Genomic DNA, 288358 nt, shown 5'->3' on the forward strand with positions numbered 1-288358 from the left:
CCCGGAACGCCATTACCACAATGATACGATGTTCAGCCATCAGTGTTCGTGGTGTAGTGGATAGAGTGCTCGACTGATATGCGAGAGGTCCCCGGTTCGAAACCTATCGGTAGCTTAAACTTTTTGTCACAGATTTTTCTTTGAATGTAATTTCTTCTTAACTGTACATCTTTTGTTAGAATTTTTGGCATTTATAATTTTATGTTATGATGAGAATTGAACCTTCATTTGATTTTTTTCACTATCAGCAAGTTTGGTTGGTTAGGTTAGGTTATGACAGTAACTGCCGGACGCCTAATCCACGTCCGGTTACCGGACGCGTATCCTCTGCGTTTATTTTATTTTGAAAACCGAGTTTATTAATACACTTTGCCTATTAGACACAGTAAAAAAAAAAACTTAAATTTACGATATAAATACTGTAACATGTAACATAGATTAATAACGTTGTCCATATAAATGATTTTGAATGATTCTTTTAACACTTTTATGACTATTTCATTTTCACAGAACGACTAGCTAGACTCAGACTGAGCTAGGACTGACTGAACTCGAACTGAAACCATAGATAAAACATACTCCCTTCCTTAGGGAGTATGTAGTAGTATAAGTAGTGTCATAGATAAAACCATAGATAAAACATACTCCCTTAGTAGATTTCTCATCCTTATGGAACAGCTGAAGACAATTTTATTGTTAGTTCATGTACGGTTTATGTAGAGGTCGTGTTTTGTTTACAATTTGTTTCCCGTTATCACAGCCATTTAAAACCTCGTTTAGCCAAATAATACTATCTAATCATAAACAATAACTTGTCCCCTAATTATATAACCAAACAATAAAGCACAAATCAAGAAATTAAACCTAAAATAATGGAAACAAAGTTTCATCGACACTAGCGCCTTTGTGTCACGTACATGAACTAGACACGAAAAACGTGCTTCAAAATTTACAATGGGATGAGAAGTCTACTTGTGTTGGTTAGTCTATGATAAAACCATAGACTTATGTTTTATCATGATAAAACATACTCCTCAAGTAGATAAGTCATATATATGGGGTCGTTGAGGCGAGCTCGATTCCCCAGCCAAGTTGATGGTGAGGTAGTTCGTGTTAGACCCGCCGCAGCGCCACTGGTGCCATTTTGGCGCGGCATCATTACTGTACTGTAATGAGTTTTACCATAGACTAACCAACACAAGTAGACTTCTCATCCCATTGTAAATTTTGAAGCACGTTTTTCGTGTCTAGTTCATGTACGTGACACAAAGGCAATAGTGTCGATGAAACTTTGTTTCCATTATTTTAGGGTTAATTTCTTGATTTGTGCTTTACTGTTTAGTTATATAACTAGGGGACAAGTTATTGTTTATGATTGGATCGTATTATTTGTTCAAACGAGGTTTTAAAAGGCTGTAATAACGGGAAACAAATTGTAAACAAAACACGACCTCTACATAAACCGTACATGAACTAACAATAAAATTGTCTTCAGCTGTTCCGTAAGGATGAGAAATCTACTAAGGGAGTATGTTTTATCTATGGTTTTACCTAACCCGCCATGTTAAACTTCCCTATCCCAAGCGTGATGTATACAACTTCCTTACTTCTCGAGTGATGTAAAGTATCAAAAACTCACTCGGTGATGTAATGAAACCCATTTAAATAACATTGAGTGATTAACTTAAAAAATATACCTCTATGGAGCCAACGACGTTCAACGCTAGAAATCAGCTGTGCTCTTGAATTTTATTGTTATGTTTTGAAGAATTTTCCTAACCTAGCTTTTGTTTGTAAATGAACGTTACTGTTAGAAGATGAGTGAAATGGATAATGATTAATAATGTTCGTAACCTCCTATATATGTCGGGTCAGGTAAAATCTTGTACGTTACACCATAGACTAACCAACACAAGTAGACTTCTCATCCCATTGTAAATTTTGAAGCACGTTTTTCGTGTCTAGTTCATGTACGTGACACAAAGGCGCTAGTGTCGATGAATCTTTGTTTCCATTATTTTAGGGTTAATTTCTTGATTTGTGCTTTACTGAACTAGGGGACAAGTTATTGTTTATGATTAGATCGTATTATTTGGTTAAACGAGGTTTTAAATGGCTGTAATAACGGGAAACAAATTGTAAACAAAACACGACCTCTACATAAACCGTACATGAACTAACAATAAAATTGTCTTCAGCTGTTCCATAAGGATGAGAAATCTACTAAGGGAGTATGTTTTATCATAGATAAAACATACGGTTTTATCTATGGTTACACGTTACGCAAGAGCGTGTTTACATCACTTAGGTAAATTATGCAACTCGCTTCCGCTCGTTGCACAACCTTCACCTGCGTGATGTAAAAACGCTCTTACTACACTTGTAAGGTAAATAACTATTACCGGACACCAATCAGCTGATTATACTGTATTTGGGTGGCATTGAGTAGTTACAAAAAAAACATATTATGACTAGTGATTTTTAGTCCTTTAGTTGGTGGTAATATATCATGATTTGTACAGATTTAGTAGTATGGCGTAAACTACGGAATAAGCTACAGTATTACCGTAGTACTCATGGTAAGACCTGGACGTGGGACCGATTTTTTTTCATTTTGAGGTCCCTAGAGGCCAAAAACACCATCCGTTCAAATTCATATATATATATATATATATATATATATGTCCGTTAGCGCGATAAATCGAGCAAAAATGATACGATTTTGATGAAATTTGGTACAAACGTGTAAACCTACGTGTATTCGAACGAGTTCGCGATCCAGCATAATCGGACCATGGGAACAGGGGTTTATGGGGGGTTTTATGGGGTAAAAATGTATTTTTCCCATTTTTTACCCTAAAAACAAAAAAATTTGCAATTTATTTCGAAACCGTTTTGTAGAGCTTAAAAAAAGAAATAATTTAGTATATTGAAGCGCTGTTGTATGCCTAACGGTCACGGAGAAAATTCAAAAATAGTTTAATTTAAAATTCCCATGTTATTCTTATGGAGAAAATAAAAATTGTTGTAGTTTATTTGTTTATGGATATATATTGATAAAATTTGGCAAATTTATTTATTTCATCCCATACTATTCACGTATGGTCAAAAAACACTTTTTACCTTCCCCGTAGCAGCAAACCTAACTCCTAAGCACTTGTTAAATTTAATGTTATTTAAATAGGAAATAAATATGTCTTATTTATGGAAATATTTGAGTAAAAATGTAATCAGACAAGTTGAAATTCGCTTAGTCTGCAGGTTTGCTGCGGCGGGGGTATTTTTACTTTTGACAACTTTAATGTAAAAACAATTGATTTCTTTTAAAGACCCAAAATTGTTGACTTTAATAGGGGATTAGAGGTAGAAAACAAGTTTAAAAAAAAAATGTTTTTGACAAAAGTATGTATTTTTTAACGTAGAATCCGATTCTGTGATCAAAATCGGTAGTTCACATTTAAAAAAGTCAACTTCCGGTCTGAAAAAGCCACTTCCGGTGTGATTTTGGATTTGAAATTATCACCATTTGGTAGACCGTGCCCAAATTATCTAGTTCTGTATTATTTTTTGTTTGTAAGAAAAGGTTTCCCACGTTTTTAAAGGGGTGTACGGGTGGTTTTGGACACCCGGTAGAGTTTTTATATTATCAGCAAGTCTGGTTGGTTATGTTATGACAGTTTAATTTTAAAAATTAAAAATTAATTTTATAATTTTAAAACAATATTTTATAATTAAAAAGTTAATTTTATAGCAAAAAATTAAAAAAAAAAATAATTTTAATTTTTTCAACTTAGCAGTTCTAGCGGCGAACGCTGACACTACAAGATATGTTAGCCTTAGTCCCTCCACACTACTAATCCACAGTAACAGATAACCTACAATTATGTGTGAATTTGGTATGTAACCAAGAAATTTGGAATGACTGCCAATGGGGCATTACTGAGCATTTGTGAATGTTTTTTTGATAACTGTGTTTTGTTAGTTTTCTTTAAGGTTGTCAATTAGCAAAAACGTGATTTCAGAAGACGATCATAGTATTGTGATCGAGAGAGGAATACATGGCCTTCTACAATCATAAAACTACATTTTTATATGCATCTTTACTGCATTTTCTACTGATCCAAACACAGTCTGGGCCCAATCAAATTTGAATAAGCAAGACTGTGATGTATTTTTGTTAGAATGAAGGAAGGAAACAAAAAGAACAAATTAAATTTGTGCTATGAAAAGGCAAAGCATTTAATTACACATTTACCCTTGTACAATATCGTAAAAATATAATAAGTCATTGGAATGTTTGATGCAGGAAAGTGACTTCTGAGTTAAGTACATCACTGAGAACATTGTCAATCCTCAATTATCTTCCAGTCTATAGCAGAGGCTTTTTGAACAGAAATGAGTACTGTTGCGTTGCAACACCAAATGTTCATTCTCATAGATTGAACCACTTTCAAACTTAAAGAATAGAACGTGTTGCTCCAATTCTACATTAATATGATACTTACTGTGTGGTAACAAAACCACATTATACCCATCATCAGTGAATGGAACATTAAATGTTTGCCCATACTCTACTTCCTTGTGGAAAGTGAGCTCAGCAAGAGGGTTAGACCAATTATTAGAAGCTGCAAACTTGTATACTGTGACTCTCCCCTTGACAGGATATGTCCAGCCTTGAGGATACATTATGTCTCGTTTTTGTCCCATACAAACCAATGGCAACAACTCTACAGCACACTGTTTGGTGAGAATGTCAAAGTTAGTTACACGAGCAGACGATTGTCCTGAAGGGTTGGTCAGTTTGAGTTCCTGTAGACAAGAGGCAGACTTAGATAGTTTGCATAGTCTTATATCATTGAACAATCTTTTCCTTGGTTCCAACTCATTGTTGAATATGATTGTTTCTTCTATCTTTTCCGTATTTCCAATAGATTGTGCCACAAGTATCAGTTCGTTGTTGTTGAGTATTTTTGTAGGAGCCACTTCTTTACAGAACTGTTCAGCATTTAAAGTGCAAATCCTCAAATGTTCTGAGATTCCAGAAAGCTGTTGTCTCAACACTTGCCCATCTTCACTGTTAACTGTAACATTTATTTGTTGTTAGCGATAATACAAAACAATGGCATGTTTTAGAGATATTTGTGGGGATACTAGGCTTATCTAAATCGAAAAGAGTCAATCTTGACAAAATAAAAACAACAAATTTACACTGCATAAGAATATTTCACAATCATTTGGTCAGTGGCATATTTAATTTTGGAGAACAATTTTAAGCCTACAAAACTGTTTTTTTTTTTACCACACTATGATGTTTTTATCTGTTTTACATACTACGTTAATTGGTGGCTGAAAGTTACGTTTTGCTGGCCATGCCAGCTGTCATCGTCATTTGGGGACCGAGCAGGTTTTTACATCCCTAGGGCCGCAAAATAAGCTGCCCGTTTACTTTCTTAACATATTTTTTGTTGTTTTTAACATATAGTTTTATTTACAATCTGTTTTGCATTAAACAATAAGTAAATATGATGGCATTTTTAACAATAAAATAAAAAATTGGAAAGCATGAGTTAGCAGCTAAACAGCTTTAGCACCAGCAAAAAAAACAAACAAAGAAAATAAATTTCAGAGCTGCTGTTCAAATCGAGTCGGAAGGTCTAAAACATTTTCTCTTTTTAGTCTGTAGACATGTTGACTGTTCTCTAGGAGGTTGAGGGTCAAAGAATGTATATTTTAAATACACGATCTCAGTATCCATAGCATAGCAATAGAATTATTGTTTTATTGTCACCGCTGCCAAGCAACTATTTATTATTATTTTTGCTGACTCCTCAAAAATTATTTCTTCACATAACCTTAAAGTTGTAGTTGTGTTGACTATCAGTGTGCATTATTATTGTGGTAGAAATAGTGTAGTGAATAGTGGTAATAGGGTATAGTGTGGTGAAAAATAGCGTTCGTACCACTGACCGAAATGGTTTTGCAGCTCTCGATCGTTTTAAGTTCTCGACTTCGTCTCAAACTTAAAAACAATCTCGAGCCGACAAAACCTCATTTTCAGCCCTAGGTACGAAATATACTATTTAGTACATTATGCTAGGAGATGGGTACACCTGATATTTACTTTGGTTGTACAGTTTGAGTTGTTGAAAATTAAAACAGAGTTGACAAAACAATAACAAATCTTTGTATGTTTACGTCAGCAAAATCAAAAAAAAGATAGCAAACATTACTTTCATATAGTAAACTTTCTTTTGCTGTAGTAAACAATGAAATGATGAATTTTCTAATTATAAAAATAAGTTTGTAAAAAATTGCTACATTTGCGGATGAAGCTGCAATTTTGTCCGTTCATCAAGATCCAGTTCAAGCTTCTCAAAATTTACAGCAAAACCTGAATATAATAACTGATTGGTTTAAAACATGGACATTCACAATTAATTAAACTAAATCTGTTCACCTTTCTTTTACTCGAATCAAAATGCTTGCCCTCCTGTCAGAATAAACAATATGCAACTTCCTGAAGTAACTGAGGTTAAATACTTAGATACTTACTTACTTAGTACTTTTATCCATTGAAATTCAAAGCTAACATGGAAAACTCATAATTGGAGAAAACGTCAGCAATTAAATTTAAAAAGTGGTTATAATTAGTCAAATGATCTAGATTCGGAATTGGATTTGTGGAAGGATGGTTTCGGTAGGTGTTCCTTATATCTCGTGTTAAATTATCCGGAAGGCAACACCTCAAAAAATGAAAACAACAATGTTGAGCAACGTATTAAGTAATCGTGATATTTTAGGTATGTACTGCAATTGATTTGAGTTTGATTAATACAGGGCGTTTATAAAAGAATCATCAGGTTTTAATGGCGTGTACCTCACCCAATTCATGTCCCACATTAATATTTGAAACATGTGCTTAATAAGCATGTTTCCAAGTTTTATAATCAGCTGTTCAATAACAAGTCTTGGTTTTTTCTTGGACGTGTTTGCAAGGTTTTCAAAATGATTAAAATTCAAGAAAAACATTTTGTGTTTTTCATTATGACTCAAGTTTATCTTCAATAACTGCCCAGCGTGAGTTTCGGGGGCATTTTAGACAGACTCCTCCTACACAACAAAGCATTTTAAGGTGGTATCGACAGTTTAAGAACTCTGGAAGTGTATTAAAAAGTAAAATCAGTGGCCGCGCAAGAGTTCTCTTAAAAACTGAGGTGGATTGGCAAATGTAACGATAATGACTTTACCCTTCTCAAATGCCCCCCTAGATCCCCTGATCTTTTGGCATGTGATTTTTTTCCATGGGGCTATGTAAAAGACAAAGTTTATATACCGCCAATGCCTCAAACACTTCAAGAGCTCCGTGGACGAATTCGCAATGCCGTGTAGAATCAATCAACCTAGCGATGCTAGCCAGGGTATAGGACAATTTACAGCATAGATTGGAAACTTGCTCCATGGCTAATGGACGGCACATTGACAAGTTGTAGGGGTATCTATGAAAAATTTAAGAGTTCTCCTTAATGTTGATATGTTTTATAACCGTATTTGTTCAACATTAGCGTCAATAAAATGTTTTAAAACCTGATGATTCTTTTATAAACGCCCTGTATATACAAACTTCGATATTTAAAATGAGACCTAAGAAACTCTAAAAATTAAACAAACATTGTCATACAGTAATAATAAATCATATAATGAACAAAACGGCTCTTTTTTTAGTCATTCAAGTTAAAACAATTAAAATGGCCGCCATTTTTAAATTTTAAGATGAATCTAGATGGTTTTTTTTTCTACGGGGCTCTTCTACCTTAACCTACATACCAAGTTTAATAACGATCGGTTGAAAAAATCCAAAAATAAAAATGTTTACCCTATGTAAAAAATACAAAATGGTGGATATCTGGTTAACAAAGCGATTTTGGAAAAAAATGTATTCTTGATTTTCTCTTTATTTTAACCCATAGAACCATTTCCCGGAGTTTGGCTGTTTACTAACGGGGCACCCTGTATATATATCAGGATTTAAGTGTTTTATTGGTTTAAAAATGATTTATTTATAATTACGGTAACATGTATGGTAGTTATAATTATTATCACCAAAATGCATCTGTTTTGAAACAGCACATTCCGGTAGCCAATGATGACTAGCAGAAGCTAACAAGAGTAGGTTTGTTTATTATATGATTTATTGCTGTATGACAATGCATGTTTAATTTTTAGAGTTTTTAAGCTGTTATTTTAAATATTAAAGTTTGTATATCTTAACCAAACTCAAATTAATTAACTTACTCAAAATATCACGAGTACTCAATATATTTGCGCAACATATTAATTGCGCCTGTATTTATTAGAGTACTCGTTCACATCAAATCATATGTTCCCGTACCACATAATCGCGCAACACACATGCTAATGTTATCATCGATGATAAGTTATCATCGTGTGAGCTAGGCCTACATTAACGTAAGGTTTGACGAGCGCCAGCTTGTATTCATTGCCCGAGCAGTTGTAATGTAGTTTGTAGTGTAGCGACGTAGCGTCAGTGTCAGTCACTGAGTCACTTGCACATTGTCGGTGGGGAAGCGAGACAAAGAGAGAAGGAATGTGCAAGTAAGAGCGATGCAGAGTAGGCCGCGGGACGAGGGGGGAATGTGCGAGAGAGAGCGCAGATAGAAAAAAATCCTACTATTGCGCGCCTACCGGCAGCTCACATCAACTACTTACTCCCGAGACCTGGCTCACACTACTACCGGCCCATAAGCCTGGAATGTCTTCTGTAGGTATATAGTTATGCAATTTTACAAGAAAGACTTTAGTTGAAAAACCATTCTTAAAGATGTCTTCAAGCTGTACCTTTTCAGACAAGATTCCAAATGAGTCTAATGTACCTTCCCAATCCCATAGTAAAGCTGATCAGATTGAGGTCACAGTTCATGCAAAGAAGCGAAGGCGCAATTCGACTTTAACAGGAAGGCGTGAGAGAGGTGTCAATTTTACAAGAAAGACTTTAGTTGAAAAACCATTCTTAAAGATGTCTTCAAGCTGTACCTTTTCAGACAAGATTCCAAATGAGTCTAATGTACCTTCCCAATCCCATAGTAAAGCTGATCAGATTGAGGTCACAGTTCATGCAAAGAAGCGAAGGCGCAATTCGACTTTAACAGGAAGGCGTGAGAGAGGTGTCAATTTTACAAGAAAGACTTTAGTTGAAAAACCATTCTTAAAGCGGTCTTCAAGCTGTGCCTTTTTAGACAAGATTCCAAATGAGTCTAATGTAGTACCGATGTCACACAACGCTACTTCATCAAAGATAGGGCAAATTACCGTGAGTAATAATTCTTTGAAGACTAATTTTCCTACTTTTGATATGATTCCTATTGTTGGAGACGGAAACTGTTTATTTCGTGCTATATCTTACTGTTTGCATGGTAGTGAAAATAGACACTCTGAAATAAGATCAGTTATTGTTGATGATGTAATAAGAAAGTGGAATTTATATAGATATTTCATAGTTGGGGACACTTCTTATGGACATTATATTAAGAACGTTAGTGATTACGAAACTGTGATGTCCGCCAATGGACAAAAAGCAGGGCATGTTGAACTTAACAGTGCTGGTGAATTATTTCACGAGTGTAAATTTAAGGTGCACATTGAACATACTAAATCTAATCAATAATTGAATTTGGTTCTGGTAGTATAATTCACAACCTACTCTTCACAGGTAATTTAGATGATGGACACTATAGCGTCCTTAAACATAAAAGTGACAGTTCTTCATGCGTAACACCAATGCACAGTCTTGGGTGTACTGACAAAAATGTTATACCTTCCCAATCCCATTATAAAGGGGATCAGATTGAGGTCACAGTTCCTGCAAAGAAGCGTAGGCCTACGAGTAATTTTAAACAGACTTCTACCTTATCTTGAAAAACATCAAATAATTAACAAAGAACAATTTGAATTCAGGCAAAAACTTTCAACCATAGATGCTGTTTCTAAATTTATCGATTTCATCATTAAGAATATGGATAGTAAAACCTCCTCTGCAGCAATCTTTTGTGACTTAGCCTATATTAGGGCCAATTCTTTTTTTAATTTATGTCGCAGACTTGCCCAAAAATGCTGATTCCACTTTTTCAAATACAATTCAGTACGCTGATGACACTACTGTAGTAGTCCAAGAAGGGAGTCAAGGTGGTCTTGTTCTTAATATTGAGGATTGCATTTTTAACTTAAGCACCTGGTTTTAAGAAAATGGATTAAAATTAAATGAAAACAAAACTGAAATAATCAAATTAAAAACTCGTGAACCTTTACGAAATTCAAGTAAAACCGAAAATCTTTTTTATAAATTTTTAGGGATAACCATCGATTCGAAATTAGAATTTTCTATACATATTGATACTTTAAGTAAAAAATTAAATTCTTCTTGTTTTGCTCTTAAAGTACTATCAAATTCAGTTAATAAAATCATTTAAAAAACTGTTTACTTTGCAACTATTCAATCTAGATTAACTTATGGGTTGGTAATTTGGGGTAGTACTTCGTGTGAAAATGTTAATAGAATATTCCAAATTCAGATAAGGGCCATTATAATTTTGCATCATATTCCTGTTGATGAGCACTGTCAACAAATATTTCAAGAATCAAAATTATTAACTTTTGCTTGTCTTTATATTTATGACTTATGTAAATACTTCATGAAAATAGAATCCTTTTTGAAAATCACACAAATGCGTATAACACAAGAAGTAATTTCATAATATATCCCTCGCACTCAACAGCAAAATTGGAAAAATCTCCTGATTATATGACTCGTAGGGTAATTAATACTCGTAAATTCTTATTATTAGAAAAAGACACAGACTTTAACAATTGTTTTTTGAAGAAGGTCAGGCAATATTTGTATGACAATGCATTTTATACTTTGAATGACTTTTTTAACAGTAGTGCTAAGTTAGTTTACGCTTTGAGATGACATTGTACTTACTCATAATCAATGTATAACTATTCTCTATATACATATTTGTATATTTATGGAGAAATAAAACTCTTTCTTTCTTTCTTTCTTTACTTATTGTTTCATAATATTTACTTATTGTTCATATTTTTCATAGAACAGATTGTAAAGTACATATTAAACAATGTAATGATGAATTTTCGCAGGTGATAAAGATGTAACGAACAGGTCATTTTACAGTAGTGTAGCAAAAATTTCTTATGGTGAAAATGAGGATACAGTAACAATATCTTATGGCAAAATCAAGACCTTCTTCCCTTACACGGAATATTGTGATCTTCCCTCATTACACCAAACTAGAATGTCAGTGTTTTTTTTTTTACTTTTGAGTCATAATTCTAAAATAATCTATTGTGTAGATATACAAAAAAGTGGCAAGGAAAACCTATAAGGAGTGATACAAGTTAAAATAACACGTATTTGGCCAACCTTTGTGTTTGGCCCACTTTACAGCAGCTCTCCACAGCTCAATCTCAGCAACTGCGAGTCCATCCTGCTCCAACATTGTGATGAATCCTTCTGCACAGACATCCAAGAACTGTGGACTTGCCAGCACTTTGTCTGTCTCATATCGCAGGATCTGAAAGAAATGGTACAGAAAATGTCACTGTTTTGAATTTCACAGGGTTGTTCAATGAAGAAGTAGACTTGGTAAAATATCTTTGCTGGTATTCTTAAGGTGGGTGACACACTGGTGCCTTGTCCATACATTACGTCTTACTTCATATGATGCATCAAGTATTGAATGTGGCATATTTAAAACCTGCCTTTTGTTTGAGACATTACTCCTTATGCACTAGTAGTCAATTGAGTACAAAATGTCGTCAGGAGTTGAGGAATTATTGTTGTTATTTGCACTTATCAAAATACAGTGCAGATTGTGTGTAGGGTCTAAATAACAAAAAAATTAAAACTAGAAGGATAGGAGAGGTTTAAGTTTATCTGTACTGGAAAGCAATCAGGGAATCATCAAGTTTGTTTGTGACGACCCATCTTCTGAACTAACGGCCACTAAAGTTTCAAGAATATCTCAGAATGAAACAATATACTACGCTCAATAAAGCACTCAAAAATTTGTAGTCTGCCCAGCTGACTAACGACGTTGCTTGGGGGATGACATGTAGCACCAAACTGGCCTTGTGGAACACATGTCCGATACAGAGATGAGGTCTTCAACATCTGTCAAAGAGATTAAGCTCTGATTAGCTAACACTGGTTGGTTTCAGGTACAACGTGCTCGGGATAAAAAAGTGTAGTCTGCGACACCAGAGTGTAACCCGCAAAACACAACTACAGTATTTGTCTACTAATTACCTGAGTGATGTGAGAGTTGAGCTGAAGTTGATCTCGACAAGCTGGGTTATTCAACAGAGAGCAGACGTTTTCTGGGGTCAGAAGTGTCGTCAACCTCAGAGCCAACTTATTCTTCAGTCTGGGCATCATATACTTCTCGGCAACATAGAACATGTTGTCCGCCTCATTAAATTCCAAATCTCCAATGATATCATACCCGTACATATACCTGAAATAGTTTGGAATATTTAAAAAATGAATAATAAGTAAATTTTAATTTGTAATTTAGTTTTGGACATTACGACACCTTCTTTTCAAACTGCGATTTGAATGTGACATGCTATGGGCCAGAGGGATATTGCGCTCCCTTCCAACTTCTATGTGAGGGATTTTTTTTCTTACTTATGTCCCTAACAAACCTATGGAACATTATGGAATGGACTCTTGATAAATCATGACATTTAGTACCATTGTTGAGTGAAAATAAATAATCAATCAATAAATAAAATATTTAGGTTGTTCAAATATTCACACCATGATTAAAGTTGTGGTCTCTTACACAGGTCTATCAGACCACACAGGACAATACTGCACACTGGACCTTCCAAAAACAAAAGCAGCAACATTATATACATCACGACGGAACCTCAACCACAACAATCTGCTGATCTTAAAAAATAAGCTCTCCACTGTAACCTGGGAACCTGTTTTGAGAACAAATGATGTGGAAGAGGCCTACTTTAACTTCAACCAAACGCTCCAGCTTGCAATTATTGATAATGCATGTCCAAAAAAAGATTTTGGACTACACAAAAAAGGGGTAAACGACTGATGTATGATGAAGAAACTATGACACTTAAAAAGGAGTTTTTAATAGCACAAGACAAATTTCTCCTAACTGGTCATCCTGATCACAAGAAGATAGCTACAGATAAGAAGAAATCTTACGACCAAAAATTAAAAAAGGCAAGGCAAGAAACAATTGCTGCATACATTAAAAAAGCAGAAAACAAAGCCAAAGCCATATGGGACACAATCAATAGTGAGAGGAAAGGGAGGAAAGAGCTTGACAACAATTCTACAATAGAATTAAATGACAATGGAAAGAAACTTACTGGCCCTAAAGATATAGCAAACCACTTTATTTACTATTTTGTAAACGTAGCTGAGGAAACATTAAAACAAAACAGCAGATACAACACACCACCTATAGCTCAAAATCCTCCAGCTACCACATTTAACACTCTAAATAACGCCTGTATAATAACGGTACTTGACAATTGCTCAATTTTGGCCACTCATAGAAGATGGCTGTTATTTTTTTAATAACCCCTGTATAATACCGGTACTTGACCATAGCTCGATTTTGAGCAACAGACACACTAGTATAATTGAATCCCTTACTAAACAGCTGCTGGTTTGCATTAGCAAAATTTAAAACAAGTTGGTGGTAGTTTTGAGAGTTTTATGTTAATTTTACATTAAAAGTATTTCCGTTTAACTTAGTTTACCTTAATTATAGTGCAATTTGACAAAGAAATATAGTTCATCACATGGGCAAAAAGTATCTTTCCAACCCTTGCTCATAATCCGACCTTGTCTTCGCCTCAACCGTCAAACTTGAGCTCAGGTCAAAAAGCATCACTTTACGCTATACTATTTAATACAGTTAGTGCTTCAAAGCTTCAAACCCCATACTTGAACGTGGGAAGTGGTTTTTACACATTTCCCTGAACACTTTTTCAGGTAATTTAACTTAACAAAATATGTCCTGCAACATATAATTATAACATGTGCTATGTTAAATGTCATATTTGTCAATAAACTAAAAACTGCGGAACACAAAAAATCTGAATTGCCCTTATTTTCTTAGTTGCAATTTCAGCAACATTACAATTGTGCCCACCATTGTGGAATTAAGAATTTAGGGCTGGCCTATCCATTCATTAGCATTTAGTATTTTTAAATTGAGTAACATTTATTTTTTGCGGGGTTTTGGAATAGCAGGGAAGAGCACGACAGACTGTTAACACGCTGATCCGATGGCAATAGTCTGCATCCACCAAGCCGACATCGGTGAATACATCAGAAAGGAAGATACGCTAACATAAATAAATTTTGTGTGTACTGTGTTTTTGTTAATCCAAACTTTTGTGTGTCGGTTTGATTCATTAAGAACTGCTGTATTATAGAAACACACCAGGCGGAGGTGTAGTTGCGTAAATTTTCCAGAGTGGAAATGCTTACCATCGTCTCAGAAAAAACAAAGGTTGCCTATTAAAATACTATATATGATTTTGGTAAAAGCAAGTTCCCTCACGTTACCACTCCACTACACCACTGATCCCAAGAGAATTTGATGTTTTGATAAGAGAGTTACAAACATGCTGCTTGCTGCTTCATCAAACATTTGGAAATACAATTTATTAATAGGTGAACATTTAGGTGAAATGGTAGAACATTATGGCTATGGTATATGTGTAAGACTTTATAGTATACCATCAATTTAAAGAAGCAGATTTTATCAAACTGTATCCTCCCTTATTGCAAATGCAAAGCTTAAGTATAACTGCAATAAGCATTTTATACTTATACTAGCTGTGTACCCGTTCTACGCACGGGGATCTTATAATATTCAGTTGAAACCTTCTTATATAAAGAACAGCAGTTGGTTTGCATATTTTAAGATATGCTGGCCAAACTATTATACATAGCTTCATTTTATGTTGTTTTTTGTTGTTCCGGATCGGTATGACAATCAATAAAAGGTTAAATTACCTCTGTGTCTGCCGGTCGATCCTATAACGGTAGGCTTACTTTTATTTTTACTATCTGATCTCGTTTGCATGGCTCAATCACGTCCTGGTTGAAGTTCGTTCGCTACGCTCACTCACCTGTATGTTGGAGCTCGTTCGCTGCGCTCACTTTCCTTCAGGTTAGCTCGTTCGCTACGCTCACTTGCCTTCAGGTTAGCTCGTTCGCTACGCTCACTCGCCTCCAGGTTGCAAATTAGCTGTTGTCATAAATGTAAAAGAAATAATAGTGCTAGTGCTGCACCCTGTTGGTAATCCTTGTAACTTTAATGCTATTGAACATCACAGAACAGAACCAACTTGTTTAATTGAAACAGCTGTTAAGATTCAATAATTTCATTTCTCATAAGGTTAACATGGGCTTCCAGAAATTCCACGTCAAAAATCGACAAAAACTTGATTTTCAAGGGTTTACTGTTAAATATCTAACTGTCTCATATTCGATGAAATACGTCTAAAACCATCTCATATATGTATAGTATTTGGAAAATAAGTTTCAGGCGGGACAGTGCTATAGTTATTGAGGAGTAGTTGTAATAAAGTGCGTATTTTAGCGTTACCAAGAGAATGACAGATAGACAGACAGACAGACAGACAGACAGACAGACAGACAGACAGAAATTGAGATAAGGTTTGATTCGGTTTCTCTGACCTATGAAATGTAAAAATAACCAAAAAGTTCATTATTCTAAGCAATGTACAGACAAAACTCTAATTTTATTTATATAGATACCAACCCCGTACGAAGGACGGGTATTCTGCTAGTCCTACTATCCTGCTATCCTACTAATATTATAAACTAGTAGAGTACCCGTCCTTCGTACGGGGTTGGAATATAAGTTTAAAATGCTTATTGCAGTTATACTCAAGCTTTGCGTTTGCAATAAGGGAGGACACAGTTTGATAAAATTTGCTTTTTTAAATTTACAGTAGTATTACACATCTACCATAGCCATAATGTTCTACCACTTCACCAAAACAATCGAGAAAAATAAATTATCAACAATTCGCAAAATATTACAAATTATTCATACTGTGCATGAAGGGAAATGAAGATGAAATGAATGTAAGATGAAATGAAAAACATAAACATAACTGTAAACAATCCTACTTTGACAGTTCTCATTGTGAATCACAGTTTTTTGTTGCTGCTTAGTTCAAATTAGCTGTTTTCATAAATGCAAAAAATATATAGTGCTGCATCCAGTTGGTAAATCTTATAACTTTTTAATGCTTTTCCATATCATATAACCAACTTTTTTAGTTGAAACAGCTGACTAATGTTAATCGGGGATGTAAGCGATCATCATGCCAAATTTCAGCCCAATCCGTCTAGTGGTTTATGCGTGATTGAACTCCAAACACACAAACAAACAAACAAACAAACAAGTACACAAACTTTCACATCTATACTTATTTAATACGCAAGCAGGGTTTTTGTGACAATTACTCCTCCGAAACTACTGAACTGATTGACATGTTTTTGGTGTCATTGGAAAGAGCGTGACGTGAAGCTGTGCAGGAAACTTTCTTTTTATGGAAATTATTAGAGAGTTAGGCCCTGGGGCCCTTTAAAGTTTCGTATTTCTCCATAAGATTAACAGAGGAAACAAAAATTGTTATGAAACTCCAGCTGTTGATAGAAGAAGTGAGAAGTGAGAAGAAAAAAACATGTTAATTGTAAACAGTCAATAAGTTTGCTACAAACATTTACTAACTTGGTTGAATTGAGATATTTACCATTTTAATTTGGGTTGGCGTAAATATTACAATGGAAAAAATCGAGAGAGCCTTGATAAAATAATATAATCTGTTATGTACATCGTGAGTATTTCTATAATCTTTGAGTCGAATCTTTTTAATTAATCAGAAATTATGACTGTTATTCGTTTAAAAATAACACATGTAATACTTAGCAACTGCTCGAATTCGAGCAACAGGAACACTAGTTTATAATAATAGTAAGATGAGAAAGTTTGGATGTATGTATGTTTGTGAGAAGTAAACACGAAAAAGCACTGGTCGGATTGGGCTGAAATTTGGTATGATGATAGCTCACATTCCCGATTAACATATAGAGCATTCTTATCTCAAAAGTCCTATCGGGCTCCGCCCCAGTGGCTCTAGAGTTTCCCATGTTAACCTTATGAGTAATCATATTTAAAAGGAATAAAAGAATTTTGTCAGCTGTTTCAACTACACAAGTTGGTTCTATGATATTGAATAGCATTAAAAAGTTACAAGGTTTATCAACAGGGTGCATTTACTATTATTTTTTTACATTTATGACAACATTAGCAGAGTACCCGTCCTTCGTACGGGGTTGGAATATAAGTATAAAATGCTTATTGCAGTTATACTCAAGCTTTGCGTTTGCAATAAGGGAGGACACAGTTTGACAAAATTTGTTTTTTTAAATTTACAGTATTCTATAGTATTACATATCTACCATAGCCATAATGTTCTACCACTTCACCTAAACAATAGAGAAAAATAAATTATCAACAATTCGCAAAATATAACAAATTACTCATGAAATGAAAAATATAAACATAACCGTAAAGGGAGCGTTTTAAACTCCAACCTTAAAATATTAAATGAACAGAGCGTTTCATAATGTCCAAATTTCATAAGCTCCAAAACCATAACATTCAAATAATCACTGTTTCACAATGTCCAAATTTCACAAACACCAACGATGATTTCACAAAGTCCAACGTTAATATATTAAATAGACAGAGCGTTTCATAATCTCCAAATTTCATAAGCTACAAATCAAATCTATAACATTCAAATAATCACCGTTTCAAAATGTCCAAATTTCACAAACTCCAACGTTTAAATACCAAATAAACAGAGCGGTTCATAATCTCCAAATTTCATAAGCTCCAACGGTACAGTCTGGGCCAGAAGTCTCTACAGTGGTTGGCACGGTCAGATAGCACGTCCGCCGGCGCTAAACTACTGATTATACGTACATTTTAATGATTGAAGAACACTTAGCTCAAGCTGTGTGACTCAAATATGTGTTAACACATAATGTGCAAATTAAATTTACATTTTTATATTATTAACACCTTTATTATAATCACAGTTTTTTGTTGCTGCTTAGTTCAAATTAGTGGGGTTGTAGTTGCATCCCTATCAACATTATTGACTGGGACGGGTGGCGTCGTCCTGTAATCCAGCTACTAGGAGGTCACGAATTGTGGATATTTATAGGGATGCACTGTGGATGCGATGCTCCCTGGTGTGGATTAACGTCTGCACTAGTGAGTACTACGACTATCCGCAGTACTATCCTGATAATTAGACCAATTCGTAAATTACAAGGAAAAAATGTGGTTCGGATTCCACTATAAACTGTAGGTCCCTTAGTTGCCATTAGCTGTATGGGCTATTAATTAACAGCTGTGTCTAAGGAATGTCGGCCTTAGTCACTAACTAGACTACAAGATCGCGCCACTCATCCTACACTCATCCTTCACTCATATTTGGGTTAAAATACGCACATAGTGGCGTCCCCATCTTAAATAATTGAATTGAATTAATTGAATTGAATTGAACAAGCATGGTTGGGTCAACGTTGGGAATTGGTTGGCATGGTTGGCAGATGGTGGGTGGGTGTGTGACAGGGTTGGGAATGGCAGGTAAAACCCCTACTTGTTTTACTTTGACATAATCTTTATTACAAAGTGCATTGAAAGCACTCCATGAGGGAATTAACTGTTCTGAGGGTGAACTCTCTGGAGCTAAAATAGGAGTATTAGTAATTCGACAAAATTGCCACAACATATCCATACGTTCATACGACTTCTTTTTACATTCGTCCATTGCAAATAGTTGTTGGTCAACCTCATAGTCAGATGGAATATTTGGTTGATTGGCAGCCGGCAGGCCTTATATAAGGCTGAAGTTTCTGGCACTAAGAAGTCCGTGGATCGGCTTTTTCCCTTTTGCAACACTTGTTTCTGAAATTTTTGGCTTAAGTGGTACTTCAGAGGGTTTTTCTTGAAACAGAACGCATACAGTGTCGTGAGAGCTGTTCGTACCAGACAAGGTACATTCATCATGATCAAAATTGTCGAAAGCAACGATGGTGTACAGCTCAGGTTTGAAATGACTGGGCATGAGAACGTCCTCGCTACTTTGATGGATGACATACTGCGCAAGATCATGATGGTGTCGAATCACTTCATTATAACTTTCACTTAAACCTAAACGGTTGAAACTTGTTATTAAAGTTTTACTTTTGCACTTTTCATGGATTGCTTCTCCAGTCATGATATGCAGTGGCGTCTTCTTTCTTCCACGATGAACGTTATAATACGTGATTTGGGTTATCGTTTTTGCTTTTAGATTCCAGTTATATAAATGTTTGTTAGCTTTGTCTTGTTCTTTATGTTTGTCTGCTTCTTTACCTAAAAGTGTGGGGTCGACATCAAATAGCGTATTAAAAAAGTTCACTAAAACATCAGGTAACTCACTCTTATCAAATGCACATTTTAAATCCTGAGAGTCACAAAATCTATCATCAAGCCCAAAATTCATGTTCTCAAGAGCATTTCGTAGAGTAATAGCACATTCTTTAACTGGATTGGTCTTTTTAACAACGTCAGCTAGTTCATTATTTGTGATAGACGATAAAAAAATGAGTTCTGGTTTGTTCGCCTCCTTAGATTTATAAAAAGTGATATCCTCTCCAAAATAATCGTATAACATCAATTTGACCTCTCTGTTATTAATCTTTATATGTTCATTGCCCGATACTATTAGGTCTCTTATGTAACTTAAAGTATATCCGTTTCCGTGTGTGAGGCCAGCCTTTATTTTAGGAGCAAGTGTTTTGAAAAGCTTGATCTTTTCGGGTACCTGTCGCTCCCTATAATTTTTACATTCATGCTCACGTTTGTATTTCAATAAATAAAATGACATACAATTCGGATGATACATAAGGTTGGCGCCTAAAACCCTTGGAGCATCTTGTAGCTCGGAAGTGCAGATGAATACCAGATGAATACGTCGTCTTGGAAATATAAGGTTGCTTTCAAAAATTCATCAGCTCTGTCAAATTCACTAATTGTGTATTTTTCATAGTTTTTGCAATGTGATTTGTTGTTACATATTATGCACAACCGGTCTCGTTTACAGTCACTACCACCAGCACTTGTTGACCTTGAGCGTTTATAACGTTTATCTCCATTATATGTTTATCTCCATTATTAAGAGACATGTCATTTTCAGTTTCATTTTGTGCAGACTTTACCTCTATCCTGTTAAGTAAAGTCTTATTACAATACTGCTTGTAGCAGGTATTACTTACGTGGTAGTAAAATATGCAATCATCAATAGTATCTAAGCGGGTTTTCACTATAAAGACGAATACCTGCTGCCTCTCTAATTTTTCTCCTCCCATTTTCACACGTAACTAACTCCAATGATTCATTTTTCTTATTGCATATTATGAACACTTCTTTATAATTAATTGTTTCCGGTAATATTTCCGAACATCGCCTTGATAAATGAAACATGTCTACAGTAACTCATTTCGCAGGGCAATTACCAAAACAGATATCTTCACTAAGAACGCACTCACAGGAACACGCACGTGCGAAAGGACAGTCAATATTTACCTCGAAGGCAACAATTAACTTTGGATTGTATCACAGCTGACTGATATAAATATCAGGGTTGCCAACATATTTTATAATTTGTTGCATTCCTTCGTTGACTTAGACTGTAACCTGCGCTGATTTAGGCTATTATCTCATTACTCAAATACTAAACGCAAATATGTAAGTCTCGTAAGTCGGCATATGTAAGTCGGATGTACCTTCAGATATCATCCGATCAATCTCTTGTCCAACAGAAGTACGTAAAGCATACGGAACAGGTCTATATTTACAAAACTTAGGGATAGAGTTTTCTTTTAAGACTATCCTAGCCTCAACATCTTTGATCTCCCCCGGACCACCTCTAAATACAGAGACATATTTTTGTTTTAATGCCTTAACCTCATTAGGTTCTATAGAAACCTTTCCGGTTAGGTTAGGTGTAACCCCATCTTTAGCTGCCTCATTAGGCTTGGGTTCAGGACTACCAGTAGCGGTTGCGCTAGCAAAATTACATGAGAAAATTGATTTCCAATCTAAATCAATGTGCTTAATCCAGTTCCTTCCTAAGAGCATTGGTTGGTTTGTACGATTTATTTTAACCACAATCATAGGCAAACAATAAGAATGGTCCTTGTAGTCAAAATTGACTTGAGCTTGCCCAGTTACTATGACGTCGTTGCCAGAATAGGTTAACAACTTAATATCTACAGATTTCAATGGAACGTGAGAAAAATATTTCGCAAATATTTCCTGAGGACACACTGACAGTGCCGAACCAGTGTCAATTTCCATAACTACAGGCACATTCTCTATAGCTAGCCTTACCTTGTAATCAGAGTTACTTGAGCATGAGCCAATATTATATAGAGACAAATTCTCCACTTCCTCATTTATATCTAGGCTAGGCTTCCCTTTATCTTCCAGTTGATGCACCTTATACCTTCCTTTTAGCTGGCTTTTTGCGGCAGTTTCGCCTTTAGATTTGCACGCCTTGCTAAGATGGCATACTCTTTTACACAAATTACACCTATAATTACTTTAAGGACACATATGAGCCTTATGATCCCAACTTGTGCAACGATAACACTTTATCTTGCTATCATTATTTTTCTCTTCAAAAGATTTTAACTTGTACCCAGCAGGATTCCCACTTTTCACAGGACCACGTGCACACTTTTTCACACTAAATTTGGAAATATCTTCCACAGGATGATTCCCGAATAAGCCTGTTTGCCTTTCAGCCTGTTCTAGCATGAGCGCTTGAGCAAAAGTTTTGCTCAAATCTAATTCTTCGGAAAGCAACTTTTGCCTTATTCCATCATTACTAATGCCTGATATTAGTTTGTCCCTCAAAGCATCATTTAAGAATGTACCGAAATTACAAGTACTGGCTAAATGTTTGATAGCGACCATAAATTCCGCTATTGACTCTGCCGGCTTTTGACAACGACTATAAAACGTATATCGTTCCGCAACAACGAGCCTTTTAGGAGCAAAATGTTCTTCCAATGTTTTACTTAGGCTTTCGTATGTTTCATCGTCAATCTTCTTGGGGGATATTAAGTCCACCGCAAAAATCTTAGGCCCAATCACTGTGATCAAGATGGAGACATGATTCGTCGACTTGACATCATTGGCCTTGAAGTAATGCTTGAGTCGTAATAAATACGAACTGATGTCCTCTTCGTGGGGATTAAATTCCGAGACTCTACCGATACTCGACATTTCGCACTTTTGCGGTTTTAAAGAACGCACTTTACAAAACTTTCACTAGTTTTACTGCGACAAAACCAATATTTAACCCGGCGACTATGCCATTATTACAACTACACGTATCGTATTACGTCCACTAACCTGTTGCTCATTTACTAGACTGCTTGTCTCCGACGTCGGGCTGTGACGTCAGCTGTTGTCGTCATCGGGGGTCAGTGTAGCCAATTCATAAACTTAAATTCCTCTTGCTACTTTACTTAATATAATATACTACAGGTGGTATTTGATTTTATCAGCGGTTAAGAAGTTATAAGCAAAATAATAAATATAGTAATAATAAATACCACGTTTTTTAATATAGTGAGATAAATATTAAGTTAAAAACAAAAGTGTAAATACAAAAAAGATAGTTTGTAAAAATATCTTTAAAACAAAAAAGAATCATCCCGATCCGTTAAACGGTTTGCGAAATATACGCATTCAAAAATTGCCGAGCCGCCATCTTGATGACGTCATAGCTCGAAAACGTACCAGGTGCGAACTTGACACCCGAGTGGAAAACACTTCCTAAGACACCTATATTGAAATGCAAAAAGCAAAATTCTCTATACACGACATGCACACAGAACCCTAGTCAGGTCCAGGACTAGAAGAGGAAGCTACGGAGATGGCTGCTAGACAAAGCTTTCTACACCCTAAAGGAGTTCTTTGCATGGCAAGACCACACACAACACTGAAGAAGCTTTTCCATTTCACTTTGTATCTATTATACCAATGTTATTCATTTAAATTTGATGCTGTAACATTTCTTGATGAAATCGTAATAAAGGATACTGTCTATTGTCAATTCCAAGGCCATTCTTCTAAACACTTAAGACAATAAGAGTACACTAAAATAAATCAGAGTTGGGAGATACAAAAGAACATTTTACTTACTTGAGTACGTTTCTGAAGGTGTCAGGGTACATGTCTTTTAAGGCAACATCATTCTTCTCTTTCAGGCCACTATCCTCCAGTTCTAACCTGAACACTGGACTGTGAGCCATTAACATTAGCTTCACTGCTCCAATCCTCTCCTGCAATCAAACTATACTGTAACATGTGTTTAACACTTTTTCTGCCAGTCCATTCATCTGACAATTTGTAGCTTCATCTGAGGAATAGCATATAAATCCATTTTACTTATTAAATTATAGGGATGGACGAGATTGGATTTTTAGTTAGAGACGAGACGAGACGAGATTTTTTATTTCTCATAAAATTTCGAGACGAGATCGAGACGAGATTTCTCTTCTCATACACAACTGGAAATGCACGTTCGAAATTTTTACCTGATTTTGTAACATTGTTAGATGACTGTTTAAATACTAAAATAATGATAATAGGCAAGAATATTTACAATCTTTCATTAAATAACATCAGCATAACATTTTTTTATTAATCACGCCTAACTTATTAAAAATGCCTACGATTATGAAACATGGTGATATCAGTTAGGATAGAGTTCAACTTATCCTAAAATAAAATAAATCATAAAATAAAAGCAATATTAATTTTTATAAAATAGTTACTTGTTTTGACTTTTTTTATAGTAATAAAACGTTCCTCACACTGCTTACACTTAACAAAACTTCTCAAATGTTATTAAAGTAATATTATTAAAATAATGAAAGTAATATTTACATTAAAAGAATCAAAGTAATATTTACATTAAAAGAATTAATTAAATAAGAACGCCTTCGAAAAGGAAACGCAACTACAACACGCTCCTGTATTGCGGGTATTGCATTGACTTTCTACAGGCGTTTTTAATTTTTTTTTTTTTTTTTTTATTCTCGTCTCGATAAAAATCTCGGCCAAAAAGTAATCTCGTCTCGTGTAACGAGATTGAAAATTTCCCGAAATTTCAAGACTTGACCATCCCTATTAAATTACTTCAATTTACTTTTATTCAACAAGTCTAATCTAAGTTATTGAAAATGTTGTCCTTGTAGTTAAATATACTTGTATATTACAGCTTGAGGGGTTTTCAGAATTATTCCAGATTTTTAACTAGGCTATGAATAAATTATGTAGGTTTAGTTGAATCTTTGGTGTTGTTGCCTATTTTACCATTATTCTTGTCTCCATATTCAAATTTGACTATTCAGCTTCACTGGACCAAATACAATAGAACACAAAATTAATCACAATAAAATACATAGTTAAACATAAATAGAATGACATAAAGGCTAAACAATTGATTAGTGTGTCTAGGTGAAATCTATATATATATATAAGGCAAAGCCCTCACTGACTGACTGACTGACTGACTGACTGACTGACTGACTGACTGAATGACTGACTCACTCACTCATCACTAATTCTCCCACTTCCCATTTACCTAGGAGGCTGAAATTTGGTACACTGATTCTTTAGGCATTAAATAGGAAAACTAAGTTGTTTTTATTCTGATCGGACTCTCGGGCTCCGCCCCAGTGGCTCTGGAGTTTCCCATGTTAACCTTATGAGTACCCCAAAGGTGAGTGAGCGTAGCGAACGAACTTCAACCAGGTTGTGATTGAACCATGTGAACGAGCTCACTTATGAAGTAAAACGGGACAAAGCCCGCGGGTACAGCTAGTTTTTATATAAAGTACATTTTATGTACAGTAGAGTCTCGCTATTCCAAATCCTGATGTTTCTTTACACTATATACACAAAACATAAGAATATTTCACTGTCACTGACAGCATTTCCAACTAAAGAAGAGAGAGTTTTCTACATATAAAAAACACTCTCTTCCTGTTACTGAAAACACAAAACATAAGAATATTTTGCTGTCAGTGACAGTGAAATATTCTTATGTTTTCGGTATATAGTGTAAAGTTTTGTGTTTCCTGTGCCAGTTTGGACTCTTTCCCATTCAGGTAAGCCTGCTATACTCTCAAAAAATCCTATTCAGAATTTAAGTTTGGAAGGAGCTAGCAATGTTGCCGCAAACTATGCCAAATCTAGCGAGGTCACCAAAATTAGCGGTAATGATGCACTGTGGTGATTTTAGCAACGAAGTCGAGACCTTTGAAGATTCTATAGCTATAATTTGCCAAACGCCAGCAAGGCTGTTTATGTTGCCGCAAAAGATGGCAATGTAGCCTGAAATTACCTAGAATCAAGTGAAGCGATTGCAAATGTTAATAAAACAAGTAATATACGATGGAATTTGCAATGTTGTTGGTGGAAAATCTACAATACCACCTACAACAAATGTTGACAAAGGTAATATAGTAATGGACATAAACTTTGGCAAAATAGCTCTCTGTGAATAACGTTTATTATACAATAAAATGTTTCAGCAACATTGTTATTGTCTCCTGTGATTGTGGCAATGTTTGTATCACGTCCCGCGTACATTGTAACATCATCATCTCTTGTGATCACAGCCACATTGCGATGGAAGCTATGACAAGCGTCATCCGTGATTACGACCAATTATTAACAAAGTCTGCTCATTCAAAATTCCTGTAAATCTGATCAACGTTCGGTCCCAGTTGAGTTAGTTTGGAAAAGCGGGACTCAATTTCAGTTGAAGCATGGATTAAGCAACACAAGTAGACTTCCCTTCCCATTGTAAATTTTGAAGCTTATTTTTCATGTCTAGTTCATGTACGTCGACACTGATTGCAAGTGTGGACAACATTTTGTTTCTATTATTTTAGGGCTATATTCACGATTTGTGCTTTACTGTTTGGTTATAACTAGGAGACCAGTTATTGTTAATGATTAGATCGTTTTAATTAGTTAAACAATCTATTATATTATTAAAGTGATACAATCAAATTTTATGTAAACGGTTCCATTTATCAAGTAAAAATATAGGCATATGACACATCAAAATGAGGCTCAGAGTGTGTAGATTTGCCGAAAAGTATTGATGTGGACGAACTCCCTAAGGGCTCTGCCCCACAGGCTGATTTCCAAAGGGCTACGCCTTACATGTTTTGGAAGTTAAAGTTATTCGATTAATTTAGTGAACAGCAGCTGGCCAATGCAATTGACAATATAGTTTGTTTGTTTACATTTTTGTTTACTTATTTTATTTTTTAGTTTTGTGTTCTTAAAACAGGTTCGGTGAGTGGACCGTGAAGCTATTTCTAGCTGTTTGATACAAGTGGGTGATTAAGGCTAAACATCCCAGGTTTAGTTCCAAATTCTGCCACCACGTCGCAGCACCAAAATGGAGTCATTTTGTGTTGGTGTTTATTGGTTTAATTTTCATCCGATTTTCATTTTGAAAACTGATTTGTAAACGGGATAAGATAACAATTCACGCCATTGAAGATAAATTTGAATTAAGTTGCTGGTTAAAAAAAATTATAGTAAAATAATTGTGTTACAAAATGAAAAATGAAAATTGCAGGTAGTCATTTTAAAGACAATAATTTTTAATTAATTTTAATTTTTAAATTTTTAAAATCGCTTGGCTAGTTTAGTCGGTATCGTTGTTTAAACATTTACAGTAATTATAACAAACGCAAGAGAGACATGAAGCAGGAAGGACAGGGCCGCTGTGACTCATTCCAAGGTCACACTCACATTTGCTACCCCTCCCCCACAACAAGGCTGGGGTGTTGCTTGTACACCGGTGGATAACGGTTTCCTGCGCTTCCATACACGAAATACAGAATTGAATTAGGGGTTTTGCTACGCTTTAACCAAAGTAAATTGCAAACAAAATAATTATTTAAAAAATTTGATTGTGTAATCAAATTTTTAATTTTATGATAATCGTATTTAGGCCTAATCAAACTGTAAAATTGGTGTAAATACGTTGGCAAATATATAAATCTATATAAATAAAATTACAGTTTTGTCTGTACATTGCTTAGAATCATGCAGTTGTTGGTTATTTTTACGTTTCATAGCCTAAGAAAGCCGAAACGAGTCTTATCTCAATTTCTGTCTGTCTGTCTATTCTGCCATTCCGTATGTGACGCCAAAATGTCATTTTACGCGGCCTACTCCTAGAAAACTAGAGTTCCGATCAAGGTTCTAATAATTTTTTCGTATTTACTGGATTGGTGAGAGTGTCTTTGGCTATAAAAACATGACCTCGCTTCTTTGAAAACAAAGTAACGAACCATCAAAAACCCAATTTGGTTAGAATTTTGTCAAATTTTCTCCCAATGTTTACTACTGTATTACATTTTATGAAATAACGATCAGCTGTTTGGATTAGTTCTCACTTCTAGCTGTCACTGATATGTTTTAAAGTTGCTTACAAATAATACTATTAATGGAAAATAACTATGATTTTCGAAAACTTAAACAATGTAAAACCAAGGGAGATTAATAACTTCTGAACTGCACAACATCAAGTGAAGGTTTTTTTGAGAAAACCATATAGTGAGTTTTTAAAGCTTTACGTTGTTAACGATACATGTTACATAATTTGTGGCCTGTGTATTTATTTATTTTTATATTTTCCAACGGATTAACACCTATAATACACTTTAATTAGAAGGACAGTTTGAATTGGCCGTAAGTACTATAGTTCTTTTCGTAAATGTAAACGTTGGTTTTTGGTACTGCTACTTTTCCTTAGAACCGTTGGTAGTAGTAAGAAACATTTTTACGTACAAACACATCACTATTTACAACTATAGTTATCGTTAATGCTGCACCTTATTTCTTATTAAATTAAATTAATGTCTTACTGTATAATGTTTGCGTTTTCTGTCTGGACTCCATAATGTTAGTTTATGCTATGAAAATGAAAAACCATTAGTGAAAGATTTTTTTTAGTAAACCATCATGAATTTTTAAAGCTTGGCGTTGTTAACGTATAAATGTTTTGTGGACTGTGCATTTAATTACTTATTTATATATTTGCCAACGGATTTAGACAAATTTTAGAGTTTGATTAGGCCTAAAAACGATTATGATAAAATTTGATGACACTATCAACAAATTTAAAATAATTAATTTGTTGTAATTTGCTTTGGTCAAAGAGTAGCAAATCCCCTCATTCAATTATGTATTTTTGTTTGTATGTCTGTTGGTAACGAATTATTGTCCTTATTTCTCAGTGTTGCGTGGAAAAGACAAGAGTACCTTTGAACATTTCAACCCGAATAAAGTGCGCAATAGTGAGGTTGAGGGTTGAGGTAGTATTTTAACTACTTTTAACCTGTTTGAAAAGTAACTTTAAATTGTAGGCCTACCTTTAGGGCTATGCCTCATAGATCTATAAAGCAATTCCTTGTATCATTATGGACTAACACGATCGGGTGACATTTAATTGCAAAGCATTCGTTTTGGCTTTGAAACTGTCAGATATTGTATTTGCGAAGGTTTGAAACCTGTTCAAACCTGCTGCAGGCTGGTATTCCTATATAGTAATAGTTTTGCTAGCGTATCTGGAAAAATGCACGCTAAATAAGCAAACCAACTCCTGTTCTGAATATAAGGTTTCAACTTACTACAAGATTCTCGTAGGCCCTACGTAGAACGGGCAAACAGCTAGTAAGTTTGCTATTTAGCTAACACAGCTCGCTATTTTAGTCATCGGAATGAGCATTCTCAGTTAAAGAAATAACATTTATGATTACTGTAAAATTAATTGCCTGACACAAGTATTCAATTTTTATATATTACTGATTAAATAATCCGAAAATTAAAACTAACCCTTAAACCTGCAATTTATTAATAACTTCTTAAAAATAGTGATATGTGGATGTAACACAAACATCACCACTGTCTTTCGTGGTCGTGTGACAAAATTCTGATATTTTTCAGAGGTAAAGGAAACATTATAATCCTCTTCCGCGGTCACGAAAACGTCATCGTCGTCTCCCGTGTTCACGGAAACGTCATCGTCTTCTTCCGCGGTCACGAAAACCATCTTCATGCGCAATAGTGGCAAATTGTAAATTCCCGGTAAAATACGAAATTTACGCATAATTCCCGGTTTTCCCGGTCGGTGGACACCCTAAAGACAGGCAAACGGACAGACAAACAGACAGACAGAAATTGAGATAAGACTCGTTTTGGATTTCTTAGGCTATGAAACGTAAAAATAACCAAAAACTCCATGATTCTAAGCAATGTACAGATAAAACTGTAATTTTATTTAAATAGATGTCTCTTTCCGACTTACAGAAAATACTTGTTTTTAAATCATAAACTAGTATCTGTCGAAATCAGTAGTCCAGTCTAGTAAGTGTGTCCGGTCAGAGTATGAATGCGAGGTGTGTGTGAGATGACGAAGCTACAGTCGCGTTGTAGGGCCGGGCAGAGGGGCAGAGCGGCTGGCACTGGCGGCTGCGCTACGCGGGGGGGGGGGGGGACCGGAGCGCGAGAGAAATAATGATAATTTCTTTAAAAAACTATTCCGATTCGACCATTTGGCCGAATTAATATCTGAAAACGGCAAAATTCTTTTAAGATTTCTCTTTACAAAATGACTACCTGCGATTTAAAAAAATAGTTACAGCAATAAAAATTAGTTATAAAACTTTTTTGTAAATAATTTTTAAAAAACATTAGCAAAATAGCGTGAATGTCTTATTCATATCATTTACAAAACAGTTTACAAAACAAAAATCTGATAATAAATACGGAAATTATAAGTGGTACAAATTTGCCGCAGAGGTGCTGCTATCTATCGGGCCAGAAACACAACTTTTTCAGGGATGTTTAGCCTTAAAGATGATCGAAATACGATGAATATAAGATTAACAAACCATGTAGGCTATGTTGTTCGAACCAAGAGTTTGTCACCGATCTTTAACAGGTTGCCATTTCATTGAAAAGTATTAAAGTATTACAGACGTCGTGGAGGAGAGCGGTCAGTTCAGGTACAACCGTACCCACCTCGGCCACCTCAGGACGTAAGGTATGAAGGTTCCACTGCTTTTAACATCCTTTAAGACGAAAATTTCTCGAGCTTGGCCCTTTAAGTGAAATATAAAGTCGAAGTTGATTAAATTAATTTAATGGTGGCTTCTGTACACCCGTGAATTTGCGGGTAGAACCTCTTGTTTTTTAAATGACTGAAATAACAAGAAACAAATTTGTAACAAAACATGACCTCTACAGTGTGACGTACAGAACTAACAATAAAATTGGCTTCAGCTGTTTCATAAGGATGATAAATCTACAAAGGGAGTACCGGTATGTTTTATCTATGGTTATTTTATCTAGACCTCACGCCTTCTCAATTTTAATGTTCCTAGCTTAACACAAGTATTTTATAGGTACTTACAGGTTTGACCAAACTCTTTTCTCCAACAATGAAAAAACAATCAAACTTTGGTTTATCCGAGAATAGAAACTGGATGAATTCTGGTGGCTCAGGTGAATTTTGTTCAGCCATTCTGTAAATAAAGAAGAAATCAAACACAGTCCATGAAACAAAAAGATAAAAATACAATGAGGCTTGTCTCGTTTCTAGGACACTCCAAGTGGTCCCATGAAACTCCATTTCAAATGCAGCCAACCACTGATAATGATTGGCTTTTAGCAAATTTCCCATAGCCTATGGGGAATTTCCCATAGCCTATGGGGAATAAGCTATTACCGTAGGTCTCATAGTAAGACCTAGACCCGGGACCGTTTTGCTTTTTCGTTTTGAGGTCCCCAGAGGCCAAAAACACCCTCCGGTCAAATTCAATGAGCAGAGCGAAGCGAAGCTTTTTGGGATCAACTTTAATGCAAATTTTATTTATTTATTTAGATGACAATACTACATTACAGGCATAGAGCCCAATTACAATGCAGCATTACAGTTCATTTTAAACAGTCCATGCAGTCTTCTTGGTAGGTACACACATCACAATTTATATTATATTTAACTACTAAGACAAGATAACAAACAACCAATAAATAATAATAAATAACATTTCATAAAAAACAATAAATAGACATATTAATAAATAAAGTAAGTTTATAACACATAATCTCAATAACGGCTGAACATATTTTAGCCAAACTTACCAAGGTTGTTTTGTCAAATGTTTGGATGGTTTAGACGAGCAATTTCGATTTTGATAATGCCTATATGAAATTTAAGAGTAACTCAAAGTTTTTAAATTTTAACATTAGCCTTATGGGTTGCCATGATGGTTAAAAAATAACGACGCAAACGTAAATAAAACAATCATAGCATGTGTTTAAATCAAGCCACAACCTAAACACAGTACAAAGGAAAAAAATTGGATGATAACCACTGATCATATAATACAGTTAAAGTCCTAAGTTTACATTGGTGTGGCCAATTTGGAAACGACCAATGATCGAATAGGTACAGTCATAGATAAAACCTAATCAACGCCATATTGGTACAAGAAGCCTGCTTCACTGCAGACGGCAAGTGCCGCCTCTATATTTATTCTATGCTCAGTGATAATAGCCAAGTTAGATATTGACTTGAGAATACCAAGTTATTCACTCAGCATAGCAACGCTGGTGGCGCTGCCTACAAATTGAAGGCAAAGCTCCCTCAAAGTACTTAATGCTTTTTACAATGCGGTTGGCATTCTGGGTTATAGTAGTATGTTTTCTGTGTCCCAGGCAAACTAAACTACAAGCATATTTCAGATTGATCACGAGGCACGTGTTCATCTCTACAATGAAATACCTCAGCATTATACTTGGAATGAAAGCAACAAGTCTTGGAAAAAGCGACAGTCGGGTTCAACCAGAACTGTGGGTTCACCAGATGACATTAGCAAGCAAACACAGGAAAAATACTGATACAAAGATATGTATGTAATGTCCACATTTACTAATGAAACTTTTTATAGAAGTTGATTGTTCTGAGCGAAACTGATAAATTAAATTAATTGATGAAATGGTTATATTTTGTATTATATCTATTTAAGCAGTTTATTTATTAAAAACAATAAAACGTGATCGCTCAACTGGCTTTCACTGCTGTGAAAGCAATTCTACTATACAGGGTGTTTCAGTAAAGCGTAGCGGGCTATGCAGATACAGATTATACATGCAAAAAAAGTCAAAAATGAACCTACAAATTTTTTTCAATTTCGGCTTAGTTTAGCCGTAATCCACCATTTTGTATTTTTTGAAAATAATTTATAACGGATAACATGTAAAAGTAAACAAATTTTTTCTTTCGGCCCTCAAAAAGCCACGTTTAAACGTTACCAGTGACAAGAGAAGCTATTGAATGCTTTCAAGTGATTGACAGGGAAATTAGTGATCAATTTAGTTTCTTTATTATATCGATAGTCTTTCAACTTGGGTTTTAATGGAAACCAACACTAAACCTTAAAATAATGAGAAAGCTGGTCTATCAACCTTTGCTTCAGCTGTTGATTGTGGTTCATCATCACAAGCCCTTCCTTGGTTAGATTACGAAGATTTTTCAAAGGTTTACTAAATTAACAAATAGTAAATTACCTGATGAGATTTAAGATATGCCTAGACTACATGATAATTGTAACGAAAAAATCTCCATATAACATGAAACTTACATTGGAAAAATAGCAGTTTGCTCCTGCTAACAGCTCTTGTATAGGACTATTCCTAGGCTATGCTATGGTTGAAGACGAATACCAAGTTCAATTAAATTATTAGGAATATATCTGTTTAGTCCTTGCAAGAACAAGCCTACTATAGCCAACTTGTTACATAGCCAAGTAGGCCTACATGTTATTTTTACTTTACAAATTTCAACATGTTTAAAATAAAAGCCGATTTCAGGATAAGTTGCTGAATAGGCCTAGGCCTACTGTTTTCTGTACCAACTAGGTTGAAGCACAATTTGCCCTATGCCTAATGACAATAAAGGACCGACGATTTTTTGACATTGAAAAGTGTTATTCATAGAACTTATCACTATGGTTAAAAGTTATAGCAATATCGTTTTTAACATTAAAAGTAACTTAAAGAAAGGCAATAAACTCCAATTTGAGCAGGCTCTGTAACACAAAAAAGTATTTTTAAATAATCGTTTCACAGTTTTATTGGTCTTACCTAATTGTTGATATAAGACATCTATAAATGAATCTATATTAAAGAAATAAAATGAGCTTTTAAAATATAGTTTGGTTGTATGTCCTTTGAACTTAATGAAATTTACATATAAGATTCATTAAAAATAATGCAATAATTAAAAATAAGTTAAGTACTAAATATGATGGGACACCCAACTATTTGGTTCTGTTGCTGTAATGTTAGGTTTATAATAATGTACCAAAAAATTAAATACAATCTAGGAATAATTTGTTTTCCAAGTAATGTTAGATACAATACTGACATTTTTTGTTTAAATGTTTGTTCAATAAAATGTAGTTGCAATTAATTTTACATTTACCTAATGTGCGTGGAATAATAAGTAACGTCTTTGGAAAAGTAGCTAAAATTGTAGCTGTAGCTACATTTCATTGTAGCTGTAGTTGTGGCTAGCTACTTTTTCGGAACTGTAGCTGTAGCTGTAGCTAAGCTACTTTTTTGGAAATGTAGCATTAGTTGAAGCTAGCTACGTTTTAAAAGTAGCTTCCCCAACACTGCCTATGATTATTAATTCAACTTATGTAGGCTACTTAAAGTATGTAGCATTATGCCATGTTTGTTGTGCATGATTTCTATTAACTAACAACTTATAGGCCTAGGATACCAACAAATAATTAGTCTATTCATCGTCATTAAAGAGCTTGATAATGAAGTATTGCTCTTAAACCTAGTCCACACTTGGAGAATAAGTCGACACACAGTCGGCCAATCGTCTGCTGACAGTTTTGGATAACAGTGTCCAATTTATTTTGCATCCACACTAACCAACCAGTGCTTATCGGTAACTTTAGGCCTATGGGTATGAAGACTGAAGAGGGCGTGTTTTTGTCCAGCGTGACAATAAGACATTTTATTGACCGTTAAGTAAGATAACTACAAAATACAATAGGTCTTGTCAGTTTTAAAATAGGCCTACATAAGTTAAGCTACGTAAAATAAGAAATTTACGTGTACTTCTTACTTCTTATGAGCATGTGGCTGATGCAACAGATAATAATGAACCCAAAAGTTGCTCTAGGAAGGTGTGTAGGTACTAGACCTATTGCCAAAACCTACTAGGCCTATCAGGTCTTCAATTAGAAGATGGCGCATATTTTAGAAACTTAACAGGACTCCTACAGATTTTGAGGTTTAGGCCGAAGTACCTAAGCTACTGGGCCAAAGATACGGTAACTTAAGAATTAAATATGCGCGATACAGGGCTGAAATTTCAGCCCAGAACTCCACACTGACCACCAGCACCAGCGGGTGCAGAGCTAAAACCCGTAATGTGTCTGTGTTATATCAGATCTCCTGCCTCCTACCATAGAAAACATACTACTAATAGTAGTATGTTTTCTGTGCTAACTTAGGCCCTATCTTGTCTCACGTTACCCATGTATGGGAAACAGAAAAAACTGAATTTTCTCAACAGAAATAAAATCTGCCGATCGATCATCTGGAGACATGACATGACATTGCTAAGTCTTATCGCTAGATAGTTACAAAGAAGAGGCAACACTAGGACTACGGAGACAGTTGGCCAAAAATCCGGCAAATCGCCAAGTATGGCTTTAGTCAGTTCTCAATGGTGTTTCTAATCATATGATAAGAATTGTTTTTACCTTATAGTTGAGGTTGAGCTAATTCAATAGATTTAAAAAGTTGATTTTAAGTTATTCAAAACAGTACAACCTCAGTCAGTGGTCGACTCCCGTCCCGAATGGTCGAGGCCGAGGTCACTCACTTTTAAGCCTGGTTTACACGGGTCGAGTACAGCGGGCGAGTCAGTGTGCGAGTTGCCACTCGCTCTTTAACTCGCTTGGTGTAGACATGCAGGCGAGTCGAGCAACGGGCGAGTTGATAAAAAGAGGTCAGTTGAGAGCGAGTCGAGTGATTTAGTTGAAAACCGAGTTGCTCGGCCCAGTAGCTACCCCCACCACCACAATTTGCCCGCAAAACATCTGTTTACTGCTATCAAGTGAGTCCAGCGACCACAGAATAAATTCTTTTTTTATTTTGTGGTCGCTGACAATGAGTCGATCACAACGATCAGAATTTTTGGGGTTGTGGGTTAGTTCAGTAGTGTATGCCTAATCACCCTCAATCTATCTATATATTAATAGGCAAGCATGTTTCTTTAAAACCTTTTTTCTCAGCTCGTGTGCATCGCAGGGGAAATTTACGCATATTGTTAGAAAGATATTTGCCTGTAGATGTGCAGAATCCCTTTATAAATTAAAATAGGCTAAAAAATAAGCACAAAAAACGAATTTTAAAACTTCAAAAAATTAACATGGACCAACTGGGTTGCCATGATGGTGACGAAATAACAACAGAATGTAAACAGAAAATCAAAACAAATGGAAGAAATCCCAATCACATGTTTTATTTACAGTGTGGGGAGAAAATAGAGAAGTCTGTACATTAATTATTTTTGGTCGAGTTTCGACCACAGGACGACCACTAGTACTCATTACTCAATGGTTCAGTTGAACAGTTGGCCCTGTGTTGCATTGTCCTGCTGTTCGTAAATCTACTCACTCTTATAAAATTCAGTTTTCAAAATTGTTGAACAACTTAAGATCTACAGTTCTACTGGAACGATTTTATTAATCAATGGGTTGTTAGAAAGCTCACTCCCTAAAAATGTTTTCTATCAGAAATACATTGAAAACGGTGTTTTCAAATTTTTTTATTTGGAGGCAACTTTCGGTTGCCTATATATTTTATTTTAAGAAATGCAGTACCGGTACAGTAATTTGTAACAAATCTTATTCTTTTAGAATACCACCTTCCACTTTGGTCTATCGTATTTGCAAAAAAAAACTTTTAAGCAACCCCTGAATTTAATGCATGATTCAGTTTTAATTCTAATAATCTAATTCAGTGATTAAATTAATTTATAAATTCAGCATTAAACTCTTGAAGTCCCATTTTAAATTCAAACAACATTTAACACGAAAGCTACGGTATACGGAATACCCTACACCACAGAACACAGAGAAATTATAAAAATTACTTTTCTGTGCCTACACTGTCGCTGTTCGAAATAGGAATGCGTGTAGACAGTCCAGTCAAGTACCGGACGAGTTGAACAAATCAACAACTGGGCCTAGTAACTGGGCCGAATAACTCGTCTGACATACTCGACCCGTGTAAACCAGGCTAGTGTGCTTACTGCTCTTAAGGCTTAGGGATGTTCCTTCACTTACTTAAAACTAAAAGTCAGTCACAGTCAGTTTTCGTTTTCAGTTATAGTCGTTAGTCACTCGACTTCGACTCGACTTAAACTCACCTCAACCCTTCACTCAGTGCTTCAACCACTGCCTTCAACACACAGTCAACTGAGTCAACCTAGTCCTAGTCCGCCCAATACCTTACAACGTTCAAGCCAAAGTGTTCAAGTCAAGTCAGATCAAAAGTCACTTCACTTCACACACAGTCGGGATCCCTTCAAGTAGGTAACCTTTCAAACTGGTGAAGGGACCTACCTGCCCGATATTGAAATCGGTCAGGTTGGTTACTTTTCAATTTGGTGAGGTAATGAACGCCCTCTTGCTCTTGTGGTGGGGGCATCGACTGCTCTCATTGGCTGCAAGGTTTCTGGGGGAGGGAGTAGTTGTTATGGGGTGAACAGTGCTGCCAACCCAAAAGTCTGGAGCAATAAACATTCCCATACAAGGGTAATGTGCGTAATTCCGATATTTACGGCTACAAAGTAGGCAGTATAAATGCCGAAGGAAATTATATGTATAAAATATCTAGTTAGAACTTAAGTCCATCATCTTGCGAACCTGTTTCTCTCCATGCCCCTGGGTCACTGCTAGGCTACTTTCTCTTGTAACTAAATCTACAGTATTAACGGGTCAGATTTTATTAATTAACTAGCTGTTGCCGTTGGCATCGCCCGACATACTTTTTCGTCTTTTATTCTTTACTATAAGCCTGCTGAAGTTGTCACTGACTTCGCTACGGAACGGAACTACCGAAATGGAACAACTGAATGATGTTTTTACCAAAAATACCAAAGTATTCATATCTCCTTTCATTCATTATCATACTCCAAGCCAAATTTTCCAATGGTACAGTTAGTTTTCTCTAACTTTATTGAAAAGTATTTCAGATAGTCTAAAGTAGGATTAAAAGTAACACAAAAACATTAATTTATTTAGTGATATACTGTATATATAATGTTCCCCGTTACTGTCTCGGCATGCTCTTGATTTGATATTATTCTTGAATTTTGTTGTCCCTTCTGTACATTTAATAATTACTAGAGGGCCCATGCTACTCTACAACGTTGAAATGAAAATCATATTCGAGCAATAATCAAATTTATAAATTTTTATTGAGTATCTTGATCTTAACTGATTCAAACGATAAATAGCTCAAATTAAAACCTTTAATTAACTTACTATTTTGCGTCAAAAACATGAAAAAAACATAAACAATAGTGGACCTATTGATTTTTAATCATAGAAAACCCTTATAAAAAAATAATTTATATGTTGGTTGTTCACATTGCAATTATTGCTTGTAGTCCGTCCGATTTGGATAACTAATTAATAGCTTAAATGGAAAGCCGGCATTTCACTGAAGGTTCTTAGACCAAAATATGTAGGATTATATAATTATAACTGGTGAAATGCATCTTTAATTGAAGTAAGAATTCGAAAAAGTTAAATATATGTTATTTGGACGAGTAATACAGTAGAACAATGTATGCTGATGCTTAGAGTGAAATCTGTGCACACCTTCAATTTGAGACCTCAATCATGAAAATCGGTTAAATTTATTTTTAAATATAAGAAGATTGACTCTATTAACGTTTAACGAAAACTATCACCGTATTACAACAAATTGTGTAGCAGTTCCGGTTAATGATAACAACCTATACTGAATTGAAGCTTTAGAATAGAAGATTTCAAATGTTTACGGGAGCAAGCTCCTAAAATGTAATAATGTCGGTAGCTATACTTGCGATAGTACACTTGATAGGTTTTTAACAGCTTTTATTGATTTATGCATTATTATTATATAATAAATAATGCTATTTAATAAAATAAAAGATTGGTAATCATATGGTTAAACGTACGGACACTGACTAGTTTTTAGGTGGCGGAACAAGCAAATTTTCACAGTTTATTTGAATGTAAACCTATTTTACTCGAAATATGTTTGAGATAGAAAAACACTCTTGAAATACAAAAGTTGTGGATAATTTAATTCTACACTACCGATCTTCCATAAGATTTAAGATCCAAGCATTGTAGCTTATAAGTTACAGACCAAAATATAATATCTTGCATACTCGAATTTCTTCTTAAATAGATTTAATCCCCTAAACCACCCTTGAATTTAGAACTTTGCAAAACCCCCAACTTTGTACATCTACATATACATGGATTGTCGTCCCAATCCAAAATTTTATTATTCTAGGTCTTATATATGTTTTGAGATACATTATAGTGATCATTTGTCAGTGATATGCCAATCAATAAAGGTAGGTCAATGGAAAGCATTTATCTACGTGGTGATCGGATGCATAGCAGCTTCAAAACGGATACGTCACAAAATTCGTGTTTGCCTATTAAATATATTGGGTATCTATATTTAATATATAGATACCCAATATGCCTATAAACATTCAAACTTATCCGGGTCAGTTTGCTGCACACAAAATCCAACAAAGTCTTTTAATAATATAGATACTTATAAGGTTAAGGAAACTCCAGAACCACTTGGGTGGAACCCAAAAGTCAGATCAGGATAAAAACTACTTAGTTTTCCTATTTAATGCCTGAAGAATCAGTACACCAAATTTCAACGTTCTAGCTAGTCTGGAAGTTGGATTAGTAATGAATAATTGAGTGAGGGCAATTACTTTTGAGTGAGGGCTTTTACTTTTATATGTTAAGATTATTAGCTAAATATAACACATATGAAAGGTACAAAATAAAATCCATAAGTTAAATACAGTAGTAGAATATATAAAAACGGAGCTCCAGACAGAGCTCCCTTTAAAATTTGAAATAGGGGTTGCTGCAGACTTTTAATTTTATCCATCAGCGAGATTACGCCCCTGAATTTAGTGTTACTCCCTCAATATGACAACACTGTTGGATAAATCTAGCTCAGTGGGATAAATGCAGGGATGCATCAGGCACTTGTAGAGCGAAATTTCCCACAATTTCCATGTAACCGTTTGACTGGTTTTCAGGTTATGTGACAAAATCCAAAACACAATTGAACATAGGATGCACAATAAATCGGATGTGTTTACTTTTGGGCTATTGACTTAATTATTACATCAAACAATTAAATGTATTCTGAACTTGTGTAATACTTGCGAAATAGAGCGTACTATAGCTAGCCGCCATACCCGTGCTTCGCTAAAGGAGCGCTAAAGAGAATAATTTATTGTTATGTTCCATAGATCTGTTGTATGAAAAGTTAAATAACTCATAAAATAAATGCCTAACATTTGCTTTTAAAGCATCAATCGAATTATTTTCAAAAACGTGTTTTATATCAACTAGACAGCTAGATGTTATCCACGGGCTTCACCCCGTTCCGTTTGACTTCATAAGTATTAATAACACTATTGATTGGATAAGTTAAGTTAACTATGATAATCATTTAGCGTTGATGGTTGAACTTACTAAACAACATCACAGATGCAATTTACGGACTTGAGAGGCCATCAATTCTGGACCTGCCCTTCAGATTTTTGTAAAGAGTTTTATCGAAAAATTTGTTGTTAACAGCTATTTTTAATGTTCAAAAGTTACTTTGTTGTATTGCATTGCATATTTATCATGAAAACATCAAAAGAAATTTACAGATATTTTTAGTTGTACATATTCTTTAAAGGCATCAAGAGAGTTATCAAGATCCCTTAGTTCGCTGATGATATAAATCTGTTTGTGGAAAGTTGCTTCCCTCTATGATTATGAGTAATTTTGCCTTAGGCTTTTAATACTTTAATTTGAAATGGCAACCATACAAAGTAGGTATTTTAAGCCAAGTACCAGTATGCATGGAGATGAGTGGCACGATTTTGTATCCTTGTTAGTGACTAAGGCTGACATATTCCTTAGACACAGCTGTCAATTATAGCCCATACTTTGGGCTAATGGAAACTATATAGGGACCTACAGTTTATAGTAGAATCCGAACCACATTTTTCCTTGGTATAAAAAAATTGGTCTAATTATCAGGATGTACTGCGGATAGTCGTAGTAAGGGCGTTAATTCAAACCACGAAGTATCACATCCACAGTACATCCACAACTCGTGACCTCCTAGTAGTTGAATTACAGGATGACACCACCGTCTCAGTCTATTAATGATGTCTTAGCTAAGACTTGACCAAAGATAATGGTTGATTCCACCAAGAATAAGTTAAAAATTGTTGGCATTAACAAATTTCTCTGGATATTGACTATTTCCCAGATTCTTATTGACTCGCCATGTGCGTTTGGGCTTTGGGCCAGACATTCAGCACATCTGTGCCAAGACCTCTGGCATTCTCAAAAATGATCTGCTGTGCAAGACACTGTTTGAGCATCCATGATTTTTGTATCCATACCTGCTATATATCCAGTATAATTTTTATGTGTGGCAACAACTAGGGTCTTCGGTCTTACTGTGTATTCTGGTCGCTTTTACCAGCACAGCCTTTTTCAATGTCTTAGGCCCCCAATACGGGAAGAATGAGCGTACGCCTTATATAAATTGTCCTTAAAGTATTTCTCGTATGTCAAGAAGTTTACAACATAGATTTACATTGTAAGAAAGGGGATTAACCCCGTACCCACGGTGCTCATCTAAGCAGATACTCTGTTTACATTACACTTATAGTCCTCGCCACCCTAAGTTGAGGCAGCCCAAGGCCGCACGGCGTATATCTAGTGCGGCCTTTGGCTGCCTCAACTTAGGGTGGCGAGGACTATAGTCGACCAGTTGGTGTGAAGAGAGTTGAACAGTAGCATGAGTATCGATTTACAAATTCCTTTCCCAGCTGACGTGAGCTAGGCGATGACCGGTAGGGCTGACTTCCAAGAAACATCGTTAACCTATAAGTCAAACACCCAATCAGCCAATGAGAAGGCCTAATGAAGAAAATGGAGGGGTGAGGAGTCTCTCAGCTGGAGCTGGAGAACCTGAAGAAACAAATCGAGGAGTTCACCACGGGCCACTGGACCAAGAAGATCGAGAGTTTCGGAGTGTGTGTATCGGTGCGTGTGCTTCTGGGACAATAAACAGTACGTAAAAAGAATAAAATATATAACTAAAGTTTTGTAAAACAAACAAGTCATATAGTTTGTCAGTAACTCATTCTTTTAAATTTTTAATTGATTTTCTTTTCTTGTAAATTATAACATTGTAAATTTATTTATCTTATTATTGTTGATCTTTGCCTTTTCAAAGTTTTCTTTTGCTTTACTTTTGTTGTTTTTCTTAATTTAATTTTGTTCATTACACGCTGAGCAACACCCTTAAGCAGTCTTAAGTCTCATTAACCTAATACCTCTAGACAATGAAGTTCAAACATTTATTCAGAGGAAAATTCTTGAGTGATTTTATTGGGTTGGCTAAATAGAGTTTTTGATTCAACTTTTGAATTACTTATTTCATTTTTACAGTACACTCATTAGTCATTAAACACCAAAATTATTTTATTTTACTAGCTATATATTAACTTTGCTTCTTAAGATTGGCACTCGCATATATAATATAAATATAAATATCATTTTATCTTTATGTATAGTTATCTGAGACATGTACGAACAAGAACAATAAAAAATATATCTAAAAAAAGAATATTTTATCTATAAAACTGTCAAAATAGTTAGAAGATCAAAATAAAATATATAATCATTTTTACATGTTTTCTTTACAAATTACAGAGAAGTTTACTGGTAAGAATTTTAACAAAATTAACTGCTATAGATAAATATAAGGTTTATTGGTAAAGTATAAAAACAGTACATAACAATAAAAGGCAACATATAATAATAACTATAGCTGCCCTGTACAGCGGCCAACCTTCTCCATAACATTTTTGTCCAGAGCTGGGGCTACATCTTTCTTCCTGAAACAAACATTTTAATCTTGGTAAAGAAAGTCACAATTTTAAAATACTCAGGGGTGCCAAATTATGCGGGTTGGTGTAGTTGGTAGTTTCAAATAAAAAGGTCTTATTTTACAATAAATTACCATAGGTACCCTTAACTAAAAGTTTTTAACTGGTTTATTCCGCCTACAAACGTGTGACACAAACTCAATCTTTGAGGGGCTTTCATTGCTTGTTAAAGACACATGTTAACCTCTTGCCACATTACCAAGAGTTATTCTTCTTGCTAGAAGAATAACTCTTGTTAATGTGGCAAGAGGTAGATATCTTCCTGAGGAGGATCTAATTGGGAAGCTACAGGCTTTTATCGGACGCCTTAACTTGTAACTTCAAGAAAACAACTGTATGGGGTGCGCAATAATTTTATTTTTGGATGAAGTGCTTTATGGTCTTGGCCTGCCCCTGTTAACAGTTTTAACAGGACCAGCAACAGGTAAATTAAACCTTTTATATTTTGTCTAGGCCTATATTTCCCTGATCAAGTTAGTGCAAAGAAGTTTTTGTTGAATAATAGTTGTAAAGGCTTTAATTTCCTGAATTGAAATAAGTACCTGGGGACCGAGCCATGGCATAGTTTATTTTGATTGTAAAAGTAATATACAGGAATGGATGCTTTAGAATAATTTGAAATTTATAAAACAATCAAAATTCGAGCTAACACATTTTTAAACGACAAAATCAGTTTACAGTCTAACGCTCTGTATGATACTCTAATAAAAAAACAAGAACAGCTGATGAACAAGGAGCCGAGCTATACAAAGTCCACTGCCCAACCATCTTCCGCATCGCAGTCATGACCCTCATCTGCAACTGTGCGCACAAGGTTGGGGTTGGACATTGTAAGTTTTTGTCAGTAAGCCTACTCGTTTTGTTCATAAAACGTCTGACTGTAAATAGTATATGTCCGTGTTTCGCATTTAAACTCTTGATGACCCTTTCGAAGTTACAGTGTTAAATGTTCTTGTACAAGATCTCATGATGAGGACTTAGGTCCTTAAAACCCGTAATCTATAAGGACTAAACAGGATCAATCTGGCAGTACTGAGGTAATTTTATACCTTTTATAGTTGGTTCATTGATCTTGAGACAAAACAACTCAAATATGAAAATGAATATTATGTTATTGATATATTTTAACGTAAACAGTAGGGCAATTACAATGTTGGTCATAATTGTTTTTATACAGTAGGCCAACATTTGGTGGCTTTTGTTCATAAATTCGGACTACTTAACAACTGTTTGGATTAGGCGGTATAGTTCATCTTCCCGTTGCGAAGAACGGGCACAGAAGCTAGTAAATTATTAAGTGATTTAATAAATAACTCTATATATAATATTTACAATAAACTATACCTTCAAAAATCTGGCTGTTTAACGGATGATATGGCAGACATACACTTATCTCACTAGGTGCTCTTCCTTAAGTTCTTTTACGGAGTACAGCGGCCTATAATTAGTATTCCTTTCAGCGCCTTCTGAAGGAGGGTGCATCCATCTCCTGCAAATGAGTAGGCAGTTATGAGTTGTAGTTAATAGTAGAACGAGGATAGCTATTCTAGGTACGTTTGAGACGACAGCAGGAAAAGTCTATATTTTGTGCTCTTCTGGTATAGTACTCCTGCACCCCAGTGGCGGATCCAGAGGGGGGGGGGGGCAGTCGCAGTTTGGAAATATATGTCATATATTTTTGACTGCATGTAATACAGTAGTGCATACAAATTGCGTAAAATAATTTGTCACACTAACTTAGGACAAAGAAATGGTATAAAACTGCCATTTTTGAAGACTTAGTTTAAACAAATTTTTGGGGAGGGAGGGGGTACCCCCGAACCTCTCAGACACCCTGGTCCCCCCCTCCTTGTGACTGTTCTAGATCCACCACTGACTGCACGTCATCTTTTCTAGGGTCAGGATATCAAGCACTACGCCGTGAGTACCCTTAAGCTACATTTCCATTCCTACAAGTCGCAGGCACAAGTCGAGGCACATGTCGAGACCATGACGAGGCACATGTTGCACGTAGTTTGTCATGCCGTTTCCATTCCAGGCACAAGTCCCGCGACTACAACTGGCAGACAAGGCAGTGTTCTCTTTTATTGTGATGCGGTGAGGTTCGGTGGCTGATTTTGATTATATTGTGTTCTACAAATCACCATGGATGACATAACAGCCTCTGCTTTTTTATTTATGGCTGGTGCATACAATGAACTTAGAAGGAAACTACCTAGATAGTGGATAAGAAGTTTTTTTGGCTAAAAGAGCATTAGAAGGTGCATTTAATCAATTGATGAGAGATTTGCGCGTACAAAGTGGCTTTGAAAATTTCCTCCAACGGACTCAACGAAATTTGAGGTTATGATTACCTGTCATTTATGAGCATGCGGTAGTTTGGAGGACCTGCGCATGCGCGAGTTGCAGGCACATGTTGCAGGCATATGTCAGTTCCTCAAGCCGTGCACGCGATTGTTAATACGCTCCTGGCCGTGCATACAATAGGTTGACTGCAATTAAAGTTATATATTCGGAATCTGCATTAACTCCAGAATCTGACAGTATAAATATAATCTTATTTAAATCGTAATTCGAATTTTAACAACTAAAAATGTTAAACAAATATCATAACTTGACATGAAAAAGTTACTAAGCGAGGATTTTTTATATTTTTTTGTCAGAAGCAAACTTCAAGCGACAAAATTGTAGCTAATGAGATGATCTTCAGCATATAACCAAGCAATTTCAAATAGAATTTTTTAGTCGTGTGTAATGGAGTAATTAGTAACGCAAAGAGGTTCTTTATAAATCGCGCCGCGGGCCGTCCTTCCTGGTTCCGCTGATCTTTATGTTTACGGTACTCCCAGAAACGTTTTGAGTACAATCAATAGTTATACTAAATACATTTTTAATACAGGTAACACATAAGTACATATGTGTTAGAAATGTGAACTGTGTTACAACTAAACTGTGTTACCTACAAATAACCCCCTTTGTTTGGTTGTAACAAGGGGGTTATTTGTATGTTTTGTTGGGTAATTAATGAGAACTTTCAAATATTAAGGTCCAGAGCAATTAATTAATAAGGTCATGAATACTAAACCTAGATGTCTTTAAGATGGCGAAGTTATTTTGTTAGTAGTATCAACTAAGTTTAGACTAACCTACAAGGTTTATTATCACATATAAAAATGTTTTGATGGCCGTTGCCCTGGCGGTAGGTTAGTTGCGCATTTGCTACCTACAAAATCCGGGCCCTGTAGGGTGGGTTATAATGCGGTAGAATGGCGATAAACTTAGGTTAGTTGCCCATTGACGCCTTGAACAATAGATCTCTTAAAATTATAAAGAGCAATGAAGCGTAGTCCTACAAAAAAGCCAGTCTACCGGAATAGGCAAATCATTATGAATTTAATGTGTACCATGTAACCTTGTAAGTTATAGCCATCCACCTCCACCTGTCACGTAAAGCCACAAAGAAAAAATCACACTACTCCAGCTGCTGAGAGTATCAAATACGTATAGGCTATGCTATAAAATGCTAAAAACTCAATTGGTAAACTAAAACTGTCATACGAAAAACTTTATACTTTGTCAGCATCTTATAAAAAATAAAAATATAAAAAAAACTAGTGCACTTGTTGCTCGAAATCGATCAATAGTCTAGTACCGGAAGTTATATTAAAACTAATAGTCATAATTTTCTATGAGTTTAAAAATCCAACTAAAAGCGCAGTATGCAACTAATGGATAGACTAGGCCTATTTGATGTATCGATTCATTCGGTTAGCTAAGTTAGGTTAGGTTAACTTTACTAACCAAACTTGATATATTAAATGAGATAATCGATTTATTGATCGATATATTTATTCGAATTATAGTGTAGGACGTAAGGCATAAAGTGCAGTTTAATTTTAAAATAGATATATTTTAAATACCGGTATCGATTATTAATCAATATTTTCAATTTGATAGTTTCAATCGATATTAGCGAAGCCCAGGAAACTGTACCCCCAATTTATTTTATAGGCTACCAGAAACTAATTTGAATTTGCTTGAAACGTTAATATTCTAATGACCATTTCCATGTCAATAAGTTACACCTTTCAATTTTGTGATGACAAAAATGGTTCTTTAAACTGTAGTAGTTGTTGTAACTTAGGCCTAAATTGAAAATACACACCTAAAATACAAATTTGTATGACAATTGAAATTGACAAACAATAAATTCTCCAAAATCCAACCTCAAACCACCAAACTTACTAGACAGTAGACACTAGACACTAGACAGAGCTAGAGCAGCAGCAGATCTAAGAAGAGAAGAAGAAGAAGAAGAAACGCAGAACAGAAAAAACAGAGCACGAAACGAGACGAAGGAAGGCTGAAATTTGGGTGGAGTAGAGGTAATTCAAAGAAGTCGCGGGAATTTTCAGAAGTGTAGAGGGTAAGCGACCGCACCGCGAAACACGTGACCACGGCGAAGCCACGCCCTTCCCCCAGAAGGGAGGGGCCGGGACCTAGCTGACCGATTTGAGTTGTCGGTACCAGCTTGATAAGTGATTTAAGTGAAATGGTACCTAGATGAAAGGTTGCCTAAAAGAAGGCCTCCCACACAGTCCACGGTCACGGCCACCTTTAACTACAGGCCGCGGCCTCACCGCAATCGGAAGATTTTTAATTCATATTAGTCTGGTTGCAGGTCAAAAAACCTGGAAGTAAGGTCCACCCAATGTTTTTTAGTGGTTTCTGTTTCTTCAAGACCTACATAATTAAAATAGGCAGGGTGCCACTTTGTCACCCTTGAGCAAATTTAGATATTCAAGATGGCTTAAAAACTATATTTCTGCTGTATCTTTCCCTATGGAAGAGACAGGATAATCATTTTGTGCCTAGTTTGATGTTTTAATTGGAAAATTACCCAAAATAATCAATCAATATAAGTTTTTAACAATTTCCACATTAATTTGTTGCCAAGTTACCTTATCAACAATGTTTTCAAGTATTTACTTGACTAAAAACATTATAAATTATGGTTTCTGAGGATAAGTGCAACATTTAAACAAAACACAGTCATCAAATAAGTTAACTTCAAATAAGCAGTTCTCCTAATTGATGCTTGTGCTGTACTGTGGGCAGTGCATTATCATTAACCTTCTTCAGGAACTGTGAATGACTTTATCAACTGCTTTTTAAATTATAGTTTTCTTGAATTAAGAAAAAAACACTGTTCTTTAGGCTAGTCAAAATACGGTCCAACATCAAACTTAAGGTAAAAGAAATAAAATATATTTCTTCCCCATATATTCCAAAATATATGGGATTTTGTCAACAAAGGTGTCAAGAATATTATACTAAAAATCAAGAAAAATCCAAGTGGTGGAAAGCCGCCATTTTGGAAAAAACTTCCGCCATATTGGATTTATGTAAGCTTTTAGTAAAACATCAATAATTTGACAACTAATCGTCTTACAAATCTGCGGTTTGTCTTAATAGCTTCCTCATCAACTTTACTTTAAGATAATAATATCTTTATACCATTTACTTATTGATTTATTTAAAAGAGACAGCTTTAAATAGAAACAATACCAAATTTCGAAGATTTTTTTCAGTAAAACCTTTAAATGTTTGCAAATACAAACTCAGGTGATAAGAACATTCATATTTTGTGGCTCTTAAAAGAATCTGCATTAAATTTTGAACAATTATCAACCTCATATCAGTTTGTATATTGCTTTGAAGATATATTATGGGATATATTTGTTATTAGTCTTCAACTTGGAACGCTAGCCGTGCTGCACCACTACATCTAGTCCGATTAAAATACACTTTGAGGTGGGAAAAATTGCTTTGAGAACATTTAAGACATGTTTTGGAATCAAACATTCATACATATAGGGCAATGTATAAAAAAATCTGACAAAATCCGAGCATGGGAAAACTGAAAAAGTAGGGGTTTTGAAACATACCAAAATTCAATTTTTCATAATAGACAATTACACTAGTAGTCAGAAAAATATAGGATATGACCTCTAAAATAAAATTTCAATGAACCGTTTTATGGTTTTACTTTTATTGTTGGGTGTGCAGTGTGACATACTAAAAGTTGTTAAAAATTGGTCTACGAGAAAACCCCTAAAATCGTTATTAAAAATGTGGCTATTCACAACATTGGACAAACTTTAATGTTATTAATCACTTTAATTTTTATTAATCACATGAATAAAATTTGACAAATTCAAAATTAGTCATGGACCTTAATTTAAAATTAATTTATTTTTATTTTGAAAACTCGTTAGTTAATACATATATCCCCAATATGAATCAAATAAAATAAAACTGAAAAATGAAAAATGACTTTGAATAAAAATACACAATTTATCCTCCACTAATTAAAATTTGACAAATTTAAATTGAATCATGAAATTTTATTTAAAACTAGCTGTACCCGCGGGCTTTGCCCCGCTTAACTTCATAAGTATTCGCATGGCTCAATCACGTCTTGGTTGAAGTTCGTTCGCGACGCTCACTCACCTTCAGGTTGGAAATCGTTCGCTGCGCTCACTTTTTATCGGGTTAGCTCGTTCGCTACGCTCACTCACCTTTTGGTTGCAAATTAGCTGTTGTCATACATTTAAAAAGTCATCCCTTTTATTGTTTATAATACAGTACTTTTATAAAGGTTTTTATGTTTTAATATTTAACATTGGAGAATTTAAACGTTGTTAAGTGCACAGGTGTGCTGCGATTGGGGTTTAATACATTTGGACTTATTCAAAAGTAAAATAGTTTTCTGTGCTGCAATCTGTAGAAACACTGTGGCACTATTTCAAATCATGACGAATGCTAATACAGAATGTTGTAGTTATTCAAACGTACAAAACAGTTGGTGAAAGTAAACATCTGTTTTTAAAATATATTTATTTGTAAACATTCTAGATCAAAAAGTCTGACATTGGCCCACTTAAAACCCTCTGGGGCAGAGCCCTTTTGACGGATCTGCACCAAACTTCACTCGAACCACCCTTGAAAGATGCTTAATAATGCCTGAAAGTTTCATTACAATCTGTCGATTTCCCAAAATTGGCTCGAACGATTTTGATAAAAATGTAGTATGTTATAGTCCTCTAAATTCTGAAGAAAATTGTACAAATTCCATTTCCGTTTATTTAATCTCACCGCTTACGCATGATAAAGGTTGTTGACAAACTTATGGGAGAAAGTATGTGTCAGAATGCTGATACCGTTTATTTTAGCTATGGATTACTTATTTAGAATTGGGGATTATCCTCTTTAACTAAAAACAATTTTCAAAATAAAAATTAGTTAATTTTAAATAAAAGGCCAAGTCTCATTTTATATTTGTCAGATTTTATTTAGTGAATATTGAAATTAAAGCCATACATTTACTGAGTAGTTTGAGACCAGAAACAACTTGGTGACGTATTAACAAACAACCGAGATATAAATCTTTTAATAACAACTTATTTCTAAAAAAAGGTCAATATAATATTGTATTGTGCTTCGTAGCTGGTCTACAACTCATCCGTTTTTAATGGACTATAGCTCAAATTAAAGCCCTTATATCAATGAATATTTTAAGGCTAGAACGAACTGCAAGCGTTAATAATAACTGAAGATGTAGAAACATTATTTTTTTAACTGTTCAAGTACGAAACATTCATTAGAAATGTATGGGTAGAATTTCGTTTGAATATATCTCCAAAATTAAAAAGGAAATTGAATTAACGGATTTCATAATTAAAATCAGCATGAAAATATAGTTTAAAATTATGTGTCACAACACTATCATTATATTTAAAATATTTGATTTATATGCAATATGGCGATTCAAAATAGCGGCCAAAAACGCGTTACATGTCGAAATTAAGTACTAACCACCGAATAAATATCAGCATTGGTACCTATCAAGTCAATTTTGTTCAAAAATGTTCATAAAAATGCATGTGGTATATCATTTCCAAAACTTGTATGTAATTTAATGTAATTTAAATAACAAGGTACTAGATGACCCGTGCTGCTCCGCAGCATTGAAATTAATAATAAAAAAATAAAATACTAAACTTAATAAGGGCGGTACAACTTTAATTAAACTCTTATAGGGCTGCTGGATTAATTTCGCCTTATGACCAAATTAAAGTATAACACATTCCATATAACACAGAGAAAATCGTCCCGATGTATTTTTTTCCGTTTTGAAAATCAATTAATCCAGAACAATATCCACACACTTCCTAAAAGCACCTACAGAGAAAGCACGTACATTTGTTAACTCATATGTAACACAGCGTGAATGAGGCTTTATTAAGAATGTTTTATTAACAACAATATTTCTTGTAAAATAGACATCTCTGTCGGTAGAATTGCATGTACGCATATTCTCAGGAGTAGTTCCCTCCATCTGGTAATCGCAGAACGCAACCTTTATGGGGAATTGTCTTCGTTTGAAAGAAAATGGTACTGTAGAATCTGATGGAGAGAGATCAATGCGGGGTAATAGTGCACGTTGTCCAATATTTGTGCCAGTTATGATTTCTAAGTCTAAACTGTTTTCATACATTTTCTTGACAATAAGTCTTGTTCCGTTTAGAAGACCTGCTGTGTAGTTTAAATTTCTTAATAACATCACAATGGCACCTTCCTTTAAGACTAATTTGTGAGAAAGCAAACCAGTCATCTCAAGGCTGTTGAGGAATTCAATAGGGAATTGCAATAGTTCACTGTCATCATATGTAATTAGTTTATTCACACTTATATATGTTTTGCTTGAGCCTTGGATGAGGTCTAAAACTCTTTTATTGATTTCCTCACAATGCTCATTCTTTGGTGCTAAAATGGCACATTTTGATAAGTACGAAGAGTCCATAGGCGTTTGTAGGTTTTTTCCATAAATTTCTAAAACTATGTCTGAATCAGAGATAAGTGGTGGGGGTAAGTCCACAGATTTGTCATCAATTGTTGGGTATTCCCCATTGCCAATTTCGAGCAAAAAGTTAGCAAAATCTAACTCATTAGTTTTAGCCCTCATATTTTTTGTTAATTTAAAAATTTTGAATAGTGGCCATGGCCATAGGTATGAAAACTTAATTGAATTCTGAACAGTAGAGGCTCTAGATGAATGAGGCACAACCGGCAACACTTGCCGGAAATCTCCACCTAAGATAATAATTTTCCCACCAAATGGCACATCGTTATCCATTATATCTTTCAGTAGCCGGTTGACACACATTAGAGCATATTTGTTGGCCATAGGTGCTTCATCCCAAATTATTAATTTTGCAGAACGAATGATAGAAGCCTCTTTACTGTTGACTTTTAAGCCGGAGACAGAATGTTCATTCAAATTCAGTGGTAATTTAAATCGGCTATGAACTGTGCGGCCAAAGGGAAGTAACATAGCAGCAATCCCAGTCCATGCAACGGATATGATTGGCATTCCAATATTAATGCAGCTCTGGATTAAGCATTTATATACAAATGTTTTTCCGGTGCCACCAGGTCCATCTATGAAGTATGCCTTAATACTTGCAGACTCATCATTGTTTAGAAGCAAGTTTAGAATTTCATCTGTCACAACACGTTGTTCTTCATTTGATGAAGCGATCATTTTCGCTAGTTCATCATGTTGGATTCCATCTATAGTTTCCTCTATACATGTATTTTGAGGCAATTCATCAATAGATGGTAAATCAAATGACTTCAGAGAGAAACCATGTAATTTTAACGTTTCTGAAATATCTTTCAGAGCTAATTGGTGAGCTACTTCGGTCGGGTATGATCTAAGGAAATCTTCAGACATTGAGTCCTTAAAGAGATTCCACAAATTCAGAACATTTGATGGACACTGAAATATACAGATGTAGGCAAACAACTGTCGAAGCTGGTATGGCATTTGAAAAGAAGAGGCCTCTTGTAAGGCTCGCTGCCATTCCATATCATCCAATATTAATCCTCGTGCTGTTGCTGCTGCCTTAAATGTAGGATGTGTGAAATTTTCATACGTTTTCAAATCTTCAAAACTGGTAGCACCAATTACATGTAGTAATAATATACGTAAATGATATCGCTCGGAATCCGCAGGTGAAACATTATACATTCGGCCAATCGTTCTAGAATAGTGTTTACGTTTATGCCATTCATTTTTCTTTCATACATAGTGAACTGGTGTTTCGGGATATACATAAGGACTTCTACTTGAAGGATTGCTGTTCAACTTGAACCATGCTACTAATTGGGTAGTTTTTAACTGTGCTTGGATTAAACCTTCCTCCGGGGCATCGTTTCTGAAGTAAACATTGTGAGAATCAGGTAAATGGACTGGCAATCTAACCACAGTGTGAGATTGATCGTGCATGCAATATGCAAACATTCTCCAAACAGCTTCACTTGGTCCAACATATCGAGCATTCAGGAATAAATTAATTTCATTGTGATCAAGTACATCGTTTTCCCTTGCTACCTCTATATTGCAACAATCGTGACCTTTATATACATACTTATGGATGTACTTTATAGATCGTACACTGGAGCAGATCTCTACATTAATATGTGCACGGAAATATAGAAGAAGAAATGGATTGTATGGTACAATGAACTGATTTGTAACATTTACATCGTCTCCAGTTGCACGTTTAGTTATGGTTCTCCCATTATTTCTACGCTTGTAAATCGGATAGCCATTAACATTATCTTGCGTTTCCTCAATAAAGGATTTAGGGAAATCTTTTTTGCATTTTCCATCCTTCATACATACACAGGAAGGATTTAATATACCACACGGCCCATGCACCATGTGCTTACTAACTAGGTCATACAAATCTTGGTTTATGGGATCGGGAATTTCGGCCGAAACAACTTTGTCAATGTCCTCTGGACCCCTAAACTTACAATCATCATCTAACGTTAGAAGCAAATGAACATGGGGCAATCCACGCTTTTGGAACTCCACTGTATACAAAAATGCTTTTATTGCTCCAAATATCCCAACTGTACACAGTAGACGTATTAGTTCCTGAACCTTAGTATGAAATACCCTTACAACAATGTCTGGTCTGTTATTTGGCGTCTCCCAAGTATGAATACTCCCTGTTATTTCAGGCCATGCCGGATTGCAGGTAAATGTTATGAATAGGTCAGGTTTCCCAAACTTCCTGACTAATGCCATAGCGTCTTGATAATTCTGCATCATATTCCTAGGGCTACCAATAAAGGACGATGGCAAAACTACGATCCGACCTACTCTTAACTTATCCTGTTCAGCCCTTATAGGTACGTAAAGCATCGGACAAACCAACATAAGTGTCTACACGTAATTTTGTTTGTTCTCTTCGAATGTTAATGAATACATGGGGAGCAAATTTCGTTTACGTAGAAATCGCGTGGAATTATAGATACATTGATACCGATGCTTGATGGCACATCTGTACGTGCATACCTTCAATTCGAGACCTCAATCATGAAAATCGGTCGGGTAGAAGAGCCAAACGAACTCGGCAAAGAACCCCCAAATTTAACTCCCATAAGAAATACATGGGGAACAAATTTCGTTTACGTATAATCCGCGTGGGATTATAGATACATTGATGCCGATGCTTGATGGCAAATCTGTGCGTGCAAACCTTCAATTTGAGACCTCAATCATGAAAATCGGTCGGGTAGAAGAGCCAATCGAACTCGGCAAAGATAAACCAAATTTAACTCCCATAAGAATAACATGGGGAGCAAATTTCTTTTACTTATAAGCCGAGTAGGATTATAGATAAATATATCCCGATGCTTGATGGCAAATCTGTGCGTGCATACCTTCAATTTGAGACCTCAATCATGAAAATCGGTCGGGTAGAAGAGCCAATCGAACTCGGCAAAGATAAACCAAATTTAACTCCCATAAGAATAACATGGGGAGCAAATTTCTTTTACCTATAAGCGGAGTAGGATTATAGATAAATATATCCCGATGCTTGATGGCAAATCTGAGCGTGCATACCTTCAATTTGAGACCTCAATCATGAAAATCGGTCGGGTAGAAGAGCCAAACGAACTCGGAAAAGAAAAACCAAATTTTTTTAATATATAAGATTTTTCAATTTACCAATGACATCCTATTAACTTTTAAAGCAAAAATATTTATTTTATTACTAAGATAATCAATTATTGGTATTCTCTGACCCTTAAAACATAAAATTAGACACAAAAATTATTCTCCTGTCTCTTCTATAGGGAAAGATACAGCAAATATACAGTTTTTAAGCCATCTTGGCCGCCATTTTGAATATTTCAATTTGCTCAAGCAAGGGTGACAAAGTGGCACCCTGCAGATTTTAATTATGTTGGTCTTAAAGAAACAGAAAACACTAAAAAACATTGGGTGAACCTTACTTTCAGGTTTGGGTGAAAAATGCCTTTTGGCAACTAGACTACAATATTAGACTGGCTGATTGAAAATCCTTTTTTCAAATGTAATAGCACCTTACAAGTGTAGTAAGAGCGTTTTTACATCACGCAGGTGAATGTTGTGTTCATCACATAATTTACCTAAGTGATGTAAACACGCTATTGCGTACCGTAAAACGTACAAGATTTTACCTGACCCGACAATGTACAGGAGGTCACGAACAATATTTTTCCTACAGTCACCCGACAAAGTTGGCTTCCTTGTACTGTTTATAGTACAGAAAGCTGCTAATTGCTGCATATTTATACTTTGCCGTACCGTTTATACTTTGCCGTACGGTTTATACTTTGCCGCACATCAGGATTCCAACGAAACAACACAAAACAGCGTGGTTCCATTATGCACGTAATCCGTGTACGCTTGGAAATAGGTTGGCAACACTTAAAGATAATTATACTATGAGCAGCTGATTGACTATTATAACTACGATTTAACCTGTCATTTCGTGTTTATAGTTTCGGTATTTCTGAACTTTCTGGACTTTTCTTTTAAACGTTTTTAAAACCTTCCTACGATCTTAATAAACAAGAAAATACCTTTTAAGCATTTTTTTAGGCGCGGAAACCACTTCAAATTATAAAAACATACGGAACTATATTCTCAAAACGCGGAGCACATTTCTTGCCGAGGAAAAATAGCGGAGTGATATGGACCGCGGGTACTACTTTCTCTAGGGCACCATTTGTGTTGCCAGCTGAACCTAAAAACGTGTTGCATAGTGTTTGAAAGACTAATTATTTATATGCTTTATAGTGAGTGAGTAGGAAAAATATAATGTGTAACACGAGTGAAAAAGGCCTTTGCTGCACTCGAGATCATTCCACACTCGCCTGCGGCTCGTGCGTAAACATTGCTCTCGTGTGCAGCAAAGTGCCACTTTCACCACTAGTTACACAAATAACTATTTCATTATCCATTTCACTCATCTTCTAACAGTAACGTTCATTTACAAACAAAAGCTAGGTTAGGAAAATTCTTCAAAACATAACAATAAAATTCAAGCGCACAGCTGATTTCTAGCGTTGAACGTCGTTGGCTCCATAGAGGTATATTTTTTAAGTTAAGCACTCAATGTTATTTAAATGGGTCTCATGTTACATCACCGAGTGAGTTTTTTTCAACTTTACATCACTCGAGAAGTAACGAAGTTATATCATAGACTAACCAACACAAGTAGACTTCTCATCCCATTGTAAATTTTGAAGCACGTTTTTCATGTCTAGTTCATGTACGTGACACAAAGGTGCTAGTGTCGATGAAACTTTGTTTCCATTATTTTAGGGTTAATTTCTTGATTTGTGCTTTACTGTTTGGTTATATAACTATAGGACGAGTTATTGTTTATGATTAATCGTATTATTTGGTTAAACGAGGTTTTAATTGGCTGTAATAACGGGAAACAAATTGTAAACAAAACACGACCTCTACATAAACCGTACATGAACTAACAATAAAATTGTATTCAGCTGTTCCATAAGGATGAGAAATCTACTAAGGGAGTATCTTTTATCTATGGTTATATATGGTTGGTTATATACATCACGCTTGGGATAGGGAAGTTAACATGGCGGGTTAGGTAAAGAGTTTTTTGACACTGTATTTAGTTAAGTAAGTTTTCCTCTGAACAGCCTGTTTCCTGTTTTTGCATTTTGCATGAACTGCATATTGGTTTGCTTTGTATTATCATTATTTTGTGCATGGTCTTTTGTTTTTTTTTGTTTTGCACATGGTTGGTTTTGATCGATTTTTGCTTGGTTTGATTTTTAACTCTTGATATTTATTTTATTTTATGCTTGTACACTGACATAGGCTGTAACAATATTGTTGATTGGCCAAATAAAATCATTGTATTCATTGTACTCATTACTCATTGTATTCATTGTGCCATAATGTCCCATGAGATACCATGGCAGAAAGGTGACACCAGCTCATTAATTCGCGTATTATTAATTTAAATTTATAACCATAAATGTATTAAAATATTAAAAAAAAAAAACATATAGAATTGAAAACCAAAATAATATTTAAATTGAAAATCTATTTTTGTATATTTAAAGTGGAGTCAATATTTTCATAACCCAGTAATCAAGCTTTGTATATTTAAAGTGGAGTCAATATATTTTCATAACCCAGTAATCAAGCTTTCATATTTTAAAAAAATACCCAAATAGCGAATACTAGAAAAATGCCAGTACCTGGACATGGAAACTATAGATGTACCTACTGGCTTTATTTTCTTTTAGCAATACCCAAGTGATTTGTACCGGTAATGTAAAATACTAATTATAATATGGTTTTAAAATTCCTGTTATTCCTGATTCTAATAGATTTTGATCTCACAGCATCCCCCTTAAATTTCAATTACAGTTATTTCTCAGAAAAAATTAGTATGTTGTAGCCCTTTCAAAATGGTTCGACTATCATTTCTGTAAAAATTACGGTTTCAAAGTTATTATAAATTATTGCTATTTATTTTTTGTAGTATGTTATATGGTCCTTAACATTTTGAAGAACTTCCATGAATTTTGATGGTTTTTCTTTTTTTTAATTTTAATTTTAATGGGGATTTTCTCATAAAACCCCATAAAATAACGGAAAATCAGATTTTCTTAAAAATGGCCAAAACAATTTTCTTTAAGATTTAGTATTTTAACCCTTTAAATTCTGAACAAAATGGTACTGTACAAATCCCATTTCCATAAAAATTATAGTTCAAAATTTATTGTAACTTATGTTATTTTCTCATAAAAAAAACATAAAATAACCAAAAATATCTTATTTTAGGAGAAAAGCTGCTTTTGATCAAAATTAATATGTTATGGTCCTTATAATTCTAAACAAATAGTACAACACCCCATTGCTGTAACAATTACGGTTCAAAAGTTATTGTAACTTTTGTGATTTTTAACTATAAAATAACAATATTTACTCTCACCCCATGAAAAAGGTTGTTGACAAGGGAGAAAGTATGTGTCAGAATGCTGATGCTGTTTATTTATTATTATCTTGCAAATACTGTCATGGCAACCAATTAACACATAAGGCCCAAGGCCCATGATAAATTTCAAAAAAAGTTTATATTCGTGTAGGGAAAAGCCTCGTTTGTCTGATTTATACCATTTCAGATTTATACATTGCTATAGTTCGTTACTATGCCTGCCCTAAATTTGGCCCTGATCCCTTCAGCCGTTCAGGAGCAGTATTTGTAAAACAACAGCGGGAGTGTAGTAAGAGCTCATCACTTGCTTTGCTCACTCCGCTCAACAAATATTTTCTCCATAAGGATATGTGTGTGTGTGTGTGTCCATTAGCGATAACTCGAGCAAAAATAATCTTATTTTGATTAAATTTGGTACAAACTTGTAAACCTACATTTGTTTAAACGAATTCGCGAACCAGCATGGCTGGACTATGGGATTGGAAACGGGGGTCTATGGTCTATGGGGGTTTTATAGGGTAAAAATTGGGTTTTCCAATTATCACCCTTAAAACATATTTCTCATTTGTTTCTAAACAATTTTGTAGACACCTTAAAAAGAAATGATTTAGTATATGGAAACGTTGTTGTATGCCTAACAATCACAGAAAAAAGGGTTTAAAGCAAAAATCTAAAATTCATATTTTATTCTTATGGATAATAAATTAACTGTGGTACCTGTATGTTTACTTGTTTATGGATATATTTTTATCAAATTTGGCAATTTTGTTTATTTCATACTAAGCTATCAACATTCCAATAAAAAATCACACCTTTACCTTCCCTGTAGCAGCAAACCTAAGTACTCATTCAAATTATTTATATAGGAAAAATAAGTATAACAATTTTAAGGAAATATTTCAGTGGAAATCCAAACCGACAAATGGAAATTGGCTTAGTCTACAGTTTGCTGGGCAGAAAGGGGGGGGAGGGACTTATCCTTACGCTGATAAAAAATTTGTGATGGAATTTTACCCTCTAGCTGTAGTTACCAAGGAACAAATTTCTTATCAAGTCATTTGGTACAAAGACAGAATAAAATAACAAAGTTAATTAAATGCATTTGAACAATTTTATCAGAGGTCTCTTTGATATGGTTTGATATTGAATCGCCCCCCAAAAAAACTAATTTTCTCATTTGAGAAAATTCCCTCTTCGGTTTAACTAACAAAGATGCTAACTACAAGGTGCCAAAATCCATGTCTAACACCATGATAATGAGCCTTAAATGATGCCTGCTGTATAAATCTTTAGCCTTCCAAAATCTATATGGTTAAAATTTAGTTATGTTACTTGGTTAAATTTGTTCACAACTTTATAATAAATTGTTGTATTAACTCTACAAGTCTCATACTTTGTCTTAGGTTAGCTAAACTAAATTTTGCTTACTTTTGTTGTAAGGTTTGTTAATGCAATGGATAGAAAAGAAAGAGAAGAAACAACTATTATATTGACAACTTTAGTTTATTTACAAATATATTCAACAACACAAATAACTCATTCAGGAAACAGACTTTATGTAGCTATCTGAAGCAAAGAATATATTTTTTACTATGAGTAAATTACACACAAACATTACTAACTTACAAAACATTACAAAACAAATTCATACTAACATTTAAAACAAACATGATCTATTTCCTCAGTGAGCAATAAATTAATTCATATCAGTCTTACGCAAGGTTTTAGACCTCTAATCTTACTTCTTCTTCTCCTCTTCCTGCTGTGGTTGAGGTTTGGCTGCTTTGACGACTGGAGCGTTGGTTTGTGTGATCGGAATATTCCTGGCGTTCTTCTCCTGGAGTTTCTTAGGAGCGTGCAGCTGCAGAACTCCGTCAGAAGACAACGTAGTCTGCAGCGCACTGGTGTCGACATCGTCTGGCAGGCAGTAACGACGAGTGAACTGTCGAGAGACAAACCCGTGGTTGTCTCGACGCTCCTCGTGCTTTCCCTCAACAACCACGAAGTTGTCGACGACCTTCACTGACAATTCTTCAGGCTTGAACTGTTGGACGTCCAAACTCACCTGGAAAGTAAATATTATGTTAGGATACATTAATCTATGTAGATGGTGAGTCGGTGGCTCAGTTGGTATAGTACCATGTATTACAGGCCTAAATGACAGCAATGTCGTGGGTTCGGATCCTGGTACCTGCTACTACTTTTTATCAGTACAGTTCACGCTTCCATTTTCCAGATCACCCCTTGCTTCTCTGGATAGCTCTAGTGGCTCATGTCGACAGGCAAATGCAAGATAAAAAAAGTTCCCGAACCTCTTAAATAAAAAAAAACTCCTTTTTGTCCTCCTTGGTTCACTTAAAGAAATTCTGATTTGTATGACATTAAAATATGTTAAGCCGTTTCTATTTGAAAGAATTCATTAACCAGCTAAACTGAACTCAATTAGTAAAAACACACATTCAGATTCGGTGATTTAGAGTGAAGTGGGCGATACGATCCAGAGCGAGCTAAAGCAGAGGGACTGAGGTCACACCCATACAGCGACTAGCAAGAGTGAGAGCGACACGAACGGAAGCTCGATCAGTTCCAAGATCTCACGAAGAATAGTAAGTTTGCGCTCAATTTGCAGCACAGCGAAAACAATAAATTTGGTTTTAAACATTAATTTTGCGCACTTCAAACTGTTTGGAGTAGTGCATAAAGTGAATGAATGAAGGGAGGTGAATGGTGAATATCACTATTTGTTTCCAGTTCTTAAGAAGCGATTGCACGATTCGTGCAATGAGTGAAAATTTAAAAACGTACGTTTTCATGTCCCTGGCCTTTTACTTCGTAGATACTGGATTTGTAGTTTATTATTATGTGTTTTAATATTTTTTGGGATGGGGGCAACATGTTACACACATTTATTTGGTTTTAAATAGGTTCTAGGTATTTTTTTCGTATTTTTAAAGTCTCGAAATTCACGACCATGACGTGTCCCTAGGGTACATTCTCCAACTTTCACGCTGTTTTTAGACTAATTATTCATGCCAAAATATATAATGCCATATTTTTATGTCATCAATGGTTATTAAACTTACAAAAAAGGAGCATATTATAATTTTATTGTCATTACAAACTGACTACCATGACAAAATAAGTCTGTCCCTCGATTTGGCGTCACGACCATTTGGGAAAAATTTTCAACTTTGGAGCACGACAGTGGCAAGCCTGGCGTCGATGGAGTCAGTTGGTTTTAGAGACTAGTTCGGGGTGTACGTCAGGATTGTAGTGCCGGTCGTTTCGAGTTGAAAGGAGGAATTACAAGATTAATAAAGGAAAGATTGTGTTTTTTGTAATTTTGGTGTGTCCATGACCGTACGTAGTCATTCGATAAAGTAGACATGGTGTTAATTTTTGTTTATAAGATATTTCAATTGCTAGAATAACCTAGAAGTCCACTTTGTATCCTCGAACATGAGGTGCAGGCCTACCGCCAGAACAGAGCCAAATAACACGTAATTTCACGACCAAAGTTTCACGACCATCGCGGGTTTTTTCACGACCAATCCAGCCTTATGGATTATAGTGTGTTTGGTCGTGACAATAACTTTAATATAATTGTAAATAGAACAGTTTAGTTCAATTGAAACACATATTTTTATTATAACTAACAGGATAATTGAAGTATTGTTAGAAAGATTTAGATTATTCCAGACAATTCACGACCGTTCCGCTTGTCCCTGACCATCACGTTTATGATTTCTATCATAAAAATTTCAAAAATTAACATATCGTCATATTTCAATGTTTTATACACAAAAGAAGCACACCTCTATACAAACATAACGATTTTTTTGGGTCTCAGGTAAGTTTTTTCGGAGTTATACAAACTTAAAAAGATTTTATAGGCTTTTTTTAATTTTTTGAGTTTTTTATTTTTTTCTAGAAAGACCAAATATACAAAAAGCTCAGTGACCTTTTTATTATATAATGGTCATAAAAGTAAATTAGTTTTTAGCAAAATATAGTTATAAAAATAATATTAACTATTTTTAATATTCATTTAAACGTCCGTTATGGTCGTGACAGGATTTTGTGTTTTTCTACTAAAGATGCTATTTTAAAAAGAAACTACCAAAGATATTGCGTTACCATGGTCATTTTATGAAACTTCAAATGTTAATGAATTAAAAAAAATAATAAAAGTTTTGAAAAAAGGGGAAAAAATTTGCAAAGTGCTTTTCCTGAAAACGTACGTTTTTAAATTTTCACTCATCGTCTATCCTCATATGTTAGACTGCTAAACTTAACCAAAACAATAATCACAAAATTCAAGTTGGCCTATATAGATGTATATATGACAATTAATGACCTACAGTGACTAGAGCAGACTGACTCAAGACAAAGTAGTTGCCCGCTCCACTTTCAAACGCTCGAAAAAAACAAACGATATTGTTCCAAAGTTAATCGCTCCGCTACGCTCTTAACAGCTGTCTGTGTGTGCTACTACTTAGGAATGTATGGGTTTGATTTAGTCGCTCTAAATCACGCCGCTCCGCCATGCACCGCTCTGCTTCCAAAACCTTTAAAAAAAAATCATTGATTACTGTGATATTTATAGTTCAAAATGCATTACATTGTCTTAAATGTTATCTTACAAAATGATCTATTGATAACATAGGGTGCTTCAATATTTAAAATTTTTGTAGACCGCCAATTGTATGTAAGAGGATAGATTTATCTTTAAACTTTTACTTTACAAACCTTTATAACTTGAATTGCAATTGAATAGATTATCCTTTGGTAAAATTTACTTTTTAAAATTTGTAAAACTATTTTGTCTAGTTACCTTAAAGTTCTTCTTATCATTGACAATGGATGCGCCAGGCTCCAGTTGGTTTAACAGTTTCCAGGGCTGCATTTCCAACATGGACGGTGTAAGAGGCATCCCGAAGTACTGGTCGTACATCCTTGGGCGCTCAAGTTCGCGGATCAAGTCTCGCATTAGGTACGGAACCAGCGACATCTGCAACAGTTGACTTTAGATTAACATTCTCTCTTGTTGATGTTATAATCCTTATGGATCAGAGCCGATGATTGTAGATATTTTTCCATGTGCTTTTGTTGTCAACTACTTGTTTCTTGTTACAACTACATCAACATTCAACATATGTTTGTTTTAAGTTTGCTTGAATAATGGTTCAATATGACAAAAAATATAGTTCATCACACGTGCATAAGTGTCTTTTCAACCCTCGCCCGTGAAACTTGAGTTCAGATCGAAAAGAGTCACTTTACGCCCTAGTGATGGACTATACTATTAAGAATGCTTGTACAAGGGTTTCCTGAAAGTGACAGACGTTTAGGCCTGGCGTGGCAGTGGGCGGGACTACGACTGCCATCTAGGCCCTACACTCCCTACACTCAATACGCAATCGATCATGGTAAAAAACTAATTTTTATGCATTAAAAACGACAATTATAATTACCATATTGGATAAAATGTTATCTAACTACTTCTAAATCTACTTGCATGCTTTGTAGTGTTTGAAAATGAGTGAATTCCTTACATGGTAAGAGCGTGTGTGTGGTTTTTGAAACAAACCCTGAGAAGATCTGCTAAGGGGTTTCAACTTCTTGAAAATTGAGCTGGTAGAACGCATGACGGGCATAAGGGACATTGTGTTTTTGGTACCTAAAAAAGGTGACGATACTTGTTATTTTTTACTACATTGTAATTTGGTAATTTGATCTTATTTAAATTGGCAAAATAACGTTTTAACAGAAAAAAAAGTTGAGAGAGGTAGAAAGCAGCGAGAGGGTAAAGTATTTTTGGATAATTGTGTCAAGACAACATGATGAGAGAAGATCGAGGGATATTAAGACAATACGTGTTTAATAATTAATTTCCCTTATTCAGGGGCATAGCATTGGTGAGGGGGGGTAGAGGGGAAACTCCCCCCTCCAGAATCTGGGAGAGAGAAAAGCTGGGGATTGCCACGAGTTGGGACGGTTGGAAAGTCAGAGATATAAAAAAATATATTTTTAAATTAAATAAAATAGATTTGAGAAAATTCATCCATATATTTGACTTGGACAAATAAACTTGATGTTTCTTCAACTTGCATTTAACTTTGATTAAACAGGCTAAACACATCTTAATTTAAGAAATCAATAATCAATTAGCGGTGTAGTTTGTGAATTTCGTTGCGACAAATTTTAAATTTTGTTCCTTATTGGACGCATGTTGGCTACCCTGGTCCTGTCCTGTGTTGATGATTCGTCTGCGAGACCGCAAGTTTGAAAGTGCAGCTCTTTAGTTGTAGTATAAGTTGTATAACTATGCATAAGTTGTATGAATAAGTGTATTATCCACCAAGTCAAACGTTTTTATTTTATACGAGTCTGTATTCTACAAGTTTTATTCTTGTCTAGACTATACTAATATTATTCACAAAATACAACAGTGATATTAATATTTCATAATTACAAACTTGTTTGCCTAGTTGTAAGTTTTATGAAAATTAAAATGTTGATCTTAATATTAATTTCTAAAAGTATTTTAATTTCATTGTTTTATAATAATATATTTTTCCCATACCAATTTGTACTAGGCCTATTTTATATCCATAAATTGTACACTGCTACCTATGTCTGCTACCACAATGGTTTGTAAAGTTTGTTGGATTTGAAACAATATTTATTCAAGTTTTTTGAGTCATAAAACTTCATTACGAATTTGTAAAACTTTAAAATGTGTTTTGAATTGAGTACGGTAATTTTTTATACATGTAAAACACTAGTTATGTGTTGTTACAAGTTAATAAATACTGAATTGATTGTGACTGCAGTGTAGTATAATAATTTGTAGATTTTTTAAATAGTACCGTACAGAAATTGATTTCTTAAAATAAAAAAAGAGTTGGGAATTCTATGTTAAGCAGTTAGGAAAATTGAGGTCCCCCCCCCAAGGAATTTTCCCAAGCAATGCCAAACTGCATTGGTGTTAGGGTTTTAATTCTTTGGTGTTTGAGTACCTACATACTGTACTGAAAGTCCAAAAATCCAATTAACCCATTTGCATTGTCTTATTTATTTACCAAAAATACCAGTATCTCTGAAACATTAAAAAGAAAATATATAAATTTGATTATGATGTGTTATAGTATTTTACAACTGAAAAATAATAAATATATATATGCATATACTCTATATGCCTCAACCATAATCAAAACCTCTTTCAGGGTTCAATGTGCTACTACTATAATTAAACTGTACGAGTGAGCTAGGATGAAATACTACCTCTACAATGGTTTTTGATTAGATTAAATTATCCTACACAACAGGTGATCTGTTAAAATAAATATTAAGTATGCCTAAGAGTAAAAACATACAAAAAAAAAAAATTAGTATCATACGAAAGTAAGGTCGTAAAACACAAAAACATGTTGCATCCTTTGTAAATTTTATCAGTATATTTGAAATTTTTTGTTTTTTCTTGCAATATGTGGGATACATTAAAAAAATGTTTTATTAAGGATAACTTTTGCATCAGGAAGAACCTTCTGGAACTGAACACACTAACAATCATGCTCTAGTATTCTCAAAGAAAATTATTACGGTATTGTAAACATCGCCTATTTTCAAACTAATTTGTGCATTGTAAAATTGTAATTTCAACAAATTTACAGTATAATCTGTAAAAATACTGGATGTACCAAAACCAGGTTTAACTAAAGAAAATACCGGTATCCAAAGCATGTTGATTCCTGCAATAGAGCGCATCATGCTTTTACTATTTTTAATTTAGAAAAACCAGCTAAAAATAAATAATTTTAATATTGAATACTTAATAGTATTTGATACAAAACCCTGCCGACCTGCCATTGTACAAATGGGAAAACAATGAAAAAAAAAATCATTTTTTACATTTTTAAACATGTTTTGTATTGAACTATTGACTCAACGATTTAATTTAAACTGTTTAAATTTTTCAATCATAATCTACAAGATTATTACCTAATGCTATCAACTAAATCTGTAGACAATAACAAAACATACTAATAAAAATAAACACTTACTTTTAGAATTTCAGGAACACCAACGACAATCAGTAACTAACGTGAACACTGTCAACTCTTGTAAATTCTTGTATCTTGTGTCAACTCGAACTCACAACAATGACTGACTTGCTTCCACTACAGAACGCGTTTATATTGAGTAGTCAACGCATCTCGAACGTTCCAGTGTTCTGTGCGTTTCCACCCCTACCCAACATAATCATTCCCTCTCTCTCACTCTCTCTCCCTCTCTCTCTCTCCCACCTTCTGTCCAAACTGTCTTATCATATAATTATCTCTCTCTCTCTTTTCTCGTCTCATCCAGACAGTTCCATGTTCTACGCGTTTTTAGGCTGTTTCATCATCCAGTGCCAGCTGAATCATGAATCTTCTGGTTGATTTTCCATTGTTGATTGTTGAATGTTGATTTGTGTTTGCTACATTATAGTGTATGAAAATTATAGAGAGTTTGAATTAAATTTAAGGTACGAAATTGGTTTATTTCTAGATGCATCTTTGAAAGCGAAGAAATTCTGTTTACGCTGTTAAAACAGATTTTGATTGGAAGCAGAAAGAAAATATTTAAAATTACCACCAAAACAAATAAAAAATACAAATACAAATTAAAAAAAAATGTTTTTGCAAACAAAACAATACATATTAAAGACTTGTTTTACAAAAGTACAGTCATCAGAATTATAACACTGTTTTGTATTACATTTTTTTACAATTACAATAATACTATATTCACCATAATCCATTACCATTACCATAAGAGAAATGCTATATGTAGTAAAAAAAAACTAAACTGATTCCTCCCTCATTACACAGTGAATCAAATCTGCAAATTATACTTTCACGATTACTAAATCGAAATTGAGATGTTAGATCAGGGAAAGGCGGGAATTATGTGGATAGACATAGAGCGCACATTCTAGAATACCAGTGGCGGATCTAGAAGTCACAAGGGGGGGGGGGGTGAACTGATGGGGTTCGGGGGTACCCCCCAAAGAATTTGTGTAAACTCTAAGTCTCTCAAGTCTCAAATGGCAGTTTTATACCATTTATTTGTCCAAATGTAAAATAGTAAGTATTTACCGGACGAGTGTGGTTGTTCCCGTGCGAGACGAAGTCGAGTACCGGTACGGGATTACCATACGAGTCCGGTACACACATTTTGGACGAGTTACGTACGGTAGTTTACGCCATACTACTAAATCTGTACAAATCCTTATATATTTCCACCAACTAAAGGACTAAAAATCACTAAGACCAACTAAGTAGAGGTTATGTTTTTGTTTATAACCAACCACGCATTGCCACCTAAATACAGAATAATCAGCTGATTGGTGTCCGGTAAAACCAGGTAAAACTCATTGCAGAACAGTAGTACGCAATGAAACCCCATTTGAATAAGCTGGCGGCAAACAGCTGTTTTCTGGACTAAATCCTTGCGTGGGAAGTTCGTCAAAATAATTTAGTGTGGCGTAATAGTATATTACGTTACTAGTCCTGAAAATAAGTGTTTACCGGACGAGTGTGGTCGTTCCCGTGCGAGACGAAGTCGAGTACGGGATTACCATACGAGTCCGGTAAACACATTTTGGACGAGTTACGTACGATAGTTTACGCCATACTACTTAATGCCTACAAATCCTTATATATTTCCACCAACTAAAGGACTAAAAATCACTAGTCATAATCTCTAAGAGAGGTTATGTTTTTGTTTATAACCAATCATTGTCACAGCAAATACAGTTTAATCAGCTGATTGGTGTCCGGTAAAACTCATTGCAGAACAGCATTACGCAATGAAACCCCATTTGAATAAGCTGGTGGCAAACAGCTGTTTTCTGGACTAAATCCTTGCGTGGGAAGTTCGTCAAAATAATGTAGTGTGGCGTAAAATTATTATTAAGCAATGTGTATATGCACTACTGCATTACATGCAGTAATATATGTCCGAGGGGGGGGCGACTGCCCCCTTCACCCCCCCCCCTTTGGATCCGCCACCTACACCATTCTATTGTAGTGAGGCACCATTTATACTCATGGGATTTATTTTTAAATACAAAAACTCCCGCCGCAGCAAACTTCACAGTGGGTATCTGTAATTATTGTAAATGATCACCACTCATTCTACACTGATCTCCATTCATACTTGGCTTTAAAATACCTACCTTTCATGGTCACCATTTCAGTATAACGTATTTAAATTAGTATTATAGTATAGTAATTTTGTACTGACCTGGCTAATACAAATTGTGTTATTGTTAATTTGGTCAAATAAATTGATTTGATTTGAAGGATACAATCACTACAAGTTCCTCAAGCAGCAATTTGATCAACAAAAGAAATAACCCCTCTCCCTTATTCCGTTGCAAAATAATGAATGTCTCCCTCTATATACGCATCCGTAGTCATACGTTTTCCATCCTACTGGCAAAAACGGTGATTCTTCATTGAATGAAGAAAACACGTAGGGAATTAGGAATTAGTCGATGGTGATCCGGTTCTACCTGTTGTCTGGACTATCTTTTAAGGATTATATAAAATTCTGGATTGCACTTTGTTGTGATGAACGGTTAAATTTACTACACTATATCGATAAAACTATTCAAGCTATAAACTGGGCGGAATATTTAATAGCCTACGGTATATATAAATAGAAAGGCGTTTTAACAGCTTATACAACCGAGCGCCTGCGGACAGGATAACACTATAAGCAGCACTGTTGTGTACGTATTTTAGTGTCTACAAAATTGCAGGATCCGAGTAAAACATTGCCTTGGCATTATTATCTTCTGTTAACCCTGGTCAGCATTGCCTATTTGGATCTTTTATTTTATTACTATGGCTATATTCTTTAGCAAATGTTAATTAAGTAAACTGGTATATTGTATTTTAAGTCCTTTAAAATACTTCGCACTTAATTAAAAAACATAATTGACGTTTCCAGTAGGAAACACTGTTGAGTGTTGGTATATTCTGTTTAGAAATTGTGACACATAATGTTTAACAATTATGCCTAACGCAATGATATTTATGGGAAAAATGTTTTTAGTTGATAACGATAACCTGAAAACTGAAAGAGCCAGGATAAAGTTTAAATGATCATTTATAGGAATTGTAAAACCTTTGAAATTTTTCCATTTTACATATGACACACTACTTTGTTTATTCTTAAATAGCATATTTTTCGGCAAATTTCCCATAAAGGTGATACATTACCTAGACCTAGACCTGGGACTACTTTACTTTTTTGTTTTGATATTCCCAGAAGCCATAAACCAATATATTTACTGTATATAACATATTATTTCATATATGTGTCTGTTAGCACTAGCACTATGACTGGAGAAACTAGATTTTGATGTTCCCATACAAAATATAGGCCCAAGATTCCCAGCTTTTTTTCTGGTCATCAAAAGTCATGCTATGTGCACAATAAGTTGTTCCAGCTGCGATGCAACACCATATGGTTACCGTACTTGGAAGCCTGTCCCTCTGTTTAATAAAAAAAGTTATGATCAGTTCTTAGTTTTCCCGGTTGGATGGACACCTAGACAACCTACAGAACATACAAAAATTTTGTTTAAAACAAATGATATTTTAATTTCCTTTTGCATAAATGAACCATCTTAGCTAATGACATCTCTTAAGTTTAAAAAGAAGAGTAATACGTATACCAATTCTCATCTTACAGCACTAAACAGCTTCTACTTTAACATCAACAACATCTTCTTAAATTTGAGTAAAAACTGCATGCCCAGCTGCAATCTGTAATTTTTTAACAGCTAGATTAGGTTTCCATAGAAATGCAAATTAAACAGCAGGGTGTTATGAAATTTTTTAATTATGGAGGTTATCCACATGGTTCTACCCTTTAATTTAAGTGTGAGTTAATCCTATACCCTTAGGCCTATATGAGCAATGTTTGCTTGTATATGCTTGCTTGCACAAAGATCTTGAAATCGGCTTTGGCAATTTCCTTGAAATGTTGTAGATAATTTATTTTCTGCCTAAAAACGTGAATGACGACAGCCACTACGATACATCAGGAAAATTTGTATTTTGCTACACAACTCATTTTAAAATTCAAAAGATACACATTGGCCTTATAGGTTGCCAAGTAACTAGGGGTGTACAATGCATCAAAATTCTGATTCGATTCAAGGGTGGTCAAAAAACGATTTGATTCAAGAAGGAATCAGTATCCATATTCTAAAAACGCCTGCAGAAAGTCAATGCAATACTCGCAATACTGGAATGTGTTGTTACGTTTCCTTTGCATTTAATAAAAATAACGATTTAATTGAAACTAGAGGACCCATGCTGCTCCGCAGCGTTAAGCTAAGAACCATTCAAATTTATGATTTTCGATGATTAATACAGTATCTTGATACTGATTCAAACAATCAATAGCTCAATTTAAAGCCTATAATTACTCATTGATTTGAGTCTAAAACATACATGATCAATACTGGAGCTATTGATTTTTAGTCATAGAAAAACCTTATGAATAATAATGTTTGTGTCCCTGCGTTTGCTTGAAACTTGTCCGATTTGAATAACTAATACAGTAGCTTAAATGAATGCAGGTATTTGACTGAAGGTTCTTAGACCAAAATATATAGGATTGTATAATTATAACTGGTAAAATACATCTTAAATTGAAGTAAGAATTCAAAAATGAATCAAATTATGTTTTTCGGTCAAATAGTACAGTAGGTAAATATATGCCGATGCATTTACTTCGATGAAAGATGCTTGATGTAAAATCTTTGCGTGTATGCCTTCAATTTAAGACATCAATCATGAAAATTGGTCAGGTAGAAGAGCCAAACGCACTCGGAAAAGAGAAACCAAATTTAAGAAATACATAGGGTGAAAGTTTTGTTGACGTAAAGCCGAGTGGGGTTAAAAGATAAATATATGTCCATGCTTTATGGCAAATCTGTGTGTGCATACCTTCAATTTGAGACCTCAATCATGAAAATCAGTCGGGTAGATGAGCCAAACGAACTCGGCAAAGATAAACCAAATTTAAGTCCCATAAGATATACATGGGGAGCGAATTTCGTTTACGTATATGCTGAGTGGGATTATAGATACATTTATGCCGATGCTTGATGGAAAATCTGTACGTGCATACCTTCAATTCGAGACCTCAATCATGAAAATCGGTCGGGTAGAAGAGCCAAACGAACTCGGAAAAGAAAAACCAAATTTTTAAAATACATAAGATAAAACACCTTTGCAAAGACGTTATTTTAATTAAATCTTTGCATGTAGCTTTAATTGTTTTATAATTTTTTGTTTTGACATTGCAAGTTATAAGTTTTGTTAACAGTTATTGCACTCTTAATACACAAAAATAGCTATTATAAAGTATTAATGCCACTTATTGACGTTAATGATACAGGGTAGGTTTTCAATTGATATTTTTTCATTTAAAAAACATTAACATTTCTAACAGACTCCATACTTTCTAGTACTAGTAGTATCTGCAGCTGATTTCCCCATTGATTAGAGGGAAAATCAACAGCTGCCCTCAAAAGAATTTTCCTCATGAGAATACTCCATTATTCTCCACTTTACAATTCCCTTTAGTTTCGTTCTCGTCTCTTCGTATGTTGTCTGAATAATTCTTTGTATGAGGCAGGAAACATTATGAACACTGTAACCACGATTAAATAACTTATTTATTAATCTTTATTGCAATACAAATACGCTTTCATTTGACACAACATCAATAGTACCTATTTACCTAACCAACAACATACCATCTAACCAGCTAATAATAAAAAATAATAAAATAACTAATAAAGCTTTAAATACAAATATAATTTAATAGTAATTATATCAACAACATTAAGTAGTTGGTGGTAATCGTGTATAAAGTTGCCTAAAAATATGAAATGCACGAGCAGGTGGTTAAAATTTAAAATTGTATGTTAACATGAATTTACATAAAATGATAAATTGTGAATCTACGAGCGAGGGTGAGCTGCCTCCCAGGCATTCAACTCCTCTTCATTGGCGATCTTGAGTTGCACAAACTGTTTCCCAGCGTAGGACATGAAAGTGGTGGGGTCTGGCGAAACACTCCTCTTGAACACTGGAACAGAGGGAACTGAATTTACTTTGGGAAAGGAGAGAAAAAATCTCATTGAAAACATGCATAGAGTTAATTGCAGTTGGTAATGACCCAAAAAAGGTTGTTATTGATGCTTGCCTACCGATTCTGCTTGCTTGGGACCTTGGTATAACGAATCCGAAGGGACCGAACTGAATATTCGTTATATCAAGGATTTTGTTAAAACGAGGTTCGTTATATAGAGGTTAGGTTTGCAGAAATTTCGCTAAGTCGAGGTTCAGAACCAGCGTCGATCAATATAGGTCGGGATTTGACCTCATTAAATACAGTACAATTAAAGTAGCATAGGCTACAATACTTTACAGTACAGTGTTTACATTGTACAGTAGAACCTAAATTGTCCGGCATAATAAAGGGGAGGGATCTTGAATATTGCGCAATCATGACAATGGCATTGACCTTGGTACAGGTTAAAAGCTGTAAGTTTAAAATCACAGCTTGTTCTAACCCTCCTAAAACCTAGCCAAACACTGTATTGTGTAGTCATAAACCACGTAAAGAACAAAACAAAACAGTAGAAAGTTTTGTAAGCTACTGCTCGCGATTGGCCGGTAGGCTACTTACAGTACAGTACTGATTTATCACAATAGAGGAATGTCAATAATAATCATTAACTGTAGCATTGGTGTTGCTAGTTGAAACAAATCGTATTGAAAACAATAAATTATTAGATAAGTCATTCATTATAAAAGTGTATAATCATAGCCAACTTAAGGATAATAAAAACACTTGTAAAAGGAATGTTAAAATAACGATGTTGCTATTCTTTCTCTTTGGTTTTGTTTTTATATTCTTTCTTAGGTTTCTCTTTATCCAAAAATTGTACAATTCACCATAGTTATCCCATATCAATCACAGCTTACTAAACATTACGTCGTCATCAGTCCTCGGTGAATGAAATCAGTTCTCAGTTGCAACATAGCGCGCGCAGCGACAGCTGACAGAGATGTGTAAAACGGAGCAGACGAATGTTAGCGCAAGCGATGACGTGACCTTTCCATTTCATTTGATAAAAAACAGATTTTCCCAAAACAATAATTGGGTGGGGGATTTGTTATATCGAGGGAAAGACGTAGACAATTCGTTATGCAGAGGTTAAATTCGCAATGTAGAGGTTCTGACAATGATAAATTTGTTATATTGAGGTGTCTTATTTTAGCCGAGATCACGAAAAATTCGTTAAATCAAGGTCGTTGTTATGGTTTGTTGTTGTATGGTTATGTAGAGGTAAAATATACATTGTGTCTTATGGAGAGTTCTAGGGGATTAAAAAAAATTCGTTATATCAAGGAATTCGTTATATCGAGGTTCATTATATCAAGGTTAGACTGTACCACTTAAATATCAATACTATAAGTGATCTTTTGGGTATGCACAACCTAAACTGATTGTTGAAAACTCTGCTGAGAGCATCTTAACTCTTTTGGATGCACCCAGAAGATGTAGAACAAGTATGAGAGGCTTATCCAGTGTAATGGAGGAAAGATAGAATAGCCAACATCCTCAAAAGACAAAAATTCATAAAATGTTATGCCTTATAATTCCAACATAAAGTTGATTCAACATTTAGTGAATGGCTCACCTCCAGACACAATCTTCTCCATCTTGTAGATGGGGTAGTTTCCACACTCCCTCATTATCATCAGTCCAACAGATCTCGGGTCCTTGATAGGAGGCAATACCACTCTCATAGTCTCCCGCACCATGTCTATGTCCACCTCGTAGTAACCTTCAGTCAACAACAACTACAATTACCTACATAAATTCTTCAAAATATTAACAACTATCTGAATTTGAACGTATCCAAATCTTTCAATATCAGATCAGAACTGAGCCATAACTATTATAGTTCGGCCGCTTAGAAAGCGACCTCCTCAAGCATTTGTTTAGCATTAGCGCGCAGGTTGTTTTCTAAGCGGCCGAACTATAGACCCGAATCTGATAGGAACTGAAATTTCACTATCTCCACACTTCTACTACTTAAAGTCTGTACACAAATTTTTTAGGCGGTTTAAGGGGAAGGTTTCCTGGGTTCCTCCACCACTTTTAGCGAATTTCCCCATAAGGAAGTAGCTTTTACCGCAGGTGGCATAGTAAGACCTGGACCCAGGACCAATATACTTATTCATTTTGATGTCTCTAGAGGCCAAAAACACTATTTGTTCAAATTTTTATAAATGTGCAAGTCCGTGAACTAACTTAACTTGAGTAATTTTAGTCCGATTTTTATAAAATTTGGCTTCAAGGTGGAAGGTGCGATAAACTTGAATGAGTTTGCGAACCAGCATGTTCGGGCCATGGGAACGTGGGTTTATGGTGGGTTTTATGGGGTAAAAATTGGTTTTTCTCAATTTTGACTCTTAAAACATAAAATTTAATAATTTCTCTTCAATCCATTTTAAAGGGCATAAAAAACAAATAGTTTAGTAGATAGCTTGAGTGTTTTTGTACGGTTATTGGCTATTTCAAATTCCCAAGTTATTCTCATGGAGAATAAGTTAAGTATTGTAGTTTGCTTGTTTATGGATATATTTTGATCAAACTTCGCAAATTTATTTATTTTATACTAACCTATTAATATTTTGCTAAAAACACATTTTATTACCCTCTCTGTAGCAGCATACCTGGGTGCTTGTTAGCTTGTTACACCTAATGTTGTTTAAATAGATTTAATTGAAATCCAATCAGGTAAATGGAAATTCGCTTAGTCTGCAGGGTATTTCATATTTCTTAGGTGGGGGCATTTTAGCTTAATGTATATATCAGCCGATCAGCTGTGGGCGGTTATTTCAATGGTTGAGATGGAGGGGATGGAATCGCTTCCCTTCAGACCGCCTACATTTTGTTAACATAGTAATACAAGTAAATATGAACTAGCATGAGATTGTACTTTCTCCTGAAAATGGGTTGCTGCAGCACATTCTAAACATCAGCCACACCTTCACTAATTCAACGACACTGTCATCTCCCGAAAATCAGAATTCAGCACAAAAATTATCCATGAGTGAGATAATAGTAAACATGTTTTAGGATCACACAAAAACTGTCACCTTTTAACGCCAAAACATCTATAAAGCAAAATTGCAACGGTTTATAAACTTAGAACTTATCCAGATTGAGGATTTATAATTTGATAAGAACATGTTCAACTAACCATCCCACATCTTGCGGATGAGATCAATGAGATCTTGAGGGGGCAGAACCTGGGTGCGATTCAGAGTCATAACGAAACAACGGCGAGCTTCCACATCAATGATACCAGTTTTATTCTGTAACAGTAGACAACTTACTCTTTAGTAGGCCTATAATAAAAACAGTTGTTCAATCATTTGGTGACTTTTATTACCCAGTAACACTTTAGAATTCACACTGTTTGTGGCTAGAATGTGCTAGACCTAATTAAATATATCAAAGATAGCAATGTTAAGGGAAAGTTAAGATTTAAGTGAAATTTATTTTTGTACAGTTACAGTATGTTAGCTGTAACACCAGCTGTAGCCAGTTTCTTTTTAAAAATAACATAGTTAACGAGCCAGTCACTAGTCAGAGAGTTTGCTAGAGTCTAAAATTGTAATACCTACTTTATTTTTGTTACTGAGATAGTTGACAAGACATGAAAGATGCTAAAGCTGACACCAAGTTTCCCAAAATTGGACTTTGCTAAAAAATCCTCATATGACAACAGACATACCAACAAAAGCTCAATTTAACTACGTCCATCTAGATAAAAAAAATTAAAACAATTTTAACATGGAGATGGAATGTCTAGTTCTGTCAACATTCAAACGCTGTATACTCATTCAAAGACCTGGGCTCCCTTGAAGATTTTATATCAACACTTAATACCTTGTTGGTTTGTTTAGTTATTTCATTATTCTATTTTTGGCTAACTTTGCATCCTCTGCTTTAAGTATATGACACTATTCAACACATTTTACTCAATACTGTTTTTTTCCTTTTGTAACAATAACCAACTCAGTCCATTCCATCATCTGCGAACTGGATAAGGGGTAATACAATAGGTTGTCTTCCACCCTTATTTGGATTGGAATTAGTTGTGGCTTTGGAGAGTGAAATAAAGCTTAAAACAGTTTTTTGTGTGTTTTTTTAAGAATGTTAGGAAACAAGGTAATGTTTGTATATGTGTACACACCATATTGAAGTCATGGACAAATCGACTGCTGCGTCCACCTTCAAAGTTCGGGACTGTGATCTTCTCATAGCTGCTGGCTTCTCCATCAATGTCAAACTCCTCATTCAAGAAGCGACTCTTGGTAGCTTTAGGTCGTGGCATCTGCAACCATCACTTAGTTTAAGAGACAGCTCTTTAGAGAATTGTACAGCATAAATGATTTTAAACCTTAATTTCCTAAGGTTGAGTTGAAAATAAAATTCTGGCCTTTTTGGGTTGACTTAATTATTTTTAACCCTAGATATTTATTAAAGCGAATCTCAAGGACAAGTGGAGCACATAGGTAAGCAGCGATGTCGCCAGCTGCAAGCCCAATAATATGCAATTTAATTGCGGACTAAGTTAGGATAAGCAATGAAATAAATTAATCTGTTTTTGAATAATTACTCTAAAGAAAGGTATATTTATTAACAGTAGGCCTAAAATTTCGGAAAGTTAAACGTATGACTTATATATTACTATAGTCAGGGTGTCTAGTTTATTTCCATTATAAAATTCAAGACTAATTCCAGACTTTTCAAGACTAATTCCAGATTTTTCAAGACTAGTTTTTTCAACAATTAGTGCGTGTTGATACCAAAATGTATCGATTCTCGATTCTTGATACCGATACCAATTGTTATAGCTTAACAAAATTTTCTGAATAATTCTATACCAACCCCTGTCTTTGTCATAAAGTAGTATTATGATAATGTGGTGTTTTCAAGTAAAGAAATAATGCAGCAATAAAAAATTCTAACTAGCAAATTTTTTTTTTCATGAAATCTTCCACGTACCGTACGTTTAGACATCATCATTGACTGCAGCGGTTACATAAACGTGATCGTCGTCGTCCGCGATCACGGCAAAATCATGAACATTTCCCGCGGCCTTGTAGACATCAATGACATCATCGTCGTCTCCCGCTGTCTCAGAAACGTCATCGTCCGCAATCGCGGCAAAATCATGAACATTTCCCGCGGCCGTGTAACATCATCGTCGTCTCCCGCGGTCACGGAAACGTCATCGTCATCTCCCGCGGTCACGGAAACGTCATCGTCATCTCCCGCGGTCACGGAAACGTCATCGTCATCTCCTGCGGTCATGGAAACGTCATCGTCGTCGTCCGCGATCGCGACAAACTCATGAACATTTCCCGCGGTCACGGAATCGTCATCGTCGTCTCCCGCGGTCACGGAAACGTCATCCTTATCTCCCGCGGTCACGGAAACGTCATCGTCATCTCCCGCGATCGCGATAAAATCATGAACATTTCCCGCGGCCGAGCAGATATCATCGTCGTCTCCCGCAGTCACGGAAACATAATCGTCATCTCCCGCGGTCACGGAAACGTGATCGTCGTCGTCCGCGATCGCGGCAAAATCATGAACATTTCCCGCGGCCGTGTAGACATCATCGTCGTCTCCCGCGGTCACGGAAACGTCATCGTTATCTCCTGCGGTCACGGAAACGTCATCGTCGTCGTCCGCGATCGTGACAAAATCATGAACATTTCCCGCGGCCGTGTAGACATCATCGTCGTCTCCCGCGGTCACGGAAACGTCATCGTTATCTCCTGCGGTCACGGAAACGTCATCGTCGTCGTCCGCGATCGTGACAAAATCATGAACATTTCCCGCGGCCTCGTCCGCGATCGCGGCAAAATCATGAACATTTCCCGCGGCTGTTCAGACATCACCGTCATCTCCCGCGGTCACGGAAATGTTATCGTCATCGTCCGCGATCACGGCAAAATCATGAACATTTCCCGCGGCCGTGTAGACATCATTGTCATCTCCCGCGGTCACGGAAACGTCATGGTCACGGAAATGTTATCGTCATCGTCCGCGATCACGGCAAAATCATGAACATTTCCCGCGGCCGTGTAGACATCATCGTCATCTCCCGCGGTCACGGAAACGTCATCGTCATCTCCCGCGGTCACGGACACGTCATCGTCATCTCCCGCGGTCACGGAAACGTCATCGTCGTCGTCCGCGATCGTGACAAAATCATGAACATTTCCCGCGTCCGAGCAGATATCATCGTCGTCTCCCGCGGTCACGGAAACGTCATCGTCGTCTACCGCGGTCACGGATACGTCATCGTAGTCTCCCGCTGTCACAGTCGTCTTTCGTGGTTTCGGAAACGTCATCGTCGTCGTCCACTATCTCGGCAAAATCGTGAACATTTCCCGAGGCCGTGTAGACATCATCATTGGCTTTTGCGGTTACGTAAACGCAAGACGACGATCGCGGCAAAATCATGAAAATTCCCGACTTTGAAATCAAATTTAAGACTAAATCCCGACTTTCAAGACCATTTTGAAATTCAATACTAATTCCCGACTTTCCCGATTTTCCCGACTACTAGACACCCTGTTTATACATTCAAAATTTAAGTGTATATTAGAAATTAAAGATGTGGTAGCCCCTAACATTCTGCGAAATTTATTTGCCAATGTATTCTGTTGGGACAGGAATCTAAAAATAACTAAGCGATTGTGGAAGCCGTCTGCAAGGTTTGCGTAGTCGAATATTCTTGATCACTGAGGAAGACAGCTGGCAGGAGATGGTCACAGTGTTAGCAATAGGTGACATTGATTTCACTGCAATCCCAGGGGATACTGGGATGAATGGTATTGAATAAAAAGACATAGAAGTATCAAGAATTGACATTCCCCAAAAGTTTTATGCAATTAAGAATTGGAATTAACACATCCCTATTTTAAAGGTTAAATACAAAAATTCATGGCTTAATGCCCAGGTTCTTCAACTTCTAACAGAATTCACGCTTTTGAAGGTTTTCATGGTTAAGTGGGTACCCTAATTAGCTCCAGTAGACATGATTAAACTACCAACCTCCAGGTTCATCTTGGTGCTGTCTGAGAAGTAAGGGTCCTCATCAAACTTCTCCATGTCTACGTACGGGATGCGGCACCTGCCTCTCAGGCGATGCATCTGTCAATCAAACTATCTGTTAGACTCAGGCAATAACTTTAAGAGTACTACATACATTGCATCTTATTAAAAAAAAGCTAAAGCCTGTTTTGATGTATACTTCATGTCAGTTAGGCTATATTTGAATAACTAAATTTTTTCTCGCTTATTTTAGGTTGAATTCTACAATTTGTGCTGTGCACTTTGTTCAATTTCAATAATCGTAAGTTAATAAATACACAGGCCCTTAACCCTAAAATATTCTTCAACTGTACTATAAGGATTAAAAACTTTTATGGATGTATGTTTAATATATCACTCATGAAATTACTGCAACTATACAAAGTGGTACAAAAAATCCCCTCCAAACCTCATCGACTTTAGCACTAAATTTCTTGGTACTCTTCAACAAAGGAATTAAATGGTCCATTAGAGAAATTCTGACATGTCCTTATCTAAGGACTAAATAGGCATAAATAATCTAAGGAATATATATAGGACTAAATAACTTCAAAAGGTTCTTTTGGGATAATTCGCCCCAAAATAACTTTTATCTATATCTAGAACATGTAATCATAAAAACTACTAAGTTACTTTAAAAAACATAACTATTATTAGCTAAAATTAGCTTATCAAAAAACACAACAAAACTTTATAAATTTGTAAAAGGGCTTCTAGAATCTATGTTTTATTATCGCGCAAATGATATAAACATTTGGATATAAGATAAATTTTACAGCATTAAAAAAGTAATTACAGCATCTGAAAATATGGTACTATTTACCATTGGGTAAAACCCCTATCCTTGCAAATAAATATATTATTGAGTGAAAACCCAACATTAAAATATACTATTGATTGATTGAAACCCAACTTTGCATTATATGGTTGGTTGAAAACCCATTTTGCACCGTTGAGCAAAAATCCCCATTCAATTAATAATGAACGACAGCAATAACATGAACATATTTTATTGGAAATTCTACCAAATTTTTACAACACATTTAAAACAAAGTTTATCGTAACACCAATTGTTTGGAAGTAGAAGAAACGTTGGAAATCTGGATACAGGTTGATTTAGATCACTGCTCAGCTCCAGATCAATGAGGCGTAAACTTAAATGTCTCTACACAGCCCACATCAGTGTGACTATTGGAACAGTTAATCGTTATGCTATTAAGTTTCATAAGGATTTTTTAAAATTATAAAATGATGCAGTACTATAGAAAGTTTTACATTCACATTTCTTTTGATGAGAAAACAAGGACTAAATTGATTGTACTGTAGATGAAATTTACATAAATTTTATTTAGGCTATTACATGAAAATTGAGATCAAAAACTGTTGATGACTATCAAAGGAGTAGCATCAACATCTAAATGTATATGAATTATGTAAAAATTATCCAACACAAATTAGTGAAAAATTCAAATTATCAAACTAACTCTGTATTCGGTCATCAACGCTATTGGTCTATCAATTTGAATTTGGAGGTTGGAAAATTAAACTAGCATTGAACAGTAAAGAAGCTAAATATCTTTTATTTTTTTGTTTTGCTTTGTATTGTATTATTAATTTTATTCAACATTATAAATTTCTTTTTTGCATTCCTACGTAGCCTATTAAAAAAATTATAAGATCTGTCTTTCTTCATATTTTAAATTGGCCCGTATCCATTGATCAGCCTTGAAACACCAATTACTCAAATTAATTACGATTTACTTAAAAAAAACAAGCAACCCATGTTCATTTATAACGACCATGATAACAAACCTGGGAAAAAACGAACTGCTTGTAGATGTAGAGGCCACCGAGGATGCCGCAGCACAAGACGAGCAATGCCATCATGAACAGACACGCAGTGGTGACGGAGGACGCACGGCGTGCGCGAGCGCGCAACACCAACACACGAGGGTCTACAGTGGGTTCTGCCGGCCCAGTCTCCACATCTCGATGGGGCTACAACACAGAATCAGTCGGTTAAATAAACAGTAGCCTATCAGCATAAATGGATATTGCAATAACTTTTTAATGCAAGACTAAATTACTTACGTAATCCCATCACAGCTTAACAAAATTTTACTAAAATAGTTAATGTTTCGATGTTAAGGCATCATCGTCAGCTTCAGGTTCTTGTAGAGTTGATTAGATGTAGACATCGTCAAAGGGTAAACACAATTAGGCCTACGGCACAAGCAAAGTTACGAAAAGTACAAACATTTAAAAACAGGCCTGTTCTAACCAAAGTTGACCGATTGCACAGGTAGCAAGGAACAGACAAAATGGCGGAACATCAAAATAATGGTGCGTATTTGCTTAAGTATTTTCATTTGCAAAACCAATTTAAATTAATTCTTGATTTTATTCAAAAATTTTCTCAACTTAATAAAATTAAAAAGATACCCCTGCCACAGCAAGCCTGCAGACTAAGCGAATTCCTATTAACCTGGCTGGATTTCTACTAAAGTATTCCCTTCAAATCGTCAGATTTACTTCCTATTATATAACATTAACCCTCCAAGTGTCTCTAGTTTTGGTCTTAATGTTCGCCCATTTATTGCGCAATCGCAGGGTTTTATTAAAATGTAGCCTATCTTAGAAACTTAAAAACAATTTAAAGTATACTGTTTTATATATCATTTTGTTTGGAAAATTATGGGCTTCAATGTAACATATAAAGCATTACAAAAAAAATGTTCAACAATTTTTGTGGGGTTAACATTTCTCAAAAATTATAAAATAAATGAAAAAAAGTTATGTTTGCGCTCAATAAATTGTTATAATTTATAGGTCTACAAATATTTTAAAATAGCCACTTTGTTCAGAATTTTATGAGGATTCCAAAAATATAATAATATAAGGAAGTAGGTTTGCAAATAAATAAGTTAGGCCTTCTTATAATGCACCATGTATATTACTACTTTTGATTTTTAACACTAAAACAATGATAAATGTAATAAAACACATCAGTCATCGGTGCGAGGTTAACCAAGCTGTTTACAAATACGCACGTCAGCTGTCTGCTACAATATTTTTGGAACTAAAATGAAAAGCGTATAGAAACAGACATCAGGAGAAAGCTCTGAATCTGCTGAAAAAAACGATACCTAACTCGATCCAGTTCAATCCGATTCAGTCAGTCCCAGAGACGTCGCCGTAAACAGTGTTTGAGAGTCGCTAAAGCGACACATAACACTCGGAGGGTTAATGTTAATGAGTACTTGGGTTTTTTGCTACAGGGAAGGTTATGTCAAAAGATTTTTAACTCTATTATGGTGTGGTTATTACACACCTTTAAAAGGTGTGTTTTTTATTGAAATTTTGACACATGTATGGAATAAACAAAACTAGTGGTCGAAAACTCAACCAAAATATGTAATGTACAGAATTTTCTATTTTCACCGACACTGAAAATAAAATATGTGATTGAAATTTCTTCCATTTGTTTTGATTTTCTGTTTATATTTTGTTGTTATTTCGTCACCAGCATAGCAACGCATGAATTCCATGTTAGTTTTTTTTACATTTTAAATTCAGTTTTTGTGCTTATTCTTGAGCCTATTTTAATTTATAAAGGGATTCTGCACATCTAGAGGAAAATACCTTCCTAACAATATGCGTAGATTTTCCCTGCGATGAACACGAGCTGAGAAAAAAGTTTTAAAGAAACATGCTTGCCTATTAGTATATAGATTGCCAAATTTGGTTGAAATATATCCATCAACAAGCAAACTACAACAGTTAATCATCAACTACATTATCAACTAAGTACAACAGTCTCTATAAAAATAACAATTTTTGAATTATATCTGTAACCATTAGGAATACAACAACGCTTCGATTTATTAAATTATCTAGCCTATTTTTTTTAAGCTGTACAAAATGGATTGGAAAGATATTGTGAAATTTTTATGTTTTTTGGGTCAAAAATGGGAAAAAGTAGTTTTTACTTCATAAAACTCCCCATTAACCCCTGTTCCAATGTTCGATAAAGTTGGTTTGAAATACACCAACATGAGAATAACATGGGAATTTTAAATTTACAATTTTTTGAATTTTCTTCTTTACAAATAACCGTACAAAAAACTCTGATGTACCGTACTAAATTATTTGATTTTTAAGTTCTTTTTTTTAAACTAGAGAAAAATTGGGGAATTTTATGTTTTGAGGCTCAAAAGTAAAGCCTATTTATGTATATATATTTATATATAAAAATACGTCCGTAAACGAGATAACTTGAGTCATTTCTGTCAGATTTTAATGAAATTTGGTTTAAAGGTGTTAAGTGGGATAACCTTGAACGAGTTCGCAAACCAGCATGGTGGGACCATGGGAACGGGGTTTTACGGGGGGTTTTATGAGGTAAATAATGGTTTTTCTCATTTTTACCCTCAAAACACAAAATTTTCTAATTTCTCTCTTGAGCTTTTTAAAGATATTAAAAAAGCCAAATAAATTAGTATATCAAAGTGTTTTTGTACGGTTATTGGTTACGGAGAAAATATAAAAAAAAATTTAATTTAAAATTCCTATGTTATTCTTATGAAGAATTTTGTAAAATGTTGTTTGCTTGTTTATGGATATACAGGGAGCGGCAGAAATATCTGACGGTTTTCAAACGAGTACAGTCCGGCAGCCGAGTGGAGGGGGGTGGTGGGGAGAGGCTCATTCTCAAGGCCAAGTGACCCCATTTCAGTTGCCATGGAGCAGTGGACCAGTATACATCGCGCGTTTGCCGTTGAGGCGTTTTTTAAAAATGGCGATTCTGTTGTTGGTACGCAACGTAAGTTTCCTAGGCATTTTAATGTGGCTCTTGGGGAACCTATCCCATCCCGAAACACCATCAAATTGTGGGTGGATACGTTTAGATCACAGGATCAACTGCAAAACGTAGGCCTACAGGCCGTCCAAGGCCAGTGAGGACGCTGGAGAACGTGGAGCGAGTGCGACAAGCTGTGCTAACGAGCCCGCATCGTCCGGCGCGTAGACAAGCTGCTGCTCTTGGCATGTCTGATCGCTCTATTCGGCGAATTTTGCACTCAGACCTTCACTTTCACCCATCATATAAAATAGCAATCGTCGGGTCCACTGCTCCATGTCGACTGAAATGGGGTCACTTGGCCTTGAGAATGAGCCGCTCCCCACCACCCCCCTCCACTCGGCTGCCGGACTGTACTCGCTTGAAAACCGTCAGATATTTCTGCCGCTCCCTGTATTTGGATCAAACTTGGAAAATTTATTTATGTTTAACTAAGCTATTATATTTTACTAAAAAATACACTTTATTAGTTTCCTTGTAGCAGCAAACTCGTAAAACCTAATGTTATTTAAATAGATTTAATTGAAAATCAATTCAGACAAATGGAAATTCGCTTAGTTGGCAAGATTGCTGCGGCAGGGTATTTACAACATTTTAATCATGCAAATATGAGTTAAATTCCACAATGGTGACTTTAGCAATATTATTTATCACTATTTTATGGCAGTGTGCAAAACTTGCACTGAAGCATTCATAGACCAGCTCAAAATTTAACTTTAACAGACAACATAATTTTCTGTAAGTTACTTGTTACTTCTATGTGATTTCTGTACATAGAGACCATTTTTAAAATAATCGTTTCCTTTTTTAAATAAGATGTTAGGTAACATATTTAAGAAAGGGGAAATTTGATGAACTTGGAAAAAAGTTTTTTTTTGTGTTAAGTTATATGATTGATTAAATGTCTACTGGATATACTGTAGATATCTACTTTATAATAGAGATATAGTGAATGGTTATTTACCACTATTAACTGAAAAGCAACTCATGTCTTATCTAATCCTTAAACTGATAACAATTTATCAACAATTTTAGTATCAAGTGACTGCAATTCTTGATAACATTAAGTCAGAGTAGAAATTGTCAATAAAAATATGGGTACAGTATCTTTGAAAACAAAGTTACTTTTATAACAGTTTATCCATCAACACAGTATATAATGAAGAATACAAACTTCCATCACAGCTGCCACACATCTTAAATAAATTGTGCCGTACTTAGATGAAATGACTACTTGGATGGGTTTACATTCTTGGGCACTAAAACCTACAGTAGGCTACTAGCAATAATTACACGTTTACCTCTATTTCTATTTTAGTACAAAGGTAAAAAGTTTGTTATTTCAAGAATTGCAATAGGGCTCTAGCGATAAAGCTATGATAATTTTAACAGCATTTATTTCTATTCACTACCTTAATTTTCTAAAAACATTTTCTCAATTTAAATCTTTAAATGATCACAAAATACAGTAGTGTGAATTATTGACAAATAAAGCGGGTCAATGCACGAATCGTGCAATCAGTGTCATCCTCCCTTAACAAACTTAAAATTAATTTCTTTTTCAACTCTTGTTTAATTTGAATGAATGATGAAGAACACAATTTTGCTAGGATTACAATGTCTCTTTTAGGGGACCTTAGTGTTGACAATATTTTTGAATAAGATGAATCTAATCTCGATGAAGAGGACCATGTTAGGACTTCAGACCTTTTTGAATTCAACCCTGTTTCCCAGTGGCGGATCTAGAACAGTTTCAAGGGGGTCTGGCTTGTTCGGGGGCCCCAAAAATTGGTGTAAACAAGTCTCCAAATTGGCAGTTTTTAATAGCCTACCCTACAATTTCTTTATCCAAAGTTAGCGTGACAAATTATTTTACGCAATGTGTATGCACTACTGTATTACAGGCTTAGTAAAAAATATATGTAGGGCCTATTTGTATGCCCTAGGGGTGCGCGGTGGCCCCCTTCACCCCTCCTCTGGATCCGCCACTGCTGTTTCATTGGTTGGTGTAATCAGCTTGGCTGCACTTAAGCATCTCTTTAGTACCAAAATTCACAGTTTCTTCCATTTTTTGTTAAGTGGAAACAAGGGATAAAATGAATAAAAAGATTAGTCAATGTAAGGTATTGAATACGGTACTGTTGTTTCTATTTTTATCATACTAGTATAACAACCCATAAGGCACATAAATGTTTCAACTTTTACAGCGTTTTTATGTGCTTAGGCCTATATTTGAGCCCATATTTTTACTTTCCTGTATATTAAACTCTATAAAAGTTAGGCCTACTCCCTATAGTTCGACACGCCCTTAAGTCTACAAAGTGTCGAAGTAAGTTTATCGAGGTTCTACTTTAATAGATTTATTGAATAATCTAAGTTATATATCGATATTTTTTATTCGAATGGGTGTAGGACAGATAATTAAGTGCAGCCATCAGCTTGGAGCTGGGATTTCCATGAGTAGGCTAGCTAAAGGCAGGGTGGGGGGAGTATGTATAGAAAATACTTAGAGACTAGCTAACTTTTACAGTAGCTATAAGGGTCCACACAGGGGGAGTGAGCTGGTCTAATGGTTAGAGCGTGGGACTCCGGTTCCTGGGGTCCCGGGTTGAAATCCCGCCAAATCACCAATGGATTTTATCTAAGTGATAATGCCGTAGGCTAGGCCTAACCCTTAGGTCCAGCCTGAAGTATAATGTGAAAAACAATTCCAAGCTCGTGCCTAGCGTCCTGGGAAAAAAAAGGTCCACAAATTAGCTTGAAATCTGTAGGTATATCAAACCATGAAAATGGCAAATTTCAATTATTTAAGACTTATATTCCTATTCAGAACCAGTTACTGTAAAGAATAGTTTGCCTTTGACCTTTTCTCACGTTTACGTTTAGCCTATTTCAGATTTTTAATAAAGTGGCAAGCTCAAGTTTAAAGCCTAAATCTAATCCCCCCTCGTAAAATATATGAGTGCATTTTCCTACTAAATTCAAAACTAGGTACCCGAGGCAACCCATATAGGCCTTAAATAGCTAAGCATTTAATCTTGTAATTTAGACAATAGTCCAAGCATAATAAAGAGTTTTAACATACCAAACATTCTGCAACTACGAGCGGTTGATCAAGCTTATCACCTTTCTTTTCACTCAGAGGTTTTGTTATCACAGTCATAATGTTAACGCTCAACTATTAACGATACAGAATAAAAATTTACTTTACACTCTTGATTTTTCTCTTTACAGCAAAATTAGCTTATTTACGCATCTACTACTTGAAAATTGACTTTGACATTAACTTTGACGTTAGTCTGTGTCACAACAACTCCCAACTCCCAACTCCCAACCAAATCCAATCCAATACCAAACAGTCCCCTATCCCGGGGGTCCAGTTTACGCAAGACTCACGGGACGCTCCATGACGCACAATTATATTGGCCCCTACGAGAGTTAAAGGCGGCCGTGCCTCATGGCGTGACTTCGGTCACTTCTTTCGTGCGTGGGATCACGATTTTCGCAGACTCAACGATACTTTTTGAGTCTATCGGTGTTGATGGTGTGTAGTGGTTAACGTATCAGGCTGATGATCTGATGGTACCAAGATCGGATCCCACCGTGGGCGTGGGCACCAACTTTTTCTCAAAGATTTAGCTTAGAATGCGATTACTTCTTAACTGTACATCTTTTGTTAGAATTTCAGGCATTTATAATTTTATTTTATCAAAAGAACAATTTTTTTCGATAATAATTTTTTTCGATTAGTAAACCTCCATTAATCATTAGTTTTTTTTTCATTACCAGCAAGTTTGGTTGGTATGTTTAGGTGATGACAGTTTAATTTTATAGTAAACAAATATATAAAATTAATTTCATTGTTTTCTTAGTCTTATAATAAAAAAATTATTAAATTGATTTATAATTTTTCATTTTTTTGACTAATTTTGTTTGTATTAAAAAACCGCAGCTAGAATAAAAATTATGCATCTCACTCTTGAAACACGAACTTTTTGCCAAAGATTTAGCTTAGGATGCGATTACTTGTTAACAGTTTATCTTTTGTTAGAATTAGAGACATTTATAATTTAATTTTATAAAAGGAACTATTTTGTCGATTAGATTACTTCATTAGATTTTTCCAGGATACATATCCATATCTTCCATATCTGTTGGCACAAACAACCAAATGAGTAATATTGATTATTCGATTGTTTAGTTCGATATATCATTTGGTTAGTTAGGTTAGGTTAACCATACCTAACTAACCAAACGATATATCGAATAATCAATATATTGATCGATATTTTCATTCGGTTGTTTGTGCCAACAGATATGGGGAAGTGTACCCCTTTTTCACCATCACAAGTTTGGTTAGGTTATGACAGTTTGATTTTATAATTATAAAACTAAACAAATTTTATACTTTTTTTAACTATAAATTGAAAAAAAATATCATGATGGCTCCCGTGAGCCCGTCCGGAATGCGACCCCCCCCTATTCCATTCCCTGTTTCCACACCAAAACAAAATGAAAACCGCTGTACCACGGCCACCTTTTCTCCATGGTCACTTTAGCTGCTGACGTCTATAGATAAAAACATAAAACATAATATAGACTATGCCACCAAGAATAAAAGTAAGGCACTTTATATTGGCACTTTGGAAAAAGATTAGAATTTTTTTTCTTCTTGTGCCTAACGCCTGACTTGGCATTACAATCATGCGTATACTTGCGTAATGATTTTTTATTTATCTTGTTATTAATTTCTCCTGGGATGAGCTGATGATACGGTTAATAACGCTGTTATATAAAGTTATTAATATAAATTTGTTATAACAAAATTTTCTGTGGTTGCATGGACTCGTTATTTATTCACCATTTTAAAGGTAGTCGTGCAACCCAGGAGCACAGAATAGATTCTGTCACAGATAATATAACCCCTACTAGTAGTAGGGGTTATATTATCTGTGATTCTGTGCTCTCTGCGTGCAACTGCAACACCACGGGGGCAATAATGCTTTGGTGATCTTGGTATGGTGTACTCCATGTAGTTTTTCGTTGCCATGACAACAAGTCAATGTTTATAACGGTTTGACTTTATAAACAAACAAATTAACAAAAACATTTAACATACAAAACATAACACAACGTACGTAATCCCCTCTCAGTTCTCAGATACCGTACTATACAACACTTTAACGTAATATTAATTTTGTATGGTTGGTTGGAAAGGGGTTAGAAAGGGACCAATATACTGTAATTAGTCTGTGCAACTTTGAACTACTAAATATTTTTACCATACTTTTGTTTTAGGTGGATCAGCAAAAGTGATGGGTGCAGAATTTTGATTGATGTTCTGTTGAAAATGGCTGTGTACAATGTGTTTAGTTCATGTATTTGCTATAACTATAAAACGTATGTTTGCTCTAAAGCTACTGTTGTTCTTGTGATACTATCCGTAATGACAGTGATATTTCCTCTGATATTTACCTACAAAAGTCATGGTAAGTAAATAATACTTATAACTCTTAAGGTATTTCATAACATTTCAAAGGTGCATACCAACTTAATTGTTGTAGACAAATATTTGCAATTTTACTAATTACTTACCGAGTACCGGTACTGTAAAGATTTCTTCTATAGGTAACTAAAATGTTTAGTGATGGGATAACCGAGTGGTTTCCATGACCGAATAATCAATCAGTTATTTTTTGCGTCAATCGGTTATTTTTAGTTGAATGAATTACCGAATCAATTTTAGTCATTATTCACTGTCCCAAACCACATCTAATTATTATCTAGCCTATAGCATTTAGTCATTTAGCGTCAATCGGTGATTTTTAGTCGAACGAATCGCCGAATAAATTTCAGTTACATCGGATGATGTGGCAAACTAAATCAACTAAATAACTAAATCACCGAATCGCTCGGTACTGGTAAGACTAATTTAACGGAATCAGGATAAAATAACCGAATTAGTCTGTTCTGCTTCAATAACCGATTGATTCGGTTATTTTAACCACTAACTTCATTCCCACCACTAAATCTGACTGAACTAAGACTGTCATCTAAGTTCCTGCCAATTGACCGACTCCAGGACTCCCCACGACCCGTTTATAGTGGAGTGAATTCAAGAAAAACGTCAATGAAAATGGTAAGACACGGTTAGGAGATTAAGTCTTCTTGATGATGGTGGACAACAAACTTTTGTGAAACTGTAGTGCTTGCTCAGAATGCCACATTCTAATCAGGCCACTCAAGAAAGCGATATACCTCCGACTCCCTGACATGCATTCATAATTATGGTCCCTCAGTTACACGAAAGCTCCTTTACCGTGAGGGGAAAGTGAGGTATGACAACGTTATGGGTGCTGAAGTAGCCTACACCTCAGAGTCGAGCTTTGCTCAGATCACAGATGCTTGTGATCTTGATAATGTGATATTGTGAGGGGTCGTTGATGTACAAAGTTTTCTTAGTGATCACTCATTATTTAAGTCAAAGGAGGCAAAGCCCGCGGCTAACAGTAGTTTATACATAATTTGCCTCCAGGATTGATTTATTGACATAAAATGAGGCTACTAACCTGTCGTCAATCAGTCCTATATTGTGGTGGACAGGTTAGTAACCTCATTTTATGTTAACAGCTAGTGTATTCATAAAGCATGACCATATACATATAGCATGATCACTGCTTGAATAGCATTAATAATCCACAAATTGTTATGCATGCAATTGATTGTAAAATGGTGATTTTTTTGTGAATAAATACCGTAGATAAATACTACAATTTTGTAATTTTAATTGATATTAAACTAACTTTACATTTTACAAAATCAGAATTTATTAATTACAGGCTTCTGGCAGAGGACAGACACTTACCAGGAACAACCTAAGGTTAATTTCTTGTACGATTATGTGATATTTTTTGATGTCTTAAAGTCATCTGGCAAAAGATCGGATGATGGGATATTTTTGTGTTCCAACCTTGAGAGGTTAACCCTAATGACAAGGAACCACAACCATTGTCCATTTATCAAGGTAAGAAGAATAATAATTTGAAATATATCCTGGTAATAAGTTTCGAGTTTAATGCAAACTTTACCTTTCTTTCCCATTTCTAAGTAAAGTATTGAAGCTTTGTACAATATAGCTCACCAAACATCAGACAGAATGAGGTTCTAAAAACGAGTACCTACCTACAACAAGAAAACAAGATCTTATTTTATCTGTTTCAAGTAGAAAGTCATTTGATGTCCCAGAAAGACATTAATGCAAGTACATTGCTCTGAACCGCAAATGTATGTTACGGTAAAAATTTTCTCCGATAGTTGGCTAAAAAGGCGATAACATACATAGGTATACTTTTTAACAACTTGTTTACACTCCTCACCACTCTAAAATTAGCACGAGTACATAAATTGATGTTAACGGCATACACTTAACTAATAAAAACCTAGGCTAAATGCCTATTTCAATACATAAAACAATATTTGTGTAATAAAGTTCATAAATAATGAGGTATTTTTGTGAAAAGAACATCTTACCTTAGTACTCTTAAATTATATTATACATACAGTAGAACTCCAACTATCCGAACTCCAATTAACCGAATCTCCAATTATCCGAATCGCTTATTTCAACAATTTTAAAAACGTAAAGCTACAGTAATAAGTTTTGCAAAATATCAAAGAATTGTTATTAAACACATTTAGCCAATTTTGGACTTTGATGGAACACTATTGACTTCATAACATGTATAGAACACTTGTACTATGAGCATTGTAAACTGTAATAATGTTCTGATTTAAATTATTATTAATTAAAAGTTCACTTAGTACCGAAAATGAGTATTTTTCTTTAAAATTCCCGGAATTCCGGTAAAACTCCGATTATCTGAATTTTTGATTATCCGAATGGGGTCTGGTCCCTATTGATTCGGATAATCGGAGTTCTACTGTAATTAAAACACTGTACCCTGTACCTATGTAATTTTAACAGTTTATGTATTTTATTAGGCATATGAAGAAGACATTAATGCAGATGGATTTAACGATCTTCTGAAATTTGAAACCAAACTGTTTCTTCCACCAGGTTCACATGTTAATGGATTATCGATTATGTTGATGTTTGACTACAAACTTTCAGTAAGTTGCTTCAGTAATATAATATATACTTAGGTAATACAGAGTGATTTTAAAATAAATAAACAACTTTGTTGGTAAAATACAGCTATGATTTAGCTGTGACGAGAATGCAGCTTTAATTTTTAGAAAGTAGGTACATCCAAACCGAACTCTGTGGAAGATAGGCAATACTCTCATCTATAGTGAATATCCTCTTTCTTAGCCACTAGAGATTTAATGAAAGAGGCGGTACTAACTCTTTATCCATATCTTTATACTCACTCGAAATTTAGTAAAATCTAGGCTACTTGGATAACCGATGCAAAATTGGGTTGTTTTTATCAAATGAACAGTCAGTCCAGTAAAAATCACATAAAAATATTCATATTAAGACGGTGCCAATAATAGCTTATGTAAAGATATTTTAAGCTGTCTCCTCATAATCATGCAAACTTTGGATTGAGGAATTTGATGCTCAATACGACCACCAATTTGACTTCTTTGGATAAATTCACTTATTCCCGAAGATTGGAATGTTTTGATATGTACTTATTCCCTTGTTGTGGCTATGTAAATAAAATGAACTCACCATGGAGCATCAGCTACAGGCATCCAAAAGTTCTTTTCCTTGTTCAAACATAGAATGCTAAACCACAGATCAATGGCATTGTAGAATAGACTTCCTATTAAGAGGGACTTCATTATACCGGGTTCTAAATAAACATTGAACAAAAGTAGCTGATCGGATCTTTCCAAAAGCCTAGCCTGAGCACACAAAAATTTATCTAAAAGTTTAAGACTATTTTCTTCTTAAACACTAAACTTTTCCAGGTTTGAATAGTTGTTGACAACCAGATGTTCCAAACAAAACTTGAGGTATTTTACAATTTTTTGGTATCAAATACACTGATATAAGTTATGTGACAAATTGTGTATAGATTTATAACGCAGTTCACTTCTTTTGTAATCAACCTGTATTTTTCTTTATTTGGGAACAAAGTAGGCTACACTTTTTATGCAAAACTGTTTAACCCAGAAACCTCATAGCTAAATTATTTTGAAACTTAGGAGCATTTCTTCCTCGTGCATAATACTGTTAGTACATTGTGATAAATAAGTTATGAAAAACTTAAGCGCTGCAATTAGTGAAATTTATGCAAAATTCATATTGTTAAAGAGGTAGCAAATGCAATAATCATATATATGTAGGAGTATTTGATTAAAGTGTTACTAATCAACAGATATAAAATTTACAAAAACAAAATCATACCCAGGAAGCCAGAAAACCTAGAAATTGTGAAAGAACTTTAATGAACTGTAAAACAAAATAAAATGTGAAGTTTGATGATGGGGGAACAAAGAATTGTACATTAAGTGTGATGACCTGGAATGCTAGGCATTGTAAGTGTATTTTAATGACTAAGGAAACCAGGAACTATGTGAAAATTCTAATGGCTTGAATAAACTGTGAATTTCACGTGAATCTTGATAACCGATAAACTGGGAATTTCACGTGAAATTTTATGACACGAAAATCCAGGAATTGATGTCGGGCAAGACAGGAAGCTGTAGGTGATTTTTGATGACGGGAATTGTATGAGTCAACATGTTTACAGAGCTACTGCAGAGCACAGTTGGAGGGTGCGGCTTATGTCTACCACAGCTCTCCTGTGTCTGGTGCTGGCGTCTCTGTCATTGGAGACCTCAGTTTAGTTCAGCGGCAGCCCCTGAATCCTCGAGGTCTTGACTTACGATACAACAAAACTGTTGTCCCGATGGATATCAATGATAATGTTTTTCTCATGTCCGATATTTTGATGGCCTACGCTCAAAGAAATTGTGAGTAACATAGGAGAGCGAAATTAGCTAAATTTCTTTGCATTCCAGATTAATTTTTTTAGGACAATATCTGATGATACTAGCTGTACAAATTATTGTTTAATAGGTTAAGTTGGTGTTGTAGTTTAAGAAGTTAAGTCTTAAACTTTGTGTCATGAAAAAAGCTTCAACGATTCTTCATATCACCAAGGCTCATATGAAAATCATATCTCAAACTGTACTCTTTACTTTACAGTAGTTTAAAAAGTTACAAAAAACATTGTACACACACACATTGTGTAGTTTGTTCGGTTGTGCACAATTGTAAAAAATTGTGCTGCTGGGCTTTTTAATTTAGATATCAGTAGGCTGCTAGGATGTTGAGCATACACTGAGAAAGTCAGTATTAATGTAATAGTTTTTAAGCTGAGCAGGGCCGCTTTAATAAATGGGCTCAGGGGCGCAAGAGATTATAGGTTTGTTTGGGGGCACAAATTCCTCAGCAATGAAGAGACAGAGGGGGGGGGGGTATAAAGCGATCACATGGGCCTGAAGGTTTATCAAGACAAGACCCACCCTCCACCATCAAGGTCGGCCACTTTTTATGCTGGCTGTTTTCTAACTCAGGAAACCCTAAAAAGATTGGTACCCATTTTACACAACACCTCTTGAATCTGCCTAATTTGTGTAACAACTTCCTCTAACGAAATTTACATGTAAATATGTGATGCAAGAACCTACCATCTAACAAGCAAACTGTTTTCAGTGACTACAAGATTGACAAACGTTTACATTTCTTGGATCACCAAACGTGTGGATGCCGAGCCGTTCACGGTTGACGTGACAGTCATGTATCCAGAGACTACTGTTAGATACACTCCAACTACTTGGCAAGTTATGCGACTTGCTTGGACTCAGTTCTTCCCAGTTCTCATTGTATTTGTCTACTTGTTCAAATCCATAAAAGAATTCATCTTCAGCAACCAACTGGTCACAACTTACAGAGAAGAGCCGCGGGTGAAGGGTTATTGAGGAATGAGGAAGGTTTTAAATAATGCAAAATGTAAACATTTATCCAGTTTTGTGTGAAGTAATGTGGTTTACTTTTGTATTCAACTATTTTAGATACATTGTGACTTGTACTTGCACATATATTTCCTTTTGTAAAGTGTTTTGTTTTAAGTTTAAGGCAATAATTGTGGAGGTAAGAGAGCTGGTTCCATTTTCGATTGTATGGTTTGAGGTGAGGGTGAGCCAAAAAAGTTGAGTTTTTTGTTGATTCAATTACAGATTGCAATATAATTCTGCCTAAACGATTGATAATGGGACTAAATTAAAACAACAGTTAAAAATAGCAATTTAATATGAAACTTGTAACATATAATAGCAGTCTACAGTAGACTCGCTCTCATTAACACCCTGCTGTGTTGGACCCTGGTGAGAATTTAAAACAAGGGTCAACATCAAAGGTTAAGACAAATTAATGGATGTGTTATCAAAACATAGCTTACATTAAGCCTCCATCACCAAACATTGAAAACAGCAATAAATCTGTACAGTGAGCAGTTACTGTTCCAAAACCAGCAGTTTTCATTCAATTGCTAGATGATGAACAGTGTGTTTACATGACTATGGACAAAGCGACCCATGTGTGAATCAAAAGTGGTCGTTTTAACTAACCAGTCCCAAACAAACAGGTCCAGTAAGAGGGAGTCTACCAATAAAAAAACATACATTGTGTAAAAGAAAAACAACAAACAAAATACAGCATAAATGGTGTACATATAAAACAAATATTTACACAGAAAAGATACTTTAAATGGAACGTTTGGAAGATTGATTTACAATAAAATCACAAAAGTATTGCACACTAGAACTAACTTGTGAATTAATAGTTGGTTTTGTATTTTTTGATTTCCACCATGATGTGGTGGATGTTTGTCAACTGGGCTTTGGTGTTGGGTGTAAGTAGCTTGCTGAACCTGAAATCATTCCACACATATTACCTCGTGATGTACCAAATGATTAAACAAATCAACAGCCAAGATTATGTTCAACTTTCTAAATGCATTTGCAACACGATTCCAAACTGATAGAACCTGAGTGGGTAATCACCACAACTATAATAGAGTTTGGATGTTTGGAGAGGCAACACTATTTCTTAGCGATTTTAAAATATGTAATAAATCCAATCTAGATGTAAATGATAAAAAAATATAAAAAATAGTCCCAGTTCAAAAACATAAATGAAAACTGAAAGCTTTACTGTTCTGACATACCAAAGTATTTAAAGTACAGTTATAGGTGTTTTAGCAATCACTAATTTTGAAGGAGGTGTATTTAATGTTGTAGAATAAAGTGAGATACATTGTTTAAACTCACCTATGGTAATACTGAACCAGCTGAGTCAAGGCTAGCTGCAGCAATGTGGAGCCTGTAACAAGGCTGGGAAATGATGACAGAACCTCATGGTTGATCAACTCTAAAGAACGCTTCCATGTGTTGGAGAATGACTGGACCAGCTGCAGAGCCTTGCCTGTAATTATTATGATTGTCATACTTGACCTATAGTTCAACCGCTTAGAAAGCGACCTCCTCCAGCATTGGTTTAGCATTAGCGCGTAGGTCGTTTTCTAAGCGGCCGAACTATAGTCTGACCAATGAATAATAGGTTGTGTTTCTAAATTTCATAATTGAGAAGGATAACTTTTAATTTTGTCTTAAGGTTAGATCATTGAATTTTGGATACTGAAGCAGACATATCACATGACCAATTTATATGGACTAGCTAAAATAAAATTTGTACTTAAAAAATAGCATATTTGAATACTTTAATACTTTTCGATGAAATGGGGACCATTCAAAGTAGGTATAATAAGCGACTTACATAATGCTATACAGTTTGAAATTCTATTTCCTACTTTTGCTACTGGGATACCGTAGTTGACATAATAAAATGCTATAGTTTTAAAAAAGTTTTAATAAATTTGGCTTGGTTGAAAATTTAGCAAAATTCAACAGAAATCCATAATTTCCAATCAGCACACTCTTGGCTCAATACCACTGTGTCAATTTTTATTATAAAACAGGCTACAACTTTAACATGAGAATGGAATATCTAATTCTATTCATAGTCATATGTCGTGGGCTGTAATACCTTCTTGTTTCTTGAGTGCATCACCCTGTCCCTTCTCCACCAACGCTTCTCCCTCCTTAACAAACTGCATCACTCCTCCGAAGTACGGACTGAGGATCTCCTCCACATACTCTGCACTGCGGCCGCTCAACTGCTCTCGGAAACTGTCCATCTCCTTGGAGCTGTCCCGTGTCCTCTCCTACAACATTTAGTAGATAATAAAACAAGAAAATAAGAAAGAACTGCAGAAACCAGTGATTTATCATCATTCATCCTCGATCGAGATTCAATGTAAGATTTAATAGGCTTTGATGTTACGTGATTTATGCTGGTTCTGTGCTACATTACACATTTACACATTTTATTGGAGGGTAAAAAATCTGTTACAAAATTTGATTCACTCAAATTTGATTTTGATTTGATTTGAGCATTCTACAAATAACAACTTTTCCTGGACAAAACTGAAACCAATGTTTGATGTCATTGTGATTTGACCAAAAATTGACTTGCTATTTTTTTTAAAGCAGTTAATTATTTGTTATCAAAGTTAAAGAAATAGTTAATAGAAATTACAGAAGTCATAGTTAATTTCAGAGTAGTTATACATGATAAATTAACTAATTTTTGTATGGGTTTCTTTAGGCAATTTAAGTCTTAAACACATTTGCTGTGGCTGTGTTAGACCTCCTTCATTCATAGTAGGGCTGAAATACAGTACAACCTCTTTAATTCAAACTAATTGGGACCAGGGGTAGTTGGGACTATTGAATAGTTTGGATTATAGAACATATTGTTGTTTTAACATAACAATAGCTAAAACGTGGCTAAAATGAATCGTAATTGTCACGGGAAAAATGATAAAATGCTTTATAAAGTAAAATACAGTGTTTATTTAATACAGCAGTAAACATAGTGAATAAACAGTACTGTACATAAAATACAGTATACAATAAATAACTACTGTACTGTCTATAGAGAACAGCAATGAGACGTTCGGATTACAGAGGTTCGGATTAAAGAGGTTAGGTTCTACTGTATGACAAATTGCATCCCCATCTTAATTAGTAATATAAAAAAAGGTAAGGTTGGCCAATGGCCATGGTGTCAGCTTTTTACAAACACACACACATCCCTTTTTTATTACAAACACTCCCATCAGACAACCACACAACAAAATTAAATACATTACAAAACCTCCCAAAACTCTGCCAATCTATTCAAAGCATCACATGATCATACCATTAGTATAGAGAGGACCATGTCATAGTTGTTGATGAGGAAGATGAGCTGTTCCTTGCGCTGGGGGAAGATAGCAGCCATGCGCAACACATAGCACTCTACCTCATCTAGCAGCTGGGCTAGTAGTCTGGTCACCTGCTCATCAGGGAAACTCTCACTGATACCTACGATGGCGGCACTGAACTCTGCGTACCTTCGTGTGATCTGTAGGAAAATAATGTAGCATACCGCTGCTGTTGTCCAAAATTGTATCAACAAAATGCAATAATCTTACTAGTTCTTATGCAAGTGCAATGCTGTGAAAGCTTGCAACTTGCAACACATCAAAATATTCAAAATAAATAGCTACCAATAACAGGAATCGGGAATGTAACACAAGACGAATAAAGATATCCCTATCATCTCCACAATAGAGACATTTAATTGGATTTCAAAAATCCCGAGTTGAACTTGTGATTAATGAAAAGTTGTACTGAAATAATGTTTATTTTTTGTTTTTACTAAACAGGTGATTCATTAAAACAATTAATTTTCCATTGATGATACTAATTTTAGAGGGTGAAATTAAAATACCAAGTAACTATTTTTAACTATACTATTTCTTTAACCATCATTAAAATCCATGATTTAAAACTTAAATGTCTTTAAATTAAAGTCTGTGATTTCATATGGTAAAACAGAGGTCATATTGAGGCGGAACCATTTGAAAGCACTAATAGTCTTATTCCTTGTAATGTGCACACTTGGAGCTGCTCAGGCAGACGGTGGCATGGTCATACTTATGGCCCGACTATCTCTGTGCAATCTTTTTTAAATTTAAGAAAATACACAAACCTGATGGTATGAATTATTTAATTTGAATCTCCTGTTCATTTTTATACCAAATTTGAGGTGAATTTTTACTTGTTACTAACCTAACTAATACTATCAAACTGTTATCTAATTAGATAACTCCATAAAGATCAAAAAATTAACCTAAAATTTAGAATAAGAATGAAAAGAAGATTAAAATATATTAATTTAATAATTTATACCATCAGATTTGTATAATTTCTTATGTTAAAAAAGATTGAACAGAGGCAGTAGAGCCAGAAGTATGACTCACTGTCTAGGCCTTGATCTGCCTGAGCAGTTTTAAGCGTGCACAATAGACTTAAAGGATAAGACTATTAGTGCATTTGAACGGTTCCACATCAATCTGACCTCTGTTTTACTATAGTGAAATTAGTGATTTCTGTGGCTTTAATAATCGGTAGACTTCCTATGTAAGATAAAATGACAGTAAAAACCATAAAACTTACATAGTGTGGTTTGGTTTCTTTGGTGAACTTAGTTGGATCACAGTCTTTAACGCTCTGGATGTTCAGGCGGAACACATACTCAAACCTATAAAACAATTCAATAATTAATTATAGTTGCACGTTTTGCATTATTTTTACACTAATTATGTAATATTTTTCCTAAATGTGAGATTTTATAAAGATACATTTAAATTAAATTAATAGGTAAAGATTAATAGTGTTTTGCCAAAAAAGTGCCATGATGGTATGTATAAATTCTACCACAGTTAGGAACCAATTCTTATTGAACTTTGTACTCTCTTATCGTGTGTCCACCAAACACACTCTAAGATGAGGTACCCCAGCCAGACGCCAGTCAAACCTCTACAATATCAATGAAGGTCGGTGAAAGCATTTTTCTCTCTCAAAAACCTTAAAATCAGTATCAATCATATAGATTTCATTTTAACTATCTTCAACAAAGAACACAAGTATTTTTTTCCTGTTATAGCCCAATCACAATCTATTTCCAATCAATCTAACAACCACTTTTTCATTCTTCCATCCAAAATAATTTCCACACGTGTTTCCCTTATGATGGATACATCATTATTTCCAAATTTAATAGCTCACAAAATCCAATGCAACTCCTTGTATAGGTACCTAAAGATAAATAAAAGTGTTGAATATTGAAAATATAGACGCATAGTTATTACACAGCTTTGAGATTACAGTGTTTCACTAGTTTGACAATTTGACAAATTTAGAATAGACTACAGTATTCAAGCTGTTCTGCGGGAAAAGTATTTCATTACAGTATACTCAGAGTACTCAAACATTCTTGGTATACCACTGCCTTCCTTCATATTAAGTTAATTGCATTCAATACAGCCTTCAGTATTCATTGATGAGAGGTTATAGTACTTTAAGACTAATATTCCAGATCAACAAGGAGAGTATGGACCCTGTAATCATTCTATCTTTAACTATAGCCTGGTGCACTGTAGCATAGACAAAAATAATTAAGAATAGACTGTCAGCTGTTTTGCGGTTACCATAGGCTCTGGTGCACACCACTGAGAGCGCCGTGTAGTTACGTAGCGTGTACCCCGTAACTACATGGCGCTCCCAGCGGTGTGCGCTAGAATCTATGGTAACCGCAGCACAGCTGGCGTTCTATATTTAATTATTTTTGTCTACGGCTGTAGACATCTACCTTTGCCACAGTATTGCTTGCAGAGCCTCCCAATACTGGTCTAGAGCAGGCACAGCTCGCTTGTGGCACAACAGCTGATATCTCATCACCAGATGCATACACAGGAACAGTGCGATGCCGTCGTAGCAAGACGACACATACGTCTTTAAGTTTTTCTGCAAATCGATAAAATAATAGTTGACAAAAGTTCTAAGATGTGATAATCAATAATACAGGTCTAACCAATTTAGGATGAAAATAGGATCTCAGTGTGATTTATTTGATTAAGAATTAATTCTAAAACTGATAAATGGATTTGAGCGACCAAATAAAAATCACTATTGGAGCGTAACGTATCTAACCTGATAATTAGACCAATTCGTATATACCAAAGAAAAAAAAGTGGTTCGGATTCCACTATAAACTGTAGCACAGAAAACGTACTAACTATAACCCAGAATGCCAACCGCATGGTAAAAAGCATTAAGTGTTTTGAGAGAGCTTTGCCTGTCAATCCGTAGGCAGCGCCACCAGCGTTGCTATGCTATTGCATGGCAACGCTGGTGGCGCTGCCTACGGATTGACAGGCAAAGCTCTCTCAAAACGCTTAATGCTTTTTACCATGTGGTTGACATTCTGGGTTATAGTAGTACGTTTTCTGTGACTGTAGGTCCCTTAGTCGCCATTAGCTGTATGGGCTATTAATTAACAGCTGTGTCTAAGGAATATGTTGGCCTTAGTCACTAACAAGACTACAAGATCGCGCCACTCATCATACACTCATCTCCATTCATACTTGGCTTAAAATACCTACTTTGTATGGTCGCCATTTCAAAGAAAAGTATTAAAGTATCAACCCTGTCTTACTTATGTCATCTTTGTCCGGTGTCTCCTCACACTGCCCCTAAGTTAGGATAAATTATTTATTTCTATAGCTACATAAATTAAATTTTATTCAAAGGATAACTTGGAGTAAATTTTTAGTTCTATTACGATTGTAGTATCGTTATAGATTATAGTATCGTTAGTATCGTTACGAATATGTACATAGCTATTGTACGTTTTGTACATAATATAAATAAAGATCATTTGAATTTGAATTTGAATTTAGTAGACAATTAAAAGAGATGTCGCCTAACTATAAACAGGATCACTTGATAATACAACAGTTAATTTTAACATTTCATTCAATTAAACATGATCCACAGGCTAAAAAATGTTCAATCAGAGGTCTAAGGTAGGGATGGATGGGTCGCCGTGATCCCGGGTGATGTTCATGATGGCGCCATGACCACAAGACACGTTAACGATGGTGCCATGTTTTCAAGACACTTTGATAACAGCACCACAAATGTGGGGCATTAAGACGATTGAGCCGTGACTGCAAGTTGACAATCGCGTCATGATCCCGGGTGATGTTTATGATGGTGCAACCATCACGGATTATACTCATAATAACATTGTAATGGGGGCAAATTACAAAATTTTAATATTATTAAAGCTTGTACTGCCGTTAAGCTGCCAAAATATCAGATGTTAAAACCCTACTCAGGTTAAAGAAATGTAATTACATTCGGTTTAAGCCCAGTTTTTGGTTAGCTAGCATTGGTTTATAATTAGATTAGAACAGTGAAAATTGTTTTTGTTTTGTCGTTATTGCTATCTTCAAAGATATTTAATCAATATTTCCAAAACAAACCCTTTTTTGCTCGGGGAATAATATCCTGTCACAAAAATTGGGAAGGAAATAAATATCCTGTCCACGCCTGTCCCAAACTAAAAACACAGTCCCGTCCATCCCTAGTCAAAAGGAATATTTAACTAAAGCCCTGTAGTAAATACAGTTTTGAGAATTTTCCACACAAAACTGTTAATATCATCTTAGACTCACCACCATCAGGTTAAGAGTCTCACTCAGTATCCGGTTGAACAGTTCCATTGCCTGGTTGGCCTTCACCATGAAGAAGTCACAGATGAATAGATACTCTCTACATGCGTTGTCCACTAATGCGTACTGCTCACTGCGGAACAGGGCTTCGTACGGGTACTGTTGAACAATAACAGTTTAATTATCTAACTTAAATGTGTAAGTAAAAAGTAAGTATTCATACCTAGAGTGTAATTTAATTATTCATACCTATAAAACACAATTTGCCTCCAGCATTGAGGACATCAGCTATACATTTTTTATTTGCAAGTTCTTTTTGCTGTTTTCACCTTAGAAAACAGTTGTCATTGATAAATATTAAATCACAACATTATTTAAATTTATTTGTATTTATAACTGTGTAACATTGTAAACTCTAAAAATATACCCTTTTGTCGGGATTAACACGTTCACTACCGCAATAGTACTAAATTTTTCAGTCATATAGACCAGCAACGCACATATGGGACAGCTGGTCACATTAAAATAGACTGACGTCGCATATTTGCGTCGGTGTACAATGTTATTAAACTGAATCAACAGGTGTACTAAAACTGACGTCAAATCTGACCAAATGTAGGCTACTTTCAAAGAGACATACTCTGATCTCGCTCTTCTGCGCTGAGTGAGGTATGATGATGTCTGCCTCTAGCTGTGTGGTGAGCACTTCCCCTCGGCTGCCTATAGTGAACACAGTGTTCTTCTGCTTCAGAGATGACTTGTGGAACAATCCCTTGTGTCCTGTCTCCTCTATGCCCATCAGGTCGTCCTTCCCAGCTTGCTCCTCAAACTGCACAAATTGATATACAAGATGAGGTAATTTAACAGCCCCAATTTTAAATAGTGTACATTTTTCAATAGCACATAAAAACACAGCTTATTTTATGAACTTGATGGAGTAATTTTTCCAATCCTTGAAAACAACACCCTTCAAGTGATGTTGTGTTGTCTTACTTGACACTCTCTTAGCCACTTGAATATTCCATCCATTACTCGTTTTAGCATTTCATCAGGAATCGCTTAAATTTCCTGGACAATCCACAAACCTCTGGTGAGATTTTGAAAACCTTTAACTTAAAGTAGATCATAGGGAGGACCCCAATGAAAGAAAAGAGCCAGAGAGAAGAGAACAAAAACTTCCAACAAAGCTAGCTGGCCTCTTTGGACTTTGATAAACTGCACTGATTTTTTTCAAAATTTGCTGGTGTACAAAGAGTTTTGCGGATTCTTCGAAAAAAAAAGAAACTAGTATACTACTATTAAAAAAATACTAGTCAGAAAGGTTTATGTTACCATTTTTACATAATCCAAACTTATGATATTTTGTAATAGATTCGGAGCCCCTTTTAGCCTTGCATTTGCTGTAAACATGGGCCTCAAAGGCCAGTGTGTAGAACATCAAGCAAAGCAAACAGTGTGACGAGATTGAGTTGTAGTGATAAATTAATAAGGGTTAAGAGATTGAGTTGTAGTGATAAATTATAAGGGACGAGATTCGAGTTGTAGTGATAAATTATAAGTGGCGACACTGATACGCAAACCCAGTAAGACACTGTTGCCTCGCTTACACAGAACCTCACATAACCGACTGAGCAATAGACTCACCTAAACGATTTTGTAAAGAAAGAAAAAACTACGCAAAATTGAACATAAACAAATGAAACTGTAAATTTACGCAGTTGGTCTTGAAATGAACTAAGTTAAACACACCTGTAGCTTCATAAGCTTCGAGGAGTAAGACTTGAAGTAGGAGAAGTAGATCTTACTCATTGTATCCACATACTCTCCACAAATCTCCTGAGCAACGGCTCTTTCATTAGCGAGAGTGAACTCGAAGTAAAACCTGCAATGATAAAATGTATTAATGCGACAGAAATAATAGACAATGAAAAAGTTAGACTATAGTCTAAGTTTTACTTTACATAGGTAAAGTTATTATGTTAATTCTTAATATTTTAGGTTACTCAAGGACAAATATATTTCAAAAATATAAAAGTTGATAAACCATCACCTGCTTCTTGGTGGTTTGTAACTAACCAGACCTAGCTGTACTTGATGATTGGATTTTAATAAAATTGTATAGAAAAAAAGAAAACAGCTAACCTTAAACTAGGCAATACAACACTAAAAGTGTCTCACTTATGTTAAACTCATTTCTATTCATATTTGGGTTAAAGTACAACTGGGTTGCATCCTTATCTCCATAATATGATATACTTAAAGGCCAAATTTGAGGGGGTTTGATCCACCTTAATATAGGCATCCATAAATTTAAAAATGTGATTTTTTAGACACTATTAAAAGTTAGTGGTTTTAGAGTGATTGGAAAGTCTATTAATAGTTTAATCTTAATAATTTTGTTTAAAAACTTAATTTAATACAGGACAATTTCTTACTTATACTTGAGCATCGCATTCTGTGGCACTTGGTAGTTAGTCATTGGCTTTCGGAAACGAGAGATTTGCTCCAGCATGTAAGCTCGAATCTTTGTGACTGCTGCGACTTTCAGCTGTTCAATCACGTCCTTCACATCTTGGCAGGCTTTCACATCTGAAAATATTAAGAAAAATACAATTACAATGAGTAGACTCTCAGTAATCCGGCAGATATAGGACCGTGATACTGCCGGATTAGTGAAAATGCCAGATTAATGGAATGTTATCAATAAAAACACTTAAAATGCAATTAAAACACGTCTCAGAAGATCGCCCGATCGGAAACCGCTATTGGGCATGACTACGATGACGTTTCCATAATCATGGGAGAAGATGATAACGTCTACACGGCCGCGGGAGATAATCATGATTTTGCCACGATCGTGCATGATGACGATTACGTTTCCGTGACCGCAGGAGGCGATGATAACGTCTATACGTCCGCGGGAGATGCTCATGATTATGCCGTGATCGTGCATGACGACTATGACTTTTCCGTGACTGCGGGAGGTGTTCATGATTTTGCCGCAATTGCGCAAGACCACAATGACGTATTTGTGACCGTGGGAGTGGATGATGATGTCTATACAGTCGTGGGAGATAATCAGAATTTTGCGGCAATTGCGGAAGACCTCACCCGTCAAAAGACGCTGGAGGATTACTGGAGTGCCGGAGTGGTTCAGTGCTGGATTAGAGAGGGTCTACTGTAAACTTATATGAAGGCAAATATTTTTTTTTTAATTAGCCTTTATGTTTATTAATCATTGGCCTACCTTTGTAACTCTGCTCCTTGACAAAGCCTATCTTGTGGTTCAAGTCAGCCAAGTGGGTCGGAAATTCTTTTTCTGTCACATTGCACTCCAAGATCCCTCTGAAACAAAACTTTTCGGTTGTAAAAATGAATAAAACATGTAATTGGGGAAAAAAAACACAACTGACCCTGAAAAGAGGTTGGTTGTTAATGTTTATTTTGGATTTAAACTAAAAAATTATGACAATGTTGCTTAGAAGGTGGAAAACAGTTTCAAACAAATGGACTTAGTCAATTATAAAATATCAATGAGTAAATTTGATTGTTGTTAAAAAAGTACTAGGCTTAATTGATGAAACAATAAAATAAATATGAGCTAGTATCATTGAATATTGGATACAGAAGTAGACCTCCAATCTATATGGACCAGCTGTTACTAAATTTCTGCAAAAAAACATGTAGTTGTGTGAGCCAGTCACACAATGTGCTAATGTCTAAAAATTCTATTTTCTACCTTATATTTTTTTGCTTACATAGCTAATGGGTCCATAATAGATGATATAGCTTATAATAAGTCGTTCTATAAGTCTGACTTGATGAAAAACATTGTGAATTTGACAGAAATTAGTAATTTAGATCAGTGCAATCTGTCGGTTGCTCACATCAACTACGACAAATTTGATAAAAAACTTAGCGACAACTCTAGCATGGGGATGGAATGTTTAGTTGTATCAATAGTCAAAGCTAGTATATCACATGACATGATACCAGCTGAGTAGGTCAACTCACGTAATCAGTGTTGGAGGCACAGCAATGTCGTCTATAAACTGACTGAGCTGTGCTCTGACAGCCTGACGATTGTGTAGCTGCTGTGACATAGACACAGACTTGCGTTGTAGAGACACTATCTCACAGCTGATACTGCCAAGGTCAGACTGGAACCCCAGCAACATGCTCTCCATCCTCTGTACCAATCAGTCAGTTTGACTTGTTAGATTATATAAGATGCAGACAGACCATAGTGTGTATGCGATGAAAATGAGTGTGGAAAGAATGAGATGATAGTTAGCTTTGTTAGGGACGAGGATTGGCGGGTTCTTTGCCGAGGATCATTTAAGCAACATTTATTAAAAGCCCAATGATCAAGCACAACTGAGTCCAGTTTTGCACCATCAAAATGTTAACCTATCTTTTTGAAGGAACTATTTTCTCAATGTTACCAGCCGTCTAGAAGAATTTTGATCTTCTTTGTGGACAGCAGCATTTACATGCATACAACACAAGGTGCAAAGACAATTTTCAATACCGAATACATAACTTAACAATCTATGAAAAGGGCCCTAGTTACATGGGTATGAAGTTCTTTAATAATCTACCGACAAACATTAAAAGCCAAATCCGTTTAAAGAGTTTTAAGAATACTCTAAAAAGTTATCTTTTAAACCAAGTATTTTACTCTGTAAGTGACTTTTTACAAAATTAAGCAGCATCGTTATATGTAATTGTTGTTTTAGAGTCAGACAAAAATGTTCTGTAACTTAATTGTATTTTTAGGTTTATATTGAATTGACAATGTCACCAGTTTAATAGCTTTGCTATGTACAAATGTTTTTATGTGACAATAAAGTGAATTTGAATTTTGAATTCTACTGATTACTAGACAAAGGCAAGCAATATAACAACTTAGCAAAACAGCTCCTAAGACTAAGCTCAGACACACACACCAGCTGAGTAGTGAGTGGTTAGTGTTAGCATAACAAAAGCAGTCTGATCCTGAGGATAGTCAGTAGCTTTTTGATGGTTCAAAACAAGACCTAACAGTTTTTGATCATTTGGCTTTTATGGCCCTGAGCAAAGAAACAGCAGGTTTTTGGTCAGTGAAAAAGCAATACTTTAGGCCTAGTTGAATTAAATAAGTTTTTATTTCGGTCTATTTATTTGTATTTGATTAAGCCATTGATATTTATACATTTCTGTTGATAAGCTTGACTGTAAGTGCCTAATCTTGTTACTCTCTAACGCCAACCTTTGGTAGCATAGCTAGGCTACATCATTAATTTAAAATTAAAATTATGAATTTCAACTGGGCCCAGAACTAATCTGGTTTGGAATGTAACTTAAGAAACTTTCAGATTTGATGGAGAAATGGATGGAGAACAACCTCTTCATGAAAATGACCACTTGGCTGTTCTGGCAATTGATGGGATTTCTGATCCCAATAAAACAACACAGCATGCTTAGGCCTAGTAGTTAAAAGTAGGTCAAACGTACCGGTAGGCCTACCTAATAAGAAAAAATAAGTTTTAAACTTACCTCAAGTATAAAATCACATGCTGCTATTTGATTATGTAAGCTAACAATATTTTGACTTTCTTTAATATAATCTTGAATAGATTTATTTTCAACTTCTTTAAGCTCTTGTTCAATTTGGCGTGAGTACTGACGTAAATCCGTCCCTGATTTTAATACCTCTTGAACAACGTCACTCTCAAGATGTTCTTCTAGCTCAACATCAGCCATTTTCTGAAAATGCAATTTGTTATAACTTATAGATTTTAAACATTGTATAAACATACAAAAACATTTTAGGAGCACCTATAGGTGATCCAACTCCACTGTTTCTGGTTTAAGTCAAGTCTAGGTCGGAGGCCACCTTTATATGCGCGCGCTGCGACGGTTATTTTAGGTTGGGTTATCATAAATGGAAAGAACATACTTTAATTGACGTAACTTACTGTTCATATTTGACATGATATAATTTAGCGGCTTTTGAGGTCTGCCTCCCAGAAGGCAGCAATGTCGGCGAGGATTGAGTTGAATGCGTCGCTACCACACCAGATACAGGCAGTGACAGGTGATGCGCACACTCCGATCAACGACCTCACCTTAGCCTACTTGGAGGGGGATTTGGCGAGCGAAAGTATGACTAATCTGGTACTAGTAACTTAACTTATTGTTTGATTCATAATGAAACAAGGAAAGTCCTACAAACATATTTATGATAAACCAACCTAACATAACCGTCACAGCGTGCTGTATATGGGTGGCCTCCGGATAATACCAAAGTAAAGTACCCTCGAATTACATGTGTGGTTGATTCAGGACTACCATAACTGATAACTTACGCTACCTTGGTGTTAAAATATGAGCATTCCAAAACAATAATAGAGTAATTAAAAATTTCCATAGCATGATTTAACTTTTGTAAAATCATAAGAATCTGAATAAGTTATAGGTAGGCCTAGGCCTAGCTAGACTAACATAACCAAAATTAATAGTGTACTAAATTAGGCCTAAGTTAGGTTAAGTAGGAGTGCTAAGCGTACCTAAAAAGTATTTAGGCAATTACTCCGTATGTGTACATTGGGAAAAGATGTAATTTTGTTATGTCTTACTTACAGTTTTTTTCACACTGAATCCCAATCAAGAAATAAATAGTCCTGTAAACATTTAGCAGTAGCATTAGCAGAAGCAGAAATTGGTAGTTAGTTAGAGATAGAGACAAAACACAACAACAGAGAACAGAACAGAGAACAGACAGACCGTCATCAACGGACCTCAGACTGTCATCTTTGACAATCCTTCAAAAACATAACAGCTGACCTAGACCTAAGCAAAAACAAACATATGTTTTTCTCTGAAGCTGTCTGCTACTGCTGAATGCTGATTTCTGTTTTCGTTTTCCTTTCCTAGTGCCAAGTGCCACTGCCATGGCGACTAGGAAACGTCATTTATAAACGTCAAACGGACTTTTACCGAAACGAAATCTTGCCACTGTAAAAATATGACTCATTCTTGAACTATCTTCTTCTAGAGGTAAATATTTGCTTTGTGTCATCAGGTTCATAATATTTGTGATAAAGATTCATCATTAATGTGTTTTTATCTTTTTCCAAAAGGCTACATTGCTACATTAAGTTTTTAGATGTTAATTAATGTTGTATTTTGAGGTTAGTCAAATCAGATTTGTGGTCAATAGGCTACATAATTAGCTAAAGAACTTGGTACTTGTTTTTTCCCCATTATCATTTCGATTTTACCAGTCTTAACCCAGAGGGGATTTTTAGGTTTTATGTTGTTAATCTTGTTAATCTATTTCCTTTAGGCTAGGCCTATATTAAGAACTGAAAAATCCAATTTCTCATCAAACGAGTTATCGATTGCTTACACTGTGAAAAGTGATTTATTTGTTAATAACAATTTGTTAACTTATTCACCATGGGAAGATCAAAGAATGTAAAGTTTACCGACTATTGGTGGGTAGACTAGGACGGATGGCGTCGTCCTGTAATCCAGCTACTAGGAGGTCACGAATTGTGGATATTTATAGGCATGCACTGTGGATGCGGTACTCCCTGGTGTGGATTAACGTCTGCATGGGTAAGTACTACGACTATCCGCAGTACTATCCTGATAATTAGACCAATTCGTATATAACATGGAAAAAAGTGGTTCGGATTCCTCTGTAGGTCCCTTAGTCGCCATTAGCTGTATGGGCTATTAATTAACAGCTGTGTCTAAGGAATAAGTCACTAACAAGACCACAAGATCGCGCCACTCATCATACACTCATCTCCATTCATACTTGGCTTAAAATACCTACTTTGTATGGTCGCCATTTCAAAGAAAAGTAAAGTAAAAGTTAGAAAAGTATCAACATTTTTCTTAGAATTACAGGATTTGTGGTAATAACACGAAATGTTAACTTACAGACAAATTTTGATGGGTTTTATAAAAGTTATCAACTAATGTCCACACAAACCTACATATAGTATTAACTTCTGTGTAAACACGGCTTTAAATGTAACACCACGCCTGAACTCATAAAAAATCCATAAACCCCCTCAAATTCCACCCATACTAGTCCATTGTTTATGTTATTCATGATTCATTGGCCTTCTTCATTGACCCTCTATCAGAGGTAATAGAATGTGCCTAGATATTACGTAAAAAAAACACACAAAACAAGACAACATGTACAACATAAAATAATACTGTTCGTTTGCATGATAGGCAGGCAGCAGACGGCACAAAAAAATATCTGCCCCGCTCCACATTATCCTAAAAATAAACCGACTATGTAGTACGGCCTTTTCAACATCAAGTCTTTCACAACGGCTTTGAATTTCCGGTCATCCAGACATCGATGCTGGGAGAGAGTATGTTGAAAAACTGGATGGCTGACTGGGGCGGGGATGATTTAATAAATTACTTAATCAAGTAGCTCAATACTGGATGATAAATTTATGTCATAACATGTTTTGACACATTGTGTCATCATCAGCTGAGTACGGTACTTCTACTTGTGAAGTGTTGTATTCCACCAGATGGCTTCGTCATTGTTCAATAAATTAAGATAAAACATGAAAACGACACGACACCTAAACATTTAAAACACGCATAGAGACATTAATTGCAGGCCTGCTTGGACAAACATACAGTCGTGCCGCGGGTCGGGGACAGACTCTGTTGCTTTCGTGTTTTATGTTAATTTATTGAACAATGACGAAGCCATCTGGTGGAATACAACACTTCACAAGTAAAAGTACTCAGCTGATGATGACTCAATGTGTCAAAACATGTTCTGACTGAAATTTATCATCCAGTGTTGAGCTATTTGACGTAACGGTAAGTAATTTATTCTTACAATAATATAACTTATACAGCTCAGGGGCTTAACAGTGAATTTAAATTTAACGTTTTGCTCAGTCTTACCCTGGGGACATCACAAATTAGGTTGAGCTTTCCCACCAAGTTCTGTCACTGACTCTTTTGCAAACTCCTCATTAGTTGCAAACTAGACCTGAAAGAGAGAAGATGTTAACCCACGATCTATTGTGCTATCTACTGGCCTAGGAGACAATGTCTTGGACCGCCCAGCCATTGGAAAGTCTACTGCACAATAATACTGATAAAACTAAACACACTCAAGCATTCGGGTTTACTTTAGTTCTTAGTTTGTGCCTTAGGTTGTATGACGTGCCAGACAAAAGTGCTCAGCGTATTTGTTATTAACTTTTGAATTAGTTAGTGATGGTTTCGTTACTCATGATATTTGTTTGATAGGCCTATATCGTAATTTTAAAGTGTTAACTTAAGTTAGCGTAATTATTATTTGTACCATATACGTCCAAAACCACATAGACTACTGGCATGCCCATCTAGTACATCTACAAGTTATGATTGTGGACACTGTTTAGTTTAAATTATCTTCAATTGTTCTATTTAAAAAATGTGTTTTGTGTTCGAGCCTCAAGGATTTTCAATTTGGAAAAAATTCAATAAAAGAAATTCACAGTTATATTTGGAAAAAAAAACCATCAATCTCATATCAAGATTCACCACTCTTGTTACCATCTAAAGTTGACCTATTGTCACAAATCCTCATTAATTATTTCAAATTTCAATTTGCTATTCAATTATTATTATTTCAAATTTCCAGAATCGAGCCTGCTTGGAATCGAATCAGCTTCCCTCAAATTTGAAGGGAAACACTATAACCACTTGGCTACTTAGACTTTTAATTAGGCTCTAATAATTATCTAGCATTTTTGTTTCCCGTGGTCAAACTTTGGTATAAAATATCTTCAACCAACATGCAAACATTATTTATGTTTCAGATGGCAGAGCCCCGGTGTGAGGATGAAGGTATCTTAAGGGAGTGGGCCCCTCTAAGCAGGCTACTACGGGAAGTACCACTGACTGTACGCCGAGGACTGTATTTTGAAAATGTCAGCCTAACATGTGTTGATGCATTACCGGAGTATTTGGCAGTTGGAACAAATATAGGTGTCGTGTATTGGTACAACCGCGAGAACCATAATCTGCAAAGATTGAGACCTGAGGTAATATTTCTTCAGAGTTTTTTTTACACAAAAGATTTTGTAGGGAACATCCCAAACCCTGATCTAGCTACGGTTTTTCTTAGGTTACTCGATTAATCAATAAGAAAACCTTATTCAAAATTGATATTAAACAACCTCTGGAAACAGTCCATAAATATGTCACAACAGGATTAACAATTGTCTGAATTATGATGACAAGTCAACATTAATTGGGAACAGAAAAAAGTTAGGTAGGTAATCCTTTATGTAATGCAGTAGGCATCCCTGTAGTTAACCTACTAACATGGCCTAGTTGTTAAGTTATTATTATTCTATACAAGTTAAGAAAATTTCCCATATGGGGAATAACGTTGCTCTCCTGGTAAGACCTGGACCTGGGACCAATTTAATTCTTTGTATTGAGGTCCCAGGGCCAAAAACACCATCCGTTTAAATTCATAAATATATATTTACAGTAGGCCTATGTGCCTGTTAGCACGATAACTCGAGCAAAAATGATCCGATTTTGATGACATTTTGTAAAAACGTGTAAACATACATTTATACGTACAAGTTTGCGAACCAGCATATGGCAACAGGGTTTAAAATGCATAAAAACAAAATTTTGAAATTTGTTTTTAAACAATTTTGTAGAGTAAAAAAACAAATATTTTAGTATAGGCTATTGAAGAGGGTTGTCATGCGCTTGATCGTTAAGAAGAGAAAAAAATTGTAAATTTAAAATTCCTATGTTAATATGGCAAATAAGTAAACTGTTATAGCTTCCTTGTTTATGAACACATTTTGATCAAATTTGGAAAATTTCATACTATATAGGTACAGTTCGGTACAATTAACTTTTAACTACAAAACACTTTATTACCTTCCCTGAAGCAGCAAATCTAAGTAATCTTTAAACTAATGTTATTTAATTAGAGAGTATATGACATTTTTAAGTAGATATTTTAGTAAAAATGCAATTACACAAATGGAAATTCACTTTAGTATGCTGGTTTGCTGTGACAGGAGTATTTTATCATTGAGGTGTAACGTATCCTCTAAGTAGAATATAAATACATTGGGTTTAGAATGGAGGGATTCTTTTGTAGCTTTGTTAACAATTAAGATTAGTTCTTTTTTAGCCTGGACCATATATTGAAAGCCCTAAGATCAACGACATCAGGGTTCAATGGATTTAATCAATAGCTTATAAAATTAAATGTAAAAGCTGTACCTATTAAGTTTTTCTTTTTCAGAAAAACACATTCAAAATAACATGTGTGAAACTTGTGTCGTCCGTGGATTATATGGTGGCGGCGGGGGATGAGAGCGGAACCGTCACAGTGTTTAGGATTCCAAAACCTACACCTGAATGGATCAAATCCATTTACAAACAAACCACCGCCTCTACGAATGTAAGTACGATTAACTGTCTACCTACGAGGGAACTCAAATAATAAAATCATATTCCTCCGGTTGATTTTAAATTGACTGGGCTACAAATGATTAATAAGTAAAGTATTATTTTCATTCCTAGAGCCAAAAAGTATCTCAGCTAGATTAACGGACATGCTAAACATTTTACTAACTTTAAAATTTTTATGCTGATTTAAAAAAAAAAAAAAAAAAATAGTCCTGATTAAAAACAATATTTTCATAGGCTATCATTGTTTGAAATTTGTAGCGAATGTTTCACTTAGGGAATAAGCTAAATTACCTTAGGTGTCATGGTAAGACCTAGACCTGGGACCAATTCGCTTAGCCATTAATATCTTATCTTACTAATATTATAAATGAGAAAGTTTGGATGTATGGATGTATGTTTGTGACAAGTGAACGCGAAAAATACTGGTCGGATTGGGCTGAAATTTGGCATGATGATAGCTCAAATTCCCGATTAACATATAGGCATATTCTTATTTCAAAAATCCTTTTGGGCTCCGCCCCAGTGGCTCTGGAGTTTCCCATGTTAACCTTATGAGAAATGGAATTATTGAATCTTAACAGCTGTTTCAACTAAACAAGTTGGTTGTGTTCTATGATGTTCAATAGCATTAAAGCTACAAGGATTACCAACAGGGAGCAGCACTATTATTTCTTTTACATTTATGACAACAGCTAATTTGCAACCAAAAGGTGAGTGAGCGTAGCGAACGAGCTCCAACCTAAAGGTGAGTGAGCGTAGCGAACAAACTTCAACCAGGACGTGATTGAGCCATGCGAACGAGATAATCTTGAAAATTAAGAAGTTAAACGGGACAAAGCCCGCGGGTTACAGCTAGTCTTAATATATAAAAGAAATTTGTGTTAGTTACAGCGTTTATAACTAGAAAACTACTGAACCAATTGGCATGAAAATTTACAGGGATATTCCTTAGGTACTAGAATAACATAATAGCCTGTTTCCGTTTCAAAAACCCTTAAGGGAAGTGTCCTATGGCCATTTGCAGTTAACATGTTAATCTTATGGAAGAATGTTTTATTTTGTTTACCATGCCATTTTTGTCATATCTTGATTAAATTAAATTAAGGAAACAGCTGGTAATGATAACCTAATTTTTAAAAACAAATCTATGCATAACAAATGTATTTTATTCCATTTGTTTTTTACGAATATTTGTTGTCAAATGTAACTGAAGGCAAGTGAGCGCAGCAAACAAGCTTCAACTTAAAGGTGAGTGAACGTAGCGAACAAACTTCAACCAGGACGTGATTGAGCCATGCGAACGAGCTCATCTTGAAAATGAACGAGCATTTGACATAAAACCACATTAGGACAGGACGACGTCTGTCGGGCCAGCTAGTTTTATATAAACCTAAGTATTCATTACACTTATTTATTAAATAAGGAATAATCTGACAATTTTGAAGAAATATTTTACTAAACATCTTGTAACAGGCAATGGGAAATCCACTTAGTCTGCAAGTTTGCTTCAGCGGGGTTATTAATTTTTGTTGCCGCTTCACATTGTATGTTTAAGTAATAAATACACCTTTATGGACTTAACTAGACAAAATTAATTGTAAAAATATTTTGTCAAAAAGCTCCATTGTGGGCTCTGGTGGTGAAATATACTTTGTATTTGTTGTATTGTATTGTAGGTGGAGAGATACACAGTTGGAGGTTTACACTCTACTCCAGTGACAGCGCTAGAGTGGAGCACCAACGGACAGAAACTGTTTAGTGGTGATGCCACTGGCCTAGTAGTACTTACAGAGATTGACTTCTACATGGTAACTTATGCAAATGTGCTATTTAAAACATTCAAATTTTAGTGATGAATATATTTATTCTGTAAGTTAGTCTGAGACTTTTGTAGGGCAATGACATTGGTGTAGTGAGATTAAGTTCAGTCCAGACTGCAAGCTCAACTTAGATTAATACTTTTAACCTTAAAATGCTAAATATGTCAAAGAACTATCCTAGACGAGACTTAGGGGTAGGCGTTCTTGTAAATAATAACACTAGTTACATTTTAACTGCTCAGTGGGCTGCTTAGGTGTTTACCGTGCTAAGACCTTGTGTAGACTGATGTAAGGAGGGAGGATTTAGGCTGGGTTGGAAAAGGTGGTGTGATGTGGTGTGATATGACGCCATGGGAACAGCTATGAGCTCCTATATTTAAATCACCTGATTTTGCATATTGCCAACGCGAACAAAAGTTATGGTAACATTATGGTACAAGTATCAAAGTATGGTAAAATTATGTTACAGTTTGCTTTACTCTAGGTGATCCGTTACTCTAGGTGTTGACAAAATCTCTGAACTGATTGAAAAATTCTTGAACCAATTGTTTGGGTATTTGGTCTTAAACTCTTTGAATTAGACTATTCATCAATTAAATTATAACTGTTTTTACCCTGTTCACATGATAATCCAAACTATTTCAAAACAAGTTTTTGGGGGACATACACATAGAAAGAACAAGCAAAACGTAGGAAAATACTTGATTTGTGATGTAGCTTAAAGAATGTATTAATTTGTCAACAAAGGCCACATGAAGTAGTTCTGAGCTTGACTCCCAGGTTCCGCATGTTAGGTACAGTTTAAAGTTTTTTTTGTTGAGTTATACTTGCATAGATAGTAACTAGTAAGTAATTGTGAATATGGTTACGTTAATCCTGTATTCAATATATTGGATGATGGAGCTGAAGAGTTGATGTTATAGAACCTGAGCAAGGCGTGCGAGATCCTGAATGAGAAGTACAGAGTGGTGCAGCTGAGCTACAATCAGCAATGCCAGGTGTTGGTGGTAGCCACTGAGTACCGCTGTATATCAGCACATAGACCAGACAGTGGCTCTTGGAAGGTGGCTCAGGTCGGCCAGCAGGAGAGACGCAGGTAAACATACAGAGTGGTACAGCTGAGCTACAATCAGCAATGCCAGGTGTTGGTGGTAGCCACTGAGTACCGCTGTATATCAGCACATAGACCAGACAGTGGCTCTTGGAAGGTGTCGCAGGTCGGCCAGCAGGAGAGACGCAGGTAAACATACAGAGTGGTACAGCTGAGCTACAATCAGCAATGTCAGGTGTTGGTGGTAGCCACTGAGTACCGCTGTATATCAGCACATAGACCAGACAGTGGCTCTTGGAAGGTGGCTCAGGTCGGCCAGCAGGAGAGACGCAGGTAAACATACAGAGTGGTACAGCTGAGCTACAATCAGCAATGCCAGGTGTTGGTGGTAGCCACTGAGTACCGCTGTATATCAGCACATAGACCAGACAGTGGCTCTTGGAAGGTGTCGCAGGTCGGCCAGCAGGAGAGACGCAGGTAAACATACAGAGTGGTGCAGCTGAGCTACAATCAGCAATGCCAGGTGTTGGTGGTAGCCACTGAGTACCGCTGTATATCAGCACATAGACCAGACAGTGGCTCTTGGAAGGTGTCGCAGGTCGGCCAGCAGGAGAGACGCAGGTAAACATACAGAGTGGTACAGCTGAGCTACAATCAGCAATGCCAGGTGTTGGTGGTAGCCACTGAGTACCGCTGTATATCAGCACATAGACCAGACAGTGGCTCTTGGAAGGTGGCTCAGGTCGGCCAGCAGGAGAGACGCAGGTAAACATACAGAGTGGTACAGCTGAGCTACAATCAGCAATGCCAGGTGTTGGTGGTAGCCACTGAGTACCGCTGTATATCAGCACATAGACCAGACAGTGGCTCTTGGAAGGTGTCGCAGGTCGGCCAGCAGGAGAGACGCAGGTAAACATACAGAGTGGTGCAGCTGAGCTACAATCAGCAATGCCAGGTGTTGGTGGTAGCCACTGAGTACCGCTGTATATCAGCACATAGACCAGACAGTGGCTCCTGGAAGGTGTCGCAGGTCGGCCAGCAGGAGAGACGCAGGTAAACATACAGAGTGGTACAGCTGAGCTACAATCAGCAATGTCAGGTGTTGGTGGTAGCCACTGAGTACCGCTGTATATCAGCACATAGACCAGACAGTGGCTCTTGGAAGGTGTCGCAGGTCGGCCAGCAGGAGAGACGCAGGTAAACATACAGAGTGGTACAGCTGAGCTACAATCAGCAATGTCAGGTGTTGGTGGTAGCCACTGAGTACCGCTGTATATCAGCACATAGACCAGACAGTGGCTCTTGGAAGGTGTCGCAGGTCGGCCAGCAGGAGAGACGCAGGTAAACATACAGAGTGGTGCAGCTGAGCTACAATCAGCAATGTCAGGTGTTGGTGGTAGCCACTGAGTACCGCTGTATATCAGCACATAGACCAGACAGTGGCTCTTGGAAGGTGTCGCAGGTCGGCCAGCAGGAGAGACGCAGGTAAACATACAGAGTGGTACAGCTGAGCTACAATCAGCAATGCCAGGTGTTGGTGGTAGCCACTGAGTACCGCTGTATATCAGCACATAGACCAGACAGTGGCTCTTGGAAGGTGTCGCAGGTCGGCCAGCAGGAGAGACACAGGTAAACATACAGAGTGGTACAGCTGAGCTACAATCAGCAATGTCAGGTGTTGGTGGTAGCCACTGAGTACCGCTGTATATCAGCACATAGACCAGACAGTGGCTCTTGGAAGGTGTCGCAGGTCGGCCAGCAGGAGAGACGCAGGTAAACATACAGAGTGGTACAGCTGAGCTACAATCAGCAATGTCAGGTGTTGGTGGTAGCCACTGAGTACCGCTGTATATCAGCACATAGACCAGACAGTGGCTCTTGGAAGGTGTCGCAGGTCGGCCAGCAGGAGAGACGCAGGTAAACATACAGAGTGGTACAGCTGAGCTACAATCAGCAATGTCAGGTGTTGGTGGTAGCCACTGAGTACCGCTGTATATCAGCACATAGACCAGACAGTGGCTCTTGGAAGGTGTCGCAGGTCGGCCAGCAGGAGAGACGCAGGTAAACATACAGAGTGGTACAGCTGAGCTACAATCAGCAATGTCAGGTGTTGGTGGTAGCCACTGAGTACCGCTGTATATCAGCACATAGACCAGACAGTGGCTCTTGGAAGGTGTCGCAGGTCGGCCAGCAGGAGAGACGCAGGTAAACATACAGAGTGGTACAGCTGAGCTACAATCAGCAATGTCAGGTGTTGGTGGTAGCCACTGAGTACCGCTGTATATCAGCACATAGACCAGACAGTGGCTCTTGGAAGGTGTCGCAGGTTGGCCAGCAGGAGAGACGCAGGTAAACATACAGAGTGGTACAGCTGAGCTACAATCAGCAATGTCAGGTGTTGGTGGTAGCCACTGAGTACCGCTGTATATCAGCACATAGACCAGACAGTGGCTCTTGGAAGGTGTCGCAGGTCGGCCAGCAGGAGAGACGCAGGTAAACATACAGAGTGGTACAGCTGAGCTACAATCAGCAATGTCAGGTGTTGGTGGTAGCCACTGAGTACCGCTGTATATCAGCACATAGACCAGACAGTGGCTCTTGGAAGGTGTCGCAGGTCGGCCAGCAGGAGAGACACAGGTAAGATACAGAGTGGTGCAGCTGAGCTACTAATCGAATACATCTTTTGAGGTCAACATATTCTGCAGTCACGTTGAAATCAAGAACATCTTCCACAATAATGGAAAATCTAGAACATCTTCCTTTTTTCACTTCATTGTGAAATCAAGAACTTCTCCGCCATCAAGACAAATTGTTACTATTTTCAAGGTTATTGTAAAACTGTGGACATCACCCGCAATCATGCCAAAACTGTCAATTTTTGATCATGAATTTTTTGCAAACGCTTTCCACCATCACAGGAATATTCGCTCGTCTTGCCCCAAGCTTGGCCCTACTTGACCCCTTTCCTTGAGCCAGCTGTTGGCATGACCCAATTCAAAAATACCAGGGACCCGCAGACCCCTAATAAAAAGGTACACTTGCTGCTTGGGAAAACCGGGAAAAATGTGTGTTTTTTTCCAAGAGTTCTGTGGCCACCTTGCTTTCTGAAAGGGCGTGCCTTGTGGTCTGGATCTGAAGAATTTTAATTTCTGGCGCTTCTTTCTTATACATTTCTTCTTCTATAAAGTTCTTATTGCATAAATGATTTAATTAATAAAGCATATGGTGCAGATATATCCACTAACTGTCTATATCTGCAATTAGTGGCAGTTCTAGGAACTTGTCAAGGGAGGAGGGCTAACCGGGGTGTTCCAGGGGTGACCGGCCTTCCCCCCGTCAAATTTGCTATTTTTAAAGCTGTTTTATGACTTTAAAGCCATTTTAAGGTGTAGAACTGTATTTGCACTGATCTCGTTCAAGCCACATCAGATATTAAAAAAGAGTCCAGTGAAAGATTATTTTTGCTGGATGTGAGAATCACATCAATAAGAAGCACAGCAATTATTCAAATAACTTGGGACTTCCCTATCCGAATAGTCAAAAATCCAGGCAATTGAATTTTTGAAGAAAATATGTTAACTAAAATACTATTGATGATGTTCACAATCATTGTATCCATTGTCAATACTATGAAGGTATTTTCAACAATTGTATTCATTCAGGTATGTTTGTTGACAGCCTTTGTAGAGTTGGAGCAACGTTTTTCGTACAGCCTCAGAAACCCTTAGAGCGAACGATATACTCAGGAAGAGCTGGTCTACGCTTCTGGCAGTCAGATAGTAGCGGCACTGTGCACAAAACTTTGATCTTCAAGGTAAAAGACCACTATATCTTACCTTCGTAAATTTTTCTTTCTTTAAAACTATTTAAAAAAATTACTCTTCACAACATATACCTGGGGCATGTAAGTTAAAACTAATAAATGTTAACCCTTCCCAAGCATTGGCCATATATATGCCAACGATGCTATTCAGCTGTGAGTGTTGGCCGTTTATATACACAACTCAGCAACAAGCATACGACGCATATATATGTCAAAACTCAAAACATATAATCGTCATTTAGGTATTTTACAGTTGTTTTTTAGCCATCTTGAGTCATGAGTCTACTTGTTGTTCTGAAAAACTGAAATCTATTAGAGAAATAATGGCTAATAAAGACATTTCTATTTATTTATGATTTAGGCCTACTTCTCTTAACTTTGAAACTAGAACTCTTGTCAAACCCTGATATCAAATACAAACCTTTAAACAAAAAAGTTGGGAACTATATGTTCTTTTCACTTTTTAGAAAGTGAATTATAAAATTTTTGTGTTATGGAGAAAGAGTTATTTTTAACAAAATGTATAGAATCCTTCTTCTGGTTAGATACATGGGCCAGTCTAATATCCATGATCAACCTTAAAAAAAGTTGGAACTCAAGATAAATAAATAAATATCACAAAGTGTTCAAAATATATTTATAACCATATACTAAACAATATAGAAACAGAGCATCTATATCTGTAAATACCTAGACTACCAAGCTACCTATTATTAAAGGTCTGGTAGTGATAATAATGTTTTTCAGGACGCAATAAAGAAGCCGCACCAGCTGATTCGCCTGCTACACCCCCCTCCTGTGAGGGAAGGGGTTGGGGGCTGGGAGGGAGAGCTTGGTGTAGTGATGCCATGGAAGGGACTGTACCTGGTATCTCACAACTCTTCAGGTCTAGTGGTGTTGGACCCGCAGCGTATATCAGTAGTAGCCTGTGTCTATGGGTTGACGGACGTCCACTCTATGGCTGTGACTGCCTCGGAGATATTCATTATTGCCGGCTCACGCAACATCATGAGGCTCTCTTATCTGCCTGATGTATATGGAGGTAACTATATAAAATTTTAAGATTTATATTTTACTGAAAAAAGGTTACTGACAAAAACTGCTAAGTCATAAATTCCTGTGTAAACAAAAGCTTAAAAGATCGAAAGAAACATTACCTTTGTTGTTAGAAAAATAAATCTCATCTACACAGGAGATTTGAGATTTTATCATCAATTCATCAATCTTATTTGTTTACAGGAAGCCAAGAAGAACCTGTAACCTCGCTGTTTGACGAACTGAAAGTGTCTCCTGTTACCGAAACATTTTTGGATTTGACGTCTAGATTGAAACAAACGGCAAACGATTTAGTGAGCAAAAGACCAGTCACTACTGTAAGTGGGTGAGTCATGTTTTTACATTCTCTGGTCTCTGGTGTAAGCTAAAAAATATATTCTGTACTTTTATAAAAATACTAAATAAATATTAAATAGTAACTTTAGCAAAACCTGTATACTAAATTAAAGGTCAACATACCAGAAGTACTATTAGGTAATTCTGGTTTTGGTTAGACAATAATTTGTTTCCATACTTGAGTTTCACCTTAAGTAGAATGTTGTGCTAAAAACAGGGTGTCTAGTAGTCGGGAAAAACGGGAAAGTCGGGAATTAAAATTGAATTTTAAAATGTTCTTGAAAAGTTGGGATTTGTTCTTTATTTTGTTGTTACAGTCAGGAACTTTACTGACCACGTAAAATCTAATCAAATGTCCATTAATTGATGCCTGAAACATATTTCGTAACTTGGACATCGGTATTGGGAATCGATTGTCAAAAAAACCCGATGCGTCCAAGAAGATTGCGACATCGGAAATTACCGCTTTTCCAGGATGGGGGGGGGGGGGGGGGATGACGATAACGTTGCTGTGACCGCGGGTTTCGACATTTAGATGATAAGAATTTTGATAATTAGGTAGGCCCTAATAAAAAACTAATTATTAGGTAATAAGGATAGAAAAAGTCCACAAATACATGATAAGTTACTTAAAATTTTACTTAAAATTAAGGAGTTTCTCCCTATATTTCAAATTTTAATATGGGGTACAGTTTTTTAATTGGGCTAACCTAATATCGATTGAAACTTGAAACTATTGATTGAAAATATCTATTAGGTCCTTAATCAATATTTTTATTTTTAACTATATTAATTATAAAATGAAGTTGTTATAACCTAACCTAACTAACCAAACTTGCTGATAATGAAAACATTGAATGAAGGTTTACTAATCAAATCGATGGTTTCAATCGATATTAGAGTAGCCCAGTTAAGAAACTACCCTTAATCCTACTTTCACACTTCAAGTTGCTGGACTCAAGCCCGGAACCGTTTTACGTATTACTTCATGCTAGGCACAGGGAAAGCTATTACCACACATGTTATTATCACAAAGATAAAAATCCATTGGTGGTTGGTGGGATTAGAACCAGAGACCTGTTTGCAGGACACTCCTAGAAGAGGATGAGGAAGGTACAGATGCGCTAGACTCCTTGGACCTCCCACCAGTCCTACCCGTGGAGGGTGATGTCCTGGAGCTCACCTTACAGAAGGACCCAAGGACACTGAAACTGGACGAGATCGGGAAACAATCATTTGACGACGTTCTCTACTCCTCAACTCGCAAGGTACATTCACAACATGACTCTTGGGATTGGGTTATAGCTATTCCTAGCTACTTAAATTTTCAGGCACCCCTCCATTCACTATAGTGACGGTTTTTAAAGTTGGTTGTCAGTTTTACTAGTTTACTGGTTTTAACAGAAACCCAAAATCAAAATTTTTTAAACTCCCTGTCACTGTTAAAGGATTATAAGAGACTAGTGATATTTATTTTAGGAACAGTATATTATGGTCATGATTCAATATTTACAGCTTGTCATAACCTGTAAAACACATTTTAAAATTGTTGACGATGCTCAGATAATCCACAAAACAATTTCTATTACCTTTTCATAAAGAAACCCTTATGTTTTATTCAAAAATAAAAATAAAATTAAAATATGTAGTTCATTGAAGGGAGTATTTATTGGTTACTCTACAGCAAAGCTAAGAACCTCCACCAGACATTCCTTTGGGTATTTAAATTCCAATCTCTTAGTCTTTGGTTTCCTCTGCTTGTTCAACATCCCGCACTTGATTTCCATCATCGAGTTGGTCTTGACCAGTCCTTAGTAAACTCTCTCTCTCTCTCTCTCCTGTGGCCATTGGAAACCTAGGTGGTTTTTGGCCTCGCCAACCATGTGCCTCCAAGCTCTTTTATCCTCTGCCAGCTCCAAGTCTGCTCCCATTCCTCTCAAGTCCTTCGTCACCTCATCAACCCATCGCATTCTTGGTCTACCTAATGGTCTCCTTCCTTCTGGTATACCTATGAGTACCATCTTTACCATCTCTCTCCTTAGTAAAGGTTATTTCATTTAATCCCATGGTATAGTTTGCTGATAGCCTATCTGGTTTGATGCTAGACTATCTGGTTTGCTGCTAGCCTATCTGGTTTGATGCTAGCCTATCCGGTTTGCTGCTAGCCTATCTGGTTTGATGCTAGCCTATCTGGTTTGCTGCTAGCCTATCTGGTCTTTGCTAGCCTATCTAGTTTGCCGCTAGCATATCTCCTATTTGTTTCGACTCCTAGAGGGTGTTTCAATTACCCTAGAGAATTTCATGCCATCGTTTTTAGAGCTGGTTATAGGTTCAGGGTCGTATCCTACGCCTGGCTTCCTTGTTTGAAGCCTCCTTCTGTTTTTAATTTGTGTTTGTCCTTATTATTCTTTGCCCTGTGGTTAGTCCCCGTCTAGCACCTTCTTTACTTCCTACCAAGAGCCCCACCCCCAGGATGCTGGAGGTGCAGGAGTAGGGAAACTGTCGGAAGGTAGTGGTTCAAGTACTCGCGGAACCAACACTCCGACACCTCCAAGAGGTGGCGGAGGTGGTCCCCCGAATACTTTCCTCACTACCCAGCCTACAGCGATCCCTACACCCACACCTACCACCACCTTACGAATGCGACTCATGGTTAACTAATTGACAAAAAAAGGAGACTTACTAAGATAATTCTTGGTGCTGTTGATTGTTTGAGATTTTTCAATGAAGTAATTTAATGTTTCTATGGAAACATTTATAAAAAAAAACACAGTATATAGTAAAGTGTTAGTGATGTTAAGCATTATACTCTCTTTTTTTAGGATAAATACCCCCACCGCAGCAAACCTGCAGACAAAGCGAATTTCAATTTGCCTGATTGGATTTACATGAAAATGTCTCCTTAAAAATGTCACATTTATTCCCTATTTAAATAGCATTATTTTAACGAGTACTTAGGTTTGCTGAAACAGGGAGGGTAAAACATGTGTTCTTTTGTGAAATGTTAATAGTTTAGTATGAAATTAATGCATTTTGCAAATTTAAACAAAATAAGTTCATAAACAAGCAAACCACAACAGTTTACAATTTTCTCCTTAAGAATAACATGGGAATTATAATAACAATAATTAAATTTACACTTTTTGAACTTTCTCCCTAACCATTAGGCATACAACAATGCTTCAATATACTAAATTATTTGTTTTTTTTTTTAATCTCTACAAAATGGTTGGGAAATAAATTCGAAAATTGTATGGTTTTAGGGTCAAAAATGGGGAAAACCAATTTTTACTCCATAAAACCCCCCAAAAACCCCTGTTTCCATAGTCCGATCATGCTGGTTCGTGAACTCGTTTGAATAAACGTAAGTTTACACGTTTGTACCAAATTTCATCAAAATCGGATGATTTTTGCTTGAGTTATCGCGCCAACAAACACATATAAATATATATTTAAATTATTTGTCTGTTTAAGTAAACAACCTCTTTTCTTCATAAGAAATACATTGGTATTTGATGTCCTGTGGGGCAAAGTCCGAGGACTTTTATTACAAGAATTGGTGAAAGGGGGCGTCTACATAAAAAATACTTAATTTTGACACGTCGGTTGTAAAAATCTGTCCATTATTAAAATTAACGGAGGAGTAGTGTTTCGTAGAAATCACCTTCATGAATACAGTGTGTAAATTAAGTATCAAAACAAATCTGTATTTTTTAAACCGAAATAGATAGAAATATTCTGTTTGTGGCAATAATTGTTAACAAAGGTTCCGCAGTTTTTTACATCAAAAATATTTTTTAGCCCCCCTAACAGGGTGGTGGTAGGGGGTGACTTATTTTTTCAAAATAGTAACCACAATTGAATAACACCTCATTTTGAAGTATTTGTAAAAAAAAAACATAATGACGCAAATTTGAGATGAATATCTCACCCATAGCCAAAATGGCGGATATTCCATAGCGGGTGCTTTTTTACAAAAATAAAAATAAAATTTTGGAATCCCCGCCATTTAGGCTAGGGGTGAAATATCTACCTCGGGTTTGCGTCATTGTTTTTCTTTTAACAAACCCTTCAAAATTAGGGGTTACTCAATAGGGGTTGTTATTGAAAAAATAAGTCACCCCATCCTCTACCCTGTTAAGAGGTGAAAAAATATTGTTGATGTAAAAAATTGCGGAACCTATGTTAACAATCAATTCCAAAAACAGAACATTTCTATCTATTTCGGTTAAAAAAATACAGATTTCTTTCCATTACTTGTGAAATTGGTGCTTTTTCACATACAGGAAATCAAATTTTGGAATGCCTGCCATTTTGGCTAGGGGTGGGATATACACCTCGGGTTTGCTTCATTGTGCTTCTTTTGACAAATCCTTTAAAATGAGTGGTCACTCAATAGAGGTTGCCATTTGAAAAAAAAATTGTCACCCCTTACACACTACCCTGTTAGGGGGGTAAAAAATATTTTTGATGTAAAAAGTTGCGGAACCTTTGTTCACAATTATTGCCACAAACAGAATATTTCTATCTATTTCGGTTTTAAAAATAAAGATTTGTTTCAATACTTAATTTACACACTGTATGCCTGATCAGATATTTAGATATTTTACTAAGGCGGGTATATCCATCAAACCAGATTTTTTTCTTCATAACTTTTGTACAAAAAATTAGTTCAGCCCTGAGGAAAATCTTTTTACTATCAATGAATTATTTCAAGCAAAATACAAAACATAACCACTTTAGTTTATTAATTTTGGCAAAAAATTATGAAATTCCATCCCTTAATTTAATTTAGCCCTGGAAAGGTTAAGGAAAACTGTAGAAACATAAGACATTAATATTAACTAAAGTAATGTGATTAATTATTTACACAATTCATTCTTTACTACCTCAAGGAAGTTAATTAATATTTAAATATTTTATTGGTTTCAGGTCAAAACCAAAAACTCAAAACAAAGTAAAGCCGTAAAAGCTTCAAACAGTAACGGTAAGTAATATTTCAAATTCATTTTACATAGGTAATGGAATATTTATAGTATGCCAAAGCTGGGCAATGAATTTTTAAAATCAACTGATGTAGGCTTAATTTATGAAGAAAGACTGACATGGTCCCACTACAAAGTAAGACCTGTATTTGTATAAAACCACTAAACAGTATCTAACCATTACATTACTGATAAAATTTTTGTTGTTTAAAGGCTAGCAGTGCGGAGTGTGGGGTATGGATTCATGTATCCGCAATACTAAGACTGCTTTCAGAGTAAACTAATGATTTTCTTGGGCAAAGCTCGGTCCCCAGGTACTTTGTATAAAACCACTAAACAGTATCTAACCATTAAAGTACTGATAACGTTTACGTTGTTTACCTCAGTTGCAGCACCAGACACTTGTTCCGACACAGCCAGTGTTGCGAGTGTCAGATCGGGGGAATCAGAGGAGAGCGAGTCTAACAACAACAACAACAACAACGTCGGGGAACAGGTTAACTTCATGATTACCCCTACTCTTAGGCTTTAGTTTAGCTTCTTTCTTTCCTTGTGATCAATAACTACTTCTTTAGAAATGTAAATATCACTAAAAAAATAATGCATTTTTTCTGAGGATTAATTAGTTACTCTGTTATTCATTGTTACAAATGTTATGCACAGTAACAATTTTGAACAAAACACAAATATGTTTTTAATATTTTTCGATTTTAACTAAAAACTAGTAATATCTTAGTTTGTGCAGTGGATATTAGTAGTGAAATGTGTACGTGGTCATGAATGGCATTAAAATTTACAAAGGTCAGTAGTTTCATGCCAGTTGGTTAGAGTCTTGACTCAAGTTTTATCTTATATACAAACGGTGACAATTAAGTCGGATAGGACGACTTTATAACCTTAAAACGAAAAAAGAGATCACAACCAAATTTGGCATATCATAACTGGTAATTGTAAGCTACTTTCGTGTACATTGTGATCGGATGCCTCCTACGGGAGACGGCCCATAGGAAGTAAGTTGAAAATCTTTAATCTAAGCATAGGTTGATATATACATCAGATTTAAGGTCTTTTTTAATTAAAAACAATGCCACAAAACCGGACTTCAAATGGACAACCTTGTCAACAATTACAACCATTCAAAGATTTCTACTTTTTTAAACTTTTTACTTATAAATATGATGATACAACAAGCAGATAAGACAAAACTCTAATTTAGTTCCATATTAACACCAAGGCGTTATCGTTATTTTGCAGCCCCGTTTGTCGTTGGATCTGGTGTCAAGTTCAACTCTCTCAGCTGCCATCCCTCCCGACATTCTGCCTGATCTTAGGAGTCCAGATTCTATCATGAAGGACGTCCACGACAAAGAAATCCTTGTTGCCAAAGCATTTAATTTAGAAGAAGTCCTATTGGCTGCTGAAAAACACTTTGAAAAAGAAGGTTTGATGATTGACTTTAAGATTAATGTTGTTACACAGAGCGTAAGCTTGGGGTTGAAGGATTTCTCAAGAAAAACCAAAACTTTCAACTAATGTAATTTTAATGTTTAGTATGCATTGGTGTTTTTTGTGTCAAGCCCCAAGAGGACTCAAATTCAATTTTTTTATATTTTTCAATTACAAAAAACTTTTTTATTTGGCAAGAATTGGAAGAATACATTTAACACCAAATAAGTTTGCCATTATTAAAGTTGACCCATGTAAAGCAAATTGTGTAGCTAAAAGAACTTTAATTTAATAAAATTCATTAGCATTGATCAGTTGTGTAAACCTAGATACCAGCTACATGATTAAAATAACCTGTAAGAATTTTTGTTAGATTAGCAATCTTGCCCCAATGGGAAAGAATACACATTGGCACAAAAAATAAATTAATTTTACGATTGGGTAATGGTTGTGTATCTTGTAAAACTTTGGTGTTAGATTGCAATGCAGGTACACAGACCAAACTTTCAATTTTATGCAATCTTTAATCTAAAATTCAAAAGTACCTTTATCATTTCAGAGAACGAGACTGAGGGTATCAACAAAGACTGTCTGCCGGAGCTGTTGTCTGGAGTAAAACACATAGAGGAGACTCTGAACTACGGCCCTCCCTCTGGCAGCAGTAGTGCCATACCTTCCCTAGAGGCGGGCAATAACACAGTGCCACAGTATACGGTGCTCAGACAAGACAGCATAGACCACCCTCTAGCTGACGATGTGTGCGGCACTGTCACCAGCGGTACACTTATTTTGTAAAATGTTTAAATTCTTAAAGTATGAAATGACTTCACCATCGACTATTCATCTGTAGTGTTATGATAATACCCCTGCAGCAGCAAAATCTAGTGGTGACTGCAGGATGTGGTTGTCGATTTCAAACCAGTATTGACTGGCTATCCTAGTATTACTCAGTTTGGAAGCTGCTTGTGACTTAGTTTTTGGATATTCAATTCAATTCAAAACTACTTTATTCATCTCTTGTACATAGAAATACATTGAATGGTGTCAACAGCTGCATGTAATAGTTAAATTAAATACATTTCTTACATAACAAAAAAATTTCACACACCTAAGTTTTTTATAATAACACAAAGGAAAAGCCGAACAATATTAATACAATTGTTAACAAAAAATACATTATGTTAAATTTATTTTTATTTTTAACATTCAAAGACTATTCAACTCTTCAAAAGAATAAATAGCCTTGCTGATTAGAAATTTTTTAAATTTAATTTTAAATATTGTTTTGGAAGTCTGATTCAACTTTGATTGGGAAATTTTTTATAAAATTTTGATCCCGCATACAAGGATTCTTTCTTAAAAATTTTCAGACTATGATGGCCAATTGCAAGGTTTTCCCGATTTCTGACTATCCCCAACTCGTTCCAAATTATAAAGGCTGTCCTTTACCGATAAAATTGTTTCAAAAACGTACATTCCATAAATTGTCATTATATTTTCTGATTTAAAATGTTCTTTATTAACCAAAGTTTCAGAATCTAAATTGCAGATAATTTGAATAGCTTTCTTTTGCTTTTTTAGAATAGAATTCAAATTGTAATCACTAGTTTTGCACCATAAAGTGAAATCCCAAAATATATATTTGAGTGGATATATGAAAAATAAATAACTTTTAGAGTTTGTTTTCACATAAAGGTTTCAATCTAGATAATAGTTATTTGTGCAACTAGTGAGAAAAGTGAGCAATTGACTCACTCGAGAGAAATCCATACTCACGAGCCGTAGGCGAGTGAGGAATTGTTTCTCGAGTGAGGCAATTGTACTTTGAACTCGAGTTGCACATTATACTTTTCCTACAGTTACCATAAAACAAATAAATTGGTGAAGAAACATAACCTATTTTTACACAGAAGTGAACTTTTAATATAACATTTAATGTTGAAGTGACAAATACAACAGTACAACAGCTGACCAGCTGATTTACAGCCAGTGCTGCCAACGTATTTCGCGCGCATAAGACGTTGCCTGCATGTTACGCGCTCACTATTTCGTGCCTTCACGTTGCAAATCTGGAGTGAGACAAAGTAATTAGAGTGAGACAATGTTAACATTGTCTCACTGATGAGCGAATTGGCCACTTTGCTTTCTCAAATCAGTGAGAGAACATGTACATTGTTAGGTGACTGTAGGAAAAGAATATAATCCTGATTGGGTATTGATTATTGAACAAAAACCAATGTAACTAGAAAGAGTCCAGAGGCTAATAGATTGTTAGATACCCAATAGCATAACACATAGCACTGATGTCGTTCTGATGTTGGGACTTCTTCAGAGATTGGGCTGAAGAGAATGTCAAAGTTAAAACTGGAGAGATGTTCAGTGTTACCAACTGTAGCCATTATAAAAAACCCAAATTAAATGAGCTATTCTTACATGACACTTGAAAAACAGCAGATTGGCGACTCAACAAGGTCTTGAGATCGAGGCTTAAAAGATTGACTCAATCAAGTGTAGCAAGATTTAAAACTTCAGGTAAACTGAAGTACACAAACGGCTATGTTACAGACGACACATTGACATTGGATTGTAATGATGGCTGGTGTCAGGTGACCACTCCTGAGGTAGCTCAATATGTGAGTGTGTGTAGAGACTACGTAGTGATGAGTGGGCCGAGCAGGACACTACACTCCACTACTGTGCCACCCGCCTCCCCTGCCCGCTGGTCTAGGTAACTTGAACTTGCAAAGGTTTAATATATAGGCTATACTCACTATGTCATGTGTCTTATTGTTAGCTTGTTCTGATAAATCATAACCAACGTTTTACTTAAGGATTTAGTAGGTTTTACTGAATGGGCAAGAGTCCAATCTGGCTCAAGAAACCCAAAATTCTATACTTTAAACACTTCCTGGCTGCTTGTGGAACTTTCATTCCAACAAAAATTATTGTGTAATTAGACCCAAACTTCAACATCCAAAGTGAATGTCCACTTTTGACTTCAAGTTGTCTAGTTTAGTCCAAATAATGTTTGGTAAAAAGTTACACCATGTTGAGTGTCAGTTTTGGGGGTGAGGGTAGTGTTAAACTTAAACTTTCCTCGGTTGTAAATACGGTCAAAACATTTAAAAAAGAGTTTCAACAAAATAAAATCATGAAAAAATAAAAAATGGATCAAAATCTTTTAATTGTGTCCCATTGTTTAGGCTTGGTTACCGAGCCATGGACGTACTGCTTTCACCGGAAGGGCAGCTTGTGTGGAAGCTGGACTTTGATGTTGCAGCTGCTCTACTAGATTCTGATAATAATGGTAACAATCATATTTTCATTTCCTTGATCAACCATAGCATATTTTAAGCTGGGTTTTCTTAGGCGCGGAAGCGGAGCGCGGAGAGAGGAACGTGGATTGCGGAAAAGCGATAACATAGCGTTCCGCTCCGCTTCTAGGAAAATCCAGCTTTAAGCTGGGTAGGAGTATAGATTAGAGTATTATGTGAGTGATCTAGAATAGATTTTTACAAAGAACAACTGATCCTCAGCCAATACAATTGTTAATTGTTTATTGATCAGTGATAGTTAGGTCAACATAAAAACTTTTGAAAAGCTACAAACCATTCTCAGGAATGTACCGGTGATCAAATGATTGACATTTTACTAATTCGTTCTCAAGGAGCATCTATCGCATTATCTTGTAAACTGTTAGCGTGATACAAACTGCTTGACACTCTCACTTTTCTTGTGTAAGCTGGTTGTGTATACATTTCACCACCTTTGCTGTATTTCTAAACCAGGTGCTATTTTCTCCAAAACCTTCTGATGAGAAGTGATATATAATGAAAGTAGAAAAATCAATATAGCCTAGATTATAGTGTGATGAATTATTTTATAGATCATGTCAATAAGAGTGGCAAGCAGTATGGGCTTGCACCCTCCTCCCACCATCCCTTTTGTTATTTTGTACAGTCATCTCAACAATTATTTGGCGTTTATTCAATACTACAAGCGTCTAGTGGTAAGACTCGATGTTACCACATAACTGCATGTTACAGCTTTATTGTTTCATAGGTACAGCTGGTGGTAACTGGGAGATCGCAGCCAGGGGGGTGGAGAGTGTAGCACTAGGCAGTGATGTCGCCTGGTACGTGTCTAGTGGACGAGTCTACCTTCAGACAGAGCTTAGCAGTGTTACACCATACCGAGACGGAAGTCTAGTCCCCTGTCCATCGCTAGTCACCAGTATATGCTGCTCTAAAGAGGTAGGTACTGGATGATTTTTGTAAATCGTCCAAACTTTGGTCTTGTTACTAACCAAGACGTTGATAGAAGTTCTGGGTCTTCAGGTCCCTGATATCTCAAAAAGTCAAAAGTTTTCCTGAGAAATCAGTTCAGGCCAGAAATAAAATCACGATCGAAAGATTAAAATGTTACTTCGATTGTAAGGAAATAACGATGATGTCTATTGTCATCATGGCGGCGGATAACCATGGATAATGTTCCCCACAGATGGTCTGGGTGTTGACCGCTGATCACTGGGTGTTGTGGCGTGCGGGTGTGACTCCCGACTGTCCCGAAGGGTCTCATTGGCAGAGAGTGGACACACCCGGACACGTTCAAGTGGCAGATATAGCGCTGGGACCCTACAACCTCGGCTGGCTAGTGGACCGTAGCAACTCAGTCTACTACAGTGACAACTACATGGAGGACAAATGTGTCTGGTGGCAGGTGAGAGAACCACTCATTGGTTGTATTTATTGTTGAACATCATTTGCTTGGATTCAGTAGTCCTAGTCACATCTGAAATAGGAAGTAGGAAACATCAGTGAATTTTACAATTTTTGACACAGTTTTACTCAAGGAGATTTGGTTTACTAAAATGATTGTCCCTAATGAATTGTTTGTTTTGCAGGTCCTCATAAGGAATTACATGTTTGAGAACAGTTCTCTGTGTCAGATCAGTAGCAATAATAACTCTGTTTGGATCACAAACAGAATGTCTCCTTATGTCTACGTCAACTCAACAGCCATCAAAGGTAACTTTAACTCTTACAGTGGAGAATGCATGGCAAGGTTTAGAGTATTAATTAACTCTAGTTAGTTGTTCTGCTCATGCTTCGCAACAGGGTACGAGTACTTTTAAAAGAGGAAAAACGGTTATACTCATATTTGCGATATAAATTATGAAATTTTACAGGCAAATATCAATTGTACTTATTGCTTATTTTAATGAAAATCCTTTGTATTTGCATTAAACTGTGTGATGGAATCTAAACTAACTACCTTATCGTAATGTAAACATCTGTCATGAGTTTAAAAAGATTAACTCAGGGAAAAGTAAAGAAAAAAACTATGAATAAAAACAAATCTAACTGCTGATGCATCGTAAAATTTTTAAATATGATTAAATACAGCCCTTTGATTGAAGATCGTGCCCTCATCGAAAAACTGATATTCTTCGGGGAAGATTCATATCAAGACCTTTCATTCAAGTATGCGGTTGATAGGTGTGCGGCTTACAGTTTTCTCAAAAGTTCAAGTCCTTATTAGCTCCTATATATAAACAAGAAGAAGATATGTTTATTAACAAAATGAAAATGATTCCTTATCATCATTCAACAAATTTTGTTTTCATAGCCCAATGAGCCAATTGATAGTGATTCATACGCCCTCTTTACCTGCACAGTAGAATAATACCTCTAGTTTGAAATTCTTGGGACATGACATGAACCTTGTCTGAAAAATCATTTGCTTTTTTAAGGTTTGAAACTGGAACCAGCCAGTTCAAATATAATTTTGGATGGTTGAAATTTTTTGTTATCGTCAGTACTAGTGTATCCAACGTAGTGTGTAAAAAATGTGACAACCTAAAAACTCTTGAATCGCCCTGTAAAATTTGCTGAGGTATAATAAATTGTTAAATTTTCCAAAAATGTTTACAGTAAGTTGAGTAATCTAAAGTGTGACCTCAATTCCTGTTCAATTTCCAAGTCTATTATTTATTACCAAACTAGTTATTACAAATTTTGGATGGTTAAAATTTTGTGCTGGTCCCTCAACATTATTCGAGTTATCCAAGATCCACTGCTCTACTTTGTTTTAAATGGTAACCAAACAGTTTTTTATTTGCTATATTATGTTGATGTTCCATTACCTAGGCCACCGATGGACAGAAGTTTCTCTGAGGAACATGACAGCCCCACTGAGATGGAGGCAAATCACAGCTGAAGGAGTGTTTGAGGAGAAGGGATCTCTGTGGTTGCTGTCTACAGGCAATGAACTCTTCCATTTGAGGCCCAACTCTGAAAACCTTAATGTTAGTAAGCTTCGCCTACTATCAGATATTGGCAATTGGCATACATTATTTTTATACGTTGTTAGGCCTACGTTGGATTCAATACCGATTCCAGAATCTCAAACATGCACAAACACATTACCCTTGCAATCATGATGAGACCATGCATTTTTGATTGCATAATCTTTGCACAATCTGCAACTGCATATTCCCAAAACTATGTCCTGAAATATTGCAATAAAATAAAAAAAATCCATAAAACAAGGTTGGTAAATAAACTACACCACCCAAGTAAAGCTTGGATTACATTTTAAAGGTACTTTGTTTAGAAGGATGGATTAATAATAATGATGGGAAACACACTATATTAAAGGCTTAGAAGCATATTTTTGGTTTTCGTTTGTTTTACTTGTCAAGCTGTTGGTCCTAATTCCATTTCATTTTCAATCACTTGGCTCTGTCAGCTTGATTATTTGTCAAGCTGATGACCCTTTTGTCTCCTTATTAATCTGTTGACCTTCATTTTGTTTCCTTGTCAAGTTTTTCTTTATTTTGTCTCATTATTTCCACTCCTTATCAATTTGTGGGCCCTTATTCCATCTCCTTCTCAAGCTGACTCTCCAGTTTCGCCTTGATTGCAGGTGGTGAATGTTCCATGTAGCCCAGATGAAGTGATGGCAGTGACCGCAGCTCCTCACGCTCTCTGGCTGCTGACAGACGGAGGTCAGATCTACGTCAGGCAGGGGATGGGAGACCAGAATCCACAGGGAGACCAGTGGCGTGCTCTCAACATCGAACAGATTAGTAAGAAGGAAACCCTATTATTCTTTATGTTTCGTATTCCTATGAAGGCTTTTTCAATAAAATGGACTGTATATGAAAGGATAATGAATTTAATTAGGTTTACAAAAAAATATTGTTGACTTTTGGTTTTAATTTAGTTAAAATTAAGTTACTATTACCACACATGAAGTTCTGATTTGAAGGTCTAGTAGAGGATGTATGAGTATGGCCATACCTTTCTTCTGGTGAAAGATAGCTTCTTCAAAATAACAGTTTTCAGAGTTCAAAGTTTCACACATACACTAGAAATTAATAGGTTAGACATGCACAATAGAAAGAGTTAATTGAATAAAACAAAATAAGAGGAGAAAAGGATAAAATTGCTTCACAAAACGATAAGTATGAATAAGGTAAAAGCACTGTTTTAAAAAAGAGAATGTGTACATAATTTTTATTGTTGTAATGTTAAACACATGCAAGGCCCCACTAGAAAATCAGAACATGCTGCAGGATCCATGACGTCACATTAGTGGACTGGATAGATTCATTGCCATATCCCATTTGTTTTATGCATGGTAAACAAGCTGGCGGTTCGCCACTCTGTCATATTGATCAGCAGGCATGCCTTTAATGAATACTTAACAACATATACTTAAAACTAGTGATGTGTCAATACCAAAAATTATTGATTCTCAATACCGATACCCGATACTTCAAAATTATACCAGCATTGTTGAAACTTGTTCTTGATTTTCAATCGGATTGAGTGTTTGTTTTGATAGATAGGATTTATTATGTGTATCAAATCCGTTTTTGTACATTGCTAGAAATTAGGAATATTCATAATGGTTTGTGAAACTTTCAGGTGACAAACAAGTAACTCTGAGGCATGTCAGCATCGGATGTGATGTCATCTGGGCTTGTGATACCAAGGGGGACATCTACATGGCTGTGGGGTCTCCCTACCTGATAGCTACAGATACATTCTCCCCAGCCTGGGTGTTAGTAGAAGGCAGACCTCTCTCCAACACAGTGTTTGTCAAGGTAAGTTTTGTTGCTATCTGGGTTTGTGATACCAAGGGTGACATCTACATGGCTGTGGGGTCTCCCTACCTGATAGCTACAGATACATTCTCCCCAGCCTGGGTGTTAGTAGAGGGCAGACCTCTCTCCAACACAGTGTTTGTCAAGGTAAGTTCTGATGTCATGTGGGCTTGTGATACCAAGGGTGACATCTACATGGCTGTGGGGTCTCCCTACCTGATAGCTACAGATACATTCTCCCCAGCCTGGGTGTTAGTAGAAGGCAGACCTCTCTCCAACACAGTGTTTGTCAAGGTAAGTTCTGATGTCATGTGGGCTTGTGATACCAAGGGTGACATCTACATGGCTGTGGGGTCTCCCTACCTGATAGCTACAGATACATTCTCCCCAGCCTGGGTGTTAGTGAAGAGCAGACCTCTCTCCAACACAGTGTTTGTCAAGGTAAGTTCTGATGTCATGTGGGCTTGTGATACCAAGGGTGACATCTACATGGCTGTGGGGTCTCCCTACCTGATAGCTACAGATACATTCTCCCCAGCCTGGGTGTTAGTAGAAGGCAGACCTCTCTCCAACACAGTGTTTGTCAAGGTAAGTTCTGATGTCATGTGGGCTTGTGATACCAAGGGTGACATCTACATGGCTGTGGGGTCTCCCTACCTGATAGCTACAGATACATTCTCCCCAGCCTGGGTGTTAGTAGAAGGCAGACCTCTCTCCAACACAGTGTTTGTCAAGGTAAGTTCTGATGTCATGTGGGCTTGTGATACCAAGGGTGACATCTACATGGCTGTGGGGTCTCCCTACCTGATAGCTACAGATACATTCTCCCCAGCCTGGGTATTAGTAGAGGGCAGACCTCTCTCCAACACAGTGTTTGTCAAGGTAAGTTCTGTTGCTTTCTGGGTTTGTGATACCAAGGGTGACATCTACATGGCTGTAGGGTCTCCCTACCTGATAGCTACAGATACATTCTCCCCAGCCTGGGTGTTAGTAGAGGGCAGACCTCTCTCCAACACAGTGTTTGTCAAGGTAAGTTCTGATGTTATCTGGGCTTGTGATACCAAGGGTAACATCTACATGGCTGTAGGGTCTCCCTACCTGATAGCTACAGATACATTCTCCCCAGCCTGGGTATTAGTGGAGGGCAGACCTCTCTCCAACACAGTGTTTGTCAAGGTAAGTTCTGATGTCATCTGGGCTTGTGATACCAAGGGTGACATCTACATGGCTGTGGGGTCTCCCTACCTGATAGCTACAGATACATTCTCCCCAGCCTGGGTATTAGTGGAGGGCAGACCTCTCTCCAACACAGTGTTTGTCAAGGTAAGTTCTGATGTCATCTGGGCTTGTGATACCAAGGGTGACATCTACATGGCTGTGGGGTCTCCCTACCTGATAGCTACAGATACATTCTCCCCAGCCTGGGTATTAGTGGAGGGCAGACCTCTCTCCAACACAGTGTTTGTCAAGGTAAGTTCTGATGTCATCTGGGTTTGTGATACCAAGGGTGACATCTACATGGCTGTGGGGTCTCCCTACCTGATAGCTACAGATACATTCTCCCCAGCCTGGGTATTAGTAGAGGGCAGACCTCTCTCCAACACAGTGTTTGTCAAGGTAAGTTCTGATGTCATGTGGGCTTGTGACACCAAGGGTGACATCTACATGGCTGTGGGGTCTCCCTACCTGATAGCCACAGATACATTCTCCCCAGCCTGGGTATTAGTAGAGGGCAGACCTCTCTCCAACACAGTGTTTGTCAAGGTAAGTTCTGTTGCTATCTGGGTTTGTGACACCAAGGGTGACATCTACATGGCTGTGGGGTCTCCCTACCTGATAGCCACAGATACATTCTCCCCAGCCTGGGTGTTAGTAGAGGGCAGACCTCTCTCCAACACAGTGTTTGTCAAGGTAAGTTCTGTTGCTATCTGGGTTTGTGACACCAAGGGTGACATCTACATGGCTGTGGGGTCTCCCTACCTGATAGCCATAGATACATTCTCCCCAGCCTGGGTGTTAGTAGAGGGCAGACCTCTCACCAACACAGTGTTTGTCAAGGTAAGTTCTGTTGCTATCTGGGTTTGTGACACCAAGGGTGACATCTACATGGCTGTGGGGTCTCCCTACCTGATAGCTACAGATACATTCTCCCCAGCCTGGGTATTAGTGGCGGGCAGACCTCTCTCCAACACAGTGTTTGTCAAGGTTGTTCTGATGTCATCTGGGCTTGTGACACCAAGGGTGACATCTACAGCCTGGGTGTTAGTGGAGGACAGACCTCTCTGCAAAACAGTGTTTGTCAAGGTAAGTTCTGATGTCGTCTGGGTTTGTGACATCTACATGGTAAAATCATAAGATTCCATGAACATTAGTCTCAGTCAAACATTTTGCTCATGAAGACACTTAATACAATAGGCAGCCTTAAAGTTAAGGTTGGTTTCGATAAAATCAATGTTTTAATTGTTTATTTATTTCAGGTCTTTGTCGGTTCAGAAACACATATTGTCTGGGCAGTTGACAATAAAAGCAACATCTATGTTCGATCGGGAATATTCCATGACTTCCAACTGGGGACTGACTGGGTGTTGGTGTCCGGAGTTAAAGCTTCTCATCTTTCCATTAGGTATTGCTATTTGTGTAGAGTGCAGTACAATCCTCACTAATGTTAACTTCACTCTTGTATTACCCTGATTTCTGATGGATTATCAATTACACCAATTTCAAACAGGGAATATCTCATCATTATTCAAGGATAACTTCATCCTCTTTATCTCCACCAAGTTAAAGATTTTTGGATCCAATTATAATTCAATCCATATAAGTTACACACTATAAAAATTTATGCATTATTAAGATACAACAAATAATGTTGAGAAAAGTAAGAAACTTTTGATTGAAACCCCCTTGATTGTTGGGCTTGTAATAAATAAGCGGGTCTTAGTAACAAAGCTACACAAGCCTTCTTACTCCATTCTACACTCATATTTGGTTCCTATCTCGTGTTCCAGTGGTTCGTCAGTCTGGGCTCTATCTACCAGCGGAGGTGTGTTCTGTCGGGCTGGTATCTCTGAGAACAACTACATTGGCAATTACTGGTACCAGGTGCCGGGGGCCCTGGGTCTATTGACAGCCTCAGTCAGTGAAGGGTTGTGGGGTGTCCTAGACAAAGGTGGCAGTCTGGCCGTCTACCAGCCGCATATGGTCTCCCTGACTGAAGAGGCCAGGTCGGCAGCAAGCACAGACAAAGACGACGACTGGGAGGTGATATAGGGGCTGCCTCTCTACACTAGTGATTGTTTGATAGCAACGAAAGTGAAACGATTGCCTGATTCATAGAATAATTCTATGACCACAGACAAATACACTTGGTGCGATAGAGAGTTGACTCTCTACCCAAACTAGTGAGCTCAGTAAAATGTTGTCGTAACTGTTTAATATGGTAATTAATGGTTAGGACTATGAATCAATTTTTTTGAATTTGATTTCAGTTTATTGTTAACTTTTGTTAAATTTATGTTAGCTTGGCATATTTTTACTAAGTTTAAACATTTTTTCCCATAAAAAAATCAAATAGGGAGTAATTCAAAATTTGATACCGAATATGTAATGTTACCTTAGTTTAAAATACTGTAATACTTATCTGATAAATACTTACAGTCGGGACCACGTAAGTTTGCAGTTGAGGGAGGAGCCTATTTGCCATATGGTTTTGAATGAACCAATGAGAACCGTGCGGTGTTACCAAATCTAATAATACCAGCTGATTTGAAAATATTACTTAGTATGTTTTAATTAGTGCTGTCAACAGGCGATGTGGCAACGTCACACTAGCCTTGTCTTGTGATTGGCTGCCACCAACTGCAAACTTACGTGGTCCCGACTTTACTTATTGGGATGAGATGTTTCATAACATCATGAACTAAGTAACTGAATTAATGATGGTATATATAAAGTCTGTCCAGAAAGTAGATAACGTTTAGAAATTCCTTAAGAATAAACAAAGTATAAGGCAGTTTTAATGCATACTAGCAGCATGGGTCCCTTCGTGACTTCAAAGTCGTGATATTTTTAATAATTTACAATGTTCTACTGCTCTGAGTTAAGTTGAAAATTATCTGTTTTTTACGTGATGATCATTAACTTATAATACTGTCTTGTAATTTTTTCAAGCAAACCCTGAACATTGCTTTGTAACTTGTTTCTCCAATAAATTATGAGATCATTCATAAAAAAGTGAGCACCTCTAAAATATAAAGCATCACAAAAACTACATACTTCATTCATTAGTCCAAGTTCAAAAAGAGGGGAATTTACTGAAATGTCCATTTCTATTGATAAGGGTGAAAACGTATTGCGGGCCCTATTATTATCATTGAGAGCGTGATCTCTTCCAGGCATCTTAGAAAAAATACAAAGACTAATGAAACATACTATGAAATGAAAACACAAAATTTAACGCAATTTTCTTCTTTACATTTTAAACAAATAACAATAGTTTACTTGAATTCACTAAAACATCAATTAATCTTCTATATATATAAAATCCAATGTATGTTTGTTTGTTTGTCCTTTATGGACTCCGAAACCGCTCGACAGATTGTAATGAAACTTTCAAAATTCCTAAAATTAGGGCATTATTAAGCACTATTCAAGGATGGTTTGTGTGAAGTTTGGTGCAGATCCGTCAAAAGGGCTCCGCCCCAGTGGTTCTGCAGTTTCCCATGTTAACCTTATGAGTACTCATATTTAAATAGAATTATTAAAGAATCTTAACAGCTGGTTCAACAAAACAATTTGATTCTGTGATGTCCAATAGCATTAAAAAGTTAATAGGTTTACCAACAGGGTGCAGCACTATTATTTTTTCAAATTTATGACAACAACTAATTTGCAACCAAAAGGTGAGTGAGCGTAGCGAACGAATTTCAACCTGGAGGCGAGTTAGCGTAGCAAACGAGCTAACCTGAAGGCAAGTGAGCGCAGCGAACGAGCTCCAACCTAAATGTGAGTGAGCGTAGCGAACAAACTTCAACCAGAACGTTATTGAGCCATGCGAACGAGTTCATCTTGAAATGAACGAGCACTTGACATAAAACCACATTAGGACAGGACGACATCTGTCGGGCCAGCTAGTATACTATGAAAATACAAAATCTAATTATTTACCCATCGGGTGCAAAACATCACCCGCTTATCAAGCTTATCAGTGACAATCAGGAGTTAAACATTTGTGGAAATGTAGGTGAGGGTCCTGTAATTATTGTCAACTGTCGGGTTTCTTAATCAATCTCAATTTACAAAGTTAAATTATTTCTATAAATTCGTCCGGTCGTTTTTAAATCTAATCCATAGACACACTCCACCTGATTTACCATCCAGACACCGACAGGACTGCCCTAGCCCCTGAAGAGAACTGACAAAAACTTAATTTACTTTCTGGATAGTCCTCCTAGATGATGTCAGTAATCATTGACTTTTGGATACCTAAGTAGACCTCCCATCTACATGGATCAGCTGTAGCCAATTTTTTATTCATAAGTCATAACAATAAAGTTTAATAAGCCACTCACAGAATGTGCCACAATCTAAAATTCAATTTTCCCCCTTAGTCTATGTTACTGAGGTGGTTGATCTGACAGAAAAGATATTATACATAACAATAAGTCGTCCTATTATTTTGACTTGGTTAAAAAGTTGGTGTATTCTATAGAAATCCACTGCACACCATCAGTTGAACACAATTGAACTACTTTAATTTTCATTCCATGAGGATCAACAGCCAAAGCTGTAAATGTAATTTATCTTGGTAATTAAAAATTAATATTACGAGATTAGTGTATTGTACAAGAGTAAACTAAATACAGGTAGCATGCTGCATCCGATTAGATTTGTAAGGGAATGTAGTGCATAGGTTGATGTGATGCCAAACAGATTTTTTATGTGGGTCCCATATATCAGTGCCAAAAACATAATTACATCCGGGCTCCAACCCACCCAAATCCATTGTAATGAACTCCATTGGCTGGCTGGGTAGCTGAGTGGTTATAGTGCTTGCTTAACAATCGAAAGGTTGCCGGTTTGATCATGGAATACCCCGCCAAAGCAAACTTGCAGACTAAGCGAATTTTCATCTTCCTGATTTTATTTTTGCTTAAATCTATTGAAATAACATTAGGTTTAATGAGTAGGTATGCTGCTACACGGAGGACCATGTATGCTGCTACACGGAGGACCATGAAATGTGTTTTTTAGTAAAATATCCGTAGCTTAGTATAAAATTAATAAATTTCCTTAATTTGGTCAAAATATAAATATATGCATAAACAAGCAAACTACAACAGTTTACTCGTTCCTAATATACCTGCTTATAAAGGCATTTACCCAATTAAGTTATTTATTTGTTATATTTATCAACACTTGTGTTTTAATGTTTTTCATAAGGAAACGGTCCAAACCCTGGTATTGTTGTTATCTACTTACGGCAACCTTTTGTTAATTGATAGCCCACAGACAACTTAGCCACCTTCAGATTGGAATATAACTATAATTATAACCACTTGGTTACACAGATGACCTTAACTGTAATAACCCACACACACTTATTACGAGTTCACTTATTTCGCCAACAGACATGCACATCATTAGTTTGCCAGTGTATTATGATTGTAGGCTGAATTATATGATTATGTTATGCCATGATAGAACTGAGACATCTCTATCCCATATTATAGTAAATAGGATTAGTTTCTTTCATAACCACATTCTCTGTTAGTGTTAATCTCATAAATGGTTATTGCTTGTATTTTTCTACCCAATTTCAATGTTTCTAGACTAATACTAAGCAAAAAAAAACCAACTAAACCAATTAGTTTTTATATTTACCTCCTTATATCATATTTGTTAACTATTGTTTTTTGGGTTATCATATTACTTGTCAATTATTGTTGTATGTTTAGTTAAAACTAATTGTACAAATCATTTGTTTTTATTTTTGGATCAGCAAACTGGACTGTGATATTAGATGGATAATGGGTAAGAAGATGTACTGAAATTACTAAGTAATAAGTCCTATTCTTACTACCTAATTTTTGGCCTGGCGAGCTTTTTCTTGTGCATTTTCATCGTTGTAAGGAAGTATTGTGTGTCACATACTTCGCACATTAAATATGATATTACTTTTAGAATTATGTTTAGTGATATATATTTTGACGTGATGTAATTTTAGAACTTCATTTGAATCAGTTATATGTTGGTTTTATGTCAGTGTATTAGATTAAGTAACTTGGTGAATAATTTAGAGCCTTGCTTGTGATTAAAGCAATATTTTGACATTTTTTCAACTTTGGAAATTATTGTATTAATTTAAGTGTACAGACATTCCACACAATGCACTTTTGATCCATGTATTGAGTTAAAACAAAATTATATCTCTTAATAAAGTTGTTAATTTTGATTGGAAAGGTTATAGCTGCTTAAACAAATCATGGGCAAGATGAAGAATTGTACTAGATTAAGTTATACTGCGCCATTCCCTAGGCCATCATCTAATATTTATTAAAATATTTTGGTACAGATATATTTGTATTTTCATTCTTCGAGCTGAATGTTCTCAAAAGCTTTATTTTGACCTATAGATTTAGTTCTAGTAGTGCTACTTGTTATTGTTGATTTTTCAATTATTTTACAATAAAATCTTTATAAATTTGCATCTCTACTTCCACTGAAAGTCCTGAATTCAAAGCAATAAATAATACGGTAATATTGAAATTATTTTTATTGTAATAGAAAACAGGAGTCAACTGGAATGTGTTGAATTCATACAATGAAAATGACAAATTATGAACACAGTTCAAAATGGCAAAGGACTTATCTGAAACAAGTACACCAAGTAAATGCGAAACAATCAACGTTTCTTTACCAATATGGTAAATTATAAGATACAGTATGAATAAAAAGTTTTAAGGCACTGGATCACTAGTCTACCTTGCCTAAGAAAATAATCAACACAATGTTTGAAAAACACCAACTGTTCACAAATTTACAAATCGAATACAACAGTTAAATTAAAAATTAAACCAAACACAATTTAAAGTCAGATAAAATACAATCACACTATCATACCAGGTGTGAATGCACCTGTGACTAAGTTCAATGTTGAAATAAATAAATTAATATTAACATTAACAATGGTAAAAAACAGTAAAACAGTGTGAACTAACAATAAATCACTCAATGTAAGTACAAATTTTCAATAAAAACATTTTTTAATTTTTACGCAATTTGGCAAACATATTAACATACAAGTTCAATAAAAGGGTAAAAAATATTAATATATTATTTATAAATAGTAACTGAGAACATAGAAAGAAGAAAGATACATAAAATGCGTTCATACCGGAAACAAAATCCACATTGATACAATGTAGAAATTTATTCATTCCTCCTCTTTCGCGTAGGCTTGGGATTAATACTGACATACTCCCCTGCTTTAACAACATTACTAGCCTTGGCTGTGGCAGAATCCTTCCAACTCGCCTTTGGTGCGGTTTTAGCCTTGACTGCTCTCGAGCGTTTCTTCGGTTCTTCTGGCGTACCTTCCACCAATTCTTCGTCTTCTTCCTCGTCTTGTGATGCAGAATTGCCGTTGACTTCTACATTCTCTTTCCGTCCTCTCCTTGTCACTTTTGTGGGCTTTGCCGCTGCTTTCTTTGGAGTTTTCTTTTCCGCTGTACTGAAGACAAACTTGCCACTGACTGAAGCTCCCAGTTTTTTCAACTCGTCTTTGAACAGCTTTCGACAGTGATTGTAATCAGGGATCTGTTCCGGCTTCAGTTTGCTTACGTAGTCCAAGAAGTTGACAATGACTGAAATTTAATAACAATATTATTAATTCAGTGACGAATGTATATTCACAACCCAATATCTTCCTGTAACACCTTCTGGTTGTTTTAGATTGTCGGGTCTTTAGATTGTTTTTGGGGGTGGTTGAATGATTCTATGTCCATTTAACTTAATTATTCCCTTTTCACTATTTTTAGTATCACATAATTTATTATTGGTTTGTTTTTTGTTGTTAGTCAGTTCTATGATTTTAGGTTTAGTACTTTTGTACATTGTTTAAATAAATATATTTCCTTAGTATGAAAAAGGTTTTTACAGAGTAAACAGAATGATTGGGGGAAATTGTGATTGGGCATTTTTAAAAGTGTACGTTCTTTCAGAAAACTATTGCTTAGGTCATACAATTGATGAAAATTTGGAGATAAAAATGGATCTGAAAAGGTAAAATATTGTTGAAGCAAAGCGACCTTGCAATGTCAACCAATTACGTCCTTTCATAGGTTACACTACAATAATAAATGACAAATGTATACCTAACCAGGTAAAGAAACTATATTCCATTGAACTTTCACAGAAGGGCAAGACATTTGAATGGATAACTGAAAGCGAAAGAAGTTTTCAATATGTTAAAATTGATATTGTAAAACATTAATTGACTACAATCCCTCATTGTCTTTATGTAATGTAGTCGATGGATGCATCACTAACTGCCCTGGGAGCTGTAATTTTTTCACACCGGTTAAAAAAAGCCGGGTTTTCCTAGGCGCGGAATCGGCGAGCGGAGAGAGGAACACGGAGAGCGGACTCCACTTGTCTTAGGCAATTTAATGTTACTGTTTTCCTAGAAGCGGAGCGGAATGCCATGTTAATTTCAATCCCGCTCTCCGCGTTCCTCTCTCCGCTTCCTCGCCTAGGAAAACCCAGCTTTCAAATTGACAAAGAAGCCACTGCCACTTATTGGGGTGTAAAGAAGTTTTTTTCATACTGCTACGTAGGGATGGACGAGACTGGATTTTAAGTTTGAGACAAGATTCTATTTTCTCACGATAATTCGAGACGAGATCGAGACAAGGTTAAAGATCTCATTATTACTATCGGGAATTATTCCGTTGCGCAATGCTTAATAAGTTAAGTTACAATTAAGTACCATTAAAGCAGTAGATTCGCTGCAGACTGTGTTAACAAATACTTTAGGCTTACATCTAGTAGGGGACTCAACGTTATTGATCATAACCTCACCTAGAGGTGTCGAAGGTAGAGTTTTCTTCACTGACGAAGCTCCAGAACTCAATATGGACTTTTTTTTCTCTTCAACAACTTTAGGGTCTGTGATGTTTTCCCAAGGTAAAGCGGAGGTTGTCCAGTGAAGCAAATTGTATCCAAGCACCTCTAAGTCTCCTCTGCGGGTCCTCACTAGAATCACAGAAATCAATTTAAAGATGAAAGAAACTTAATTTGAACTGATGTACCTAGTATGTTTAATTTATATCAAAATATAAGGTTTTCAAGTGATAGGCAAATCTACAAGAGTACACAGAATTTGCAAATGAGAAAACTATAATATCAACAGTAATCTTTGGAACTTATTTAAATTAGCCTATAATGAAAATTCCAGGTGGAGAGCCATATAGTTATCCAACAGCACTAAGACAATCGGTGAAAAATTATCAATCTACCAGAAAAAAGTCAAGAAAGGGCATTGTCATAAATGGCATCACCATTAGCGTAGCCTGTATCTTAAATGGTAATTGTACCTTTACCTCGTTTGACTATTAACTGAGTATTCACCTCCAGTGTGAGCATCTCTACTAGTGTACTCTATGGTGCCGTCGTGGGCTCGCTTGGGGTCAGGTTTGAAGTCCGTAGAGAGACGAGACGCCAGACCAAAGTCTACCAGATACACCTGGTCCTGGGTGTCGAGTAGTAGGTTGGCTCCCTTCACATCACAGTGGGCGTAGCCCTTGTCATGCATGTACTCCAACACGTCTATCTGCACAAGCGATAGTGGTGTCAGCACTGAGCTAATAATCATTAATGGTTGTATAATAAGAATCAACTAGATATCCCGTTGTTAAAATGGTATAAGATTACCTGTTTCCGTCAGTAATCCTAAATTTGTTGTATTGAGCAACCGGTTTCAAGGTTATAACCTCATCATCAGGCTCTTGTTGTCATATCACTCTTGCGAGATCATCGAGTTTTACAAACACACAAAAACACTAACATTTAAATTAATAAAACACGAGACATATTGACAGACGAAGACAATCAACATAAATGCACACGATGCGGCATGGGCTTAAAATGTTAATGACACGGGCTCATCCCGTACCGCGTCGTGTGTGGAACTAGTTTCCGAATTTATGTTAATCGTCTTCGTCTGTCAATATGTCTCGTGTTTTGTTATGAGAGTATGGAATGTGCCATGTGAGTTATGTAGGTAACATGACTTTTGTCACCCACGGTAACTGAATCATCAGATTCTCCTTAGAAGCTACACAAGGCATCACTCACCCCTCATGTTTAGCATTCATATTAGGATTAAAATTTATTCCCCCCATTGAAAGGCAAAATCTAGGAGGCCCTTCTAAAGAAGCCCCCCTGTAACAACAAAGTATCAATTTAACTGTATTTTGAACCCATTTAGGTAGTCCACCTTAATGTAATCTTAAATCAGTCACTTTTCTGTGACTTCTGTTTTTCATTCTTAGTAAAATTACTGGCCAGTATATACTCTTGTTTTATTAGATAGTGACCACATAACTATTCCCCTTTATAATTGACAGAAACCTTCAAAACACTCACAACTTGTAATCCTATCTGTAAAACTGTTGAGCAAGGGAAGAGCTTCTTGTTTTCCAGGAATATAGACCATAAGTCTTGTCCATATCTGTCCATGACGATGTACCGGAAGCGTTCCTTGTTGTACTCAAACGTCCCAGAGTCCACATAGCACGGCATGCCTAGTCTCTTAAGACCTTTGGATTTCATCCAGCCTTCGACTGCAATCACAAATACCAATGGCAAATTTTAGTTCACCTAACTTAAGCCTTACACAGATTAAAGCATGTATTGGAAGTGAATTTTACAAAGTTATTGAATTAAAATCTTTACTACAGTAGAGTCTTTTTTTGACCAAAACATTGAGAAAAACGGAAAAGCAAAACGGTTGAATATAATAGAAAATTGGTTAAAAATAATCCTCACAAATAACATAAAAAATAAGAGACAAACACCAGTAGTGCAACTGTGAGATAACACGTCTAGCCCACCTAGCCACAGGTTTCTATATGAATCAAACTCAATCTAACTCAAACTCAAACTCTCAATTTTGATAACACGAAAAAGTAAAATAATTGAAGACACAAACACGGCAAAAAACACATTTTACATTTAACCTTCAGCTGATTCAGTCAGATGCGATCCCAGCGGATGTTGAGTCTAGACTGTAGGTGGTCAGTGGTCAGTGGTCAGTGCAGTCCCCAGTTGGTAAGTGTCTTTTGTCATTTAAATTTACAGAACAGTCTTCAGCAGCAGAAGAAGATACAACATTTTCACTGTTGGTTATCTATTTCTAGTCTGTTATTGTTAAATCACTATTACTCGTTTCCGTATTGCATATATCACCACTGTCAGTATTGTTGCCAATTATTATTGTTAACTAGTTATAGATTATTTATCGCCAAGCATGTTATATATTATATTTGTTATTGTTACCTATAGTTATAGTCTGTTATTCGCAGAGCATGTTACTTAATTATTATGATTACCTAGTTAATTCAACTTTCACTCTTCAATTGTTATCACAACTGCATGTCATTTTTATTGAACATGTTTTTCATCTTTTCATTTTAATCTTTGCATGTATCACTGATGTTATCTGTACGACATTTATCAGCATGTAATAAGCATCTTGTTGCATGTATTACAATGTAAAACACTTGTAAAAATGGTGTTTGCCGTAAAATAAATAAATAAAATAAATAAACATTATGTTCTTGCACAGCCTCAGGATAGCACCAATCTAGTGCCGAAGCTAGTTGCTTAATGCATTTTGAAGGATTACCAAAAAAGGTGATAACATAATTTTATAAATTGATTGGTTTGATCGACCTTTTCTATGAATATGTAGACTTCCGTTCCAATCCTTATCATAAATTTTATGAGGACCAGTAATTTTAATTTTTGAAAGATTGCTGCCAATAGCCTATAGCTAAGTAGTAGCCCTATTGGTACCTTAACACATTCGCTGCTGAAAACCTTTAAACAGCGGGGCGGAGCCCCGACGCGCTAACTGAATCAGCGATTGCTATTGGTATTGAAATATCTCAGTAAGACGAATCACAAAAGAGCAGTGGTGATTGTTCTGCGTTACTCCGAAAGTGGACGTAGTTCACTGAAACACCCAAAGGTAGCAGCACTGCCTGGATCAATAACCAGAGTCTTTGTAATACGGCTCGAACTGAGAAAATCCCCGAAAACGGGACAAAAGCATTGCCAGACGGGATTATCTCTCAACATATTAAAAACTAAATTCATGCCGCTCTCATTACGTAAGTCTACCGAATACAAACTTGAAAACCTAACAATTCATGTCTGTGGAAGTCATTTCAACAACTTGTGTTTTTGCAGCGAAATTGAAAGAGTTGACTCATATAAATACCTTGGTATTGTTTTTGATTCAAGGATGAAGTGGTCGGAACATGTTGAATATCTAAAAAATAAACTACGTAAATACATTTATGCATTCAGACAACTTAGTGATGTTCTCGAAGAGCGAGAAATTAAAATAGCTTACTACGCATACGTTCAATCATTGTTATCATTTGGAATTATTGCTTTTGGTGGTGCTTACAAAACTATCTTGCAGCCTCTTTTTGTAATGCAGAAAACAATTTTAAAAGTTGCTTTTAAAAAACACTTTAGATATTCAACTGACGACCTATTTGCAGAATTAGGGGTTTTGACAGTTAGGCAGCTGTTTTTGAAATTTATTTTAGTACACATGTACAACAATTTTGATAATATTTTTGAAAAAACTACTCATTCTCACAATACGCGCTTCGCTCAAAACGTTGGTATATTTGTTCCACAGACTGTAAAATCATTTTCACACACAAACTGCTTTCATTTAACCCAAATTATCTATCGTAAGTTGTGTGATAAATACCAGAATGTCGACATTTTAAATTCACCATCTCTCTCTTTGTTTAAGAGACATGTAGTAGCGTGGCTTGTGGGACTGAGTTCAGAGGACACCGAGGCTGTTATCGCGTCGGGCTGACCTGACCGTTGACCCTACACTACAACACACAATCACTGACTCACCACCTTCAATGACTTAAATACACAACCCGCCACTCCTCTCCGCCCAACCTATCACTTGATTTTTGAGAAGCACTTAAATTCTCCTTAGTTTCAAAAAATATCGTAGTCCAGTTCTAAGCAAGACAAAATTTATATCCAGACGTGATAACAATTTTTTCCAAAAATAATTTTCCCACTCACTAAACAAATTACCCGCAACTCATGTCTACGCACAGGCCCTGCCTATGTAGACAATTTCCATATAGGCTAAGTTGATAAGGTATTTTTTTTTCTTTGTGCCATTTAGTTTTAATATTATTTTGTAAGTTATTTTTAAGTCAAGGATTGTTTAATTTATTATGTTAAAATACCATGAACTGTATTTTTCAATTGGGAAATAAACATTATTTCATTTCATTTCATTTCATTTTCGATTTTACGGGAAATCTTTGTACCAACCTACACCGGAATAAAGCTCGCATTATAAGCTACAGGCTGGTAAAGATTATAACGTTCCCCCGACAATGGCTGAACCACACTGATCCGGCAAACAATGCAATGCGCGCTCCCCCACCGGTGGACCCCCCGCTCCTCAGCTGAGACGCGCGGGGTCCACCGGAGGACCCGCCGCATCGAATGTGTTAAGGGGGAGGGGTATAGCGACCCCTCTGGAGCTGCTCTTGGCCAGAAGGCTGACAAATAGTTTTAAAATGGTTTAAAGAAATCATTGGTGGTACAGTAAATGCTCGCTAATCCAGCATCCTATGGTTTAGCACTTTCAAATAATCCGGCGTCCGCCTGAAATTTGTTGTGTGTTGTAAGTGCCATTTAGCGCATTAGGTAGATCCACAAACATCAGGAGCAAGTAGAGACGTCAGGTGTAAAGAGATGGCAGTTTTAGATTGGATAAACGTAGACAACAATGAACCTGTAGTCCAAGCAATAAACTGATAGTAGAAAGTGTTATAAAGAATCAAGAAGATCGTTGACTAAAAGGCATCTTCTAATCCGATGAATAAATGTCGCTGATGCTTAGAAATTAACAGTTTGTACCTGAAATGAATTCTTTACTAATGGTAGGCTAGTGAGATAAAACTTACTGTCTTCTTTTTTGGCAGCTTTCATGTAGAAGTGCATTTCCACAAAAAGAGGTCCGTTTTCTTGAGGTTCCTTGAAAACCAAGTTTAGATTATTAATGATCCAGTACCTATTAAATTAGTAGGCCTAAATGCTGAAAATTCTAAAAATTAGTCTGCTAGACTAGATCTAGCAACAAGGCTATCTTAAGTAAGGTCAAGGTAATTTTAAAACTTGTATGAAAATTGAAAACAAATATAACAGGTAGGTAATTAAAATTTTACACTTACTATTTTCATGACGTATGTTTGGTTGACTTTGGATATTGAGGTTGATCCTTCTTCCACAGCAGCTATAAAGACACGGAGAAGCTCTGAGTGAAATAATCATAGCTTATCACATAAGGTCATATTTTATAGATTTTAGTTACATGCTGTAGGCCCTAAGTGATTTTTATTCTAGCTGCAGTTGACAAAAACTTTTGCCCCACACACCGCATTTAAAATACTTTAGATAAAGAGCAAGGGCATAAATTTTAGTAAGAAAATTTAACATTAGGCCTACCAACTAGTTATTTTAACTAGGCTATTATTTCTTAAAACCGTAGATTATGCTGAAAAACCACAGTAACTTAAATTAAATTATCAAAACTAAAAAAAAAACAATAAAAAGAAACTGTGGTTTACCTTCTCCTTAACCTTTTACTGTTAGTAGGCCTATAGGATAAAGATTCAAAAGTTTTATTCACCATTCAATACAAGTGATAAGGGTTTTGCAGATTAAGATATTAGATATATTAAACTGTATACCGGTACAGTAGTACGCTTACTTACAGCAACAGTATATTTCTCCAAAACCGCCCTTTCCTATTGAAGTACCCAGTTTCCAGGATTTGTTTTTCTCCCTGCTATTCTTAACAGAGAAACCTGTAGGTATTGGAGGAGGCATTTTGTAGCCGTTGGCCTTTCTGGGCTTCTTTGCTTTAGAGGCCATTATTTGTGACCTGTGAAAACAACACATTTAACATTTAAATACCCTACTTATATTTACATTTTTAAAATATTTACACTTTTATCAATAGGCTACATCATCAATAAAGCATATAGGCTTAACCTTGAACTGAAAAATTAATCTAGGCCTAACAAGATTCCAGCAGAAATAGGTGGGTAGCAAATATCAATTTTAATAGGTGACAATATACACAGCCATAAGGAGGGTTTTACAGTACCTATTCTTAGTACATTAACTGACAATCCAAAGTTGTTTTCCCTGAATTATTATTGAGTAGTAAATTGGGGCTAAGAGTTTTACTAGAAGACCTTGACTTAGATGATGACATGCTTACTTGCCCAGAGAAATGTTCAGCAAAAGATTTTTCATCAGACATTCAGGCCAAATTGGGTTCTCTACAAGAGGCTGAGCTTGTTGGTCTAGACTAAGGAAATGAGATTATAACGCTAGAGCAGCTGGTGCCTAGGACTTGAATGGGAAAGTAGGCCTATTAGAAGGGGTTGTATCGGTTCCGGTATCTCAGTGAGCATCTTAGTAACAGCGGAAAGATGAGCAAAGGAGGAGCAGCATTAAGAAAGGTAATGCGGCTTTTATTCAACTATACACGCCTACCCTATTTGGAATGTGTATCTCTCAGACTCCCACAATGAAACAAAACAAATCAATAAGTTTAGCCTAGAAAAATATTTCTGAATCAGCTAAGTTAACTTAGTGGCCGAGCCAAAGTGGTTTCTTCACTCATAAGTTATCACCTTAAATAAGTCTTGGTATTTTTTCTATTATAGGCCTAATCAATGTAACATAACACCCAGATCCTAGCCTATATAATAAATATTTGAACCTTTTCCATTTCCCAGGACCGAATTACCAAATAGACATGGTAGGCACATGCATAGGGACCCAACAGGCAACCACCAAATTAAATTAGGCCTACTGTAGGGACGAAAGAACATCATTACCGGTACACTACACAATTTACAACTTAGGTAAAGTGACCTAGGCTACAATTAACTTATACTAACTCAAGTACTGTCTTACAGTTCGGCCAAAACTTCTGTGCGCATGGACGAGTCGCTAAGTTACTAGCTGAACTAAAACATACGGGTACCGGCTATTGGCGGTGCTGGGGGTAGGGGTGAGTGAGTAGCGAGCCACAAATGTTTTCACAAAAGTACCCCCGCCAACCCCCTCGCCTAGACCCAAACAGATCTGACCTCGCGTGCACAGAAACTTTGGCCGAACTGTACCATAAGGCCAAATTAAAGATAAGATAGGCATAGGCTATCCTAGGCCTAAGGTCAGATATATAAATAAATATAGGCCTAGACCCTAAGTTTACTTCAAGGCAACGTAGGCCTAGGCTAGTAGTTTATTCTCTGTAATATAAGAGAATAAACTTACTATTAAAACGGACTTAAATCTAGATTTTGTAGGACCATCTTTAAATTACAGTTGATTTGGCGCGTCTTTTACTTTATTTACTCAGGAAATTACTGGGCTACAACACTAGGCGGCCTAAAATTTATTCAGTTAGGCCTAGGTAGGCTAAGGTTAGAATTTCAAATGGAATTAAGTTAGGCCTACTTAACTTACCTTTTTAATTAGTTTAAAACTAGGCTAGTTGCTTGGGTCTATATAAAATTTCAGATGATTTGGTACCACCAAACACTTTTTCCTACAATTGCCTGAAATAAATTAATATTTTCTTTTAACACAAATAACAATCTGTAAAGATAAAGCACTAAAAATTATATTATTTACTTCACTCACTTGAGTTTTGTTTTGAGTTTGAGTGCCGGGCCGGGCTGACTGACTACCGATTTCGATTTCCGAACCAGAAAAAATACCAAATTGAATTTATTTCTCTTTTTCAGTTCACCTTTGGTTGGTTCTTGTTCTTTTTCTACTCACCCGGGGGCCAACCATTACGAAAAATCATCCAATCCTTGTATTTCCCGCCAAGAGTAGGAAGACTGGAAGTTTTTTCTACTTTTCTTGTTTGCTTCTTGCATGGAAGCATTGAGTATATGGAAGCAAGCTTAAATCCAGTGCCAGTGTGATTGAAAAGTCTCAGAATGTTTTGTCAGAATGTTTATGTTTTACCATTATAGACAAAGCAATTATTATTAGCCTGGGATACAGGTTCCTTGAGGCTCCTGTTATGATCTTCAATCCCTCCTGAAGCTGCCTTCACTGGAATCCCGACGCTTCACGCTTCACCCACGACGTACCGTTCCTCCAGCGTCTGGTCACCTCTGAACTTGATTCAATGATTCAATGATTCAATGATTCAATGATTCAATGATTTATTCGGCCATTAAGCAAAGCAATAGGCTAAGTCAATACAATACAATACAAAGTAATTAAATAATAAATAGTCTCTTGATTCACAAATAATGAATGCATGTTAGATAAATATAATAATAAGGAAACAAATAAAACCATGCAAAACAAAACTGTAGCAAAACCATGCAAAAAAAAACAGGCAAGAAAATAGCCATGCAAGGCAGTCAGTGCATGAGCATTACCTATAACAAAACTGGTAGTCCTACTTTATAAAATTCAGACAGGTCATAAAAAGGGTTTTCTGTCAACCAGTCCTTCATTACTGCCTTGAACCTTGAAATAGGCAAGTCCCTTATGGCTACTGGTAGGTGGTTGAAAAATCTGTAACCTGAAACAGGGAAGCATTTAATTGTTCTGCTCAGCCTGTGTCTATGTGCAAAAACATTTAAAGAATTTCTTGTGGCATAGTTGTGTACTTGGTTGTTTCTCAAAAGGTGCACTTCATTTGCCTTAATTTCTAAAAGACATTGAAAGATATATACATTATATACAGTCATGATGTGGTTTTGTTGGAACAGAGGACGGCAGTGTTCCAGGTACTGGGCTCCACTCAGCACCCTGACAGCCTCCTTTTGCAACACTAGAATTTTACTTACACCAGAAGAATGGCCCCAGAGCCTGGTTCCGTAAATAATGATGGAGTGGAAAAAAGCAAAATAAGAGGCTCGAATGAATTCCCCAGACAAGTCAGTACTCAGTCTTCTGAGCAGGAATATGACCCTGCTCAGCCTACCGCACACCGACTCTATGTGGTCTCCCCAGGTGAGGTGTGGGTCCAGAGTGAAGCCCAATAACTTCACAGGTCCAGTCTTTTCACATGCCATGTCCAGACTGAAGGTCATTGATTGGGTTTTGGACTCATTCAAAACAAGTTTGTTATCATTGAACCATGAGGTGGCCATGACAAGAAGGCTTTCAACCTTAGATCTAGAAATACTGAGGATGGGATCCTTGGCAAACAGGGTTGTGTCATCAGCATAAAATATGGCTCTACCAGACACATGGTAGTACAAGTCATTAATAGACACAAGGAACAGAAATGGGCCCAAAATGGAGCCTTGAGGAACACCATGATTCACAGACAAAAGAGAGGAGTTTCTACCTCTCCAAGATACTACCTGTTGTCTATTGCTAAGATAGGATCTGAGCACCTTGAGTGCATCGCCGCGTACGCCATATCTTTCCAGCTTCAGGATTAGGATATTGTGTGAAACACAATCAAATGCTCGTGAAAGGTCACAAAGCAAAACTGAGACATTTAATCTATTTTCGAGTGAGTTGAGCACAGTCTGGAGAAGGGAGTCCACTGCCGAGACAGTAGACCTGCCCCTCCTAAAACCAAACTGAGCTGGCACAAGCAGGCGATGGTCCTCAAAGTGCTCGTACAACTGTTCTAGCATAACAGCTTCAAACACTTTGGCAAATATGGGGATAATAGCAATAGGCCTATAACTACTGACATTGTCATGGGCTCCTTTCTTAAACACTGGGACTACCCTGGATATTTTCATTGCATCAGGAAAAATTCCCTCTTTCAGACAAGCATTGATCACATTTGCAAGGTGATTTGCAACATAGTGGACAAAACCTTTTAGTAGATCAGTTGACATATCAAAGTAATCTTTACTTTTAGATTGCTTGAAACTGTGAACAATTTTAATTATGTTAAGGGCAGTAACAGGCTTCCAAGAAAAGTCGAAGGGAACCAAAGGAACCTTTTCCAGGTTACATCCAGTACTGTCTACATTGGGGTTAGCCCCTTGTGAAATATTATTTACAGTGCTACAGCTGTTTACAAGTTCCTCCACAGAGTTAAGGAAATATTCATTAAAATCCTCTGCTTTAGCAAATTCACAACTAACAGGAGCTGACTTAGTCCTAGTTCCCTTAATAAAATCCCAAGCTGCTTTACAGGGATTAGGTGCCTGTGAGATAGATGAGGCAAGGTAAGCTTGTTTTGCCTCTTTTACTTTTATTTTATAATCAGTCCTCAAACTCCTTAAATAAGGTATGAGAGCAGGGCTACTTTTTGAAATATCGCTAACTAGGATTACTTGATCTCTCAACTTAGACAACTCTGGATTGTACCAGTTACCAGACTTCTTAATTTTATTGTTTTGAGTAGGCCTACTATCAGTTATCTTTGTTTTGAGGGGGACACAAGAGTCAAAAGCATACTTAATGTTGTCAAAAAAATATGTAAATGACATACAAGCTGGAAGATAGGCCAGAGATTCATTCCATAAATTCTGATATGATTTCAACACATCGTGAAATGCCTTAACATTTGATGGGCTGAGTAACCTAAAGCTAACCTTAAAACTAAGTTTACCAGCTAACAGTTCCTCCCCCTTCAAGTCAAATTTAGGTCCAGTAGACAAACTTAGGATGACATGTTGATGGTCAGCAATCTGGTCTCTGCTAACCCAAGCACGATAGTTCCAGCAGTCAAAGTTGGTTAAGAATGTGTCCAGAGATGCTTTACCTCTTGTTGGCTCAATAATACTACTATAGATATTGAAACTACGTAGTAGGTTTAAAAAATCACGAGCCTCACTTGTAGGCTTTAGTAAATCTATGTTATGGTCAGTTCCAATAACCACAGAGAGACCAAGAGTGGTGAGATAATAAAGACATTGGTTCAGAAGTCTTAAGAAAGTGACAATACTACCACTTGGTGACCTGTACATGGTAACAACAACAAGAGATAGTTCATGTATTGCTACAGCTGCAAATTCACCTTGTACTTCAATAGAAAAGTTACTCAGGTCCAAAGGTATACAGGTTAGTTCATTGCGCACAAACAATGCCACACCACCCCAGGGGCGTGAACGACAAAAGTGGGATACAAGGTTGAGATTTGAAATTTTACTATAATAGTCTATTTCATCGTTTACCATCCAATGCTCTTGAATACATAGAATGTCAATTTTTCGTTCCATGCACAGAATTTCCAAAAGAGGAATTTTGTTTCTCAAGCTTTGGGTATTTACAGTACAAAAGTTTAAGATATTTTCACAAGCAGCACTGGGCTGACAGATCACATCCTTTTCCCTAAAAAAGTACGAGAGGGCACGTAGTCTCGGTTTTGTCTAGGCCTAACCTCAAACTCCTTAACTAAGGTACCTACTGGCCAAAAGGACGAATCGAGAACCCTGGTAATCTCCGCTGGAGATATTCCTACTTTAAAAGAACTGTACGAGTCGTACTTAGTATTTAATTTTACACACTCACCAGCTATTTTACTGTCTTGGAGGTATGAGGTAATTTCATCAGGTTTAGTGTCACTGGCCAATCTAGAAACGAACACCCAACTTTTCCTCTCAACCGCCCTAACCTTAGATTGGGAATTACTGGAATCGTTTAACTTACTCCCAATAATGATAGACTGCTTTCTATTGCTAGGTCGGGATTGTTTAGCCACTTTGTATTTCCACTCCTGATTACCAGATTTCGCGGTAGCCCTATCTCCAGTACCTTGTGTAGCCTGGGCATAGGACTTGGCCTTCACTGTAGGCCTATCAGATAACTTGGTGTTGTTTAGGTCTAAGTTTATACACTCCTGAGAGGTTAATGGAAAGTCAGTTACTTGTACAGCAAGATCTTCCTCTTTGGTGAAAGACTCAGGTAAAACTAATTGACTAGATATATTAGCTTCTAGGCCAATATTGACACTAGGATCAACCGGCTTTGTATGTAAATCCAATATTAAATCTAGTTTGTTGTTGATACAAGCATTATCAGAAACAACTTTGTTAACAATTTTAAGTAAATTCAAAATACTTGACTTAATTTCTTCGACATCTTCAGCCTTCTCAATGAATTTTTCAAACCTAACCTCACATGCACTACAAGCCCACTTGGACTTCTTACCTAATAAACTCATATAATTGTACTCTTCGCAACTTATTAGCACACATTCAGAATGATACCATTTACGGCAGAAAAATTCACAGAAAACTCCTTTACCATCATCTAAAACAGCATTTTTACAGACTGGACAGATATCTTCGTTCTGCCCACCAGCCATGACAGTTCCACTCTCCTTTCCACTTCTCCTTCCTTGATTGCCCAGAACTACTCCAGAAGGTCAACTTCAGGGTTCCCACTGGTACTCACTCCACTGACCTATTCACCAGGGTAGCACTGGTAGCAGCCTCCTCAAATTACGGTAGGAACAGTCCAGTGAGACTTCAAAGGCACGGGAACCTAATACCTGGAAACCTCGACATCTTCGGCTGCAGCTCATCCATCTTTAAAAGAAATCTGCTCAAGGCGCAAGTTAGTGATTGTGTTCGGTGATCGGTGGCCCTCAGTGATGTGTGATAGGTATCATCGCCCCGGGTTGATGTTCAATTATGTCTTTCTTTAATTTTTCTGTTTTCTTTTCTGGATGTAATGGTTTTCTTTGTTAAATTGATCATAAATTATAATGCATTGTTTGTTAGTGCAATATCTGTTTCCTTGTAGTATTTCTAGTCAAAACTTGCAATTTCTCTCCCATGTTTATACTTGTCCTATTATTACTACTATTTATTGTTTCTGCCTAGAATGGAAAAACTCACTGTTTACTGTTTGCTTAGATCTTGCTAGTGTTTGTTATAGCATTGTAAATTAATTTATTGTTTTTATTGTTCTATTTTTGTTCTTGTTAAATTTTTTGCATTGTTATTGTTATATTGTTGTTATTGATATTTCTCGTTGACTGATCTCTGTTATTGTTTCCTTTGTTGATTGTTAAATTATTGTTCATTGCCTTTGCTTGTTAAACTTGTTGCATAGTATCATGTTATTTGAATTTTCCATGTATAAATTGGCCGTTGAAAAGAATGAAATGAAATGAAATTATACTTCATACATCAATAATAGCAATAAATGTCTACTCTTTTAAGCTATTAGTAATTTTTACCACTTAAGGGGGACGGCCCATGAGGAGTCATACATAATTCTTAAATAGCACAGCAGAGCAGCATATAGGTCAAGTTTGGTATCAAAGGTCTAAGTTAGTAGAACCATAGACAAATATTTAATTCTTTTTGTCTTTGGTAATAAAATAAATTAATGTGCCAAATTTGATCAACATGTATCCAAGCAAAATTTCATGGTTTACTTAATCTTAATAAAAACAGCATAGAGATTTGGAAGGGGCCCTCTAAAAACTGGCAAAACTGCAACAACGAGTTATGTCAATGATTGTGATTGTGGCCAATGGCTCGAAATAAAAAAACGCGCACTATTCATTGGATATACGCAAAAACAAATAAATAAAACATTAAGAAAAATAAAAAAAAGGTGTATTATATTTTATATTATTTAGGCCTATTTTATTTCCCAGCGGCATAGCCACTTTACGATGAAAAAACATTCACAACTTGAAATTACAGGAAACAAAATAATAGTAAAAAATTGTACAAATAGTGAACAATAACAATGTAGTAGCAATATCAATAGTAACAAAAATATTAACCATACAAATATTTACAATTTATAAATAGAAAGTTGGATGGCAACAAGTAGTGCATGAGTGATATCAAAGAAGAGTGTGAAGTTATTTTACAATAAATATCAACATTGACAAAAATGCAGGAACAATCATAAATATCAGTTTTACAAATTTTACATACATCAGAGACAAGATGAACAAATGCTGTCCATCAATACACATCTAAAGCCATGCAATATTTTTTTGCTAAAAAATCTCTATGTTTCATGATTGTTCATTTCAATCTCGGATAGTGTTTAAAATTATATAGTTGATTTACAACATTTCATCGACAACTACCCGATATTTTATGTGGGCCTCAATATAATTTATTCATGGATATACTAAAATTATACAGTACTAACTATCAAGTTAAAATGCGATTAGTAGTCTCGTAGTATTTCAAACGGATGATAATTGATCATCATTCATGGTTAAGAGGATTGCAAACAGCTGTGTGAAACAGTTTGTGACAAACTTTAACTGTTATGTTCGGTTTTATCGTAAAATCGTCAAACCATGTATTTTTCAGTTCCACTAAACATCGTTTAACTACGAAAAATCTAACCCCAACTGAAGCAACCGAGTATTCTCTTTGGAAGTCTACTAAATATATTAAACGTCCAGTTCAACATGTACCTCCAATTCGGAAACCTGACGGGTCCTGGGCTAAAACCCCTGAAGAAAAAGCGAAGGTTTTTGAAGATTACTTTTCTGATGTATTTAAGCCTATTACTCCGAATCCCCCCAATGACGAAAGTGAAATTTACGAATTTTTGGATGCACCAAATCAGTTGTCACTGCCTATAAAATCTTGCACTCCTTCAGAGGTTTCAAGAATAATTTTTAAGGAAATTAACCCCGTAAAAAGTCCTGGGTACGATCTCATCATTGGAAAAATTTTAAGAGAACTACCTCGTAAAGCCATTATGTTGTTGACATTTATATTTAATGCTATGTTACGATTGGAATATTTTTCTGTTCAACTGAAAATTGCACAAATAGTTGTTATCCCAAAACCAGGCAAACCACCTAATGACGCATCTTCTTACAGACCCATAAGCTTGCTTCCTATAGTATCAAAGTTGTTTGAAAAGGTAATACTTAAAAGGTTAACCCCCACTGTTGATGAATTAAACTTAATACCAGATCATCAGTTCGGCTTCCGCAAACAACATTCTACCATTCAACAAACCCACCGATTAGTGGATATTATAAAAAACACATTTGAGAAAAAACAGTACTGTTCTGCTGCATTTTTGGATGTCCAACAGGCGTTTGACAAGGTGTGGCATGTCGGACTTCTGTTTAAACTCAAAACGTCTCTCCCTCACTCTTTGTACAACCTTCTAAAATCATATCTGACCAATCGATCTTTTCAAATAAAATTCGAAAATTCGTTATCTGATCTGAAGCCGATAAAGTCTGGAGTACCTCAGGGGAGTGTTCTTGGTCCCTTGCTATATTTGATATATACAGCAGACATCCCTATGGTCCCCAACGTCACAGTTGCTACGTTTGCTGATGACACCGCACTGTTGTCGAGTCATGTGGACCCTCAAGTCGCTTACATAAATCTACAAGCTGCCTTGACTGAACTCCAGTATTGGCTTAAAAAGTGGAGGATAAAAGTCAACGAAAACAAGTCCAAACATATTGTTTTTACTCTGAGAACAGGGTACAATCCTCCTGTAACCATTAATAATGTAGCCTTAACGGAGGCAGACAGTGTAAAATATTTAGGTCTAACTCTTGACAAAAAAATTAAATTGGAAATCTCATATCTGGTGCAAGAGACAGCAAATGGAATTAAAACTTCGTAAACTCAATTGGCTACTAGGTACGAATTCAAAATTATCATTGGCTAACAAAATTTTACTGTATAAAGTTATGATCAAACCAATTTGGACATACGGAATTCAACTTTGGGGGACCTCGAGCAAATCCAACATCGAAATTCTTGAACGATTTCAGGCTAAGGCACTGAGAAGAATTATTGGCGCACCCTGGTTCGTATCCAACACTACAATTAGGAATGACTTCAAAATTAAATCAGTGAAAGAAGAAATTACAGACCTTAGCAAAAATTATCAAGAAAAATTAGAATATCATCCGAACAGTCTTGCTGTTAATCTGCTGGACAATAGTCAGTGCATTACCAGGTTAAAAAGTGTTGTGCATGTGCTGGACCTAAGCTACAGATTTCTGTAAATGACTGATCAAATTTTTGGCAAGACTTGTTGATGAACAGGTGCTTGCTTCCTGACATTGTTTGATATATGTTTTACTTATTGTTCTCATATTTGAAGTTTGAACAGATTGTAAAATAAATTCTGATAAAAAAAAAAATGTTCGGTTTTACAACTCGTGATGTTTCTTGTTACTCTCTTTTTAGTGTTGACTTTGCCTGCTGTGATCGGGAATTGCGAACAAGAAGACAAGTACAAAACTGATCCAACGCCTATTGTTCTCTGGCACGGTATGTTAAGCTCTGGGGGTTTGGTGTCAAGATTAACTTACCTTATAAGACGTAAAATACCTCTTGCTTATATCAAGTCTTTGAAGATCGGTTCCAGCGGTTATTCAGACTATAAGAATTCATTGTTTATGGATGTGAACAGACAGGTGAAGCAAGCTTGCGACATGATCGCTGATGACCCAAATCTTCGACGGGGCTACCATGGCGTTGGAATCTCGCAAGGAGGGCAGTTTTTGAGAGCAGTAGCGCAAAGATGCCCAACCCCTCCAATGTTCAACCTGATAACTCTAGGAGCACAACACCAAGGATACTATAGTTTGGGAAAAAATTTATTTTCCTTACCGGAATTTTTTGTAGATAAGCACTCATACTGGGAATATATTCGAAAAAAGAGCGTTGTCGTCAATCAACTTTGGCATGACCCTATCAACCATAACAAGTACGTTGAGGAGAACACATTCATCGCGGACATAAACAATGAAAAGACGTTGAATGTCGAGTACAGAACGAACCTACTCAAGCTTAAACACTTGGTTCTTGTCAAATTTGATCGTGATTATATGGTGGTGCCACGAGAGTCTTCTTGGTTTGGATTTTACACTGAGGGACAAGATAAGGAAATAACAAACATGATCAACTCAAAACTGTACATAGAGGACAGAATCGGACTGCAAGAACTGTTTAATAGTGCAAGGCTTCATACAATCGTGTGTCCAGGGCTGCATATTCAGATTGAAAATGATTGGTTTGTAGATAACATAGTGTTACCATGGTTGACTCAGACCTACTGGGACGAAACAGCACAATTATCATAGTTCTATTGTAGAAACCATTAAATCTATATATTTTAATATAATTATATCGTAACAACTCAATTGACTCTATTAGTTAATGATGAACCATCCAGTTATACTCCTCTGGACTTTAAGCATTAGTTTGCAACTATTCTGTTAATTTCAATATGTTACGAGATTAGGTATTGAAATTAATTTATCAACATTTTGTTTAAATAATCTAAACTACTTTTATATTATAGGTATACTTCATGTAAATTCACAGAGTACGTTACTGGGGGCCATTTACCCAGAATATGAACAAATTTTATTACATTTTTGTTGTTCTTGCTTGGTTACTCTAGTACACTTTTAAAACTGTTTTAGCTAAAAATATAGCATGCAAATGATATATTTTTTGTTTATTACTACATTTAGTACTCAGGGCACATACTCTCCACTCTCCACCACGATTTAGCAATCATACATACATAATATTGTACTACACAGTTATGATTGTTAGACATTTGTTTTATTTGTTTCCAGCTCTGCACAGGACATATCTAAGTGTAATTGGTGCAAAAGGGTAAATACAGTAGACACCTCCATATTATTGACTTTTTATAAATTTGGTAAAAAACGATATATTAATTTTTTAAGTTTGATTTTTGAATGTTCTGGAGGAATGTTTGCAGGATATCTTATTTATTTTACAACCTACGGTGTTGATATTTGGCACTCTTTTGCTTAGATAAAAAAGTCATACATTAACCCATCATTGCGCGCAAACGTTACTCGTTTTATAGTATGGATAAATAATTGATACCTAAAAATTAGATGGCCCAGTAACAGTTTAACAACAATACTGTACTTTCATTAGCTCATTATTTTGTATTCTATATTTACATTTTGCTAGTCAGACCCAAAGTTTGTCACATTAAAGATTGCAAGGCTAACAAGGTTTCTGCAGGAATAAACCGAACCGCGCCGTGTTGTACCTGGTTAATGTTCTGGAAACGAGATTAGTTTTGTTTATTTTGTGTTTATATCACATTTCCTGCGTTGTGTATTCGTCCTAAAGAAAATTTGACATTTCCTCTCTTTCAGCAAGTATGTTGATTGAAGTAGCATCCAATTACCATGTAAATTTCATTTATATGAAAACGTATGAGTAAAAATAAAAGGCTGTTAAATAAATAAAAAAAAACAGACGTGGACCTTAAATAGCCTCAACTTTTATTCATGCATAAATTGTGAGGAGCAAGTTTAGTAAGCTTGGCAAATAATCAACGATTAATTGTAGCTGATTAATTGAAACTGTTCGTTTTAATAATCAGTAATCACTTTAGGTATACATGCTATAAACAAATGTATTACAATTACAAACCAAAATCGTTATTAAACTTTATATTTTTTCAAAATAAAATACATGTCTTCCTACGGACCTTCGACACAAACACAGGCAAACAAGTAAATTTATTCATTCTTCTGGGACTTGGTTTACCCCCGCTTCGGGAAAGAACAAACTTACCACGAAGATAGCGTACATTCCAGACATAAATAAAAGACCGACTGTGGAAGGGAGAGAAAACAATCTTGAATGATGGTACCTAAAATACCAGAAGCCAATCTGTAAAAAGCCACCAAATGAAATAAGAATGGCTGTAGAAGAATGTCTGTTTACTATCTGGAGAATTCTTCTAGCAGTAGCAGCCACTCTCGTCAAGAAATGTACAGAGCTGCGTATAAATCCTCTTGATCTAACCTCTTGAAAGGTGTGGTGTGGCTGAGGAAATATGGAATTCCTTGAGAACTGCTGTGTGTGTATACATTCACACCGCGTTGTTCTTGGCTGGTTGAAAGCTAGACGTTGATGAGGTACTAAAGGAGCAGGCCTTGCTGCTGACTCCTGGAGTGAATCTCTTGATGGTAGTCCTGGACGACTCAGCTCTCTTGATCGTCCCCCGAGAAAGTATGCAACTCTCGGTCGTCGTTGAATGTTGGGTTGTTGACGAACCATACAGAGTACCACACAGCCATGAAAGATTCCATATGCTCTAAGAGGCAATCTATCATTTTCAAGAATCTTACCGTTGAAGATAAGTATTACTATCCTTCCCTGTGACAACTCAGAGTGGAAATTCCGCCTCCTGAACTCTCCAAGCTCCTCGTCAAGATCAATTCTTACGGGTTTCACAAAATCGCTTTGGAACTTCAGTTTTATATGTAAATGCATGCCACCTGACAACGAACTGCTCGAGTGTTGATCCTTTGTTCTGTTCTGTAAAGATGGATTGACGCTGATATTGGAATCGTCTGTATTCCCTGATGAGGTAGTTTCGGGTTCTCCCAAAGTTTCAGTAGCAGCATTTCGGGTGTTCACAACATTGGTCAGACGATGCTCCTGATTCCTCCTTAATCTTCTTTCTTGCGTTCTGAGATTGCTCAACTGTCTTACTTTGGTCAAATTCCAGGCTGCGATTACTATTAAAGCTAGCGTGGAAAACGCAATAAATTGTAAAACTTCGTCACCTACACCCTCAATCACAGGCATATTTAAATAAAACTGCAGAAATTGTAGAGTGAATTATTATAATGGAAGTTTGTTTAGTCACATTAACATATGTTGGACGAAAAATATTTTGTTGACGTAAACACATGTTAACTAGAGAAATTGTTGGTTGGTGAAACAGACCAGTAGAAATGTTTGACATATAACTTTGTTCACTGAAAAGTTTATTCTGTGTGTATGCATATACATATACACACACAGCACACACACATATTGATTTATTTGGAAAACTACGTCACTAATATATTGTTTTTGACCCCAATTTGACAAAAGATTATTGAAATAAAAAATAATTGCATGTCACAACTGAAGAACACTTACAGATGAAATACAATTATGCTAAGCGATTGCTTTTAAACGGGACACAGTTGTGCTTTAATACATGTAAGGTAGCAATACCTTATTCTTACTCCTGCCTGTATACAGTGTCTGTTTTGTCTCCTCGTTTGTAAGGACATTCACAACACCTGAGCTACCAAGAAAGAAGTCGACTCAGAATACTAATCGTTGTTTACCTCAGCAAATAGTAATATTTTTGCAGATTTAAACACTACAGTATTCAAAGTTCCAGTTAATAATGGAAAAATAGGTATAAAGGTTAGTGCCAGTAAAAATAAGGTTTACACTCAAGTTTTATGTATTTTAGCTGGAAACATTATTTAAACACACATATTTGCATGTTAATTAATGGAGTTGTACTAAAAACAAATAGAAAAAATTTAGTGTGAGTCTATATATTCATATTTTATACAAATTTATATTCATATGTTCATTAATATTGTATACTAGCCTATAACTAAATGAGTTTCGTCAAGAGGACCTGACAACGTAATATTCCCACATGTCCCTGCTGATGTGATGTACGCACTTCTTGCCGTCCATCTACTATGATAGCAATATGAGGAGACATATTATACATTTGTATTGATTCTTATATTTATTGTATACTAGCACACTAGCAGAGTATACACGTCCTTCGTATGGGGTTGTCATATAAGTATAAAATGCTTATTGCAGTTATACTCAAGCTTTGCGTTTGCAATGGGGGAGGACACATTTTGATAAAATTTGCTTTGTTAAATTTACACTATAATTTAGTATTACACATCTAGCATAGCCATAACTTTACTTTAATGTTCTACCACTTCACCTAAACAACAGAGAAAAAAATTTAAAATGTTCAAAATATCACAAACTATTCATGAAATTATAAACACAAACATAACTGTAAAGAGTCCAACTTTGACAGTTCTCATTACATATCACAGTTATTTGTTGCTGCTTAGTTGAAAAAATAGTCAATGGCTCAAATTAGCTGTTTTCATAAATGCAGAAAACTTTAGTGCTGCACCCTGTTGGTATAACTGTTAATGCTTCATATCATAGAACCAATTTTTTAGTTGAAACAGCTGACTTAATTCTTTGATTCCCTTTAAATATGAATACTCATAAGGTTAACATGGGAAACTACAGAGCCACTGGGGTGGAGCCCGGAAGGATGTTTGAGGTAAGAATATGCCTAAATGTTAATAGGGAATGTGAGCTATCATCATGCCAAATTTCAGCCCAATCCGTCCAGTAGTTTATGCGTGATTGAGCAACACACACACAAACTTTCAGATTTATAATATTAGTGAGATTACCACTCATCTTAGTCTGGAACAAAACTGCAGCCTCATTTATCCAGCGTCCATAAATCTAATCCAGTCAATATGCTTATTATGTTTTGTGCAGGCAGTTTTAAAATAATAATTTAAATATTCATTTGCTGTCATGATTATGTATAGCTTTAATACTATTAAATTGTATGGGACTAATACCATCGTCTTTTGGAAACCTATTTTATCTGTATAGACTAGCTGTATGCACTTTTTATTGAACTATAACTTAAATTTCGTCATGCTGCAGAAACAGCCGTTTTTGGTACACGCGTTGCGGGTCTTTGGTCTAAAGCAGGTATTTTTCTCCCTCGGTAGTAAAAGTCATCTGTTGTTAACTCAGTTTTAAATATAGATTGCAATCACATGTTTTAACAGAATGTATACGAAGGTTAATTAATTTCCATGGCTTTTGCCGGCTTGAAATGAGATACTTTGAGTGAAAATTGAACGCCTTAAGTTTGAGTCAATCATGCTACTCTCCACCAGAGCGTTTCAAAGTTAATTTCCGCTCTATGACCCAGTTAGATGATGAGCTAATTAGAGTTCAGCTGACTCTATGACCAAATTATATGTAATGTTATTTTCGCTACACTTCTGTGAAATGGTCTCAAATATTTAATGACTCACTCTTGCCATGAAAAGTATATACCATAAAATATACAATTTCCTACAAATACCTGACCAAATGGGATCCCTTGCACTGATTATAGCACGCAAAGTAGCTAATTGCTGCATTTTCTTACTTTTGCCGCACTATATTTTTTGCCACATTCCAGTATTTCAACCAAACGGCACAAACAATTGTGATTTTATTAGTCATTTATAATAATATCATTTTGGTCATCCCGTTAACGTGTTTTACAACCTTTAAAACGAATTTCGGGGTCAAAACGGGTCAAAACGGCGTTTGGCCCAATAGTGCCAGAGGAAAAGTGTGCCTAAGACCGCCTAATTTAGCTTAAGCTTTAACGGGGCAAATAAAAAAAAATGTATAAATGCACAACATTTTAGTAACTTACACAATAAAAAATATCGTAATAATGCAAATTATTACGTTTTCAACTATGTAAAAATATTATTTTGAAACATTCAGTAAATTCCTATAAAATCTTATCAGCTGCTTCATTAAAAAGTAGTGTAAAGTTATTCTTATGGTCGTAATGTAAACAAATCTGGGGAGTGAACTATAGTGACTACTGTGACAGAGCCCCAAGGAAATTTACGTCGTTTCTCTTTTGATGGCTCATCTACAAACCAAGACCTTTTTTTGGACACCCCTACCAAGTTTCTACGTCCAGCTGTTCTCTCAAATAAGCTGAGACAAATACAGTTTCAAATTAATATATAGATACCAATAGAAAAGTCTGAAATATCACTTCGATTATTGAGTGAAAAGCTATAAATTTACTAGGTGGCGTTCGCAGAGGCATCCACAAAATTGAGCGGAGTCATCAAGGGTTCATATTATATTGTTTTTGTCTTACTGCAGTAAAAACAGTATTTTTTCATGCATGCGCTGCGGGTCTAAAGTAGCATTTTTAATATTTAGGGAGTAAAAATAGTTTTTAGCCTCTATGGAGTAAAAATCAGCTGTTTTCAACTCAGTTGTAAATTTCGATTGTAACCGATTGCATGTATCGAAAATATGTATCGATTTGTGCTTCGTAATCATTTTTAACATATTACAGTCTACAGTCTCTTCCCGTAGCATTTTAGCATTGCAGATACATTAATCCATTCCCAAACTCAACACTGCTCACATTTACTACTTCCTTCACCACACCCTACGTCGTGGACCGGTTTCCCTCTCTTCCCATAGCATTTTAGGATTGCAGATACATTAATGTAATTGCCAAAGACAGTTCCCACACTCTGCGCTGTTAGCCTTACTACTTCCTTCACCATTTACTACGTCATTGGCCTGTTTCCTTCCTTTCTCATAGCATTTAAGTATTACAAATTCACTTATCCATCTGCTCAAACGGTTCCCCCACTCTGCACTGCCAGCCTTTACTACTTCCTTCACCACTTACGTCGTGGACCTGTATTCATCGCTTTCCATAGCATTTTAGTATTTTAGATACGTTAATCTAATTGCAACAAACATCCCCACTGTCCGTACTGCTAGACTTTACTACTTCTTTCACAATTTCCTATGTCTTGGGCATGCTTCCATCCCTTCTCATAGCATTTCAGCATTGCAGATACATTAAAACTGCTACAAACGGTTTCCAGTTCCCACACTCCACACTGCTCACCTTACTACTTCTTTCACCTGTTCATACGTCGCCAATCTGTTTCCCTCTCTTCCCATAGCATTTTAAGATTGCAGATACCTGAATCTAATCGTCATAAACAGATCCCACACTCCGAACAGCTCGCCTTTACTACTTCCTTCGCCACTTCCCACATCGCGGACCTGTTTTCCTCCCTTCCCATAGCATTTTAGGATTGCAGATACCCTTATCTTATCGTCATAAACAGTTCCCACACTCCGGACAGCTCGCTTTGACTACTTCCTTCACCACTTCCTACGTGACGGGCCTGTTTCCCTCCCTTTCCCATAGCATTTTTGATTGCCCATACCCTTATCTAATCTAACAGCTGTGTCTAAGGAACATGTCGGCCTTAGTCACTAACAAGACTACAAGATCGCGCCACTCATCCTACACTCATCCTTCACTCATATTTGGGTTAAAATACGCACATAGTGGCGTCCCCATCTTAAATAATTGATAATTGATAATTGATAATTGAATCGTCATAATAGTTCCAACACTCCGGACAGCTCGCCTTGATTACTTCCTTCACCACTTCCTACGTCGCGGACCTGTTTCCCTCCCTTCCCATTGCACTTAAAGATTGCAGATACCTTAATCTAATCGTCATAAACAGTTCCCGCACTCCGGACTACTCGCCTTGACTACTTCCTTCACCACTTCCTACGTCGCGGACCTGTTTTCCTCCCTTCCCATAGCATTTTAGGATTGCAGATACCCTAATCTAATCGTCATAAACAGTTTCCACACTCCAGACTGTTCACCTTTACTACTTCCTTGACCTCTTCATACGTCACGAACCTCGAGCTAGTGTCGTCATTTGATTATAGTACCTGGGGACCGAGCTTTGCTCGGGGAAAATCATTAGTTCACTCTGAAAGCACCGTAGTATTGGAGATACATAAATCCACACATCTACATCCTACACAATTTCCTACGTCATGGACCTGTTTCCCTCCATTCCATTGCATTTAAAGATTGCAGATACCTTAATCTAATCGTCATAAACAGTTCCCACACTCCGGACTACTCGCCTTGACTACTTCCTTCACCACTTCCTACGTCGCGGACCTGTTTCCCTCCCTTCCCATAGCATTTTAGGATTGCAAATACCTTTATCTAATCGTCATAAACAGTTCCCACACTCCGGACAGCTCACCTTGACTACTTCCTTCATCACTTCCTACGTTGCGGACCTGTTTTCCTCCCTTCCCGTAGCGTTTTAGGTTTGCTGATACCATAATCTAATTGTCATAAACATTTCCAACACTCCGGACAACTCGCCTAGACTACTTCCTTCACCACTTCCTACGTCGCGGACCTATTTTCCTCCCTTTCCATAGCATTTTAGAATTGCAAATACCTTAATCTAATCGTCATAAACAGTTCCCACACTCCGGACAGCTCACATTGACTACTTCCTTCATCACTTCCTACGTCGCGGACCTGTTTTCCTCCCTTCCCGTAGCATTTTAGGTTTGCTGATACCTTAATCTAATTGTCATAAACATTTCCAACACTGCGGACAACTCGCCTAGACTACTTCCTTCACCACTTCCTACGGCGCGGACCTATTTTCCTCCCTTTCCATAGCATTTTAGGATTGCAAATACCTTAATCTAATCATCATAAACAGTTCCCACGCTCCAGACAGCTCGCCTTGACTACTTCCTTCACCACTTCTTACGTCACGGACCTGTTTCCCTCCCTTCCCATAGCATTTTAGGATTGCCCATACCCTTATCTAATCGCCATAAACAGTTCCCTCACTCCTGACAGCTCGCCTTGACTACTTCCTTCACCACTTCCTACGTCGCAGACCTGTTTTCCTCCCTTCCCATAGCATTTTAGGATTTCAGATACCCTAATCTTATCGTCATAAACAATCCCCACTCTCCGGACTGCTCGCATTTACTACTTCCTTCATATCACTTCCTACGTCACGGACCTGTTTCCCTCTATTCCCATAGCATTTTATGATTGCCTTTACTACTTCCTTCACTACTTCCTACGTCACGGACCTGTTTCCTTCCCTTCCCATAGCATTTTAGGATTGCAGATACCTTACGTCATAAACAGATCCTAGACTTCGCAATGCTACCCTTGACTACAATGTATCGAGTAATCTTAAGTATAATCTTTGCTCAATATTAACAAGTGATGTTTTTTCCTTTTGTACTGTATTTGTAATTTCCTAGTATACTGTGGGTAGTTGGCTTATTATGAACACATGCTAAAACTTCAAATCTTTTGTTTACTTTTTACTTGTTATTTAATTCAGCCAACATGGTTACCTAGCAACCCATAAGACTAATGTTAAGAAAATGTGATTTTCAGTTTCATTTTTCTACGGATTCCTGAGAGACTTTTTTAACGCCATATAGATGTTGGCACTCACCGATATGGTCTTTATCACCATGCAAAATTTGAAAACGATTGATTCAGCCGTCTAGGAGGAGTTTGCGTATTACGAAATGCATAAAAGTCGACGTATAAGAGCTTCGCTCGCTTCGCTCGCTCCGCTCAATAAAGATCTCTCAATGATTAAATGATTCATTGATTAAACCAGTGAATGATTTAATTCGGAAAAAATGTCACTCTTACATAGTTTTTGTATCACAGTTTGACGAGGGATGAAACATAAAAAAAATATTTAAGGATGATAAGTATGGACTGGCTGAAAATGTGATTACACCGAGCGATATATTTCAAACGGAAAAATAGTCACCTCGAAACAAATTTAAGGTAAGCAATACTGTTATTCTTATTCCCACCTGGTTAAACTGTCTGTTTAGTCATCTTGTTTGCAAGAGAAATTCACAACACCTGAGCTGAAGTTGGTGCAGAATACTAAACGTTTTTAATATTTTTAAATCTCGATGGATTAAAAATTTGTTTCAAAGTGACAATTTCTAAAAATATCTATTACATACAACGTGTTACACAGGTTGGTAACAAAATAATCAACTTTATAACACTCATCAACTTTTGAACTATGTTTCTACAATTCGGTACATTATTTACAAACACATTTATAAATTTTTACTAACGGTATTTCGTTGAAATATTGGGAAAATAAAGTGGGGTAGTATTTACAGAGTTATTAACACAACAGTTTCATAAAGAGAACCTAATAGTGTCATATTTTAATACGCTCTTACTGTTGTAATATACGGACTACTTTGTGTAACACTGACGATTTTAGTTTGACTTGGTTGAAAAGTTGGTAAAATCATTTATTGGCATCAGCCATTCTATTGGTTGTAAAGTTCAACTGTTTTATGGTTCCGTGTTTATTTTAGTTTTACAAATTTCTACAAAAGAAACAATTTAAAAAAGGGTGTTCAACTTCTTATAGTGATAAAAGCTAACTCTTTAGAGTTTATTTTATAATTTGCTTTTAGAGACCAGGTTTAAAACTAGTGCACCTCAGGATGAATATCACAGAAATGACAATTAGAGAATCTCAATGTGTAATTTAAAGGGAGTATTTGATGTACAAATTTCACAAATGGAATTTTAACACATATCACATTAAATTACATTAATATACCAAACTGTTTTGAGTTACACTTAAAGTTATTTGGCTACCATCCGAAAGAAGTCATGTTTTAAAATAAAAACCATGTTTTCATGATGTTCGCCGGTTTAGAATGAGATACTTGTGAAAGTTCAACGCCAAGCAGTTGAGTTGATCATGTCACTCTTAGCAGGGAGTTTCAATGTTAATTTCCGCTCTAATCCCAGCCAGAAGATGAGCTACTTAAATAAACAGCTGTAGTCGAGTCAATATAGGCACTTGAGATAGAACAAATTCCAACAAATGGTTTTTCGACGGTTTTTGGTAGTAATAGGTGTAGAAAGTACCAGGAAAAAAGTCTACCAAAATCGGACAACCGGAAGTCGGGTTTTTCCAAGATGGCCGCCGTGAGGCCCTCAAATCGACAAGATGACTGCAAATTCGTCGATTCATAGTTCAGGATTGGCCGATTTCCACGAAAATTGGCAAACACATGTAGAACTATATTTCCAACCTTAAATATGAAAACTAGGCAGACAAAGTAACCCAAAGATGAATTTTCAGGGTATTATGTGCTAAAAAAATAGATTTTTTACCTCAAATATATGTTTTTCTAATATTTTGTACAAAGTTTGTTATAATTTCAAATTTATTTTTTCACCATTAGATGCAACACAAAAAACCTAACAATTTAGTATATTGAATCTTTGTTCTGCTTCAATTTGTTACAGAGATATTGAAAGTAATAACTTAAGTATGTTTTCTTGCCGAGATAACTCAATACTAATCTTATGGAGAATAAGCATAAATATTAATATTTTTTTCATTAAACCTATATAGATAAGACTTTTTGTTCTGCTCCATATTATCTGTTTTAGTATTTTTTTTACTAAAAATTCCTTTTTTGGCTGTTACAATTGCAGCAAACCTACGTATTCGGTTCCTCAGTTTTAATCATAAAGAGAATAAGCAAAAACCAATTTTTTATTAGTCCGAGAAGTATAGAATATTACCTTAAAAAATTGCAAGAAAACGTTTTATGGTGTTATGTTGTAGTGTTGGGTATGCAGAGTAACATAGTAAAAATTGCCAAAAATCGGTCTACTGGAAAACCCCTAGAATCAAGATTTAATATGACGGATTTTCTCAACATTGGAAAAAAAATCCACATGAATTTTCATTGATATTGACTTCAGACCACCACCGATATTTATTGGGTGGTCATTTCTTCATTTCGATAGGGAACTTGTTTTCGGCCGTCATTTTGGATCCCACTATCGGATATAAATATATTTTTTTAAATGTAATGACAGTGTCATTTCAATAGGGAACGTGTTTTTGGCCGTCATCCTGGATCGGCCATATTGGATATAAATTATTTTTTTAATGTAATGGCAATGTTGTGACACATTATTTTAAACTAGATTTTCACGCCCATTCCATTGCCAAAATGAGTTTTTAAATATCTTTTTTTCGTTTTAAAGATATATTCAAACGAAAATTCTCCTGCATACAATTCTTAAGGACGTTTAGTTTTTTGAACATTTTTTTAGATTATTTTTTCTTATATCTCCAGTATATCAACGCTTGCAGTTCGTTCTAGCCTTAAACATTTAGTAATGTAAGGGCTTTCATTTGAGCTATTGAAATTTGACGAGTTAGAGACTAGTTACCAACCCCAACAAAATATTTAATTTCACTTTTTAGAAATACATTTTTATTAAAATATTTATATCTCGGGTTCTTAATACGCCACCAAGTTCTTTCTGGTTTCATTTTACTCAGTAAATGTTTGGGTTAATTTTTTAATCACTAAATAAAATGTGTCAAATTTAATATGGGTCTGTCTTATTTAACAATATTTTTTTTTTTTGAGATTTGTCTTTAGTTTAAGACATATACCCCCAAATCGAAAAATAACTCCCAATACTCCTTTATCTTGAAAGATTCATCTAAGTATTGACTTTTACTGTAGTTACTTGGTGACGTATTAAGAACCCGAGATATAAATCATTTAATAAAAACTGATTTATAAAAAGTTAAATTTAATATTTTTTTGGGATTGGTATCTCGTCTCTAACTCGTCAAATTTTAATGATCAATAGCTAAAATGAAAGCCCTTACATCATTAATTATTTAAGAATGAACTACTAACTGAAGATAAGGAAAATCGTAAGAAAATTTCTAAGTACAAAACGTTTAAAACAAAAAATGTATTTAAAAACGGATTTCGGCAATGGAATATGCGTGAAAATCTAGTATATATAGTAATAATGTGTCACAACACTGTCGTTACAACAACAACAATAAAGTGGATCCAAAATGGCAGCCAAAATACGTTTCCCATCGAAATGAAGTACTGACCACCCAATAAATATCGATGTTGGTCCCAAGTCAATATTTAGAAAATTGTGCATAGAAAATTCTTATGGTATCTTTTTTTCAAAATGTGTCCAATGTTGTAAAAATCCGACTCTGCACACCCAAAACTACAACATAAAACCATAAAACGTTTTCTTGTATTGTTTTTAAGGTTATACACTTAGGTTATATACTACACTTATCAGACTAATAAGAAATTGATTTTTGCTTATTCCCTTTATGATTAAAACTGAGGAACCGAATACGTAGGTTTGCTGCAATAGTAACTGCCAAAAAAAGGAATTTTTAGTAAAAAAATATTAAAACAGATAATATGGAGCAGAACAAAAAGTCTTATCTATATAGGTTAAATGAAAAATAATATTAATATTTATGCTTATTCTCCATAAGATTAACATTGAGCTATCTCGGCAAGAAAACGGACTAAAGTTATTACTTTCAATATCTCTGTAACAAATTGAAACAGAACAAAGATTCAATATACTAAATTGTTAGGTTTTTTGTGTTGCATCTAATGGTGAAAAAATAAATTTGAAATTATAACAAACTTTGTACAAAATATTAGAAAAACATATATTTGAGGTAAAAAAACTATTTTTATAGCACATAATACCCTGAAAATTCATCTTTGGGTTACTTTGTCTGCCTAGTTTTCATATTTAAGGTTGGAAATATAGTTCTACATGTGTTTGCCAATTTTCGTGGAAATCGGCCAATCCTGAACTATGAATCGACGAATTTGCAGTCATCTTGTCGATTTGAGGGCCTCACGGCGGCCATCTTGGAAAAACCCGACTTCCGGTTGTCCGATTTTGGTAGACTTTTTTCCTGGTACTTTCTACACCTATTACTACCAAAAACCGTCGAAAAACCATTTGTTGGAATTTGTTCTATCTTAGAGGCTTTTTTGGGCTAAATTGACTCGTCTACTGACTCTAACAGACCTGTTTTTCGCCAAATTATGCAATTTATAATATTAAACCACAATTTAAGACGTTTCATTGATGTAACAGAGCATTATTTTTATGTTTTCTTACGAATATTATAAATGTTATTATTATTTTTTTTTTCAGAAACCAGTGCATTTTATGAGCTACCTGGCAATGCTATTTAATGTTAATTCTAAAAAAAAACTAAATTTGCACTGTAAGTCGAAATAAAATTAAAGAGCTTTCGACATGCTTATTCGTTACTGTGCTGTATATTCATCGTGGTTAGAGTATCTGAAATCATTTACCAATTTTAATAAATTTGAGTTCGCAGACTAGACATATTTAAAGGCGAAGGTACCTTAAAAAACACGAGGGTTAAAAAACAAAAGGCTGGATGACTAAAACCAATGCTTGCAAAAATGAATACAGTTGAGATGGATATTACAAAATATATTTTTGCATTCGTTTTTGTAGCATCCATAAAGTTATTTGGATCACGAAATGTATTGTGTAAAGTAAGAAAACTCTCCTAACATTTTTGAATGGATTTCCTCAAACATATCCCCACCACTGACCCCCCCCCTAACTAACCCCTCACTAACTGACTAACTTATAACTTAATTCCCTATATTCCCGACTAGCTAGAAGGCTTAAATTCGGTATACTAATTATTATCTAAGAAAAGGAAAAGTTAAGTAGTTTTCATACGTCATTAGTAGTTTTTGATAAGTACTGGTTAAACCCAAAGCTGTTGAAATTGAAAATAATATCAGACAAATGGAAATTCACTTAGTCTGACGATTTGCTGCGGCGGGGGTATTTTTCAAAATACCCCCGCCGCTTTTTTTCAATACAGTCTATAATTAAAATATTGTAATTAATGTTACTCATGTTAAACCTTATCTAAATTTATTATGTTTCAGAGTGCCTCAGGTCTGAGCGAGCCTACAATGTTTAGAGGCGTCTACAAAATGTAGCGGAGTTGCATTATATTCTCATTTACCCTCACCATTCCCACACCCCGCTTCCGATTTGTTGTACAGTATGTACAATTTAATACGCAGACACAATTTGTGGAGGTATAAGCTATTGAGGTGATTAAAATAGTTACATATTGTTTCCCAATGAAGGGAAATTAAAACAGCGATTTCTTCATGCCTTGTCGGAAACCAGCATTTTAAGCTTAAAACCTCTCTGTAGATACATAAACTTTTTCTTAAACAGGGCAGTACAGTTCCAGCTGGCGACAACCTAGAATTCAACTATTCATTTTGTTCATCGTCTATTTAAATAAACATAACTTGTTTAAGGAAATATTTGAGTAAAACTCAAATCAGACTAATTAAAATTCGCTTAGGCCTCTCGCCCACTATACGATTTCGGTCGTACGGCACTGTGTCGTACGATATTCTTATCGTATGTGTGGTCCTCGCCCACTTTACGACACTTTGTCGGATAAATGACCAGTTGCTCGGTAGCCCTGGAAGAGTGAGGTGTGGGTGTGTTGCGCAATATCTTAAAACAGTGGTTCTGTATCAAATAGTAAAACAATGATTCCGTTACGTGTTGTTGCAATGTGGCTGCTGTGGCGTAGATTAAGCGATAGTGGCCAATGTAGGCCTACAGCATTAAAGAAACATTTATTTTTATGTGTAAATAATTTTTTAAGTTAATGTATTTAAAGAAATTTTCAAATTATATTAGTCCATGCATTTTACAAGTTTATAAATTTACCATAACTATCATACGGTTTTGGGATAGTCTGGTAAAAAGTAAGTACCCTATGTATGTTAAATTTTTTTGGATTAGTTTTTAAATATTAATGATTTAATTTTATCAATATAATCTACAAAAATTATATTTATAGGTTTTAGTGAAACTTTTTTACACAATATAATTAATAATTAAGATTATACAATAATAAATAATGGCCAAACTCGCATTTTTTCAATAATTATTTTGGTATATTTACTCATAAGTGATGCAGTATTTAAACATAATATAAAGAAAAATATGAACAAATTGTAAAAAATAAATAGGAAAATCAAAATTACGCAAAATAATGGTTGAAAAATAAAACCAAAATAAAATCAAACATTATAATAAAAAAGTGTGAATGAATTGTAAAAAATATTTATTCACGATAAGAAATACGCAAAGTGATATAACAACTATAATAATGACTAAGTATGAGTTAATTGCAAAAAGTATATATAAGACTACTGGGGAGAACGCACGACATACGATAAAAATCGTATAGTGGGCGAGCGCCCATTTGATTGTGTACGCCACTGCGAGTAAAACAGTCGTGCGACAGTTGTGTATCACAGTGGCAGTGGACGACTGCTTCACGACAGTTTGTCGTAGTCGTGAGATTATCGTACAGTGGGCGAGCTCTCATAAGATCCAATGGTTCACTGTGGAAATGTTGTCGTTCCGACACAGTGTCGTACGACCGAAATCGTATAGTGGGCGAGGGGCCGTATGCAGGTTTGCTGCAGCGGGGATATTTACAAGCTCTTTCGTATCTTGTTTTCAATCTGACTGTGGTTAAACATTCAACTGGAGGATAATCTATAATTAAATTTCAACTCACATTTTAAACCCGTTATTTAGAAAGATAGTCAACATCACTGGATCGTTGAAAGGGAACTCAAGAAATATATTTAACTCTAGGGTGCTAAGGACTAAAAGAAATTTCTGTTTTAATACTATTTGTCCTTCCACTAGATCATAAGCTTTAAAGTGACACGTTAATCGTAGACGAAAAGGGGATGTTGCAAAGAAAACCTTTATTTTATCAAACATATATGGATTAATAATACTAACTATGATAATTTCATTACAATTAGAATATATAAACATTATTTATCGAGTTGTAGATAGCTGAAATAACTATTACTGAATAAAGACGTTTAGCAATACGATATTTGATAATATGAATTACATTCTGGCAAAAAAGAATTACGATCATAAAACTTAGCCGCAGCTGAAAGAGATGCCTTTTTTGTTAGCATTGATTGAAAACCTTAAAATATTCTGGTAAATTAGATTACGAGCTAAGTGGAGTTTGTAAGTATTAGTTAGTACACATTAAACTATCCAAATTGCTATGTCCATCATATTGCATTTAAATATGTGACACTGACTACCAAACACCCTGTATAGATTGTACAGTCATGTATTTCGGTGGCCTTATAAATCCTATTCATACTTCATTTTAATTTGTAGAAATTTCCTATATAGAACTTTATGGTAATGTAAACTGTAATGAAAAAAATTGTGTTGTTTCATATAGACACATAATTATTGTAAATCATCTACTGTTACTTAATGGCTATGTATTCTTCAAATAAACAAATTTTAATGTGTTCAAATAATATATGTCGATTCAAATCAGCTTAGTTTTTACCAAATAATTTCCTAAAGTAATTAATTTTACTAATATGTAAAACAAGTATAAATAAACAACTCTACCAAGGGGCATCTAAGGGGTACATATTTTTAAAAACTTTTATATTAAAGAAGTTTCAAAACCAATCGTTCAATCTTGTAGTAAACTTTGTACGTAGAGTTTTATTTGAGTTGCCGGATCCTTTGATTTTCTTAAAGTAGCTCCCAGAAACTTTTGAAGTTTTACTGACAAAATGCTTGTAAAATATTCTTGGTAAAAAGTTCATCGAAAATGGTTAATATCCTTATAATTTCTTATTATAAGTTTCTTGAGTGGAACGGCAAATAGGTAGTGGTTATATCTATGAGTGAATTGGATTTAAAAGAAAAGGTTTTAAGAGTCCTTGTATTAATCTATATATTATTTTAACAAATTATTTAAATGAACTTAAATGAAAGCCTAATGAAATTAGAAAGAATCCACTTGTTTAATATGTACGTTTTTATTCCTTCTTTAGCGGTTATTTATTGTTTACATAGAATATTTAAGGGTACATGGTGAATAAGTTACAATCTAGAATGACACTCCCTAGAATATTACTTAAATTGAAACATTACTTGAGATGAACTACTTTAAATTACGATTATTCACCGCACTCATTACACTTTGTGTTGATTAAAAATTGCAATTAGTTTAATAGCTGCGAGGGCTTCTACGGACAACCATTAAATGTGATGGTAACTGAGATTTTTTAAAACTTACACTTAAAGTTAACTTAATTGCTTTAACTGACAAATACAATCTGACATACTTTAGTTAGGAGTTCGTACATCACGTCCTAATCTTTCCATAAGGTAGGTTATATGTCACCCTGCGTTTTTTGTGTTATTGTTTTTTATGATGGATAGAGGGTGTGGTAAAGTAGAAGAAGAACTTAAGTTGTCAGTGTTAAGGAAAGAAAATAGAACTGGTCCGTGAGAAATGAGCAGCTAAACCTAATCCTAGACACCAGGACGGACGACAGTTCGAGTTCAGACCTAGGTTAGTAAAGACGTGCCTGACCTATTCCATTATAGGTGTAATAGTTTGATTACGGTATATTTCTATTATCGTTTCAGTTGCGTGATTATAATAGTTCATCTAGTAGGTTTCATCTGTCTCTACTTCACGGGATTTGGAGTAGAGAAGGTTGTTCTTAGTCCATTAATGGTTGGATTTTATGGCGACCAATCCCATATAATTAACCATAACAAAGTGCAGTGGTCTGACAACGAACTGCACAGTTATCGATTTTACACAAAGGTTAACGATTCTCGTAATTTATAGGTTGTCAATTATTACTGGTTACAAGGTTAAGGTTTGTGTATTGATGGTTTGTTTATTGGTGGGGTTGGGATGGTTGGGAAATGAATTCGACAAATTTATGAGTAAGAATTATTAAAAATAACATGGTGTGAGGTGAGATGTAATAAATCGATAAATGTAGACTTCGCTCACGATCTTTGGCTATTCAATATCAAGTAGTCAGGTACGATGGTATACACACAAAATATTGACCTAGATATGAATTTCAACGTTTTCGTGTCCTAATAAGTAAAAAGGCCACAGAGATGAACCAGGTGTATTTGATAAGTAAAATAAAATCAAGTTATATAATTATACTAAATTTTGTGTGCGATTAATATAAATGCATACCTTGTAATTTAAATCCCATCCGAGTAAAAAATGTCAACTGTTACCAACTAAATGTACAAGCTGTGACAAAAAATAGTACAAAATAAAATATCCAATGTATTTCATTCAATATTTATTTTGTTCGATATGTAAGCAATAAATTTATCAAAGGTTTTAATTTGCCAATAAAAAAATTGAATACTCTGCTTCGGTCTATCAACAGAAAAAATTCTATTTGTTACTCTAAAAACGCCCAAAATCAGGTCTGATTCAGTTAAATGAAAATGCAGAATGTTTATGTTAAAAATGTATATAATTTACTAGAAATATTTACAAGTAGTTTGATATAAAAAAATATTTAGCATGCTGTATTAGAAAAAGCTATCCATTAAAAAAATAGTTTGAAAAATAATTTTTTATCATTATATAAAAAGCGATAAAAATGCTATTGTAATTTTGCCCTCAATCTACTGATGGCAAAGTACACCACTTTGTTCACCCTATGAGGGGTCCATCGATCGCTTCCTTCAGTTCCTCAGGAGTGTAGCCCGTGTAGAGATGTTTCACTCTCTCTTGCAGCTGGTCAAATGTTATGTCCGGTTCCGCCTTCTGTATCCTCATAATCTCGTGCAGTAAAGGTTCGTTGATTTCTGGAGTGTCGTGTTGCCAAGTGTACCGTAGACTGTCAGGTGTTCGCCATTCCTTCACCTGAATAAACAATTATGAATCAGCTGATCTTGATCAGTGACAAAAATACAATCTCGCTACGAGCTAGTATCTGAGTCTTTTTGAAGCAGCACGAAAATTAGCCCATTGTACTTGCCGCATTCGATAGATAGCTGCTTTTAAAACAGCTATGGAATGAGCTGAATCTTTTGGGAAATCTGCATGCCAGTCACCGGCTTTTGAACGAACTACATCGTAAAACCGCAGATTAAATAGTGACAATCACTCATGTCTTAAAGTATTGTGTAAAGTGTACTTTAAATTGAAGATGCACAAGTGATAAATTGGTATATACTTGGAATGCTGGAGGATATAGTTAACGGGACCTGCATGTCGTACTCGCAAAGTCTGATGTTTTACTCGCTCCTAGTAGCTTACCCTGTAAATGATCCATTAAACAGGCCTTCTTTAAACTATAAACATAAAATAAACCACGTCTTAAGAGACTGCACTCATTATCACTACACATTTGTATAGAAGTTGAGTACACGGAGTTTTCTTTTTTTACTTTTATTGCACTTAACTATGTACATATCACGTGGAAAACCATATGTGATAATAGACATAAAAGGACTTTAAAGGATAACAAAATAATTATTGGGAGAAACGAACAAATATTCCAGTGTAAATGGGTTAACACTTTTCAAAATATAAACAAGTAACTCTGACGATGTGTGACTAGTCATATACACCATGCTGTAACTGGTCCACTAACAGTATTTTGGTAATTTTTTACTAGTCACCTAATGATGTTTTGGCAAAGTAAAATTTACCAAAGGAATGAAAAACAAAGAAAGTGATTTATTACCTTGTAAGGCCGTCGGATATGGTTGTTGACCACTCCGTAATATATGATGTCCAGACCCAGCTTCATGATATCATAGGTAAACAGGTAGACTGTAAAATGAATAAATTAAAACAGTGAATAATTTTTTTAATTGTCAACATTAACAGTATCACTCCACCTAATCCATATAACAATTATTTTTCTTAATTCAGTGAATTGGCATAAATTATTTTAAAAACAGCCTAACATACAGAGTCGTATTTATATCTGCCTCTGTTAAAAGCATCAACTTTTATTTGCTACAACACGAGTGATTGAAAAGCACGTATTTTCAATTTAAGTTCCATGTTGAGTGGCATGTTTGTTAGCTATTTGGATATTTTTCTCTCCTTACCAATAAGGACCATTGATGTTACGATGTTCTTCGTACAACTTCATGTATATATACGTGTAATTTTGTTTGCTTAAGCTAAATCGATTATTTGACTTGCACAACAACTTGGCTTGATATCACAACATTTTATGAGCGTGGATACCTAAAAACTACATAGGTCCATAAAAATATGGATGTAATGGTAGCTACGATGAACTACCACTACGGGAGCTTGTAAATGGTCAGAGCATTCATCTGGTAATCAGAAGTCCACTAGTTCGATCCTGAGAGACGTTATAGTATATTACGTTACTTGTCCGGAAAATAGGTGTTCGGACGAGTGTAGTCGTTCCCGCATGAGACGAACACATTTTGGACTAGTTACGATATTTGTCGTCATATGATTTCGTTTATAACCACTCATTGTCAACCAGCTGATGTCCGGTTAAAACTCATTACTGTACGTAATGAAACACCATTTGATTAGGCAGGCGGCATACAGCTGTTTTCCGGGTTAAATTCATGCTTTGAAAGTATGTTAAAACAGAGTAGTGTGGCAAAAAAAACTTTTCGGTGAATCTAAACTGGACCCAGCTGTTCTTGATTTTCGATGAATTCCAACTGACTGAAGATCTAGCGAATCATAAGTCAGACATTGCTTTAATATCGTTGATTGAACAATAATCATTCACTAATCTTCACCTTGGCATCGTACAATTATAATACAGTATAATCGAAAATATTTGAACGGTCTTACACTTTTTACTGCCGAGATAGCCGATGTCAATCCTCTTCGTCATGTTTGGAAATCTCTTTGATATCGGAGGTTTGTTCACCCATCCTCTACCCTCGTACACGTAGCCATCTTCTCCGATCAGGAAACTGAAAAATAAACATGGCCAAGTATTATTTCTGCCAATATAACAATAAGTAATTGACAATAATTGATACTCGTTGTCAGAATATCAAGTATGTAGATAGTAGGAGAATCGATTTAGAGCGTGCCTGAGGTAACAGAATCAATCCTGAGAAAAATAACTTAGCTTTTTGATGACTTAGCTGTTTATGATATTTTAGCTTGTCCTGGACAAGGCGACAGCAAAAAAAGATTCAGTTCAAGGTATCGTCATCCTAAATTTATATTCTGCTAATCTTTTGGTTAAAATACGCAGCATTTTATATGAGCCTCATGATAATGACAATGTATATTAGAACTGAATTAATATACCCACCCTTGCCTTTAAAGTACTAATTAACGTACGCCTTTAAACGTACATGATCAAACGAAACTTGGCAATTACAAGTAAGCTAATAAAGCCATGATACAAGCATGCTTATATTTGAGAACACATAAATAACTTTTACGCACGTTTATCCAGTTCCCTGCCTCATTGGTGTTGCTATGGTGACAGAACAATCCATTATACAAGATTGCACTTACTTACCTAATGGACAAGGCTAATGTTCTCCCTCTCTCGCCTTTTACAAGATTTAAATGCCGTACTCGTTTCTCGGTTCTGCTCCGCCATAATTTCCTTTTAAATGTTTTAATCTTCAGTTGTTCTATACGAGTGAAAAGTTGAAAGGTAATGACTATTTATTACCGGGCTAGTTAATCAGGGTCATACTGGTTTAGTGGTTTTAATATCGAATTAAATTAATATTTTATGTCAAAACATTGTACAATGTCTTAAAATTTTAAATTAAGAGAGAACAACTCCTTTGGGACAGCTGGATGGAAACTCTGTTTACTATAGTAGGTGTTTAGCAAATCAAATATTACACGTTGTCTGGCTTAAGTTTATTGTCAGTATCCTAATCCGTAAAAATACTGTATAAAGAATTTATTGGCTTTTTTGTAACACTTTTATGTACACTTTGCTGACACTTATTTTGAGTTTTTGAGTTATAATAAACTCAACTTAATAGACGTTTATGGTGTGCAATGTTAAAGCTGATAAAATAGTGAAAGGACTAATAATTAACAATTTGATTGCATTTACTATACCGTCTGTGTAATGTTTTTTTCTAAGCATATATAGAAGAACTGCCTCCTTCTCGGACGAAGACATCCGTGAAGTGACTGGACTACTTGTTAACTTGGGTTTCTTTTGTATGTGCATGCGGTGTGAACTTAAAAGAAACTCCAGTTGACTGAGTTGAGTTGCTGTTTAGTTGTATCACCGGTTGTTTTTGGTATGTACTCGGCCTTGGGAATTTGCCTCCCTAGCCTTGAGTTTACTTCTAGGAGGCACCTTCAGCAATCAAGTGCTGTTGACCAACTTTCTTTTGAAATATTCGAATATTAAATTTAATTGCAATCTATGAATATAAATGATTTCTCGCCTCACTTGTACTTGATGTCCGAAAGACCCTCGGCAAACGCTCTCTCCTGTAGCCCCTTGACGACGGCCATGCATTGCTCTGGGTATCGGCATTCTTCACTCTCCGTGTTGTATGTGATGAAGATGTGTTTAACCATACCAGGTAGAGGTCTGCCTCCTCTAGGCTCCTCCGCCCCCCACACATTGCGAGCTACAAACTCTAGCGGCTTCTCTGGGTATTCTGAAAACAATATAGACGTGACATTATGACAAACCATTGTTATACCGACATAAAGTTTAATCAGAACCTCCCTCGACTGTGTAAAGGTTTTCAAACAATGTGAGTTCAAGCCTGAATTCATCAGTGTGTGTGTGTGAGCGGCAGTTACTCAAATCAGCTTTCTGACGATTCCAACTGTCAAGTCAATTGCCAATCCAAATTAAACATGGGCTTTATATCTGCTGGAAAGAATAAACGTTACTTTTAGTGAGAGAGGTGAGGGGGTGAATTGCAAAAGAAATTCTGGAAACTATAAACATTGATTTGTACAATCGATGCTAGCAGACCAAACAAAGAAATTATTAAAGTTTATGTTATAAATCTGGATTTACTCACACGTCAAACGTTATTAAACATTTTTATAGGATTTAGAATACTAAGTAACTACTAAGCAGTTAATGAAATTAAATAATTGTGATAATAAGCTTAGTTAAGCTACTTTTCCATACATAAGTTGGTTTAGGGATAATCTACACTATTATTAATTGTTATCTTTTTATGACAGCTTTCTAAATAGTTACTAAACAATAAATTAATAAAACATTCCCCATTCTTTCACCCCTGTTTGCTGGATGGTATAACAATAGAAAAATATTTTCAGCTTAAACCGCCGAAAATTTCCAGGCTTATGCTTTTTAGCAGAGAATAGTTTATGCCATTGAACAAAATCAAGCAAAAGAGTAAAATTAATGTATGGAAGTTTCAACAAGCTGTTGGTTTCAGTATCAATCATAAACGTATGCATCTTTATATTTATGCCAAAATACTGTGATGAAATCGCATAAGTAGTTAAATTATACGGCAAAATTACAAGGCTACAGGTTATAAGAAAATTTGAAGTAGAGTAAGGTATTTCCTGAACGTAAAGTCAAAACTTTAATATAACCCTAATTATAGTATAATAGTTAAAGACTTTTTTTCAAATGAGTTTATTGAATAATTTCAGTAATTGTGCTTCTAAGATCATAAAAGTTACTTAAGGTATAAACTATGTAATAATTATTGTTGTAAATTATTTAGAAATACCTTTCCTTAAATTCGTAAAAGCTGTACTAACCAAAATTGCAGTATAGTTTAGTTTTCGATAGATTAAAGGACCAGATCAATATGTAATTTACCTAAGCAAGAGTAGTATGTAATCAGTGGTAAATACGAGAATTCATAAAAATGTATATTCTTACACTATTAAACTAATTGTGATTTTTCCAATCAACGGTAACGGTTGCTGCTCAGTAAGTTAAATTAAAATATGTTAAAATTATTCATGTTTAAACAAGAACTAAAATGCATCCACTTACCAGGCGACCATAAATACCAGTCCATAAAGTCAGTGTTTTGTAAGTCAGTTATCAATATCTAAGAGTAATTCTCTTATCAAAGAGTTACCATTAATCAGCCATATCACTTACAGCTGTTCTGGTGCATTTATTGACTTTTTCTCGAATCACCAATATCCATATTCAGAAAATACTTACAATAATAGTTTTTTGAACTGACGTAGATTTAAATAAACATAGTGCGAATAGTTTGTATGTTGATTTAGTCAAGTTTTTGAATCTAAAGAGTGAAAAAAATTTTAATAAGTAAATCCACCCGAGCAAAATATGGGTGGGTATAAAACGCAAGGGGTGTGTGTTTTCCTAAGAGTATGGAGCTTGTTGAATACAAATGACTCTAAACGTATGAGTGGAGCTGAGGCATATAAAGAAGATCGTAATGTGTTTATACAGATTGTATTGCACTAGTACTATTCACTCTCTTAAAAAAGTGTCTGTTGTCTTTAAAACTTTTATTCAAAAGCCATTTATAAAATAATACATTTTGTAAAACTCAAAACTCGTAATACAGACACGTACAGAAACAATTATAATACCATGTATTGTTATTGCATTTGGTATGGTGTTATACATTTGTCAATTATTAGTTTTGGTTCATACAGTGTTTTAGATTTAGTTAAATCGAAACAAAGTATTATCTTGTCAATTTATAAGATGTCTTTAGGCCTTTAAAAGAATACATTTACACCTCTCAAGAAAACACAGTAAAAGATTCAATATGCATCATTAACGCAAAAACTGAGATAAAATGGCTTACAATATTTTTTTAACTTCAGTTCAATTAATAACCGAAGTATGACATCAGTCAGCCATCTTTTACACGTCATATATTCTGATTGACATGATGCACATTGCACATCTTTATAGTTTAGTATCATAATGTATCTGTCTACTACAAAATAAACACCTAATTCGTAGGGGTGGAGTTGAAAAAAATGTAAGACAGTTTGTAAACACAAAAAGGTCAAGCAAAGAAAACTTTTATTTTTGCAGTTCAAAAGAAAAGACTCTGAGGAGATATCGGTACTTTCCTGTTAAAGGGAACATTCATTATTATCGATGATTTTTTTCTCGATATATCGATATTAACAAATTGAAACATATCAGCTGACAACTACGCAGTATCAAAAAACAATAATGAAATGAAACTGTTCTAAAAAAATAACCTAACATAACTAACCAAACTTGCTGAGTAACATCCCATGTTTAACTTGCCTTTTCTGTTATCAAAAGGAATTTTTAAATACTACAGCAAGTTTGGTTGGTTATGTTAGGATAGCTTAGAACAGTTTCATTTCTTAATCCATATAATTGACTATTTTAGCCTAAACAAGATCAGTTGTCAATATGTAATGAATCGGTAAACAAAAATATCGATATATCGAGAGAAAAATCATCGATAATAATGAATGTTCCCTTTAACATGAAAATGCCGAGAGATCTAACGAAGAGCTTACCAGACTTTATTGACAGACTTCGCGACTTGTTCTGTGGGTAAATTACATTGGATTTACTGGATAACATCATCTATACCTCTTGTAATTGAATCACATTTTCGTGGTTTAACAATTTAACAGTTGACATTACATTTATCTCTGATATAACGTATAAGTTGCCATTTTCCCTTGTAGAGGGTTAAGTTGTTAGTTATGCATTGTCAAAGCAAAATTTTATGTGGCACTGTGTTTTTATGGTTGTTTAATGTGGCTGTGTGTTTTTAGCGAATTTCCCTATTAATAATGGGAAACTGTAGTAATCATTTGTGTCTTTAAATCTTATATTTAGCACAATTAATTTAGTTTAATCCTACTATTGAACCACTTTAAGTTTAGCCATAAAAGCGAATAGCCAAAAAATATTATGGAACTTAGTTAATTCAATTTATCAATTGATAATACATAGTCCTGCCCATGTTTAGTTATTCAATGGCTATGTTTAAAACTATTGGGACAGGTTATAATATCATTATATTAATATTGTTCACCTACAATGTTATACAGTATAGCGTAAACAATTTAAATGTAGAGATTAGGTAGTTTTTTCACATTGTAAGGTGTAATTATGGTTAAAATGTTCAATTATTTTTAAATTTTAGATTTTTAGTATTAATCATTTAAATTTTAAATTATACTTGTTTAGATTTAGAATTTCATTTGATACAATTTGGAGTTTTAATTGTAAAAGATTTTAATTTAATTTTTTTAACGCTAACATTTTCTTTTACAACTTACTTTGTCTGTCGCACTTGAAAGATTGTTTTACACTTTTTTTTTACTAGCCTATATTTTAATCTAACTGAATTCCTTTTTTTGTGTTTCATACATACACTATTTATTTATAACCCTTGAATATACAGGGTGATTGATATAAGTGCGCCAGACGTTTTATTCGAAAACTATAAGAGATATCAAAAAAAGTTAAATAGTAAGTGCCTTGGATTTTTTATTTAAAAAATTGTAGTCAAGTCAAAAAAATTATTTTAGCCGCCATTTTTCCAATATGGCCACCAACTTTGATTTTTCTTATGGAACACCCTGTATTTTATGATGTATTCTGGTAGAAAATGTAATTTTAAGACGATTTTATTCTTGTCATTTTTTTCATAAACCTAACCGTTTCAAAGATAATAATGGTTAAAGTTTTGAAATTTCTGCATGAGAAAGAGTTTCGATAAAGGCCTAAGCAAGCATGCCAGCTGTTTTATTCGAAAACCATTCAAAAATTCACAACTTAAACCTTTATTATCTTTGAAACGGTTAGGTTTATGAAAAAAAATTACAAGAATAAAATCGTCTTAAAATTACATTTTCTACCAGAATACATCATAAAATACAGGGAGTTCCATAAGAAAAATCAAAGTTGGCGGCCATATTGGAAAAATGGCGGCTAAAATAATTTTTTTGACTTGACTATAATTTTTTAAATAAAAAATCCAAGGCACTTACCATTTAACTTTTTTTGATATCTCTTATGGTTTTCGAATAAAACGGCTGGCACACTTATATCAATCACCCTGTATAGCCATTTGAATACTAAATACTGTAGTTATACATTTTGAGCATGTCATACTGAAGTCCACGTGTTAGGTAAGTCGAGTTGACTTAGATCGAAGGTACTTTACCTAGCTTGCTGTGAACGAATTTTTATTGAGATTAAAACACCGTTTACTCTTTGAAGTATGTAAATTGAAACGTAAATTGAAAAGATAGTGTCAAAACATGTAAAAAAATCTTTGTGGATTCATTTAAATTATTTTCAAATCTTAGATAACTTTTATTATTCATAAATATAAACCCATTTATTCAATCTATTTTATTATATTCATTTTTGAAACTGATTAATTTTAACCCTCACGAATTGTTAGTACTGTCTAATGACTTAACCATAACTATGTTCTGTATTTTTTTTTACTTCATTAATTTTACTATAAACTATACAGTCACAACGCCTTTTAAGTACATTGGAATGTGCAGAAGCTAACGTGAGGGGAACACTAATGTAAATGAGTATTATATACACTGAAGTTAGTCTTCTGTTAGACTACTCACCCCTCACTACTCCACAGGTTTGCCAAATCTATTATGTAGATGAAAATGTCCCTACAATATAGATTATGCAAATTTTGGGTCCTTTTGGCACAACACAATACAAATAATAACACACTGAGTACTAGTTAGCTGATTTTAGTATTTTAGGAAATGCTGAACAGGACTTTTTAATATTTTGGTAAACTTCGAAAATTCTAAATTTTATCATAAAAATATTTGTTACAGCTCAAGCTCAACTAATAAGGTAAGCCAACTAAAAACCACAACACATTATATTCAGTCAATAGCCATTTGTTTTACTAGTGCGCGAAGTGGTACTTTGCTGCACATGAGAAAAAAGGCAACGCAAGAGCCGCAGGCGAACGTGGAAAGTTTCATGACTGCAGCAAAGGCACTTTGCGCCCGCGTTACACATTAAATTTTCCCTACAGTTACTATAAAGCATATAAATAATTAGTCTTTCAAACATGGTACAAAAAGTTTTTAGGTTAAAAGGTTAAATCCATTGATTGAACGAAATGGGAAACACTGCAACAGCTGATCGTAGTCGTTAATCTTAAGTTGACAACTTATTTTCAAGTGTACACGTTACGTTCCTAATAAAAGCACATGTTTTGTGTTGTTTGGTTGGAATACTGGAGTGTGGCAAAGTAAAATGAGTGTGGCAGTGTGGAGTAAAGTAAGTAAAGGCAGCATTTAGCTACTTTGCGTATTATAATCAATGCGGAAAGTAAATAAAAGAAACGTCTTATAATACTTAAAACATATATTTACGCTTATACTGTTAATCATAAGACGGCAATTATACACAAAAGATGGTAAGCGGTGATCGATTGACCAATCGAAATCGATCACCGATTATCATCTTTTGTGTATGTTTACCGTCTTGTGAGTAACAGTATAAGCGTTAATATATGTTTTACGTGTTATAGAGAGATCGATGGTTATAAGACGTTTCTTTTATTTACTTTCCGTAAATCTGATAACACGTACAATGCTTATCAAGAAGTTATTTATAATCAACTAGCAGAGTACCCGTCCTTCGTACGGGGTTGGCATATAAGTTTAAAATGCTTATTGCAGTTATACTCAAGCTTTGAGTTTGCAATGGGGGAGGACAAAGTTTGAGAAAATTTTGTTCTTAAAATTGACGGTATACTATGGTATTACACATCTGCCATAGCCATAATGTTCTACCACTTCATCTAAACAACAAAGAAAATAAATTATTAAAAATTCGCAAAAAATCACTAACTATTCGTTACATTAAAAACATAGACATAACTGTAAAAAATCCTCCTTTGACAGTTCTCATTGCGTATCACAGTTTTTTGTTGCTGCTTAGTTCAAATTAGCTGTTTACATAAATGCAAAAAAATATAGTGCTGCACCCTGTTGGTAAATCTTATAATTTTTTAATGCTTTTGTATATCATAGAACCAACTTTTTTAGTTAAAACAACTGACTAAATTCTTTAATTCCCTTTAAATGTGAATACTCATAAGGTTAACATGGGGAACTACAGAGCTACTGGGGTGGAGCCCGAAAGGATTTTTGAGATAAGAATATGCCTATATGTTAATCGGAAATGTGAGCTATCATCATGTAAAATTTCAGCCCAATCCGTCCAGTGGTTTATGCGTGATTGAACTTCAAACAAAGAAACAAACAAACACACAAACTTTCACATTTATAATATTAGTAAGATTAGATAAAGCCCTCTTTGTCAGGTAACTGTAGGAAAAAGATAATTTCAATGCCATGGAGTAAGATGTTGTAGATAAAAAAGGAGTTGTATGTGTAAAAACAACCTTGTCATAGGCCATGTAGTACTTATACGAATTTCGACCCAGGCCATAGGATCTGGAATATTTGTTGTAATTTAAAAAGCAAATCGTGGGATTTGCTTCTGAATAATCGGCGATTTAATTCGGGAAATATTTCTGCAGATGTTCCTAATCGGGTAGTTACAGGACTAAGCGGACACTGGTTGCCCATTGAACACAGAAGCTTATAATTTACAAGGACCAAATAGCTTTCTAACCCCTTAAAAATCACTTTTGTTCTATAGCAGGGATTATCAGTGCTTCACCCATTGTAAACAGTTGGATTTGTGATGAGTTACTGAGCCACAACCTGTAATAAACTGGTAAAACCCGACGTTTGACTACTATATCGAGTGTTAGCTGCAAGTCAATCTAATCTTAAACCATTGACTATCCTTAAAAGGATTCATAGTCAATGCTTAAACTTAAAAGGATATTTTAGAAATGATTTTTATTACTGCGGGAAGACCTCTAAGTATACATGTAACCTTAATCTCGGGGATAAGGTATTTTTGAGAAATCCGGAAAGGAGGGTGGGTTGACTTTCTTTGAAAAGCTTACTGATAAAAAACTCATCTAATCGATCATGTATTTCTCAAATGATGTTGGGGAAGTATTTTGGGATAGAGCTTAATGTAATACACCGTGTCAAATTTTATATCGAAGATTTAAAAGAAAAAAATCATACAATTCTAATAGGAGAACATGATAAGATTTATTTTTCATGACAGCTTACAAACCGACCTACAAATGTTCTTGTTGTTCAATTTCTCCCCCCCCCCCCTCTTAAAGGAACGAATGTGAAGATTAATTTAATTCAAAACCTAAATTCTTTAATTAAACCCCTCTGTTATTGGTTTCATAATTTTTTAAATGACACTTGTTAGGTTTACAGTATGAAAACACAACATTTGATTTGTTATAGATGGATTTAACGAAACTTATTCGTTGATTTAATTTGAGTCAAATAGTTTTAAGTCTCTATAGTCACAGCAAGTAAACAACATAATTTGTAATCAAAGTCGTAGCAGTTAACACTCTTTTGTTTAAAATCCACATAGCTTTACATTTTTGTAACTAGTTAAAAAATAAATATGTACACTGAGAAATTTCTCTGATGTCACACAATGCAATTTAATACCAGGTTGAAATTTGATATTTCTGTGATTCACATTTCCGTTTTAGACGGAATGCTAATCTGTAGTTCTTGTTTCGCTCCTGGTGTTGGCATTTGGTAGGTTGTGTGATCTTTAGACGAATCACTCACATTGTTGAACGTTTGTGTAGCTTGTTTTTTGACTGACAAACATATATACAAATTAATCTATACTATTATTTAAAATATCAGACAAAAGTTCTCAACACCGACGTTTCGCCGCACCAAAATCAACGTGCGGCGTTTTCAAGGTTATTCCTCTTCTCACGCAATCGTTGTGAGCGCCTAACCACGATATATACAAATTAATCTATCTATACTATTATAAAATACCCCCGCCGCAGCAAACCTGCCGTCTAAGCGAATTTCCATTTGGCTGAATTGATTTTCAATCGATCTATTTAAATAACATTAGGTTTAACGAGTACCTAGGTTTGCTGCTACAAGGAAACTAATAAAGTGTGTGTTTTAAGTAAAATAATTATTGCTTAGTAGAAAATGAATATATTTGCCAAGTTTGATCAAAAGATATCCATAAACAAGCAAACTACAACATTTTACAATATTCTCCATTAAAATAACATGGGAATTTTAAATTTACAATTTTTTTAGTTTTCTCCGTAACCAATAACCGTACAAAAACACTTTGATATACTGAATTGTTTGTTTTTTTAAGCTCTTTAAGAAGGTTTAGATAAAAATTGGGAAATTTTGTGTTTTGAGGGTCAAAAGTGAGAAAACCCAATTTTTACCCCATAAAACCCTGTTCCCATGGTCCGATCATGCTGGATCGCGAACTCATTCAAGTTTATCCCGCCTTACACCTTCAAACCAAATTTCATCAAAATCGGATAAAAATTACTCAAGTTATCGTGTTCACGGACACATATATATATATATAAATCTACTAGCTGACCCGGCGAACTTCGTATCGCCTAAGTTATAGGTTTCCCCTAAGACAGACCGATGGAAAAAAGTACCGTTACGTTTAATTTTCAAGATGATCTCGTTCGCATCGCTCAATCACGTCCTGGTTGAAGTTCGTTCGCTACGCTCACTCACCTTTGGGTTGGAGCTCGTTCGCTACGCTCACTCACCTTTGGGTTGGAGCTCGTTCGCTACGCTCACTCACCTTTGGGTTGGAGCTCGTTCGCTGCGCTCACTTGCCTTCAGGTTAGCTCGTTCGCTACGCTAACTCGCCTCCAGGTTGAAGTTCGTTCGCTACGCTCACTCACCTTTTGGTTGCAAATTAGCTGTTGTCATAAATGTAAAAGAAATAATAGTGCTGCACCCTGTTGGTAATCCTTGTAACTTTAATGCTATTGAACATCATAGAACAGAACCAACTTGTTTAATTGAAACAGCTGTTAAGATTCATTAATTCCATTTCTCATAAGGTTAACATGGGAAATTCCAGAGCCACTGGGGCGGAGCCCTTTTAAGAATTTCGAAACGGGAAATAGTTTACGTCCGATTCGCATACCTACAGAATTTACACACCAAATTTCATAACGATCGGTGAAGTCGTTCCGGAGGAGTTTGCAGACAAACACTGACACGAGAATTTTATATATTAGATATATATATATATATATATATATATATATATATATATATATACATATATAAAAATTTGAACGAATGGTGTTTTTGGCCTCTGGGGACATCAAAATGAAAAAGTAAATCGGTCCCGGGCCTAAGTCTTACCATGAGACCTACGGTAATAGCTACTTCCCTATAGGGAAATTCGCTAAAAGAGGTGGTGTCTGTGTGTATGGGAAAAGTAAACGCGAAAACTACTGGTCGGATCGGGCTGAAATTCGGCATGATGATAGCTCATATTCCCAAATAACATATAGGCATATTTTTATCCCAAAAATCCTTCCGGGCTCCGCCCCAGTGGATCTGGAGCAAAGGTTCCCATGTTAACCTTATGAGAAATGGAATTAATGAATCTTAACAGCTGTTTCAATTAAACAAGTTGGTTCTGTTCTATGATTTTCAATAGCATTAAAGTTACAAGGATTACCAACAGGGTGCAGCACTAGCATTATTTCTTTTACATTTATGACAACAGCTAATTTGAAACCAAAAGGTGAGTGAGCGTAGCGAACGAACTTCAACCTGGAGGCGAGTGAGCGTAGCGAACGAGCTAACCTGAAGGCAAGTGAGCGTAGCGAACGAGCTAACCTGAAGGAAAGTGAGCGCAGCGAACGAGCTCCAACCTAAAGGTGAGTGAGCGTAGCGAACGAACTTCAAAAAGAACCGAAATTTCTTAAACCATGTCCTCACTCATAACTGCTATAAGCATTTGATACTTATATGCCAACCCCGTACGAAGGACGGGTACTCTGCTAGTACTATTATAAAAAAGAGGTGGTTGCTGTATGTGTGTATGTGTGTATGGGAAAAGTAAACTCGAAAAATACTGGTCGTATTGGGCTGAAATTTGGCATGATGATAGCTCACATTCCCGACTAACATATAGGCATATTCTTATTTCAAAAATCCTTTCGGGCTCCGCCCCAGTGGCTCTGGAGTTTCCCATGTTAACCTTATGAGAAATTGAATCATTGAATCTTAACAAGTGTTTCAATTAAACAAGTTGGTTCTGTTCTATGATGTCCAATAGCATTAAAGTTACAAGGATTACCAACAGGGTGCAGCACTATTATATTTCTTTTACATTTATGACAACAGCTAATTTGCAACCAAAAGGTGAGTGAGCGTAGCGAACGAACTTCAACCTGGAGGCGAGTTAGCGTAGCGAACGAGCTAACCTGAAGGCAAGTGAGCGCAGCGAACGAGCTCCAACCTAAAGGTGAGTGAGTGTAGCGAAAAAACTTCAACCAGGACGTGATTGAGCCATGCGAACGAGATAATCTTGAAAATTAAGAAGTTAAACGGGGCAAAGCCCGCGGGTTACAGCTAGTTATAATATAAAATAATAATAATAATAATGCTATGCTACAAATATTAAAAATAGATTAATTTTGGCCTAGAATATACATTTGAAATAAAACTGCTGCATTTCGTTGAATTTTTGTGTTAGTCTCCTTAGCCTTGATCTAACAAGGTATCGAAGGATCTAATAAGGTATCCTTAGGAAAGGAGATTTGTGATTTAAAGCTGTATATTTTTTTGTACTAGTGTTTGACTACAATTATACATCTTCTTTTTATTAATTCACATACAGTATGTGGTTTTCCTCAATATTCTTTAAAACCTTAAGAGTTTTTCCTAAATAGTCTTAAACATAAAAGACTTTTGTTTTAATAATATTGGCTAATACAATAAAATGACCTATTACCATTTTATGGATGAAATGACTTCAAAAGTATGAAGTTTTCTATACACGTTTAGTTCTGAAGACTGGTCGAACAACCACTGCACATGAAGCAAGTTTTGTGTTCTACTTCTTATACAGTTATTTAGAACACGAATAACATTAACTATGGACTTATCAAAATGTAATTTGAGATATAAACATCAACTTCGTCGTTCCCAGAAACATTAACTTTAAGAACTTATAGTTACTACTTCATATTACGTTGTTGTAGGTCCAACGTTTGAGCTCGCATTAGTGATGAATTTGAATTAAGGTCTTAACTAAATTTAATTAAAACTGAATTGATGTTTAGTAAAGGTTTTTGGAGGAAACATCAAGCCCTAGAGAGTGCAGGAGACAATGTTATATTTGTGTCATTTGTCTTGGAGCTAAGAAGATCGGACACAACCTTGCGCTGTACAACTTCTTATAATACACTTCTTCTAACTATAACTATAACTTGAACTTCTTATAACTAATTCAAAGCGATGGCATTGCCTCTTTCTCAACAATTTATCGTATAGCTTAAATCCTTCACTCCCTGGTGTGGATTAACGTCCGCACTAGTACTAGTACTAGTAGGCACTAGTACTACGACGATCCGCAGTACTATCATAGACCAATTAGTTAATTACAAGGGAAAAATGTGTTTCGGATTCCACTATAAATTGTAGGCCCCTTAGTTGCCATCGGATGTATGGGCTATTAATTAACAGCTCTGTCTCAGGAACATGTCCGTCTTAGCCCCTAACAAGACTACAAGATCACGCCACTCATCCTACACTCATCTCAATTCATAATTGGCTCAAAATACCTACATTCGTATGGTCTCCATTTCATAAGAAAGTATAAGGTAAAGAATTAAATAATAGTTCATGTTCCTATTTGATTGCTATTGAATCAAATTAAACCCTTAAACTAGATAGAACAAACTGTATAATAAATAAACATACGCTGAAAAGTAGTTTAGGCCCGGATAAAAACCAAATACCGTGCAACCAAATATCAGTCGAACGTACATAGTGCCTTAGGGCTTAAAGTATTAAAAACTAGGCTTGGGTTGTGGTGTGATGAAATATAACCGGTAATAGTTGTAAACTCAAAACATTGCACTGCGTGTTTGTAGGAAAATACACGATTGTGACTAAAAGTAATTCTTATAATTATTTGTTGTATATTTAAAGTGTCTTAAAACTTTCTTATATGCTATTTATATGTATAAAAAAGTTCTCAAAACCATTAAATTGTGTTAAAAATAATTCAGTAATATGTCTAATCAATAACGGTTTCGTTCAGCAATTAATTTGTCTATGAAATTTACCAAAAATTCTTGCCTCGATTTAAATAATTAGTGCAACAATTATCCTGGCCACAAAAGCTTGCTTCATAGTTGTATGAAAAAGCTTTGAGTTTTATTTCTTCATTCACCACAAAAGGGGACCCTAATCAACTAATGCTGACTTATATATTATAATTGCATAATTGAATTGTAAGATGTAAAAATTGCTCTGAAAATGTACAGTATTTTAGCGAATTTCCTTTATAGAGAATATAGTAACAGTATTCTTTGTTTATGAACATATTTTAACAAATTTTGGAGAATGTATTAATTTAATAATAAACAAATTTCACACACAAAAACACTTTTTTACCCTCCATGCTACAGCAAACCGAAATACTCGTTAAACCAATGCTATTTAAATAGGGAATAAATGTGATACTTTTGAGGAGATATTTTAGAGTAAATCCAATCAGGCAAATGGAAATGTGCTAAATGTGCAGATTTGCTGCGGTGGGGTATTTATTATTTTTTTTAAGGAATGAGCCTGTTACTTAGAAAATAAACAGAGAATCTATAAGTTGTACAATTTGCGGTGATCATGTTCATGACTGTACAAGTATTGACATTGCTATACTGTACACTTACTATACCGAATTTTGAAACTGGAAGTTTATAATCAGTGGTATTGGGTTTCCTTGAATGCGAATTGCTTTAAACTTAGGGGTCGTGGGAGTCGTAAACTTGTTGTCCTGTTGACTTTGCAGTTTTCTAGCTCTACCAACCCAGCCTCTTTTGTTATATTTTAAAAGGACCGCAATGAAATAAGTACCCAATTGTACTCTGGTATCCTAAACTTCAGCCCTGTAATGCTACATACGTATTTGGTTGAAGGTTAGAAAAATATGCATGTTTCAATTAGTTAATACATTGTTATCAACATCTCTGAGTTTATACCGTAGCTAACACGTTTAATTGATTAAAGTATGTCATTCTAATATTTTTCACGAAGTCACGAATATAACATTCTAAAATTATGTTAGTTGCTTGTTAAAATATGAAACCTCAATGTATACATGTACCTTTAATCTTGAAGAAAAGGCTCATAAGAGTCCTTGGAGGCTAGTGGCCATCATGGATAGCCTAATTTCAAACAACTGCTAAAGAATTAATAATTATCATTCAAAAATAAATTTTTCGAACACCAAAGTGATTATAATGTTAACATCTAGTAATATGTGATAGAAATGCTGTTTGTTGTTTTGAATGCATTTCCAAGGGAGTCCAAGGAAGCCAAAGGCCATTTTGGATTTGCCCGCCATAAGAGCAATGTAAATTTTGTTATTTTCAAACAGAAGCTGAAGCGTTATTTATCACCTCAAAATATGTTTCAAATACCAAAGTAAATTTAATTTAAATATCTAGTATACTGTGGGATTGGAAATTTGCTTTATAGTTTTTTAATTGTTTTATGAGTTAGAACGTCTAGGCTCCAAGGACTCAACAAAACTGAGAAGGGGGAGAGAAGTTAATTTACTAAAAAATATTGCCTTTACAAACTTTTTGATTCATTTTGTAATCAAAATATGAAAGTTTAAATTAAGTACAAATACACCGAGTATGATTCTCTGTGGATTATCTGAAAGAAAAAACGCATTAAATAAAAAAAACAATATTTCAAGTTCCTTTTATCATTATAATGGTCAAACACATGATGTGATCCTGATCAACGGTGTTTTTATTCGTGGCAAATGGTATATTACGTGAACTACTCTTGGGCTAAGAACCAAAATTGCTTGAAAATGGTCTTACCGCCTACAAATCCTACTCATGCCCGCAAAGTAGTTTGGGAAGAAGTTATAAACAACCATTTAGGCATAAATGCTCCTTCAATCCAGTCATCGATAACCCAATCGACATGGAAGTTGAAACGTTTATAAAAGCGGAAGTATGTATGTACTTCAATAGTAGTTGGATAACGCTATTGTATTTATAAAGGTGTGTATTTATAAATGTTTTATTTGAATCATCTAAAACGTGTTCCATTGATTACGTGATAAATATCTATAAATTTAGCTAGTTAACTTATCTAATAAATGATTTATTCAATCTGAACTAAGCTCCCTGTACGTAAGTACAAAATAATGATTATTTCGTGGCCAAAGCATATTGTGCGCTTCAAAACTCTTGAATGAATATATTTTATCAACATGACGAAAACGCCTCTAGCTATCAATAATGGATCCGTGCAAAAATATAATAACAAAGTGAAATAAATTGTAGAATAATAGTTTTCTTTTGAATTACAAATATTTGTAATAAATACCTGGAATATTGTATCTTACACAGTGTATCTACATTTATAAGGTAAAATGTAACGTAAATACAATGTCAGAGCAATACAAACAGTAATGTCCTTTATAATGGGAATCATATTTGGACGCCGCGAGCCACACTGTTTGCTTATTTACGTGTTGGAAATGTACTGCGTATCAGTGGTAAAAATTTATTAATTTAAAACAAAATCATATATATTTTTTAAAGAATAGAGGACAATCCATAAGCCATGTATGTTTTGTCAATAATACTGTATAACAAAACGAAAATGTCTTCAAAGTCTAAAGTAATTTTAAGGTATTACTATAACACGGTCTATAATCCAGAACACCTAGTTTACACGTTTTTCTAAGACCAATTTTCTGGCGGTTTTATTGTGAAAAATAATCTTGTAAAGAAATGTCACGTAGCCAAATATTTTTTCATCCGATTATAGGCGTATATGATTTGCATTTCAAATCCAATAATTTCACAATCAAACAACAATTTTGTCGATGTGAAAAGCCTTGATTGAAGTATATATTTTTAGGTCTAAATAAAAAAAATACCGAAAATAAGTTTGGTTATAATAACATTATTAAAAAAATCGACTTGTCACCTGTAGAAGAATTGGACTGAATGGATGAATTTGACAAAATTGGAGAAAATGGACGAATTTGGAAAAAATTATACAAAATAGATGAATATAACGGAATTTGCAAAAAATTGACAAAATGAACAAATTTTCCAAAATTGTCGAATTTTACAAAATTGGACAAAATAGTTTAATTTGACAAAATTAGGTGAAAGGGTTGAATTTTACAAAACTGGACAATATAGATAAATAGACCTATGACAGAATTTGCTAAAATTGGAAGAAATGGATGAATTTGAAAAAAAATGGAAAATATAATAAAATTTAACAAAATTGGACAAAATGGTTGAATTTGAGAAAAAAAACTGGACATCATAAACGATATCAACAAAATATAGGAGTTTGGATGAATTTGAAAAAATGGACGAAATGGTTGAATTAAACAAAATTGGACAAAATAGACAAATTTGGACAAAATTAACGAACTTGACAGATCTTGCAAATATTTTACAAACAGGTAGATGAATTTGACAAAATTGCACAAAGTGGACGAATTTTCTAAATTTGGAAGAAATTGACAAATTTTCAAAAATTAAACATAATAGACAAACTTGATAGCCAATCCAATATCTGTTGATTTTGTTTATCGTTTCTGTTTTTATAAAAGAGCACTTACTTTATATGGTTGCAAGTAGTAGGAAAGATTTTGAGGAGAATTGTAACTAGAAGTAAAAGAACAAGATAAACTATATTTTTGGTGAACAAATGTTATGAATTAGGAAAATTACTAAAGAGGTATAACTAAAAAAAACTTGTTCATTGCAATTTATGGTAGTTTTTGTTGTAAAAATTTTAAAATTCAACTGAGAAAATATTTTCGTGGGAGATTGAATAGTAATTAGGTTAAAACTTAAAGTGATGAGAACAAAGCAGACGCCTCAGTCGCGGGCTTATTTTATTGAAAACCCAAGAGATTGGTGTATCTCTAGTTGTCATCATTATGTTTTTGAAAGGACTCTTTTCTTCAAACATTTTTAATTTCTGAATGGGTTAGTAATAGCAATAAGTAGTTTGATTAATTCATTACATACTTGACCCTTTTTTAGGAAGTTTTATATCTCATCACGTAATATTAGAGGATGTTATCTTCTATTTCGTAATGTAAATAGATTGCGTAGATTACACCAAGATGAGTAAATTTAATTTCATCATGTTATAATATGGTACTTTAGATTATTTAATTTGATTAATAAAGTGGATAGTTTATTTAAGTTTTAGAGGTTAAGTTGTAGAGAGGACTTGGTAGTCCTAACTTCGCCTCTTAAATAAAGACATTTTTCATTTCATTTCATTAAATTTAAAACAATTTTCAAAAAGGGTAAAATAAACATCGACTATTGGGACCAGCTTGATATTTATTCCAACTAGATATGCGGTATTAGGATTTTTAATGTTGAATTAAACAAAAATAACTATAACATAACAACTTTTAATAATCAATACTTCATCATACGAGTACCTTAGTGTCCATTTACTGTTTTTGTTTATGCTTGTAACTCTCCCTATTAAAAATGAATCAATTAACAAGCCCTCGATAGTTCTGATTTCGACAATGCTAGAGAAGGTAAGCCGATGGACAATTTTGATTTTTCCAGGTCCACCACAGCTTGATCTTTAGTGAATCTTTGGATGAGATGTTCTGAAATCACACAGGCAAGATGAAAAATACTGAATTTAATTTAACTAATTTAACTATGCATTATTGTAACAACTATCGAAGTACCTATAGGCTTATAGGTACAAATATAACATGTGTATTATACATATAGAGGTGATGTTGTATTATATAGAGATTATAGAGACCCTTGACCTCTCCTTCCCGAGCCAGCAGGAATCTTTGTCCCCACCGGATAAAACAGATTAATTGCATTTCATCTAATTAATTGTGTTTAGTATATTTTAGGTGCAAAAAATAAAAAGTCTTTTTCCATAAACTAATATTTTTGAAGCAACAGTTTATTATAATTTAATTACGATTTGGTTTACTAAATTATTTAATAGCAATCCAGCATACGCACAGGGCGAACTATGGCTGCTGAAATAAAAAAATCCAAAAGGTAATACAGAAAAGGTTACATTTTAGTTTTAGTTGATATTTTGTAATTGTTTGTGTATTAAAAGTATGTATTTTGTTCGTTTTGTACATTATGTGGAAAATAAACGCATTATTTCATTCATTCATCACACGTACCCTTGTTCTTTAATTTAAAGATGAGTCTGTTATTTGGCATACAGTACATGTATTCATATAAAAGCTATACGTTTGTCTGTTTACCTGAGTGTCCGGCCAAACATATTTGTAAGTCTCTGATAGTAACCTGTGTGACTGGTTAGAACTGATTGCTAATGTAAATTAGAATTATATCTACTGTAATGAAAACATGTTGAAATGTAAGGGTAAATATGTCAGTTTACGCTGTAAGACGTTTTCTTACTATAATCCAAATATCTTTTACCATGCAATAATATCAAACTTGAGAGCTACGATAATTTCATCCAAATACACTTCCTATGAAATAGAACTGTAACAAACAAAATATACCTGATTTTTATACCTGTTTGTAGATTTTAACATATCTTTAAACCTAATGAGTACTTATTAGTTAAAATATCAAAACTAAATCATGGGATATAATATTGTGTAATAATTGGCGATCTAATTCCGAAAGTAAATTGCTGCAGATGTTCCTAATAGTGTAATTACTGGACGAAGCGAACATTTGTTGCCCATTTAACAAAAGCTTTTGTTGAATTATAATTTACACGGTCCAAATAGCTTTTTAACCCTTTTGAAATTATTACGGCTATTCTAAAATGGGGCTCATTCATATTTACACAATGTAAGTTAAATGACTTAGTGAAGAATAAGTGCTATTGATGATCTAGAAGCAGTAATAAACTGTTAAATTGACTAAGCTTTATTCAATGTTTAACTGTTATAGTGAATGTTGGTCGAATAAAATAAATTTATTTCAAAAATAAATCATTACATGGATTATGTACAACAAACGAGTTGAATGTAACATAGTTTTCATCTTAAGCGGATATTGTATAAAACATGTTTCAATATCTGTGGTAAAACGACAAAGACTACTTGTACCATTAATCTTGAGGAACATATTTTCACTAACCGAGCTATTTATTTTAAAGGTAAATTTTTACTGAGTGAAAACTTTTTGATTAATTTTGGAATCTTTTAAGGCTGTAATATGGAAGCTTGTATTAATTTATAAAGATAATTATTAGCTATAGATTCTCATAAGGGGTGGAAATTATTTAACTAATATGCAAACTATTTTAAGTGTCTATTATCAAATCAACTTACAACGTAATTTAAAATTAAATGTGAAGCAGTTCAAAAGCTTTTTGTCAGACAAATAGCTTTTGTGATAAGTGACTCAGTAGGCCTACTTTTAAAACTTTATAAGTAAACACTAGGTCACTATTTCCAACAAAAAAGAAAGACCACTAAGAAATTCTTATAGATATTGTACCGAGTTGAGATGTTACTCCCTTTGACCCTTCACATAAGACGGAATGCTAAGCTGTGGTTCTTTTTACTCTCTTTGTTGTTGACATTTGAATAGGTTGACCCACACGTTAGACGGTTTGTTAACTTTTTTAGACAACTCACTTAATAAGTTGATACTTTATGATACTTTCTTTCTTGACTAAAAAAAGGAATATGAAGTATATGGTACAAATATTGGAAAGCACCATGGCAGGATGACCACATAACTATTGCATTCCTTTGTATTTGGTTACTCTCTGTAGCTTATATTTAAAAAAGCATAGTAATAACTTGTTGGGATAAAGATTTTTTTATTTAAAGTTGGACGTATATTATGGAAATAGTATTACTTAAAAATAAATAATTTTAGCTTTTAATGCATTATTTTTCTTATCATACTTTAAATGTAGTGATCTCTATGGTGTTTGAGGCAGGAGCATACGAAATGTATACACTTTAAAAGTTATCTTAACGGATTTTTAAATTTTTAAATTTATAGGGATTTCTTCAAAAACAGTAACTACATCGCTCTGAAAAATATTAACCTAAAGAAAAAAGAACTTTCATATTATAGGTTTACGGATCTAACGATGAGCTAGCATCAGTGGTTAGTTTAAGTCTAAACTAAATTTAATTAAAACTAAGTTGAAGTGAGGTTTTTGTATAGAATATCTAAGAGTCAAACCCTCGAGTGTAGGAGACAAGTTAGATGTCTATAATTTGTCTTGGAGCTAAGTTAGTCGGACAAAAGAGTTTTCTTTGTGTAACTTCTTGAAGAACAGCTAATTACAACTTATAACTAAACCAAAGTTATCTGTTTCACTGTGTATTTTTGTTATTTTACTGAATTGCTAATTTCACCAATAAAATATCATTAATATTATTACTGAATTATTAACTCGAGACGGATAATACTGTACTGTACAACAAATGTGGTCGCAGATGAAAAATATTTCAGAAAGAAAAAAAAATCCCTTAAACTCGATCAAACATATTTTAAACCGAATAACGTTCACTAAAATGCAGGTTACATTCGGATAAAACCCAAATACCGAGACAAGGCTTAGTCAACCAAACATGGTACCTCTGGGTTCGACTATAGAATTTATCTAAATCTTTTTCATAAAAATCAAACGTATTTTCCTGTGAGTAAATCATTTTAAATGTCTTATGCCTTGTTTAGGTTTAAATTTGATTTACTTAACTTTTTTTGTTTTGAAACTATTTTAATACCAGTCACCTTATTAAATACAGTGAAGGGCCCTCTACGAGAAGTATTCAAGATCAGCTTGGTCGGCAGATAGAGAAACCCTCAAAGATTGTGTTTTAGATATACATTTTCTAAACTTTCAAAACCACAGACTTGTCTTACTAGTAATAGAACATTCATGTTATTTTAAAGTTAAATACATAGGACTAAATCATATCAAAATAAACCCTAATACTGGCATTTAAGTAAAGTAAAACCTTGGTATTATTGTATTTGTTTGTGTCATCGTGAAATATTTTTTGTGGAGAATAATTTATAATTTTAATGCGTATAACATTATCTGCCAAAACAAAAGGCATTGAATCTAAATCAGCTGTAGGTTGATACATCTACGTTTACAGAATCTACATATTAAAAATTTTGTTTTTAATTTTCCGAGTCGGTTTGGTTCAACAACCAAAATGATCTTCATTAATTTAGTCTTAAATAATTAAAGGTATGCTCGCACAGATTTGCCATCGAGCATAGGAATTTATTTATTTGACCTATATTTCGAGTTATGCACAAAAGCAGCTTCCTCCCTGTACATTTCTTATGGGAGTTAAGTTTGGTTTTTCTATTCTGAGTTCGTTTGGTTCTTCTAACCGACTGATTCTCATTTTGATCCTAAATTATAGATATGCACGCACAGATTTGCTATCAAGCCGTGATGATTTCATTTATCTACTGTATTACTCAACCAAAAAACATCAAATTGAATTTTTTTAAACAATTTTTTTATGAAAACATTAATTGTTGTATGAGTTTATTATTTGCTTAGACATACTTAATAAAAATATTTAAAATTTTACACCAGTAGTTTTTTAGTATCAATTGAACCGTCCCGAACAGTTTTGTAAAATCGGAGAAGTTATGTCGTTGTTATAGAGTGGATAAACAACCATGATCGGTATGAGAGGGATTTTTGAAAAAAATTATAATTATTTTACAATAATTATGCAAATATCTTCATAAAATTATTTATGAAATAAAAAATAAAACAACTATAGTTCGCAACCTTGTAGAGAAAAAAAATCAATATGCCATTCGACTTTAGTTACGCCAGGAACATCTGGCAAACAGCAAACGACACATCACCAATTAGCGATAGAATTTATGGTTGATTTTAGGGGCTTCAGTCGAAAGTAAACACCTACTTACTGTAACGAAACATCCCTTGTTAAGGCCTACAACTCATTTGGGAAATCTGGGAAAGTGGAAAACTCTAAACTAATATGACTCTCATGTGTTTGTTTTTGTAATGGATTGTAACGAAATGTACTAACACTATTTTTTTAATAAATCCTCATTTTTTGTTATTATTAACTTAAAATTATATACCTCAGGGTGAAATATATGCTAAGAAATGTTAAATATATTAATAAAAGACGTCTAAATAAATACAATACTTTGGTATAGCAAACGTATAATATAACACACTGACTCCCAATGTTTTGTGTTTAGTTAAATTGGAAGCCAGTCAGTAACTTATAGAATTTGTTGAAAAAAATAATGAATCATTATATAAACCATAAAATAAATATAACCAAAGCAAACCTGCAGACTAAGAAAATTTAAATTGGTCTGAATGGCTTATTACTAAAATACTTACTTAAACAAGACATATTTATTCCAACTTTATAAAACCTACTTTAAAGATTACTTAGGTCTGCTACTAAGGGTATGGTAAACAGTGGGTTTCGATATAATGGAAACATGATAGGATGAAATAAATACATTTGCATAATGTGATCTGCTTCAGTGAACAGAGCAAGATACAACAGTTTTATTTTTCTCTATAAAATAACATGGGGATTTTAAATGTATTGTTATTTTGAATGTTCTTTGTAACCTTAAATGGTAGACGTTGTACTACGTTTCAAATACGTTGTACTGTTCTAACACAAATATAACAATGATAGACTGCGAGCATACAAACACATAAAGCTAGGTGAGAAGTTAATCCCAGTTCAATGCATGCCTCTCTTTGAGGAGTTATGTTTGAGTGAAATCCCTACATCAAAGAGACCATGGGGACTGGTATCAAGGAAAAATTCAGCAGGGTGACAATTTGCTGAGCTTATTGATTAGGAAATGTGTCAGTGAGTAGTAAAGTCTTTTAGAATCACAAGGCTCTTTTTACGTGATGAGGACTTACTGATTCAGCAAAGAAAAATCCGCTGAGGTTTCCCACACCAGGTCTTAAGCTGAGTCAGAGTATTCCGGATGAACATGGATTTGCTTTGCTGGACTTTCATTCTAGTTACCAAGTTTTCTAAAGTGCATCGTCAGGTTTAACTCCATGATTATTTATCAAATTATTTCAGAATAAATAGACACAATTTCGTCCGTTTTTAATTAAATGTATAATAGGTAACGATATAACAGGCATTTATGTATCATAGGCATATTTTAACTAATAAAAAACTGTTATAAATTTTACATAACAATCCTAAAATTTTAAGACCCAGCATTGAATATTAAGGTGTATGAATATGTTTGAATAACGATCGGTTAGTTTATTTTTAAACTATCAATGTAATTAAATACCCCTGGCACAGCAAACCTGCGGACTAAGGGAATTTCAATTTCTGTTATTGTACTCTCAAATGTCTCCTTTAAAATGTAAGATTTATTCGCTATTTAAATATGATTAGCTTAGTGAGTAATTATTATTGCTGCTACAGGGAAGGTAATGTAATTTTTTAATGTGAAATATTAATACCTTATTATGAAATAAATAAATATTCTGAATATGATAAAAAAACATCCATAAGAAGCAATCTACAACAGTTTACTAATTCTCCGTAAGAATAACGTGGGCACTTCAAATTTACAGTCTCTTGGAATTTTCTCCTTAACCATTAAGGACATAGCAAAATTTCAATATGATAAATTATTTGTTTTTAAGCTCGATAATATGGTTCAGAAAGAAATTGCGAAATTTTATGTTTTCATTGTGTAAATTGAGAAGCCCAACTTTTACCCCATAAAACACTCCATAACCCCCGTTCCCATAGTCTGATTATGCCGGCTCGAAAATTAAATAGGTCCCAGGTTGCACCATACGGTAAAAACGTATTCCCTATGGGAAGTTTGCTAAAAAGCTCTTTTATTAGATCATGTTTTCAACCTATACGAGACTGATTCTATATAAAGACAAACAAAGAGATAAATGATAGCAAATATTGAAACCTGGAACATCAAATAACATAAACGTAACGGAAGATCGTTTCGGTTTGCTTTTGCTGTAAACATTGTATTTCCACTAAACATTTACCTGGAAGAGGTTTCTACACTGGAACATATATGATTGTAAATACAATCATAATATAAGCTCCATTGCTTAAAATAATATTCAATATAACAAAAACGTTCACCTACCTTATTTCCCCATATACTCAACGCACCGTATGATACCTTCAATGTTTAATTAGATTCAAAAATGTAAACTAAGGTGAAATAAAACAGAATGAAATAACCTTTAACGTACAAACAGAGCATTATGTACCTGCGGATATACAACCTTTACATTACTGCATAGAACTTGGTATTTTGATTTAAAATGCGAACTCACAACCATTAATACTAATAAACGATTTTATTGTTATCTACAAATACTAAATTGAAATAAAATTTTTAGTATTTAGTCAAGCAGTGTATTTAAGTAGTAAATCCGTCCATATTCATTTATATGAAACTAGCTGTACCCGCGGGCTTTGCCCCGTTTAACTTCATAAGTGAGCTCGTTCGCATGGCTCAATCACGTCCTGGTTGAAGTTCGTTCGCTACGCTCACTCACTTTTAGGTTGGAGCTCGTTCGCTGCGCTCACTTGCCTTCAGGTTAGCTCGTTCGCTACGCTAACTCGCCTCCAGGTTGAAGTTCGTTCGCTACGCTCACTCACATTTTGGTTCCAAATTAGCTGTTGTCATAAATGTAAAAGAAAAATAGTGCTGCACCCTGTTGGTAATCCTTGTAACTTTAATGCTATTGAAAATCATAGAACAGAACCAACTTGTTTAATTGAAACAGCTGTTAAGATTCATTAATTCCATTTAAATATGAGTACTCATAAGGTTATAATGGGAATATCCAGAGCCACTGGGGCGGAGCCCGAGAGTCCGATCGGAATAAAAACAGCTTAGTTTTCCTATTTAATGCCTAAAGAATCAGTGTACCAAATTTCAGCCTCCTAGGTAAATGGGAAGTAAGAGAATTAGTGATGAGTGAGTGAGTGAGTCAGTCAGTGAGGGCTTTGCCTTTTATCATTGACTACTGGATACAGTTGTTGTGTTAATAGTCAAAGCTTATATATATATATTGATAAATTTCTTGTCATTTTAGTGTTTAAGTGATATTGAAAGAGCTAGTGTGTTTCCAGTTCTTAAAAAAATGCTACTTAAACAAGCGAACATATTGATAAAATTCCTGGAACTTTCTGTTTTTATGTATAAACTAGCAGAGTACCCGTCCTTCGTACGGGGTTGGCATATAAGTATAAATGCTTATTGTAGTTATGGGAGAGGACACGGTTTAAGAAAATTTGGTCTTTTAATTTATACGGTATCCTATCGTGTCCTACAGTATCTACCATAGCCCTAATTTTCTACCACTGCACCTAAACCATGAAAAAAGTTAAGTTCTCATTGTGTACCACAACTTTTTGTTGCTAGTTGGTTAAAATTAGCTGTGGTCATAAATGCAAAAAAAAACATAATAGTGCTGCACCCTGTTGGTAAGCCTTATATACCTTTTTAATGCTATTTAATATCATAGAACCAACTTGTGAAGTTGAAACGGCTGACAAAATTCTTTAATTTCTTTAAATATGAATACTCATAAGGTTTACATGAGAAACTCCAGAGCCAGAGCCACTGGGGTGGAGCCTGAAAGGATTTTTGAGGTAAGATTATGTCTATATGTTAATCGGGAATGTCAGCTATCATCATACTAAATTTCAACCTTGTTGGTTTAGTATTTTTCGCGTTTACTTGTCACAAACATCCATCCATCCATCCATACATCCGTACATCCAAACTTTCTTACTTATAATATTAGTAGGATAAGTAAACTGTTGTAATATTGCTTGTTTATGGATCGATTTTTATCAAACTTGGTAAATTTATTTATTTCATAGTAAGCTAATGATATGTTCCTTAAAATCACACTTCGTAACCCTCCCTGTAGGCAGCAAAAACCTAGGTACTTGTTAAACCTAATGTTATTGAATTAGATTTAATTGAAAATAAAGTCACACAAATGGAAATTTGTTTTGGCTGCAGGTTCGCTGCGGTGGGGGTATTATGGAATTGTAATTTATGTAGAAAGAATACTTTGTGGTAGTACATGATTAACTCTAATTCATATTAGATACTAAACAAATCAATCCCGTTGGTGCAATTAGTAGCGCCATTTGAACAGCTACTGCAAATCAGCGCTACTATTCGTATTTGCTAGCAGCTAAACCCGTGCCTTGCAACGGGGTCAGTATGCGAAAGAGACAATGTTGATTCTTAGAAACACGCCAAATGGTTTTCCAAATGCCAAATTTGGAAACAAAATTTAACTGTACTACTTAACTTGATAATAGTACGTTTTTGTTAACTCTTACTGTGATTACTTATTTATGCTACCTATGATACAAAACCAAAGATAGATTTTAAGGTAAAATAAAAGAATGTATTTCATGGTTTGCAATGTAAACGAAAAACTATCACAATAGTTCCAAACCGAAAAAATGGAAAATAGAAATAAATATGGAAAATAAGGGTAATTTTATAAAATATTTTAGTGAAATTATAATCAGGCAAATGGAAATTCGCTCAGTCTATAGATTTGCTGCGGCAGGGGGGTTATTACTGTTAACACAAAAAATATAAAAAAAATAAACCTCATAAAACTCAGGATAAGAGCCTAGATTGATAGGGCAATGATTATAGAATATTAATTATTTCCTATATCCATGAACAATTTTTTACAACGAAATATTCCCTGTCAAATATTATTACAGCATTTCACAAATATTAGAACAGATTCAGTATAATAGATCATAAACATAAACAAATGAAGTAACTGAAAGAATCATATACTAACGAAATTCAAATTACATTAACATATGGTTTGACAGCTCCATTTAAGTAATGTCAAATAATGTTTACATTCGGGCTAGTGGCATCATTATTTTAAATTTATAATCCTTACCATCTCTGTTCTAATATTCGTGCAGTATTTAATATGTTTGAACCAGCTGTGTGGAATTATGAAATCAACATTCATTTGACAGTTAGTTCTGCTTGTTTACATTTTAAACTTTGTAGGTTTGTTCTTTGTTACCATGGATACCATCAATCAATATTTACTTTTAAATCTCTCGCCTCAAATTTTTGAAAGCCCACGGGGCAGAGCCCTAGGACAATATCGAAGCGGGAATAGTTCTATATGTATCCTCGGATCTGTAGCTTCATTTGTGTGCAATTTGAGCCCAGTCGGTTCGGTAGTTTTTGAGATTACCTCATACAAACACACACACACACAGACAACACCTCTTCTTTATAATAGTAATAGATTAACAGTTTTTGTAATGTATCATAATCTTAGTAGGAGAAAGATTCTCTGGCTTTTCGCATACCACGGCTAAAGGCCGTGACTGCAATTTTGATCTTACTTAACTTATTAATATTAGTCATGTAGGCTAAACATTTTAATATTTTACAGTTTTGAGATTTTGGCGAGTAGTAAACAAAAATACCCCCACCACAGCAAAATTTCAGACTAATAGAATTTCCATTTACCTGACTGGATTTTCACAAAAAAAGTCAAATTAACATATGTCATAAATTCACATTTTCTTTATCTACTTTAAAGATGAAAGGGTTGGATGGTTACGTTTTTTTAGGAATATCGGTATTGTGCGAGTTTAACACTGAGATTTCCTTCTTGATTTTATGAAGCATTATTGTTGTCCCATGACTTTAAATGTTTATGCTAAAGCATATTATTTTTAAAGACATGTTTTTAGTAAACAAAATCTTCATACGTAGAGGATGAAAATGAAAAAAATCAAAGTGATATTACATTAAAGAAGGGAAGCAGGTGGACATTTATTGGCAGTCCTCCATGCAATATAACAGTCAGCCACACAACCCTAGTGTTATGAACGACATCCATCGATCAAAGAGAGGAGATGAGTGGGAATATAACTTTAGCCTCATACTTCCATATGTTGTCATACGTACTAGACGAGAAAAAGCATCGTGGAAGTCGATATTTTATCGAATAATTATGTATTTTTGTACGTTTCAAAGTTTAGAGCTTGTATAGGCTTTATAAAAACAGTAGTTCTTTTGTCCGTGCTTCGCGAAGGGACAAGAATAGTTGAAATAATAATGTGGGACTCCATATCATTTGTAAAAATAAATACTCACATTTACGATGCAAATTATACGGGCAAATGTCAATCGAACTTATTGTTTATTTTTATGAAAATCTCTTGTGTGCATTTAACTGTGTGGCAGAATCAAAACTAATTACTTAATCGTAATGTAAACATCTATAAAGAGAATCAATAGATACATTCTGGGAAAAGTAAACAACCAAACAAACACCCAAACTTTCACATTTACAATTTTAGTAAGATGTGTTATACTTACAACTTAACAGTCAGTAGGTATAAAAAATATCCACCCGGAAACCTTTACATTTTCAATTCAATTAATGTTGTATATTATCAGCACTATACCTTAAAAAGACAATAAGGTTCCAAACTAATAGGACAGAGATTTGACTGAATGGGTAAAAATTTTGTCATGGGCGGAAAAAAAATCTAAATAACATTTATTTAAAACCTGGTATAGTATGCTAAAAACGGATATGCTAAAATGTTAAGTTGAAAAGAGAGATGCAGTATTGAATTACACAGAATCATCGAGTTTGTAGCTCAGCAGATTACTTACTGAACGTGCATATTTATAAAAAAGTAAAATAATTAAAATTTGTGCGAAATTAATTTCGTTCGTGTTGCTGGAATATGTGAATGATGAAAATTGCAATAAGGAAACCCTACAATAGCTGAAATGTTATTTGAAGTGCAACAGGTTCGAGTTGTTCAAAGATTATTATTTCTCCAAAAGTGGATCTTTTACTTAAAAATACCACTTAACTCAAACTGTAATAATCTTCTAATCTTTGGTGCCCCCTTGTTTAGTTTGTGGTGTTCAACATTCATTTCGAAGTCTAACGTTGAATTGAGGAATAACGTTAAATATCCTTTTTCATAAACGAGTTGTAGCTTAAATATAAATAACCTTGTTTACCGTAAATATTGATTCACTTAAAACAAATACTAAGCAGTCTTTATTGTTTTTTATGAGGGGCTTTAAATAAAACCCTTAATTAAATGCTTAATTAATCGCACTTAATAGGCAACAAACGTAGTTTTGATCAAACACATTATAAAAGGTTCAATTCAAACGATCAACATATCGACGTACAATGTGTATCATGGGGGTTTAAAACAGTTCTTCCGAAGAATTTGAATGGATTTGAAATAATTATAAATGATTTGAGACGATATTTCGCCTAGTGCCTTACACGAGTATTGAGCAATTAATACAATTTAAAATCAACTGATTACTGTGAAAATCTCATTTGTGTACAACCCTGATTAGAAAAACGTCCATACCCCATGTTTCTTCTAAGAAGTTCTACATTAAAAAAAATTGAATTGGTTGAAATATTCGTATAACCGTTTTTAATAATCACGCTTTTGGAGTATTTGTACTCAAATGTGAATGAAAGATAAATGTTAACCAAAGTGAAATTCCCTATGTAGCTTTAGTGCCACTCTACACCACCTGATTCTTTTCAGAGCACCATTTTCTATTACCCAATAAAAGGTTGTGCCATACTACAGGGTAAGGGCCTTCTTATTATGTTGCAATCGGAAAATTGTGGAATATAAATTTATTACTAGAACTAATGTTGCCTTCTAGCCTATATTTTTTGACACTGGTTTTTATCGTGCTTAATTAAAAGTACAACGGGGGAAACTCCTGACGTAACGTGGGCTCCTGTGTGCAGCACCGTCGCTTCGTGCAACCTCAACCCCTCGGACGACCTTACTTTCATTTCAAAATTGACCATAAATACAGATTAGCTCTTCTCGTATTTCCGGAACGGTAATAGGTTAACCAGCTACCCCCATTCCAGAGTGTCGTCAGCTGGGCAAGCCACGAAACAATTTCTATTTCATCAATGCTTGTCCCCATGAATTTTATTAAAATGTATCAACTCATTAAGAATTCCATTTACTCTGAATTGCTAAATTATGTACTACAGATTCTGTTACTTAGTCAGAGGGATTATTTGTCTCTTAAACTATAGACAGTAAAAGCGAAATTATGGGAGAAAGTCAGATAGGTCTAGGGGCATATTTCTCATCACAAATCTTATTTTAGTGATTAATTTAAATTAAATTATGTTTGAAATTTATCTACTTTGTCGTTCTTGCTTGTCTCTTTGACCAAAAATAGGAGAATCCTTAAGTAATGAAACAGGTAAGCACTTTTTAGATAAAAAATAGCTCATATATCAACCTTGATTATACTAGAGTAGACAACCCCCAAAAATATACGATATCTTATTCCGTGGCAAGAATTTAAAATCAACTAGAGTTTTTCTTGTGTTTAGAATCAGAAACACTTATGTATCTAACTTATGTATTTTAACTGAAAGAAAATTAAGAAGCTGTTTGGTAAATGCAAGTCTATGTGATAAGAATAGTGTCAGGAGGATTGTATTAACCTATTGAGTCAAAAACTTTCCTTCCAGATTAGACAAGTTTGGGTCTCGAACTTTCACTTGGTAACCAGCCAATCGGTATCCAAGTTTTCTAATTTGAAGTTGACGTGACCCAAAGAGTTCCCTTTTTCAGATTGATGAACTGGCGTTTTGCAAGTGGCACTTGTTTCAATCTAAACTATTACCTTTTTAGCAACATTACACAAATTACGATAATCTGTTTAACAATGTTTGTGATGACATTAAGAATGAAAATCGTATTTAAAAGTAAAGTAAAAAACATTTTTTTACATCCGATTAAAACTTTCATAAAAATAAGAATAATTAAACAAGTCATAAGTCAAAAAGAGCAACAGCAGTGAATGATAACCAAATCAGGTTGTATATTATTTAATTTTTAAAATCGGAAAATTATGGTTTACTCAAACGTTTTGTTATACATGTACGCCATTATAATTCATAAACGGTCTGTTAGTTACAATGCAAAACATTGCTGTATAATATGGAATAAAATTACTTATCATGATGGTACAGTTATTTTGGCAGATGGCTCTAATAGTGTAGTTAAAAAGAATAAGCGGACATTAATTGGCCATTTAACCCTTAGAGCTTTAGTTTTAATGCCAAATTACACCAGTTAAATACATTTTAAAGCTGTAAGAGATATTGCAGTTATTAAAATAACTTTTCTGTTAAAATATTAATTTTATTTTAATATAAACATTGCTTGATTAAGTTGGTTAGTGGTGAACAGAAAGTTAACTTTAAATGTGAAGATACTAGATAAAAAATAATCTTTTCGTCATACTGCAGCAAAAAAAGCCGTTTTTAATGCAAGTGTTGCGGGTCTAAGATAACATTTTTACTCCCTGAGGGAGTAAACATCGATTGATTTGCTGAGTAAGGCTTTAGCATAGTGTTGTCAATTGCTCGACATATTGATGGTAATATGTACTGTAACACAATCGTAATAGACGTTATGATTGAATCAATAAACAGCTGCTTATTTGCATTAGCAGAATTGAAAACAAACTGGAAGTCGTTTTGAGAGGATATCTTTACATAACATTTATTTCGTTTTCTTTCTTTGTTTGTTTATACGACGAAAAATACAGTTCAGCGGCAAAAAGTGACTTTTTAACACTCGCTCATTCTCCTAGTAAAACTTGACCTCGGGTCAAAAAGAGTCACTTATGGCCCTAGTGATGAAATATACTATTTAGTCCTATTCATAATATTTATTAAAAATTATTTCTATAGGTGGAGAAAAAAAAATAGTCCTACTCAAGCAAATAAAAGAGGATAAAAAGAAGATCGTCATTTTGTGTACTGTAATTAATATTGATAAATGTCTGTAAATAGGTTGTAAAATTGCATTCCAAACAAAATTTATCATCGTGATAGATTATTTCATTTTATAGAAATCTTGCAATCAATAGTAAATATAAAGATAATGTATACGTTACGCGCTTGGAATTTCGTAGTACCATATTATAGATTTGATTTAAAAATGCAGGTGTGATACACCAATATGTTTTACCAAACGTTATAACGTATATATTTTGGCTAAAACTTAAAAATTATATTTTGGTTGTGAATAGCCTAAAAGTTGATAATCTAAAAATAAACTAATAGTTAAATCACATTTCAAAATGAACAAGGTAGCCGTGGTTCGGATATACTCTTCCGTAACTGAAGGTACCTTTTTACGAAAGGATAAAAGGACAAATATTATTTTAAAAGTATACTGTAGTAAAATATACATTTGTATTGGTGCTAGCTTTTGCTGCTTTCATACATCATATCGCTTTATTTGTTGAACTAATCAGGGTAAAATTACATTGAGTGCAATAAAACAGAATCCAATCACAAGATTGTGAGGGTAGACATTTGGCACTGTGAAAGACAAGTCCAAGTATCCTACTCTCTTGTCACAAACTCACATCTATTGCTCGACGTGATACTGCAACCATAGCATTAGAAAGTTATAGTGGTTTTCCCAGATGGAATTAAAAAAATACAGTTATTCTGGTGCTTCAGGGGTTAATTGAGTAGATAAATATATATAAGTCGGAATAAAAGACTCTAAATGAAAATAATACAGTTACATAAATGTAATAGTATTATAATTTTATAAAAAATCTACGGTTACTCAACGTTTTTCACACGGATTTAAATATTATCCGAACAAATATACTCACAAGTATAGATTAAAAAACATAAAATTTTGGCATAGGTGGTGCCTTGGTATATGGATGCTGTCGATGTGAATATTAATATAAGAATAAGTATGATTTAATAATTGTAAAAAGTACGATTAATAACCATGAACAAGGATTCCCAATACTAACTATAAGTATGAATACAAATTTCAAACAAGAATATCCCTTTAAGATTACGAATCGACTGATAAATAACTACATAAACTAAAATTAATTAATTAATTAATTTGTCATTATACTGTATACTTGATTCACACGAAGAGTATATTTTCAATTACCGGTACCTTATGAAAAAATAAAACATGCAGTATTACACTTTCAAATTATATTGTGCAACATGGACTAATAAGGAAAATGTAATGTCAAAAGTAGTAACTTTGTAAAGAGTTTTAAATTTAAAAATTCCGGTCTTGGATAGCAATCGAAATGGCAGAAATGGTGGAACTAATTCAACTATATTTTTCAACTAAAACATAATTTTACTGCATAGCCTTAATCAGATACAATGCTGGATTACAAGAATGACGACAAATAAAATTCATCGAGTCAGTATTTAAGGTAGGTTGTGGTCACATCATTATTATATTTGTAACGATCTTAATCCCACATTTCCCCAGGAACGTGATTTATCTTAAACGTTCTTAATTCATATTTGAATAACGAATAACTACCGTATTTGATGACGACGTACAATTTGTAATTTACAAAAACTGATGGAATTATAATTAAATAAGGAATTAAATAATGAAAACCTTTTTTTGTTCCCTTAGTTAAGCTATAATAAATTTTAATCAAACCGTTAGGACATTATTTAATTATATTAAATATATAATTGGTGATCGGATGCGTAGCAGCTTCAAAACAAATATTACAATACAAAATTCATGTTGGCCCATTAAATATATAGATGGCACCAAAAAACACATGAAAAATCCTCAAAGCAGTTGAACAGAAGAATCAAATTTCGGAGCGAAATTCTTTAAACAATTGTTTGGTTCATTGATACTAAACTTTGCACTTAAAAGATGACACAATTGATTCACCTTTCAATCTGTACACTGTTTGATAAGGAAATAATGATCTGCTTCATTAGAGTGTTTATTTTATTATATTTATATAAACCCCCATATATTAAGACTTTTATAGGGACAACTAATTTCAAAATAACATCGGTGAATTATATTTAGTAGAATCTTTAATCAAAGGATATTCTATCATCTTTTTCCTAAAGTAAAAACTTTACAATAAAGTCTTGAAATTATTTCTAAGATACAAAAGTGTGCATACTATTGATAATATTATTTTGGGGGTAAAACTAAAGATAACACAAGTAACAATTGAATACGTATTCTATTCACATGCAACCGAAGCATGGTGTTATTGTTCAATATAACCATTGAAAACGAGATGCAAAGTACAAGCTATTCGTTTTACTGTCCATTGTGTACCTATGTTTTACCCGTGTACCTATTTAAAATACGTTACACTTTTATTATACCTGTGTTCGTTAATAAATATACAACTTGCTTTAAATATCTCATGTCGAATATTTAATCCAAATTTGGAACGCTTCATTACGTAGCTTTAACTGACGATTCAGAATCGTTCGTAATATGCAAAAACATGATGGTGGTATACAATAGTTATTTGTGTCCAACCATCCAAACATCCTACGAAATCCAAACATTGGACGAAATGGGAAACAATGCACCAGCTGATCGTAGTCGTAATATTTCTAAGCGTTGCCAATTTATTTTGCAAGCGTACACGGATTACGTGCATAATAAAAACACGTTGTTTAAAGTTGTTTGGTTGGAATTCTGGTGTGCACCAAAGTAAAAACTGAGCACTAAAGTAAAAACTGTGCGCCAAAGAAAGGCTTTCTGTACTATAATCTGTGCAAGGAAGGCCACTTTGTGGGGTGACTGTAGGAAATAGTTATTTGTGCAACTAGTGAGCAAAGTGAGCAATTGACTCAATCGAGAGAAGTCCTTATGGTTTCTCGAGTGTGGCAACTGCACTTTGCACTCGAGTTGCACATTATTTTTTTTCTACAGTTACCATAAAACAAATAAATTGGGTAAGAAACGTAACATATTTTTACACAGAAGTGAATTTTTAATATGCCATTTAATGATACAACAGTAAAACAAATGACCAGCTGATTTACAGCCAGTGCTGCCAACGTATTTCGCGCTCATACGACCTTGTCTGCATGTTACGCGCTCACTATTTCCTGCCTTCACGTTACAAATCTGGAGTGAGACAAAGTAATTAGAGTGAGACAATGTTAAGATTGTCTCACTGATGAGCGAATCGGCCACTTTGCTTTCTCAAATCAGTGAGAGAACATGTACATTGTTAGGTAACTGTAGGAAAAGTTATTTGTTGTTTAGGGAATGCAGTAAATGTAACCTTAAAAACGTGACATATATAATTTGTAATGTTTAGTACAAACCTCTTCTGCTTTCAAAGTGTTTAACGGCAATGCCTCTTCCTATTAAGCCTCAAGCCGCAGCAGTTCTTTCTGTTAACGAATCTAATCATTCAGAGATCTTTACAGAAAGTTTATTATATATTTAATGAGCCTTTGTACATAGCTCTATTAAAAAAAAAGAAAATGTATAGAAAGGAAGATTTAATTTTATAATTTATGATGGATAAAAAAATGTTTTAAATTTTCTATTCAAACAATATTCTACAATACAACATGAAACTTGTCACGGTTCATAATTTTGATATATTTACTTAGTAATAACATAATATACTTACTTAATTTAAAATATGTATTACTAGTAGTAACAATAGTTAATAATAATGACAATAATAAGTAGGATTTGTTAATTATTCAATAGCGTTATGTGGTGATGTTTAATCAAAAGACAATAGGATAAAATCAAAACAATGGACTTGTGAAGTAATATACCTAGACGATTCATTAAAATAAATAAGTTCTCTAGAGTAAAAAAGAGAAATATGTGTAATTTTAATTAGTAAACATCAAATAACTTCAATAGAAATAACACCTTGTGTTGAATGTAATAATTTGATCTGATCCAGTTTAGAGATTTCAATGCTTAAGATAAGATTGCTTAGAACCCAGAGTCAATACGTGCTTTCATGAATAATACATTGGAAGCACATTTTGCTTTGTAAAGCAATTAGTGAAAAGTGACATAATAGGATAAGAAAATAGTAGAAGCATAGGTGAAAGGCGAAGAAATCAATTATTTATCACTATCAACATTTGTAAGATCATGAAATACTTCTAACCTTATTACTCAATACTTAATTGAATTAAATAGGATACAATTGATTGAGGTGCTTAATACTTTCTAATAGCAAAAATAGAAAGTTTGTGTCACCTTGAAAAGGATTTCCTAATTAAAAAGTCAACTAAACCTAACACCTAAGTCTTGCTAGTGATTATTTAAACTTACACGATCCAGGGAGCAGCAAATATATGCAATTCAAATGTTAACATCAAGAGAGGAGAACAAGAACCACAGATCAGCATTCCTCCTCACATGTACATGTAAATGAGAGGTTCCGTAAACTTTAATGGAGAGTTGGTCTAGAGTCAAACATTGTTTTGGAAGCAGACGTAATTAAATCCACTTCCAAACGACAGAAAAGAAATTACCATATCCCTAAATCATTAAGTAATGAAGGATTATAACGCATTAAATTGTAAAGTACCAGGGGACCAAGCATTGTTCGTGGTCTTTAACTTGAAATGTTAAAAAATAAACATAGGCTATATACAATCTCCATGATATTATAAAATAAAGTCTAAAATATGTAATAAAACAAAAAATACACGGTGTTTCTCGTTATTCAGCATGTCAAAAGAAAAAAAAAACTTTACATTTCATTTGCCATCTCTCATTCCGTTTTCGGTCCGTCTATGTGTAATGTGAATAAAAAAAAAACAAACTTTTATCTTATTGGCCGCAATCTTCGTACAAAATATGAATAAATTGAACATTTTCAAAATGGTAGCTTTTTAATACTGGATGCTAAATTTCTAGGAGAACCGTTAATTTTACAAAATATTTGCAAGACATGTAAAATTTACTAAATTTTATGCAGGATACAATTATATTATAAGCTCATTTTGGGCCATGAGCAACGGAGAAATTGATTTCTTCTTGCTGTGCTTTCAGTTTCTCCTAATAAACAATGTTAGTTTAATAAAATTCCTTTAGAAAATATTTTAGAGTAAATCCAAACAGGCAAATGGAATTTCGCTTTGTCTGTAGGTTTCCTGTGGTGGGTGTAACATTTTTTAAATCGATAAAATGTAGGTGAAACAATACAAAAATTGGTTTCTAACTTATTCTTCGTCTAAACTAAGCTCATAAGATATGGCTGTAATCTACGTAAAATTGACCAGGTAAATTTATATGGCTTATTCAATTTTTTTTTTTTAAATTAATGGTCGTGGAATTTGGCACCAAATATTAAAAAAAAGATGCTATTTTCAAACACTTCAAGAAGTTTTATTCATATTTTTTATAAGCATTGTGGCCAGTAAGATAAATATCTTTGCAGAAATTCAACGCTGCAGCTCAAACCGTTAAGGAGTAATAAATGTTTTTGTAAAAAACCCAATGATTCAACATACAACTTTGATATTTTTAAGCTCTACGCGATGGCTGTAATCAAAACTGGTAATTTCCATGCAAAGGAAAATATTTTAATAAAACCAGTTATACAAATTTCAAACACCCATAATACCTGGTTTCCATGACCAACAGTTACCATGAATTAATTTTCATGACCATTTCCCTCTCTCTGTTCGCTGCTGGTTCGCTCATTCTGGCATCCCTCTCGACACATTCATGCCAAACTCTGTCAAAATGGACAAAAATTACTAGAGTTGTGTTGACATACACTACTCAAATTTGAATTTATGGGTGAAAATGAACCTTGTGTTATACAAGGATAGGTCAAAACACTCAGCAAAGATCTCTACAATTACAAATTCGGGAGCATTATAATTGTATTTGTTTGAATATTTATTAACTTCATAGTATACTAGTTATGTTTTGAATTCATAGATTTTTGTATACTTCTGATTTACTAGGTGTACAATGCAGTTGTCTGCTTGCAATATTGAGCGGAGCCAGCATATTAATTCAATGTCAATGATATATTTGGTTCGCATAAATGTAATGCCTATTTACAGATTCTAAAGTCAATGGTACGTCCGGTTCACGTAGACGGATTGTTTACTTGTAGTATCCAAACTCAATGGTGCATGTAAATGAATAGTCTACTTGCAGTATCCTAAATCAATTGTCCATTTATTTCGTTCATTTAGATAAAATGCCGAATTGCAGTATCCGAAGCCAATGGTAGGCTTAGGCCTACTTCTGCTTCACTTATATGGGATGTCTATGTGCAGTATTCAAAGTACGTCAAATGATACGTCGGGTTCATGTCAAAGAATTGTCTAATTGCAGTATCGAAACTATGAGTGTTATATTTGGCTCACCTTAATGGAATTCCTATTTGTAGACTGCAAATAGGAATTGCAGTGCATATTCAAAGTCTACATTAATGGCACGTCTTGCTCACATAAAATACTTAGTTATTTACAGAATCCAAACGCAATATGGTGCATTCGCCTAATTCTGGCAACCCAATGCTATTAATCAAAAGCAGGATTGTAGGATAAGAGAAGTTAAAAGTCAATGATATAAGAGCTTTGCTACGCTCTGCTCAATAATTTCTATATCCTGCAAATGAATCATGGTAAACCTATGCGATACCTGCATTATTAAAAGGCAATAACGATTATTATTTGAGATCGCAGGTTCGAATCTCCTCGGTGGCCTTAAAATTTTGCTTCTGATTTTGTTAGAATATGATTTTCTCTTAACTTCACTGATCAGTTTTTTTTAGACATTTATAACTTAATTTTGTGATAAGAATGCATTTTTTATAAATACATTAACTTTTTGTGTGTAATCATTTCCTAACAGCGAATAATTGAGATAGGCTAATCGATTTTTAAAATTACCAATTCGTTTTTAAGTATAGACATATAACTTAGGTCTAGTTTTATTTTAGCAGTTAAAAGTAAGAAATATATTTTCAACCACTTTCAAATTTTCCCTTTGGTGCAGTAAAATTTATCAATACGACTATAATGTAGACTAAAAAGAATAAGTGAAAACTTTAGGAATTGGTTTACTGGTACGTTTCATTACATTTATAATAACATCAAAATAAGCAGTTTGCTTAACTTGAAACCTTATTTTTCCTAGTAGCTGGAACCTATATATTTTTCCAACTTAACTTGTTAAAAAGAACATAACGATTATACAATTAAATATAAACGTCATGATTTTAATCACTCAATATAGAACTGATTGTTAATCAATTCGTATTACATGCAATTAACTAATATACTCTTTAGTATTCATCACATTTTTTTCTTTTGTACTGTATTTATAATGTGGTAGATTTGTTGACTAACATATGTCGAGGCTCTTGTTTACTTTTTAGTGTTGACTCGCAAATAATGTCATGGCAACCAATTAACCCATAAGGCCCATGTTAAATTTCTAAAAGTTTGCATTCATGTAGGGAAAATTCCTATGGTCCGATTTTTACCATTTCAGATTTATACCTTCCCATGGTTGGGTACTATGACTGTGTTAAATTTCGTGAAGATCGCTTCAGCCGTTCAGGAGGAGTATTTGTAAAACAAAAGCAGGAGTGTAGTATAAGAGCTATTATTTCCATTATTTCCATATTTACGATAATTGTTTAAAATACATTCCTGGTACAATATTGAATATGTAGATTCAAAACGTAATCCAATCATGGCTAATTGTGTTCTATAATTAATTAGTGTAACAATCTAAATTGCGTCCAAGAGGATTACTAGCGGACATAACGTTACATGATATTGAATGCGACTGTTCAACTGACTATAATAGTGCTATAATGGTTGACAGAAGATGCATGTTTAAAGCTGATCATAGCCTAAGGTTTATCCTACAAAGGTTAGCATTACCAACATTAATAATCAACAAAACAAACAATTACAGCCATGGAGACCAATCAATATTTACTTTTAAAATCCTCATCTCTGTAATTTAAAAGACAAAGGGACAAAGCTCTCGGATAGTTTCGGACCGTGGACTGTTTTAAGCAGATCCTTGGTATAGTAGCTATATTTTTTGGAAATTTAAGCCTAGTCGGATCAGTAGTTTTTAAGTGATTGAGTAACAAATTTACAGACGGATACCATTCGATTTTCATATAGTAGTATAATATATATAAGGTATTCTCTGAACAATTGGTTGGTATTTTTATAAATGACGTATGTAGTAGACATGAGGAAAAATGTATCCAGTATCGCACAAACTGGAGATTTTATTGTTATTTTTTTATTCAGAAAATTGCTAGGCCAAGGTTTAGTAGCCAAAGATACTCGTCCTCATTCAGGGTTGCCAAGAAACTATGTTGGTTGAACAAAATAACAAGGAAAAAGTAAAGAAACGAGTTGTCAGATGTGTTTATAACAAGCCTTCCACAGTATACTAGCAAATTACAAAACACAGTACCAAGGGGAAAAAACATCAGTTTGAATTATTGATCAAAGATTACACTGAAAATTACTCGATATAGGGGGAAATAGTTTTTACAAATTCTGATTATTTTACTTTGCCCTATCCCACCAAAACTTAATCTCCACAAGTACTGAGTCAATCCGAGTAATAACTAATTACATCTGGGGGTTTTAATTAGCATCTAACTATTAAATAAAACATATTATTATGGTATGTTATGATTCAAAACAAAAAATAACAAATATTACATGTTAAACATTAGTACATCTTTTGTCATATAATAAACTATTGACTTTCTGCAATTTAAACAAGATAATTCTGGAATTTATATTTAAAAAAATATTTTGCAGTGGTTCCACCATAAACATAAAGATCATTGAATGGCTTTGGTTTGGCAGAATATGCACCCCTATATCCAGTGGATAGCTTTGCAGACCTTTCACATTGGTGGTTTCCGCAACTTATTATCATAAAAGCTTCCCGTTCATCGAAGAGCAAGTTTGAATAAACAACACAAAAAAGAATAAAGATGTAGGATCACTAACACGAGCTGTTTGAATTCACTGAAACCTCACATGGGTACTCATCACAGAATGGCATTTAACACAAATAAAAGAATATTTTATACTAAAATATCATTTTTATTAAAAAGTAATACACCGAATTCGTATTTGTCTCTTAGGTTTTTTGTTTTACTAAATTATTATTTTAAAATCCATCGATATCCGGTGTTATAGCTATATTTGTAGCGGCACTGAGATGCACTTGGTATCAAAGAACACGAACCAAATAATCACCTTACTGTAAAATATAAATATGTTGTTCTTTTTATCCAAGCCGTACACAAATATATACTATATTGTACGCTCTGAGTGAAGCTCAAAAGTAAATATCCAAGGCACGGACAGCAGGGACAGTTGCCGTACGTTCTTTTTTCTCAATTTTACTGTGCATACAAATAATCTTAGTATAAATTTCCTTTAGAAATATAAGGCCGTTCCGAATGTAACAATCGGCTTGACTTATTACTTAATACATCACCGAGCTTGATACATGAAAATATTTATCAATACCAATTAGAAGTAGTTAGAATTGCATAATTTGATTGTACTAAATAGAATTGGGTACCATTATTAGTACTTAAACATTAATTTTGAATAGATTAATAATAGCTATTGCCTACTCCATCTTACTCACCCCTAAAATTGTCATTTTTGACTTACTAAATTGAGAAAAATTAGTACCTTATGAAGATGCTTTTTAAATGATGATTAAATAAACTCTTCATATAGGTAAAAGATGATAAAAAATGGTAAATGTTTATTTAGAAAGATGAGAACTATCGTGGTTTAATGTGGCTCCTTAGTTAAAAATTTTAAGAAGAAATATCTTTTTTAATAATATAGAGTTTGAGCTATCAAATGTCAAATAATTAAAGTAATCTTCAATAAACTTATATTTGAAACAATTATGGATTATAATTATAATTAATACTGTTATAAAATTGTTATGAATTATAAACAGTGTACTAACTGAATTATAAAGTGTTGGTAATAATCTGTTTGGTATTGTAAACTCACCATTAACAAAAGTGAACTTCAAACAAGGAACTGTATATAGTAAATGTTCTGTGTATATTTAATGAATCTTTGTGCTAGTTACACTTGCTCTTTGAACGCTGTCCAAGGCTTAACTCAGCTGTTTTCTCTCCATTAACCACCTTAATGGCATCACCTCTAACATCTTAATATTGAACAATTAAACATAGGTTTCTAACCTAAACTGTGATATAAATCAAGGATATTAATTTCTTAAAGCTTCATATACATTACTGGATTGATACAACTGTATTACAATTGTAATAAGCATTTGCATGAGAACACCAATCGTAAATGGAAAACATACCTCACATTGGGTGATTCGTACGTCATATGTTGATGCATAAAGGTCGAATTTGTAAACAAGTGAAACATTTTATTGGGGCGCCTTAAAGTAAACTCAAAATTTATACCCAGCAAATTTAATAGAAAAATATTATTTTAACATCCGTACTTAGCACAAACAAAAAATATTCCTTATAGTATGGATTGGAATAAACAAGCTATATGTAATAACGTATTTTAGTAAATATAAAGTGAACCCAAAATTAATAGCTCAGCATATTTGCTTATTAATTAATTATTGGCTCAATTAAAAATGGCATCTGGGTCCAGAAATTAACAATTTACATACTATAATTAATTATATGGTTAGTAAAACAAGATACTGATGTATTAAAATAAATCATACTATAAGAACCTTAAAATATATTCTTTATTTTATAATTAAAAGTGGCATTCAAATTACGACAGTGGACTTACAGAAGTACAAATAATTACATCGTCTTAACCGCTGGAAGGCATGACTAAAACGTCACAACAAATTGGATTGAGTTTAATTCCCTCCAATTCTCCACTTTAAATGCGTCGAGTAAACAAACATTTGCTTTGTGATTGTGGTAATTAATTTATGTTATTCAATACATGTAGCTGTAGTTAATAAAATTTAAGTTCACAAATAATCTTGCTGATAGTTTTTATCGTTGATATTAAACAAAAATTAAACTCCAAGATCACAATTTTGAATTTTGCTGTCAGAAGACGGTGAAATGCCGTTACAGAAAACGTCACGTGGACAAACCAGTGGTCTAGCTTCTCAGATCAATACGTCGAGTTTGGTAGACTTTGTAATTGTGAAATTTCGTGCTAGAACGATACATAAAAATTAGTTCACATTGCATTTTCAACTACTGTTAGGAGAATTAGAGGGTTGCCGTGTACCAAAGACCTATACTAGAATATATCACAGTTTTATATCGATGATAAAGTGTTCAAGCATGATAAGACTTTATATTGTTTTATAGATTGTTTTTTTTTCTTCCTTTTGATATCTATATTGAAAACACAAGCTGAATGTGGCTTGGATGTATAAGTCCATATCTTTCTTTATATGTTGTTCCTACATACCCTATCTATTTTTGTGTTTATTGCCGTCGTTATAATATCTAGTCGAAACATTACCTCCGAATTTAAACATGTATGGAGTACTAAACTTCAAAAAAAAATTGTAATACTTAATTAATTAGGTGCTTTAACAATTTAAATACATGAATAATCAATTAACGAAATGCCAATAATTATAATAATTGCAATTGAACGTAAGAACTAAAAACATATAAGTTGTCAGCAGTTACCCTTCTAGCCGTATAAAGCTTCAAAGCTAAATATACTAGGCCTTTTAGACTTTTACCTGGGCAAAATTAATAACAAAGCAAAACCAACTGGAATGTGTTAGGCATGCATCCCTTAACATTTTGTAAAAATTCCCAACTTTTCCCACTTTAGCAAAATCCGCCATCTTGGAAAATGGCGGACAATCTATAAAACACTGCAAGGTTCCACTTAAAAACTTATTGTTCCCAAAACATTCCATCTAGAAAAGTCTAATTAGTCTTAGATTCTTCGCCATAATGTTATCCACATAAAATACTATATTATATATTAGTAATATGATTTTAATAATGAAATAAACAAATTAAATTTCAAAATATGATAAAATATTTAGAAATTTTCTCACTTTTTCGAGTTTGTCACCATTATTATTGAGGAAATGCAGATTTTATCTTTTAGCAAACATGTATGGCTTTAAATTCCGCTTCATTTCTATATATAATAAAAGAATGTTTGAGCAATATTGACGTAAACGGCGAGTGTCAAAGTACAATCTCATGTAACGCACCTGTGGGACAAAAATGTATAGCAAACGAAGTATTTCCTATTATTGCTAAGCAAGTCTTCAAATTGTTTTACTTATAAGAATAGGTTCAAATTATGTCTCTTGACATTTTCCGAAAATAATTCAGTTGTTCCACTTTAGCAAAGTCTGCCATGTTGGAAAATGGCCGACAAACTATTAAATAGTGCAAGTTTCCACTTAAAAATAATGTTTTCCCAATTCATTCCATCTGGAAATGTCCAATTAACTTTCTCGTTTGAAGGTTACCTACAAAAAATATCGTATTGATGGCTGATAATGTTTTTTAGTAGGGCTAGTGCAAAATCCAATTTTTACGTACATTTGAACATTGAAAATGAAAAACTGGCATATGTTTTACTAGCAGAGTACCCCTTTCGTACGGGGTTGGCATATAAGTATAAAATGCTTATTGCAGTTATACTCAAGCTTTGCGTTTGCAATGGGAGAGGACGCCGTTTTATAAAATTTGGATATTTAAATTTACTGTGTTATATAGTAAATCGTCATAACAAAAATAAGAAAGTTAAAAAGCAAAAACTTTAATCACTTTTACGCAGTTACTATTTATAATGATAAATTATTGTTAGTCATCATTTTTTTGAAATACACAAAATAATATACAATCGAATTTACATTTGTATGATCACGCCTGGCTTTTTATTTCTCGTAATCATGCTCATCTTTATAAGAGTCGTTGTTTTCTATTAAAAACGGTTTTAATATCCATGGCCAGAGCAGTAGCCACTTCTGGTGGAGCATTTTAGTAAATTTCTCGCACATTTGCATCTTCTTTTATCACAACCTTTGTCATATATAAATAAAACCAAACATAGTTTCTGTGGTGCAGGAGGCTTTTCTGTCGTGAGAGGTTTTAGATGTCCGTTGATAATCCTCCATCCCCATTTTAGTGGACCAAACATTATATTTTTTCATTCCTGAATGTGGGTATGTGCTCGGGAGGCGTGTTGCCTGGCTGCTTCTGAAGGTTGTGGAAGAGACTCCAACCTGAAATGCTGATTTAATTTACCAGTTGCACTTCCTCTTAAGTAAATCCTGTGTCAGAGATTAAATATATAAATTATCCGTGTGTTTGGCTTCTTATAATAGTCTCATAAATGATTCTACAGCATTATATACGTCTAGAGGGATGGCAGAGGCATTGTTAAAATCAGAAATATCTTCTTGAAGTGCCACGTCTTTATAATTTTATTAAAAGCATGTACTTTGTCTTTACCATGTATGGCCGATGTTGTATCGCATCATATCATGAATGCAGCCCTGGAAGAAGTGCTAAAAGCTTCCACCTCTTGACATGGTTGTGAAAGGGGAGGCAAGGATGGCAGACTACAGAAGAAAGTGACTAGGTTCATCTGCGTATTCCGCAGACATTTACCCAATGATATAAGAATTTAAATTGAACCCCTTGTGTAGAAAACTTGGTGAGGAGGTGACAGCCTTCCACGTGATATGTATGTGCCCAGCCCCACAGGGTCTGCGTGTGAGATTTCTTGGCCTATCGACCAGAGATTAAAGGGAAGAGCAGGTAACCATAGTCAAAAGACCATGGTTCACAATTAAAGGACCTGGGATTTGACTGAGAATGAGGACATGTGAATGAGGGTGAAAAATAAGCTGTTTCAGCTGCGATGCAATCTCATGGTCTACTTATAAGCCTGGCCCTCTGTAAATAAATGACATGAATCATAAGTAAATATTTTATATTTCCTTTAGCTTATTGTAGCTGCCTGATACAAAACACTTGTAGGATGGTTGCCCTTATTAAGTATCATCTTGTAGGTATTGTAGTCCGACAGGACAAGTCAATTAAGAGTACCAATAGGCCAGTGTCGTTTCAAACTATAACTGACGTGTTTCCAAGGCGAGCATCAATTACACAGTTGGTTAGAGAGTATAGTTAAATAAGCATAAAATTTACAATTAAAAACATTATTCCAGCTTCTTTTAGATGATTAGTTACCAAGTCTTTTAAGCCTAGTTTTGTTTTTTCGATTTGCCAGGAAGTCACCTTTGGTAAAACTGTATATTATGTACCTCCCTCAACAATTACCTCTACAATCACACTAACGAATTGAAAACCTAATCGAACAAGTCATAAAGTCACAATGATTGTTTACACCACAATCGGTACCTCGGGCCATTACTCTCAAATCATCACAAGTCGTTTGTGTTGAAAACGGAAAACAATTATCAGTGACATAAATGATGAATTTTCCAAATTATTGATCAATAATTCGTTTGGACTTTTTCAATTTTCATCAATAATCAATCACAAGTTGTTTTAGTGTAAGGAAAGTCGGATATGTTAACTCATATACTTTTTCAAATAATCGAATAGTAATAAGTTAATAAGATATGTGAGTAATAATTAATCCGGTAAAAACTAGTCCGAATTTGAATAAAACCAACAGTTCACCGAGGCCATACTTCGGGCTAAGAAGGTCGGTCTTGATCGGCCTTAGTTTTCGGAGGAAATAAGAGGGAAAGCGCTAGTGGCATAGTTAAAAAGGCCTAGCCCGAAGTCATGTGCTTAATAGCTCTAGGCTAGTGTCCAAGGAGATGAGGTTTTTTTTGCCGGTAGTCCGGGGACATTGAGCCCGCGTTAGTCCGGCACTACTGAGAGGCCATTGAGCATATTAGTGTGTGTAAATGCATTTTTACCTCATCCCAACGAAGAAAATGTCCTTTAAATGAAAGATTGGCTACAACTGGTCTGTTCAGATGGAATGTAAATCTCGACACCCAAAAGTGAATGATAAAGCTCATTTTAAAGTTGGTTTGTAGTTCATAAAGCCATTTTATCATAAAGTCTTTTTAATTAGTGCTTGAATATATAGAAACAGAAGAAGTCCTAGAAATGTTCACTTTTTGTGAATAAATGAATTAATTTACAAACTACGTGTCAAAATAAAGTATTTTTTTGTGTAGACGCCCCCCTTTCACCAATTCCTGTAATAAAAATCCTCGGGCTTTGCCCCACAGGCCATCAAAGTTGGAGTTTCTCCAATAAGATTAACATGGGGGAATCTAAATATTTAATTGGAAACTTTGTCCCCACTAATTTGAGAGAACGGCTGGGCGTAGAAACTTGGTAGAGGTGTCCAAAGAAGGGTCTTGGTCTGTAGATGAGTTGCGACGAGATGTTCTGCACTGGAAAAATAAATATTAAAAGTGCAGTCAGTCGCAACCGTTTGCCGGGGATAGCTCAGCCTACAATGGCTGGGTAAAGTTCCAGGGTCTGCGATAAGGTCAGGGAAACCACTAGGCCAAAAGCCGGGTCTAACCGGTATAGGACTGGCTCATACACGGGCACTGTGAACAAGTCAAAAACAAGTCACCAAAACAAACGTGCAATAATCACTACCAGGCCTACGCCGATTCTCCACACTCCTAGGGGGTCGTTGCTGACTACGCAACTCGGGCTTCGTCCTAACTATCCAATAGTTAAGCCCAGAGTGCCTAAAACACGGTGAGTTACACGACGACTTGCCAATAAAAACCACAACGCGTGTTATCACCAGGCGGGGTCTACTAGGCCACTATAATCCAATACCCAACTCTAATGCCCAAGCTAAGAATCAAACAGTTCACCCAATAATCGTACCACATAATAATATACAAGTACACTATAGGTAGGGTGGCTACACCACTAGTAGCTGGTCTCAATAAATACCAAGCCAAACAAGCAAAACTAAATGGCAATTGCACTATTAAAATATTGAGCTACTTAGTAGCAGATAAATAAATATTAACTACGTTCCAAACACTAGATAAATATATTATCTGATAGCCGGTACTCCGCTATCCAAGCTACCAAGATAACGTGTTGGACTACTAAGCAAGCTGTTCAGGTTAAATTAAAATAATCAAATGAATAACCAATAACAACCCTACTACTGCTACTGCTACTACCAACTTTATGTTACTTAGCTGGGCTTCTGTTAATAGGCTAATAAAACTAGCTACTAGCCTGCTGGCCTCGTGCTTCCAACTACGCACGCTAAATCGTGCAGCCTAGGTTTGTCGGGCCTCAGAGTTATTAGTAATATAACTAACTCTAGGTACAACGCAAAATAATATCTACTACAGTCAATTAAATTATATTATTTGCGCTCTAGCACCTGCCCAGAACCGTCAGGAATATACTTTAATATTATTCCTGACTAATAAATCCTAACTACCGTCAGGCTTCGACCAGCACGGTTACAACCCTAACTCTCGCAATAAAATCAGATATTAATATATTCAAACTAATAATATCAGCTTTTAACCAAAATCAAAGAACGTCGTCCACTCACCAGCAGTGGGTCTTACACACCCAACTTAACACCAACTGTCACACCTCGTACACTCTGTACCTCCAACGTACGTCAGCCGTCTCTACAGGCACAGGACACCAACACTATCCTCACTCTACGAGATCCACCACTAGAATGTCCGTTCTCCGCTGTCCAGTAGTCCCGGGATACCCAAGCTTATCCGAACTGATAAGCCGGGTCAAAGAGCGCTAGCCAGGTTCGCCGTCGCCGCTTGCTTACCTCAACAGACGCGCGGCCCAAATAACGAAAATATACCCCCCTGGGAAAAATAACTCGTTACACCCCCCACTTACATCGGGGTAAAAAAAAAGAAAACGGCCAAAAGAAAAAAAAAATCTTCAAACTCCGACCAAAACAAAACACTCCAGCCCCTCACCCAATGATACCTCCTTTACCATGGGTCTCAATGTAAACCAAAAACCAAACTACTAGATTAACAAAAACAAATAAATCACTCCCACTCCAACTGCGAGCAGTAAACTAAAATTAAATCTTGTAAAGCCCCACCCGCATCACACTCAATGAAGTGTCTCTAGGGTCCGGAGCTTGGCGGCACGGATCTTGAACTTGGACCCATCGGCCCGGGTCACCACCCAGCGCTTGTTCCTCAGATCCGTCTTCGACCACCCTTGGGTCTCCAACTCCGCCAAACGGTCTCGCAGGTGTTGTGGCACTTCGAATCCGCGCTGACCGCTGGCCTCCGTATCCACCCGCACGTCTGACTGAGAGCATGCCGGCGGCCTTCTCTCCGCCCTCTCAGTGAACCGTCGCTCGAGCCTGCGAGCCATGTCACCGCTCCGCCCAGACCGTTGAGGAGAATGCAGTCTCTCGCACCGTCGGGCCAGGAGCTTATACCTCAAGTCGACGTGAGCACGACGACGGGTCTCCTCACTCCGGCGTTGACAAGGTTCCTGCTGTTGAGGTCCACCTTCCCGGCGTCTCCTCGTAGACACCCCTTCCGGATTGCGCCGATTCGGCTCCACCCCGTGGTCAGGTCTCCGAACCCGGTGTCCACCTAGACCACGGCTCCTCTCCACCACCTGACGCTGCTGACTTCCCTGGTACCTTCGAGTCTCGTCGCGATGCCGCTCGAGCCTTCGCTTAAGTTCTCGACGGGATCCTGGGTGACGGTGTTGACGACGATCCTCACCTCGCTGACAACCACCCAATCTCGACTGGACCGCTGGTCTGGCGGCTGGTTCCGCGTCAAGCTCCACCACCAACTCGCCATCCTCCAGGTCTAGACAGGGCTCTTGGCTCTCGACGGGTTCCCGCATCGAAGCTTCATCCTCCGCCACATCGTCTAACAGCATGGCTGAGGTCTCGTCACCTAACAGCCTCGCTTCCTCCGCAGCCCCCCTGTCAGCATGTTGCTCGACTTCCCCAGTCACCTCCTCCACCACTTCGAAGATCTCCGATGGGGGTCCGTCAACCGGCAGCGTGAGGTCGATTGTAACGGCTGACGACTGAGGAGGGACGGGGTTGACGTTCCGGCGATTTTGGAAATCCTCCCTGTCGAATTTCCCTCTCTCCAGGACCTCAGCGATGGCCAAGCGTGCTGCGTTGACGTCGATAGGTTCGGTGATAGGGGCGTTCCTCGCTAACCTGTCAGCGTATACGCACACAAACACTCCGCAGCTCTCTGCATCTTCTTGGCGAGGCAAGCTTGCCGGGGAGTCGACTAGGGTCCAACCATCCGCGTCAAACGGGAGGTTCTCGGACCTGGCGTACAGCCGAAGAAAATCTAGCACGCCCTCCATTTGTTGTCTCGCTGCTGCTCGCCGATGCCCGACAGAATCGAAAGTAGCGATTTCCGCCTTCCGGGGCCACACACCGATCAGCGACCAATGTCCATGCTGTCCAACGTTCGGCAGGTGTACTGGGAATAACAGAAGCTCTCTACTAAACGGGTTTATATTTCGCAACCGCCACTTCGTCACCTCATATCCTCCCCTTACCCAGTCGGACCTAAATTCGCTGTCACACGCCCAAACTGTAGGTAAGTTCCGGTAATAGAAACACCTGCGCTCAATAAGGCGAAGGTACCCATTAATCGCAATCCCATTAACTAGGCAATTGGGACGAAGGGTCTCAATGTCTTCCGGCAAAACAAAAATCTCCGAACGCAGAGACATCTTAATACTAAGCCAAAGGTAAGCAAGCAGGCAAACAAGCAAGCAACCAAGCAACGACTACCCAAGCCCAAAGAAACTGCGTTCACCTGCAAAAAACATAAAAAGAATAGCAAGCACAAGCCATGCACAAATCGCTATTTGACTACCCACCACCATACATAACCAAGAATAACTAGGATTCGGTTCTTTCATGGTAGGTCTTAAGGTCCTTAACATGGACGACGTGGGTCTCTCTCCTACCCTCGTCCTTTACCTCATACATATTAGGGGCCACTCGCTTCACTACGGTGCAAGGACCCTGAAACTTAGGGGCCAGTTTGCCCACTGTAGCTTCAGCCGCTGAGGACAAGACATGTAGTCTTCTCATGACTTGATCACCTCGATGGTATTGCACCTCACGTCGTCTAAGATTATAATATTTAGACTGGCGCTGGAAAGCCCTCCTCAAGTTCTGTCGACAACTATCGTACAACCTCTTAAACGCCCGCTCCCGGTCACTATATAGCTCATCCACGGTTCTCTCACGGTCATCTCCAGGCTCCGGTCCTGTGGTCAGAGACGACCCGATTGCCCTAGGTAGCCTGAGATCTCTCCCAAAACACAGTTTGGCAGGTGAAAACCCAGTGGAGTCGTGAACGGCGGTGTTCATCGCGTACTGGAACTCGGCAATGAGTGCATCCCAAGTACGATGATTATCCTGAACGAACTGGGCTATCATAGTTTTGATAACACGGTTTGGCCGTTCAACCGGATTGGACTGCGGGCTGTAAGGGGCAGTCTGTCGGAACTCGATTCCCCACTCTTTCGTCAGGTCTCGGAACACCTTAGAGACGAACTGGGTTCCATTGTCACTCATTAAAATCACAGGGGCGCCAAAACGCAGCAATAGCCCGTCCTTGAATGCACTAGCTACAGCCTTGGCCGTAGCTGACCGCAGGGGTCTTATTTCAACCCACTTGCTAAACAGGTCCTGGAAAACTGCAAGAAAACGATGCCCACCTTTGGATCTGGGGAATGGACCCATCAAGTCGACTGACACCGAATGCCAAGGCCCTTGAGGGTTTCGAAAATACATTTGTCCCGCCGGTTTCTGCTGCAATACCTTAAACTCCTGGCACGTGGCACAGGACCTAACGTATTCTTTCACGGCACGACGCCAACCCGGCCAGAAATAGTTTTCCCCAACCCGGGCAATTGTTTTCTTAACTCCCAGGTGGCCCGCCATAGGAGAGTCATGGTTCTCTACCAACACATCCTTAACCTTAGATGGTGGTACACAAGTCCTCCATACCACTCCGCCTTCATCATTCTTATCTTTCCCAAGACGCCTGTATAACTTCCCATCCCTAATACAATAACTCGGGACACGTCTGGGATTGGACAACACACACTCTTTAGTGCGCTGGTACCATGTGCCATCTTCTGGCTGCATACCCTCGGTCTCTAATTCGGCCTCTCGTGGGTCTCCTCCCATCACAGCTACGTCAGCCGGGGTATCGTCATCTTCACCACCCACGGGCTGACGGGAGAGAGCATCTGCAACACGATTCAACGTACCCTTACGGTACCGGATCTCGAAATCATGCTGTTGCAACTCCATAACCCAACGAGCAAGCCGACCGGACGGTTCTTGCAGCTTCATCAACCATCTTAATGCCACATGGTCCGTTATGGCCACGAAGCGATAACCCTCCAGATATGGTCGGAACTTCCGCACCGCCCAGACCAGAGCCAAACACTCCTTCTCGGTAGTCGTATATTTCCGCTCTTGGTCTGTCAACAGACGGCTCGCGTATGCCACTACGGCCTCTTTACCGGCCTGGTCTTGCGTCAAAGCCGCACCAAGGCCATCGTTTGAGGCATCTACCTGCAGCACGAACGTCTTCGAGAAATCTGGGCATGCCAAAACTGGTGTTGAGCTCAGGCGGTTCTTCATTGCTTCGAAAGCAATCTCCTGATCCGAGCCCCACTGCCATTTCTCCCCCTTCTTTAGCAACTTGGTCAAAGGCCTGACCAACGACGCAAATCCGTCGACAAATCTCCTGTACCAGCTGGCCAGCCCAAGAAAACTTCGAAGATTCCTCACGCTTTGCGGTGTAGGAAAGTCATTGATTGCCCTGACCTTCTCTGGATCGGTCGCGATTCCAGCATCACTGACTACGTGACCCAGGTATTTTAACCGGGTCTTACAAAAATGACACTTGTCAGGATTCAGGCGCAATCCCGCCCCTCTCAATCTGGCGAAGACGGTCCTCAACAATTCCAGATGTTTCTCAAAAGTTTCAGAAACCAAGACCAAGTCATCCAGATACGCAAACGCCGATGGTTCTAGGTCCGGGCCGATCACCCTGTCCAGCAAACGCTGAAACGTGGCCCCCGCTGAATGCAAACCAAAAGGCATTACTTTAAACTGAAATAAGCCAACCCCGGGTACCGTGAAGGCTGTAACCGGGCGACTCCGTTCATTGAGAGGCACCTGCCAATAACCACGGTACAAGTCGAGAGTACTTATGTACCGGGCCCGCCGAAGCTTTTCTAAAATGGCGTTTATCCTCGGCAGGGGGTAAGCGTCCGGCACGCTGGCCTCATTAACCTTTCGCAAATCAAGGCACATCCTAAATTTGCCCGAAGCCTTTTTTACCAGCACGATCGGTGAGCTCCATGGAGACGAAGAAGGTTCTATAATCCCATCCTTCAACATAACCTCCACCTCCCCATTAACCACAGCTTGCATAGCTGGATTTCTCGGGTAATGCCTCTGCTTCACCGGGACCACTCCCTCTTTCAGCCTAATAACGTGCTCCAAGAGATGGGTCCTCCCGGGCACATCGTCAAATTTTGACAGCTCTCCCTTCAAGAATATCACCAACGACTGGCTTTGGGTTTCCGTCAACGGCTTTATCACTCCTTCGCCCTTGACGTCATCACAAGCGGGATCATAATCCACGCCACTACCAGCCAACGAAGTGTCAGATACTTCGGCTTCAGGAATAAGACGGGGATCTCCATCGTCAGGGCCTCTGGGGTCTTGGTCACTAATTTCGACTGTATCGAGGCAGCCCACTTGACCAGCACAGTCCTCACCCACGCCCATTCTTATCACCTCCGTCACGACCGTCACAAGTCCGAGATGTCGTATGACATCCATACCCAAAATCAAATCCGTGGTAAGAGTGGGAACGTACAAGGCGTCTCCAACCCACCGTCTTCCCGCAGCCTCCCCTGCCAATCGGAACGAATACTCGGCCCTAGACCGCGACCCATCTGCCATCCTTAGAGGAGAGGGTTTCTTAAAAGGTTCTACCCCCTGACATTGAAGATGATTGGCGACTTCGCGCCCAACCAGGTTAACTACGGACCCAGTGTCCAATAACGCCTTAAAAACGCTGCCCATCAGCACAACTTCAACAAAGGGCCTTGTCTCCGAAATCAGCCGGTTCTCGTCTACTCCACCAACCAGGCTGTTTAGTTTTCCGAGCCACTCGGACCACTCTTCTGAGGTCGTTCGTTTTGGGTGGCCTTGCCCAGTTGACCTCCTGATGTCTGAGCTGGCCTGCCGTTTCCCGCCCGACATCCACACTGACTCACCGTCAAACCAGGTTTGCCACACCCATAACAGGAGACGGTCCTTGGTTTACCACATTCTCGGGCAAAGTGACCAATCTCCTGGCACCTAAAACATTTAACCGTCCCCTTTGGACCCTCAGGCGCTCTAGCTGCTGTCACGGGCCGTTGACCGTGGACCCGATCCGACTTCAAAGCTACCCGCCCACGCGACTCGGCTTCCGGAGACGGTCTCTCGAAACTCCGCTTCTCGACGGCGGCAGTTTCGGCGCGCTTCTCCACCTTCTTTTTGGGTGTGTAGGCGGTTTCCAAAACCAGCGCTACGTTCGGAGAAGGAGGAGGTCTAAAGGCCGCCTTCTCTCGCAGATAGGCCTCGTAGTCTTCGGCTAACTCAACCATCTCGGCCAGATTGCGGAAGTCCCGCCGTCGCACCATGAGTTTGTACTCTGGTCGCATGTTGTTGTAGATCAAGTCCAATCTACCATGCTCGGACAACGTACCGCTACGCCTAAGCAAGGTACTTATAGCAACCACGTAGTCCCGGAAGTGCTCGCCTTCACCCTGTGTCCTTTTCCGGATCTCCTCATCCAAATTCCTCTGATAACCAGGTGGAAGGAACTGGATCTCAAATTGATGCCGAAAAGCTTCAAATGAATACAGGAGCTCCTTGCAATTCCTGTACCATAGAAGCGCTGAGCCTTGCAACAGCTCCGGCAGCGCTCTAAGCAGGTCCTCCGACGATATAGCGTACGAGACCATCAGCTCTTCAAGACGCTCCAGGAATGACACAGGGTCTCGTCGGCCATCAAACCTTAAACCCCACTTCCGTACCGTGTTGCATACTTTGGAGCAATCCTTTGGCTCCACCCTGCTGGCCTCATTTGAGAGCATATCCGAGCCCCGTGGCAGCTCCAAGCTAGAAGGCCGGGCTGGTCTCTCAGAACTATCATTGGGCCGCTGCCATCCCTCGGGTCTACTAGGTAACCCAAAGGTAGGCATTGGAGCAGCCACAACAGGGGACGTAGGGTTGGCGGGTCTTCCGAACCCATAGCCGACCTCATTACTCGGCGAGCCCCTCGCCTGTCGCACCACCAATGCAAGTTGTTCTCGAAGAGTCCGGGTATCAGTCTCCAAAGACAACCCAAGAATCTCTCTGACCGCCTCTAACTCCCTGCTAAGTTGGTTAGATTCCGTATTACCCAGTACCTGAGGAACGGTTCTCGGGGGGTCAGGAAGCTCCACAGTTGTAGTAGCCGGCGGTACATATGTCGGTGCAGCAGCCCCAGCCATACACAGCCTATCATCGCTGTACCGACGGGCATTCCGCTGCTTCCAAAACGACGAGAATCGCTGCCGTAATTCCGCAGAAGTACCAGTGGTCACCAAACCATACTGGTCCATCGTTCTCATGAGCTCACCTTTCGAGAGGTCATAGATCCAACCCACGCGACTGTCCCGGGGCTGCGACCCCAAGGACATAGTCGCTGGCGCGGAATAGGTCAACGAAGTTGTCACCGTCGTAGCCACTACCGAGGAAATTGTCGGCCAAACGGGCGAAGACGCCGGCCACAATGACGATGTCGTCATCACCGACAGTTCGGAGCTAACCCCAGAACTAGTCGTAGCAATAGCAGACGTAATAGGCGTACCGCCCAGCACAGACGTCGTACTCGTAGTCTCGACCATATTTAAAATTCAAATCCCTCGACAAATCCGCAAAAATAAGAGCGAAACCAATTAAAATCTATTTAACACCGTTATAATAAATCAAACCAATTATAGGTGTGAAAGTCAAACCACAAATACACAATAAGGGTTCTCACTCAAATAATATTCAACACTAAAGCTCAATTAATTAGCAAAATAATAAATCAAACCAATTATAGGTGTGAAAGTCAAACCACAAATACACAATAAGGGTTCTCACTCAAATAATGTTCAACACTAAAGCTCAATTAATTAGCAAAATAATATTTACCAACTAATATATATGTATACAACCACTAAATAAATTAGGGTTCACAACACACCACGCTGTAACAGAAAACAGGTTAGGCCTACCCAACCGACTATAAAATCACAGCAGGTCTGCCTAAAACTCTGCTCAACAGCTCAGGTCCGCAGCCAATCTGCACAAGTCCGCAGCAAATCTGCACAAATAAAATTATTTTGTTCGGGCGCCGTTAATACGTCAGCAACTCAGCACCACTGCCAACCTCAGTCCCTGTTCGCAGGCGCCATCTTGCGACGAGATGTTCTGCACTGGAAAAATAAATATTAAAAGTGCAGTCAGTCGCAACCGTTTGCCGGGGATAGCTCAGCCTACAATGGCTGGGTAAAGTTCCAGGGTCTGCGATAAGGTCAGGGAAACCACTAGGCCAAAAGCCGGGTCTAACCGGTATAGGACTGGCTCATACACGGGCACTGTGAACAAGTCAAAAACAAGTCACCAAAACAAACGTGCAATAATCACTACCAGGCCTACGCCGATTCTCCACACTCCTAGGGGGTCGTTGCTGACTACGCAACTCGGGCTTCGTCCTAACTATCCAATAGTTAAGCCCAGAGTGCCTAAAACACGGTGAGTTACACGACGACTTGCCAATAAAAACCACAACGCGTGTTATCACCAGGCGGGGTCTACTAGGCCACTATAATCCAATACCCAACTCTAATGCCCAAGCTAAGAATCAAACAGTTCACCCAATAATCGTACCACATAATAATATACAAGTACACTATAGGTAGGGTGGCTACACCACTAGTAGCTGGTCTCAATAAATACCAAGCCAAACAAGCAAAACTAAATGGCAATTGCACTATTAAAATATTGAGCTACTTAGTAGCAGATAAATAAATATTAACTACGTTCCAAACACTAGATAAATATATTATCTGATAGCCGGTACTCCGCTATCCAAGCTACCAAGATAACGTGTTGGACTACTAAGCAAGCTGTTCAGGTTAAATTAAAATAATCAAATGAATAACCAATAACAACCCTACTACTGCTACTGCTACTACCAACTTTATGTTACTTAGCTGGGCTTCTGTTAATAGGCTAATAAAACTAGCTACTAGCCTGCTGGCCTCGTGCTTCCAACTACGCACGCTAAATCGTGCAGCCTAGGTTTGTCGGGCCTCAGAGTTATTAGTAATATAACTAACTCTAGGTACAACGCAAAATAATATCTACTACAGTCAATTAAATTATATTATTTGCGCTCTAGCACCTGCCCAGAACCGTCAGGAATATACTTTAATATTATTCCTGACTAATAAATCCTAACTACCGTCAGGCTTCGACCAGCACGGTTACAACCCTAACTCTCGCAATAAAATCAGATATTAATATATTCAAACTAATAATATCAGCTTTTAACCAAAATCAAAGAACGTCGTCCACTCACCAGCAGTGGGTCTTACACACCCAACTTAACACCAACTGTCACACCTCGTACACTCTGTACCTCCAACGTACGTCAGCCGTCTCTACAGGCACAGGACACCAACACTATCCTCACTCTACGAGATCCACCACTAGAATGTCCGTTCTCCGCTGTCCAGTAGTCCCGGGATACCCAAGCTTATCCGAACTGATAAGCCGGGTCAAAGAGCGCTAGCCAGGTTCGCCGTCGCCGCTTGCTTACCTCAACAGACGCGCGGCCCAAATAACGAAAATATACCCCCCTGGGAAAAATAACTCGTTACAGAGTTATCAAAAGAAAAAACTAATCAAGATCCCTTAGGACTCTGCCCCAGGAGCCTTTAAAGATCCCTCCACAGAGTTGTTTACATTTTGGCCATGTGAATAATAATTTTTAATGAAACAGCTGTTCATTTTTAAATTATATTTCAAACAACACACAATTATTGGGAGTTACTGAATTCTACCAAATAATATTTGCAATGTTATTTTCTGATTTTAAATTGATTTTCTTCTTTATCATGTCATGATTTGCAATATAACTTTCCATTACGAAATCCGTGGAAAATCCTTTAATCACAGCAATTCCTAAATTATTTCTTGAACTATCTTATATCTATTGTACGGGTTGGTGTCTGCCTTTTTCACCACTTTTGCCTACATTTTATCATCTTATTCTACACATATCAAATATTTATGTAGAAATATCTGCTCTTATCGTGTCTAATAAAATCCAAACATAGAAACTTTGTCTAAAATGGTACCCATCTTGACAAATTATTTGCACCTGCAAATAAGGTCTTTACAAATAAGGTATTAAGGACTTTGGCGCACTGGTATGGTAACATGATTGAAAATAACACGACATTTTGGCTGTAAAAGATGGTACAAAGAGAAAATACTATTTAAGCAGCTACTGTCGTGACAGAAAGGTCATATTCCTTTTAAACTATATCACATAATCCTTTATAAGATACGTTGATTAACAATATGTAAATGTCAATATATACGTAACAGCCAATTTACAGTATTTTTGCTTTTTGGAAATGTCTCATTATTGCTATGTCATTTGCATTATTTGTTGCCTATGAAGCCGCACGACCATATAAACGAGGAGGCCCCTGACAGTACAAGAATAAAAGCCAACTTCACTTCGTATTCCACTACACCTAACATTCCGTAGAAAGATTATATTGACAACTTTATGTTATTGATAAGGCTGAGACAACTAACTGACATACCCCCTGTCAAGGAATTCCAGCTTTAACAGTAACCCCACAATCAATAATTTCTCAAAACTATGCTAGAGGGTTCATTCGTTGGCACAGAAGTACAACTCGTAAATTATATTAGTTGTCATGAACAGTTGACAATTTAATCGCTAGTACAGCAACAGCTGGCGCCATCACGTCAGCTGATACACGTGTCCGGTAGGTGTAACACTTAGAGGAGGGGCTTATGAAATACTCCTCTCTGGTTGGCGGAATATCTTGCATAACCTACTATAAACTCACGATTACCAGAGTTGTGAACTACACCTGGTCATTTATCACTTAAACATGAGATTTATTATCACTAAATAAACAGTTTGACGTTTCAGCTAACGTTTTACTGTTTGTTTTTCAATTACTATCCAATTTGTTACTAAGTTCTCTTGCTTCACACCGTTCATCCCATAACATACCATTGGAAATGTTAAAAACCGGTTGGGAAAGGTTCAATACAACTTAAAACATTCAACAATCATGTGTTCCCTGACGCAAGATATATTTACAATTGACAAATTCCAATACTGAAGTAAGCTTTATTATACAGCTGCGTTAGTAAATCTTCTTCACATTGGGATTTTGATAGAATGTGGGGCAAAGCCTATTTCCTACTGGTTTTACTAACTGGTGAAAGGGGGCGCTACACAAAAATACTTTGGATGGTGGGGGATTCGCACCATCCATTTTCTAAGGTAGTGGACTTTGTAAAAGTGGAAAAACTTAATTATTCTCGGAAAACGTTAAGAGACATAATTTGAAACTATTCATGTAAGTATAAATAATTTGAAGATATTGCTTAGCAATAACAGAAAATACTTAATTTGCTATACATTTTTGTCCCACAGGTGCGTTACATGAGATTGTACTTTGACACTCGCTGTTTAAGTCAATATTGCTCAAACATTGTTTTATTATATATGGAAATGAAGCGTAATTTAAAGCCCTACATATTTGCTACAAGGTAAAATCTGCATTTCCTCAATAATTATGGCAAAACCCCAAAATTAGTGAAAACATGTCTAAATTGTTTAACATAATTTACAATTTACTTTGTTTTTTCACTATTAGAGTCATATTACTATTATATAATATGGTATATTCTTGTAGATAATATTATGACTAAGAATCTAAGACTAATTACACTTTTCTGGATGGAATGGTTTGAGAACAATAAGTTTTTAAGTGGAACCTTGCAGTGTTTTATAGATTGTGCGCCATTTTACAAGATGGCGGATTTTGCTACAGTGGGAATAGTTGGGAATTTTCATAAAATGTTAAGGGATGCATGCCTAACACATTCCAGTTGGTTTTGCTTTGTTATTAATTTTGCCCGGGTCAGGCCTAGTTCTATGCTACTGGTCTTAGACTAAAAAGGATTCTCATGTTCCAAGCACTGATGTTGTTTCGATCAATGAAATGGTTTACAACGATACTTTTATTCTGCACATAAACAAAATCGTATTATTTTTACAAACAAAATTATATTATTAGCAGTTGTGATTTTTGTAAATAATAAAGAAATTTGGGTATAAAGTACTGCCTGTTTACAATACAGATCAGAAAATAAAAATAAGTTGTTATGCATTTCTGTTTTGTGTTGACAGAATTATGATTTTGAAAGATTGTAAAGCCAAAGTACTACCAAAGTAAGTTTATATTTTATTGTGTTTGTTTAGAATGTTAAATGGTAACACCTTAAACTAATATTATCATACTTTATTATTATTTATTTACATAATTGATAAAACAAGTGCACGTAATCTGTAAAGATAATTGTATTGTAGTTATAGGTCTATTCGGTGAATTAGCTTATCAATAACTTCTTTTAAATCTAATTTCACTTGTATCAAACGTCTGGTTATAGCTTACTAGCTGGCCCGACAGACGTCGTTCTGTCCTAATGTGGTTTTATGTCAAATGCTTGTTCATTTTCAAGATCCTGGTTGAAGTTTGTTCGCTACGCTCACTCACCTTTAGGTTGGAGCTCGTTCGCTGCGCTCACTTGCCTTCAGGTTAGCTCATTCGCTACGCTAACTCGCCTCCAGGTTGAAGTTCGTTCGCTACGCTCACTCACCTTTTAGTTGCAAATTAGCTGTTGTCATGAATTAAAAAAAATAATCGTGCTCACCCTGTTGGTAAACTTATTAAATTTTTAATGCTATTGAACATCACAGAATCAAATTGCTTAGTTGAACCAGCTGTTAAGATTCTTTAATTCCATTTAAATATGAGTACTCATAAGATTAACATGGGAAACTCCAGAGCCACTGGGGCGGAGCCCTTTTGACGGATCTGCACCAAACTTCACACAAACTATCCTTGAATAATGCTTAATAATGATTGAAAGTTTCATTACAATCTGTCAAGTGGTTTCGGAGTCCATAAAGGACAAACAAACAAACATACAAACAAACAAACATACATACAAACAAACATACATAAGTGATCTAAGACAGTGGATGACATAGTAAGACCACGACTATGTATAAATATACTACTATGGTAATGTGTATTAGTACATTTGTTATCTATATAAAATTCGTGCTTCCTTAACTTGTAAGTGGTTCGTAATTTTAACTTAAGACGCAAAATCCAAATTGCGTTTCATATTGCAAGTTGATTTGATAATTTAGAGGGCTTAGACCAGGAACTAAGCAACTTAGACATCACTAATCCCTACCCTGATTATGGATATAGTATGGATAATCTTATAAATAATTATGGGTGAATATGTAGTGAAAGAAAGTTGATACAAACACTTTTTTTGAATCAAATGCTGAAGATGTATTTTTTCAACTAGGGTATTCTTGTAATTTGTATCTATGTTTATAACATATCAAAATAAAAGTGTTCTGTATTACTTAAGGTTAAAACAGCTCGCCAACAGGATCAATGTGTCGTAGTCCCGCAGCCTATACACCACAGTTGCCACACCATTATCTTGACTGATTATGTTCATTCACTACCTTGGCTGCAGTACAGTGAAACAAGATCAATGCTACGTAGTTCCGCAGCCTATACACCACAGTTGCCACACCATTATCTTGACTGATAGTGTTCATTCTCTACCTTGGCTACAATACAGTAAAACAAGATCAATGTGTCGTAGTTCCGCAGCCTATACACCACAGTTGCCACACCATTATCTTAACTGATTGTGTTCATTCACTACCTTGGCTACAATACAGTAAAACAAGATCAATGTGTCGTAGTTCCGCAGCCTATACACCACAGTTGCCACACCATTATCTTGACTGATTATGTTCATTCACTACCTTGGCTACAATACAGTAAAACAAGATCAATGTGTCGTAGTTCCGCAGCCTATACACCACAGTTGCCACACCATTATCTCGACTGATTGTGTTCATTCTCTACTTTGGCTACAATACAGTAAAACAAGATCAATGTGTCGTAGTTCCGCAGCCTATACACCACAGTTGCCACACCATTATCTTGACTGATTGTGTTCATTCTCTACTTTGGCTACAATACAGTAAAACATGATCAATGTGTCGTAGTTCCGCAGCCTATACACCACAGTTGCCACACCATTATCTTGACTGATTATGTTCATTCACTACCTTGGCTACAATACAGTAAAACAAGATCAATGTGTCGTAGTTCCGCAGCCTATACACCACAGTTGCCACACCATTATCTTGACTGATTGTGTTCATTCTCTACTTTGGCTACAATACAGTAAAACAAGATCAATGTGTCGTAGTTCCGCAGCCTATACACCACAGTTGCCACACCATTATCTTAACTGATTGTGTTCATTCTCTACTTTGGCTACAATACAGTAAAACATGATCAATGTGACTCAGTTCCGCAGCCTATACACCACAGTTGCCATACCATTATCTTAACTGATTGTGTTCATTCACTACCTTGGCTACAATACAGTAAAACAAGATCAATGTGACGTAGTTCCGCAGCCTATACACCACAGTTGCCACACCATTATCTTGACTGATTATGTTCATTCACTACCTTGGCTACAATACAGTAAAACAAGATCAATGTGTCGTAGTTCCGCAGCCTATACACCACAGTTGCCACACCATTATCTTGACTGATTGTGTTCATTCTCTACTTTGGCTACAATACAGTAAAACAAGATCAATGTGTCGTAGTTCCGCAGCCTATACACCACAGTTGCCACACCATTATCTTGACTGATTGTGTTCATTCTCTACTTTGGCTACAATACAGTAAAACATGATCAATGTGACGTAGTTCCGCAGCCTATACACCACAGTTGCCATACCATTATCTTAACTGATTGTGTTCATTCACTACCTTGGCTACAATACAGTAAAACAAGATCAATGTGTCGTAGTTCCGCAGCCTATACACCACAGTTGCCACACCATTATCTTAACTGATTGTGTTCATTCACTACCTTGGCTACAATACAGTAAAACAAGATCAATGTGTCGTAGTTCCGCAGCCTATACACCACAGTTGCCACACCATTATCTTGACTGATTATGTTCATTCACTACCTTGGCTACAATACAGTAAAACAAGATCAATGTGTCGTAGTTCCGCAGCCTATACACCACAGTTGCCACACCATTATCTTGACTGATTGTGTTCATTCTCTACTTTGGCTACAATACAGTAAAACAAGATCAATGTGTCGTAGTTCCGCAGCCTATACACCACAGTTGCCACACCATTATCTTGACTGATTATGTTCATTCACTACCTTGGCTGCAGTACAGTAAAACAAGATCAATGTGACGTAGTTCCGCAGCCTATACACCACAGTTGCCAAACCATTATCTTGACTGATTATGTTCATTCACTACCTTGGCTGCAGTACAGTGAAACAAGATCAATGTTACGTAGTTCCACAGCCTATACACCACAGTTGCCACACCATTGTCTTTAATGATTATGTTCATTCCCTACCTTGGCTACACTACAGTGAAACAAGATCAATGTGACGTAGTTCCGCAGCCTATATACCACAGTTGCCACACCATTATCTTGACTAATTATGTTCATTCACTACCTTGGCTGCAGTACAGTGAAACAAGATCAATGTGACGTAGTTCCACAGCCTATACACCACAGTTGCCACACCATTATCTTGACTGATTGTGTTCATTCTCTACCTCGGCTACACTACTGTGAAACAAGATCAATGTGACTTAGTTCCACAGCCTATACACCACAGTTGCCATACCATTATCGTGACTGATTGTGTTCATTCCCTACCTTGGCTACAATACAGTGAAACAGATCAATGTGACGTAGTTCCGCAGCCTATACACCGCAGTTGCCACAATATTATCTTGACTGATTGTGTTCATTCTCTACCTTGGCTGCAGTACAGTGAAACAAGATCAATGTTACGTAGTTCCACTGCCTATACACCGCAGTTGCCACACCATTATCTTGACTGATTGTGTTCATTCTCTACCTTGGCTGCAGTACAGTGAAACAAGATCAATGTTACGTAGTTCCACAGCCTATACACCACAGTTGCCACACCATTATCTTGACTGATTGTGTTCATTTACTACCTTGGCTACAATACAGTGAAACAAGATCAATGTGACGTAGTTCTGCAGCATATACACCACAGTTGCCACACCATTATCTTGAGTGATTGTGTTCATTTACTACCTTGGCTACAATACAGTGAAACTAGATCAATGTGACGTAGTTCCGCAGCATATACACCACAGTTGCCACACCATTATCTTGATGATTGTGTTCATTCCAAACTTGGCTACAATAGAGTGAACCAGGATCAATGTGACGTAGTTCCGCAGCCTATACACCACAGTTGCCACACCATTATCTTGACTGATTGTGTTCATTCACTACCTTGGCTACATCAATGTGACGTAGTTCCGCAGCCTATACACCACAGTTGCCACACCATTATCTTGACTGATTGTGTTCATTCACTACCTTGGCTACATCAATGTGACGTAGTTCCGCAGCCTATACACCACAGTTGCCACACCATTATCTTAACTGATTGTGTTCATTCTCTACCTTGGCTACAATAGAGTAAAAGAAGATCAATGTGACGTAGTTCCGCAGCCTATACACCACAGTTGCCACACCATTATCTTGACTGATTGTGTTCATTCCCTACCTTGGCTACACTACAGTGAAACAAGATCAATATGACGTAGTTCGCAGCATATACACCAGAGTTGCCACACCATTATCTTGACTGATTGTGTTCATTCCCTTCCTTGGCTACAAAAGGAGGTGAAACAGTACAATGTGACGTAGTTCCGCAGCATATACACCACAGTTGCCACACCATTATCTTGACTGATTGTGTTCATTTACTACCTTGGCTACACTACAGTGAAACAAGATCAATGTGACGTAGTGCCGCAATATATACACCACAGTTGCCACACCATTATCTTGACTGATTTTGTTTATTTACTACCTTGGCTACACTACAATGAAACAAGATCAATGTGACGAAGTTCCGCAGCATATACAGCACAGTTGCCACACCATTATCTTGACTGATTGTGTTCATTAACTACCTTGGCTACACTACAGTGAAACAAGATCAATGTGACGTAGTTCCGCAGCCTATACACCACAGTTGCCACACCACTATCTTGACTGATTGTGTTCATTCTCTACCTTGGCTACACTACAGTGAAACAGGATCAATGTGACGTAGTTCCGCAGCCTATACACCACAGTTGCAACACCATTATCTTGACTGATTGTGTTTATTCTCTACCTTGGCCACACTACAGTGAAACAAGATCAATGTGACGTAGTTCCGCAGCCTATACACCACAGTTGCCACACCATTATCTTGACTGATTGTGTTCATTTACTACCTTGGCTACAATACAGTGAAACAAGATCAATGTGTCGTAGTTCCGCAGCCTATACACCACAGTTGCCACACCATTATCTCGACTGATTGTGTTCATTTACTACCTTGGCTACAATACAGTGAAACAAGATCAATGTGACGTAGTTCCGCAGCCTATACACCACAGTTGCCATACCATTATCTTGACTGATTGTGTTCATTCTCTACCTTGGCTACACTACAGTGAAACAGGAGCAATGTGACGTAGTTCCGCAGCCTATACACCACAGTTGCCATACCATTATCTTGACTGATTGTGTTCATTAACTACGTTGGCTGCAATACAGTGAAACAAGATCAATGTGACGTAGTTCCGCAGCCTATACACCACAGTTGCCATACCATTATCTTGATTGATTGTGTTCATTTACTACCTTGGCTACAAACAGTGAAACAAGATCAATGTGACGTAGTTCCGCAGCCTATACACCACAGTTGCCATACCATTATCTTGACTGATTGTGTTCATTCTCTACCTTGGCTACACTACAGTGAAACAGGATCAATGTGACGTAGTTCCGCAGCCTATACACCACAGTTGCCATACCATTATCTTGACTGATTGTGTTCATTCCCTACCTTGGCTACACTACAGTGAAACAAGATCAGTGTGACGTAGTGCCGTAGCCTATACACCACAGTTGCCACACCATTATCTTGACTGATTATGTTCATTCTCTACCTTGGCTACACTACAGTGAAACAGGATCAATGTGACTTAGTTCCACAGCCTATACACCACAGTTGCCATACCATTATCTTGACTGATTGTGTTCATTCCCTACCTTGGCTACAAAAGGAGGTGAAACAGTACAATGTGACGTAGTGCCGCAGCCTATACACCACAGTTGCCACACCATTATCTTGACTGATTATGTTCATTCACTACCTTGGCTACAAAAGAGTGAATCAGGATCAATGTGACGTAGTGCCGCAGCCTATACACCACAGTTGCCACACCATTATCTTGACTGATTGTGTTCATTCTCTACCTTGGCTACACTACAGTGAAACAAGATCAATGTGACGTAGTGCCGCAGCCTATACACCACAGTTGCCATACCATTATCTTGACTGATTGTGTTCATTCTCTACCTTGGCTACACTACAGTGAATCAGGATCAATGTGACGTAGTGCCGCAGCCTATACACCACAGTTGCCACACCATTATCTTGACTGATTATGTTCATTCCCTACCTTGGCTACAAAAGGAGGTGAAACAGTACAATGTGACGTAGTGCCGCAGCCTATACACCACAGTTGCCACACCATTATCTTGACTGATTGTGTTCATTCTCTACCTTGGCTACACTACAGTGAAACAGGATCAATGTGACTTAGTTCCACAGCCTATACACCACAGTTGCCATACCATTATCTTGACTGATTGTGTTCATTCCCTACCTTGGCTACAAAAGGAGGTGAAACAGTACAATGTGACGTAGTGCCGCAGCCTATACACCACAGTTGCCACACCATTATCTTGACTGATTGTGTTCATTCTCTACCTTGGCTACACTACAGTGAAACAGGATCAATGTGACTTAGTTCCACAGCCTATACACCACAGTTGCCATACCATTATCTTGACTGATTGTGTTCATTCCCTACCTTGGCTACAAAAGGAGGTGAAACAGTACAATGTGACTTAGTTCCACAGCCTATACACCACAGTTGCCACACCATTATCTTGACTGATTGTGTTCATTCCCTACCTTGGCTACAAAAGGAGGTGAAACAGTACAATGTGACGTAGTGCCGCAGCCTATACACCACAGTTGCCACACCATTATCTTGACTAATTGTGTTCATTCCCTACCTTGGCTACAATAGAGTGAATCAGGATCAACGTGTTTTAATTTAAACATTACAGTTGCAATTTTTACATAATTTCGTAAACTATATTTCAACACTGGAATAAGTGATAAACAAAATTATTGTAAAATAATAGCATTGGAGAGATCTTTTCAGACAGGTGCAAAAGTTAAAAGTAAGATGTATACCCCCTCTGTATCTCGGGGATGCTCTCGAGTGCATTATGTCAAAAGTACGATACAATTTCTTTTATAAAGGTACATTACTTAGTTACAAAGTCGTATTAGACAAGTTAAGCTAATTATTCCTTGAGCTCACGTCGCTGCAAGATCGGCTCAATGACGCAGAACAACACTCGCGGTGTGCCAACATTGAGGTTGTGGGAGTTCCAGAAACGGCAGGGGAAAATATCTACGCAGTACTACAGAAACTAGCCGGGGCTCTCGGAATTGACTTTAGGAGAGAGGAGGTTTCAATTGCTCACCGTCTGCGCCTGTTTTCGAACAAACACACCTACGCACCAATCATCTGCCAATTTGTCTCTAGATCTGCCAAAGAAGTGTGGATGGCTGCTGCTCGGAGTAAAGGGAGCCTTAAATCGACAGACATCTCCCCTAATCTCCAGCCCAGCAACATATTCATTAACGAGCAGCTAACACGTAATAACAAGGCTCTGCTGGGGCGTGCACGGAGACTACGGCGCGAGGGGAAGCTACACTTCGCCGGGTATTTCAATGGGAAAATCATCATCAAGCCGCGGGAGGATGATGATGCTATCAGAATCCTACATCAGGAAGATTTGGACACTTTTGAAGGCTGATATTTATAGGTATTTATGCGCAGTTTGGACTGATAAGTTTTTTTTGTTTTTTTTTATATAGTTAAGAACTGCATGCAGGAAATCTGAAGCTAAGTGCATATAACCAACATTATTATTTATTTTTTTTACCATAATTATATTTTTAAATCCCAAGCATGTACAACATTCACTAACTTTTTCAACTATTAGTTAATTTAAAGCTTGAAGAGTAATTAACGAGTTTGGACAATTTAGAGTTAATAGATGTATATGTGCACTACTATTACCTTATTTTTCAATAATTAAAGAATATTATGCATTGTTATTATTATTATTTATTACTCGAAGAAACATGCATGCACCAGATATACTTAATTAATAGATACAAACAATAGAAACCTAATCAGTTAATTAAAGGAGCATCCAGATATTTTTATTTGCCTTTTTACCTTTATTTTATTTCGTTTTAACCATTTATCCTTGAATCAAAGATTGCATTATTTTATATTGCTTAGTAAGAATAGTTATTGCTTGAAATATCCTTAATTTGATAGTTAGGCTGTTTACATTAACTTTGCATGTAGAGAAGCTAATGCTATAATTAATCAGGAAATCTTTTTTTTTTCGTTATAACCTTACAAGCAAAGAAAATTCATTATGATGTTATTACTGATAAAGATTAGATTTAGCACAACCTTTATTTTAAGACGATTCCAACTATTTTTGCAATCATATTACAGTATCTCAAACATTATTCGATTTTATATTTATATAGTTATAGTTATAGTTATATTATAGTTATTTTTATTAAGCATTCCGTGATTCAATAGAAAAAAAAATCATTACTAACGAATAAAGCAAGTTAGGCATCATTGTAGTTGTAAAGTCCGGTTTTTAGCAGACAGGAGGGCGAGGTCACTGACCTACATGTTGCGTGATTCAGACGAAGAGGGCTATTTTTCTGAAGCTATACATTGTTTAGAATTAAATGATTTTCAGCAGTACATAGATTTTTATAATAAGAATTGCAACGATAGTTTGCACCTCTTCCACACCAATATTCGCAGCTATAGCAAAAACTTAGATGAATTGTTGATTTGTTTAGATCAATTGATAAATGACCTAGATGTAATTGTTTTAACTGAGTGCTGGTTGGGGGAGAGTGGTGGGGGAGCCGCTCTGGAGGGCTTCGACTTGTACTGTACTGAAACTCAGCGCAATCAAAACGACGGAGTTGTTGTATACATTAACAGACGACTATCAGCTACGTGCAATCAAATAACCTTGGGAGATGTTTATGGACTTGCGTTGGATTTCACGCACTGCGGAAAGCCTTTCCATTTGCTAGCTATTTACCGAACCTTCGACAGTGATCCAATTAATCTCATTGGTGAACTGGAGAGATACATGAATGCATTAAATAGAAATCAAACTTGTATATTCCTTGGTGATATTAATATAGATATTCTTCGAATAAATGAAACCTCAGAACTATATTTAGATGTATTTTTGGGGATGGGCTTCTTGCAGTGTGTTGATAAGCCGACGCGAGTAACTAACAACATAGCAAGCTGTCTGGATCACATTTTTATTAAACACAACAACATTTCTCAGGTCAAATCAGCTGTGATCCAGACGGCTGTGACAGATCACTACAGCACTGGTCTGACTATTTCCTCAAACACACCACGCACTAACACTTCTCTCACTGACACAGTGCCTCACACGTACCTGGACCATACACTACTGTCACATTACCTCACTAACTCCAACTGGGACCCCATTGTTCAATGTGATGATGACATAAATTTTTGTTCTAATTATTTTAATAGAATTGTTATTAATTCAGTGAAATCCGCTACTAAAACCATTATTAATAAATCAACTAGAGCTAAAAAACTCAAACCATGGATTTCCATAGAACTGATTAAACAAATAAGAGTGAGAGATAAATTAAGTAAAAGAGTTAAAAAACAACCCTTTAATGTTGAGCTTATCAATTTTTATAAAGAATTTAAACAAAACCTTAGTGAACAACTGAAGCAAACTAAACAAAATTATTACCGGCAAAAATTAAACGAAGCCTCTAATAACCCTAAGCTGTTTTGGAGATTAGTCAATGAACTGGCCGGCAGAATAAATAAAAAAGATTCGTTTCCAATAGATAAATTTACATCAAACACTCTGTTATCTACAACATTGTATAAACAAGTCGCAGATGATTTCAATATTTTTTTCTCTAACGTCGGTAGCTCACTGGCCAGTAAACTAGACCCAAGTGGGGCCCTATTGGTTGACGACTGTGACTATCAACTCGACACGACGTTTACGCTTCAACCGATCACTGCACATGACTTACAACGCTACGTCTGCGGCCTGCGGGGTGGTTCCGCGCCTGGTTACGATGGTATATCGGCCGATGTCCTTAAAGCAAACTTTCATATCCTCTGTTTTCCACTTTTACACATTGTTAATTTAAGCATAACTTCAGGAACTTTTCCTGATTGTTACAAATTGGCTAAAGTCTTTCCATTATATAAATCCAACGAAATCACTAATAAAAACAATTTTCGCCCAATCTCATTGTTGAGTATTTTTACTAAGATAATTGAAAAGGCTGTCAAAGATCAGTTGGTTGCTTACCTTCATTCTAATAACATTCTCAGTGAGCATCAGTACGGTTTCCGTCACGACAAAAATATTTCAGATATTCTTTTTGATGTAAACAAAGAGTTGTACGATACCATTTCCAACAAAAAACGTTCTATATTAATATTTCTTGACCTTAAAAAAGCATTTGATTCTGTAGATCGTTTAAAACTTCTCAACAAGTTAAAAACAATTGGAGTTTGCGGCAGTGCTTTGGAATGGTTCAAGAGTTATCTTTCAAACAGAGCTCAATTTGTTACAATTTGTGGTACAGACAGTGATCCTATGCCTGTCGATTATGGGGTGGTCCAGGGTAGTAATTTAGGGCCTATTCTTTTCTTAATATATATTAATAATATATCGAGAATCAATATGTTTGGAAAGTTATTTTTGTTTGCTGACGATACACTAATTTTCCTGGAGGGGAAGTCGTGGCCCGAGGTGCGAGAAAAAGCGCAACATGATCTAATGGTTATAAAAAAATGGTTAGACCAAAATATTCTTTCCCTAAACATATCAAAAACAAAATTTATGCCTATTTCTATTAGTAAAACCACAGATTATAATTTACAAAACCTAACAATTCATTCTTGTAGTGATTTCCTTAACTTGTCTTGTAATTGCGAAGCTATTGAAGAGGTAGCTTCATATAAATACTTGGGAGTAATTTTCGACCGTCGGCTGAAGTGGGCTGAACATATTCAAAGTGTAAGGAGTAAGGTCAGGAAATACATGTTTGCCTTTAGACAAATGAATGGAATTCTAACCTTAAAAGAAATTAAAATTGCCTACTTTGCTTACGTCCAATCTTTGCTCTCATTTGGGATTATAGCCTGGGGAGGATGTTTTAAAACTTTGCTGGAACCTCTAAATATTGCTCATAGGTCACTTTTAAAGATTGGTTTTGGTAAATCTAAACGATTTCCGTCTGACGCCCTATTTAAGGAAACATCAATTCTTACAGTTCGCAAACTATATATCAAATGTTTACTAATTAACATTTTCAAGAATTGCACTAGAATATTTAATGAAACCTCACATTCTCATAACACAAGATACTCATCTCAAGTCCACATTACTACACTTCAGGTATACAACACTTTTTCAACAACAAATTCTTTTTATATATCTCACATAGTGTTTCGAAATTTTTGTAAATACTATTCTGAATTAAATTTATTTGACGCCACATCTATTGTCTCTTTTAAACGTCTTGTTAAAGAATGGCTACTTAATTTAAATACGGACGAAGCTGATCTTATTATTACTTCATCTTACCGGCGCGACGGGATCGGCCCGCGACCTTTGACTTGACCATTGACTTGACTCACTTGATCATTGACTTGACTTTGACCTCGACATTGACAGCACACCCTAGCCGCTCTCTCTCCGACGCTTATATTGATATTTATTGCATGTTCTTTACTATTGCATGTTCTTTTCGTGTAGAGTACTGTCACTTATTACATAACTCAGTCAGTATTACTTAACTGCTGAAATTCATTTAATTTTTCATTTAATTTTACTTTTCATTTAATTTTATTTTCACTCATACAAAATAATAAAACTAAATTGCGCCACTTTAACTTCATAATCTTTATAGCAACTTAGCAGACGCACAGGCACAGCCTATGTCTGCTAATTCCAGAACTAATTATATAGGAACAACCTTTTACGCATGTATATAGTTAATTAGTTATAGTTAGTTAGTTTAGTTTTGCATAAAGAACTTTTTTCTTTTGTACATTTGGTCGTGTAATTTTTATATATGTGGTGGAATAAATTCATAATTCATTCAATTCATTCAATTCAATTCAATTCATTCAATTCATTCATTCATTCATTCATTCATTCATTCATTCATATTAACTTAAAAACACAAAATAAACCTTTTTTTGCTTATTCCATAACGAATCGTACCACGAACATAACCTAAACAAACAAAATATAGTTAAATCCAAGGCTAAACTAAATTTACTTAGGTACAATTTATTTATTATTTTATTCTAACTTACTCCTAATTGACTCCATGTTTAGTATAAAAAAAATCAGATACAACACAAATTTGTTATTTATTTACCACTTAAAAATGCTTACATTTAAAATTTACTTTTTGAGATATGTATTTTAATGCCAATTTAGGTCAATATATTGTATTAGTCATATTATATATCGTAGAATAAAATTTCCATTAAAATAAGTAAATAGCTTCAATATTAAAAGGGAGTTCGTTTATCACAAGTTTAATGACTCACTCAATTAGGTTATGCAGGTAGAATGCATAACCTGTTTATTCATAAACAGATGGTGGCCAACAATTACTTTACAATCAGTTTTTTACCTTAAACATTTTGACAGTTGAAACGTAACTATAAATTTAATATTTATTTTAATTTGTCGTCTTATACAATTTGCAAATTATATTTAGTCCACTGCTTAGTCTGGAATGTATTTAGTAGAAAACCCGAATAATAAAATTAATGGCTTCGATTAATTCAATTTATATTTTAACCGAAATTGTAATATCTGTAAAAACACTGCGACAACAATTATTGATCCTTGGATATTTACCGTACAAAATAAGCAATCGTCTACTCTTGCAACATTAATTTCTAAGACCAGTACACCGCTGTGTGCAAGAAGTAGCCAATATCTGCTGATCTTGTTTAGATAAAACCAAGACTCTAATAACAATAATATTTACGTTATGAGCTAAACCTGTTATGGTTTTATCCAAGACATAAACGTTAATTCAAGATTATATTACTTTTAAACCTCGACAACAAAAAGCTTTTTATACCTGAACGCAATAGTCACAAAATCTCAAGTTGATAGTTTATGATTTCTACTTTAACCAATTGTGCATGTCTCTAATTTGCATATTTTATTAATTTCAGGAAACCCTTTAAGTAATTTACTAACTCATTCATACTGTCCTTATACTACCAATGCGAATCTGTTCATAGAGCACTATTGTTGAAACTAAACCATACATTGTGTTTCTTAAGCATATAAAAGGTTTTCCCACCAACATTTTATAGAAAATAATAAACCCACGTAGAAGATTGGATTTTAATAGGTTCCTACTAAATAAATAATAAACAATCGGTAATCGATATTCATACTCTTGTGTATGAAAACTCATATCTAAACACATTTAAAACCACCATAAGGTCATTTGGACTTAGCCAGTCCATGTTACTCTTAGTTTAATGATACAAGCAATAACTCTGTTCTTTCTGCTTAATATATTTATATATTCCATCGTTGTAGGTCGTTGTATACGTACTGTACATATAAAAAAAATTACCCAAAATTTAAAAGTGTAGGAATAACAGCTAATGTACTAACTATGCATAGAACAGGGTGGAAATGATTGAATTTAAAACCGCACCCAAAGATCTCCCAAATCTGTGCAATGGAAGAATGCAGAATCCTAATTTCCTGGGAGGGATGACATCATCACAGCTATGTCGTCTTCCCCTCGTCCGTGCGATGAAGCTTAAAGAAACGTAGAGCTGTCATTTCCTGAGTGTGATGTCATCATTCCAATGTTACCTGCAGTTCTTCTGCTCCGGACATTGTGTCCAAATTTAGCTTGTCTGAAACAAAAAAATATACAACTTGGTTTAAGAAATTACTCATAATATATAAGGAAGCGTTTTAATAACAACGGTTTTCTATCTTCAAGTTGTGGCAGCGTTTTCTGCAAATTCCTATATTTTGATGGAAAACATTTTGGAAGATAGAATGGTAATTAAGTCAAAACTTGAAGTTCTGAGAACATAGTGGCAGACGCCTCAGCCACAGGCTTGTTTTGTTTAAAACCCAAGAGATTATTACTGTAATTTTCTTCATTATTTTGTTAAAAACTTCTTTGTAGACTGAACATTTTATATGAGTCATATAAGATTGTTGGCTATGTATTTTTGACGAAAAAGAATACATAGTGGACACATGTTTGGAAGGTGTTGACTTCACTAGAAAATATTTAGGCTTTTACTGTTTATATATAAACGATTTGACAAATATATACAGTGTTAGCAAAACGGGAGTGCCGATGGAGACCAGGTCAAGTCCCTTCAAACGCACTCACCCTCACAGGTCTCCATCGGCACTCCCGTTTTGTTCCTGACAAAACCTCACACTTTGGTTACAGTACCATTTCAATTTTTATATTAACAGTCTGATAGCAGTAAATCTTCAATTCATTATTACTTTGCAATAATAGTACGGCAGTTAATTGTACTACATGTTATGGCATGATTAATCTATACACCTACTACTCTGCAACTATTGTTGTACGTCTTATCAGCCAGTTGGTCTCGTCAATGGCCGCTGATTACAATATCTTGTTGCCGTGATTACAATATTCAATAGTAATTAATGCACCGTTATTACAATGCGGATATATGCAAGTACAATAAAATGGAAAAAATTAATATACAAACTATTTTCGCACTTTTTACGTAATATGTATAAAAAAAAGGTAACTTTAATCTTATATTCTTCAGTTTTGGACTTAAGTTTGGATATAATTTTAATATCCAAGGTTTTCATAAACAATCTTCAATCAGTTTTATCTATACATACACACTTAATACAATTTGTAGTCCATTTATGTGTTTTACCAAATTTGTAATTAAACAATACACATTACAAGTACTGTTAATCGTTGTAACTTTTAGTCTAAATGTAGTGTTAGAATGCTGCTACAAGTAGGCTACACGGAAAGACAGGCAGAATACAAACCACTATAAGCTTAGACAACATATTTGATGGGGGCATCAATGTTAAGAATGTATTTTAATATAAAAATAGTTTTTATCCAAGAAGTTACTAAAGTGAAATACGATATAAACCGGGAGAACTTCCCGTTAACGTGCTTATAGTGAAAAGCTGAACAAATCTCGTATAATGTACATTTAATTCATGTTTCAGAAGTATGAAAACAAAATAAATTGTTTAACAAAATACACCACACCAATCTATACAGTAAGCACTCTTTTCTAAGTACTAATTTAATTTGTGACGGGTCAGTCATATTATTTCCTTCTAGATAAGCACCGTAAGTATTTTATTTACTTGATCTTTTATTTAGTATAAATATTGAAATAATTTCCAATGAACAACGGGAAATCAGGTTTTCCCTAACAGTGTATGCCATAACATGTAAATATTATTACGAAACACGTTAGGTAACGTCTTCCACTGTAATACGATATTTAAATTGAATAAGAAGTAAACCAATTTATTTACAAGATTACGTTACACTTTGTATTTCTTCTCACCGTCTAATATTAATAAATTACATTTCGTAAAAGGTCGGTCGAAAAAAATACTTTGGTGACGCCTGGTTTGTGTTTAAAACTTGAATAATATTGAGACTACTTAAAAAAATTGATATCCAATAAACATTAAATTGACATTATAGGCGGTTAATATTTTAATAAATTAAACGAAAGCGATTAATTTAGGGTAGTTTTTTTAACAAAAAGATTTTCATTACTCTAGGAAAAAATGCTTCTTTTGCTCATTCAAAGATATAATAAATACAATAAAATCCTTCTGCCTTATTACAGTCCATTAAATTGTGATAAAACATCTGAAACTTAGATGTAATAGTACTCTTGTAGGAAATTAGACTGCTTTACCACTCGTTACATTAATTGTAGAAAGCTTTTACGTAATTTATATCATCATTTATCTTAACAATACCACTTTATACTAATTATTGTGTCTATTACTATTTCTTAAGATACTCTGAATGGTTTATGAAAACTAGAAACCATAATAATTTTCATGTTGAATAACAGTGACTTTGTTGTAGTATATAATAATAGGGACATTAATATGCAATGTTGTTAAACACTAAACCACATAGTTGATTAGTTGTTTTTGTGGTTAGTTACTAAGCCATAGTAACCACTAAGCCATTTCGATGTTAAGTGAAAATCATCATATACTATTTTTATTTATATTCTTCTTTCCTTATCTTGACCACACATTGCGGAAAGCAAGAACTTTGAGGAAAAATCTGTTTTTTTTAATGAATGGCTTGAAAAAGTACATAATGTGTCATGACGAAATAGTAGTTTAGGCAACGATTGTGTTAAAACTATTTACACGAGTTGCGTACACTACTTTACCAACGGTATTAAATACTAAAAATCACTACTCATAACTTCTAAGAGAGGTTATGTTTTCGTTTATAATTTCTCATTGTCACTGACAGTGATGAAACGAGACTTGAAGTTATGAATCATTTTAGCCTCTGGATTGCTTATATATAATTAATAATTAATTGATATTATAAGGCCTCGCCTTAGCAATCCTATTTTACCGATCCGAATTTAATTTCGGACCCGAAGGTCCATCATCAGTCTGAGTCTAGGTTGACCATTCCACTATAAAAATTTGGCCAACCTAGAATTCTTTTTTTTTTAGCCACAGTAAGGAACTAAAACTTTACAAGCAACAATATTTTTGTTACATATGTTGCTTTATGTATTTTATATCAGTTGATAATTATAATGCAGAATTTAACCGTCTGAATTTAATTTCTTGACAATAGATCCAATAAAGTGTTCGAAATATTTATAGATTCTTAATGATTTTGACCAAATAAGCAAATGCATTAATAAATCATATTAGAAAAATTATCTCTTATTAAATGTTTCTACTCAATCTTTCTTATGTTTCTAATATTGAAAATAAGTGTCTTTGGTTTAAAACTTTTCCCACGATGAAGGACAATATTACAACGTAAGTCTATTGTATTAGCAGTAGTTGTTCTGTAATGGCTCATAGATAACATGGAAGATTCGATATAACGACCGAAGTTGCTTTTCTCTAAGTAACAACTGTACTAAGTTAGGATTTTCCCATCACAGATACTTACACAAAAAGTTGCTCTTATATCTCTCAAGGGTAAAGTGATTATAAATACTTTTGTAATCAAACGGTTTTGATATTTTTTATTATGTTATTATTTTTTTGATTGATACTGTTATGTACGGTGAGTTTAAAATTGGTTTTCCATTGTAAATGTGTTCACAGTAGTTTTAAATAACGTAGATTTCAGAAAATATGTATTTCGTATGTACTAAATTACTTTTAAAAAAGTTTTACTTTCTAGGGAATAAGAAAATATCTTGTAACTAGTTAGGGCCATAGCCCCTAATTTAGACTACAACAAAAAAACCATATATTATAAAAAGACAAATATTCAAAATATTTTTTAAAATTATCAATTTTATGTTACTTAAAATTAACAGTGTTTCTTGTTTTATATCTTGGTTTTCCTTCCGTTGGAGTCGTATATTAGTTACTTCTGATGTGTCAATGAAATACAATTGTAAAATAATGATTAAATCAATAACACAACATATTAACAAATGGAAACGTGCACACGGTTTGGCCTGAGCCCGGAGAACGACGAATCAGAGCTGAAATCACAGCCAAACATTGCACATCTTTTCTAGTTTAAAATTGAAGATTTGTTTTGTAACCTTACGAATTCTGTTATAGTTTCCATTTTAAGAACCAAATGCAAATGTAAAGGTTAAAATTATTATTAATTATTATGAGGGCAACTCCCCATTTCACGGTAGTAAGTCAGAAATATATCTATGAATTTGTCCCTGAATTTTAAAACAGTAAGGCCCATTTCCCGGAATCTCTTTTTGTGTAGCGGCAAGCGACGCAAAAGCCATTGCACTATTGTCTTGCCTTATGTTTTGTATGAAGTTCGAATCATGTAAAAACAGTTCTTTTAGTACGTCATTTACTTGTGGTTGTGGCATGTCCATTGTGGCAACATGCGTTGAAATGTCCATTTGTGGCCTTCTCTGCGAATTGGAATGTGCCACAATGCATGCAAGTGCTTTAAGAGGACCTAGATTGTGAGAAACAACACTCAAGTCATTTTCCAGCGTTCTTCAAAAGACAGGTTGTATTTAAAACAGCTTCTGGATTTCTTTCACAGTTAGGCCCTACATGACATTCTCTTTTGCATTTCTTAAGTCTGTTGAATTCCTGGACAATCTCCCACGTCTTGCAGGTCTTCCCCTACCCTGTCTAGTTACTTCACTCATTATAAAACGGAAAAAAATAAACACAATTCATTTTAAACATTATTTACCAACATTGACTTTCGGAATAAATGTAAACATTGCAAATAAATAAGTAACAGCTCATAGAATGCAGACGTTTTTCAGTCCCCATGCATTTCTTATGGTGGATATTTTACATTATATCTCGTTTTCTGGTAACTTTATGGGAATTCTGCTATTTTTCCTGAGTCCCTGGGGTCAAGACTTTAATTTAAGACCCTTCTCACTTTTCTGCGACTTACCAGACGTCCACAATTTTCTGGTAAAAATTTGGTCTTACAGAATTATATATATAGATGGACCAGTATTGCAAACTAATATCCGCTACCCAAAAAAAATTCTTAATCCATTTGTGAAGCGTTGGTTCTCACAAATAGTTGAGTAATTTAGTTAGCAGAAAAAGTAAGCATTGATAAACTCTTTTTTAATTAATTTATTTGTATTTGAATAATATCACCCTTTAAATTTTAACATTAGTTTGCTTATTTATAATAATACTAGCAGTTACCCGTTGCGCGTTGCTGCGCTAACAACTATTATTTTAAATGTTGTTTACGATAAATAATAAAAATGTATACTAAAAATGGTAATAGAAAATTTATTTTACTTAATTGAAAAGTGGATAACAATGATTTTTGTTTTTTTCATTAGGTGTATAAATATATAAGTTTTTAGGCGTACCTACCACCACGTGAGCATACATCAGCTGTTTGCGTGAAAAGCATGCAGTTTCTAAATTTAAACTGGCGATAGTCAGGGATTGCCCTTATGTGCCTTATAATGTAACTAGGTTTACAATAGAAAAGTGAGCTGCATTTTCCTTCTAATTTTAAACAGTATACTTTTACGTACTTAAAATGCAGCTTATTGCAAACTTATGCTAGTAATATAACCCTGATAGTGGTACTCTTTGCTTGTATAATATTTAATCTCTGGTGAAAGATCTTGAAATGTGAGAGGTTAAAAATATTTATATCATGAATGGTTCGAAAGCTTGACCACCACAAGGCAACGGTAATTAGACAACGATTAATAATTGGTTTTATATGTATATACTTATTGTTTCGAACAATTTATAAGTAATTAGTTTACAGTTAAATATACAATCCTGTAAATGTGTTTGTTTAAACAATAAATCGTCGGAAAGAGCAACAGTACCCAATGATGTTGAAACACATCTAGTGAAGCGATATTCACGGTAAACTGCATTATTGAAATTTAAGCCTCAACTGGTCCGAGTTTTTATTTATTTAGCTTAACGAACTATCTGAACTGTTAAAGAATAATTTATTTATTAGACGTGTAATGTATTTAACATAACTTAATTAAAATATAATTTCCTTTCAACTAAACGACAACAGTTTAAATGCATCTGATTATACTTAATAGTTTCTACGCTCTTATAAACATCAACATGTTTAATGAATTGATAAAATTGTAATATTTTATTTTAATAAACCATAGCAATAATATTTTTTTCAATTTAGATTATCCTAATGTGAAATTAAAAGAGTTTTGTATTGGTATTTTTGTTGGTATTTTTTAGGTTAAAAATGCTAAACACATTAAATACTTTATTAAGAATTGAAGTTAATAAATTGATTACTATTTAGAAAATTGTTTTCAGAGTCATAACTTTGACTATAGATCAAGTCAGCTAATTGACTTATAGATAATTTACTTGGAGTTTATAATGCAAAATTCATAAAAGAAAGAGTAGAAAGTTGCAGTGCAAAATACTAAGAGGATAAATATAATAATGATTATTCATGGTTTTTACCTTAATAATAGTGTTATCGAATCTCTATAAAACTTAAAGTAACAAGTGTTTAGATATGCATGGAATCTCCACTGTGTAGTAATGAAGTTAATAATACACAACATAGATTAATTTAACATGAAATATTCACTCAAATTCAAGCAGCACATACACAGGACTTATGAGGCACATGTGTTAGAACGGACAATGACTCCGAGTCTGCAGGTCTGCTGCTAGACCCAAAACGAAAGAGTTCCGGTGAAGAACCAACAGTCGCACTATATATATATATATAAAAAAAAAAAGATGGAACGCGTAGACATGTCACGGCTCATATAGACCTACAAAACAGATGGTAGTTGAACATAGTAGATACAAGCATTGCCAAAGTAGTATAACAGGGATGTAAGCTATATTGTATGGTCTGAATAAGTGGTAATAATGGTTCATCTCTGTGTAGTCCATACATCAAAGATGTGTCAAAACGGATATTACATTGTCATATATACATTGTCAGTATGGTGTCTGTGGTACTGATACGGTGAATATTAAGTAAACTTCCGTTTAACACTGCCAAGTCATGAGTCAGGGGTAACTTACTAAAGAAGACAAATTATTTACACGGTTTTTATATGCAAAAAATAAGTTCAGACGTCAATTGACAAAATTTCAAGTTCAGTAGTTTATCAGTTAATTTTACGTGTTAACTATAGTGGGATTATTTTGCTATTTTTTTAAAAGCAGATTGTGATCATGCAAAAAAATAGCAAATTCAGAATTTTATGATAGAAAATATATCACTCTTGTACATACATTGCGGCTAACTTCAACTAATCCAGGTACTTACTCTTATTAATTAGTTACTGCATTTTTTAGTTAAAGATATAACTCAAACATCGTGAAGCTCAAATTTAATATCGGTGTAGTTATAATTATTTAATATGTAGGTCTACATAAATTTAACCAAAATTAGTATTTACATTAAAATGCATCTCCCAACCTATAATCAAATTTCTGTTGACCAAATAATGATGCATTTCATATCGTTCATTTATATTAAAAATATTTGCAGCCGGCAGTTTTTTCAAACAATATTGATTCCTGAGATAAACTACGTTTAGTATTCTGCACAGACTTCAGCTCAGGTGTTGTGAATTTCTCTTGATAACAAGATGACTAAACAGATAGTTTAACCAGGTGGGAATAAGAATAACAGTATTGCTTACTTTACATTTATTTTAAGACTGTGTTGTATAAGATGGTGGATGAAAGGCACTCATGGTACCTTTCAAAATTATTTTAAAATGAACACTTAAGATATTTTAAATAATAAAATCTATACACGTTGTGGTAATACACATATTGCACTTGTCACCAAATCTTAGAGACAACAATATTTGTGGAACATGAGAGGACTAATATAAGAGGTTTTAATATGTTGTACCCCACTCAATTGCAGAACTATTTAATTTGTATATTTTTCAGTGTTAAATTTTCTATGTATTTTTCTATGATATCAATTTCATATTTAACATGGAAAAACAAACTTCGTGTACAGGTTCTTCTGTAATGTACCTCCCCCTTATGACATAATCTTATTGCAAGCCACAGATTGAATTTTTAGGTGCAGATATTTGCGCTGTTTTATTTACTACTAAATATTACGGTTGATAAATAAAATTGAATACAAAAATACTTTATGGTTAAGGGGTTTTCACTGTAGGACTTGATACGTATCAGTTTAACTAGATTATAACTTTATAAATCTAATGTAACAGTCATAAACGATAACATGATGGATAAGTGTGATAACTCTCAAACAGATAAAAATTCATAAAACTCTGATCTCTAACTCAGCGTCATAAGCTTGCAACACTGAACAAACATTCAACCGTAATTAATGGTTGCCGTGAGGCAGTTATGTTGAATATCGTTGATACATTACAAATTATACGACGGAAACTGTTGCCAAGGTTTTGAAAAACCACAATATTTTAAACACGTTCCTAGTAATTATAATTTCATTAATAAACTTATTTTTAAAAAATATAGTGACTTTAATTTAACTTTCAAACAGGTTTGCATGAATAAAAGTTGTTTTTTTTTCAAAAATAAATCTGAAAACTTTTTGGAAAACTATTTTAATGTAATTTTGTTTACCTTAACACAGTATTTTTTGTCAAATATAGGCTATATAAGTAAAATACAACCGAAGCTGTAGTGGAACTAAATTTAAATTCAACTCTTGGCAAAGAATCCCAGCTATTCCCTGATTAAAAGAACAGAAGATTAACTAGAAGCGTTTAGAGCAAGTCTGGTATTTATATTGCCACTTCTTCCATCACTTGGTGTTGTTAACAACAAAACGTTGAATGTTTTCCTGGTAAAAGTTCAAGGATATCTTTCTAATACATAATAATATTAGAGTTATTATAACGATAACGTGTATTACAATCCATAATAACTGAAAGAGGTTGATAATTAAAAAAATACCTTTGTTTATGCACACAAAATCCGTCTTATCGAACTTGAGAGCACGTTTAACTGTCCAGTAGTTTTGTTAAAACTTAAACTACAATAATTTTTAATTTCTTTATTCACAATGCAAGTTTTAGCTTAAAACTATAGTTATTTATGCAACTAGTGAGCAATTGCACTTTGCATTCGAGTTGCAATTTTTTTTTTCCTACAGTTACCATAAAACAAATAAATTGGTAAAGAAACGTAACACATTTTTACACAGAAGTGAACTAATATGACATTAATGATACAACAGCACAACAGCTGACCAGCTGATTTATAGCCAGTGCTGCCAACGTATTTCGCGCGCATACGCCCTTGTCTGCATTTTACGCGCTCACTATTTCGTGTCTTCACGTTGCAAATCTGGAGTGAGACAAAGTAATTAGAGTGAGAGAATCAGTGAGAGAACATGTACATTGTTAGGTAACTGTGGGAAAAATATATTTCCTGCAGAATTCATATTGTAACAGTTAATCAATGACACGGGTTTAACAGATTAATTTATACCGTAACATGACATGTGACCAATGAAATACCATGAGATTTACCAGGAGACACGTATAAATAACCTGCCGGATGTTTTGTAAATTAAGAAAAAAAACTAAATAGTTTTAAACATGCAATCAAGATTAGATCGGACGGACTTTTGTGCATAAATAATCTTTTTTTAAATTCCAACCTCTTACAGTTATTATGTATTATACTCTTGATTTCTTTAGAAAAAAATAAAAGTGTTGCTGAAACTTTCACAGTGTTATGTAAAACATAGAAATATTCCAAAACTTATTGCATATACGTGGTCGATATCCAGAATAAGATCAACACGAAAACCATTACCAGTACCCCACATTCATAACATTCTGTACCAGCCACGATGCTTTAATTGATAACTAAGATAACTTAACTTCATTTGATGTTTAAATAGATTAGTAACAATTTACTTATACATATAATTTTATATGGCTACAAAACAGCGTATGCCAATTTCATTGTGTTATTAAGTATGCATAAAGAATGTTTACAAGATTAAATCAAAGTACAAAGTAAAGAGAACTAGGGGAAAACTTCGCTATTTTTTTGTGGCTGTCTTGGAACAATATCACTCAAAATATAAATATAAGACTCACAATTAATATAATAATTAAATAGGCTCTTTGTCGTATTATATAAAAAATCGAAATATTCCTAAACTTAATGTAAAATCGTGGTCGATATCCACAATAAGACCAACAAGAAACCATTTCGTAGCCATTCAAAGTACCCAGTACCCCATATTCATAACATACGTACCAGCCACAATGCATTAATTAAAAAATAAGATAACTTATCTCAATTCTTTTGATATTTACAAACTCCATTTATTTATTTTATTGAAAGACTATTAACTATAGACTATTGTAAGAATAAGTACATTGAAAAAATACTTAGTTTTTAAAGTGTTGACATGTCGTATAAAAAATTAAAGCTGAACTCATGAGGATTAAGAATGTTCAAACAAAACGAAAATAAGATGACTGGTTTCCAAGATACAGGGTATTCTGTAAATATAAATATTTTCCATACAAATGGCCGCCATCTTAAAAAAGGATAAAAATAAAGGAGTTCGGTTTGAACTAAATTAATTGTTCGTCTAGTCTAGAGCTTTAAAATGATGCATAACATGACATATGTTTTAGATTGAAAAATATGGGATTCGAACCAATGACCCCCAGTTTCTTGAACACACTGGATTTAAAAAATGGTAAAAATATTTTACATTGTTCTTTAGGTATGAAATAGTAGGGAAACGTTTTGTTTCATTTCTGTATGTCGAGCCGTTCGTCTGTAATCTTTTTAGGACATCTTAGAAGACTCACTCTGTATTTTCCATGTTTTCCACGGATAGGGAGGATAAAATCAATTTTACACTTCACTTACCTCATAATATACACTAGTTAGACACGGTAGACGGTAGTTAGACGGTTAGTATTTTACAGGTTAAGTGTAAGAGAGGGCCATGTGGCCCTAACTTTGCCTGACAAAATAAATCATTTTTAATTTCATTTCATTTCATAGTTATGTTTAAGTGATAATTCATATTCACATTGAAATATCTTTGATAAGGAAGTTTTACCAAAAATACAAACTTTAACATAAAGATAATTTCTCTGACGGTCTAATATTGTCTATGTATAATATATTTAAAATTTGTTTTATTCTACTGTTAGAAGCTTATAAATAAACAAGTATTCTGTTTCATGTATAACTGTTACTAAACTATTAAGTGAACTGTTAATTTGATGTAACGAATACATTTTATTTCGGATGTGTCTTACTTTTATACATAGCAATCCTTTAAGTAAAATGTAAAATTATCGTTTGGTAAAGCCCATAAATAGCCGTTACAATAGTTAGTTGATATTTAATTTCATGTTTGTAATCTATTTCAGGTTTGCTTAACATGTCGTTGATCAAACAATAGCAATGCGTTGAACACAGGACATTGTTAACTTTGAAAGCCTTCATTTGGTCGGAATGGGGCTGAGTGTACACACATTACTAGAAGAAATTTATATTTTGAAGTAGGCTTATTCAAATTGCTTTGAGATAATTATAAATACTAAAAGCTCCGCGTATTTATAAATATATAGATATTCTACCTTTAAATTTTCTTTGTTGAAGATAATCTTTGGTGATGAAAATCATTGCGGGCTTTGTCCATCATGCATGTCTTATATAATGATCCATATGGTTTGTGATGGAATAAATGTACGTAATAGTGTCTTTGGATTTCAATTTTACTATAACTAAAAACCTGTGGCACCTGTTGCTCGAATCCGAGCAATTGCAAAGTATTACAGGCGTTATATATATTTTAAAACAAAACCGTCTTAATTTCCGATGACTTAAAAGAGGCAACTCAAAGATAACGTAATCAATCACTACTACAGTTATCAAAACTGAAAACGAACTCACTTTGAAAACTAACAATCATTCCACTCCAGTTATCGAAACTGACAACGAACTCACTCTGAAATCGAATGCTCTTGTGTCATGTGTGTTTACTACGAACGGCTGTAATTAATACAAATTAGTCATCTGTTTAAGTAAACAAAATCTTTTCATTTTAAGAATAACATTGGGTTTTTTGATGACCTGTAGGGCAAAACCCGAGGACTTTTATTACAGGAATTGGTGAAAGGGGGCGTCTACGCAAAAAATACTTCATTTTGCCTCATCGCTTGTAACGGAAGAGTAGTGTTTCGTAGAAATCACCTTCACGTATTATATATAAGGATAATATTTCATGCATGCTTTTTGAACTTAAGGTCTGTCTCTTTAAAACACCCGTGACACTCATTAAAGCTTTTTTACTAACATTTCCTCCTCTGAATTCATAAATTTGCTCAAGATTACGATTCATAAACGAGATAGAAGATTGTAATAAATGGGTTCAATAAATCAAAATATTTGTATATCCTTGTATTTTAATTTTGAATAGTATACCCAAAGGCTTCATTTACATACAAATCAATTAGGGTACGTTAATTTCCTTTGGTTCATAATTTAAAAATAATTGCATTTCTTCTATTTGCATGATAAAAACGAAGGCAGTCTATATTGACAAACTGAAGTACTTATGAAACGGATTTTCGTTTCTCGACCGACTAATTTTCTCATCCATCATGCAGATTGAGCAGTTTCATAAGTTATATTTCCTTTAACCATCGTCAAAATCAGTGGTTGAAATAATATAAAAAAAACTTTCATTTAGCATTTTCAATTCCCTATTAAATGATACCGATTTAAAAAAATCTAATAAAAAATATATGAAATATCAAAATTTTTAGTTGTAAAATGAGACATACCTTACTAGCCTTATTCTACTCCATTTTACAACTGAAAATCGTAATATTTCAGCTGTTTTTATTCGATCCTTCTGAACTTGGTATCGTTTAATAGGAAATTAAAAATGCTAAATACAAGTTTTCATGACATTTTATCATAAATTCGGCCATATTTTAGTAGTTTAAGATTTAAGATTTTAAGTAGTAGCCATTTTGTTAATTTAGAAGAAAATTACATAATTTAGCTTGAATAATGTTTTAATCTAAATTGTTTTGTAAAAAATACAAAATGGTGGCTAGCGGTTATATGAATTTTTTTGTTTGGTTTGATTAGTACTATCAGCCTCAGAAGTTTGTGTCACCTCTTTATGATCCTTGTTAATTTCATGATGGTGTGGCTTCTGGATCGTCTGAATTAACGTATAGTGGTTTAAATTACCTTGTTCTGTCCAAAACGATCCTATGCAGTTAAGAACATAGGAACATAGAACTATCCTTGTTAAGAACTAAACCATATACTATGTACAGTTGTTAGGTTTAGCGTAAAATAATAAAACCAACAAATTTATTAATCGAAAATATTGCTTTTTGTACAACGGATCACATATTTTTACGACAACAGAATTCTTTGTTGCAATACAAATTTTTATGTTGGTAAGTGCACAAGTGAAACAAAACTACCATGTACACAATCAGTACATTACCGTACATTACCGGGTTCCGGCACTGATAGTATTGTTCTCACGTTGGTATCCCTTAACCATTGACTATACATCTCTAAGTAGTGAGTAGTAGAAGGTGTCCATAACCTTTGGAAACTTTATTTGTCTAATTGAGAGAGAAATGTGGAGTGATAAGGTATGATTACGTGCGAGTATTACGGAATGCGCGCGTGAGTTTGCGCAAACGCCAGTTTTCTGTTGCTGATATTTCAATAGCATAAATCTACATACCTTCCCAAGGCTCAATTTTTTTGACGTGCAGCATTGTCCTTTTGTATCTTGTGTTTGTATCTTGTTGAATATCTTTTCCTATTATTAGGCCTATTCGGATTAAAATTTATTGTTCATAATGATAATTGAATCTTAAATTTACATTACCTCGCCATTTTATTGTATAGATAAAGTAATTTATCTATTAGAATTAATATTGATAACACAAAAGTAATGTAGTTAATAACAATAATATTTAGTTAACAATTTTACGTACTTGATATATCTATGTATTTGTTATTGTATAGTATTTTTACTCGATGTTTGCGACTCGGTCTGTGCACCAAGCTTTGCTTCGCAGGGACCTAATTTCAGAGTATTTAATGTAAAAAATAATATGTAATGTTTCTTTTTCTGAATAAATAAAAATTGAAAAAAATAATCACAAAACTATAGCATTGGTTCCTTTAAGTCTACAAAGAATAATGTTGAAGGTAAAAAGCTATAACCTAAATGTTGTGTATAAGCCTTGTAGATTTATGTATATAGCAGATACATTATCAAGAGCTCATTTGCGTGCAGTTAGTAAGGAGGAAATAAAAGAATTAGTTAATGAAATAATTTGTCAATACTTGAAACTTAACTTAAGTTATTTAAAATAAACTGAAAATGACAGGTGTCTTAGTATAGTAAAAATGTTCATCAGGTTGGAGAATTGTAAAACATCCTAAGAGTAAAACCTTTGAGTAAAATGTGTTTTATGGGAAGTAAGCTTGTATAAATAATTTCGTAAAAAGAGAAGATTTTGTTTTTCAAATTTCAATTTATAAATTTTTATTTATTTTTTAGATTTCTTTACAATGTTGTAGGCTATTGATTTTACTGTGGCAATACAAGTTAAGCTTATTTTTCCTAGAGAAGGGGCTGTTGATAGTGTATCTTGATATTATACTCTAGAATCGATTCAGAAGCTTATATTTCTCTAAAATTAACTATTCCGCAAAATGGATGTCGAAGTTTGTAACCCATGTTATTCAATAGTAATAAAGTTTGAGTTTACTAGTGTACAAAATTTTGTTTCTGTAAAACCAAGAGTCGTCATTGAACACCTGCAGCCATCAACAACCACTGACAAGCAATCATTTGTAATTTATCACCAACTCAATTTGACAGCAAAATTACGAACATTCAGAGATCCAACTGTAAGCGAATGGCTGTGCTCAGTTTTTCTTTGCCATGGAACTTATATATATTGTAGTTTTTGGATCATGTCTGGTAAGATTTTATCCATATCTTTTTCAAAGTTGTAAAAAAATGTTTAATTCGACGAAATTTTCATTTTAAGTGATTTTTCTTAATAGGGAATAAGCTGTAGGTTTTATGATAATATCTTCACCCCGGCCCGATTTACATTTTCGTTTTCACGTCCACCGGTTGTCAAAAAAATCACCAGTTCACATTTTTATGGATATGTTATTTCCTGCTTTAACTCTAATTTAACAACAATGCTTCAATATAAATCTTTATGGTTTTGGCGAATTTCCCTATGTGGAAGTAATATTACCGTAGGTAGATGCTATATATCTGTAACTATGTTTTTGTACTCAATGTTTAGGGTGTAAATTAATGATATTACAATGAAACATTGAATGGGTAAAAATAAGAACTGTTATGTATGTTGTTGATTTATAATTTGCATTGACGCAATTTTTACCCTCATTAACAACAATACGAGTTGGCTTGCTAAAAACACGTTTTCCATTATTTTATTATTGGGCATAATTAATTATTTTAAGCATAATGAGATTTTATTTTTGCTTACTGTGATATTGAAATACAGTAATGCGTCATAATGAGCTGCTGGTAATGATCCTTGGCAAAAGTTCATTAGTTAGAGTTTTCAAATTTATAATTCATAATATTATAGTTTACTAGACATAAAATGAACATTTAAGATCCCCATGTTATTCTCATAGGATAAAAATATTATAGTTCGCTTTTTATGGCTGTATGTTAGTCAAATTTGGGTGTTGATCAACAAACTCCACAAAACGAATGTTGGATCTGAAATGGGCGTATATTGTTTCAGATACTTCAGATCTGCGCGTTTGGGAAGTCTGGTAAAGCGGATGTCAAAGGCAACGGTAAAACTGATATTTATCCAATCATTGTTGTTTTAATTAACTTACCTTTTAGACCTTAGTATATGAGGGCGATTGCCCAATTCATCTAACTATTCTGGATTTCAGTTGCCAAGCTAATTCCTTAAAAATGCTTAAGTCGTTAAATAAATTTTATAGTTAAATGTTAATATTTCCTTTTCAACTGATATAGAACATTTAATTTAATTTTGCTAAAAAGTCAAGGAATATGAAGTAACCCTAGGATTAATGGTTTTTCAACAATATTATAACTAGCTCAGTTAGATAATGCTATCAGTAAGATTTTATAAATGCCACATTTATATGTCGACCTCACGTTCACCGCGCACTTAGGCGAGCTCTGCCACTCAGTTGCATGTTGAATTAAAAAAAAAATAATTCGGGCGGTGAAATACGTTTTAAATTTGCATTTTTCATAGTTTTCTCGATTTGTTAATACCATTTCTTACTAGTTTTAAGGCATTTGTGTGCTAGGCAGGTGATTTTAAATAACCAAAGTTAAGAAAAAATACAAAGCCGCTATAACCTTTTTCACACCAACATCTGTTACAATTAAATTACAAACATAAAAATTAAAACAATTTCTTGGAAATCAAATTCTTGATTTTTTTATATCATATTAAACTATATTTGATCCGTTTACCCAAAAAAACTTCGAGTAAAAAGTGTAAACGTTCAACAATCATTGCGTCTTCTGACGCAGAAGTGCGTTTATCATTCTTTTAAATAATTAAAATCATTTTATTTCTCTTTAACAAAAATTTTCAAATACACATACAGTACTACTCATGATTTGAGTTTTAATTTATGAATAGTATTATACATAATACACAATATAATTATGGCAAAAAATAAAAACGAGGACAACGAATTCTAAAAAAACAAACCTTAGAGCATACTATTGGTTCATTAATATGACTTTCCTCTTAATAGGTTCCTAATATTACGGGCATGATGTAGTCTAATTTTTAAATAGTTAATTGCTATTTCTGTACCAAATCTCCCAGTAACCCATACAACGTAGTATGAGAGGGGGAGCGGGAGAGTAGTGCTGCCTCCCCCCTTCCCAGTACGCTGGCTTCAACGAAACTACAGCGTGTCCTCTCCTTAATGTTTAATCCTCCTAGGTCCAGTTTTGCTATTGGCTACCACCAACTATGCAGACTCTCGTGGCCCCTAGTATAGTTGGTCTGCGATTCTTCACCGCCTGGTCCAATGCAAAATACTGGTTGATTAAGAGCTTGTTCTTGAAGTAAATTAATTTTATCAATGTCCAAATCACAAATGAACAATAAACTCAAAAGATCCGTTTTTTTTCAGATGGAACACATATGTCCAAACTCTATGGTTCTTGTGTAATTTAATTATAAACACAACATTAAATTTGTCTGCAACATCAATTAACTAATTACAATTTTTAAATATATATAATTCTGAACTACTGGTACTGATACTGCTGATACTGTGTTCAGTGTGATAAGTAAACAATTGAAAGATAGTTCAAAGGTTTGAACACTATCCCACATTATAAGAAAAACGTACTGTCATTTCTCTTGACGTCGTTCCTGCCCTTAGGATGGTTTATACAAGAACTGGTATTTCTCGGGAAAGTTTAACATCAATAATTTTCATTAAAGTTTGCGGTTGTGTGCGGATTATGGCTTTCCCAAAAGTCCTGATCTTTCTAAGCTTTATACTGGATATTATTTCAATAATTTCATGCACTGTATTTTGCTTTGTTTTGTAATGTTATGTATGTAATGGGAGAAAATAAATACTCTAAATACTTATTATTATATTTCAGTTCTCTTCCAACCTAAACGGCAAGTAATGAAATTACCTGGCATTTTATTCCAATCCATCGCTGAGTTCACCAAAGATGATACGAAAGATTTAACGCAACATGAAATAAAATTGGTGCAAGACAAAAAATTGCTTCTTAAATGCGTAGAAGATCACAATGAAGCTAAGGTATACATATTATTCAGTCCGGAAGATCACTTGGTAGACAGGTTGAAACTACTTCGTACTAAAGATTTTTGCAAATCGGTGAATGAGAACATTGCTGTTGTTGAACAGCCGAAACAGACTGAGGGAGACGGAAATGATAAGTTAACATTCACCGTGTCGTACAAGGTCAATAGGGAGAACGACCAGTGCCTCAATCGACCCTACACTCTCTCAACTTTTCTTTACTATGCCGAATGGAAAAGAGGGCCGTTAGAACTGACGGATTGCAAGGGGAAAACTTTGCAGGTAAGTTTAAACATTATATGTAATATGGAAAAAATGAAGCTTAACAACTGGCCAAATTATATAGATCGTGGTTAGAAATTATTGGTAGAGTAATGTTTTTATTCAAAGAAATAAATTTTCCTAGTTTTTCACAGCAGACTATTTATTTTCTGTCAAAAATGTAAGCTTTGGCCACCTTTTTAAAATTGTAAATATATTTTATATTTAAAATCTATATTATGAGCAGGCTGTTTATTTGTGTTTTATACACAAGGGGTGTACACTTTAAGTAAGAATTTATTTAGAAAGAAGCCGTTACTTATGTATAAGGGAGTATGTAAGAGAGAATAAGACCAACTCCGTATAATAGATGTTTACATGTTATTACAAAACATAATATATTACGGTACTCTGACCAAAGATTGTCATTCAAGTTTTACTTTTTTTCAGGCTTTTGCCGCTTATCAATATGCGGGTAAGTATTTACAACAAGAATTACAATTCCTATAGTCACTACCTCTAGATTTATATATTGTCTACAACTGTTGTTGGAATATTAATGAGTTAGTCTATATTGTGTGTTATAGTTATTTGATACATTACTTTTTCTCATACATTTTCCTTGTTTTTTAGACTATTTTTTATCATCGGGATCGTTTCAAATCATGGATTTTAACAAATATATGGATTCTGTTGGTGAACCATCCATTCACTCTTTTAATGGTGTACCAAACTTGAAACTCAGGTGCCAGACATACACCAAGAAAAGCAAGAGTGGCCCGATTGAAGATTCCACAGAAGCAATAGGATATATTATATACGAGGATGAAAGGGATGTGATAATAGAAAAGTTACGTCTAGACTCTTGTGATGCCGGAGTTAATGGAATGTACATCAATACAAAAGACATTACCTATAGGCCCACAAGAGAATTTGCGCTTGTGTTTAAAACCACAGACGGAAAATGCTATATGAGCTACCATGATTATTATAAGTATTACGCTGAACGTGAAGATAAAGTGGAAGTTTATCGATACGCTCCTGACCGAGTCAATTGTCCGAATGATTGGACAAAGGAAGCTGCCTTGGATGTGAAGCCACCATTGTACATACGATTTTTGAGGTTTAATTCCCTTGCCAGATATGAAGGTTCTGGAGATTCCATATTGTGGTAATAATCCACAATATGTAATCCAATATGTTGTGGTAAGTAATCCACAAAATAAACTACTTTTTGACTTATTAATGACTTATTTAACCTTAGGACCTAAATGAGAAATTCTCTTGGGACAATCTGTTGGTAGTTCATTCCTTACGACAATCTATGGTAGTTTACGCGTCATTAAATAATCGTAAAGAGCTATACTAAAATCTGTTCTCAAATGAATGGTTAACATTTTAAGGATTTATATATGCTTGCATCCAAGGAATAATTCATAAGTAATAATTTTCGGAATCACATATGACCTGAACCATATGGGCACTCTATTGGAGCATACTACGAGTAAAAAACCCACCTCCAATTAAACATTTTTCGTGAATTTTTTTGGGAATTACCACAAAGGACATTCCACTTGTGGTTTGTACCATCAAGGGTGAAATTAAGTTAGTTGCTGAAAATAGTGCATGTGATTATTAGTTACATTCTTAATACTTTAATACTTTATTCTAAAATGGTGACCATACGAAGGTAGGTATTTTAAGGCAAGTGCGAATGGAGATGAGTGTAGGGTGAGTGGCACGATCTTGTAGTCTTGTTAGTGACTACGGCCAATATGTTCCTTAGACACAGATGTTAATTAATTAATAGTCCATACATTCAATGGCAACTAAGGCACCTACAGTTTATAGTGGAATCCGAACCACATTTTTGTCTTGTAATTAACGAATCTGTCTAATTATCAGGATAGTACTGCGAATAGTCGTAGTACTCGCTGTGCGGACATTAATCCACACCAGGAAGCATCGCATCCACAGTGCATGCATATAAATATTCACAATTCGTGACCTCCTAGTAGCTGGATTACAGGATGACGTAACAGTCTGTAATGGGTATAACAATCGATTATGTTCCTTAACAACATTTTTTTTACCTAGAATAATCACTACATCAAGCAAATCCACCCTAAAACTTCAAACTCACTCAGAAGTCCCATTTTAGGAAAAGAATGTTCGATTGGCTTTCTGTAATCTACAATGATCTTTACAATTTTGAGTGAATTATTTATCTGGCCACCGAGTTGCAAGAGAAGCATCTCCGAATAAACAACCCTTTACTATAATACAGAGTAAGGTTGGCAAACAAATCTAATGATTTTCCAACAATATCCCATACAATTTTAGAACTACCTTAGTTTTAGGCTAAAACTATTTAATAAACTCATGCTGGGCTCTGTCCCTTAGAAAAAACTTTTTTCATAAAATATTAAACTATTATCTTGGTATTTTCAACATTGTCCTTACTTATTGCCAAGAAGGTAGGTTGGTAAAAAAAAATATAAATAATACAATGGTTGCATATGCTTATAACAAGCCATCTACAACAGTATACAAGCAACTACTAAATACAGTACAAAATAGAAGACAATTTGGAGGAATATCATTGGCATATAATAAACCTAACTTGTTTTGATGAACAATACATAAATATATATTTATAAAATATTTTATAGATATAGATTTATGTAAAATACATATATTTTAAAAAGAAAAAAATACATAAATACACAATTAATTATGATTTCTATTAGATTTATTCAATAAAAACATTAATATTATTAAATACTGTCCAAAATACATAATAATTATAAATAGTAGGAAACCCCCGCGGCTTGACGAGCCACACAATAAAAACAACGTCGTTGAAGAAAACTTGGGGATAAAATTTGAATAATTGTGGTAAAAATAAGTTATTAAATAGCTCGATAGCATTGACCTTTATCATGCCACATTCCGGCTATTTTATATAAATAATTCTCCCAATCCTAACATGTGGTTGACGAGTTATTTAGTTGCATACAATCCATATATCTATTTATTTAAATATTAAATAACTAGACCAATTCATTAATCACAAGGCAAAACTGTGGTTCGGATTCCACTATAAACTTTAGTTTCCTTATTTGCCATTGGCTGTATGGTCTTTTAACAGTTCGGTATAAGGATAATGTCGGCCTTAGTCAGTAACAAGTTTACAAGATTGCACTACTCATCTTCATTCATTCATACATGGCTAAAAATACCTTCGGACGTACCTTCGTATAGTCGCCATTTCAGTTGAAAGTATTTAAGTATTAAAGTATTGATAGGTTTGCAAACGCAAAATGTTTTAACGATTTTACCTTATGCATTACTAAAAGAATTGATTTGATTACTCAGATAGGACTGTTGCAATATGGCAATAGCATACATAATATATAGGTTTTAAGGGTAAATTCACTGCTAACAGAAGGTTTCAAGTCTATTATAAAGTGATGTCTTTTGTTTTCATTTGTCAAATTATGAAGGAAATTTGCTCATCCTGTACGAGAACAAAAACAAAGTTTTCATTCACAAACAAAGGAATTCCTTCCAAACATTATCCAAATATACTCGCCAAATTAGTTAACTACTTTGGTATTGAAACTTCAGATTGGACATTTTAAAATATTTTAGGTCTAAATACCTTTTTATAGTCTTGTGAATAATAAGTAACATCTTCCTTTTTTTAAATATGTACTTGACCATTAAACAATTTTATTAAGTTTTTAACGTACTGAATAATCATTGGATTTAATATGTAAACTGGTTTTACATTTGAGTTGTAAGCGTTCATTCGATGTAGATTTGTTGCATCAATAAATAGGTTCAGGGAAACTTGTGTGTATCCTTCGTGGACGTAAGATTGAGAATTTGCTTTCCATCATACTACACAGAAACAGGTACTTTTCCATCCGTATCGATAGGCTAGAAAGTTGCTCTTTGCCCTGCCTATACACGGAAAAGTAGTGTTATATATGTTTACCGTGCACTTAGTCAGCTGATGAAATAACAGCTAATTGCAAGGGCCTATTTTATTTTCTGAAATAAAAAATATTATAATTTATGTATAATCCTAAATAAATTGTGTTTTGATTTTAAAGTGTAATATTTTTCTGTGTAGTATGATGTAAAGTATCGTACGTTACTAGCTTTACCGTACTCGCACGAAAATCCCGCACTCGGCCACGCCTAGCGCGGGAACTGCCGTGCTCACACGGTAAAACACTACTTACCGGGCTAGTAACGTCATATACTATACCACCAGCGTATTGGAGAACTTTGATCGTCATCTAATTAAATAATTTATAAATAAAAAACTTTTTTTAACAAAACTTGAAAATGAGTGGTTTAATGTAAAAATTATTATTATTCATTCTTTGAACAACATTGGTTGAAATAAGCTATTTTAGACTACTGACTGAGGTAAGCCTTTATACGTAAACATTATTACTTTTCCTTTTGTTTAGACCGTTGGTGAAAAAAAAACTCATCACTTTAATACCTTCTAAACCGAATTACCAGCTTAATAACTTCTGGATCAGCATTGTACTTGTAATTAAATTTACTGAAAGCACACCAAAATTAGTCTTATAAAGTGTAATTAATATTACTTAACAACAACAACTCATAGGTGGAGTTCAGGTTCCTATGTTTAAACTTAAGGATAAATTCCTTAAACATATTTTCCGTACAAAGTTCACATTATATGTGACATCCTGTAGCGGTAAGCTGTTAAACAAAGAACATCAATCAAAGCCAAGTTATTCATATTAGAGTTTGCGAAGAAACTCTTCTTGGTTTCAAGAAACTTACAAAAATAAAACGAGAGTAAAGTATCTTACCAAAAGTTTTGTTAAATGTAGGGAACACAGCCCCGAATGCTGTTTGTAACTAGAAATATTGTGGTTGTCCAAACTAAGTTTATCAACAAAAACAAATATCTTACATTTTAAACTAGAAGCTTTTTTGCAACTGAAGAAAAGTAGTGAAGATAGTCATTCATTATAGTTTTTGAAACTCTTAATTTTAGTTTAAGGAAACTATATAATTTTTCAACAAGTTGATCATACTGTATGTTAAAACTTCAAAAGTGATATTTTGGCTTAATTTTCTTAATAAAGCTATCTTGGCTTCAAGCGGTTGAAAAATTCTAATTAACCATACATATTAACTTAGTGAACCTTTCATCAAGTTGAATTAACTGACTTGCCTATTTACTTTGAGCCTACGTATTAATAAATGGAGTATTACATATTAATAGCATATGCATTAATAGTACTGTATTGCGAGGGGAGCGAGCTGGCGTAGTGGTTAGAGCGTGGGACTTCAGTCCCTGAGGTCCCGGGTTCGATCCCCGCCAAATCACCAATGGATTTTATCTAAGTGATAATGCCGCAACCCCTAGGTCTAGTGAAATAAGTAATGTGAAAAACAATCCCAGGCTCGTGCCTAGCGTCCTTAGGACTAAAAAAAAAAACAAAAAATAGTACTGTTTTTAATGTATTTAACAGTAAAAATAACGTAGTTTTACTGATTCAAATAGTTAATTATAATTTGACATGGTCATAAAACCTTAATTTTGTATTGCTATTTTTTTAAAAGAGAACTAAAATTTAAACTTAACTATTCTAAAAATGTAGCACAAAATATTTCTAACAACTGGGTTGGTTAGGTTATTCAGCTATTCAATGAAAAAAAACTTCTATAAAACTTCTATGAGCTCCTTAGTATAATTTAATTTTATTAACAAATAGTTCAATGAAACAGATGGAAGTTTTTTTTTACTCTTAATGCTTTTCTTTGTGTTCCAAACCAATCTTCTTAATTGCTTTGCACAAAAAATATCTGTAGCTGATCAAGACTCTGTTATTCCTTTATGATGTTATCATCAGATCATGATTTTTTATTTTTATTTAGTGTATATCATCGTTAGAAATGAACTGTCCCACTTAAAAACTTTTGTTAGCCTATGAATTGTAAATGCAATGTTTAAGTCTAGCAAATGTATCATCCCTAGGTAAAATGCAATCATCTATTTCATTTAATTTTCGATGTTTTTATAAAATAAACAAAATAATCAATGAAATAAAAAAATATCATTATACATGATGTATTACATATGTTATACAAATTTTTTTTAGTTTCGGGCTATTTTAGCTATTTCCGTGTAGAAAAGTAGTGTTATATACGTTTATCGTGCACTTAGTCAGCTGATGAAACTATTTCATTTTCTGAAATAAAAAATATTATGATTGATGTATAATCCTAAATAAATTGTGTTTTGAGTTTAAAATGTAATATTTTTCTGTGTTGTATGATGTAAAGTATCGTACGTTACTAGCTTTACCGTACTCGCACGGAAATCCCGCGCGAGGCGTGCTCACACGGTAAAACACTACTTACCGGGCTAGTAACGTCATATACTATACCACCAGCGTATTGGAGAGATTTGATCGTCATCTAATTAAAAAAGGCCACTTTTGAATTAACACTATACAATGTATATTATGAAATTTTAGACTACAAAGCTCGAGTTTTTACATTGTACTGCCGTATACTGTGCAGAATATTTGTATTGCTCATAGGCATTTGGTTATTCCTATATTCCTTCTTGGCGATCTGGTATCAATACTCCTTGTAGGTATTACAAAAATAATCCTCCCAATTCTAAAATGTGTTTGACGAGTTATTTAGTTACATACAATCTATCCATCTATTTATTTATGTGTTTAATGGACTGCATGAATGTTGTGATAATTGTTTAAAAGTGGGCATGCAACCAATCCCCATGTTCAAGATGTCATTGCATGGTCGTGGCACGTAGACTTGCCATCACGAGAGAACTCCCTCGGGAATCTGCCCTAGTGGCCCTTACATTCCCCATATTTTCATTATAGAGAAAAGATTTGTAGCATTAAGACCAGATGAATAACTATTTGAACGTTATCATTTAATAAAACCGCTGTTAAAATTTAAATTATAATTTAAGAAAACATGTGTAGTAAACATGATTGTTTTAAAACAACTCCTGTAATACTTGGCAATTGCTCGATTCTGAGCATTAGGTGTACTAATTTGAAATTATCAGTAATACAATTGCTTAAGAGATATGCCAGTCTTGAATGACAGACTGTACTTTTCTTAAGCATTTCTTAAACTCCTTATTAAACTACATTATTTAAAAAAGAATATAAGCAACTTTGAGAGCAGTATCTCACACAGCAGAAACTTATACATTGTTGTGATCATAAGTTTCAAATTATGGTTTTTTGAGTGATGAGCTATTTCTTGACGGTCAACCCCTCTCACGTTCTCTAATGTTTAAGGACCTTGGCGTCATACCTTCTCCAAATTTAAACCCTCAAGAACATGTAAATTATATCTGCAAGAGAGATAATTCATTATAAGGAACAGCCGCAATATGTTCTCTGTTGATGAATTGAGTATCCTCCTCATCCATCTAGTCAGGCTTTTACTTACTAGAGTTTTCTTCACCTGTTTAGAGCCCTTACCTGATTGAGCAAATCGAGTCATGAGAACGTGCAGAGCCGTTTCATTCGTCTGGCTGGTGTGCTGCTGGGTTTAGACTACCAATCCCAATCTACAACTTCAGTTGAACTTGATGCCACTACATGCACGACTTACATGGGAGGGAGCTGGCGGAGTGGTTAGAGCGCGGGACTTCAGTCCGTGAGGTCCCGGGTTCGATCCCCGCCAAGTCACCAATGGATTTCATCTAAGTGATAATGCCGCAACCCCTAGGTCTAGCCTTAAGTAATGTGAAAAACAATTCCAGGCTCGTGCCTAGTGTCCTAGGACAAAAAAAAAAAAAAAAAAAAAAATACATGCACGACGTGGAATCAATGACCTGTCCCTGAGGAAGCTGATTAATTCTGAAATTGATGCGCCCGATCTACTTTTCAAGTTGAGGACTTCCGCACATCTCTTCACCTGATCCAAATTTATCTGTTCGATAGACGTCAGTTCTATACCCAGTTCATGTTCCACAGTACTTTTCCTCGTATTCAACTCTTGGCCAACAACATACTGGATAACATCGACCTCTTCTGCACGACCACTCGTTCATATCTTAAGAAATGTTTTTAAGGGTTCACCACTGAATCCTTAAAAAATGTCTTGGTCTGGAAGGCGCTACATTGATTTGTTACGTTGTTAAGTTACAAGTTAAATTTGTCTAATTTATTTTATTTACTACTATTAATATTTATTACTAGCAGAGTGGGTGTCCTTCGTACGGGGTTGCCATATAAGTATAAAATGTTTATTGCAGTTATGCTCAAGCTTTCTGTTTGCAATGGGGAAGGACACAGTTTGATACATTTGCTTCTTTGAATTTAAGGTATACTATAGTATTACACATCTACCATAGCCATAATGTTCTACTAATAAAAATAAATTATTAAAAATTCGCAAAATATCACAAATTATTCATGAAATTAAAAACATAAACATAACTGTAATCAATCCTTCATTGACAGTTCTCATTGCGTATCAAAATATTTTGTTTATGCTTATTTCAAACTATATTTATTAGCTGTTTTCATAAATGCAAAAACAAAAATAATTTAATGCTTTTTGCATATCATAGAACAAACCTTTTTATTTGAAACAGCCGACTAAATTCTTTAATTCCCTTTAAATATGAATACTTATAAGGTTAACACGGGGAACTACAGAGCCACTGGGGCGGAGCCCAAAAGGAATTTTGAGATAAGAATATGCCTATATGTTAATCGGGAATGTAAGCTATCATCATGCCAAATGTCAGCCCAATCCGTCCAGTAGTTAATGCCTTATTGAACTTCAAACAAAAAAATAAAAATAAAACAAAAATTCACATTTAATATTAGTAAGATTATTGATATTTATTATTATTGTTATTTATTATTATTGCTATTCATTATGGACAGTACAGATATATTCTTTGTTAACTATTTATACATATTTGTCTATTGTTAGTCTACACTCGCTCAGTTTTAGTTGGTTGTCAGGTTACTTATTAATTAATTAATTAAGACAAAGTTCCATTGCACGTTTGGGTTGACACTTAGTCATCTTGAAAATGAGTGCTTTAATGTAAAAATAATTATTATTCTTTATTTGAACAGCATTAAAGCCTTTATACGTAAAAATTATTACTTTCCTTTTGTTT

At 35.3% G+C, this 288358-nt stretch overlaps 9 protein-coding genes and 1 long non-coding RNA gene across 10 annotated transcripts; 3 read left to right on the forward strand and 7 right to left on the reverse strand.

Annotated features, from left to right (window-relative positions):
* Positions 1–4223: 4223 nt before the first annotated feature.
* On the reverse strand, positions 4224–35199 carry LOC129000041 (BTB/POZ domain-containing protein 6-like). The gene is made up of 6 exons (XM_054426893.1): positions 35084–35199; positions 30706–30817; positions 23397–23536; positions 12341–12548; positions 11456–11606; positions 4224–5081 (listed from the first exon to the last, which is right to left on the reverse strand). The coding sequence occupies exons 2-6, from the start codon at positions 30814–30816 to the stop codon at positions 4354–4356; spliced, it is 1338 nt and encodes a 445-aa protein (XP_054282868.1). The 5' UTR covers position 30817; positions 35084–35199; the 3' UTR covers positions 4224–4353.
* Positions 35200–42415: 7216 nt separating this feature from the next.
* Positions 42416–46842, reverse strand: LOC129001426 (uncharacterized). The gene is made up of 3 exons (XR_008491456.1): positions 46775–46842; positions 43954–44098; positions 42416–42558 (listed from the first exon to the last, which is right to left on the reverse strand). It is a non-coding gene; the product is annotated as an uncharacterized LOC129001426 (long non-coding RNA).
* Positions 46843–59485: 12643 nt separating this feature from the next.
* Positions 59486–66219, reverse strand: LOC128999818 (protein lethal(2)essential for life-like). Its single transcript, XM_054426510.1, has 3 exons — positions 66068–66219; positions 62836–63012; positions 59486–60066 (listed from the first exon to the last, which is right to left on the reverse strand). Exons 2-3 carry the CDS (start codon positions 63010–63012, stop codon positions 59740–59742), a joined length of 504 nt encoding a protein of 167 aa, XP_054282485.1. The 5' UTR covers positions 66068–66219; the 3' UTR covers positions 59486–59739.
* A 5514-nt stretch (positions 66220–71733) lies between these two features.
* On the reverse strand, positions 71734–87439 carry LOC129000026 (integral membrane protein 2C-like). Its single transcript, XM_054426874.1, has 7 exons — positions 87221–87439; positions 81090–81275; positions 79239–79337; positions 76360–76500; positions 75361–75475; positions 73789–73935; positions 71734–72167 (listed from the first exon to the last, which is right to left on the reverse strand). Exons 1-7 carry the CDS (start codon positions 87296–87298, stop codon positions 72040–72042), a joined length of 894 nt encoding a protein of 297 aa, XP_054282849.1. The 5' UTR covers positions 87299–87439; the 3' UTR covers positions 71734–72039.
* Positions 87440–89433: 1994 nt separating this feature from the next.
* LOC129001554 (transmembrane protein 231-like) lies at positions 89434–95147 on the forward strand. Its single transcript, XM_054428880.1, has 5 exons — positions 89434–89624; positions 90975–91159; positions 92137–92265; positions 93861–94083; positions 94829–95147. Exons 1-5 carry the CDS (start codon positions 89486–89488, stop codon positions 95092–95094), a joined length of 942 nt encoding a protein of 313 aa, XP_054284855.1. The 5' UTR covers positions 89434–89485; the 3' UTR covers positions 95095–95147.
* A 260-nt stretch (positions 95148–95407) lies between these two features.
* On the reverse strand, positions 95408–109526 carry LOC128999899 (vacuolar protein sorting-associated protein 52 homolog). The gene is made up of 14 exons (XM_054426657.1): positions 109425–109526; positions 108339–108548; positions 106815–106990; positions 106048–106145; positions 105236–105389; positions 104550–104682; positions 103441–103629; positions 102804–102959; positions 100934–101088; positions 99739–99823; positions 98438–98641; positions 97220–97397; positions 96445–96598; positions 95408–96044 (listed from the first exon to the last, which is right to left on the reverse strand). Exons 2-14 carry the CDS (start codon positions 108543–108545, stop codon positions 95951–95953), a joined length of 1983 nt encoding a protein of 660 aa, XP_054282632.1. The 5' UTR covers positions 108546–108548; positions 109425–109526; the 3' UTR covers positions 95408–95950.
* A 205-nt stretch (positions 109527–109731) lies between these two features.
* Positions 109732–140353, forward strand: LOC129000695 (uncharacterized). Its single transcript, XM_054427656.1, has 31 exons — positions 109732–109841; positions 112646–112870; positions 114106–114264; positions 115952–116083; positions 117019–117191; positions 117348–117479; positions 117636–117767; positions 117924–118055; positions 118212–118343; positions 118500–118631; positions 118788–118919; positions 119220–119351; positions 119652–119783; positions 120825–120960; positions 121717–122011; positions 122209–122350; positions 123449–123629; positions 127294–127348; positions 127733–127842; positions 128601–128787; positions 129352–129570; positions 131358–131520; positions 131996–132099; positions 132855–133045; positions 133293–133511; positions 133696–133819; positions 134942–135099; positions 135720–135882; positions 136727–136905; positions 139383–139528; positions 139914–140353. Exons 2-31 carry the CDS (start codon positions 112646–112648, stop codon positions 140173–140175), a joined length of 4779 nt encoding a protein of 1592 aa, XP_054283631.1. The 5' UTR covers positions 109732–109841; the 3' UTR covers positions 140176–140353.
* A 4817-nt stretch (positions 140354–145170) lies between these two features.
* LOC129001497 (nucleosomal histone kinase 1-like) lies at positions 145171–154886 on the reverse strand. The gene is made up of 8 exons (XM_054428807.1): positions 154735–154886; positions 152964–153133; positions 152421–152482; positions 152154–152223; positions 148552–148748; positions 147535–147736; positions 146986–147159; positions 145171–145769 (listed from the first exon to the last, which is right to left on the reverse strand). Exons 2-8 carry the CDS (start codon positions 153121–153123, stop codon positions 145336–145338), a joined length of 1299 nt encoding a protein of 432 aa, XP_054284782.1. The 5' UTR covers positions 153124–153133; positions 154735–154886; the 3' UTR covers positions 145171–145335.
* Positions 154887–163339: 8453 nt separating this feature from the next.
* LOC129000696 (palmitoyl-protein thioesterase 1-like) lies at positions 163340–164263 on the forward strand. Its single transcript, XM_054427658.1, has one exon. The coding sequence runs from the start codon at positions 163340–163342 to the stop codon at positions 164261–164263; it is 924 nt and encodes a 307-aa protein (XP_054283633.1).
* Positions 164264–183078: 18815 nt separating this feature from the next.
* On the reverse strand, positions 183079–188465 carry LOC129000697 (peptidoglycan recognition protein 1-like). Its single transcript, XM_054427659.1, has 5 exons — positions 188424–188465; positions 186873–187086; positions 185279–185403; positions 184170–184258; positions 183079–183343 (listed from the first exon to the last, which is right to left on the reverse strand). Exons 1-5 carry the CDS (start codon positions 188446–188448, stop codon positions 183131–183133), a joined length of 666 nt encoding a protein of 221 aa, XP_054283634.1. The 5' UTR covers positions 188449–188465; the 3' UTR covers positions 183079–183130.
* Positions 188466–288358: the final 99893 nt, after the last annotated feature.

This window comes from Macrosteles quadrilineatus, unplaced genomic scaffold, assembly GCF_028750875.1.
Source record: "Macrosteles quadrilineatus isolate MER2022 unplaced genomic scaffold, UCM_ALF_1.0 Scaffold_8__2_contigs__length_117827958, whole genome shotgun sequence".
NCBI classification, from domain to species: Eukaryota; Metazoa; Arthropoda; class Insecta; order Hemiptera; family Cicadellidae; genus Macrosteles; species Macrosteles quadrilineatus.

Coding starts and splice junctions, on each gene's coding strand:
- LOC129000041 (XM_054426893.1), bottom strand. CDS start 30,816: ATGGCTGAACAAAATTCACCTGAGCCACCAGAATTCATCCAGTTTCTA. Junction 12,549..23,396: donor ACCTTCAGAAACGTACTCAA/GTAAGTAAAATG, acceptor AAACTATTTCAG/GTATATGTACGGGTATGATA. Junction 11,607..12,340: donor TCAACTCTCACATCACTCAG/GTAATTAGTAGA, acceptor CATTTCTTTCAG/ATCCTGCGATATGAGACAGA.
- LOC128999818 (XM_054426510.1), bottom strand. CDS start 63,012: ATGTCGCTGGTTCCGTACCTAATGCGAGACTTGATCCGCGAACTTGAG. Junction 60,067..62,835: donor ATGATAAGAAGAACTTTAAG/GTAACTAGACAA, acceptor TTTACTTTCCAG/GTGAGTTTGGACGTCCAACA.
- LOC129000026 (XM_054426874.1), bottom strand. CDS start 87,298: ATGACTGTGATAACAAAACCTCTGAGTGAAAAGAAAGGTGATAAGCTT. Junction 79,338..81,089: donor AGCAGTTCGTTTTTTCCCAG/GTTTGTTATCAT, acceptor TTTGATTGACAG/ATGCATCGCCTGAGAGGCAG. Junction 73,936..75,360: donor CATCCGCAAGATGTGGGATG/GTTAGTTGAACA, acceptor TGTTGACTGAAG/GTTACTACGAGGTGGACATA.
- LOC129001554 (XM_054428880.1), top strand. CDS start 89,486: ATGGCTGTGTACAATGTGTTTAGTTCATGTATTTGCTATAACTATAAA. Junction 92,266..93,860: donor TGTTTGACTACAAACTTTCA/GTAAGTTGCTTC, acceptor ACATGTTTACAG/AGCTACTGCAGAGCACAGTT. Junction 94,084..94,828: donor GGCCTACGCTCAAAGAAATT/GTGAGTAACATA, acceptor AACTGTTTTCAG/TGACTACAAGATTGACAAAC.
- LOC128999899 (XM_054426657.1), bottom strand. CDS start 108,545: ATGGCTGATGTTGAGCTAGAAGAACATCTTGAGAGTGACGTTGTTCAA. Junction 106,146..106,814: donor GTGCCTCCAACACTGATTAC/GTGAGTTGACCT, acceptor GTTTTGTTTCAG/AGGGATCTTGGAGTGCAATG. Junction 102,960..103,440: donor CGCAGAAGAGCGAGATCAGA/GTATGTCTCTTT, acceptor ATTGTTCAACAG/TACCCGTACGAAGCCCTGTT.
- LOC129000695 (XM_054427656.1), top strand. CDS start 112,646: ATGGCAGAGCCCCGGTGTGAGGATGAAGGTATCTTAAGGGAGTGGGCC. Junction 117,192..117,347: donor GGCCAGCAGGAGAGACGCAG/GTAAACATACAG, acceptor GTAAACATACAG/AGTGGTACAGCTGAGCTACA. Junction 122,012..122,208: donor TCTGCCTGATGTATATGGAG/GTAACTATATAA, acceptor ATTTGTTTACAG/GAAGCCAAGAAGAACCTGTA.
- LOC129001497 (XM_054428807.1), bottom strand. CDS start 153,123: ATGGCCTCTAAAGCAAAGAAGCCCAGAAAGGCCAACGGCTACAAAATG. Junction 152,483..152,963: donor TGGAGAAATATACTGTTGCT/GTAAGTAAGCGT, acceptor GTGTCTTTATAG/CTGCTGTGGAAGAAGGATCA. Junction 148,749..152,153: donor AGCTGCCAAAAAAGAAGACA/GTAAGTTTTATC, acceptor TTGTGATTGCAG/TCGAAGGCTGGATGAAATCC.
- LOC129000696 (XM_054427658.1), top strand. CDS start 163,340: ATGTTTCTTGTTACTCTCTTTTTAGTGTTGACTTTGCCTGCTGTGATC.
- LOC129000697 (XM_054427659.1), bottom strand. CDS start 188,448: ATGGACTGGTATTTATGGTCGCCTG. Junction 185,404..186,872: donor CTTTCGGACATCAAGTACAA/GTGAGGCGAGAA, acceptor TTTATTTTTCAG/TTTCCTGATCGGAGAAGATG. Junction 183,344..184,169: donor ATATCCGACGGCCTTACAAG/GTAATAAATCAC, acceptor TTGTTTATTCAG/GTGAAGGAATGGCGAACACC.